Below are 272,184 nucleotides of genomic sequence, written 5' to 3'. Positions count from 1 at the left end.
TTTCAACAACTGAGACCTTCTTAGCAGGTCAAATGAAGTCAGGATGCTGCAATCGAGACGATCCACTAGGAGGCACTTTGAGACTTTGCATCCAAAGCCTGACAAACATGAGCCTTTAAGAACATAACATTGTTTTTTTTCATGGCAAAAATCATTAATCACTCAATAAATTCAATCATTTATGAGTAAGAGGTGCAATATTGTTTAAACGTTTAGTCTAAAAAAAAAAATGCTCAAATTGTTGCCTGACACACTCCTGGGAATGATGTTTGACTAAAATCCAGTGTCAAGACGTCAAAGCTTTTACAAACTGATGCAAGATGTAAGTGAATCGCTTGTGTTTACTTTTTATTTATTTCTTTTTTTTTCCCCCATCCAAATTTGTAGGTGTTAAGAGCAGGCGGGAAAGGCCAATTGAAAGAGCTTCTTCAGCCGCTCTCACAAGAGTCTCTCGTCGCTCTCAAACCATAAAAGTGAAAATAGAATCAATGTCACGTTGGCGTTTTTACATTTTGTACAATTGTTGAATCCCGTCGTGCTTCTCGGAGGATCGAGCTTGATCTCTCCATTTTTTGACCTATGTGACCTTTGATTCAGTTTTAGAACAAAGCAATATTTTTTTGTTTTGTTTTTTTTTGCTGGTGAATCCTGTCTGAATTAGATCGATGCGATTCATCTAAATTAAAAGAACAAAGTAGAATTATTCAGCCATTACTTCAGAGCAATAATATGAGTGTTGTTCCTTTGCTAAAAGTAGAAAGACAAAAGCATCGCACCTGCTGCTCGACCACATGTCAAGTGTTTGTCAATTAATTGCGTACAAATGCGCGCATTGGTGTGAGTGCCTGAAGCCGCCATATGTGCCTGCTGCAAATGGCACAAGACTTTTGTTTCCATCCACCATGAATTTAAAATGATTTTCACCAATTTATTATTTACGGAATATGATCAAGATCACAACAACTGCAGCTCAAGCCGCCGAACCCAATTGTTACTTTGCTTTATGTGTGTGTGTGTGTGTGTGTTGATGTTTCTTCCAAGCTGGGTTGAATAATTAGGAAGTGCTTCTTTCTAGCGAGGGCTAAGGAGCTGTCAGGAGACATTCACAGGCAGGTTTCGCCATTGGAGAGTGTGAGGAGTCTCATCAGGGTCTTAGATGTTTTGCTGCGCCTGTTTCTAAAGAGAGCGCTTTATTTGGAGTGAATGCATTCTAGCAAGGTCTCCGCTGTTGCTGTACGTTGATTACAAAGTGTTTTCGCGATTACCCGTAGCGAGTCGATTCCAGCCTAACAGGGTTACGAGCGCTTTTAATCAAGCGTCATGAAATGCACAAGAAAGGTCTTGAGGCCTCTTTTGATGTCTGCTCATTGTCTTCGAGGACCTCCTTTGTTTACCGATTGCGCAACTTAGAATATAGCATCGTTTTTATTCATTGTGATTCGGATCTAAACAATTCATTTTGCCTCTGTTCGGTGTTTGGAAGGCAAGTCGGCTTCCTCTTCTGCTACTGCTCACTCGTGGTTTTTCTGCTCAGCTTGTTTTTTTTCTTGGCTGCGGTCGGCGTCTGCCTTTGCTGGTGTGAGCGAATTTCTCGCAGCTTCTCCTGAATGTGTTTTTTGAAAGTCCTTATTCAACATTTGGTGCAACTATAATCGGCACTTAGCCATCATGCTCATGCAGACGTGTCTATGCTTTCACACATTTATGTCTTCAAGTGTTGTGCCATCTCTTTATAGGATTTTTTTTTCCATTTAATCTGAGTAGGAACCAAAAATGTAAAACTTATTTGGAATATATTGGCATGACAAATGACCCGCTTATAGCTCAGCATAGACCAGCGAGGCTGCAATAACATAAAGAGTTATACTTTCATTCCCTCACCTGTAAGTAGAAAAAAAAGACACATCCCAAAGCACATGAAATATGATCAAATCAAACAATAAGATCTCAGAAAATTACATTTTTGACACAACGGTGCACTCCTGATTAACATACAGTAACATGTGACTGGGTCATTCTCCGATGGGGCCAATAGATATAAGTACAACGTGCGAAGCTATAATGAAGTGACTAGCTTGTTATTGACAAGGGAGCCGCCGTTGCTTTAGTGCAAAAGCTTCCAACGGAGACATTATTGGCCTGCCTGTTCAAATGAGCTAATGTCTCGGAAGGGACCGACACTAAATTCCCTTCTCACAGCTGCAAAAAAGAGGTGCAAATGAAAGCTAAACAAAGTAAAAAACAAAATGATGCAAGGGCTTGTTACAGTCTGATCGAATCATGTGGAATTTCTCCTCCCAGAGTGGAAGGTTGGCGGATTTTGCATCGCCTGTTCATTGAAGGTTCCAAAAAAATTATAATTGGGGAAACAAGCTTTTTTGTTTGTTTGTTTTTATCCTACGGTGATGTCACCTTAAATGCCAGAGCAAAAATCAAGTCTTTACGTAAGACTTTTGAAGTTCTCATCTATTTTCAGGATCAGAAGTACGGCTCGTTCCTTCCCCCAGGTACTTATTAGCAGTGACAGGAGATGTCTAATTTGAAAGAAGCATGGCAGGTGTAAATTTCACACCCAATTCAGCTCCACACATTAATCCAATTAATTTTGAGGATGTTCCTCCGCTCGTGCTGCGCTAGCAAAGTCATCAAAAAAATACTTGAGCCTAATATTCATTCTCTTTTTGACCAGCAGCTTTCCTCTAAAGACCAAAACAATACGTCAATCAAAAAGAAACATTAGTATCTGATTTTGAAAGATCTGATGGGCATCCATGTAAACTTTAAGATATGACATCAAGTGATCACAAAAAAGCAACTAATGTGCTCATCTTCAAAAAGTAAAGAATGTTGGGCAGGGTCGGTGGGGGGTAACAGTCGAAAAAAATCTTCGGCTTTGAGAAAGTGCAAGATCTCATGCAGTTACCTCTCTCCCTCTCACGCTTCATCCCTCCTCTCTGCTGGCGCTAAATCACACGTTAGTACAGCCAGTGGATGTGTTGACAGTTTTACAAACAGAAATGTAAAACGCCATACTCAAGGGGGTCCGAGAGATAACGGGAAGGGGGGTCCAAAGTGGGGTGGGGGGGTAATCAGGGCAGGAAGGAGACCAAACATGGCACAGGGAAAGAAACAGAGAATACCGCTTGGGTTATTTTAATTACACAATATATGTATGCCACACACCGTTTGTCATTCCGATGGGACTTCCCACGGCGTGCGCAGAAGGTGTTGCTGCTTATTTTGTATTTGCATGGCCGAGCTATTGTTTGAATTTTTTTTTTTTTCCATTAAAACATCCATCAAATGATGGAAAGCACCGAATCCGACTTTCACACGTTGAAATTCCCCTGCAGATTGATGCATTAGCTCACTATTGGACACTGTAGAAAATAAAGAAATACATACACACACACACAATATATTGCAGGTTGAAATCACAAGGAGGAAGCAATCATGATCCTGCACTTCAATTAAATAACTGATTGAAATATTTCTCGAATTATGCTTGAAAATGGCCGGGGGTCGCTTCAATCCAGTTTTTACGCAGAACATAAAATGCCCGATAATGTTTTAGGATTTGTGCTCATTTAAATAAAAGACTAGTGTGGCGCACGTGCATGTGTGTGTGTCATTCTATCAATTGGTCGGCCAGATCCAAAGCTTTTCAGATGTACAGCATTTGGCGTTGCCGCAACGATTGGCCCCAACTTGCCGTGCTGCAGGAAGGAAGGAAGGAAGGAAGGAAGGAAGGAAGGAAGGAAGGAGGGGAGGAAGGAAGGAAGGACACCGGCCCAAAAGGCGTCATTAGAGAGTGACAAAAGTGCCAGGGGCAAAACTGGCCTCCAGCACAATCATCAATGCGACAGACAAGATTGCATTTAGGGGAGAGCAGGCTTTGGAATGAGTTGCTATACGTCGTCCAAGGCCCCCTGCTGCTTTAATTACTGATGTGTGCGTCTCCCCATTAACAGTGCACCTCGGCTCACTCCCTCCGCCGGCCTCCGCGGGCCTTACACAAAGCTCCGCAGGAGAAAGAACGACAAGCACGGGAGAAAAACAGAGACGCGCATAAAAAGCAGAGTGCTCATTAGCGAATGGTAATCGGCGGTCGAGAGGTTGGCCACTCGTCTCACAAAACGCCACATGTCAATTTGTCCCCTTCCATTCATGATCCCTCTCCCATTTTATCTCGCGCCTCATGTTCCCTTGTTGAGGAGAATTGGACGGAGCGCCGTGGGGGGAAACACTCCGAGGGAAATGTAAACAGCGACTCGCGAGAGGACGACGGCTTGGACAACGAGGGAGAGGGGCCACGCTCCTCAGTCGCTGGTCTCGCTCGAATCGGCGCTGGCCTCTGAAGGCCGCTAGACTTCAGGACCGGTCATGTCGGAAAATAGACGCTAACGTAATCGAGTGCACTCAAACGAGATGACTTGAGATGCATGGATCACGGGTGATATCTGAATTAGAAGGTTGTGAGAGATCCTCACCCCCACGTTATTAGAATGGGCAGGTCCATATTTGTCCGATGATGCGACAACGCACTGCAATATATAGAGCCGATGCATTAAAGCCAATTCCATCTGCACTGAAATGGAAGCGGCCTATTGCATGCTCTCCCATTTAAATACGAAATCATATAACCAGTCGAGTGGAATCAATAGAGCCCGCCATCTTACTTTGATATGAGGCTGATTCATTCCTGTGGATTACGCCATCGAATTGTGACATCGGTGGAAGAAAGTCTCCAGAGATCCAAATCCATCTTTCCCTCCTACCGAGGATCCTGTTTTGTTTTGTTTTGTTTTTTTCGATCCAATCCCAAGGTTAAGAAGTAAATCATACACTGTATGGAATCCTTCAGTTGGGAAACAAAAGCCACGTGGCTTTGACGTGTTTGGCTATTTCAAATCTTTTTGCACCTCCGTATTTTTCTATCACGCCAGCATCAACAAGGTTTAATTGGTATGGAAATAGAAGTGGTTGAGTCTTGACAGGATATTCTCGAGCCCTTTTATTGGTGTGTATTGCCCTTCAACCAATTATCGCCAATCTAGGGCTCAGCAACCCCCCGCTAACCTCCTCCCCGATCTGACGGCGCTTCACGCAGTGGCAGACAGGAAACTACAGGTCGATATACAACATGCAATCCAGGGTAGTGCAAATTGACTTTCTGCTGGGGAATTATTGTTTGAAATGTATATCATTACAAATTAGAATGATCACACCTTAAAGAACGGCTACAAAAAGCATCGGGTCGTGAGATTTTATTTTCAAGGCGCCCCACAAAATAATACCAAAATGATTTTAATATTATCTATATTAATTATCTTATTTAGCTAGAAAAAAATAATAATTCCCGTCTTCCAACCGAATATCAAATCTGAACAGAATAAAATGGAGAGTGAAAGACCGCTTCTCAGTTTTTGTGACAGCATTTATGTGTGTGCTTTATTTGCACATAGCCAGGAAATATCACCTTGCAAAGAAAATTCACAGCTCCAACTGTGTGCGTTTGCCACATAACCGAACATGACTGGACCTCCAAAGTAGCGGACAAAAAAGATGAATTACATCTGCACCAACAGATTTCCCATTTGGAATTAAGAAAAAAACAACAACGCCTTTTCACGCACGCCAATATGTTTGGGAAAAGTTGATACCAATGATTGCCCTGATATATAAAAATCTCTTTTTTTAATACTCAACTACATTTGTGCATTTCCTACACTAGCGAGCAGACTTCATCCTTGGCATCCCCATTTGGCCGGGAGCAGCTTGTTGTCTGGGCCATTGTTAGCCCAGGAGGCAGGCCCGAGCCCTGAGGGCTTGGTCAGCGTTTAGGCAGGGCAGGGCAGTATGGAGAAGACTGGATGGCTGGGGGAGTGAGCGAGCGAGTGAGGGAGTGAGTGAGTGAGTGAGGCGGGGCAAGGGCTGTGGAAATGGGTGCCGGCCAAGACTGGGCAAGGCTTAATGCCAGGCTCTCGGTGGGACACCCTTCTTTTTGGGAGCGTGCTCAGGCCCCCACCCGGGGCCCCGGCGGGGTACTGAGCTACGTGGTCAGTGCAAGACAGGTCCATCTGCCCCACTACCTCTGCGCCGCTCATGCCAGCACCCTCATATCTATCACCTGCTCCATCGGCAGGCACCTTATGGAAATGACCGACTGCTGCCTGACCTATCTGACATGCGTGGCTCACCTTCAGCATATGCCAGTATCTTTGTAAATCCAAATTAATAGTGGTTGAGTTTGAAAAAAAAATTCTATGACACTCGCACTATTCCTATTTCTGTAGAAGTAGGATTTAAAAAAAGAAAAATGTACAATAAAATCAATATTACATATTGTTTTAGTAATTTGTTGAGCATAGGTATTTATAATATGTCAAATAAATGCAAAGGTTTTAAAAGCACACAATCCGTTTTAATATATATTTTCTTCCCCAAGCTTTAGAGAAAGGTAAATCATAGTTTTAGGGTTTGTTTTTTTTCTAAATAAACTGCGGTTCGTCGCTCTTTCGAGATTCCAAGAGCACCGCAAGAACAAAACGAATTTAAAACCAAAACCAAACGCCTCGGGGGGAAACAGCGTTTTGTGGCTGCCGTGGTTTTCAGTGCAATGAATAGGGAGCAGTCGTGCCCTCCGAGTAGCCACAGCTGTCTCGGCCTGATAGGATGGAGGAGGGGGGATGAAAAGGTGTAAGAAAGTTCAGGAGGGCGCTAGATTTTCTACAGGACCGAACAGACTGCCGAGCTATAGTCATCTCCGACCGACTAAGCGAGCGGGCCGCCAAGCAGTGTGCCGTTGCGTTAACACCCCGCTCGCTCCGAAGCTCAGAGCAAGCTAATTAATGCGGCCAAATGAGATCAGCGGTGGAGGCCCAGGCCAGGGCCAGATTGCTCAACAGCTTCCTTCACTCAAGGCCCGTGCTGCGTAATTACCAGCCGGCCACCGCACAATGCCGCCTTTCTTTGCCACCGAAAGTGATTTCATGTCTCCCCAAAACGGCAGCAGATAAGATGAGAGACGCTGGTAGGAGAAAAGGCCACTTTTATTTGAATCCTCATCTTATGGTCGCTTCATTTCGACCTGAGCGCAAACAAATTCCTTCAATGAAATTCCAATTTCAATATACACCCCACCTCAAAAGAATAAAAGCAAGACATGATTCCACGGCTCGATTTGGAGTCATCATTTTGTCCCATCCTAATCAATAGATTCAGTTCAGCGTGAATGTAGTCAGCCTCCCAGGCAGCCAGCAGCATTTGGTGTGCAATGTAGCAGAAGCGTCCATCTTTTGCTCTCACTATAGTGGCACCCTGACACTGTCAAAGGTGCCACGTTTGGCCTGAGGCAGTACCACACAATCAGTCGGTGGATCACAGCGCACCAGCAGGGTCCACTCATTCTTTACTCAGCCTTACCACCTCCATTCTTCTCGTCTACTTGTTAAAACAGGCAGAGGCAGCATGTCATTGACCCCATGCTGCTGCTGCTGCTGCTGCTGCCGCTGCCGCCGCCGCCACAACCACACCCCTTCTATTTTCTTCGCAGCTCTTCTCTACTTCTGTTCCCTGCTGTTACCTCCTCGGACCACCAGATGCTCCCAAACTCTGGGTCTGTTCCACCTGTCACCTGTTTGCCCACTTCCCCAACAGCCACCTCCAGGTCAAACAGAGAGGCAATAGTTTCCATTTTTAAGCTTTTAGGCAACAATGACGATTGTTTTCCATGCCTCCATTGCAATATCAATCATCTCTATAGCTACCTATTTTCTCCCTTTGCCTTCAATGTCCTTTCACAATTTGATTTGAGTGTAAACAGTAACTCCGGGAAGAACACGGCACAGACTCAACAGTATAAAGGGAAGAAAATGCATTGTATAGCGCCGACAAATAAAGGTGTAATAAATAGAAGAGACGAAAGAATAATGGAAAAGCCTAGTTGAGACATAGAAGAGAGCCATCATTCACAGGTCCGGCCGGATAGGAGGTGAGAAGACAGGGTCAGGCTCCGACACGACTCCCTGACTCCTGATTTGAAGATTCTCATTTTCAGCTCCTGAACCGAGGGCAAGATATCGTACCTGTGAGAAGCCTTCAGCCAGAACAAGGAGAGAGAGGTGTGGAAGAATCTGTTTCGAGCAAGGATGAAGGCTGCGCCGCCCAATTCAAAAAGTTGACTGATAATGCAAGCATGCACATTTTTTGGGTGGTAATAGAAAGGGCAATGCAGTCATGGATTTTGTTGTGTTCCCTAACCGCCATGACACACATTCATCCCTTACTGATGAGTGGGGGTACGTGTCATCTCACACCACACATTTGCTGTCTCTTTGCCCCGTCACATGCACCAGCGCTCAGAGAGCTGAGCCTCTGGCAGAGCCTTGCTTCATGGCTTCCAAGATGAGGTTAACTTTCAAAACATGCCCATATATATAACAACATCAAGGGTTACATAGCACCGATCCGCTCGGATGCTGTGACTTTTTTTTTCTTTTTCTGCAGAACATCACTTGCGTTGCAAGAGGTGGCAACAAAAATGGCAAGAAAAGATGAATAGAACAGCTGACAGTTAATCAGAGCCACTTTACGTATGTGCTGACTCATCCAACATGAAGAATAATAATAGTATATAAATCATCTGTTTGGTTTCCTGTCATTAAATAGCAAAGGTCTCATTGTCTGGTAGGTATCAGGGGATTTGGTTTGTCGACCTCGCTGTGTGTTTGCCGCTGCTTTTGCAGCGATTGCCAAAGTTCAGTGAAGCAAGCGGCCGACATGTTCCCACAGAGGGCCTCACATCTTCATAATTCCCCACACTCCCCAGCCACACGCTGCCTGACCTCTCCACCCCAAGTCGTGCTCCTTGTCTGTGCCACTCCCTACCTTCTCATGTCCTCAGAGGAAAAGAGCTGCACTGAGCACGAGCCTGAAACCACGCTTGTATCGTCAGAGGATTTGCCAGCACTTACCTCCACTTGGACATTTAGTGCTGTCTTGTCAGCCGCCGACAGAGAATAGCACTATAGGGTCACAGATGAATTGCTTTTTAGGGACAAGGTATAAACACACTGCTTTGTCAAGATTAGCTGTCCGGCCTGTGTTAGGGGGGCTGAGATTTTTACTTTTTAACCATGCCCTCACTTAGTCTCAAAATGTTGAAATATTATGCATTGAATATGAATGAGCACATTTATCTAGAAGTCACTTTTGTTAGTATTGCATGGAAAAGTCACAATTGTCAGGAGAGAGTGGCGCAGGGTGACCGAATGCAGCTCGGACCAGCTTGACTGAGGCACACCACTTTGACAAAGCTAGTTAACTGACGGACTTGAGCATAAAACGAGAAAACAAACCTAATATTGCATATTTCACCTTTGGGGCTATTTAAATGTCATTTCAGGCCCAAATGGAAAGTTATGAACAGGCCCTGTAAGGATTTGATCCTTTGTGAGATGACTTAAACAGCTGTCATGTTGTCTGCGTCTGTGAATTTTAATAAGAAGGTGTTGACTCACCTGTGGGGATTCCCACTCGTGTCTTTCAGACATGGATGTGTGCGTTTGTGTGCGTCACTTTGGGAAAGGCAGAGCTGTGCATGGCAGTGCAACACCTGCCACAGACTATGGCTGTTTATGACAGAGGCTGTGTGAGCTGGAAAGGACACAGTGGAGAATTGCCAGCAGCACAAATGGATAGTGTGCATGTTGCCATAATAAATTGTGCAAAAAACACACAAATGTATGAAGAAGAAAAAAAAAAAAAAACCCATCCTCTCCAAACACAGAAGTGAATGTGTCAGCGTCGCTGTCGCTAGGTCCCCGGCAGCTCGTATATTACAGCAGTAGGCAGGGGAGCCTGGCAGAGTCAGCGGCCTACAAAGTTCAATATAAACCAACAGTGGGATCTCTCAGGGACCTGGCAGCAAAATGCTTTGCAAAGCTAAAGCCTCACCAGCTCTTCCCTGCTGATCGTGCCGATGAGAACAAACGCACGCGTTTGAGCGGACAATCCAACGCAAACTCAGGAACGGCGGACATCACGCTATTATTTTTTTTAAGTTACTTAATAATCAACCTATATGTGACTAAAATAAAATAGTCCTAATTCGCTAAAAAAAAGTACATAAGCTATAGCAATCAAAGAATCTTTGCTAGATTTGTTTGGAGTTTTCTGGCCTAAGTGAAATAACGGCAATCAACGGCTTGACTCCAATCGCTCTTCCCCTTCCTGGGCTTGCTGGAGATGCAATAATGAACCAACAGATGGGTTTGTTCGAGAGCGGTTAAGGCAGCCAGTGGGTGGTTCGCTCAAGCTGAAATCAAGAATCAAGCACGGAGCAAGTGTTTCTCTCTTTGTTTCTTGAGCTTATGTCGTTTTCCATCATGGCTTGCAGCATGCTCTGGGTTTTTGTTCTTTGTGTGCGCGTCATACCCGCACCAAGGTGCCATCCCGATGATATAATGGGTGCACAATTTGAATTTGGGCACGTCTCCCGGTGGAGCTTGTCAATGGCTTTTGCCATGCAAATTTCATTGATGTGGCCTTGTTAACTACCTGCCTAATAAGGCTTGTATAAATGGTCATCTGTCGCTTGACTGCGGAAGGTGGAGGGCTTTTTATCTTTGCCCTCACGTGTCACAGGGGGTCCTTTAAATCCTCGTTAGTGTCTCAGTGTGTGCGTGATGGTGAGACAATATGGGCCACATCAGATCATACAAAGGCCTCATTATTCTCCAACACTTGTGAGCTCTCACTTATTAATAGCGCTCAATGGAGTTGATCTGACAAAACCAACATTTACTCTGGCATATGGGAAACGGGGCACTTAGCATCTCGTTACGACTTCAATTTGCTTTGAAAATTGATCTGAATTTTAAGTGCACGGCTAAAAAAATCCACAACTAAATGCGAGCGCATAATATGAAAATGGCACAATAGCTTTGAATCTATTTCGTTTTAAATCTATTTGAAATTTGGTAGCAGTACAATTCTATGCTTTGAAACTGTGATTGAATAAAAAAATGAAAGATAAAATGTAATCAAAAGTGTGTCAGGTGTCAAAAAGATTAAGGAATGTTGAAGGAGGAGATGACTCACTCGAGAAGACACGACCGACGGTGCCTCGGTTGATCTGGGGGCACAGCGCAGCGCAGCGCAGCACAGCACACCTGGAGGGAGAAATCAAACGCTTGTTAGGGATGGCCCTTCACGGTCTCTCACCTCCCAATCCTCCTGAGCGCCGGACACCCCAACCCCACCCGGATGCTGGCGAATCCCACCCTCCCTCCCTCCCTCCCTCACTGTCCTCCATCCCCCACCCCCCAAAAGGTCAGCCAACCCTGGCCCATGGCCCAGCGCCCATCCAAAATCCAAGTGAGCTTTTAGCCCCTTTTCCTCTCTGGGGGTCTCCTTTGTTGTCTCACATGAGCCAAAGTGTCACCCTCCAGCCAGCTTTACATATTTTCCACTTCAGCGTGATTGTGTGAACACGAACTATATCTTTTTGTTGCACATCAAAAGATGCTTAAGTGAATGTAATGACTTTGGGAAAGGGAGATCCACTTTTTCCACATCTGTAAGTAAGATTTTGCCACCAGGGTATGTGACCTGGCTTGTCAGCACTGTGTTTGGTTTCTCCTCACGGCAAGCATGTGGACAGCCCAGCCCACGTCTCTTCGGAAGCTGGCCGCGGCCCTCCGGCCTCCCTCCCCCCGCTGACGTGGCTCTTCTGGCCCGGCCCGTCTCAAGCAGCTACCGTCTCAGCCCCGTCTCGGCCCCGGAGCCGACACAGCGGTACGCTGTAACCTCCGTTCAGGTGGCGTCAAAATAGCGTGACACGGAGCCGCTCGCGTGTGAGATGGAAACAAACGTGAGCATTGGGGGTAAAAAAAAAACCCAACAACATTCTTGCCTGACCCCCAAGCCTGCAGCATCACTCACAAGCGCTTACAATATCCACCCTTGACAAAACGTGATCTCTCACACCTTACATTTCCTCGTCTTTTGCCGTTTTGTGTGACACTTGCGTTTGCACCAAGCGCCAATTATCATGACAGTGTGACCCCCAACCTTTTCCAAAAGCATCCCTTGCACTTGCTCCTTTCCTTGTCCCCTTTTCAGCCTGTCTCCCACCCACACCCCCGATGACAATATCCCGGTAATGGCGGCCTGTGTTTTCTTGGCCCAGGCGCCTGGATTTGTCAGGACGCATTTCCTGCCTGCGCACTGAAGGGGATGCCGCTGCGTGGCAATCTGGGCTCACTTCTCAGGCAGCTAAACCCTTTGACACTGTGCTTTTTTAATTAAAATTACATTATGATTAATCAGGCAGAAGCCGAGGCCCTCCCCCTCCCTCCCTCCCTCCCTCCCTCCCTCCCTGCCTCCCACTTCAGCCAGGCCCTCCTGCTCCGTTTCCAGGCAGGTTTGATTACAACCCGTGACGGACTTACCTAACTGCCAAGCCGCTAAAGATGTGCTGGCAGATGCAGCCACGCGGCCAGCTTGTCCAGCCCCGGGGTTGAACGCTACCAGGAACAGATGACAACCAGAAAAAAAAATGGAATTGAAAAATTGAGTGACGGCCGAAAAATGTCAGGAATTCGGTCACTCACTTGAATCCGGCAGACACTCCAGGGACTGCGACAAGGCAGCTCCTGGATGCTGGTATTGATCTGCAGCGCTCGGCCCACAGCAGAAGAGAATCACATCTCCCTACAGCTGTACAAAGTGCTTGCAAGACGTTAACCTCCTCTGTCTCCCATGCTCTTTTGTGGGGCAGGTGAAGTGGCGGAGCACACGTGTTTGCTTACTCAGGCTGAAATACCGATGTCAGAAATACGCTCCCACGTCGAAACAAAAGGAAGAGACGATGAAAAGCATGTCGATAGGAAAGCACGCTACACGTAGACGTGTTCATCTTGTACCATCAGAGAGTCACTCGCGTGATTTTTTTGCCTCAAGGTTTTAGGCTACCGGATGCCCTTGCTGCCACGACTCCTCCATTTTTTTATCCGGGCTCGGAACCAGCAGTGGCTGGGTGCAATTGAAGCTGCGCCATCTGCACGTACGGCAACGGCATGTAGGCCCGCCACTCAAAAAAACATCCAAAACAAATAAATCAAAATAATATGACGCCATTTCTTTCCAGGCCATGTGCATTATCATCGGCCAGGGCTGGAAGAGCGATTGACGTGCGCCAGAAGTTGGTCAGGCAGATACGGATAAATGGTCTAATTCAAAAATATATCCAGCTCCAGATGATTTTGTTTTGTGCAAACACATGATGGAAAAAAAAAGAAAATTCATCAAAAATTGTATTTCTCTTCTGGAGAATATTTTTAAGTTCAAGTATATAAACAGAAAGATGGTTAAAAAGTCATTTTTAGTTCGTTTTATAAACATAAGACGGAGTTTCAGCAAGTGTCTCATTTCTGTGATTTGATTAATTCTTATGAAGTCTAATAACCTTAAACGCCCTTTGTGTATTTTCCAGAAAGATGGCTTGTGCCTGTCTCTCTGCATGACTTTCACCCACTCAGCCCCCCGACTTGAGACACGGCCGGCCGTATTGAGCGTCCTGTGGCCACATTGACAAGGCGTATTAAAAGCCAGTAGGTGGTCTCTTTCTGTCACCGGGCAGAAGCCTCTCGTCACACTACATTAATTACATGCAGCTCTGCGCTTGATAGCGCTTCACACGTGGGGATGCTCCAACCAGGACTTATTTATCGTGTGCACCGCTAATGATAAAATAAGCTTCATCCTTAAGCGCATCGGACATAAACAAACACACTGGCGTGTTTATTGAAAACAGGTGGCTTGATGCGCACGCTTGCCCGTTTGCATGATTTGTCAGGGGCGAGCCAGCGAGCGGCACACTTTGCTGACCTGACCCCAGCGTGAACTCTCTTGCCCTTGCAATCCATACGTATCATTTACCCAAGGCCCTCCCTGCCGTCTCGCCTAATTCATGGAGGCGTGAAACACCTCGTAATGCTCAATCACAGCGGGGCACAGCGCGCTAGGAGCCATCCAGAGTGACAGCGCAGGCCCCGCCGACCGACCGACCCACCGACCGGCCGGCCAGCCGGCTGAGGGGAGAAATGCCACATCGCCCTTAGGGAGGGAGGGAGGGAGGGAGGGAGGTGGAGGAGATGGCGAGAAGGATGCGCTGCTACAGGGCTTTGCAGACAAGACAAGATGGGGGCGGGTATTGTCTTTAAGGTGCCGTTATATTTTGATCAATGCCAAATCACGTCTTATGCAGAACCATATTTTGTTTCACTTCAATTCCTCCAAATGGGATATCATGTAAATAGGAGTCTATTGTTAAATGCGAATGCAAGCTTTGGGAAATTGAATGCACGCTTCCATCTAGTCTTTGTGTTATTCATAGAAACGCAAAGACAGTACGTAGCCACGACGCTCAATCTGCCTTGTTTGATTTAAACAGCCAGCAGCCGGCTGGCCAGCCGGCCGGACAATATTACATTTCAAATCAAGTCACCACGGGCAAAACAAGAGAAAAGTCATTTGTGGAGTCAATATTTTTGCTGAGCTTACATTTCACTCGAAATATAGAAGATATGCATATGAAAGACATAATATCACGCTTGGCTGTGTTTTGCGATCGACTATTTTGCCTCAACACTGTCAGAGGTCCGATTTACACAGATTTTCAAAATTATACAATTCCAATGCAGGGATGTTAATTACTATTAATTAAAATGATTCCATTATGCGTACTCCAAAGTAGTTTTAGGCAGATTCGTTTTATCCCACTAACACTTTTTTTGTTGTTAACTAATTGAAGTAACTTTAAATTACCTACAAGAAGGTGTCTTGCCTGATTTGCAAGCAAAAGGGGGGGAAAAAATGACTGAAAGAAGTTGGGAAGGAGAGGGAAGGGAGAGAAACGCGATGGTGAGGAAAAGAAGCAACAGACGGAAGTCACACTCGAGAACAGCGAGGTGTGAAGGAAAACGACTTGATGGTGTTTAACGGCAGATTTTTGGACTGCTGTTTTAAAACGCGCCAATGTGCTGTTTAGCTCTCTCTTTTCTAATACAGCAGTTGTTTTTCTTTTACATGTTACTCACAAACCCCACAACATTTTAAAAGTCTACCCCTTATTTGTTTGGATTTAGAAAATGTTTGTAAAATATACGGCGTAGAGAGGATGGAAGTCAAATGTTTGGTTTTGATAATCAGTTCAAATTCAAAAAAGCCGCCCGCTTTGAATTCAAAAGCTATAATGCATTGATTTAGGGCTGATAAAACAGCAAACGTGGCAAGCAGTATTCCACGTAAATTATTCTGACTCACTGACACCTGCGCCACTTGTAAAAACATGACTTGGTAGCATCTGAAGAATTTTTACACATAAACCTCCAAGTGTGAGACACTGATGGCAGAGGGATCCATCCATCCGTCTGATGCAATAAGGTAATATTTTTGCGGAAAGTCAGCACAATTGAGGGCTGGATCTGCCTCCACACTGACATTGTCCCTCTTGTCCTTGCCCCCGCCCGTGGACCCGTGCCCAGGACCAGACGAGCTGCCCACTGCTCCAGTTAATCATATGCAGCGCCATAAGGAAGCTTATGCCGGTGGATGGCGTATGCGGCCGGACAGCGGATGGATGGATGGATGGATGGATGGATGGATGGATGGATGGATGGATGGATGGATGGATGGATGGATGGCGAGAGCCTGCCTAAAAGGACCGAGCGGCTTGGCACCAAAGGCCTTGGCATGAATTTGACAACAAGCAAAAGAAGTACCGGTAAACCCCCTCTGACTCCTCCTGCTGCCCAGGTCCTGCTGTGGGGTGCTTGACCTCACTGATTGTGGACACAGAGTCCCTGCTGACCAGGACAAACACCGTCACTTCAGGATCTGGGAAAGGAGACAAAAAAAAAAAAAAAAAAAATCAGCAAGGGCACATTCAAAGCGCGTTCCCATTCTAATCCTATCGAGCAGAATCAATACTTTCGGGAACAGAAATTGCGAGCTGGGCCCTCAATTTGGAGCCATCTCACCATCCAAAACGGGTGAGCCGTGATTGCTTGATAACTTCTGCAACTGTGATGTCATTTTTAGAATGGCCGCCTGAGTTGGATTTGACTGCTTCATTCATTCATATTCCACAAATGCAATAATAATCAGAATATCTTTTTTCGATGAGCGGGGTTGTATAGAACATATCGTTGTCAAGAAGATTTTTGTCTTGATTCCCGCTCTACTCTCCAATTTTTTGGTCACAATTTCATAGTAGTAGGACACATCCACCTGTTAGGGTCAGTAACAACTGAACAATGGTGGATTGTTGAGGCATCAGTGCACACGGACTCATATGAACGCACGCATGATGTGAGCAAAAGAATGTGGCGGAAATAGTAGATAGGTGTCAAGCAAAGCATGAGTGAGTTGACTTTCATTGAGCGCCATCCGCAAAAAGAGCAGCGTGGATTGACAGTGCGCCGCTGAGGCTGGCTGGCCTCTGGCCGCCCGTGACCTTTGGTAATTCTTTATGTCTTCACACCTCTGCAAGACAAGCTCTGTCATAGCAGCACACATGACATGACACACTCGACCCCCCCGCCCCCCCGCCCCGCATTTTACCGTCTCTTCAATTAAAAGCTTAATGGATGTTTTAACACTCTGCCATTCTAACGATGGCATCCTAATCTGCCGCTGTTGGATCTCTGGGAGGTTGATGAAGGAGGATGGCTACACAATCTTACAGGTTAGATCTGACAATCTAATCATGGTCATACTCACGCGCAAGACCCCAATGGGTCGCCCTCGTGGTTGGGCCGTCGAGCCGAAGAGCCACCATGGCTGCCACTTTGCATCTTTGACACCCAGGGAGGGACACCGCGAGCAGCCTGAAAAAGTGAAATGCTTGAGACACACATGGCTTGAAGACAAATTGGGATCGACCAACCCAAATGTATGCCCCGCCCACTTTTTGCAGCACACCTGATTCAAATGGTCAGAAAATTAGCAAGGGCTGCAGAAGCTGGATAACAATGATTTAAATCAAGACATGGAAAACATGCAGGACACCACTCATATTTTGAAAAATGTAGATGAACTTTTAGCTTTAGCATCTCACTGAGAATCAACACCTCTAAATCGCTGTCCGTGGTCCTGAGTTGGAAAAAGAGTCAAAGAGGAGATCCCGCCTAAAGAGTCTGATGAAGAAGGAGCTACAAGCTCTCCACGTACCTTCCCACGCTGACCTATGGACACGCGCTGGAGTTAAAGCGTTGCTCCATCCATCCATCCCCCTCACTCTCACATCTTTCCCTTGCACATTTGGGCATATGTGTGTGGGTTGGATTGGAATGTGTATGCAATGCATGGAACAATAATGGAAAAAAACAAGTGTCGAAATGAATGTTCACGTAGTGTGAATTAATTTATAACAATTAGCATGAGTATTATATCACTTCTGAATACAGTCCAGGGACGATGTGAAACACTAAACCCATGTCCACAATTGTTCATATTATATAGATGTGTGTGTGTGTGTAAAAATATTGCATTTGCTCGCAAAACAATAAATCATTTCTGATTAGGAAACTCATAGGAAGGAATCCCAATTTAGTTATTGGTGGTAGCAACAATTTGCTACATCTTTGCATCCGTCCATCCTCAGCTGCTCCAAATATTCATTCATTGTATCTGTCCTTTCACTTACCCTCCCTCGCTCCCTCGCTCCCTCGCTCCGTAGTAGCAAAGTTGAACTTGTGCCCCCTGCCTGCTTGTTGACCTCCTTGGTAGAGTGCTGCGATCCCTCCATGATCACCCGCCCCCTCCCCCCACTCCCCTTCTCCTCCCCTTGTTCTTGCTCTTTCAGCGCAGCCGACTGCCAATCCCGCCTGGCCGCCCCTTGTCGTCTCGCAGAAGTGCGAAAATAAGATGGCATTGGATCTATTAACACATTGGGCTGAGTGTTAGTGAGGGGGGGCGGGGCGAGGGGGGGGGGGGGGGGGGGGCTCTGCCGAGACCACTCTCCCAAGGTTCACCGACCACCGTTCAGGCCTGATACTCTGGCCGGGGTGCAAGGTGGAAGGAAGGCTGTGGAGGAGAATGTGGGCAATTAGAGCACCTTGATAGCATTGTGAGTGTTAGTTTGGAGCACGCTTACACTCGCCCCAATCTCCGTTATGGCAACCAATAGACTTGATCGATAGCAACATGTACGGACAAGTGGAATCTGACAAAAGCCTGTCTGTAAAAAGCAGCGGCAGATTTGGATGGACCTGAACGTGACATCATGGAGATGTGTTTTTTGTAACATATGCCTGCGTGTGTCTGCACAGCATCAAAACCCTCTCAGCATATTTTCTATTCATGAAGGTAAAACATAAACTGCCATTTCTCAGATAACCTTGTTCCAATGTTATGATGACTTTACACGTGCTCGCAGCCGCAGGATTTTATTCCTGAACTTGTTGGCACGGCGAGATGTAATGTGTGTGTCTATCTCTGAATGTCTCTACCTCGGTGTGATTGCACGCCCACAGATCCACCAGCGCCGTCACAACAGCCACACAAAAAAAAAAAAAAAATCAACCTCACAACTTTTTGTCACACTTCAATCACATAATATGTTGGGAATTAATAGAGTGTGTTTGCTGCTATTTACTACGTTTTGCTTTCATCACAAGAGAATAATTCAAGGAAGGCAATTGGCGTTGGGCAAATCCGTCTATCTTTTTAAAAATGGATGTTCAAAATGTGCTGTTCATTTGTTCTCCTGGCAAAGGAGCGAATTCCACCGGGGCCCCTCTGCCGTACAGCATGTGGCCCTCTCTCGGTTACCAAGCAGAATAGACCAGATATTTACAGGTGTGAAAAGATGCATTTTTCGAATACAGTGTGAAATTCTTCTGTTAAGTCTGCTCTATCCAATACGCCTGTTCACAAAAGGACGGACGGACGGACGGATAGAGAGAGAATCCAAGGAGAGACTTCTTGCCTTCTTTCTTGGCTCCGTATTTTCGAAGGAGCCGAGGCGTAGCTGAGTCTTAAGGAAAAAAAAAAGTGATAAAATATACAGTGAGAAAATGTTTCAAGTGTCAGGAATTAAAAGGGAGCACGGTGGTACAGCAGGATGGCGGTAGGGGGTTGCTCGCTCCTCAAGCGCTGCTCGAGATCACTACAATCTGTTTGTCTGACTTTCAGAGAGGCCGAGGAGTTGTCCCGCTTCCGTAACATCGCAAATGCCCAATTCAGGTCCAAAGGGCGCTTCCGCTGTTTTAACGCATTTATTGAAAATGGATTGTTGACGGGGAAAAATGTTCGGCACGGCAATTAAGGTTGTGACGAGGCTTCGTGAATGTGTTTTTTTGCTTGTGAATTTGCTCAAATGAAAATCCAATTAAAATAGCACACTTTGTTTCACAGAATAGAAAATAGATTTCAAATGAAATCCTCCAGTTTATCAAAAAAAAGAGCAACTCATTTTTGTGACCTCTTTAGTAAACTCCAGTAAACAAACAATTGAGTTTTCTACTGACAGAATGAGGCAAGCAGTCAACTCAAATGCCAAAAAATTGAGCAGTCTTTAAGGAAAATGCAGTGTATTGATCGAAGTCAATTCTGACCAACGCCTTCCTGCATCCAAAGCCATCAATATCCACGAGTCCATCGTCACAATTGCTGAATTTGCATCTTTCCGTTCAAAGCAAGCTCAAGTTGCGCAATCCTTCGCAAACACTCTCCTGGAACAAATGAAAGTGATGGAATTTGTTTGGAGGCAAAGCGAAAAAAGGGGCAAAGGGAACGGGACAATGTGTTGAGCGCTGTCGTGACCACACACCCTCACCCGTCGAGTGTGGCTCGGAGCCCAGAATAAATGGACGCTGGGTCTTGCCTACCTTGCCATGGAGAGACAGACAGACAGACAGACAGGAGTCAGGAATCCAAACGCGCCGCTGCCAAATTTCCTCCCTGGGAAAAACAAACACACTTCAAAGAAACGCTTGAAAAACGTACAAAGAAATACAACAATGAATAGAAAGTCCTCTTAACAGCCTGCACTATATTTCTTTGTGAAAATCCTAATTTGCTGTCCTGCTAAATAAGCGCAGGCCCCGTTGAGGCCTCTGCTTGTTTTCTCCTGCCACTTTGCACAGCTCTTTAGCGGCGTGGCACTCCAGCGCTAGTTACAGCCATGACACACCGAGGGGGCCGAGACAGCCCTTAATTAATGGGAGGCAATCTCGCAGTTTACCAGAAGCTTTTGATAGCTTTTAACCAAAGGATTATCATCACGCATTAAGATGTATTTAACCTCCAGCGCTAGCTCTGTTTCAATACGTATTAAACAGACCATTAACTGAAGGAGGGAGGGAGGGAGGGAGGGAGCGAGGAGGGAAGGAGGGCTCAATTAAAGCACACAAAGGCCAATGCGCTCAGTGCCCAAGATGGCGCTAAATCACCCAAAAAAAAAAGGTGTACATTTTAAAAAATATTTTTGTCGAATTCTGTCCAATTTAAACATACTTTTATGAGAGTATATTAACCTTGAAATGTACTTTTGTTTTTGTACAATCATTTCGAGCACTTCCTGTTTTCAGCGCACGTGCCGAGTTGTTTAGTGAGAAATATCCAAGTGCAAACGGGAGCCAAAAATCTCCCGAAATCTATTTTCTAAGTTGTTGGCTTTTTACAAAAACAAGCGTGCTGTGCCACACCATGGACGCCTTGCCAGGTCCCCCGCTGAACAATGATGCTATTGTTCTCTCCGAGAAGAAAAGTGGCGTGGGCCAGCACGTTTATCAATTTTCCCTCTTTCGCCCACCGCTTGTTTGTCATGCCATGGCAAAGGCCCATGTTTGATCCCAGCAGGTTGTCATGTGCACACGGTATCACCTAAAATTAGTCAAGCGCCACAACGATGCAAGAAGGTTCAAAACGCTACTTATTTTTTTTCCTTAAAAGCTTTTCGGTGGCATTTTAGTAGCAATTACAAGCATGGCCTAAAAATGCGGTGTATTGTGCTCGCTAAAAGAAAAGCATAAATGAGGAAATAGAAGCCAGCGAGCTCAATTGTAAACAGACATGACAGCTTTGTCATGCATTTACTGTAAGTGTTAATGAGTTTACAGATCCTTTCTTCCTTTGCCTTCCGTCTTCCTGCGATGAGTGTAGTGAGAATGACGTGGCTCACTAGTTAAACGCATTCTCCATCACATGTCATCCAAGCCAAGCTTGCCCCCACCCCCCCACCCCGCCTCCTTTCTGGCTGCAGGATGTGGCGCAACGCTTTTCTCGGCTTGTCTTTCTCTGAGATGATTAGCCTCAAAGTTTTTGTCAGGGCATGTATGTTCCAGACAGATCGAGATGGATAGATGGATGGATTTGCGGTTGAAACAACACCATGAGAAACCCTCATTGTATATTATTGTACTGTATCTTAATGCCTTTTAGCATGGAGGCTAGCCCGCAGGCGCCTCGGATGGCGCTCTCCACGTGGCTCTCAATATGGGAAATGACAGATAGGAGGGAAGGAGAGAGCCAAACATCAGTATTCGAACTGCCATCCAAACAAATGCAGCGGTATTATGACGATGCGTATACACAGGAACTTTTCCAACGCTTGGTTCAAAAGGCTTGTAAAAGAAATCATAATTGGAAATAATATTTTTAGGATTTGATGGAACCGGACGAATGAATATGCTCTCAGTACCATCACCGCTGCCCTCTTCTCGACCTGTTGACCCTGAGAGGGACGGACCGACGGATGGATGGATAGAAGGACAGTTGGACGGATGGATAGACAGTTGTATGATGGTGATGGTTGAAAAATATTGCTTGAACTGCAAATTGCCCCTTTTCGGGGTCCACGAAGTGATGTCGAACGGGGAAGAAAACTTCCCCAATGCGCCGGGGCTCATGTGTCATTGCGCTCAAGTGTAACAAAGTTGAAGTGGGCCAAGCCAAGAACGGAGGCCTCAGCTGCGACTGAGCCGAGCCAAGGCCTGCTGAAGGCCTTTGCTGAGGTGACAAGAGCAAGGGAGCACAGAGCCAGTGCATGTTAGTTAGCTTGCGCGTTTGGTAAAAGTGCAGACAGCTCGGGAGGTGCTAATGAATGCCGGGCATTGCTAAGCGTACTGTACGCCGGCTCCGGGCCGCGCAGCCTGGCAGCCTCCTGTCCCTCCTGCCCGTGCGAAATGTGAAAGATCAACCGGTTGGAGGGAGCAGACGCGAGTAAACACGCTCGAGTGCGCGTAGCCTTTTTCGAACGCGTGCGCACATGCATTGACGTACACAAAAATACAATCGCGCACACGCTTCCGCGCTCGGAGCCAGCCACACAAGCCCACTCTCAGGCCTGGCTCACTGGCATCATGAGGGCTCCAGCCAGGCCAAGCCATGAGGCCTCAGCTGAGATGATTCAAGGCTCCCTGCTGGCTTGTCACTCACTCGGCCAGGTGGAGTTGGACTCCGGAATGGCAGGAGGACACCAGCACCAGCACCAGCACTACCACACACGCACACGCACACACACACACACACTGACTTGTAGTATTTGAAAAATATAAATATGGCTGCAAAAATTTGGTGGTGAACACAATAGGGACAATGATCATGATCTCAAATTATTCAAGTAAATACATGGTGATTTTTTTTTTTTTGGTAGAAAGCCTCTGCCTTATTCTGCACTCTGGTTGTGTGAATAATAACACGCTGATGAATCATATTTTGACTCATTAATATTCATGCTTTTTCCACATTTTCAATATACATAGCTCGTTTAAACCAAACGGGTGCTTGTGAATTTCAGTTTCACACTTATGATCCATATCTGACCATCTGTATGTCTTTTCATATGATTACAAATGGAATTTCAACTTTTCATTCAGCGTGAAAAAAAAGAGAAATAATGCACATAATTTAACTTAAAATGAAGCAGTGAATATGTATAAATATGCCTCGAATGGCACATTTGCGTTCAATGTCTTTGACGAGCTGCCTCAACTTTCCTCCTCACAGTAAGTTGAGTCTCATTAAAAGCTCTTTGCAAGTTGTCTGGAGATGTATCTATTCATTAGCTTCAAAAGGGTGTCATGTGTATGAATTATGCTAACAGGATCTAATTAGCAGATGCAAATGAGGTTAGTCAAAAATTGTAGCGGGGGAAAAAAAATAGGAAGAAAAGCTCCATGGGATAGTTGGAGATCGACAGCTCACCATCCGCCCCCACGCTGGGCACCAAATGTGATGGTTCGCCCCTGCTGCTGCTCTATACAAGAGGCAGGACCGAACCATAAACACAGGCGTGGGGTGGACAGACAGCTGTTCACAAGGGGACTTAAGATGAGATTGCTCAAGGTTCGCTCATCGGTATCACGTCACGGCTTACACTTGTCCTCACTACTGATGATTCCTCTCAACTTGCATAAGCAGATGATGGGAGTTCACATGAAGAGGACTCACTAATAGCAGCCGCCTACAAGCTCCTGCCGCTGTGACATCAGTGGCCCCAGATTGTGGCAAAACTGGCAGGACTCGGGGAGCGTACCTTCTGGCCTCGGCGGCACGCGAGGCCAGCGGGCTGGGCTAAGACGCGAGCTTCACCTATTCTAGTCAACATGCAGGAAATCTCTTCAGCAAAAATATACTCTGAATTGGTCTGAACAACCCCGTTCTAGAAATGGATTACAATTAAATGAATAAAAAATAAATCAATATTTTTTAAAAAAAATCCCCAACTATTTCATGATAACACTGTTTTTCGCAGTACATACTAGAGATGAACTTAATGGATACATGTGCAAATGTACTGCACACACGACCATGACTCCTATTAACACTTCCAGACTGTACAGTACGTGCCATTAAGTGGCTCGGCGTGTGTAAAAGTGAAAAAGAAAAAAAAAAACACTTTGCAAATGGCTTTATGTTGTAGACCTCACCCACTCACATCTTCTATATCCCTCGCAAGCGACTGCCAAAAAGAATGCCGATAAAATTAAGCATCATTTTGCCACCCACAAGGCCACCTACTTACAGTTGAACTCAAATGTCAAAGTTTCTGCATGTTTGCAGCACAAACTTTGCTCCATTTTTATTCTCATTTAAATCATATAGCGGTGCAGTTTTACACAATATGCAATTTGTTTCCATCTTTGTTTTGGACGTTTGTTATAAAGTTCCATATCAACGTGTTAACTGCGATGTAAACAAACGTATAGCGGTTTTTCTCTCTTCCTGTTTTCACACTTCCCACGTGAGTTGAACGTGTCGCATTGTCCCCCGCATGAGACCCCCAACACGATCGGGGAGCTCCTAGATGAGTTTCTGATTTATTTCAACTGGATCATCAGCCCAAATAAGAGCTTTGCGATGCTTGTAAATCATTCTGGCTACCATGAAAACAAATGTGAACGCCTTCCAGAATATTCAGCCCATATAAATGGAATCCACCAGGTTTACGTGCGGCTTATGTCATCGGTCCCGTTGTATGGAGGTCGTCGCACAGAAAGCCGCGCGCAGAGACCTCCACCGTATCTGACCCACCAGCACAGAAGGATAGCCAAACACTCGACAGACGCCGGTCGGGAACCGATACGGTCTCCGTTCGTTCGTCATGAGACTTGGATATGCATGCTGACTGCTGTTCATAATTTCTTATCCTTGACACCTACCCCTCCACATCCACACGTATACTTGTCAAATATGACACGTCAACCCACAAGGAATAGACCAGGTTGCGGTACCTCTACGAAACCTGCCTGGAGTATACTGCCCCCTCTAATTGATTTGAACATGAGCAGCCTCCAAATTGACAATGGAAACGCTTCGCACTCAGCCCTCAGCAAAACGAGGCCTTCTGTTCGTTCCCGCACATGAAGAAGACGGGACCGTGGACCATGTCCATGCTATGTGGGAGTCCCTGCTGTTTCGGTGGCTGCCAGGCAGGCAGGCAGGCAGGCAGGCAGGCAGGCAGGCAGCCTCGCTTCTCCTCTCCTCTCCTCTCCTCTCCTCTCTTCTCCTCTCCTCTCCTTGGCTCGAGAACGGCGACAGCCCATCTGATGTGGTCCCCCATCTGACAAGCGGCTCGCTTCCCTGGGCCCAGACGGCTGGAGGGACAGAGCAGGAGAAAGAGGCCGCAGATTGTTGTAGAGCATTTACATGTAAATACAGAAAGCGGGCCTGGGTCTCAGTTCAATATTGAAGGTGTCCGCCGCTCTGAGGTCCCTCTGTGTATGCATATATGTGTCTGTCGGTCTGTCTGTCTGTCTGTCTGTCGGTGTGTGTGTGTGTCTGTCGGTGTGTTTCCATGTATGTGCATGGCATGATCCCCTACATCTAAATTAAACAGCTGCCAAATTGCAGCAAATGTTTTAATACAAAAGCATTGTGTGGGCTGTAATTAGTATATCTAATGGATGCTGGATGCAGAAATGGGCACCTTTTCAGTGAATAATTGGCATTTCTTTAAGTCCGACAGCATTGTATTAAACCCAGCAATATAAATAAACACCAATTTATCAAAACAGGGCACGCATGATTTATTTTTATCTTTTTTCTAAAGTGAAGTGCGTTCTGAAAAGACACCATTTGTATCATTAATGCTAAGCTCCCTCTTCGCATATGCCTGCTTGTTAGACAACAAGTCACTTCGGGCTTTCCTGTTTTTTTGCTCAAGAAGCTTTCATACTGAGCGAGAGATGTGTTAAAACTCTACATTCTCACTTCTGACTCACTGATTTAACCACATTCAAAGAGAAACAGCATCAGAATACTCCTGTGGTGTAAATCTGTTTGTGTTGCCTGCCCACCCCCCGCCACCTTTAAAGAAGAAAAAAAAACAAAAAAAACAAGTCCTCTTGAAATGCAGTTTTTGAGTCCGGGTGAGCAATGTGATAAAAGCCCAGCTTGTTTGGCAGTAATTGTGCTGTGGGGAGAACACAGAGAACCAGAGCCGCTCCTGCCTTGTGGTTGGTTGCTCGCTTGCTCGCTCGCTTGCTTGCTTGCTTGGTGGCCGCGGCGGCTCCATGCAGGGGACCTTCTCCGCCCCTGCACGAGCGAGGCTTTTCTTTGCGTCCAGGCGCTGAGTCGATACAAGCGTGTCAGCCTCCCCTTACACCTCGGATGCCCCAGAACACATACATCCAGTCTACACTGTCAAACTTTTAGCACCTGCTAGTTTGCTGCGCTCGGTCCCTTATGTCAATTCAAAGAGGAGAAATGGGTCAACAAAGGTTGACGCTGAAATGGGGGTGAGGGTGAAAGCTGGGCCGGCCGCCCGGCCAATCAGCTAGCATGTACTTGTGGCCTTGTCACTTTAAACACACAATGACTTAGTATACTGAAGGGAATGTCACAACCGGCTCAGGCGCTACAGATTTTTTTAATGACTACTTTGCGTCCCTTCTACTTGTGTTGTGTTCTTACCAACAATGCAGTGCACTTACAATTCCACACGAAGGGGCTTTGCGACTGTGACGATCATGATTTCAGTCTGTGTATTTTTTGCGACCCTCCTACACTCTGTAAGTACGGGAACAGATAGGGAAACTTATTTGAGCGTAATATGGCTGCCTAAAACTCCATATGTCGTGTCAGGGCTGCTTTTCCCACTTTCTAATGCAGTAATCCAAAAATCATGTTATCATGCCTTGGGGATTGAAATACAGTGAGTGCAGCTTCAATCCGATTTCCATGAATGCCGCGACGTGGTCCCCCCCTTCTATTTTTTTGTCAGTGGATTATCACTGCCCACTGAGACCTGTGCACATGCATGCCGCAACACGCTGACAGAGAAATTTACAGTATAGTATATCGACATGAGCCACATATCCAATGGAGTGGTGTATTTCAATGTATTTCCAGGGATTGGATGACGGCGCATATATATAGAAAGAGCATTCCCGTGGGTCTCGCTCACTGACTGGAGATTACTCTTTCATGATGAGTTGCCTCTGCTGTAATGACATTTCAAAAAGCCAGCAAAATGCATCAAACATGAATATGTTTTACATAGTTTTATTGTCTTTGAGTAGACATTCCATAATATACATTTAGGCCAGTCATGGGTAAACGCCCTGTGCGGTTTACATCACAGTGAAGATAAGAATGGAGGTCCGAGTGGATAGGTTGAAAAAAGAAATAAGGTCGGCACTCAATTTTGTGCACTGTTGCATTAATATCATCAGCACTATATAAAAAAAAATAATAATATACATGTGTGGATATGTAGACTTGAAATAAGCAATTACAAGTTGTTTTTGTGTCAAAATTACATTTTGCATAACATAACTGAGAATGGAAATGATATTGAGGAATACGTAGAGTGACGAAAATGAGGGAAAATATTTCCAGCTTCTCACTCAGCGCACGCTTTGAGTACCTTAGCAAGTATCTCCTTAGCTGATCTCCTGGGCTTTCGCACGCCTCTCGCTCCTCAAGTCTCCTCAATTGTCAGTGTGCAGCGCTAAGCTTTGTCATTTGTCTTCTCTGGGCTATTTGTTGGCGAAAGTGGAATTTGGAAAAATCGCATCAGACGGCCCGATTGAACTCGCAGGATCCAATCGAAAGCGGTCGTGAAGTCCCAATCAGGGTAAATACTGTATCTACGTACGCATATTGTGCACAAGAAGCAAGAAGAACATGTGTTAAAGCAATATGGAGCCGACAACGGGAATCCATCATCAGCCATCCATTATCTTTATGGACGACAATGCTTTGATGACAGCACGTCAAAATACACATCTTTGATAAAGTCGCAAGATGAATTCCTGCCACTAAAAATGTTCCGGGGGCCGATGATTTGCGAAGGAGCGGGGATCCGGCGCACATTGCTCTTGCTCCTTTTCCCAGCAAAGCCTCCCTCCAGGGGTCTGGGTGGCGAGGATCTCTAATGAGACTTGCGTTATTAATCCTTGCAATGGGCTACATGAATTCTGTCCCGAGCAAAGGCGTCGGCGGCCACCTTGGCCCATAAACCTTGGAATGTATTCCTTTCATGTGCTCTCTTGATGATCTACTCTGACAACAATATGGTAGGACTTCCCTTCCCCTGTCGCGCGGGCCCTGGCCCAGGGTCATCTCAGATCCACTTGGGCTTTTATGGGTGGTCAAGAAACATGCTGACAGGTCACAAGTGGGTGCTCCTTTATGAGGAGGACCTAAACATCTACCTCATTTGGAATTAGTTTATTTATAGCCGGCCTGTAAATCACATTTATTTTGTTTTTTCGCTTTCAAGCAGCAAAAGAGTCTTAAGGGGTCCTTTTGGAAAATACTTGCATGGGTGGAGTAAAAACACACCACGTTGTCGCCGTGGTGAATACGGTGGGGAGCGCTGCGATTCCATCTCAAGTCATTTGTGGGTACAGTAGCGGATTTTACTAGACACATCGCAAAGGCGAGGTCATGAAAGCCAGATGTTAATGTCACATCAAGCGTCGGGCGGACGTTGATATGTGAGGCGGTCATTAAGGAAGTATGTGACAGCTTTGGCTTGAAATACTCCACCTTGGCTCTGGTTGCACGCACACAAACACACACACACACACACACACGCACACTATTTCTATTCTACCACACATTTGCTACTTTGATAATCCAACAGGGGTCAAATTAAAACCGTTGTTATTCACGTCTATACTTTCGAATGAAATGCCTTTGAACAAGAACCGGTACATTTGTACCTTTACCTGTGAAAATATTTGGAACTTTTCAGGAACTGCAAATTCATAGTAAGTTACGTATGTATCTTTTCTAAGAGTTTTGCATAGGCCTTAAAGAAGTCTTGGGTAAAATACGGCCCGGGGGCCTCATCCGGCTCACCCGCAGTCTTTGACCGGCCCTCACATCATGTCAGATTGTAACCCAAACGAAAGCACGCTTTTATTTTGAAAGCTGTGCTTTTCATGTACACGAGTGCGGATGTGAGGAAGCGAGCACCGCTGTTGGACCTGGGATTTGGGGAAGGCTTTCCGCTTTCGATGGGCAGACGGTGCGTGCTGCGCAATTAGCTCCAGTCCCCCGATGGCCCGAAAGCCAGCTTCGCCGTCCCGTCGACGGCACCAGCCAATCAGCCTCCAGCCGAGATCCTTCCTCAGCTTTTCACAGATTTGTATCCCCGTTTTGCCCGTGGATTCATCTCATTCAGCTACTTGTATTTTATCCCGACACACATCCACATATGGATACGCACACATTGTCACAAGTTCACTTTAGTTGAGGATGATGCAGTGATGTGATGCAAGTGTGATAACAGTAGGGAAAACCTGCTCGGTTGCTGTCAAGTATGTGAAATGATACACCTGAAATAGCCACTAGAGGTCACTGTTTATGAGACATGCCGATCTGAAAGTGGAGGTATGCAATAATTGTTTGAGAAGATATGCACCAGCACCTCCTCAGCGTGTGAGTGCGTGCGTGCGTGCGTGTGCGCGCATGTGTGCCTACGTGCGTGCGTAAGTGCGTGCGCGTGAGCACGCGTCTGCGTTTGCGCGGCTGCCAGAGAGCGCACGAGAGAATGTTGGCTGTTTCACATTGTATAGAGAATATTTCATCACACATTTCTGTTGTCCGCATTACATTTATGTATTTTTCTATATTATTTCGTTTTTGATTTCATTTGACCACCTGTTGGTTAGTGTCACAATGTTTTCTCTTGATTTTAAATGAATTGCTCAATTGCGAGCTGAATTTTACAGCATCGTTCGGTACTTAGAGAGTTTATTTTAATACATTAAATGTTTATCATTGATTATCACAATAAGATGTCGTTTTGTGTGTAGATGATTTTAAAAAATCTATTTCTAAATGATTGCGTATTTATTGTTTGATTTGCAATTGCAACTAAGACCCCGTGTGGAATTTTCACGTCGGTTTGACACTTATTTTTCACAAAATATTACGTGTGTTCAATTTGCATTTTAGTCGGCGGGCGAACCCGGATGGAAATACAGGCAAGTACTTGAAGTAAACCAGGTGCACGTGTGTTGCTTTTTTATTGTTGTTGAGTTTTCTTCAGGGTGAATATAAACTGTGATGGCATGGACGTGGTGGTGGTGGTGGTCCAAATATCGACAAGGAACTCTGAGAGGTGCGTAAAAGGAAAAAAATAAACAGTAAATTATATCATGATTCGACTAGGTTTTATTTCATCACCATTTCGCGGCGGGCTCTTTTGGAGTGCCATTAGGGCGAATTCTGCATGGGAAAAATACATTTAATCTGCAGATGTGCTTATTGTGGTTTTGACGGAGATTTTAAAAGACAAAAAAAGAGAAACGCGGCGACATCCATGACAAGCGTGCTTCTAATAAAAGGAGAGAGAGAGAGAGAGAGGGAGAGTGAAAGAGAGAGAGAGATTATTTCTAATTGAATTAGAGCTCCGGCTCAGCCATTGGCTGCGTGCAGAGGCCCGGTGCCCCGGTGTGCTCCCCTAAAAGCTCCTCCCCTCACGCTTCCAAACACTTGGCTGTGCGGAGGAGCACATCTTATAAGGGCCTCTAAAAGTCATGTCTGTGCTGTGCCATCATCTGACCTGAAAAGCCAGCGGAGATAAGGAGAAGGCTTGTGAACGCCCGCCCGCCCGCCTGCGCCCGCCCGCCCGCCCGCGCCCCCTTCCATCACTGATTCTGGAGGGAGCAGGGCCCCTCTTCTTTTTTGTTGCCTCAGACTGACCCAGGTGGACACGTCTTCAGAAACATGCAGTTAGAGAACATCCTCCCCAGCGCGCTCCCCAAGACCTTTTACAACCTCTCCTCGACGGACAGCGCAAATAACAGCCCGAGGCCGCCGTCGCAGCTCGAGTACCAAGAAGTGGAGCGGGCGGAACCGGAGTCAAACACTGCTCCTAAGAAATACCTGGCGACCGTGGGGAACGGGATGATGACTGACCCAGAAGGAGACACGTTCGCCAAAACCGGGCCCGATGGGAGGAAAGGCTCCCCGGTGCTCGGTGAGGACGAGCTGACCAGCGGCCGGCGATACAACTTAGACGAACTCGCTTCTGATCGCTATTTCATCTCGTCTTCTCAGGCGAGTTCCGACATGGCAAGTCCGTGCTCCCTCTTCCCTTACGCAGGCCAAACAGGCTCCGTGTACACGGGCACCACCGGGTCCAGGTACCCGGCATCCCTTCACTACGGGTCGGTCCTGCCACCCGCAGGCTTCTCCTCTCCGTCCGTTTGTAGCGGCCGGAGTCAGTTCGGCAGCGGGGGCTACCAATTCAGTCAGGGTCCCGGTTGTTTGTACCCGTCTTACCCCGGCACGGGCATCGGCTCCATGTCTCTGCCCGGCTCCGGCGCCGGCCCGAGAGCGCAGGTCTATCTCTGCAACCGGCCTCTCTGGCTCAAGTTCCACCGGCACCAGACCGAAATGATCATCACCAAGCAGGGCAGGTACGCATATCAAGAAGTCTTTTATAAAATCACACCGTGCGCGATTTCATATATTTTGATTCACTTTTACGCATGGATGTATTTTTACGTGCGCGATTTCATATATTTTGATTTACTTTTACGCATGGATGTATTTTTACGTGCGCGATTTCATATATTTTGATTTACTTTTACGCATGGATGTATTTTTACGCACGCTCCGTTTTTTTTTTTGTTGTTGTTGTTTTTTGCTCATGATTTCCATTTAATACAAGTATTTTTCGTTGCTGACATATTACATTCAATCCAAACAAACGATGCATGATACATAAAAACGAATGTAACTTTTAAATAAAACAAAAAAAAATGTCTCGCTCCCTTTCGCAGACGGATGTTCCCCTTCCTGAGCTTCAACATCACCGGATTGAACCTCACGGCCCACTACAATGTCTTTGTAGAAGTTGTTCTGGCCGACCCGAATCATTGGCGCTTTCAAGGGGGGAAATGGGTCACTTGCGGCAAAGCGGACAATAATATGCAAGGTGTGTTCAAAATTTAAATAAGCCCCTTGAAAATAGAAAACGTTATAATTGTAGCTCTGTAAGTATTAAATGAGGAAAATAACGGTAAAGGTAGAAATGTGGTTTTGATTCTTTTATGATCATAAAGGCTGTAAATACATTTTAAGTGCTGTAACAGGTCAAATTCTAAGATGACAAATCTACACCAACAAAATAATCGGTCAAAGTTGGGATTTAGACTTCATTTTATTATAGGAAATATTTTTTGTTAAATGTACCAATTTTATTTTCATGATTGAAAGCTTTAAAATGAAGACGACAATTATTAGATCCGCATAAAAATCCAATAAAGGTGTACATTGTGATGCCTGTTTGTTTTTCGGTGTCGTTTTGCTGTAACATTTGAATTAACTTTCAGATAAATTGACAGTAGAGAAAGGTTGCAAGTCACAAATAATTTCAAGACATGACTGCTTTTTTTTTTTTTAAAGGTAAATCATTTTCACATGTACGTATATGATCTGAATTTTATAGGTAACAAAATGTATGTTCATCCTGAATCCCCAAACACTGGCGCTCACTGGATGAGGCAAGAAATCTCTTTTGGCAAATTGAAGCTGACAAACAACAAAGGAGCCAACAATAATAACACTCAGGTATACACCTCCTGTCTTCATTTTCACATTTTCTTAATTTGTGTTATTTTTTGTTTTTGCATGTTGAATATGTAATCATCTTTAAGCAGGTTTGCCTTTTTGTTTTTGTATTTTTATCAGGCCAAGCACCAATTTTACATGTCAAATATGAAGCCGGTGGTGGCACTAAAGCTGTCATGCATTTCCTTTTGCAGATGATAGTCTTGCAATCCCTTCACAAATACCAACCGCGGCTGCACATTGTCGAGGTGACAGAGGACGGCGTGGAGGACATGAGCAACGAGGCCCGAACTCAAACCTTCACCTTCCCAGAGAACCAGTTTATAGCCGTCACCGCCTACCAGAACACAGATGTAAGAATTTGTATCCCAATTTTCATTGTTCTGTCTTTTAATACGTATTTGTTGATTTGTTGTTGTTCTCCAGATCACCCAGCTGAAGATTGACCACAACCCATTTGCCAAAGGCTTCCGGGACAATTATGACTCGTAGGTTTCAGTGATTAAGCTTGCGTCGAATGTCGCTTTCCCGTCTAACGGTCAACCTTTTGCCCATTTAACCAGAATGTACACGGCGCCAGAGAGTGACAGGCTGACTCCATCTCCGACAGACTCTCCCCGCTCCACCCAAATTGTGCCGGGCGCTCGCTATGCCATGCAACCTTTCTTTCAAGAGCAATTTGTCAATAACTTGCCGCAGAACCGCTTCTACGGCAGCGAACGGGCCGTGCCCCAAACCAACAGCCTCCTGTCCCCGCAGAGCGAGGACGCGGCGGCGGTCGCCGCCGCCGCCGCCGCGTCGGCCCAACGCTGGTTCGTCCCTCCGGTCCAGCAGCCGGGCTCCAACAAGCTGGACCTGTCCTACGACAACGATTATTCCACCAGTAGCCTGCTGTCCTACGGCATCAAACCTCTGTCCCTTCAGACGTCCCACGCCCTTAGCTACTACCCGGATTCGGCTTTCGCCTCCATGGCGGCGGGCTGGGGCAGCAGAAGCTCCTACCAGCGCAAGATGGCCACGGGGCTGCCCTGGTCCCCTCGTCCCAGTCCGCCGGCCTTTGCCGAGGAGCAGCTCGGGGCGGCTAAAGACAAGCTGGCGGAGGAAACGCCGGCGTCGGCCACCGGCTGGATGGAGACGTCTCACTCGTTGAAATCGGTGGATTCTAGCGATTACTCGGCGGTGTGCAAGAGGCGCAGGATGTCCCCCGCCGGGGGCTCCAGCACCGAGAACTCTCCCACCATCAAGTGTGAAGACTTGAGCGCTGAGGATTACAATAAGGACAACCCAAAAGGCATGGGTTATTATGCATTCTACACAAGCCCCTAAGACTAACTCAATATAGTAACCGAGTGCTCGCCGTTCCTTGTTAATGTCTTTTTGTTTTTTTCTCTTTTCTCTAAAGGTGCCAAAGCTTAGTGTTGCTCCCCCCAAGCAAGCTGCACAAGGTTATTTTCCCAGGCCATACCTGAGCCGAAAACATGCATAGTGATTGTTGCTTTTGAACAAGCATGTCCATTTCTAAAATCCATTTATCCCCAAAATGCGATTTGCTCTTCCCCGTTCTTTCCTTGTGTATTTAAGTCGATTCCATTGTACAGTATTTGTGCACTTTAGAATGTGATGTACCTTGTAAAAAAATTGTCTTCATGGAGGTGTTAAATGGAATTAAATAAAGTTGCTTTTCATAAAGCATCATCCAAATGTCTTTTTGTCTATGATTTATTCAGCAGAGCACAATATTTACTTCAGGTATACATGTCAGAATTTATGATTGCACATTTGGAACTTGCTTGCACGATAATTAATGCAACGTATGAATCATATCGTTCTGGCCCTTTTGTGAATTCATTGCTCCTCATTACAGATGACTTGTGAAAAAGTCAAATGGATCATGCAAATAAGCTGTCAAGGCTTCTTGCAGTCAGCACTGTCACTTTTCCATATACAAAACTGTCAACATGGTGTTCAAATATATCGATGCTCCGTAAAAAAACATCAAATGATATTTGGTGTCACTGGAAAAAGTATTCTAGGATTCTAAAAAGGATAAGCAGTGTAGAAAAATTGTCCAATTCATTTTTCAGTATGATGCTGAATACACCAACAAACAACATTGGATCATTTCTTTTTTTTTTACAAAAAGAGCAGAACTATGATGTCCTTTTCTAAGCAAAGTGGTCATAATATTTGCATAGTGTACGTCTCCTTCTCACCTGTTTGCCTTCCCTTCAAATTTGAATTGATTTGCATGCTGGCTTTCTAATTAATTCTGTTGTCAGACTGGTTGACAAAAGGAGGAGTCTTACTCCAATTAACACCTCCTAACAAGGTAGATTACCACGGACTTTAAAGCAAGCTGTAAAAAAAAAAAAAAAAACAGCCTCCCTCTTGTGGGAATTGCAGCTTGAAGAATGAAAATGTTTGCACTTATGTCAGCAGGTTTTTTTTTTTTTTCCAAGCTGTCCATTTTGTATTGTGAACTTTTTTTCAAACGTTATGTTTACATTACAATTTAGAAATGACATGTTTATATTACAGGTGTCTGATAGACATTCCAAAATGGTGCTAGTCCTCAGCATGGGGGTCAATGGATGTATCTCCCTCGCTCAAGCCTTCATGCAAGTAGGACGCTGATCAATAGCAGGTAATCAATAGACACTCGGCACAGCATGCGCCCACAAATTCTGATCATAATAGCAGATAGACAAGATAACACCTGAAAAAATGACCATCTTGCTATCACGCTTCCATAGAATTCTGTGTTATGTCGATAACTGGCGGTCTGTTAGGACAAGTTTTTTGTTTTTGTTTTTTATCCTCAGAGTGTGTCCATGTCCTCATCTGGGGCTTTTTGAAAGTTCATGGCAGATGAGAATTTGGAAACAGTGTAGCCAAAAAGAGCTTTTGACATCTTAACACAGATGACGTCCTTAGGCTCTTTCTTCACCTTCAGTCACACACTATTACTGCTCTCACAGGCTAAATTTAGCCATGGGCGCGTTTGTCTTTCGCTCCACATTTTTAGATGTCTCTTTGACCAAAAGAGAAAGAATGGAACAGTGGCCATTTGTCGTGATTATTTTCACACTATTTAAAGGGATGTGTTGCTGAGTGTCAACCCTGTTAAATGACTAGCAAAATAAAAACAATTCAATCAATAATTCATTCTATGTTTAATGAATCTAAATATGACTTGTTGAATTGAAATATTTCATGATGTTCTAATTTGTTGTTGATATATGTGAAGTTAATAATTGAGCGATTATTTTGTGCAAGTGTACCCAACGGTGTGACCGACCGGTGAGCGTGTTTACAGAACAAGCATATGAGAGGCATTGATTAGCGTGGCTCATAGTTTCGATGACTTGAGGTGTTTTTGCAAGCGACGTAACACACTGGCCCGGCCGGGTCTCACTTATCTCCTCCGCTGAAACTGCTTCATCATTGCTGGATGTTAGACGGAGCGCTGAGCGAGCGAGCGAGCGAGCGCACGGCTATAATGCTCACAGGTCTGTTGGAGTGAGACCGTGGTGTGAGATGAGTCTCAAGTTAGCGGGGCCACAAATGTTTGGAGGAAGGTGTTGAGTGTTGGCAGAGAGCACAAAGGTGACAGGAAGCCGAGTTGCAGAGGAGCCCTTGTGTGCTACTGGCTGGTTGGCTGGCTGGCTGGCTGGCTGGCTGGCTGGCTGGCTGGCTGGCTGGCTGGCTGGCTGGCTGGCTGGCTGGCTGGCTGGCTGGCTGGCTGGCTGGCTGGCTGGCCCGCTGGCTGGCTGGCTGGCTGGCTGGCTGGCCCGCTGGCTGGCTGGCTGGCTGGCTGGCTGGCTGGCTGCGGGGAGGCCTCCACTCACTGGTGCATGCTTAATGTTGGGGAGGGAGAGTATCCCGCGGCTGAGCTGCACTTAACAGCACATTGATTTCAAACCCTCTGGAGGCTGGTGGGACACATTTGAACAGGCCGAATCAGCCCGCTCCGTCCCTACTGACACCACCACCATTTACCGTCTCCACAACTCCTCCCGCTACCTCTGTGATGATTTGGATACACCGTGCTGGTCATTGGCCTCTTCTGGCCCACTCCTCTCCAGAGTCTCCAAGGAGTCTGTCTGGATTCAAGGGGCACTAGGCTTCTTGCAAGATCCTACATGTTTGGGGTAGGACACAAAGAGGCAGCCATGTGGAAAAGATATGAATCCAAATCAATGCAATGGCACTTTGGAAAGAGCCAACAGATTTGGGGAGTTTCCTTCCTCTTCTCTGTACCATCACCATTTGGGACAAAGCAATATGCACTGAACCCTTTGGGACAGAATAACCTGGGAAAAGAAATAGGGCAGAGTCAATACTCTTATGATGACTTGATTGGAGATCTTAACCTTAAATGAGACGGACGTCATTGACTCGAGGCCAGATTTTGACTCCATTTTTTCCACCGAAAGTTTTTGCCTGTCACACAGAAATGTTTTCTCCAATCATCACAACACCTCGCAGTGACTGTTTGTTTGACTCCCATATTCCCTTCGCAGGTGGATGCCAACACAGTTCTTCTTCCACTTGTCTAAATTCTGACTCACCTCACAGCTGCATTATTTAGCATGTATGGGACACAGCACACTTCTTCCTTGTGTGTGCTAATAGGCTCCCAGTATCTTTACGATTCAGGGTACAATTAAGAGGTGAGAGTTTGAGCTCCCGCTTTTTCACTTCTATTTCTGAGCTACCGAGCGATTATGCCGGAGGTTGACTGGCGGGTGAGGAATAGGCTTTATTTTTACTCTGTGAACTCATTTAAGTTTAGATTACATAGGTTCATGTTATCAAACAAGAGTAACGATATTCGGGAGTGAAGCTCTTGGTGTGGCTTTTTCAGGGGAATCATGTTCCATTATTTCCAATTCATTTATGATATGATTGAAGCTTTAATTGGCCAGTTAAAAAAGATGTTTAAATTTGCAGTAAAACCCAGCATGGTTTTTATGTATTCTGTTACAGTAACTATTTATCAAGGAATGATCACACATAAAGGGTCAGAGTATTCTGAATACCGGATTAATATGCCTCTTTTTCGAACATTGAGCGCCGTTGTTTATACAACACTGTCCTCTGCTGGTGAAAATTAGTTAAAACATTTCAAAATGTATTTCGGTTTGTTTTGAATGAACATAATGAATGAAGTATGAAAGTATGAACATAATATACTGCATGCATATATGCACACACATACAAAATAAGAAAAATGTGTTTTAAGATTAATCCTCTGCACTACTAATCGCATCTGATCCGTGGACGAAGGAGCCCGGGGAGGTAAGGTATGCTGCTAAATTATATAAAGATTTCAAAACCAAGGACAAAATCTCGCACATGAAATATAAATGAAGTAATAAAGTAAGAAAACAGAAGGGTGTTAGTTTAGTATGCAACAAGAAAAGTCCAACCTTACAATGACGGCATTCGTTTCGATTGGCTAAAAAATGTTAAAAATCTATTGGCCACATTAGCTGTCAATCATTGTGGAGGCGAGGCTTGCTACGTCATTGACTAACGCGCTACGCTACGCCAGCCAGCCAGCCAGTGCCTCTAGTGTTCACTCAAGTGTCACACTCGCCGGTTTCCTCTACGCGACTCTACCGGCAATAAAAAAAAAAAAAAAAAACACTGGTGGCCCAAAAGTCTAGCGGGGAGTGCGATGGACGAATCATCGGAACAAACACGGCCCTTCTTGAGAACAGTATGTACCCAGTAGCGCTTCCTTCACGCCACATCTGTCTGTTTCTTTGTCCCGCTGGCCGCCCGGCGTCCTTTACGTTGTGATTGCCAGGCTGAGGCAGCTGTGATGCTTAAGGCAACCAATTGAACTCAACCAGTCGGCCGGCCGGCCGGCCAGCAGCTGCTATTGTTAGCCGGCCGGCCGGCTTTCTTATTCGGGACACGTGGCAGGGTGATAAGATGCGCTTTGGCTAGGTTCGCGAAAAGAGGACTTTTCAGACCAACGCGTGGCGTGGAAATCTTTTTTCTTGGTGTTTGGCTTTAGTTTGACGCGGGGGTATACTAGTAACTTGCTAGCTATAATGCCCTAGCCGGGTGCGAGGTTTTGAAGTAGTTCAATTCTGGCAGAATTGTTTTTTCAAGTAAACAGCATACTGTGCATTTAACAAAAATGTTATCCCATCATCTTGCTTGAAAAAGTTCCATTTGATCCTGTTTACTGTGCAGTCGTCTTTGACAAACTTCTGCATGTCTTAACAAAATGCCATTCACATGGACAATACGCCAGTGACGCATCAAATGTGTCACAGGAAACGTTGAATTAGTTTGATTAGAGATGAGAAAGCGGAACCGAATCACAATGAGGAAAAAAAAGTGAACAAAGTTGGCAAGAGAATCCCCAAAGCATTAGTGACGATGGGATCATGGCTGTCAAACTCCAGAGCTGTGCGAACAAATCCAAAAAAGAAACAGTGCTAAGTTTAAAATGCCTAACTGAGTGATGTAAGTGCTGGTGTGATATTGCCTACTGCTATGTTTGTGTGTGTGTGTGTCTAGGTACTTATTTGTGCATGTATAAGCATGTGGTGGGGAAACATGAGCCCTTGTGTGCTCAATGAAAGGAGCTCACTTCATCACTGCCTACGTCTTTCCCCAGCCATGGAAGTCAGTGGCTGGGGTTACTGTTGCAGAGGCAATGCTTAAGCTGCTGGGATGGATGCCTGCCGCACAATTCTAATCTTCAATGAAGCATTGTCTTGCTCTGGGCAAGTCCTTGTCCATAAGAGAAAAGGGAATTTGTAATGGTTTGTATACAAATAGTTGGGGTTTTGCATTCCTAGCTTGAAAACAAAGCCGCCGCCACCACCACCACCACCACCTCCTGAAGTGCCTGCTTCCATTTATCTGTGTGGGGGGGTTGCTTTTCATTTGTGACCTGAATACCTCAGCGGGTAAATATTAGTATGTCCTCCCTACGTGTGCATATGTCCTCCATGTGTCGCTGCGTGCGTGTGTGTTTTTTTAGCTCCTGGCCAGGTCAAATAAAATATTAATGGTGCCATGGTGGGATTGGCTGGTGAGCAAAGAGCGGGCTGACAACTGGGTAGAGCAGAGCACTGTGTTTCGCAAGCAGCTCTCTCCCTCTCTCCCTCCCTCACACAAGCAGAGGAATCGGGAAGAGACAAGTGTGATTGTGTCTCTGCTGAGTGCGTTCCCTACGAGGTTCTTGTCAGGAGTGAGCTAACGTGTCTGTGCTAGGGTCTCGATGGACAGACAGAGCCAAGAAAAACATGCGCTAACGGTAGGTGCTCCCGTGTTTTGCAGGTGCTGTACAATGTGTCCCATCTCCAGTAAGGCTGCATGCATTGTTGATGACTTTTTATTTGGTCATTGGAGACAGGAGCGCCATTAAGCAGGCAGGGCATGTGCTTGGAGCAGGACGGCATCCAAGATTTTAGAAAGTCAAATCCAAGGTGAAAGCAGGGGGTGATGGGAGCTTGTTGTTTCCTTCTTCTCTCATTCATTTGACATGCGTCCTGAAATAAGGACGTTTGCTTTGTCATATTTGTTGATCTCAAGGAGTGGAGACTAGTCGAAAGCAGCAGGCAGAGAGTGTGTTATGGCTGCTTGAAGGACAAGGAGAAAAGGATACTGTTAGAGGTGCTCTGCCAAGGTGCTGGAACATGCAGGTGCTGCATGCTGTTTGAACAGATGACGTTTTTCTGCCTCCCTTTTGGTTTTGTTATGAGCGCTCTCGTATTCATCCGTATTCAGTGAGGAACGCTATTGTATTGTTTTGGGGGGGGGGGGCATTCACGGAGAACAGATTGGGGGTGCTTAACTTAAAATTTCCAAAACAAATGGCATTAATATGGATCCAGAAATGGATTCGTTTTTTAATGTGTACGTCAGAAAAATGAAATAAATAACTATAAGAAGCCCAAGTCTACACTAGCCATGTCACGTCTCGGTCGTTTTGTTCTGTTCGTTACCTGTCCTGCCTGCGTGATTATTTCTCGTCTCACGTCTCTGTCAGTTCTGTTTTTGTTTGCCGGCCCTGTCGGTCAGTCCTGTCGATATTTGTTAGGCCGTTAAGTTATGTTAGCTTGCCGGTTCTGTTGGCTTGTTCCCCTTATCCTCCCTTCCAACTCCCTTTTCCCTTCAATAAACCGAGCTGGTCCAAGCTGCATTCGGTGGCCCTGCTTGCGCCATTCCAATCGGTGTCAACCTCTTGCTAGAGTGCATGTTCATTCCCAACATAAATGTTCTTCCATTGTACTTGGCACATAGTGTTCCTAACATACTTGACAGTATAATTAAAGCCAAGCACTACATGAACAGGTGTTAGTATAACACATTTGTGCAAATGGAATTTTAAGGTGCTTATGAAGATTATTATTTTTTTCTTAACCAGCTTTATTTGCATGTAAACATTGGCTCATGTGATTCTTGCACTGGTCGGTCTTCTAGTTTATTTCCTTTCTATGTCCAAAATAACATCGGCATTTAAGTCCGGCTCATACAATAGAACTTTATGGACATAGCGTATTTTAACATCCGCTATACTTGTAAGAAAGCGCTTCATACTTATAGCTACGAGTGAGCATGCTAAACTCTTCTCTTTCAGTCCAGCACAAAGTCATGCCAACATGAGGTCACTGTCACCTTGTGGTATTTATAAACCGTGTCAGGACATCATGCTTCCAAACATGACTAAAGATTGTCATTCGTCTACAGGTGAAAACCTAATTGACTTATCATTTCATTTTTCTTCATGTTAAATCTTCTTTTTTAAAATTTGGTGGTGGCGGGTATAGTATTTTGGGAGGCATGATGTGGTCACATCATATTTTCTGTGCTTGTAACATGGTGTGATGTTCATGTGACATTTGGTGCGTCCACTTTGGCCACACGTGCTGCAGGAACTAAAAACAGTTTCTCTGCAGCTGTCTGAATGACCTAACGCTTACGGCTAGCGGGTCAAGAGACCACTAATGACATTTTTGTAATTGGACTAACTAACCACGTCTGATTCTGAGGGCTTCAAGTGACCCACAATCTCCTGTAAAGAGGATCGAGTCTAAGGATCAAATTGGTTACAAGAAGGGATTGAAGGGTCCAACAAAGCGGGAGGGATTAGATGCCTGGTAGAAGATACCCTATTGAAAAATGTTCAGTCTGTATCATTTTCAGCAAGTGTCAAAATGGCCGCCCCCCTGAGATGGATCAAAACAGAAGAATTTTAGTTGGGCTCCACAAAACTTACACAGGAAATAGTCCATGTATCCATGTGGACCTAAGGATGTGTTCACACTTTGGTTTGGTTTTGAATTCTTCTTCTTAAAGCATCCTCTTTGTGTCTTTTTCCTAGGGTCTGGATGAGGAGGCAATCGTCGACCACGGAAAGAGCAGCTTCACCATTCAAACCAACTATGAAAAGGACGACTTGGAAAGTAAGTCGTGATGGGAGAATGTTCTTTTGGTGCCGCATTTTATTTTGATGTTCAATTGTTTTTCTAGGCCACAGAGCAGTGTACGTAGGCGTTCATGTTCCTATCGGAAGGGAGAACAAGCGGCGACACCGTCACAGAGGACACAGGCACCACAGAAAGAGAAGGGATAAAGACTCTGATGACGGAAAAGAGGATGACAGAGAATCTCCCCCCTACGGTTAGTACACTCCATTTCTGTTCACCTCCGCAAAGCACTTTGGCCTGAAAGTCTCAATTGTGAGAAAACAGGTGGATATAGAATAACTTTGCACTTGGATTTTTTGTTGTTGTTGTTGTTGTTCTGATCACTTCACTGAAAATGAACTACTCATTATGCCCAAATCACCGAAAGGCTTAAGTGGAAAGTACCTTTTTGAAGTACAGTACTAATTCCATTCCATTCATTCAGCTTGGATGATTTCCTAGCCTATATCATTTGTTCCCACGGTCACACTTTCTATGTGATGTAGGCTTGACTCATTTTGTCACTTCTTTATGAAAGCCAAGTGCAGAAAAAGTGTCAGGATAGTTGTGATTTTCTAGAATACATTCACATTATATAAAATACATGGATATTATTGCTGCAATGTAACGATGGACCAACGATTAACCGAGTCATTGCTTTTGGGGCTTTTTATTTTTATTTTTATTTTCTTCCAGTCAGACATGACAGGAATGGTTCCAGAAATATCATCCTTATTTCTCTTTCACATTTGACCAATACAAAGAGGGAATGTAGAGTATGTATTTGTGCAGGTGCCGAACGTCAAAGTGACAAGCTATTAGAATGCAAATGATGTGTGCCGCTACTTCAACAGACACTCCCTCCCAGCGGGTTCAATTCATTCTGGGCACGGAAGATGATGACTTGGAGCACGTCCCCCACGACCTCTTCACCGAGTTGGACGAGCTATCCTTTCGAGCTGGCAGTGCCACAGAATGGAGGGAAACTGCCAGGTCAGACTAAAGAGAAGAAGAAAATAACACGTCGTCTTATGTCACAGTAGCGAGAGTCCTCCTGCACATCACAAATGTTCACATATCACCGCGTTTGAATTTGTGACATATGATTTCATGTCCGCATTGGTTTTGGGACTGCTCCGCAGGTGGCTTAAGTTTGAAGAGGATGTGGAAGACGGAGGAGAAAGATGGAGCAAGCCTTACGTGGCCACTTTGTCATTGCACAGTTTATTTGAACTGCGTAGCTGCATCCTCAATGGCACAGTCATGCTGGATATGAGGGCCAACAGTATCGAGGAAATTGCAGGTGGAGACGCAAATTCTTCCTCAATGACGTGTAGAGGTTGCCAATAAAGTGCCGTGAACTTTTTGACCCAAAGCTGCCTTTAATACTGCGCTGGCTTGTCTTACACACTCGGGTTCATGTGCTGTTTCTTGCTTCAGACATGGTGATAGATAGCATGGTGGCGTCGGGCCAGCTCAAGGAGGACCTGCGGGCCAAGGTGCGTGAAGCTATGCTGAAGAAGCACCACCATCAGAACGAGAGAAAGCTCAGTAACCGCATCCCTTTGGTGCGCTCCATCGCTGACATAGGCAAGAAACATTCTGACCCATTCTTGCTCGAACGAAACGGTGAGATTCTTCAATGCACTCACTTTTCTTTTTCCGCCATATGATGGATCCCACGTGAAGTCTTTCTAAAAATGCCATGTTTATATCTTTCAACGCCGCGTGCGTTCAAGGTGGATGGTAAAAGTGAGTACCATCTAGGGATGGAGCAAATAGTCAAGCAAAAATTGTGAAAGAGAAATCTGGGTGCTAAGTATTGTCTCTGTATGGCTGCCTTGGTTTGAGAACACTGATCCTTTTGAACAAGCGCATGGCTGTAGCGCTCGGTCTACATTTTAGTGAGCATTTTCAGATTGGGATCAACATGAAGTCTGTCGGTGACGGGATTAGCTCGAGTGGCAAGAATAAATTGGAGTGTGATCCCTGTAGGTGTCCTGGACTGATTTGCTTTGGGTGTTTGCCTCTCGATAATTGCACCGATTTTGTCTTTCCTGGCATGCAATTTTGAAGCTTTGCCTAACCAGTCACGTGATTGTTTCAGCTTGAGTGAGAGCGACAGGTTTTTGGGTCTTGCCCCCCCCGAATCATTTTATTTGCTCCCTCGATGCATGCGTGGATCTCTGGAATAACATTTCTGCTGTGCCGCTCCCCCTCTCTGGCTGGCTGCTTCCGATACCATCCTTTTAATAGAGTTGGACTTCACCTGTTTTTCTTATGTGCTCCATCCCTTTATTCCTCTTTCTCCTTTCCCTGCCTTCTTTCTCCATTATTAGGAGAGGGCCTTTCCTCTTCGCGTCTCTCCCTCCACAAGCCAGGAGCTGGCTCTTCTGCCTCCAACCTGCCGCAGAGAGGAGAGTCCCGAGTTTCCATCCTACTCAACCACCTCCTACCGTCCTCTTCCTCCAACACGGGGCGCCCCCCGGGCACCCCTCAAAGCACCCCCGCGTCCTTTCGCCGTGCCTCCCCGAGCCCCCCGCGCAACCACGCAGCCGCCTTTGGCCCTGGTAGCATCCCAGAAGTGGTGGTATCTCCGCCCAAGGATGACGAGCCGCCAAACTGGGCAGAGGAAGAGGCGCCGTTGCCCCAGTTGAGCCGGCAATCTTCCTGTGCGTCCCAGGGATCCGAGCAGCTGCCCTTAGAAGGCAAATATCTGTGTAGCCCGCCAGTGTGAGTCACAGCTTGATCAGAAAACACTAGCACAAGCATGAAAGCTCTGCTTCTTCCTGTTAACTTTGCGGCCATCTCATTAATTACCCATGGCAAAGTTCATCTTCTGAGGCATCCTTGCCCCCTTTTCCCACATTCCTTTACACTACTGTGTAATGTCTCACTTCTCACTGCACTCGTGCGGAGGGAGCCAGGAAATGAGCAAGGGTGTTCGGGGCCTCTCCTGGCCACCATGTAACTCCGCCCGCCCCTGCAGGTCCTTTCTTTTTAAGTCGAACAGTCGGTAGCATTGTGATTCAGGGGGCGGACGCAAACCGTGAGAATAGACAAGGTGTCTGCACCTTTATTCAGTAATATGTACTGTACATTACTACTATGTACTATTTTACCGAATGAATATTGAAAAAGCCCATTGAAACAAGTTTGCACAGTAGTGTAAATGTGACCGTTACCCTTTTCAAGAATCACTCGCTCAGTCCCAGTCTCCTCTCTGAGCCCTGCACATTTTCAAAGCATTCCTTTATGTCTTGCTTGATCACGTTTCTTAATAGCTTTTGGGTTGAGGTGGAAAATGCTCTGCGGTCCCATTGCTCTTTATCTTTCTCTGCCTCATATGCGGCATGTGCTGGGATGGCTCCTTGTTAGTTTATTATTAGATGTCTGCGTGCGGAGCTCTGCTCTCAGCCGGCCGGCCGGCCGGGACTGGCTCCGTATCAAAGTGTGGAACTTTGGTACAAGCTATCACTTGTTGAACCTGAGAAGTTGTGCAAAAGGTTCATCTTATTTTAGCCGCTAAGCGTCTGTAATTGAATCCTCTTCGAGGAGGATGTAAACTTTTTTTCTTCCCAACAGGCAAGTGACTTTGGCTGTGGGGGTTGCCTTACTTGGATTGGATTATCACGCTGTAATCACTAGTCTAATTAGTGTGCTTTGATGAAAGTCTAAGACTTTAAATAGCTGACCGCATTACTGTATATTTAGTGAAATAGTAGCGGACAACTTTCACATGTCATTTGGGCTCTTTCTTTTGTTGCTATAGATTCTTGGAACTGGAATAATGTCCTCACGTAGTTTATGTCCTGTTAAAACTCATGTGACAGTCTATGAAGATACAATCAAATCCATTTTTTTTTTTTTTTTTTGGTCCCAGTTCTTCCGGTGAAGTCTGCCCAATTTCAGTTATGTATTTTAATGTTTGGCATAGATCTGCCGATTCATCACTTCTGTAAAAGTTGGTGTGGGTGGGTGAACATTCCACGGTTTAGCCTTCCTTTTAGCGGATGCAACCTAGGCTAATCCCTCTCTTATTCCAAGAGGCTTTGTCGGGTATGTGAGCAATCAGGATCCTGTTCACCGCTCACATCTATTGTTAAAAAACTAACTAAATAAAAGAAATCCCACTTAAAGAATTTGTAAAAAAAATGCTGAAATGTAACTTGAAGTAGTTCAATGCTTGGCTATTCTTGAGTTGCGGTCATTAATCCTGTCGGATTGAATAAATGGCATATTTACACGTAATAAATTGGAATTAGCCAGGGATGACTTGGATGTTAGTTTTTATGACCGACGTGCTGATGCAGTTGCTGGAAATAAATAGAGAGGGAAAACGGGCTCTTGCCAAGGATCCACAGAATAGTAGTATAAGGCATTACCCCCATACATTTCACAATTCATAACTAGCCGCATGTTAACTGAAGTGCTAGCGTTTCCTGTTTGCGTTTCATTACAGAAGCAGCTAACATATATTCCATGTGAAGTTGCCGTACTCTCTATGCCAACTCTTTTTGTCCCGATTCCAAATACAGACAGTCACGTCCGAGACCATTTTTGTAGAATTTCACATTCAATATATGTATGTATTCAATGAATTTGAATATAATTTCCTATATAGCTTAATCATGGCTCGTGTTTGACTTGTGATTAACCCTTTAAATTAAGGTCATCCAATCAGGAAACTGCAGAAAATATTCTATACCTGCATGTGTGTGCTCTACATTTCTATGTGGTGTGCTACAAAAAAAAAAAGCATTGAATATCCGCTTGAGCACAGTAAGATGAATGTAAACGAAGATTTACCGATAGGTCACGGCTCTGCTCAAATAACCTTCTGCTCTCACACTGTCCGTTATCCGTTCCCTACCAGGACCTCTTGTTCATCCCCACTCCGTCCCCAACTACCTGGACAGCGAGAAAGCAGTGGAGAGGCGGCCTTCCAAAGTAGGGGTCAGTAGAGAAAGCAGCAGTGTGGACTTCAGCAAGGTAACCTAACCGTAGTGCTGAGCACAGACCATCCATTGATCACCGTGCAGGAGTTGTGTTGACGATTCCCTGATCAAGAGGGAACCTCACCATTTTCCTTTTGAAAGCAACATTTTGGAAATGTTTTGCTTTGCATGGTTGTCCATTTGGCCATTTCTCTTCCTCCTCCACCAAGCTGGCAAGCTGGCATGCAAGCTGCCATGAGTGGATTACAAAAGCACCCATCACGTCTTCCAAAAATAAGGTGCACTGTTTATGAGTCACCGCGCCACAGACTGCCATTGCACTCAAGGGATATGTATTCAAGTGTCATGGCAGGAAATGCTTCACAGCTTTCAACAGTCTTTGCTCAGTACTCTGTAGGTGTCAGTCTACAACTGTCAGGAAAAAAAGTTGGGCTTCGCAATATAGTGGTTCAATTTACCATGCAGATTTGGAAGCAATAGAGACTGCACATTCCATATATTGTCCCAACTTTTCTTCTGATTTTAAGGTTGTAGATGCTAACGCTCCTTAGCTTACCTTTGCTACACTGGCAACCTTCTGCTCTACCTAAGATCCCCATGAATCCCATTCCGCACACTTTACTGTCCTTCAAATGGTCGCATTCAGTTGTTCTCTTGGTTTAGGTGGATATGAATTTCATGAAGAAGATTCCTCCTGGTGCTGAAGCCTCCAATGTTTTGGTGGGAGAAGTGGATTTCTTGGAGAAACCTATCATCGCCTTTGTTCGGCTGTCCCCTGCGGTTCTTATCACCGGCCTCACCGAGGTTCCCGTGCCCACCAGGTACTCTGCTTATTTCAAGATGAATAATGCATTGGAACAGGACCTCTGCTTCTTATTTTCGTTTGCACAGTGAATGGAATGGAATGAAATGAAATGTTATCATTTGCATTGTTGATGTCTGTCTTTTCCAAAGGTTTCTGTTCCTGCTTTTGGGTCCTCACGGAAAGGGTCCTCAGTACCATGAAATCGGAAGATCTATGGCCACGCTGATGACAGACGAGGTGCCATAGTTAGCATTTTCATATAAACCCTCATTTTGTGCAAAATTCATGTTCAGTCAGGTGCATTGTAATTAATGCCACTGGCTTATTGTAAACAAAAGAAATGCTTAGATTGATCCATGAGGGAACTCAACAAAGACTTATTTTGTGTGATTGTGTAGATCTTCCACGATGTGGCGTACAAGGCCAAAGACCGTACGGATATCCTGTCTGGGATTGATGAGTTTCTTGATCAAGTGACGGTCCTCCCTCCTGGAGAGTGGGATCCCACCATCCGGATTGAACCCCCTAAAAATGTCCCATCCCAGGTTGGTTTCATTCTGTTAAGTGAAACTCATTTACTGAAGGTTTGCGTCTGCGGGGTCAAAAAAATGGCTGGTATCGAATGAGTTTGGAATTCTGCAGGTGTAACCCGGCACCACTGCGCGTAGAGATGCCTGTGGTTATTCTAGCGAGGAGAAGGCATGGAACAGTACCTTCGTTGTGTTCCGTGCGATATGGAGGGTTTTGGAATTTTTTTTGTACCCTTCTCCTGAGTGATACCTTTGAACAATGAGGTCTCTGTAATGCTGTGGAAGCACTTTGCAGGCCATGCCTTATCACTTAGATGTGGCTCCACAAATGTCGGTAAAAACGCAATCGAACGTTATTTGAGGTTAATCAGAAGCACTTGAAATTAGGGCAGGAAGGAAAAAAACGTCACTGCACTTGTCCGTATCTGTCTTCATATGTCTGCATGTTTGTGAGCAGCTAAAGAGGAAGAGGCCATCCCATCCAAACGGCACCGCATCCCCAGCGGGAGAACTGGAAAAGGAAGAGGACCACCACGTGGGACCAGAGCTGCAGAGGACCGGAAGGCGAGTACTGCTCATTTTTGTGGGACTGCAGAAAATCAAAAGTATACTTTGACTTCCTCTACAATTTGACCTTTTTTTTTTTTTTTTACACAATTTTTTTGTATTCTATAAAAACGTTTTGCAAGAGGTGTAAATTTAGTTTAAGAAATAAGTAATACTAGAGAGCGTGAAACATTTAAAAAGTCAGCAGTGCCAGCAGCCTGACATTTATGTCTTAACGGTGACTGATTGTCTAAGGTTGTAGCCAGGCGTACAGTGCAGCTTTATATAAACCACACACACACTTCAAGAACACTCCGCACGCTGATTTATTTACACGTTGATCCTCCTTTTCACCATTTCTATAAAAGGCGCAGCGCATGAGCAAGCCATAAATGTAACAGGGCTTAATGTAAAGAAAGATAGCAGAAAGTGGGCCAGTGAGCTTTTCAGAAGGCAGCTGTGGCAAAAATGAAATATGAATGTCTCAGAGAGGAACTATGGGGAAAAAAAAAATAGCAGTTAATCATACCTCTCTCTCTTTGTTTTATTGTAGGATATTCGGTGGTCTGATACTGGACATCAAGCGGAAGGCCCCGTTTTACTGGAGTGACATCCGAGACTCGTTCAGCTTGCAGTGTCTGGCCTCCGTTCTCTTCCTCTATTGTGCCTGCATGTCTCCCGTCATTACTTTTGGAGGTCTGCTCGGAGAGGCCACCAAAGGCAACATTGTGAGTTGGACAGATTGTTCAGGAAATGCCAAAATGTGCTTTATAATATTGGTAATAAAAAAAAAAAAAGTCAGTGGATGTGCGGCAGGTCGTGGCTTGACTGTAATTATTGTTTACTTCGGTGTGCAATAAAGTGGTGCACAATGATATGACAAGTGACACTTTCAGTTGTCATCATTTTTGCTTGCAAGCCGCGTTCTCTCTTTCTCATCACTCTCTGTCTCTTATGTCTACAGAGTGCCATAGAGTCTCTTTTTGGGGCATCCTTGACTGGAGTAGCTTATTCCCTCTTTTCTGGCCAACCCCTAACCATTCTTGGCAGCACAGGACCTGTTTTAGTGTTTGAGAAGATCCTCTTTAAGTTCTGCGTGTAAGTTGAAGTCACATTTGACATAGCGTATATGGGGGAGTTTATTCATAACCATCCGTGTCTTTTTTTGTTTTTTTTCTCCCACCTCAGCGATTATGGACTGTCCTACCTGTCGTTACGAACGAGTATTGGTCTGTGGACAGCCTTCCTATGTTTGGTCCTGGTTGCCACGGATGCCAGCTCCCTGGTCTGCTACATCACCCGCTTCACAGAGGAAGCTTTTGCGGCGCTCATCTGCATCATCTTCATCTACGAAGCTCTCGAGAAGCTATTCCACCTGGGAGAACATTATCCCGTCAACAGCCACAACATCTTGGAAAACCTCACGTCGTATTCGTAAGTATTTGCTTTTTTTTTTTTTTTTTAGGGTCGTGTAGGTTGATGTGGTATTAAAAATGGATGGATACACTAGATGCATATTTGACCTCATACAAGCTAGCTTCAGTGGACATCTTTGTCAGTGAACAAGTCCGCATTTGGTATTGTCAATTGTCAACTTATCCTCAGCGGCTTAAAAGTAAACAGAACGGCACTCTGACAGAATGGAAGGAATGTAGCTTGCATATCAACAAAAAGAATTCCTGGCAAATGAAGGAGGTTGGGAGAAGTTGACTGTTGGTCTTTTTTTATATTCTTAGGAAATATCTCATTTGCTAAATGAAGTTGGAGATGCTCCCATCAGAATTCTCTCACAAAGATTGAAAGAAATAAGTCCACAACTCTGACAATGAAATGTTCTTTTTCAAATTGTCTTGCTCGCAGGTGTCAGTGCTCTCCGCCAGCTAATGCCTCAGCTCAGCTCCTGAATAAATGGAATCAGACCGGATACAGTCCAGACTCCGTACCCTGGAGTAGCCTCAATGTTTCGGTAAGGCGGCGACATAGTGACCTCCAGTGTCCAAGGCATTTAAAGACAACAGCAGTTTGATATGGTTTCACAGTTATGCACAGACTTACTAAATGACTGTCCTGTTTTCGGTAGATGTGTAAAATGCTCAACGGGGAGTTTGTGGGCACAGCCTGCGGCAGCCATGGGCCGTACATCCCCGATGTTCTCTTCTGGTCCATCATCCTCTTCTTCACCACATTTTTCCTCTCCGCCTTCCTCAAGCAGTTCAAAACCGAGCGATACTTCCCCACCAAGGTTGAGGGATTTGCTCATTCAAAGCGACACTGCTTTCTTTAAAAATGGATTGCATAACAGGTCTCAATTTGATTCAATCTTTTTGTCGTAGGTGCGATCCACAATTAGTGACTTTGCAGTGTTTATAACGATCATGATCATGGTGTTGGTGGACTATTTAATGGGGATCCCTTCCCCGAAGCTGAACGTCCCTGACCGTTTTGAGGTAGCCCTTTTTTCTTCCTCTTCCCCCATTCAAATGACTTACAGTTAGCAATGACTCCAATGATCTTCTGAGAAGCAGGTCAACACATTTCCAGGCTGTCCAACCCAAATTTGGCGCGCTTTTGCCTCCTTCCCGCACAGCCTACTTCAAAGAACAGAGGCTGGCTAATGGACCCATTAGGAGACAACCCCTGGTGGACGCTGCTGGTGGCAGCGCTTCCTGCCCTGCTGTGCACAATCCTCATTTTTATGGATCAACAGATCACAGCTGTCATTATTAACCGCAAAGAGCACAAGCTCAAGGTCAGTTCAGTCCCGGAATGCGCAACTTGTGAGAAAGCGCAAATTGCCTCAGAATGGTACTCGTCTCCTTGACTGACCCGCAGAAAGGCTGCGGCTATCACCTGGACTTGCTGGTGGTGGCAGTCATGCTGGGCCTGTGCTCCATTATGGGCCTGCCCTGGTTCGTGGCAGCCACCGTCCTCTCCATTTCGCACGTGAACAGCCTCAAGGTGGAATCGGGCTGCTCCGCTCCCGGAGAACAGCCAAAGTTTCTGGGTATCCGGGAGCAGCGGGTCACCGGATTCATGATCTTTGTCCTCATGGGCTGTTCCGTTTTCATGACGTCTGCGCTCAAGGTGAGGCAAGGAGAAGCGCTGCTCGTCTTTGTGCACTCTTTGATGACTTGTATGTCCTCTTTACAGTTCATCCCTATGCCAGTGCTGTATGGAGTCTTCCTCTACATGGGTGCCTCCTCTCTCAAAGGCATCCAAGTATGTTTGTGAAACGTGGGCTCAGTTAGTCGAAAACTTCCCAAGGGCTTCTCTGACTGATACCTTTGATTCCCTCCACAGTTCTTTGACAGAATCAAGCTGTTTGGCATGCCTGCCAAGCACCAGCCTGATCTTATTTACTTGCGCTACGTGCCGCTGTGGAAAGTCCATATCTTCACCCTGGTACAGCTCACCTGCCTGGTACTGCTTTGGATCATCAAGGCCTCTGCCGCAGCGGTGGTCTTCCCCATGATGGTAGTAAAGTTAACGTCGCAATCAGGATGACTTGATCATTTACAAGACTTTTTTTTTTTGGGTCATTCTTTACAGGTTCTTGCGCTGGTCTTTATCCGAAAGCTTCTCGACTTCTTCTTCACTAAGCGTGAGTTGAGCTGGCTCGACGACTTGATGCCAGAGAGCAAGAAGAAAAAAGAGGATGACAAGAAAAAGAAAGCACGTGCAAAGCTGGTACTTTCCATTCACGGCAAACATTGTGGCGTTGAGCCAGGTAGGGTCTCACTCGCTTTTTGTTTCAGGAAGCGGAGTCTCGATTGCAGAAGGAAGAGGAACTGGGGCTGCAGGTCAGCTATGAAGGCTCCAATCTGCTAAACATCCCAGAAAAGTCCCTCTCGGGAAGGTCAGTCCATTACGATGAAACCGTGTGTCTTTGTTGTATTGCACCTTAATTGTTCCGTCGCATAAAAGGTCAACAGTGGCAAAAAAAAAAAAAAGCTGTGCTTTGAGGGCTGAGATGAGCAAAAAGAGGTCCGAACTTTCTTACTGTATCTTGAACAGATCGTACAGAATAGGAGTAGTCGCAGACCACAGGCTCCCACAGGAAGAAGAGGTAGCAAGACAGTGTGTTTGGAAAACAACTGATGCATCCTAACCTTTCACACACAGACAGTTAGAGCATGGCCTAAACTCGACACATACTTTATAAAAAGCACTTTAATTGCTTAACCTCGTGTGTGCGTGTGCGTGTGTGTGTTCAAGCAGCCTCACTATCATGTTCATCCGTAGAAACTTAACATGGCTTTTGCTGTGCTCTGTCAACTCTGGTGTTTGTGTGTTTGAGCCGTCCGTCCTTGGCTCCTCTTGCTCTGATGTGTACCTGCTTGTCTTCTCGAAGTTAGCATTTCGGCACGGAGTCGTTCAAGGTCCGAATATCTCTGATGAAATGGCCACGAGCGGATCACGGAGGGCAGTGAACTGGAGCGGTGACTCGCATGGCCCGCATTTTTCTTGACAGTAGATATGGATTTATACTGCCTTGTACATTCCCACTTCCCCCCAATTATTTTATGTGTGAGGGACGGACGGCGTAAGAATGTGAAGGGAATGCGCTGGCATTTGTTAAGGCTCCCAGACTCGGCAGCCCCTCCCTTCCGGATACGGTGAAGGTCTTGTTTCCTTGCCTCCTCTTTCCAAAGTCTCATTTTGTATCCGTCCTTCCTGTCAACAGCCGGGAGAAGGCGGCCTGCGTTAGAGTGGACGTCAGCCCGGACACACCAGGAGAGAGTTCCACCGCAGAGACCTTCCTGTGATAGCGACACGGCTGACATACTACATATTGTACACGCAGCTTCAGCGAAGCAGGTGAGCTCCACTTGGGCGCTAAGTTGCCGAGGGTATTCTGCTCCATTTTTTTTGACCATTTGCACCTCTGATGCCAAAGGAAGGGGCCTCACTCGTGGGGATCTTTGACAGAGTTTCATTTCATTTCCGTTTCCGTACTGTATAGCGTTCACAGACAGTGTTTGAAGGTTCTATTAAGAGCACACCAGCACCATTCAATGAAGGCCATTCAGGAAATATCCATGCCGGTAAATAATGTCTCATAACTGATGTGTCAAAAACCAAAACCCAGGAAAGAATTAGAGAGAAGTCGACGTGACACCATTGCAGGTCAAACAATCATCTTGGGGGGGGGGGTCTCATGCTGCTTAAATGTCATCTATTCTTCTCATCAGAAACGTCTTTTGTATATACTAAATGTAGGTTCAATATGAATGCAGGTATACAGTATCTACTGTGATCTTTTCATTTGTAATATGACAAACTTACTTCAGAGGCCATATGAAGTCTGTACTGTACAGTAAGCACTTTGCCAGCATCCTTTTCTTACCCATTATGAATTCTAGTGTACGATGATATTATTATTTAAATGTTGCTTCTTCTCCCGACTATTTGTTTTACGGCAGTTTTGATTTACATTTGTTGACGACTTGTGGAATTTGTGGTCGCAGAATTTCAACGTTTTTGTTTTGTTTTTACCCCCAAATCACTCCCACAACAGTTTGAAGCGGTGATTTTATTTATGAATGTTTACGCAAACGGATAACATCACAGCTGGGCTGTAGTCAACATCTCTTGAGCTCTGCACAACTGGATGATTATCATTTCCTAGATACTATTAGATGCTTAATATTAATTAATAATAAAGGATCTGCCCAAGTACAGTGGAACACATTATACAGAAAATAAAAGACACTTATTCAAGTATTCCTTAGTGCCTGTTCTCACTCTCATTGTGAATAAATGGGAGTCGATCGTAGAACATCACTTTGAGGTACCCAAAAGATGACTGCCTTCCAAAACAGAAGCACATTCTTAGCACATGTGCCATGAATCTCAACTGACAGCGACTGATATCCTCAGCTTCATACGTTGTTCACTGCCACGTCACTCAACGGACCAGACAAATGGCCAAAATAGGATTTTGGTTTACAACCTTGGGTGTTCCACTGTACTTTGCGCCAGTCCCTGTTGTGTTTCGATGACACGGACGACACGCACGCACGCACACACCCGGCCGGCATACTCCTGCACACAAAACACCACCAGCCAAATGTTGGTGTTGTTGGGGGTAAAAAGAATCCAAGTGACCCCAGTTAGTTGCACCTATTTTTATACGGTCTGTATTACTTTTATTGTGTGTGTGTGTGTGGTGGACAAAAAAAAATGTTCTTTTGGTGATGCTAAACATTTTATGCAAGGCAAATATTTCTACTGTAAATGTGACATTTGTAATATTCTACAAAGCCGATCTAATTTTCGCAAAGTGCAGTCTTGTTTTAGCAATAAATGCTCCATACGAATGGATCCGTGACACTAGTTAAATATCCAGGTAAGGAATAATTATCGCTCTATCTGTGTCTAGCTGTAGTGACTATGTGCCTTGTCAGAGCTCTTTATGTGCAAGTGTCGTACTTCCAATTAAGTAAGTGTTCAGATACATGTACGCGGTGGCGGCGGCGGTGGCATCCAATAAATGAATGCCAAAGACAAAGCGGCGTCACTTTAGAGTGGACCAGTGCACTATTTATTGACTGGTGTGTAGTTGGCCTATGTCTGTATTCAAGTTGTAGCCAGCCTCCGGCTGCAGACTCCACTTCTGGACTTATTATTGTTATTATCTTCCATTTACAAACTGAATTGCTGTTTGTAAGTGTATTCTGTTACGTCTTGAATGTTTGCTCGCGACATAGATGGAATGAGTCATGCGAGGAGGATCTTGAGACTAACTTGGCTCATGCCGCACGGGTTTTAAACTGGAAGTGAACTCTGACCAATCGGGTCCTGTCATGCAAAACAAACGCTGTTGAGTCAAAAAAAGAAGAACTAACTCCAGCGTGCAGAAACCAAGCCAAAATGAAGCAAACGTTCTGGTTAGCAAGAATGATGACTTATACTGTATGTCGCAGTGGAAAGCAATAAACATGAAAAGTATCAACTGATCCTAGTTGTTTCTTCTCATTTAGAAATCCAAAAGCAACTTCATTTATTCATGATGCTTGCTCTGATTAGGCCTGAAGGATTTGGATTTAGTGGTTTTCCTCAAAATGCTCACATTTTCTTCATATGTACTATTTCCGGCATAAATGCAAATATTGAAGCATTTTCTTTTTTTCAGCTTTTTGTGTAAATGATCATTTTTACTTCCAAAGTTTAATAAGGAAGGAGCAAGACAATTTCTTCATAGCCCCAGGATAAGGTCATTATTTATGACCGTGGTGTTGCTCAGGGTTAAAAATTCAAACAAAACAAAACATTACAGCATATCTATAAACCACATTTTAAATAAGTAACAGCAGCAGCAATTCCATTCCATCCATTAAGTCTGCACTGTGGCGACAGGCAGTTTGACAACAGCCTGACAGAACATATCCCAACTTTAAAAAGCCATCTTGTCCCACAAAGAAAGGATTGCATCCGTTTACCTTGTCTGGTTATATTAGTGTTACTCATTGTGTCTGCTGATGCATTTGGAATACATTAGAGACGAGTGGGTCAGACTAAGCTAACATGGCACCGCCACCCATCCGACGTCCGTTCTTCACATTACAATTTTCAGCCAAAAACAAGCAGAGCGGCTCGCCGCTTTATATTGAAGCCATTTGTGGGGAAATGACAAGAAGTCCGGCTCAGTTGGCAGCATTTTGCGGTCCCTCGGGAATGAGCGACATGAAAAAGGTGATGATAAATGCCCACATGGAGGACAGGATGCCCGTTTGGGGGATGACGCCGTTCGGGTCCTCTGCGCCTTCCTCTCCACTTTCCCCGCCTTCGTCATCGTCGGAGCTGTCGTCTGCAACGTGTTCCTGTAAGAAAAAGCCAATGCAAAACATTCTGTAATTCTGCAATGATTGCTCAATTGTAATTGAATTTTAAAAAAAATAAAAGATCGCAAGCATGTCTTTCCTAATGTCATTCTTTTCTAATATTCAAAGATAACGTCCACACTAACTGGCCACAACGTTACAACCACTTGCGTAAAATCAACCTAAGTGGTTCTATTGCTGTGGCCGGTGACAACATAACCAATGAAGCAAATACCCCAAAAGTGAGCTGCATACCATTCCATGGAGGTCATTGTTCTGTAGCTCTGCCTCCATCTCTTCCTGATTTTCTCCAGGAAGCTGCAGTTCATTTTCCAGGTTGAAGGGAAACCAGCCAGCCTGGTGACTGTTAAACACAAATTACATGACACGTGTAAACAAAATTTGGAAAGGCTTCGTAGAAATGTACTTTTTTACACGTAAGTTGTGTTTAACGGGGTTTTTTTTTCCCATCTCTGCAAATCTAAGAAAACAATGCATGAAATATTTTAGTAGTAGTAGTAACTGAGTGACACAGGCAAATATCACAATAACGCAAAGAAATGGATTGCATAAACAGATTAGGAGGAGCCACTCACAGGTAAAGCACCAGCATGGCCGTCATCACCATGAGAAAGCGACTGAAGGACGAGTAAAAGTACACGATACTAAGTAAGACGGCGGCCCGGGAAAAGGTGTACACCCAGTCCAACCAATCCCGGTTGAGATCCTCCTCGTTCAGTATCTCCCCCCCTTGGGCGTTCATCTCCACTTCGGGGTTGCCGCGGCGATCCACCCGCGGGCGCTGGCTCAGGGGGTCTGCTTGGGGCACGGGGGGAGTCCTGGGTAGGTCGTGGCTTAGGTTTTGGGAGGTGGCTGCCAGTAAATGACTGTTGAGAGAAGTCATGCATTTCAACGACAAATGACTAACACCTTGGAAAAGTGAAGACTTACTAGTGCATGTAAAATTGGCGAGCATACAACTGCTGCCACCACAAGAGCGTCATGGGGTTGTAATAGGGGGGCACGTTTGTGGGAGGGCTGGACATTGCAGAGAAATGACTCCAGCTGGTGGGAAAAAAAAGACCACCACGACAACATTAACATGAGGCGCATGCAACAATTTACATGCCACTCGGTTAATCAATTGAAATTGATGATCTAAAATTGATAATCACCCTAGCTGACTAGCATGGATATCCATTTTTTTGCATTATGACGATACAGTGAATCCCAAAGTACCTGTTCGTGAATTGCTGATGCAACTGCTCGTAAGAGAACTGTACACCTCGTTGTCGGAGTCCGTCACCGCTCTCCTCTGATTGGCTGTGTTGACCGGGGAAGGAAGGACTAGCACTTTGAGTGACCTGTCAATCAGAGCATCCAATTACGCGTCGACTGGCAAGAGTGTGCATATCCTCTTAGGGGACCTCTTTGGGCATGAAGGCGAATGATGAAACAAAATGTAGCTGATGATGAAAGAGGAGTGAGGAGCATGTCACCGATGCGCTCACCGAGGATTGGGCCGCGCTCTCTCGAGGCCTGCGGGTGGGCTTCGGGGAGCTGGGGGGTGTCGGTGAGGGGCACACCAGATGAAGCATATGATACTCGTCTTGCTGGAAAAGACATTACAAAATGTTCGGACTCGTGACGCCCTCACCATTGGTTAGACAACTGGTAGTTACGTACCTTTCGGAGCACATCTTTTAAAGTAAAGTGATCCAAAAGCAGCTTGCCAGAATACACCAGTCTCTGGTCTTTGGAGCTCTAAAAAAAAAAGAAAAAGAAAGAAATGCCTCATGTGGCCCCTTTATTGCGCAACCCACCACAACACAAAGTCTAACCCAGTGTACATAATGTTGCTATGTAAATCTTAACCACACCACTAACAATCTAATCTCCTTTCTAGACTCGAGGATTTAAAATACCCAAATAGCACATATTGCTTGGCCTCTTGATCAGGCTTCACATGTCCATTAGTGCTCTCCTATTATTTCTAAGTCTTAACTTTCTCTTTTCAAATCGGAAAGAAAAACTTGATATTTTCTACTTTTATTTTTTGAGCTAACGTACAGTGCTATGGCATCATTTTCAATTTGCTGATTTGCATGTTTGCATTTGTTGATTTACACGTTTATGTTTCTACAGGCGCCGAAAAGATAACTCCTCTTTGACATACCCCAAAGTGTGGAAAGGTAGGCTCCTTCTTTATACAATTGACCTATTTCACATGGTTTGGAGGTATTTGAGGAAAACCAAACATTCCATTTGCACAATGCCTAACGGGCATTGGTCAATACTACTCCGAAAGATGTTTTTATTATTATCATCATTATTATTGTTATTATTATTATTATTTGACGGTTGTTTTTCTACTCACCGGTTTGCTGGGATAGACATCTGCCAAATGGGCTTTGAGTTTCTCCACAGTCCAGTTCTGGCAGCAATTAATAGTCTGGTCATCATATTTCTGGTTAGGCGCCCTGATGACAAGTGTAACCGCACCGTCCATCACACCTTGAGCCATCATTCTCAAGCATTTGTCTTGAAATGCAAAAGGCAAACTTCTGTGGTGTGTTCTGGAAACACCAAACGTTACGTGAAGTTCATCTCTGGCTGCAAGGTGGACAAGACAGGGAGGCAAAAAAAAAAAAGAAAGAAGAATATTTTTATCAGGATCTTATTTACGCTCTAGTAGAGTGCTGAAACAGTCTGACATTTCGCAACAATGCAATGTCAGTGATCGGTGTGGTAAAACGTACCTCCGTGCATTCCACAAACCGGTTATTGTATTGTAATAATTCCTTAATTACCTTGGTTGGAGAGTTCAATGTACACTGTTGACGCAACTAGCCGAGCTAACATTTAGCCCCACTAGATATTAAGCCGTTGGTGCGTTTGATCGTGTTAAGCACAGGAAAAAAATACAGATGCATTTTAAAAGCTAAATCAAATGATGATCAAATGGTATGGACTGCTTGCTGTATGATGAGGATCAATTGGGTTTACCTTAGGTGTTTACTCCTACCCCTGCCGAGCCCAGCTGTCTTCTTACTCGTTTGCCATAAGGTCGCGTTGCAAGAAACTTCGACTTAGTACAGCGCCTCTCGGTGTTCGGGACACAAAATACTCTCTTATTCCATATCAAGTCATGTTTTGCACGATTGCAAAGTCATTTTTCTATACCCGTATGTTTGGTATTGATTCTACAATGATTCGTGGGAAAAGTGACGTCATTGTGAACATTGTATTGATGCCATTTGATCGCTGCAAAAAGTATTACTTGCAATTAAAACCTCAATTCAAAAAGTACACACAACAGGAGCGCGTTTTCATACCAAAATGCATCGAGACTTGATTCACAAACGAGCCTCTAGATGGCAGTATGTAATCATTGTCACAACTGTGTGATGCACTCCAACTGAATTCATTTTAATATATGGGGGAAAAGCTCAAGAAGACTTTTAAATTGTGAATGCATATCTCCCTATATAAGTAAAAGGTATTTTATATACTAAAATGAGCAACAAACGTTTAGAAACAAAGCATTATGGACTGACTGGACCAAGATTGCGCTCAACCAAAAAGCCAGGACTTGAGGACTAAGAAAGGATCTGCTCATGATCCAAAAAACTGCTCCCCTCTGAAATAGGCTTGGACTTCCCAAGTGCCAGTCATGATAGTTGACGTGTTTTCGGAGACTTTTTTTTTCCCATACGTAGGGAACATCAATAAATCCATCAGCATTTGGGGGGGGTTATGAAAAATATTTGTTGTTTGTTTTGCATACCGCCAGCGATATCCTTGACCCGTCCGTCCACATCCCAAAGGAAAAAAAATACGAGCTCTGCCAATGCTTGGATTTCTTGGCTTGGTAGTGTAATCATAGTCTAGATGGTGTCCTCGAAGGTCAGTGACGTTCTTTCATACATGTCACTTCTCATTTGTAACCAAAGTTTTCATCTTGAGAGTTTCTCTGTCTGGCACAGCAGCGTATTTTTTTTATGACTCATCACAAACAAAAATCCTTGATGTAATGTGAAGAGTTTTCTCTGTCTTCCAATTATTAACAATAAGAATGGATGAATGGATGGATGGATGGAGGTTTTCCGAAAAACAAGAATGAGTCAACCTTCTGTAAATTAGGGCCTTGTGCTTGCGAGCCCGAACGAGAACATGTCGAAATCAGACAAGGTCAATTGCACGCTACTGGACCGACGACATCCCTCCCTCCCTCCCTCCCTCCCTCCCTCCCTCCCTCCCTAACTGGTGCTTTAAATGGAAGCGATAATGACTAGGAGGGAGATGGTGGGTGGGTGGCTAGCGCTTCCTTCATAGTGATGGTATTCGTATCATCTTGCGGCGCGAGGGTCATTAGTTTACTTCAAAGAGAGGACGACCCCGAGCCGCATCACGGCAAAGAACCCATTAGCAATGCACGTGTAACATGTGCTACAATCATGGGCTATTTGCGGTCACCTCATAATGGCCCCTCGCAGACCTTAAATATGCTTCTCAGCAGGCTACGGATACGCGCCATTGAGACAGGAACTCTTGGCCACCGATACTGTGAAAAGGAGTGCTGAATTTAGAATTTCCATTAAGTAAAAATAGTTTCCTTTTCTCTGTGTATTAACGCTGTTTCTGTGCAGGTAGGGAATTGCGTTTTTTAGACGGATGTCATTCTCAAGAGCAGGATATAGCTCTTTGTAAGTGAAGATGATTTTTCATCTCAGAAAGCTTTTTTGTGAATGAGAAATGTATTTGGGTCAGTAACGGTAAAGACATATCCCATTGATTGTCGTTGTTAAAAACCAGACAATCTTTCAATACAACCTACCAAAATACGTCATATTTCCGTTTTTGGTTCTTTGAAAAACTTTTTTTCACTCAGTCTGTCTTTACCATATTACCAACACACAAAGTCTCATGATATTGCTGAAATAATTATTGAAATGCCCAGATGAGAAGAAATAAAGAAAAGGGATGACTATTTTTTTGTCATATGCAAAAAATCTATAGTCAAGGTATTTTCCATAAGTCCAATAAATGAATCGTACTTCCGCCATGAATAATGCAATCGAAATGGACTTTTATCTAAACAACTAGTGCGCTTGTAGCATGGTGTCTATGTCTTGGAAAGGTGGTGCAAGTGCTGCCAAGATGTCAAATGTCCTCTGGATGTGGAATTTGTTGGCTTCCGTTTGAAGCCAACGTACGGACGGATGGACAGACGGACGGCTGGCTTTGTTGGCTCTCTCCATCAGGGCAGCCCGTTTCCTGTTGCCGGGTTACCATAATTATGACATTAGTATTCGCTATTGAGCTGCAGCCGGAAGCATTCAGACAATGACGGCCAATGCGGGTCATTGTGATCTTCACAAACGCTTTTGACCAGCAATTTTGTTTGAATGATACATTTATGAGGTTCAACCTCACAAAACGCATATTGGTGTATGCATTGGCTTTGTGCAAACACAAAAGCTTTGGTTGTCTCATCAATGCTGTTTTGCAGAAGTTGCTTTGAATGCGTTGGTAATAATCCAGCACAGATGTCCTTCTGTTCGCACACTTTTGTGTGACACCTTTGGAATTTTGACATCACCGCAGCAACAAAGCTTGCAGAGGCTCGGGAGGACTCCATATGTCAAGTTCAGTTTCCATGGTAATGTGTTTCTTTGCAAAAGAGGAGTTCCCTGTGTGAGTGTGCTGAATACAGTACTCAACAATTAATGATTAATTAATTATTTTTTTATTTTTTTTTAAACTGTTTCTTTGGAATTGTACTTTGAGACTGTGTGGATGTACTGAGTGATGTCTGCGCACAATATCAAAGGCTGTGTTGAGGTTGCCGTTGGGACACAGTTGCTACTTTTTCCCTCTAGCCTGCCTTAGGCACAATTTGTGTCACTGTGAAGGTGGCGGGCGCCTCCTGAGCTTGAACCTGCGGGGCTTTTTGCTTTGGCCTCTTGGACTGCCAGCTTGCTTCCTACTTTTGCTATCTCCCATATCTCCACCATCCAGTCCATATTAGAAAAAGCACCTCAGCGCCTTGTCATCAAGATGAGAAAATGTCATGTATGTAAAGGTCAAGTTGCTCACTTTAGCTGAGCAATATGAACACTCGCTGGATTGAACACGCAATGAACGAAAAATGGAGACATGCACCTCTCTGACTTTCTCTGTGACTGGCCAACAAATATAGAAAGCTTCAGCCCTGTTTTACGTCAACATTTTCTGACACAGAAACAAAGGCGGGGGGTGCCGCATGCAAAAAAAAAAAAAAAAGAAAAGGCATGATTACATCGTTCATTGTTAAAGTGAACGGGCTACGGGGAGCAGATTGCCACTGTGTCAAAGCAACATGGTTTGGGTCCAAAAATGTAAGCAACTGATGCTTTAATCAAATGATCAGGCGTGGCCGGAACTAGACATGAGTGATTGCGACAAGTATTCAGTCATAGCCGCTTGCCTCCCTTACAATGACATTGACGTCACCGGAGTCTCGACAAGTTCTCACAGACCCTTTTGATTCGGAGCCAAACACAAATGAACTGCAAACGCACACTTACGCAGAGTCCATTGAGAGAACACAAATGCGGTGGGTTGATTGCACTTACTGGTCACAATGACATACTAAGGACGAACCCTTGACAAGCCTGGGCGTCATTAAAACACTCACGGTCAAGTGACGGGAAGAATCCACAAGTCGAAACCAAGTGGAAAGTACCCTTAAGGTCAATTCCAATTGTAAAGGTATCAAAGTGTTGATATTTACTGTATTGCAATAGATGTTTTTTTGAAAGGTCATCCGCTTTGTAAAGAGGCGTTGATGTGACACTTAGCCATCATTTGACACTCTTTTGTCATAAGATGCTCACTGCATTTGCATCTCTTTGTTGTCTTCGTATGACTCACCATTGTGACATTGTTACTTTGCATAATGATTCACATTTCCATTGCAGGTTTGCATGACCCGTGCACAATGTATTTGTGAATAATTGGCCTCATTTGCAACACATTGTTCGAACTCAATGCATATGCGAACTAAAAAGATTTAATAGTCTGTCCAATTTTTCGGAATCCTCTGAATGAAGCGAGTATTGTTGCCATGGTAGCCATTGTCACTTTAATGCGCTGCTCCCCAATTGAATGGTACTTCCAAGAAAGCAAGCAAAAACAGATACATGTCTCAGTTGGTTCACATCTTCAGATCGGTCGTCTTTCTCCACCTTAAATAGGTCCAGAAGATGAAGTTATCCCTGCGGACAAGGCAGAGACACAAAATTGAGAGCAAAGCCTCAAAAGCTTTGGAAAGGAATCAAGTCCCAATATTATTTTTCACAGGGAGAGTTGCTTTGACCGTTCAAATCATGATCATGAGAGGATTGCACAACGTAAACCGCTTTCATTGTTTGGAAGGCTCTTGTGTTACAGACGCGCTCATAATATTACACAACTCATCAGGTTATGCAGGTCAGGTTTTGTTCATGCGCATATTGTGGCTATATAATGCCAACGGAAACTTCATTTACAAAAGCTTCTCATACATGCGTAGTATTTACTCGTAGCCTAGTCACTCATCTGTTATCTGGTCGGGAGTTTGCACTAAGCGTTGGACAAATGTCAAAACAATAAGCGCTTTGGACCCCAGCTGAAAAGGCTTCATTAAAAAACCTGCTACACTGGCCGAAAGAGGTCTGCAGCATAACATGAATACTAATGACCACGGGAACCGGAAGTCCCGACATGCCCGCTTGAACCTGAGGGAGGCAGACGAGAGCTGAGAATGCTCACCAAAGAAAGTACTCATAAGAAGGTGACACAGGACCCTTCAGTTGCTGCTGCAGTAGCACAAAAACATGAGCCACACAAAAGACACATTTGCAAAGTGTGGGGGGGGCCAGAGGTGATAGCGGTCATGTGGAAATATCTTCATGTGCAACATATTGTACCATACCGTACAGATCCTTTGTTTACTTGATTGAACATGAACTTTCTTCTTTCTTAAACACGTGCAAGTGAGTCATCCCAGCAAGGCCGTTTCCTCAAATGAAAGAAATCACTGCAGCTTTCTTCCAGAATGTCACATGAAGAGATTTGAAGCATTCAAATGTGCTTCTGTTTCTGCCCTGACAGGACTTTGATTCTATTAGTTCAGATGAGTGAAGAAAGAATCTAGAAGGAACTATCTTGCAACACCTCTTCACTCAAAAGTAACCTCACAATCATCAGTAGAGAAAGAAATGTCCAAATATATTTTAAGTTTCACGTTATGATGTCGTTCCGAGCGTCGCATGAAAATGGTGGCTGGCGCAGGCTGTGGGTGACAAAGATAAATGAGGACTTGTAAGGAAGCACATGTGGGAGAGTGTTTGCCAGCCAGCAGGTGGGCATCATTTTTTTTAGTCGATGATCCTCGCGCTTCGGGCCTTCCCGACCCGCAGCCTACAGTGAGAATTCAAGTGGGAGTGGACAGCTGAGCAGCGGTTACACCAAACACATCACGTACTGTAGTGGAGGATGAGTAAGCAGCTCTCCAAGTGTTTGTTGCACCTACTGAAACTCAGATGCACTTTCAGAAATGCCGCTAATCTGCTGATAATTGCAGCGGTGAATTAAGAATGTTTGTCGAAGCAACACAGAAACAATGATCTAAAAACAAATCCCTTTTTGAAATGATTTGATTCTTGTGGCCCATATTGGCCTAGTTGTCAAACCAGCACCACAAATGATTGTTTGGTAGTTATTTCAAATGACGTCAGACCTGGATTATTTAGTTTCTTTGTTGAGATTGTTCCATAGAATGACTGCCTTTGCGGAAATAGAAAAGGTTCCAGCGGTGTCAATCTTTTTTATTTTTGTTTGTTTGTTTGTTTGTTTAAAGTGCTTTGTTCTGATGCCTTTGTCCAACCACTCATATAAAGTGTCGTGCTGGGAGGAATTTGTGTAGGCTTTGGAGGGAGGCAATAATATTTCTATTGAACCGTGGCTCAGCACACGTCTCTACACCTACACCAGTAGTCATAGCTCATCCTCTTGTTTCGTTCTTTTACTTGATCACTTCTTCTTCTGACTGCTGGCATCCGTTGCTTTTTTTCCGCACAGGGCGCAATGGTCACGTCGCCATCGAATCCAAAGTCTTAGCAAAGACGACGTTTAAATAGGAATGACACAAATCGTTGTCTGTACGGTTCATAAAAAGTTTTGGATGGTGACAGCTTGACCAAAATTGATGAATCTGAAGTGATCATTTTCTGTATTGCTTAGCCAGCTGGAGACAACAAATGTGACTTATTTCACTTTCATATTGAACAAAATCATATGTGAGGCCATTAAACTCAACTGTATAATGACTGATCTAAAATAATACACTCAACAGTTACATAAAGAGGCCAAGGATAATTACAAGTGTGTATTTGTAACATGGAGTTGAATCGTTATTGACTGTAATCTGTTTCCAAAAGCACCTGTCACTTTCTCCATATGTTCTGAAATAGCAGGTCAATTGCTTGGGGCCCAATTTGTAGTTCAATTTTCATCGCACACAAACAATTTAGTTGCCTCTATAAATGGCTGGATAATTGTGTTTTTCAGAGAAGGACTTGTATCCAGCCTGCTTCTTGGAGCGGGACCACCCTTTTTATCTATCAGAGGTAATTGCCTATCAAAGTCGATCAAACTGGGAAAGCAAATGAACTCTATTTTTGGAGCCATTTAGTCAGGACAGTGGCCGATGGGAAGGTCTCGCCGTTCATGTTGTCTATGTGACTCATGTTTACAAGATGTGTCTTTATGCAGGGCAACTCTTACAAGCCTATAGAAATTCAATTTAGTACTGTAATGTCCTTTTCCTGCTTGCTCAGTACAATATGGCTAGCCAAAGAAAAGACTGAATTGCCATAGCAAGACAAAAAAAAAATCATTTGTCTTTGATTTATCAAATGATTCTACCTACTTTCTCAAAATGACCTTATTTTGTGTGCGTATGTAAGTTTTGTACCGATCATGATGAATTCCAGAAATGAGAGCTTTATGTGCTAAGAGCGTCACTATCCAAGCTTCATATGGTAGGACCGGAAGCGCACCTTTATCTTTGCCCGATGCCTGAATTGCAGCCTCCACATATCCAAAGTCACGCATTTTTCATCTTTGCACATTAGCAATCTGTTGAATAATGTTTCCAAGGATTATATTCGATTGAGCTGAAAGGAAAAGGTCGCTCGATGTATCCTCTCCTTGGTAGCTTGCACGCCAAAATAATGATTACCCTTGGCAAAATACAAAGTTCTGTTTCACCAGCAGTTGGTGATCTGTCATTGACTGCTGGGTCATGTATGGTATTTTGAAGCTTTTGCCAGGTTTCAAATTAGTTGAGAATGTCTTTCTTCAAGGTTTGTTTACACTTTATTTGGCTTTTGACTCCACATTTGCAGCAGTTTTGTTTTTTTTTCAGGCCATTTTAGAAATCCTGCACCTTCTTCAACCTTTGGGGGTAATAGTTCAAATATGATTTCATAATATTAATATTAGTTCAAATATGTCTGACTGTGTCCAGTGGTTGGTCGGTAAGTTGTCCAGAATCTCCAAAGTCAGAATGATAAAAAATATATTTGCCTACAATCAATCAAAGTTCAAAGAGGTTAGAAGAGAATACTGCATTTCTAAAAAAAAAAAAAAATGTTTTGAAATCCTAACAAATCAATGTTTGTCTGCCAATCACTGAATGTACTGTTGACAAAACTCTTTGTTCCTTCTCTTTTGGTTCACGTGTTGACTTTTAGAATGCGGGAAATTCCACTGCAATATGCAAGTCCTTGACAACTGGGTTCCTACCTACAGAGTGATTGATTCACCACTATTCCCATGGAAACCTGACGGGCAGAGAAAACGTGATGAAGCAACAGCAAAGACGTGTCTTCAAACCAAGTTTATCTACACACAAGCAGGTGAGCCCTTTTTAATTTCACAGTCATACTAAAAAAACTCTAGAAAGCAAACTCCGGTGAGGTTTTTAAATTCAATGTCCTGCACACAAATATCCATCCATCCATCCATCCATCCATCCATCCATCCATCCATCCATCCATCCATCCATCCATCCATCCATCCATCCATCCATCCATCCATCCATCCATCCGTCATCCATCCATCCATCCATCCATCTGTCATCCATCCATCCATCCATCCGTCATCCATCCATCCATCCATCCATCCATCCATCCATCCGTCCATCCATCCATCCATCCATCCGTACGTTTTATTTGCCGGAGTCTATACGAGCTGACTTCGGGAGGCTGATGACTCCCTGGACTGGTCGCCCGCCAATCACATGGCACATATACATACCATTCACACTCACATTCACACTTAAGGACAATTTTTAGACTGAACCAACCGTGCATGTTTTGTAAATGTGCGAGGGAGCCTGAGTACCTGAAGAAAACCCACGCAAGCACTGGCAGAACATGCAACCTCCAAAGTGAATGCTAACATCTAGTTTGGGGTGTCACCTTGTAACTCCAATGAGGACAATAGAAAAACAATATGCGATCACGTGGCGTCCTTGTTTGTATAATGTTATCTGTTTTACATGCAGACTAATCACGGCAATTGTCTCGCACGCTGACCCCCGAAACCTTTGCTAAGTAAATGTCATCAAGGCACTCCACGTTTCTCCCTCCTCGCACGCACCACAATCAGTCTGAAGAATGCCGAGCTCACCCGCCACTTGCACTCCCTTCCGGCTCTTGACTCCATTCGAATGAGCTCTCAATTATCTTGCGTCTCGGATCAACCTAAGATGTATAACATGTCGGGAAGTCTAAGCGACCTCACCTCGCTCCGGAAGCGAGAGTCTTCCTTCAATGATGTAACCTAACGTGGATTTGGAATATGCAAAACAAAGGCTGTTGTATATTCAAACCTGTCTTTGCCCTCGCAAGCGTGCCCTTGGTTTTGTGGCCGGTACATTCTCCTAATCTCCATGCTTAATTGTGTTTCTAAGGAGCTTCCATTGTGTCTAATGCGCCCAGATCCAGGACTAATTCCTTCTCCGATGCCTCGATTATGTCTGTCGGCGTGTTCTTTTTGTTTGTCACTGAAAGTGGATTCTCCGTGCCTGTCCTCCAAAATCTTGAAAAGATTTCATACTTCCACGGCAAGTTCCTTCCAAACGATCCGCAAACATGCAGCCATCTACATATCTTGACGGGTGACAGGTCTTTCATCGATAGCGGTTTTGAGGCATCTTTTCCCAACCCTGAAAGGATAACGCTGCGGTGAAAATGTATGTCAGTCTGTCACACGCACGCACACGCACAGAGCCAGTCATTGACGCACATAATGGCAGCAGCGACTAACAATTCCGTTCCATAGCATGCCCTGAGCCGTTTCCGTTTTGCGCCAGCCAACTAACCCAGTAAACGAGATGTCATTGGAGCGAAGATGCAATCACAACAGCTGCCTGGGCCAGATAGTACATAAGGCTTGTTATGAGAGAGCTGAGCCGAGCTGAGCCGAGCCGAGCCGGGCTAGGAGGCAATTAGGTCAACGACAAAAGCAGGCCCTTGAAAATAAACGCAGGGTTCGGGTCGTCATTCCCAAAGACATTGACAGGAATCTGTACATTCCCAGTGCATAGGAGCTCGCTACTGTATTGAGGTTGTTGTCAGGCTTAACATCTGAAACTTGCAGGTTTACTTTTCTTACCATGATTCAGATGTAACGCTAAGGTGTATGTCCAAAGGTTCCGGAAGAATAGATGTAAAAATAATCATAATTGCCCTCAGCCAACCCGCTTGAATTCATTCCATGTGCTCGGTAAATGTGTGCTGGACTGAGAGTATTAATTATATCATTCTTTGGCGACTAAAGCAAATACATACTGTATATTTTTTCCCTTTCCTTTTTAGTCCTTAATGTGGGAAAATGTTCAATGGGCTGCTCTTGTGCCAGCACTGTTTATGACGCATGTGAGATAGATAGATAGATAGATCAATGGGGGCTTGGCAAGAAAGAAGGATCCTTCCAGGCTTGTATTTTTACATGTTATTTTTAACCACAATCCCAGACAAATGCGTAAGTGAGAATACAAGAACATGATAGAAAAAACAGGAACTGGATGAAGAAAAAAAAAAGATCTGGCCCTTCGGTGACAGTCCGTACAGACTCTCTTAGCAGGCATTGAAAGAAACAGACGAAATCATTCAAGTCATTCTGGAGAAATATAAAATCACAAAAAGAATTCCTTGAAAGTTGAACCAAGGCTATAGCTGTTTCTGCTCTTTTCTTTTCATTTCCAAAGGTAGTCACGGGAAACTTGCATAGTGAACGGCCCTGCCTGTAACTGACTGGCAGCCGTTGTTGGGTATTCCACGACCTGAATGAGGACAAATAAGTTGATGGCAGGCTGAAAGGGTTGGCAGAAGGCGAGAAAATCCTTCTTGTGTCGGCTTGATACTCGCCAGCTTCGACAGTAAACACGATGGAACGTGAGCTATAATCAATATAATCCTTGTCGGGGTATCCCAGCATTAGTTTCCTGATGGGGACTTGGCAGTCAGTGTCTACTTTGCAAAATTGCTGAAGGAACATCCAGTGCTTTTGCACTTGTCATCTCCGAATAGAGCGCAATCAGCAGATGCACCATAGAACTTTAAAGTGACCTTAAGCTACCGTAAATGTACCTCCGAGTATCATTCAGCTGCGTTCTGCTTTTTGTCCACCGAAGCGAAGACCTGTCAGAGAGTGATTATCACGCACGTGAATGAATACACTGGAGGACAAGTGTTGACAAACGGCGCCGCCGCCGCCGCCGCTTGTATAAATTATAATGTTTGACAGTAGCCGCTGAATCATAGGGGTCAAGGACGTCAGCAGCTGACAAAATGGATGATGAGATTTGCACTTGTCAGATTGGGGAGAATCCAACCAACGTGTGACATTCAAGTATGAGTCTGAGGGTGGGAAAGGTGTTGATTTACCAGCCAACATGGCGCAAGGCTCTGCAAAGCATGCGCTGCGTGAATATGTTGTGGGAGTGATGTTACTGTGACAAACTTCATCTTGATAAGATGCTGAAAAGCATACACATGTCTTCGCAACTTTCATTGGGAGTGGAACTTTTCTGCCTCTCATCCACACTCGGTGACGATTGGCTCCAGCTCACCCGCAAATGAGGACAGGCGAGATGGATGGATGGATGGATGGATGGATGGATGGATGGATGGATGGATGGATGGATGGATGGATGGATGGATGGATGGATGGATGGATGGATGGATGGATGGATGGATGGACGGACGGACGGACGGACGGACGGACGGACGGACGGACGGATGGATGGAAGGATGGATGGATGGATGACGGATGGATGGTGTTCCCACACATTCCAGGCTGGCAGAAACGCTGAATTTGATATCACATTTTAGCACAATTCGGTTCCCGGATTTCTAAAAAAAAGATGTCAGCTTACTTCTGCCTAACAAAAGTCACAGACAAACAATAGTCAGCCATGATAACATTCAAAAAAGACGAGACCAGAAAAATTCCTACGCAATTGTCCCTGTCCTTACTGGCTCAAGTCGGCATGATGCTAAAAGCCCTCTTGAGACCTTGAGCAACTGCTCAAACTTAACGGGGAATACCTCTGAGATCATTTCTAAAGCCTTCATATTTCTATGCATGTTAGGAGAAGTTGACAGGCGCTTCTATCGGCTTATGTTTTACCCTTTTGCTTACTTAACAAGGACTATGGGTGAAGGAGGCCCGCTCACTCTCATGAAGAGCGACACAGGTTAGTGAGGTGAAAGTTTCAAGAGGCCTCCTTGAAACATTGGGTTAAGCCAGCTTGTTAACCCGCCGACCCAATGAGATGCTTCAGAAAGGTCCGACAATTAGGAATATTAGGCTTGGGCATCACAAGGATTTCTTCCGTTTCCACTTCCTAATGATTCTCACTTCCTATTCTTTGAACGCAATGTAAACTCATCTTTTGTAAACTATTTGAATGGCTGAAATGATTTCTTTTTGTATATATATATATATATTGTCTACCTGCTGATGCGCATCAAGGATTGTCCATGAACCGGTGATCCCATCATGAATGCGAAGCTCAGAGAGCAAGACTTTTCATGTCACATCCTGTTAATACAAAGATCACAACATGAGTCAAGCAGGAATGAAAAGTTTTTTGCACAATTGCTAGCAGTGCATCTTAGGGACTCGATGACGCGTTCCAACGCAGATTCCTTGCGTTGTCATGGTGATAAAGGATAACCTGGTTACCATTCTAAGCACATGTTCCATAAGAAAATCTCGGCACCTGTTCCGGTCATTTCTGATCAAATGGTAGCCAGAAAGTGGATCGCAAAAAATAAAAGGAAATGCTCATTAAGATGCTGAAAATAAGGATGTAAAATGATCAGAAGTCAAGAAAGGTTTTTACTCTCACCAAATAGATCAAAGGGCGTGTTGCACAAGTCTTGGAAACGAGAGAGTGTGTGTGTGCGTGTGTGTGTGTGTGTGTGTTTGCTGTTGTCTTTGTGTCTGTGAGCACGTAGGAGTCAACAGATTGCCTGCGTGATGCCAAAAGATGAAAACGCTGCAAGGCAGACACAGACACCAAGCACTTGTGGGCAAATCCTCACAGTCGGACATCTGTAATGCTCCAGGCAGAGCTAATGACCTGGCAGGCAGGCAGGCAGGCCGGCAGGCAGGCCGACGTACACTTGCCATCGGTCTACGCGCACACATATGGGCTCATGCATAAACTAGACTTTAGGCAAGCAAGTATATACACTTCAATTGTGAAATGTGAAACATCAAAATGAATTTTCAGATCGTCAAATGAGCTCATATTTGTACATGGGCTGTAGCCAAATGTCCCGCCGAGAAGATGACACAGGTTTCAGTGTACTGATTATTTATCAGCATCCATTTTTAGGCTTTAATTGTTCAATGCAAATGAATTTTGGCTAATAGTGGCAGATACGGACTGTATCTTCTCTATGGAGCAAAAGACTGGGTAGTATGCTGGGAAAATAAACAAGTGATACAAATACGCAAACTTTGACTCGCCTGCCTTCGCAACAAAAATACCCAAAAGGTCTCAGGGTCACACAAACTCGTCTAGACTAAAGCTTAGAAACCAGAGGCTCGTGGTTTCATGAGTTGAACCCCATCCCCAATCCCGCTCTTTCGAGACCAGCTCTGGGGCAAGGTCACCATCTGCACACGTCACTCTGACATCATTGTGTGATGTGCTACAAAATCTACACAACAGAGTGTACATTGAGTTTACCCTTGAACGATTACACATAGTCCAAAAAAATATATCCAACAATGGCCAATGACAGTTATAAAACGATGGCAGAAATAGAGAGAGCAAAACAATTTATCGCTCATCATTTGGTCCAGGATCTAATTTTTAGCCAAACTGCAAGCTTGTTATTGTTATGCCGCACAAACATCCCACGGGGACATCATGTTTATCGGAAGCAAATAACGAGGCAACCCTTCACAACTTCGCAGCGCGAGGAAGCTCTCCTGCTGATTCATCTCGTCATCGTCTTTTTGTTGTTGTTTTTTGGTACAGTATTTTCGTCCTGGTCGGCCAAGTGGCTGGAATATGAAAACCGATCCCAAAAATATCACAACCTTGATCACAAAGGTACGAATCTGGAAAAGGTCAAATTGGCAATCTGAATGACATTTATATCATGATGCTAATGCCACTTTACGTATATTCAAGTAAATGATCGGTAGCATTGGTTGAAACAGCGAGTTTTCTAAAAGTAAACAATTTGCAAGGGAGAGAAAGACTCCGAGGCGTCGCTTCCCGGAAAGGTCACCGTTGCCGTGCAATCGAAATGAGCTGCCTTCGGGCATCATCACATTGTCAGGACAGAACATAAATGAGTCAGTGTGACTGTAAAGCTGGCAATTCCTTAAACAAGTTGTCATGGTGACATCAAAAAATAGACGCCGTGACAATGCCGTTGAACATTTTCAACGTGGCTGCTGGCGCACTGGAACAGACATGGGTGGGCAGCGATGGAGTTGCTTGTGTATGAATCACGAGAAAGCCCTTCTGTTGCTTGTTTGTAGCATTTCACTGCACAAGGACCATAGTGAGGTCATCAAGCCGAGATTCCCACCACGCTCTCTGCCATCACCTGTTTCTTAATGTTCTTCAAACGATTGGCTCAGTCCACACGTTTGGGACAGTCTTGTACTGAGAAACACGTCTTGATGTAATCCTGAACAGTGCAAGCTGCCATGTCGCATGCATTCTTCACCTCTTCTAAGCCACCTACCCATTGCATGTTGCTTGTGTGGTATGGTGTCACGCAGAAGCCCTTGTGTATTTAGAATCACGTAACAAACTGGAAGATACCTCATGATAAATGTTGAGGAGGAGGAGGAGGAGGAGGATGCAAGAAACAAATAAATGAATCATGCATGTGAATTTCCATGTCATTGTAAAATCAGGCGACGACATGAAATGCTGCAGTTGAATGTGTTTTTTCCAACTTCAGTGACTACAACGCAAATTTAAACATAGCATAATCTAAGTTTCTGGAAGTCCACTTTGGATGGATGGATGGATGGATGGATGGATGGATGGATGGATGGATGGATGGATGGATGGATGGATGGATGGATGGATGGATGGACGGACGGACGGACGGACGGACGGACGGACGGACGGACGGATGGATGGATGGATGGAGTCAGCTGCTGGTCCACCTTATACATAAATAGTGGGGAAATAATAGCACACTTGATATGGTTAGCTTTTGCTGACAGGCTTTAGGGATATGCTGATGAAAGAATCGATAGCATATTGCCAAGAGGAGGCTGACGCTGCGTTTCGGTCAGCTCGCACTATCTTGCACATATGGAAGAAAGTGAGACTTCAGCTCGCACTATCTTGCACATATGGAAGAAAGTGAGACTTCAACATTCTTCCTGTCGCAAAGTTGAGTTTGCTGTGCGACATTGAATTTTGGAAGGTTTTCTTTGTTTGTGTAGCCGCGGCGGCACTCGGTGAGGCCTGACGTTCGACTTTTCTCAACGCAGGCTTGGGACTGGCTATTGCATGCTTCCTATTTTATGATACATCTTAAAAAGGGGGACAAAATTAGAGCCGATTCGTGACTACCATGACTATTGCCAGCACAATGAGACCAAAGTCACGAGTCTGCTCGATAATGTGAGCTAGACCACGAGCTACAATTACACAAGATAAAAGAATGATCATTTGATGTCGCTGAGCGAGTTTAGGCCTCGTCGCAATTGTCAATGAAGACTCAGTGTTGTTTGGCATGTTTCGTTCCAAACCGCGTTGGATGATTGTTTTTTTGTACCCTACGCATCTACGTATCGTATAAATGTTCAGAAGCTTTCAGGTTTGTGCCTCATCCAGTAAGTGATGAATATAATGAGCGTCAGTATATGGTAGCGAATGATCTCGGTGACGTCCTTTCTAATTGCATCGATGAGTTGAGTGGGAAGTCTTGCCATAGTAATGGATGACTCAACCATCCAGGGACTTTTTTTTATTTATTTTTATCTCTCCGAGGGGCACCAAGATATGTCTGGTGCTGTGGTCCTTCAAGCCACTACCAGCTTGTTATGGCAATGAACCAAGTTGTCCGCCATAACGGCTATGGGCGCTCGCTCAGTGACGTGGACTTTGGCACAGCAGAGTTGATCGGTGACGATTGGTTGTATGCCCGGGCTAATGTGGGAGTAAGTGCGATCCGATTCATCATTTAACTCCCCACCGCGGTGCTTCATCATCACACATGGCCTTGTAGGCCAGACATTTTCGTCACGGAACAACACTTTTTATTTTGGGCGATATTTCCAGTCACACACTGTGTCAACAATGATACCCACAAATAGATCATTTGCAAGGAATAATTCAATTAGCACTCCTTCTGTTTACAGTACAGTGTTTGTCTTTTTTAGGCCATGCAGGTGAGCCAAAGCTAACCAGCACTAGCGACGGTGCCATCCCCGAAAATGCCTCCAAAAGGCAGAGGTGAAACTTGATGAGGACACCAGCGGAAGAAGGTGATCCAGGTACTGCTACAAAACAAAGGTCAGTAGTGGTCTGTATGGCCGACCGACCCCGTCACTCTGCTAGAAATTCTTTCCTTACTGTAATCAAATAATTGCTCCCATTATCCTGATTAGCAGTTTAATACTGCCAGTGACTCAACCAGAAACCTGGATGCTAACTTCCAGACCATCAAATATGATCTCATTCAATTTCACTCAGCCTTTCGCTCTGCAATTATTGCAATTTAAAAAACTTGCATCCTCGCTGAAAGGGACTTTGAATGAGAGGGCTAAATGATTTGTAAGAACGGGGGGGAAAAAAATACACGTGGGTGGATGGCTTTTGTTTGTGGACAGAGCTGTTAAATTGAAGGTGGAGAAAACGCTGGGGTATTTATTAAACAGTGCAAAAAATCACATGCGGAACAACAAATACAGATTTATGAAAGCAATAAATTGAAGACAAAAATGAGTAGTCCAAAGCAAGTCCAAACGATATCGTCTTGCAATCAAACCTTCTTGCAGTGTGTTAGTGTGTGTGTCTTTGGCATGTGGAGAAATTGACAATAAAGCTGACTTTGACTATGAATACATAAAGAGCATTTTCTCAGCTCAAAGCTATTCCGTTGCAAAAAAATGAGCAATGAAAAGTGAAAAAATACCTCTGAACAATGGTTGTCATGTTACACCTTGCAGCTCACGTGGCCACTTAATAGCCGTTGGCTTCATAAACAATGACATGCCTGCAGCCTTTCAAATGGCGCTGCTGACTCATACGTGAGAATACACTGAAAAAGTTGTGCCATACGTTGTTTTAGAGTAATGCATGTCTTTTAAAAGGGCCCTAAAGAAGCTTTTTTCCAATTATTTCCAACATTCGCTTCTCACCTACCTTGATTACAATACATTTACTGCAGCTTTTATTGAAGCAAGGTGCGAGACAAAAGTCTTTTTGAAGTTTACGATAAACCTCAACAACAAATCCAAAAATATATTCCAGCTCCTCAATGTGTCATTTCTTCTCATTTCACAGAAAGCAGGCCGCCGCTTCCACTGATTGGAAACACTCAACCAATCATAGTATAAAATAGAAAGGAAATAAATTGCTCGTGCTTTTTCAGACTTCAAATACGGATCAAGACATTTATCTTTGCTTTAAAAGGTTTCAGTCTTGGCCAGGCTACTGACAAAAATATATACGTATAGCAAGTGCTGTGTGTGAAACAACTCATTTTCACGCACAACATGCAAATTGTAGCCAAGAAGAGCAAAATGATCATGCTCACCACATGCTCCACACTTTGTTTTTGGTCATATTTTGCCCACAGTGTGATTAGATATTCATATTTAGTCAACAGATAATGCAGCGTAATTAGTTTGAAGGAGATGCTTGTAGAATGGATGTATTTCTTCCGTCTCATCCCAATTTACTCTTGACTGCTAATTGCTGTAATTAAGCTTTTGTTGCTTGTGTTTGAAACACACGCGCTTACAAGACTAAGGTTCTCGCCGTCTTATGTCACTTATGTTCTTCTAGTCGCGACGAATACCTCGCCAACAACACGGTTTGCGGTTTCCTTCTCTGTTTTTAGGGCCAAAAACAATCAGGGCGATTGCGCAAGATGATAGTTAATGACCGGTTGACCGTATCTTAGTCTCTCTCAATGCATTCCGATCGGCTCAACCATTCTGGTGGATTGACTAAATGGTGAGGATTGGCTTCATCCTTTTTCTGTTGCTTATTCAGCTTCAAGTATTTATTTACCTTTGGCGTAAGCGTGCAGTGCAGTAAGCTTCGAAAATCCTTCGCCTCCCCCTGTAGACTTTTGAGTTGAACGATCATCGGCCTGACTCAGCCGCTAAGTGACGAACTGACTGGCCTCTCTCTCCATTATGGACGTTTCACGCCTGCGGGAAGTTGGGCAAGCCTGCAGAGACCCCAAGCACTTGATGGGCATCTCTTCAATGCGCTGCTGTGACTCAACCTTGCGCACAATGGGAGCAGGAAACGATATAAAGACAAATCAAAGTGCTTTTGATGGTCCATCTCAAGGAAGGCCTGTGCATAACTCCTTCCTCTTTTTATGCAACCTAAAGAGGATTTGTATTTTTTCGATTGAAATGTGCAAATAATGTATGTGTATCATACGCACAAATAAGATCACGTTCAATAAGCTCTGAGATAGCGTCATGGATGCACGCCGCCGCAAAATCCCTTGGAGGTTAACCGACTTGCGAGCTGCAACTGCTCACATTGCAGAAGCGGCGGTCACATGTCGCTTGTCATTTCATTAAAATGCAGACTAATCTGGTATTTATTCATCAATTCAAGCAATAAATGAGGAGGGTCTCTCTGAATGGCCTGCTCCTCTCCTCAGAGCAGAGCAGAGCAGAGCAGTGAAATGAATTTCCGGGCAGCCCATATATGGTTGGACAGCAGCCATGAGGTGTGCAACAGATGAGTCATCCCTTCGACTCCCACACTCTCTGGCCTTCCATGTGTGCCAGACAAAGAAAGACGGGGAAACCAAGTGAGGCGGCGAAGACTAGAAAATGAAAAAGAGAAAGCAGATGTAATGTGCTCTTCACATTTACGCAGAGTACTAGCCAGAGTGACTGAATTGAAAACGTTTTCCTCTCTGTACATCCATCCTAAAAAAAAAAACAAATGACAAACTGATGCTGCTTGCACAAGGATTCGTGCATAAATGATGACATGGTCATTTTAAAAACACGTTTATGAGTATTGAGATGCAGAATAGTGTGCAGCCGCAGTGTTGTTATTATAGTTTAACAGAAAATAACAAACTCAAATTGTAATTAAAACATTATAATAACATTTTAAAAAGTACCATTAAAGTGACAATACTGAAATGGATCATTCAAACCTCCTTTTATGTTATAAAACTAAAAGTCGAATTAGATTTTATATGCGTTTGGTTATGTTCATGGAAAATAGTGCAAGGTTAACCTTTATTTTATTTTTCATTTGTCATACTCATGTACATATTCATTCATTCTAATTGTTTCACCATATTACATTATAATCGTGTGTATGGTTGTTGGGGGTTTTTCTTTTGCCGCATTTGTGCCTCCTGTCCACGTTTTCTTTGTTCCTGACAGGGTGTTCTCGAGCAGCATAAAAAGGAATGGGAACATATGAGTCACAGTGTCAAGGCTTGCCCGGTGAAGCGCTCGCTGTTGCCGTTCTGCCAGTCCCGCTGCTGCACTAGTTGGGGTTTCGCTGCACTAGTCATCATGGTCAGGTAGCACCATGTATGTCTTTCCTGCTGGAGCAAGCAGACAGCACCTGTTGTCAGGGAGGCCTTCTCAGCCACAGTGGGAAGAGAAAAGACAGTGAGTCACTGCACACATACTCTCCACATGGCTTGCTGTTTACCACCCGCTCACTCCATTTATTCCTAATGAAGAATTTGCTTTTGTTCAAAAACAAGGGGGGAAACCTGCAAGAATAATCATGTGCCCCACCAATCTGCTCAGAATCTTTGTTAACTTCCTCTCTTAATGGCCAGAAGAGAAGCTGCAACTTTCCTTCGTTTTTATTGATTACCACAATAACTGTGCAGACTCCCCGGGGCGTTTAGTAGACAGATCAAAAGCGTTTACAATCATTTTGTGTGACCTGAGAGACATTGATTATGAGAGCCAGTCTCGTTTTGATAGTACCCGCTTGGTGAATCTGGACAAAAGGAGGTTTTATGTACCCAAGGGGCAATCGTTTGTTATTATTCATCATTTTGAAACCAGACATATACTTTTATATTATTTTATATAGTTCCCAAGTGCCCTAAGTTGTTTTTCTTTCCAGTTTTACCTCTCACTCTTCTTCTCGCTCTCATTCTCAACCGATTCCCACTATTATCACATACACAATGACTTCCCTACGGCCTCTTCATATTGCTTCCTGGTCAGTGTGGTCACAGTTAATCATTGAGAGTTTGTCCTTGCTGTAGAAAAAAAAAAAAGGCTCATTTTGAAAGGCAGTGTTAATCATCATTTGAAAGTAAGTATCAAAAAGGATGCTATCAAAGTATTAGCTGAATCCAACATGATGACGTATTGGCAGGCCTCCAATGTGTTCCTCTAATGAGCACAGTAGTATCTCCCCAATTTCCAAAGGAGGTTAGGATAGCACCCCCTTCTCAAACACAGAGGGAACGGAACGTAGGCGAGCCTGGGTGGTTCTCCACGCGTGAAAAGGAATAACCTAATGTGGGTGTCTGCCTGTTACAGTACTCTTGGCTCTGTTTCAAAAGTGAGCGCTTTCTGATCATCATGAATCAGGAAGTCCAAAACAGATCCGTTAGTCATTGTTTTTGCTCGATATTTTCCCACAGATTCTCTAAGAATAAAATGGAGGTGGAGTGTCGTTCTGTCATAGCGCCATGGGGATCCTCCGCCGCCACTGTATGATGTCATTAGGAGTAGATTAGTCATTATCCTTCAAAACAATGCGAGGTTAATTGAAGACTCTAAATTGTCCAGTGGCGTGAATGATTTTTATTTCTTTTGCTCGTCACCTTGGTAGGTGGCCATGTGCGCGGTTGAGGCGGGAGTCGTGTAAAGTGTCTGCCGTTATACAATGCAGCCATAAAGGACAATGTATTCAAAATCATTTCAACGTTTATTACCCTTCAGTTGTGGCTCATTTAAGAGTGAGGCAAGCGTGGGCTGATGCAGACACATAAACAAATGACCCAAAGAGTCAATGCAAGCATAAAAGTTTGGGCCTCCACAGGACATTCCTCACACTGTTTTGCGCTAGCAGGCAGCAGGGGCCCCATAAAGTGTCAATATCCGAGTCAAAGCGCAAGCAAACGCGCACAAAGCTGCACATTTGTTTGTGCTCATGCTGAAATATGCCATCTTAAAAGTCTGACATTGCAATTTCCAACTTCATAAAACCTTCTATAAAGTTTGGCTCCTCGGCAACTGTGCTCTGCCACACACGCTGCCACTTTCTGACCTCGTGAAAGACAGAAGCAAGTCAAAGATAAATTATTATTATTATTATTATGATTAATTTCACGATGCATCACGTTAATTTGTTCAGTGTGATTTTTTGTCAAATATGCGCTCTGGTTCAATAAGTTTGGTGAATAGTGCCTTAAAAGAATATTGACGTGGCCAAGTGTACTTTCTATGCTTCAGGCGAAAGCCTCATCCTGTTTCTCTGTTTCTCTCCCTCCCTCCCTCCCTCCCTCACCGATTGTGCTCATCCTCCTTCCGGTACCTTTGGCTCTGCGTTGATATCTGCGTAGTTTGGTGTTCATAATCGTCTGTATCTATGCGAACACGCCTCCCTCCATCCTGCATCAACGCATTCCCTCCCTCGCTCCCTCCCTGCACTCCTCGCGGCTCTGTGCGCAAACACGGTCACTAACACTTCTCCCACGTACACTCCTCCCTCCCTCCCTCCCTCCCTCCCTTCGCATCCCCTCCCGTCTTGCTGCTGTCTCATTCACTTGATCCACGCACTGACTGTGACTGCAAGGGGCGGGGGGGCGGGGTTGGATATAAAGCACCAGGAGAAGGCCACACGCTACACTGAGACTGAAGCCACTTTCAGTGCCACAAGCAAGAAGACTCCGAAGCCGGGAGTAGAAGTACCAACATTGATTCTGGGAGCTCAGACAAGCGAGAGTACACGCCGTTTTGCTTCTCCGGACCGTCTTGGAGCTTCACTGCAAGCCAGCCAGATTCAACACAACGCGCGCTATACGCCAGTTTCTCTGGATATAGCAGCTCAACCAAGTTGGTAGTAAACTCTTTGGAGTTTGTAAGAGTCACTTTTGAAGATAAATTCTTTGCTTGTGGGCATCAAAGACACTCGGGGCTGACCCACTCGGTCGGGTCAGCAGCGGACCTGGCGCAGCTTTTTTTTTTGCATAGCGTCCAACACTGCAACAACAGCAAAAAGTTTTGGCCAGAGCAAAGTCCGCGCCGCAGTTCCAAAGACTTCACGTTGAAAGACACGGTAAGAAAATACACTTTATCTTTACTTTGTCTTGTGTTGAAACTTTCCCGTCGCTGTCCGTGGTACCGAGTGTGACTTGTTGCACTGTAGCTTCAGCTGCGTGTTGAAACGGTCACGTCGCTGTTCATGTGACTGAAAATGCTGTTGCACTGTCGCTTGGACGGCCTGTTGAAACTGTCCGTGGTGCTGAAACGTCATGCCGATTCTCAACTAACTTCTGTGCTCTCGAGTTCACAACTTGCATCAGATACGCTATACTATTCCGTTACGTCTATACAACTTTTGTGACGAGCTTCAAGAACTTTCCGATGGGTTTGTTGTCATTTCGTAAGCAATTTGACAGTTGACCCGCAACGGTTTCCAAATGACGTCTCTTTACTTTGCTCGGGCAAGGGAAGAGCACTTTGCCAAAAGCTGAATGCCACGTGCACATGCTGCAAATACGTACAGCATTCCTTCAAGGTGACAAAGTAAGAAACAACCTTGATCATTGCTTTGCAATGTTTCCTTTTGCACTTCCAAACTGTGACCAGCATCACGATGAGCAAACACGTTGCAGCAGTGCAATTGTGAGCCAAACTATTTGGAACAAGGTCTCCATGACAACAGTCTCCCGCTTACTCCCTCGCCTACTTGTTCTGTCGAAATGTTGCCGCAAGCAACAAATGGTCAGGCGGAAGACAAAGAGGGAAAAAAAGGTCAGGAGGGAAAGTGCATGGCAATGTGCGTAGACGACAGCTGGACCTCCTTTCTTTTCACAGCAGCATCCGATGCACATTCATGGAGCTTCCGGTTGGAGGTGGGCTGGGAGGGAGGGAGGGAGGGAGGGAGGGAGGGAGGGAGGGAGGGAGGGAGGGAGGGAGGGAGGGAGGGAGGGAGGGAGGGAGGGAGGGAGGGAGGGAGGGAGGGGTGAGGTGGGCAAGCCACTGTGAGAAAGAGAGAGAGAGACAGCCCTCTCTATCCAAAGCAGATGTCTTTGCTATGCTGCTCGCAGATGTGAGGAAATGAAGTCTGAAAAGTGCAGCAGGTGTGTGTGTGTGTGTGTGTGTCTGAGTGAATGGCAGCGCAATTACCAAATCATATAGCGCTGCTGCCTTAAGGCTTTTATATTCACATAGATGAAGTAGATTGTCAACCTGCCTGGTAGTGTTTTATAATCAGCCAGAATAGGAGACAAATTGCACTGGGATGTTGCCTAGTAACCAGTCAGAGTATCTCCGGTCTATTTAGCCAAGGCAGGTCAAATGGAAATCTTGCAACACTTTCTGCGTCATGCATGACTTTGTAGAACCTGTTGCAAAACACAAAACAAAAACAATGCAATCTGCAGGAAGCATGATTGCATTGCTCAGCTTGAAGTGAAATGTTGCAAAAGTTGACTCATGGCCATGCATTTGCATCAACTCTTGCATTTATTCATCTCAGGTGTATTCAGCTCATCAGTGTCGAGAATGCAATCAGTCTCTGCTAGGTGCAAATCATTTCTCTTGTTTATCGTGTCATTAGAGCTGTGCATTGTGCAAAAAAAAAAAGGAGGGATGTGTCTAAGTGGCCACCGTCGCTAGCGGTAATGCGTCTATGGACGTCAGACTGACGCAGATGCTTCACAGTTTGGTTCAGCGTGTGGGAGGAAAAGACTGAGAGCTTGGCGATAGCAGCATTTTGTGAAGAGCCTGTAATTGCTGTTTCATCACAATTATCCTGCGGAGAACTCGCCGCTTCCATTCACTCTGTACGGTCTTGAACCCAGAGAACTGACGCAATGCAAACTTTTGTGCATAAGAATCGGAACTCAAGTGTCTTGCATGCTGTCCTGTCTGCCCCCTTGCAGCTGCCTCATTCACATCGCCCCATTGTGCTGCAGAAGAAGCAAATGAGGTTGAGGTTCTCAGCCAAAGCTGAGCCCATGGCGTCGTCAGCTCTCGGCGTGGCTCTTGCCGTGCTCTTCTTCTGCACTTTGACCTCCTGCACTCCCTCCGGCCCGGCCTCTGACACCTGCGCGAGCCTGGAGCAAAGTCGCTTCTTCGGCGTCTTCTCGTCCACCGCCAACCTGCCGTCGGCGCCGTGCTCCTGGACCCTGCAGAACCCCGACCCCCGCCGCTACACCGTCTACATGAAGATCACCAAGCCGACCGAGTCGTGCAAGCCGAAGCGGGTCAGGACCTTCCAGTTCGACTCCTTCATCGAGACGTCCCGCACCTACCTGGGCATGGAGAGTTACGACGAGGTGGTCAGGCTGTGCGACGCTTCCACCACCGTCACCTACATCGAATCCAGCAAGCAGTTTGTGCAGATCCGCAAGGTGGCCTCCAGTAACGGCCTGGAGAACCAGAACGAGCAGCAGGGCCAGAATGACGTCAGCGAGTTCAAGTCCGAGTTTCTGGTGGTGGGGAAAAGGAACCCGAGTATGCCCGCCTGCCAGATGCTGTGCCAGTGGCTGGAGAAGTGCCTGTCTGACAGCACCCACGACTATCCCTGCGGCATCATGAACACCCCTTGCCAGTGTTGGGAGACGCCGAAAAGGAAGCCGGGGAGCTGCTACAGAGGCGGCGTTTACGTGGAGAAATGCCTTCCCGTGCCCAGAGACAACCGACACAATGCTGAGATCACCAGTAAGTGGGACGGACGCAAAGTTGAGAAAGAAACAACATGTGTTTTGTAACGACCCCCACGGGGTCTTCGCTGTTTGCTCCGCCGGCGGCGGCGGCCCTCCTTATCACTCGCTGACCCTTCTTTAATTTGCGGCTTCAAAGTGTCTGCCGAGCACAAGCCCAGACGAGGGATGTGCACTCGGCCGCCGCAAAGTAATGAGAAGCCAATCCGAGTGCATCTTTAAAAGCTAATTGGATGAACTACCTGAAACACACGCGTCACTAACCGCCTTGTGCTGCGAGTCAAGCGCCTTCACTTGGCTGATGAGGCCGCCCGTGCGTTCATGTAGGTGGAGAGGAGCACAAAGACCTCACAGTCAGCTGGCGGGGAAAATCGAAGCACACTTGCGGTCGCTCGCTCGCTCGCTGGCTCGCTCGGTCGGCATAGCAACGCCGCCCGCCATCGGCCCCTGCCATCATTTCAAGCGATTTCGGTATAAACAACTATCCGCCTGGAGTGAGCGGACCGTGTCCTTAAATCTCGATTGATCGTTGATCCAACGCCAATATATCAATCGGAATAAAGGGGTGTTTATAAAAAAGATGAGTCAAGTCATTGAGCCATCGGTTGCAGGCCTAATATACGTACGTAAATGTCGATATTTGACAGAGGGCTGGGCCGGTTGGAGCCGCTGGTCAGTTTGCAGTCAGGAATGCGGCGGTGGCGTCCAGCTGCGCAGCCGAGCCTGTCAGCCCGACGATGCCGTATGCGAGGGGACCGTGGAAGAAGGGCGGGCGTGCAACCAACGGGCCTGTATAGGTAACCTCTCGTTCCCTTCACTTGGCGCCAGCTGCTCAATGCGGTGCAATGAACCGCACTGTCTTCTTCTTCTTCCTCCAGGCACAGAACGTAGCAAGAGCCAGGGTCTGCGGGCCATTGTCGGCATGAGGAGGGAGCACGATGATTCTGGCCTCGGAGGAGTTGCAACCCAAATCGGTAAGCTTAGTTTGCGCTTTCGAGCAAGATTGTGTTTTCCAGAGTTGAACCCGCTCCGTTGTTTTCAGCAAACACTAAGACAGACGAGTGGTCCCAGTGGAGCTCGTGCTCGGTGACATGCGGAGAAGGCTGGCAAAGCCGCACCCGGGTCTGCGCCACTTCCTCCTTCACCACCCAGTGCACCGGACCCCTGCGTGAAAACAGACCTTGCAACAACACCCTTGTCTGCCCAGGTAACCTCCTGGTTCATGACCTGCACACCGGTGAGATCAATGTGTCCGTGGCATCAGGTTGATCGATTTGACTTTCAGTGGATGGCGCCTGGGACGAGTGGACCCCGTGGAGCTTGTGTTCCTCCACGTGCGGCCGTGGTTACCGCGACCGCACTCGCACATGCAGGCTGCCCCAGAACGGAGGAGAGCCTTGCAAGGGGCCTTCAAGACAGAACAAGCTTTGCAACATTGCTGTATGCCCCGGTGAGATGTTTTCTCAATATTGTTACATCATTACACTGAGAGTCAGTCAAGAGGGAGCATCATTTTTGTTAAAAGCACTTATACTGAATCTGATTACAATGAGATGTTGTTGTGGCTGGTGAGTGAATAATGATTTAAAAAAAAAAAAATACGAGTGGATTCAAATAAATAGAACTAAGTCACTCCAACGTTGGCCAATTATGTTGCTCATCATTGATGCGTCTCTGCTTCCCTCTAGTGGACGGACACTGGAACGACTGGTCAGTGTGGAGTCCATGTTCTGCCTCTTGTTCCAACGGTACCAGGCAGAGGACACGAGAATGCAATGGGCCATCCTACGGGGGCTCAGAGTGCCACGGGAGTTGGAAAGAGGCCATCAACTGCTTCCTGAAAGAGTGCCCTGGTAAATTTAAAAAGGAAAATAATCAACACAGGACAAATCCCAGTTGAGATTTGACGGTGCATGCGACGGTGTGTGTGTGCGTGTGTTTAGTTGATGGACGCTGGCACGCCTGGAGCGCTTGGGGCAGCTGCAGCAAGACTTGCGGAGGCGGCATTCAGCAACGACAAAGAGTATGTGAGGGCCCTTTCTTTGGTGGGGAGCCTTGCCCTGGTGAAAGAGGAGAGCAGAAGCGCTGCAATGAGAAGCGATGCCCTGGTTAGTCATGTGCTTGCACAAACAAGATGAGCACCTCGTCCAAGATCATTTCATAAGCTAACATGATTATGATTCCAATTCTTTTTAGAGCCCCATGAGATTTGCCCTGAGCAGAACGATGGCGACGTTGTGTGGAAGAAAACTCCCGCTGGAGACATGGCAGCCATCTTATGTCCCGCTGACGCTGAAGGTACATTGATGTTTCTAGTTGGCATTTAGAGTATTCATATCCATATCCATACATGCCTGAGCGCGTACTGTCACGCAGGTCTGATCCTTCGCCGCTGCAGTCTCAATGCCGTCGGCCTCGCCACCTGGGAGAGCCCGACTTACATCAAGTGTGTCTCCAAGAACTACGGGAACATTCAGAGCCTGGTAAGCGAAAAGGGGAAAGGGAGCCTTGTTGTAAATGACGTGGTCCGAAGGTGCAACCCTTAACAATCCCGTTTGCGCTCTCGTCCTTGCAGTCGAGGGAATACGTCAGCAAAGTGCAGAAGGCGCAAAGCGTCGACGGCGTCACTGAGGTGATTTCACGTTTGAGGTTCTCAACGGACGAAGGCGCCACATACAGCGGTGACCTCATGGCCGTCATGGAAATCCTCAAGAACGTCACTGAGTTGTACAAGGCAACCACGATGAGGCTTAGCAACGCAGATGTTGAGGTAAACTGAAAAGTCAGCTTTGAAAATGTGTTTCGAGATGATGCAGGGGGGGAGAAATGTGAATCCGGCCCTTTACATTTTATTTAGTCAAACTTTCTTTCTCTTTTTTTTTTTTGCAGAACTACGTCCAGACCATCAGCAACCTGCTGAAAGAGGAACATCACGAAAAATGGGAAGAGGCACAGCAGGTACGTGACAAGAAATTCTCAAGCCATTTAACCTTTAGTGCTCCAAATAACAAATGGTCATGACAAGTCGAGCAAACACTCGGGGGTGAGCGTGAGATTGAGTCAGGGAAATACACGGCGGCGCCCACTCGCCAATCTGTGGCCATCCTACAAAGAAAGAGAGGACACAGACGGCACACGTTTGATAGAAAAGGCACACCTCGTACCCACACCGCTCCGGTTTGTGCGTCAGAGACACGCAAGTCCGGGGCAGCCCTCCCCTCCATGGAAAGGAAATTCTGTAGAAATATCAGGATGAATCAACAGGCAGTCCATTTATGGCTTGAAGGAACTTTGCGGTCGCCTAGCAGCAAGCGAGGCTTTCGCTGCAGTGGGCGGCGGACGTCGTCGACACGGAAAAGACATAATAGATGGTTAGTCATGACCAAAACTCTCAGCTTTCTTTTGAGCGAATTTTCAAACCGTTCCATTGTGGATGAAGTCGTGACATTTTGCGCTCGGTGTTTCCTGGCATCGATCGAGGCGTCCTCGGTCAGAGCCGAAAGGTTAACATAACAAGCGGACTTTTCCCCCAAAATTGTAAATAAATCATCTCCAGCAATGCATCTTGAATTGCAATGACAAATCTCCTTCTTCTTCTTCTTCTTCTTCTTCCCGCATTTCTCATCCAGATGGGTGCCAACGTTAAGGTGTTATTCCGTCTCGTGGAGGAGTCGGTGAACATGATCGGTACGCAGATGAGCGGCTTCCAGGATATTTACGAAGTCACCGAGAATTTAGGTGAGCCCGAGTTTCAAGCGCTCGTGTCTCGTCAGGATGATTTGGCCAAGTGCATCAAAGCACCTCTTTGACGTTGTGTCCCATCCATCCATCCGTCCGTCCGTCCGTCCATCCATCCATCCATCCATCCATTCATCCATCCATCCGTCCGTCACACCAACGACTTGCTGTCTCCCGACTTTTAAACGAAGCAATCTGTCGGTCAGAATAACTGCAAAGTTCGCAGCCGTGACATTTCTCATCAGTGGTCTGCAACTCTCTCCTGTCATTCTGAATGAAGTGTTTTCTGTGTCCTTCTCAGTGCTGAGCATTCATAAGCGGCCCACTTCCACCAGCTCCAACTTCACTTTCCCCGCTAAAGGCTGGAGGGGAATGTTAGACTGGGTCAGGACTGCCGAGGAGAAAATTTCCGTTTCCAGAGAGGCTTTAGCCATTGACCACAGTGGTGAGCACACCAAAAAGGACTTTAGCTGCTATGTCATGCACTTGAATGTGTATCTAAGAAACCATTTGTTTGATTTCAGATGGCAATGAAGCTTTCGTCACCGGCGTTGTCCTCTACAGAAACCTGACTTCGTTTCTTTCCTTTCAGAGGTAATCATCCATCATCTTCATGGCGTTCTTATTGTAACCACAAGATGGCAGCCACGCCACTCACCATTTATGAACATCCATATTCAAGCTGTTTTTGTCTCTCCGCAGCAACTCGACTCTGCTCAATTCAAAAGTAGTGACAGTGATTGTCAGCCCTACCCCTGCCCTCTTGTCTTCTCCCGTCGAAATTGAGTTCCCGCATCTTCACAATGTAAGTCACCCAAACTAATGGAGCCTCAGAAAAAAAAGATGGCAGCATCCCCTCTGGCCGGCTTTGACATTTGGTTGACATTTGTGTTGAAACGGTGACATTTGGCAATCATTTTGCCAGCTGAAAGCTGCCACCATCACAGCCTAACCAGCTGGTCAGTCACTGTAAAGAAAAAATCACTCTCATTGGCCCTGTAATGAGCTTCTGGAATTGTTAAGTCATTTGGAGAAGGTGTTGCTTTTCACACATTTTTCCTATGGAATTTCAAAGTGCAGATAGATTCCTCACAATGTTCTCTCCATCTGTCTCTCTTTTTTTAGGACACAATGAACGAGACGTGCCTCTCTTGGGATGAAAGTGAAACGTGAGTGTTGACTCGTGTCGTCTTTCTTTTTGAGTGTGTGTGCAGTGCATCAAAGTCATTAGTCACACATCTATTTTTTTCTGGCGGGTGCCGGCGATATGTCACCAGCTCCGTCCTTCTTTTAGTCATGCATAGAACATCCATCCATCCATCCCTCCATCCCTCCATCCATTCATCCATCCATCCATCCATCCATCCATCCATCCATCCATCCAGCACCTTGAGACTCACCAGAGGGGGAGTGATCATGTGCTTTCGTCCCTTTTTCGTGAAGTGGCACAAGATGTTGTCCTATCATTTCCAGCTCAAGCATACTTACTGTTTGGCAAGAGTTTAGGCAAGGCAGCACATTTCAGACATTCACAGTAAGGCAAAACAATTGAAGACATTTGAAAAAGAGTAAACAGCAAAGTAGACAAATAACAAAGTGAAATTAGTGCTGTCAAATATTTTTAGAATCGATCGTTCCATGGATGAATCGAATAATCCGATACAATTTTATTTGCATGAGTGTATTATGAAATCTTTTTTCCCCTGATTACTGTTTATTAAGCAATTATATTTTCTATAGTGATTGAAAAGACGACTAAATAACAGTGAAGCACTATCACAAGACGGATTGATGGTCACTGTTTTCCAAAATAAAAGCTAATATTTGCAAATGCAAGTGTGATTGAAGAGATTGCAAAAAAAAAAAATGCAGAACATGTGTAAAACATTTGTTTATCTTTTAATGGAAAGGCATTTTTAATGAGCTGTGTCAGCTGTGAAAGCAGCATCAGCATCAGCATCATCAGCAGCAGCCTCTGCTTTTGTGCTCTACTTTGCTCTGCTCTGCTCTGCTCTCCTCCTCTCACTGGTTGGTGCCTTTGCTCTTCTCCTTCCTCCCTTGTGCAGATCCTCCCTGCTTGGCTCGTGGTCTGCGCGTAGCTGCAGAGCCGTCCCCGTTCATTCATTCCGAACCAAATGCGTGTGTGACAGCCTCTCCACCTTCGCCATTTTAGCGCGCGTCAACTTTGACTCGGTAAGTCTTTCTAATTTGATCACACTGAAGCTTTTTTCTCTGCTACCGTCTTTGTGCAAATGCGATGCGGTGCGGTGCGGTGCACGCTCACTGGCTGGCTGGCTGGCTGGCTGGCTGGCTGGCTGGCTGGCTCTCTCGCTGGCTGGTGCAAATTCAAGCCATTTGCATGGCGCCTCTTTGTCTCGGTGCAGGAGACGTAAAAATGGGAATTTCTTTTAGAAAGAGGGAGGAAAGGGACATGCATTGACGTGCAAATGTGAAGATATGCACAAGCACATCATTTGATTCCATTTAGTGATGGGATTTTGTGTGCAGCATCTTTTGCACAATTGAATGACTGTTTCGCTTTGTGTGCAAATTAATTGTGTTTTCAATGATGAACCAAATCAAGAAAGAAAGAAAGAAAAAATCCCCTGTAGACTGTGCTGCCCCAGAAGCTGCTCGAGCCAGTTGCCACGGTAACGGCTTCTGCAGCGCTAACTCGGCCTGGGGGATTTTTCATAAGTGAGAAGCTGGGGGCCAGAAAAAACACAACCCCCCCCCCCTTCCTTTCCTTTCCGTTCCGTTCCTTTCCTTTCCTTTCCTTTGCTTTTCTTTCCTCGCCCCTCCTTCGGCAGAGGATGTGATCTGGCCATCTCTGCCGTGCAGCAACGACTGCTTAGTGCAAACAAACAACAGATAAATGCATTTAATCCAAATGCCCCGTAGTCAAACTGCTCAAGAGCTGTTGACTGCAGTCTTTTTTGTTTTTCCTCCTGCTAGCTCCAGTCAGTGCCTTTTGTTTAGTCTGCATTTGCCCACCTCTTACTCCTTCCTCTTGACCTTAAGCTGTGGAAACAAGCAGAATCACCCGTCGTCCTCATCGGCTATTATCTACAAAGTCTCAATTATGTCCGCCCCCCTCACATCTTCCTCTTCCTCCTCGGCCTCATTGTGTCTGACAATGCCAAAGATGTGAACCAATGAGAGACAGACGTCTGGTTGTACGTTGACGGTCCCCCCCCCCCCCTCCCTCCCTTCCACCCACATTCGCCACCATCCAGCCTATTATGACCACTTTCAATAACATCTCCTCGATGAAAATATCAGCACGAGGCAGCGAGCGAGACCAGACGAGGGAATAAAGGCACATATGGCGGCGCATTAGCTTTCATCTCCGATAGGAGAGCACGCAGAAGGAAATGATAGGAAATGTAGGTCTGCCCTTGACCAGCTTGTGGTCCATCAAGCACTCCCTCCCTCCCTCCCTCACTTGTTTCTCTTCCAACATGTGATGCAGGCAAGGGCAGACATAAGACATGTTTGATATTTAGGTCAAAGCCTGACTTACATACGTAGTGCAACCCAGATAGAGGACACAACAAACTCAATGGCTAAGAGCTCACTCAAAAGATCTCAAATGGAGCTCCTTCGCTGCTGTTTTGGGGCAGCCACCTCAATCTTCAAAGTCAAAATAACATTTGGAAAATAGCAAGCGGGCGGGTGGTGGTGACAGATGAATGCGCCGGTGCTAATGGCCCACCTCTTCACCTCAGCCTGGCCGCCTGCCTGCCTGCCTGCCTGGCTACCTGCAGGGGAAGAATGAGCGTCGCAGACTTGTGTGTCAGCGACGCTGCATTCGACCGAATGGTCTCATCTCGGTTTTGGCCGAGGGAGATCAAATACGCAGCAAGCTGATGCGGAAATGAAGCCAGCCTGACCGTTTGTTTCATTTGCCCTTGAGGTCACCTTGCTTGAGCTGCGCCTTTGGGGACTCACTGCACATGTTGTTTTTTATGCAGCTCTTAGAAGACGTGTCTTTTGTCTCCTCTCCGCACGCAGATCATGGACAAGGCGCTCCTCCCGTCCGTGACGCTCATCGTGGGCTGCGGGGTGTCTTCTCTCACCCTGCTCCTCCTGATTATCATCTACGTCTCGGTGTGGAAGTAAGTCACCCCCCCCCTCGCAGTGGTAAAGGCTGACTTTTCCAAAAGCGCAGCCCAAACTCATGCTTTTTCTTCTCCGACCGGCTCCAGGTATATCCGCTCCGAGCGCTCGGTCATCCTCATCAACTTCTGCCTGTCCATTATTTGCTCCAACGCCCTGATCTTGGTGGGACAAACTCAAGCTCGCAATAAGGTTGGCGCTCGGCCGCCTTGCCCTTTCGAGGCTTTCGAAATGTGCTGCCTTTCTAAACGTGCTTTTCCCCACTTTGGCCTCGCTCAGGTGGTCTGCACACTGGTAGCGGCTTTCCTGCACTTCTTTTTCCTCTCGTCGTTCTGCTGGGTGCTGACAGAAGCTTGGCAGTCGTACATGGCCGTCACGGGTCGTCTCCGCAACCGCATCATCCGCAAGCGCTTCTTGTGCTTGGGTTGGGGTAAGGGCACCTCACCTTTATCTGAATTTTTTTGCCCCCCGAATGCTTCTTCGGTTGATACTCGAACCTTTTTGCTTAGGTCTACCTGCGTTGGTGGTGGCCGTTTCTGTGGGCTTCACAAAAGCCAAGGGATACGGCACCGTCAACTAGTAAGCCTCATTGTCTAATTCTGAGTTTCGACTTTTTCTGACCTTTTTCTCTGACGTGACCATATTAAAGCTCTTTCCATCCCATCTTTTCCTTTAGCTGTTGGCTTTCTCTCGAGGGCGGGCTCCTCTACTCTTTTGTGGGTCCGGCCGCCGCTGTTGTTTTGGTACGTATCTGATCTGAGTTTGAAATCTTAATCCATTTTTTTCTTCTTCTTTTTATTGTAACGCTGACCCTTTCATTTCTTTCTGCCCAACCAACAGGTGAATATGGTCATTGGTATTCTGGTCTTCAACAAGCTGGTATCCAAGGACGGCATCACCGACGTGAAGCTGAAGGAAAGAGCCGGGTAGGTTCTATTGATCTGCCATTAAGCTTTGGCGCTTATCGCTCACATCAGCGCCATTACCGGCGTATTGATAAGGAGCCAAGGACATCAAGTAAAAGGACGCGTGGCCTCTCTCTTCCTTGCAGGGCATCGTTGTGGAGCTCCTGCGTGGTTTTGCCTCTCTTGGCCCTCACTTGGATGTCGGCCGTCCTGGCAATCACCGACCGCCGTTCGGCCCTCTTCCAAATCCTCTTTGCTGTTTTCGACTCCCTGGAAGGTTTCATCATCGTCATGGTCCACTGTATCCTGCGGAGAGAGGTAAGGGAGGAAATCCTTTCAATGAGTTTAGCACGTGACGAGCTGTGGTTTAAATGCAATTTGCGGGGATCCTTAGGTTCAGGAAGCTGTCAAGTGCCGAGTCGTGGACCGCAAGGACGACGGCAACGGCGATTCGGGAAGCTCGCATCACAATGGCCACCACCAGCTGACGGTAGCTTTCTTTGCTTTCATCATGCCTTCTGATTTTTCTATTTGATGATTTTTGCATTGATGGCATTTTGATTTCCTTTTCATCAGTCTGACGCCGAGAAGGATGGAGATTCGTGCATCCAAGGTAAGCGTCAGCATTGCCATTTGCATTTGGTTACGGACGCTTTTTCACCTGCCTTGCTTGATGACTCGTCATTTTTCTTCAAAGGAATGAGCGGCTCATCTGAAGAGAAGATGTCACCTCCTCAAATGCCCCTCCCCATGGGCCCCAATTTCCACACCCTGCCGTCCAACAAGAGCCACATGCAGGCGGTCCCCGAATATTCCAGCCACACGCTCACCCTGAAGAGAGAGAAGAGCCGTCTGGCGGGAGGCGTTGACGGAAAGGCCGTGTACGTGCGCGAGGGAGAGCTCTTCCAGCAGCTGGACGCCGACCTGGCTCGGGTTCAGGCGGAGGGCGGAGTCTCCGACGCCAGCGGTTACATGCTCATGCCCAACACCACCTCCACCCTGAGAAGCAAGCCCAAAGAGGAGCCGAGCAAATACAACATCAACTTGGAGCAGCTGCCCCAGGCCCGACTCATGCACCTCAGCGGCCCCTTTGCCGAGCCCCAGGCCGCCTTCGGGATCAAGACCATTCCCTGCGACCAGGTCAGCGTGTCCTACTCGGAGAGGGACTCGCCCATCCAGAACATCCACAACATGTCCAGCGAGTCTCACATCACTCACAGCAGCCTGGAGAACACCTTTGAGTCCATGAACTCCATGATGTCCAAAAGCGAGACCATCTCTACTTTGTCCATGAGCTCCTTGGAGGTAAGACCGGAATAGAAGGATTTTTGCTATTTTCTGACTTACTCCTTCAACCGACCTAACCCGATTTGTTCTATTTTCTTTTTGTAGAGGCAAAAGTCGCGCTATGCCGAGCTTGACTTTGAGGTACCTATCAATCAATCAATCAGACTTTGTCAAAAGGTATCGTCCATGATTCAAATGTTCATAATTTTTCCATAGAAAATAATGCACACAAAGAAGCGCCACCAGAACATGTTCCAGGACCTGAACAGGAAGTTACATCACGCTGATAAAGACCGAGAGTCGCCCGCTTCTGACAGCAAGGTAACATCATTTTGGTTGTTCATTGCTCATTGCTCATTGCTCATCATCATACCAAAAGGAATTGACGCTTGATAAGCAAAAAATAATAATGATAAATATTCAATCCGAGGCAATGGACGACGAGTTTGGCGGTGGAAAAAAAAATGCCCCTGTAAAGAATGTTGGCATTGAGCTATGGTTAACGCTTGAATTTACGGGTGCATTTTTCTTCCTACAGTCTGTGAGATGGAGCGTCTCATCAGCAGGAAGTGACAAAACGAACCAAAGCGTGAGTGTTTTTAACATGACCTCACCGTTTCAAATTGTAGTCCGACTACTACACGACTGCACTTGCCTCAAGGAGGAATAGTCACCTCCGTAGACCATCTTGGTTATTTGACATTCACATTTCACTCGCATGAGCCGTTTCTCGCACATCCTGAGTGGCAATTTGGTGACTAAGCGTGCTGCTCCCTTTGTCGCCCTGCAGGACAAACAGCAGGGTCCCTTGGAGAGGCCTTGGGAAGGAGTCCGGGGCTTACCGCAGCAGCAGCAGCAGTCTCCCCCCGCGTGGGTCCGCAAAGACTTGGAGCCTCTGGCCGCCTCGCCGCTGGAGCTCCACTCGGTGGAGTGGGAGAAGAGCAGCACTCCCATCCCTCTGGTGGGCCAGGACATCATTGACCTGCAGACGGAGGTCTGAGTCTGGGCCAGGTGCCCGCCTTATTTTACCTTTTGGCTTTGGGTTCCTGCATTGGAACCGTAAGTCGGGACGTAGCTCCGAGAATCTATGTCTTCAAATCCTCAGTCGGAGCAGGAAGATCTTTTAAGAGTGGGGTTGCCTCTCTGAGTGGACTTGGCAAGGCGCTGGTGGAGAGTTGCGTTGCGACCGCGGTCCACCTAGGCCAGGGTTGGCTGCGGTTCCATTCGCCTCGGTCGCTCGCTCGCTCGCTCGCTCGGTGGCTCGGTGGGCCGTGGGAGGGCATGCGACTCCCGATGCCCGTTGTGCTTCTTTTCACCTTGGGCTGGACAAACAAACCAATGTGGCAAATCGGCGGTGTCCTCCCTGCTTTTTGCGAGCAATGACTACGACTCTTGGCTGCCAAATTTCCTTCTGCCATAGCAAAGAGAGCAAAAGCAAGCATTTTATGGCTGATGGCTGGCGTGTGATAGGCGCAGATTTTTGGGTTCAATTTGATCTTCTCTGTTTACTTTTTAAAACACCTCCACCATACTAATTGTCATTTTAGTATCCTCATTAGCACTATTATTGATTATCATATTTGATCTATTTCTGTTTTGAATGCCAATTGATTTGGGTTGGGTTTTTTTTTGTTCGTCTGCGACCTGGAAAAAAAAAAAAAAAGTGGAACACCTCCGTCATGTGTTGTTATCCAGTATGCTCTGCATCGGGACAAACCTACTGAGGGGTGATGCGTTCCTGGTTCCTCTTGCTTTTTTCCTGGCTAGCAAGCACAATACAGACTCTTAAGACGGAGCAGGAGAATGTGAGCGTTTGAAGAGGAAAATGCCAATGGCTTTCATCGTCGCCCATTTATCTCTCAGCCTTGCAGGACTGTTTGGACAAAGCTGAGGCGCTGTCGAGCCTTCAACACATTTGTGTTTGGAACCATCAGTGTGAAACGGTGCAATATGATGGGCGCTTGATGCTCAAGCAGGACTGATACTCTATTAGGATTTTTCTTACTGACGATGATGATGACTCCAATCTTTTCTACCATCTTCCTCATATTTACTGAGCATATACTAAACGCTTTATGAGAATATCGTATAACAAATCTGTGTTAGTAATTCAAGGAATTTATTGACTAGAGATTTGTTAGCCTAAGACTCCATTTTTGGAGGTGTCTGTGACAGGTAGATCACTGTACTTCTAGTATCAAAGCAAACAGTGTACGTATACAATGAATGAATGAACGAATGAACGAAGGAAGGAACGAACCAATATCACCACAAATGTGCTTCAGGATATTATTACTCTCCACTGTGTTGCGATGAGTAATGGAACCTCTTCATGTCTTCTGTCAAAGTGTTTTTGATAACCTTGTCACTCGTTGTCAGTAATTGTTACGATTTCCAATTGGACCACTTCCTACGTCGGTCCAAGTCGTACCTCAACAGACTGAACCATTTGTAATCTCTTGTCACCACTTTTATTTTTTTATGTCGTTTCCCCTAATTGTACAATTTTCACCGCACAAGATGAATGTGATTGATTTCAAATAAAACCAATATACTATATTACATGATTGGAGTGTGCTTTATGAATGATGAGCTCGTTTAAAAGGCAACTGCAAGATGATGAGTGGTATCATCATTTCAATATGTTGACAGAACAAAAGAGCGGCTATAAATCGAAGGCTCGGCCAAAAGAAGACATTTTGCCCAAGCGCCGAGAAAGAGCCTCTCTATCTGCAATCTATTTTTAATAGCCATTTTTAAGCCTCCGGCAAAACCTCTGTCTCTAAATATAGTCGTGATTTGTTGGTACCAAAAAAAGCAAGCTCTTAAGTTGATCAAAGAGCAACTGTCCTCTGTCCTATTTGAATGCTTTGCAAGGAGGCAAAGAATTACAAAGGACAGCATTTCAATGTTTCCACACAATGACACAAGGTAAGCGACCCGTCTTTTTCGGATCTCAGTGCAGCATGTGCATAAAGGACAAAGGGAGAAACTCATTTGTACTTTATTTGAAGTCGTCATCTTCTTTTATGCGCACTCTGCTCATTTTCGCCCAAACTGACCTGATTGCACATACGTACTTCAATATACTGCGTGCATATGTTCACAGAGTATTTGCTGATGTTGTCACTCCGCCAGGGCTCATCACATCTCTGCAGAGCCATCGAAAAGCAAGTCTTGCCCCGCCCCCCCCCCCCCCCCTCCACTCCACACCCCCTAATGTGAAATGCAGAATCAATTAGCACCTTGCTGGCAGTGGCAGCAAGCTCTTGGGTGGATCTTAAATGAAAGGCTGTTGCTATAGAAACAACAGATGCGTATCATCCCTGATGAACAAGCAATGAAGACTTGACAGAGAAGAAAAAAAAATCCATTTATATGATATTTATGTTTCCTTATACCCCAATGAGGATGAAAAGCTTGAAAGGAGCACGTGTACCTTGATGGAGCATTTCGGGCATGTGATGTCATGTTGGACAGAAGCTGACAGAAGTGCTGGAAGCTTTCATGGCTGACTTATTTCGTGCAAACTACGTGACTTTAATTACAGCCCACCTTCCGGTTAAAAAATGCATGCCAGATGTTCCTTGGCTAAAATGACCTTGCGTGTTGACAAAACAAAGACTCTGCATGAACCCTGATAGCAGCACCGATGGTCGCCATGGCAACATCCAGGCAACTCTGGAGGCTGTTACGCCGATAGACTTGAAAGCATTCGAGCTGAAGGCATGCACGGGAAATGGGGAGAGATGTCATACAAAGCAGGGTGTAGAAACATTGCCTTTATGATATTCATATTTATATTGTTCGTTTTCAGGGTGTACCCCGCTTACCGACCTATGCCACCCCCGCGACCCTAGTGAGGATGAAGCGGCCCCAAAGATGAATGAATGAATGAATGAATGAATGAATGAATGAATGAATGAATGAATGAATGAATGAATGAATGAATGAATGAATGAATGAATGAATGAATGAATGAGAAATGGTGCTCATCCACATATTGTAGTTGTAAATGCAGGAAGTGTACTCTTCATTTTGCTTCCATGAAAAGCACAATCGTGGTGGAATCCTTGAAATTTGCAACGATATGATGATCATGCCCTTCCCCAGAGGTATGAATTATATTTTGATTTTTTAACAGTTATTCATACGATATGTACTGCGTAATGCTCCGGAAACAGTTGAACTAGAATAGTAGCTACATGGACACGATATTGTATTTAACAGAATGTTTTGACAAACAGAGCTTAGGAAAAGGAATTCATCCTGTGCGCATGACCTTACTCTGTCTTTGCACAGGTTAGTGCTGTTGCCAGGATACTATTTCCTATGGCAACACTTGAGCAGCTGAGGTGAAAGGATTCCAGGTAACTGCTCGCTTTTTACCCTGCTGCGGACCGACCGGATGTCTGCAAATGACTGTCGAATATTTATGCACAAAACCCACAAAGCAGCCTGTGGGCTGGTGTTTTTCCCCACCCGAACATTCTGCTTAAATGTACATATCCATTGTTTAGGCATTCTTGAGTAATGCTCTCTATAGTAAAAAAAAAAAAAAAAAAAAACAGTCCTTACTTTATATTTAGCGGCTGTTGATAGTTTCAAAAGCATCAGTAGCCATTTGTTCTTACACTTACATATATGACATACATTAAATCAAGGACAATAGCTGGAAAAAAATGTTTGGAATAGATGTTTCAAGTAAAACATTTAATCTTGTTGAATGATTCAAAAGTCAAAAAACAAAGATGAACATGGCATATATGAATGATACACGTATATCGTTTATTCACTCCAGAACATAGTGATTGTCCATCTTTACTGGTACACTGCCACCATTTGTTGCAAAGCTGTTACTACCATGTTTGCACTTTTTTTTTATTATTTGTTGTCATGATTTGTTTTTGTTTAAAATGTTGCTTTTCCAATTTCTATTACATTTATTTTGGGTTGTTTTGTTTATTTTGTTTTTGAGTTACTGTTATTTTTCTCTTGAAATGTGTTTGGTTATGTGCGCTTGTGTTTTTATTTTTTTGCTTTGCTTTTGCTCTTAGTTTTTTGTTGTTATAACTTGTTTAAATGTTTCTTTTGTAATTGTTCATTTATTCTTCACGTTGCAGTTCTCACCCTGGCCTGACAGCGGCAGCAACACGCCTACTTCCGCCCAGATGTGGCTGCAAATTTCCGCATATTCCCCACCCAAGCAGGGATAACGGGCATTTAGAAGCCCGATCGGTACGTGGCAACATCTTTCTACGGCATCAAGCAATATGTCACGGCTTCTGTTAAGGTTGAACGTGAGGGGCTGCATCGCTCCTCAGATTAGAATGGCATCAGATCAGGTAAAGCGTGCTGGACTGTTGACGTAATGACAGTTACGCTTGTTAGCATTAGCCTGCTAATGGTTTTCAAGCAACCTGGGAACTTTGACCCCAGGGCCAACTCGAGCAATACATATGTTGTTATTACAATGTAAAATTGGATTACACGCCCCAATGTAAAAGTATTTCAGACACTTCGTGTTACTGTGGATCTGCTGGCATCAAGCCAACAAATACTATACTACACGATGTTTCAACATTGACAAATGTCACTGACCTCATGGGTGAAAGTAGAAAGGCGTGAGAGCCAAACCAAACTGCTTTCCTAAAAATGCATTACATAATGTAAAGGCGTGGCAGTTTTATTGTTCAAAACAGCCTCCACCCCAAAAAGTGGTTGGAGCTCTATTTATAAGCACACAAGCGTTGAGTTTGTACTGCAATCACTCATGAGGTAGATATAACAAAATATGAAGGCAGTATCATTGCTGAGTAGGCGATATAGCAAAAAAACACCAGCTATTTTGAAAGTTTGCCTTTTATTTGCTGTATGAACATCCTAGAAATGGAATGTGTTGTTGTTGTTGTTGTTGTTGTTGTTGTTGTTGTTGTTGTTGTTGTTGTTGTTGTTGTTGTTGTTGTTGTTGTTGCTGTTAACCCAATCTTCTTATTCCAGCTGGGTGAGTTAGGAAAGGGAGCAGGGAAAGGTGGAGGTGGAGGAGGCTCTGTGAGGGAAGCAGGTGGTGCCTTTGGAAAACGAGAAGCAGCAGAAGAGGAGCGGTACTTCAGGTGACGCCCCGTCTCATCGAATCCCTTTCTCGTGGTTTCTCGCTAGCGGTTGACCCCATGTCCCGTCCGACCGTAGACAAAAGGAGAAGGAGCAGATGGAAGCGCTGAGGAAGCACCACACAGAAGAGATTGATCACCACAAAAAGGAGATTGAGCGCCTACAAAAGGAGATTGACCGTCATAGGGGAAAAATTAGAAAGCTCAAACATGATGACTGAGCCATCACAATAATGATCAAATAGTGATTGATCTACCCCATTATTTTCAATGCAAATCCGACCAATAAAGTGAAACTGCATGGGACGGTTTCTTATGTTTATTTGGAATGATAGTTGTTCCTCCTAAGTATTTTGCTCTTTAATTGTCATCGAACCACACAGTGAAAGCACAATCATTGTCTAATAACGTTGTTTTGCAAACGCGGACGAGAACAGACACGCCCCTCGAAGGTTATAGTTTCAATCCGTTATCGCGAGATTTCCACATGTCGTTGTTCTCGCTCACCGACGACGAGACTTGCTGTCTGGAAATTAGTCTCGTGGGTTCGACACAAAAACATTTTTCTTATTATTTCTTTTAGCCTCGAACCGGAGACTTTAGTTGTTCTACTGTTCAAAACGCACTTTTGTTAGTTTACAGAATCAGGCTGGTAAGTGTTGCTAACTGTTTTATTTGCTGCTTTAACCGCTCGTGTATGTTTGATGTTGAAGATATGTTTGCACGTCGCGGCCTTCCTACTGCATCTTTAGCTAGCTAGCCAGTAGCTACGTCGTAAGCTAAGCTAACCTATGGTGTCAAACGTGCATGTTTTTTTTACATTTGGACACAATGCGGATATCCTTTTAAACAACTGGTATCATGTTGTGGCCACAAGTCTTGTGATATCATCGTAATTGAGCGTTATTCATCTTAGTAGTTAGCTAGCATGCCGTGTGCGAGGGGGCGGGACGCGAGTCTCCCTTGCTAAAGAAACCCAATACCGAAATGCCTAATGGAACGTACTTGTAGCAATAATTACAAATATTATTTGTTTGCTTTAAAATGCCTATGAAGCACATATGAACGTATTTATTAACGATGTTTTGCTTTTAGCTGAACCACCACTGCAATTTAAGATATAGCGGTACTTTGGCAAATACCGATTACAAAACTCATCATTCTGTCCTATGTAACTTGTAGTTGCAAGTATGTTTAGTTTTAGGTGTTTCAAACTATAGTACTAAAACGCTTTGCAGTGGCTTGAAAACATTCTTTTGTATCTGACAATTATAGTTGGTAAGTAGCAAGTGCCTCCATCACACCAAGATTGTGCTTGAATCAATTATACGATTGACTTTGAATTAGGAGAATGGCTGCCGCTGAGGTGAACGGTAGTTCTGCCCTGCCGAAGGAGGAAGAAGAACCCATGGAGGTTACAGGACCGCTCACAGAGAACTACCAGACACTCATTAACGCGGGACTCTCACAAAATGTTGCTGAAAATCTCGATAACATCTTTCAGACAGGTGAGCTACCATCTTGGTATTACATTTTCCAAGTGCGATGGAACTCATTTTGCTGTTGGAACGAAAGGCTTGGTAGCTTATGCTGAATTGGACGAGAGGGCCATCGATGCTCTACGGGAGTTCAGCGAGGAGGGAGCCCTTGCTGTGCTGCAGCAGTTCAGAGAGAGTGACCTATCTCACGTACAGGTAATGATATATATGATGCTAATTATGGCCACTGCTAATGTCTTTCATATCAATGTGCTTTATTGATGGTCTCCTTTTTCCTCCTAGAATAAAAGCGCTTTCCTTTGTGGTGTGATGAAAACGTACCGACAGAGAGAGAAGCAAGGTAGCAAAGTACAAGAGTCCACCAAAGGGCCAGATGAGACAAAAATAAAGGTATGGCACTGACCCTAGGGGCTATTTTTATTTTTTTCTTCTTCATATAAACTGTATGCAATTTGGTAAATGTTTTCTCTTTGCTTCAACATCAGGCTCTTTTGGAGCAGACAGGATACACTTTGGATGTCACCACAGGGCAGAGGAAATATGGAGGCCCCCCACCCGAGAAGGTTTTCAATGGACTACAACCAGGGATTGGCACAGAGGTAAATACACTCAAAAAACAGATGCCAATCAGTATGACAACAATAGAAAAATGATCAATGAAATCAGTCCGCAGTCAAATTCTTGTACAACCTTTGGGAATCTTTGACTTCAGTGGTTCAACAATGGCTGCATTGTTATCGCCAAACGTGTTGAAACTCGAGTGTTTTTGCGTCGTCAGGTGTTTGTGGGCAAGATCCCGAGGGACTTGTACGAAGATGAACTGGTTCCTCTCTTTGAGTCCGCTGGCCCCATCTGGGATCTCAGGTTAATGATGGACCCGCTCTCTGGTCAGAATAGAGGTTACGCCTTCATCACGTTCTGCAATAAGGACGACGCACAAAAGGCTGTGAAGCTCGTAAGTATTGAGCTTGCAAATCTGCACGCTTTGGGACATGTCTAACCATTTAGCACCGAGGTGCAACTTAGCAATTAGTCTTCCTGCAATAGTAGTAGGTACTCACTTTTGAATATGTTGTTTGTCAATGTTACCCATTTATTGACCTTTTTTTTTTTTTTCCTCCCCCCCCTCGGTGTTCCAGTGTGATAACTATGAAATCCGCCCTGGCAAGTACTTGGGAGTGTGCATATCGGTTGCCAACAACCGGCTGTTTGTTGGCTCTATTCCAAAGAGCAAGACTCGAGAAAGTATATTGGAAGACTTTGGCAAAGTTACAGGTCTGTTTCTAGGTCACATATGAGGATCAAACAAAGAATGGCATGAAATATTATATTGCTACCGGCTTAGCCTTCACTCCGATAAATTTGGTTGAATCTTTCAGAGGGTCTCCAAGAAGTGATCCTGTACCACCAGCCAGACGATAAGAAGAAGAACCGAGGCTTCTGTTTCCTGGAATACGAGGACCACAAGTCTGCCGCGCAGGCCCGTCGCCGCCTGATGAGCGGCAAGGTCAAAGTGTGGGGGAATCCAGTAACGGTGGAGTGGGCTGACCCTGTCGCTGAGCCAGACCCTGAAGTCATGGCCAAGGTGAGTTCATTCACTGATAGTGTTTATCAACTAAAATTGAAAGTCATCATTTGGTTGTTGTGCGAACACAATGTGTATGTGTGTGTGTGTGTGTGTGTGTGGCGCAGGTAAAGGTGCTCTTTGTAAGGAAGCTAGCCACAGCGGTCACCGAAGAGCTCCTTGAAAAAACCTTCTCTCAGTTTGGAAAGCTGGAGCGAGTGAAGAAGTTGAAAGACTACGCTTTTGTTCATTTTGAAGAAAGGGATGCCGCAGTGAAGGTGAGACGTGCTTTCAACGCCCTGCCCTGTTTTTGTTTGGAGAGGAGCTCATTGAATTCTCAACAGGCTATGGATGAGATGAACGGGAAGGAGCTCGGCGGCGATGAAATCGAGATAGTCTTGGCCAAACCCCCGGATAAGAAGAGGAAAGAGCGCCAAGCCGCTCGGCAGACCTCCAGGACTACCGGGTGAGTCTGCGAGCCAGGGGCGGGGAGGAAAGCCAAGACGACGTCTGGCGACCCGGCCGACCGACGCCCATAACAAAGCTAACGTAGTACGTCTTTGTAGGTACGACGACTACTATTACTACCCACCTCCACGCATGCCGCCCCAAGGGCGTGGCAGAGGTCGTGGCGGCCGTGGGGGCTATTCTTATCCATCAGATTACTACGGCTACGAAGAGTATTACGATGACTACTATGGCTATGACTATCACGACTACCGTGGTGGCTACGAAGACCCTTACTACGGCGGCTATGAGGATGTATACAGCAGCAGGGGGCGCGGCAGCCGTCCCAGCAGGGGCGGGGCCCCTCCATCCAGGGCCCGTGGCGTGCCCACCGCCCGAGGCAGGGGGGGCTACTCCCAGAGAGGGCCGCCCCTGGGAGCGCCGAGGGGCAGCCGAGGAGGGCGGGGGACCCCGTTCCAGCCACAAAGGGGCCGCGGGCCACGTGGGGCCCGCGGCAATCGCGGGGGGAACGTCGGAGGCAAGAGGAAGGCCGATGTGTTCAACCAGCCTGACTCCAAGCGCCGCCAGACCAACAACCAGCAGAACTGGGGGTCCCAACCCATCGCCCAGCAGCCCCTGCAGCAAGGGGCCGACTATTCCGGTAACTATGGTTACAGTAATGACACCATGGAGTTTTCACAGGATTCTTATGGGCAGCAGTGGAAGTAAAGACACCACAAGATTTGGGCTATGTGACGGCAACAACAACAACAAAAAAATTGATTGGCCATATTTGTTGATTGATTGACTTTTTATTCTTTACCCCTCGTTAGTTACAAATCTGTTTGTCGTTCAAGGAGGAAAAGCCCCCAGAATTGGCTTGAAATTATTATGAATTACAGGTACTTGGAAAGGCTGCAGAATGAGTGAAATTTAAGTTGTAGTGAAAAATTACAACAACAACAACAAAATCAACATTAAGCCATGTATATTGTTACTTTTTCTTCCTGATTACCTAAAAGCTAACTGAACATTACCCAAAGTGGACATTCATTGTGAGTAGTTTGAGAAAACATAGAAGAAAAAGAAAAGAAAAGAAAAAAAAGACATTGGCTTGCAGGACATTTGTGTCCGTGTCCCTCCCCCTCTTGTACTCCCTTTATTTGTGCTTCTCGTGGCAAAAATACGCTAGGCACGCAAGTGGCATGACACAGCCGTAAGAATATCCTTCCATTTGAACCAAGTGAATTTACAACACTACACACACACGGGCGGACGGACGGACGGCAGTTGTAGCGACAAAATTTCCTGCGCCTTCGGGCTGGAACGGAGTGTGTCCATTAAAAAAAAAAAAAATTCTAAAGTGACGGTAGCAGGCACAATGCGAGGTTGTCCGCTGTGTCTGCTGCATACGTGCCTGATGTATTTGAAGCATCATAGTTGCTTAGGGACTTGCTTGTATATAACTGCTTCTGGTTAGAGCTTCAGACTTCATTTTTTTGTTTTTTGCAAAGGTGGAGAAAAGAATCCACAAAGGAGGAAATCGACATTTTGTAAGTGTATGCTTAGCATTTCTAGAGAGCGTCAAATTGTGATGATTTCTTTTTTAAACCGACACATCATTTCCTGTTTTCTTTCAAATTGCCCAAATAGAATTTGGTTTGGCTTACCATAAGAGCCGACCCATAGCAATTTGTTCTCTGATGTTACTTGTATTTATAACCTCTACGTTTGTTCCGTTTCAATAAAACTCAGCTGAGAATCAATCAGTCAATTGTCAAATTCTCAAATTCAGTCTTTTTCCATTCAGCCACACAAGTTCAATTCTCACATTGGGAAGAAGATCATCAAATTGGTTTGCCTCAAGGAGAATCAGAAGGCTGCAATTGGTACGCGCACCCGGACACTTGTGTTTGGATGCAATTATTAAAGCAACCCTTTACTACTGCACTCAATCTTTGTGCTCACAATTCTTATTGTCACAGCAGTAGCAAACGCTCCAAGTCTCTTGTGTGCATGGATGTACAGTGGATGATTGACACACACGCTTCTTGCCATAGGGACAGTCTAAATGGAATCAGAAAAGGCCAAATTTTGCCCAGGTACATGTGCAAGCTAATAAAGCAGCATGTGCCTTTGAAGGGGACTTTAGTGACGCTCGCTGTGAAATGCAAACTTCTATAATCATCTGCAGAGAAATCTTTCTCATAGAGGTCACCTGCCCCCTAAGATCTGTACATCTATCTGTCCACACAATGGTACGGGGCAAATGCGCGTGTTGATCATTTTCATGCATTAAAACGTTTGTGATCCGTATTGATTGAACCTTCAAATCTCCGCTCCCTTTGAAGACTCCAAGGAAATGACCGCTCCAAAGGGTTCAAATAGACAGCTTCCTTATAAACAGTGCACTCGTTTGCCTTTTCGTGACTGCGGTTGTCCATCATGTCTTTTGTTTTACGTGACTGTCCTCTTATTCCAACCTGCCCAGGTGGAGGAGCATTGAGAGAGCGCCGCCGCGAGAGTGAAGAACTCGTCTGAACGGTACTCAAGGGTGAGCTCTCCTAGTCTCCCCTCCTGTACCTGATGTGATGACTGGCCGTCATGATGCTTGTTTTCTCTTCCCCCTTTTCCTTACTGCTGTCTTTCACTTTCTGGGGCTTGTATTGCTGTGTTGAAAATGACTGCTCAATTGATTCTTTTGCTAACCAATGAAAAGCTTCATTCTTGTTAATGTCCATCTCCAGGTTATGGTAAGTACCTACAAATAAGGGCCTTGCTGAGCGACTGACACGCTTACGAGGTGGGGTGGGGTGGGGTGGGGTGCCTTTTCTGTCTTTTGCCGCTAAGGGAGCTGTTCCTTCAGCACCGCTTCAGCATTCTTTCATGTGATGCTGCATTTACCGCGTGTCTTTACTTCCGGGTATGTCATGATTTTATGAACTAAATGTGAACTGAATATGCTCTTTTTGCATTTGCTTAGTTTTCTCACTTGGGATTTGCGATGACATTGTGGCTCAAATGGACTCCCGTTGAAACAATGGATTTGGACGCACATCTGTGATTTTACTCTAGAAAGCCACAAGGTGGCACAAGTGGGCTGTGCAAGTTAAACCACACAGGTAAGCTTGCGGTCAGTCGATGGAGCCCGAATTGGCGCGCATCTTGATATATTGTGTTGATAAGGATTCTGTTTTTGAAATCATATTCTTTGTGCATCAGAATTGTCTTCGTTTCTGTGCCTTTTGTCACCAGGCAATAGGAGCAGAAGCTTCTGAAGTCACATTGAGGAGTTTGAACAAACTGAAGGGACTAATGGGTAAGATGTGCTGAAATTAACTTTCAACACAGAATGAGACATTAATGAATCAATACAAATATTAAATGTCTTCATGCTCCCCCCCACCCACCCCCACCTCTGTGTAATATAGACTCCACAAAGTATCATACTTCATGATGATGTATAGGCCACTAAATGACTGCAACGGTAAGAAAAAATCTATGGCAAGTGATGTGGCTTTGTGTTACAGTGAATGTCATCTTTTCTGAACAAAGCAAATTCCAATTTTTTTCACTGCTTGTCTTCATTATGTATCCTCCCAGGCTGGCTGGAGCCTACCCGGCCGGTGTTTACCCTCCTCGAGTGGTCGCCAGCGATAATCAGGAGCGCCATGATGTCATTCAAGCACTTCTGCAAAGTGCTGTCATCTTTTTAAATACATTTGATTACAAATGTATGTTTTAATTGGGTTCCTATTCATTTTACAAGGTCAAGCATGATCTTAAGTAGCCAGTCTTGTATTGTGTAGCTCTTACTGACCAAACATTTTTAAACTAAAATCAATTGGGCTGATATTGCTAACCATTGCATTCACATGCCTACATGCCAAAAGTGCCTAGTACCTTTGGTTTATGACCCTACCTTTCCTGTGGCAGGTTTTAGACAATGCAAACTTATTAAAATTCAAAATCACTCCAATATATTTATGCAGCAGTCGTAAAGTATTTTGTTTTTTGACGAATAGGAAACAATTGTAGGCCATGAAAACAACGCGTTTGCGTGATATACATAGGGCATAATGTTTCCATTTCCATGTAATTGACCTTTTAAATGAAATAATATATCATCTTTTTCGAAAGTGAATTCACGCAATATGATAAACGTGCATTTTCCGTGTACTTTTTGCGAACGCTAAATGTGGCCCGTATGGGCGTGAGCGACGTGGTCACGTGACACTTTACGTCCAACGTAAATCGATGTCAAGATGGCGGCGAGCAGTGGCGAGTCTTCTCAAGCTCCGTCCGATGATCTATTTCAAAACTTTTACTCGGAGGTACGGTTAAGCCGGTTGGCTGGAGCTGTTTTGTTTTTTGTTTTTTTTGTCTTCCTCTTGATCAAATGAAGCATTTGCCGCTTTTTGTAGCTGCACGGGGCCGCGCGTGCATACGTGAATCTCGGCTAGCGACAAGCTAAACAATGCTAACGATGGAGTAGCCTTTCGTTTTAACGTTTCAACACCTCAAATCCGATTTATGAATACATAATAATCGTGCACTGTTTTGTAATCATTGTGGTGCGATCAGTCTGTAAGTAAATAATGCAGAGCAACCGCGTTTGATCGATGACTCTTTGCTCAAGCGTTGAAAATAATGGACATTTGGGAGGGAGGAAAGGCATTTTGTCATTATTTTTTGGCTCTTTATAGAGCGATTTAGTAATCTAAGCTCGCATTTGAATGTATCTCGCAGGTGAAGCAGATCGAGAAAAGAGACTCGGTGTTAACGTCCAAGCAGCAGATAGATCGACTGCTCAGGCCTGGCTCGTCCTACTTTAATCTCAACCCATTCGAGGTAAACATTTCCTATGTTTTCTCTTCGGAGATCCTTCACAAATTCTTTTACAATTTGGTAATTTGCATGCTTAGGTGCTGCAAATCGATCCAGATGCAACAGATATTGACCTAAAGAAACGATTCAGAGCGGTAAGCAAAACCCTGAAGTTATGGGTTAGATTTGATTGTACTATTTCGTCCATTAAGGAGTGTCTTCCTAACTGGGACTCCCTTTATCACTCCAGTTATCCATTCTGGTCCACCCGGATAAAAATCAGGATGATGCAGACAGAGCACAGCAAGCGTTTGAAGGTAGGCACGCTTTTTTCCTTTTCATCTCATGGCTTTTGGGTTGCACGTACCCGATAGTGTCATTTGGTCACTTACACTAACTTGTGTTTTGGCTTGATTCTAGCTGTGGACAAGGCATACAAACTTCTTCAGGATCCAGAGCAGAAGAAGAGGGCTTTAGATGTCATTCAGGCAGGAAGGGAATATGTGGAGCACATGGTGAGTGCGCATCAATATGAATGGCAACTATTTCAGGGAGGTACTAAATGTTAAGTGACGCATTTCTTATCAACTCAAACGTTACACAAGACTCCTTTACAATGTTAAGTGACAAAGATTTGTTATCAACTCAAACATCACATACGATGTATTTCATATGTTCAACTTTTATTGACAAGATTATTCATTAGATCAGTTAGAAAGAACACACACACAGTAAGAAAATGAAGCTTAGCAACTGACCTGAATGAAGCAGACAGGTTTTGTTTTGCAATTTGAAAATTGAATCGGACTACTTTGCAATGTCGGTTTGAATGTGCCGACCTACTTCTGATGTTCCTAAACGTGTCCTGACGATTGCTATTTTTTTTGCACACTCACTACAGGTAAAAGAGAAAAAGAAACAGTTAAAAAAGGAAGGGAAAGCTCAGATCGTAGAAGAGGATGACCCGGAACTAGTAAGTGTTTGCTATGTTCAAATCAACGCTGGTTCTGGTTGTATGTGGCAGTCCGTAAGTGATGATTTACTCTTTCCTTCACCAGTTCAAGCAAGCAGTGTATAAGCAGACCATGAAACTCTTTGCTGAGCTTGCCATCAAAAGAAAAGAAAGAGAAGCAAAGGACATGCATGAAAGGTAAGTACTCGGTGTTGCGAGCCAGAAAGAAAAAAAGAAAAAAGAATTGGGATATTCATGTGTTCTCTTCTGCAGGAAAAGGGCACGAGAGGAAGAAATTGAAGCAGCAGAAAAAGCAAAACGAGACAGGGAATGGCAGAAAAATTTTGAGGTCAATTTACTCTTTGATCGTGCTACTTTTGTTGCTTTTGAGTTTTTTTAGCATTCTGGTCATGGTGTCAAAACACTCCACAGGAAACGAGAGATGGCCGTGTGGACAGTTGGAGGACGTTCCAGGCTAAAGGCAAGAGCAAAGAAAAGAAGAACAGGTCCTTCCTCAAGCCACCCAAAGTAAAGATGGAACAGAGGGAGTGACTGACAACCAGGACTTGATTAACTTCAAATCTGCTGTTTTCCATACCGTTCCCTCCTTTATACGCCCCAGCAGTTGTTGGTTTGTTTTTGGGTTTTTTTTGTTCTCAGCCACTTTCTCGGATCCTATCACCTCATGTAAGTAAATAATGCATCGTCCGTATCTTGGAATTTTTTTTTTATATTCAGAAGATAAAAGTTCCCTTTTATGCCCATCTGTAACTCTGTCCATTTTGGCAGCTACTTCCAACGCTGCATTAAATGTCATCTAGTTGCAGTTATTTTGGCATTTGTCTTGAAATAAATGACAGGAAGCCAGATAAGTGGAACCTTTAGTCCTCTTCTTTGACTCGTGGTGTCATTAAAGGTGCTTGTGGGTGGTTCACATGACGCGGCACTGGTCTCCCCCTGCTGCATTAGTGGCGGACGCGTTCACGCCACCCATCACACCATCCAGACTGAGGCCCTGGAAAGCTCCAAAGAGAGAATCCTCCTTTTTTGAGGCTGCTTTTCTGCTTGTGGTTGTTTTCTGCATGTAGGAAAAATGATTAGCAAGAAAGGATTGAGATTAAAAATGGAATAACAATGCCAACACACCCTTGGCAAGCAGTGATGGCTCCTGAAGTGAGTTTTCCTGACACAGCGCTCAGCATTCTTCTTGGCCAGCACGGCCTGCTGTCGTTTCCTTTGGGACAAACATATGGCCAAGCGGCTTATTCTTCGGAGCAAAGTCCTGGTTAAGCCGCAAGCGTCTGGCCAAATGTTTCCGCAGAGTCACTCGTATAAATAACCTAAAGCCAGTTGAAAGTGCAACTCAAGAAGGCTGAGCGCATCCACTTGGCTAACAGCAACATCAGATCAATCCCATGCAACAATGCTGCCCCTTGTGGTTGATTATGGCTGTATTATACCCTATACTATCCTATGGCATGATGATGGTTGACTGTTTGGTACCCACACACATATAGTATCTCACCCAAATGACAATAGGCCTCTTTAGATCTGATGTCAAGCATAAAACAAGTGGAGAACTTTACCTCTCTCTCTTCATTTCAGCCTGGTAAACTCTTAGCCAGTGTGAGTCTGGACCTTTCTGGCCTCCACAGGGCAGACTTCTTCGTCTGCTGATGCTCCTCCGACGCGTGAAGCTGCTTCTTCGCCCCTGGGTCCCTTTTATGGGGGAGCTGCTCTTTCCAGGAATACATGTGCTGGTGAATTGCTTGAGAGGAGCACCCAACGACAAGATGGAATCCATTTCAACTTGATCGATTGCCTTCCGGTATGTGTGTGAGTTTGTGTACTCTGTATGTATGAGTCCCCTTTTAAAGATTTGACCAATGGCCTCAGGGCTTCTTAAAATGGATTAGCAGATGACGCCGTCCCTGCTCATCCAATTAAACAGCAAGGCAATGAATATTCCAACCCCTGCTTTTTTGCTGCTGAAATCCAGCAGATGGAGAAGCTTACTTGAAAGGGCCACACCTGTCCAAGCAGATATCAAGGATGTCAAGGATATCAAAACTTCCTGCAGATGGAGAAGCTTACTTGAATGGGCCCTAACCCTAGCCCCAACCCTATTTCTGACACCCGTGGCGCAAAAAAGGTTGGGGACCACTCATCTATACTATTCGCTTGTGAGCTACTCCATAAAACCATATATACTCGAAGTGGTACGAGTGAGGCTTCCATAGTGAAGTGGTTAGTGCTCTGGGCTCTCACCCCGGCGACCCGGGTTCGAATCTCAGCAGGGCCTAAAAATTTTAGCATAGAAACACAGTTGCTCGTGTGCTACCCCATATAACCATACACCTCCCTAAAGCTTAAGGTTAGAGCTAGTGTTAGGGTTAGAGCTAGTATTAGGGTTAGAGCTAGGGTTAGGGTTAGAGCTAGTGTTAGGGTTAGAGCTAGTGTTAGGGTTCGAGCTAGTGATAGGGTTAGAGCTAGGGTTAGAGCTAGGGCTAGGGTTAGAGCTAGTGTTAGGGTTAGAGCTAGGGCTAGGGTTAGGGCTAGTGCTAGGGTTAGGGTTAGAGCTAGGGTTAGGGTTAGAGCTAGGGTTAGGGTTAGAGCTAGGGTTAGGGTTAGAGCTAGTGTTAAAGCTGGGGTTAGGGTTAGAGCTAGTGTTAGGGTTAGAGCTAGGGTTAGAGCTAGGGTTAGAGCTAGAGTTAGAGCTAGTGTTGGGGCTAGGGTTAGGGTTAGGGTTCGAGCTAGGGTTAGAGCTAGTGTTTGGGTTAGAGCTAGGGTTAGGGCTAGGGTTAGGGTTAGTGCTAGTGTTAGGGTTAGAGCTAGGGTTAGAGCTGGGGTTAGGGTTAGAGCTAGAGTTAGTGTTAGGCTTAGAGCTAGTGTTAGAGCTGGGGTTAGGGTTAGAGCTAGTGTTAGGGTTAGAGCTAGGGTTAGGGTTAGAGCTAGTGTTAGGGTTAGAGCTAGAGCTAGGGTTAGAGCTAATGTTGGGGCTAGGGTTAGGGTTAGGGTTCGAGCTAGGGTTAGGGTTCGAGCTAGTGTTTGGGTTAGAGCTAGGGCTAGGGTTAGGGTTAGTGCTAGTGTTAGGGTTAGAGCTAGGGTTAGAGCTGGGGTTAGGGTTAGAGCTAGAGTTAGTGTTAGGCTTAGAGCTAGTGTTAGAGCTGGGTTTAGGGTTAGAGCTAGTGTTAGGGTTAGAGCTAGGGTTAGGGTTAGAGCTAGTGTTAGGGTTAGAGCTAGAGCTAGGGTTAGAGCTAGTGTTGGGGCTAGGGTTAGGGTTAGGGTTCGAGCTAGGGTTAGGGTTCGAGCTAGTGTTTGGGTTAGAGCTAGGGCTAGGGTTAGGGTTAGTGCTAGTGTTAGGGTTAGAGCTAGGGTTAGGGTTAGAGCTGGGGTTAGGGTTAGAGCTAGAGTTAGGGTTAGAGCTAGGATTAGGGTTAGAGCTAGTGTTAGGGGTTAGGGTTAGGGTTAAAAACCCTAACCCTAACCCTAACCCTAACCACAGCAAGAGCAAGCCTAACCCTAAGCCTCAGCACAGCAAAAGCCAGCCTGAGCCTAACACAAACCCTAACCCTAACCCTAACCCTAACCCTAACCACAGCAAGAGCAAGCCTAACCCTAAGCCTCAGCACAGCAAAAGCCAGCCTGAGCCTAACACAAACCCTAACCCTAACCACAGCAAGAGCAAGCCTAACCCTAAGCCTCAGCACAGCAAAAGCCAGCCTGAGCCTAACACAAACCCTAACCCTAACCCTAACCCTAACCACAGCAAGGGCAAGCCTAACCCTAAGCCTCAGCACAGCAAAAGCCAGCCTGAGCCTAACACAAACCCTAACCCTAACCCTAACCACAGCAAGAGCAAGCCTAACCCTAAGCCTCAGCACAGCAAAAGCCAGCCTGAGCCTAACACAAACCCTAACCCTAACCACAGCAAGAGCAAGCCTAACCCTAAGCCTCAGCACAGCAAAAGCCAGCCTGAGCCTAACACAAACCCTAACCCTAACCCTAACCACAGCAAGAGCAAGCCTAACCCTAAGCCTCAGCACAGCAAAAGCCAGCCTGAGCCTAACACAAACCCTAACCCTAACCCTAACCACAGCAAGAGCAAGCCTAACCCTAAGCCTCAGCACAGCAAAAGCCAGCCTGAGCCTAACACAAACCCTAACCCTAACCCTAACCCTAACCACAGCAAGAGCAAGCCTAACCCTAAGCCTCAGCACAGCAAAAGCCAGCCTGAGCCTAACACAAACCCTAACCCTAACCCTAACCACAGCAAGAGCAAGCCTAACCCTAAGCCTCAGCACAGCAAAAGCCAGCCTGAGCCTAACACAAACCCTAACCCTAACCACAGCAAGAGCAAGCCTAACCCTAAGCCTCAGCACAGCAAAAGCCAGCCTGAGCCTAACACAAACCCTAACCCTAACCCTAACCACAGCAAGAGCAAGCCTAACCCTAAGCCTCAGCACAGCAAAAGCCAGCCTGAGCCTAACACAAACCCTAACCCTAACCCTAACCCTAACCACAGCAAGAGCAAGCCTAACCCTAAGCCTCAGCACAGCAAAAGCCAGCCTGAGCCTAACACAAACCCTAACCCTAACCCTAACCCTAACCACAGCAAGAGCAAGCCTAACCCTAAGCCTCAGCACAGCAAAAGCCAGCCTGAGCCTAACACAAACCCTAACCCTAACCACAGCAAGAGCAAGCCTAACCCTAAGCCTCAGCACAGCAAAAGCCAGCCTGAGCCTAACACAAACCCTAACCCTAACCCTAACCACAGCAAGAGCAAGCCTAACCCTAAGCCTCAGCACAGCAAAAGCCAGCCTGAGCCTAACACAAACCCTAACCCTAACCACAGCAAGAGCAAGCCTAACCCTAAGCCTCAGCACAGCAAAAGCCAGCCTGAGCCTAACACAAACCCTAACCCTAACCCTAACCACAGCAAGAGCAAGCCTAACCCTAAGCCTCAGCACAGCAAAAGCCAGCCTGAGCCTAACACAAACCCTAACCCTAACCCTAACCACAGCAAGAGCAAGCCTAACCCTAAGCCTCAGCACAGCAAAAGCCAGCCTGAGCCTAATACAAACCCTAACCCTAACCCTAACCACAGCAAGAGCAAGCCTAACCCTAAGCCTCAGCACAGCAAAAGCCAGCCTGAGCCTAACACAAACCCTAACCCTAACCCTAACCACAGCAAGAGCAAGCCTAACCCTAAGCCTCAGCACAGCAAAAGCCAGCCTGAGCCTAACACAAACCCTAACCCTAACCCTAACCACAGCAAGAGCAAGCCTAACCCTAAGCCTCAGCACAGCAAAAGCCAGCCTGAGCCTAACACAAACCCTAACCCTAACCCTAACCCTAACCACAGCAAGAGCAAGCCTAACCCTAAGCCTCAGCACAGCAAAAGCCAGCCTGAGCCTAACACAAACCCCAACCCTAACCCTAACCCTAACCACAGCAAGAGCAAGCCTAACCCTAAGCCTCAGCACAGCAAAAGCCAGCCTGAGCCTAACACAAACCCTAACCCTAACCCTAACCACAGCAAGAGCAAGCCTAACCCTAAGCCTCAGCACAGCAAAAGCCAGCCTGAGCCTAACACAAACCCTAACCCTAACCACAGCAAGAGCAAGCCTAACCCTAAGCCTCAGCACAGCAAAAGCCAGCCTGAGCCTAACACAAACCCTAACCCTAACCCTAACCACAGCAAGAGCAAGCCTAACCCTAAGCCTCAGCACAGCAAAAGCCAGCCTGAGCCTAACACAAACCCTAACCCTAACCCTAACCACAGCAAGAGCAAGCCTAACCCTAAGCCTCAGCACAGCAAAAGCCAGCCTGAGCCTAACACAAACCCTAACCCTAACCCTAACCACAGCAAGAGCAAGCCTAACCCTAAGCCTCAGCACAGCAAAAGCCAGCCTGAGCCTAACACAAACCCTAACCCTAACCCTAACCCTAACCACAGCAAGAGCAAGCCTAACCCTAAGCCTCAGCACAGCAAAAGCCAGCCTGAGCCTAACACAAACCCTAACCCTAACCCTAACCACAGCAAGAGCAAGCCTAACCCTAAGCCTCAGCACAGCAAAAGCCAGCCTGAGCCTAACACAAACCCTAACCCTAACCCTAACCCTAACCACAGCAAGAGCAAGCCTAACCCTAAGCCTCAGCACAGCAAAAGCCAGCCTGAGCCTAACACAAACCCTAACCCTAACCCTAACCCTAACCACAGCAAGAGCAAGCCTAACCCTAAGCCTCAGCACAGCAAAAGCCAGCCTGAGCCTAACACAAACCCTAACCCTAACCCTAACCACAGCAAGAGCAAGCCTAACCCTAAGCCTCAGCACAGCAAAAGCCAGCCTGAGCCTAACACAAACCCTAACCCTAACCCTAACCACAGCAAGAGCAAGCCTAACCCTAAACCTCAGCACAGCAAAAGCCAGCCTGAGCCTAACACAAACCCTAACCCTAACCCTAACCACAGCAAGAGCAAGCCTAACCCTAAGCCTCAGCACAGCAAAAGCCAGCCTGAGCCTAACACAAACCCTAACCCTAACCCTAACCACAGCAAGAGCAAGCCTAACCCTAAGCCTCAGCACAGCAAAAGCCAGCCTGAGCCTAACACAAACCCTAACCCTAACCCTAACCACAGCAAGAGCAAGCCTAACCCTAAGCCTCAGCACAGCAAAAGCCAGCCTGAGCCTAACACAAACCCTAACCCTAACCCTAACCCTAACCACAGCAAGAGCAAGCCTAACCCTAAGCCTCAGCACAGCAAAAGCCAGCCTGAGCCTAACACAAACCCTAACCCTAACCCTAACCACAGCAAGAGCAAGCCTAACCCTAAGCCTCAGCACAGCAAAAGCCAGCCTGAGCCTAACACAAACCCTAACCCTAACCCTAACCACAGCAAGAGCAAGCCTAACCCTAAGCCTCAGCACAGCAAAAGCCAGCCTGAGCCTAACACAAACCCTAACCCTAACCCTAACCACAGCAAGAGCAAGCCTAACCCTAAGCCTCAGCACAGCAAAAGCCAGCCTGAGCCTAACACAAACCCTAACCCTAACCCTAACCACAGCAAGAGCAAGCCTAACCCTAAGCCTCAGCACAGCAAAAGCCAGCCTGAGCCTAACACAAACCCTAACCCTAACCCTAACCACAGCAAGAGCAAGCCTAACCCTAAGCCTCAGCACAGCAAAAGCCAGCCTGAGCCTGACACAAACCCTAACCCTAACCCTAACCCTAACCACAGCAAGAGCAAGCCTAACCCTAAGCCTCAGCACAGCAAAAGCCAGCCTGAGCCTAACACAAACCCTAACCCTAACCACAGCAAGAGCAAGCCTAACCCTAAGCCTCAGCACAGCAAAAGCCAGCCTGAGCCTAACACAAACCCTAACCCTAACCCTAACCACAGCAAGAGCAAGCCTAACCCTAAGCCTCAGCACAGCAAAAGCCAGCCTGAGCCTAACACAAACCCTAACCCTAACCCTAACCACAGCAAGAGCAAGCCTAACCCTAAGCCTCAGCACAGCAAAAGCCAGCCTGAGCCTAACACAAACCCTAACCCTAACCCTAACCACAGCAAGAGCAAGCCTAACCCTAAGCCTCAGCACAGCAAAAGCCAGCCTGAGCCTAACACAAACCCTAACCCTAACCCTAACCCTAACCACAGCAAGAGCAAGCCTAACCCTAAGCCTCAGCACAGCAAAAGCCAGCCTGAGCCTAACACAAACCCTAACCCTAACCCTAACCACAGCAAGAGCAAGCCTAACCCTAAGCCTCAGCACAGCAAAAGCCAGCCTGAGCCTAACACAAACCCTAACCCTAACCCTAACCACAGCAAGAGCAAGCCTAACCCTAAGCCTCAGCACAGCAAAAGCCAGCCTGAGCCTAACACAAACCCTAACCCTAACCCTAACCACAGCAAGAGCAAGCCTAACCCTAAGCCTCAGCACAGCAAAAGCCAGCCTGAGCCTAACACAAACCCTAACCCTAACCCTAACCACAGCAAGAGCAAGCCTAACCCTAAGCCTCAGCACAGCAAAAGCCAGCCTGAGCCTAACACAAACCCTAACCCTAACCCTAACCACAGCAAGAGCAAGCCTAACCCTAAGCCTCAGCACAGCAAAAGCCAGCCTGAGCCTAACACAAACCCTAACCCTAACCCTAACCACAGCAAGAGCAAGCCTAACCCTAAGCCTCAGCACAGCAAAAGCCAGCCTGAGCCTAACACAAACCCTAACCCTAACCCTAACCACAGCAAGAGCAAGCCTAACCCTAAGCCTCAGCACAGCAAAAGCCAGCCTGAGCCTAACACAAACCCTAACCCTAACCCTAACCCTAACCACAGCAAGAGCAAGCCTAACCCTAAGCCTCAGCACAGCAAAAGCCAGCCTGAGCCTAACACAAACCCTAACCCTAACCCTAACCCTAACCACAGCAAGAGCAAGCCTAACCCTAAGCCTCAGCACAGCAAAAGCCAGCCTGAGCCTAACACAAACCCTAACCCTAACCCTAACCCTAACCACAGCAAGAGCAAGCCTAACCCTAAGCCTCAGCACAGCAAAAGCCAGCCTGAGCCTAACACAAACCCTAACCCTAACCACAGCAAGAGCAAGCCTAACCCTAAGCCTCAGCACAGCAAAAGCCAGCCTGAGCCTAACACAAACCCTAACCCTAACCCTAACCACAGCAAGAGCAAACCTAACCCTAAGCCTCAGCACAGCAAAAGCCAGCCTGAGCCTAACACAAACCCTAACCCTAACCCTAACCCTAACCACAGCAAGAGCAAGCCTAACCCTAAGCCTCAGCACAGCAAAAGCCAGCCTGAGCCTAACACAAACCCTAACCCTAACCCTAACCACAGCAACCAGTAGGTGTCAGTAATGCCCATTGAAGCTGGTGCCACCTCGCCGTAAAACAACGAAGACGAAAATGACGTCACTTCTTAATTGCATTTCCCGTTCACCAACGAACGAATCTGTGAGTGAGTGATTTGCATTTCCAGTTCATCGCGAGAACGGATCAGTGAATGAATCCTGACTTTCCCGTCCGCGAACGAGTCAATGGGTCAACTGCCTTCCTTCCTCCCGTGCATAAACGGATCAGTCAGTGAACGTGTTGCGTCTCCCTCCTGGCGTGGACAGTCAGTGAAGGTGTTGCGTCTTCCTCCTGGCGTGAACTATGGAAGCCACAATGTCGATTTACCATTTGCCAAGGAAAGAAAGAACCACTCACTGAAACACGTTTTCTCTAAGCTAACGGCTAACTTGATTGCATGAAGGGATGCACCGTGATGCAACAACGGGGAGATTATGCTTCTCTTTGGGTCATCTTGATTTTATAACACTTATATTTGTTTTTAAATAACATGTATGCATATATACGCCTAAATATTTTTATCCAATATATCTACTGCAATTTCACATTAGATTGCTGGTTTGAAATTTACTTGTATTATTATTATTATTATTTTATTAATCATTAAAACCTGTTAAAATTTGTCTGGTGTTTTATTACTTTTTTTTATTTTTTGGGCATGAAAAAAAAATCTGACATTTGGTTAACTGCTTTATATGACAATATGTAATGTGATTTACGTTGTGTAATGTGTTGGTGTCCTCCAAAATAAAGAGCAAGTAGTCAAATACACATTCTTAACACGTACAAAAAATGCATAAAGTTAATAGGTACACCTGAAAATGGTGGTGTACCTAATGGAGTGTCCGTGTGACGTCATAGATCAACCAGCCAATAAGGAGGTGGGGGTAAGGGCGGGTGTGGCACTTTTCACTTTCAGTTCAGCTTTGGCCATGATTTTTCCCTAATGAACTGGCCTGTTATTAGGTACACTTGAAAATGGCGGTGTACCTAATGGAGTGTCCAAGTGACGTCACAGAACCAACAGCCAATCAGGAGGTGGGGGTGAGGGCGGGTGTGGCACTTTTCACTTAAACCAGGGTTGTCGACCTCCAGTCCTCCAGGGGCCGCGTTCCAACATGTTTTCCAAGTGACCCTCGTTAAGCGCACCTGCGTGAAAACTTTTAGCCACTTTCACGTTCAAAAGGAGCTAAAAGTTTTCACGCACCTGCACTTAACGAGGGAATCACTCGGACACTCCATTAGGTACACCGCCATTTTTAAGTGTACCTAATAACAGGCCACTTTATTAGGGAAATATCATGGTCAAAGGTCACAGGTGTCAAGCTCCAGTCCTCGGGGCCGCGTTCCAACATGTTTTCCAAGTGACCCTCGTTAAGCGCAGGTGCGTGAAAACTTTTAGCCACTTTCACGTCCAAAAGGAGCTAAAAGTTTTCACGCACCTGCACTTAACGAGGGAATCACTCAGACACTCCATTAGGTACACCGCCATTTTCAAGTGTACCTAATAACAGGCCACTTTATTAGGGAAATATCATGGTCAAAGGTCACAGGTGTCAAGCTCTAGTCCTCGGGGCCGCGTTCCAACATGTTTTCCAAGTGACCCTCGTTAAGCGCAGGTGCGTGAAAACTTTTAGCCACTCTCACGTTCAAAAGGAGCTAAAAGTTTTCACGCACCTGCACTTAACGAGGGAATCACTCAGACACTCCATTAGGTACACCGCCCTTTTCAAGTGTACCTAATAACAGGCCACTTTATTAGGGAAATATCATGGTCAAAGGTCACAGGTGTCACGCTCTTGTCCTCGGGGCCGCGTTCCAACATGTTTTCCAAGTGACCCTCGTTAAGCGCAGGTGCGTGAAAACTTTTAGCCACTTTCACGTTCAAAAAGAGCTAAAAGTTTTCACGCACCTGCACTTAACGAGGGAATCACTCGGACACTCCATTAGGTACACCGCCATTTTCAAATGTACCTAATAACAGGCCACTTTATTAGGGAAATATCATGGTCAAAGGTCACGGGTGTCACGCTCTTGTCCTCGGGGCCGTGTTCCAACATGTTTTCCAAGTGACCCTCGTTAAGCGCAGGTGCGTGAAAACTTTTAGCCACTTTCACGTTCAAAAAGAGCTAAAAGTTTTCACGCACGTGCACTTAAGGAGGGAATCGTAGAAAACATGTTGGAATGCGGCCGCAAGCCATGATATTTCCCTAATGAAGTGGCCTGTGATTAGGTACACCTCAAAATGGTGAAATGATATTCAAGTTTTGATGTGCAAAAGTCTCATGGCTTTTGATTATTTTGCTTGCTTGACAGGATTGGGCAGGCTGCCAGCCTCCGTTGACATGCCGTCGTGTTCCTTTGCTTTACTGGTGATCACCAATCAAGTGCTCAAATAAAACAATTGTTGTGCGCTTAAGTCTAAATCAAAACATCTATCCACCCCTACAAAATTCAATTTTAGTAAGAGGCTTGTGTGTACGTGAAGACAAATCCCAACAGGAGTTTCCCTTTGGAAATGAGGACTTGCACTTTAATTCTACAGCATCATACATATATACACTTTTATAGGCTTTCGTTTCATACAAAAACAATTCATGTTTACACAGGAGGTGAGAACAATGACCTATTTTAATCCCACCCCCAAAAATAAATATCAAACAGTTGTGTGCAGCTCATTTGAACCCCCCGTGGGACGTGTGCTTATCTTCAGTGGGGAAAACCTCAGGTGTGATGACATCCCACCTGGGGAAAGGCAATTGATACTTTTGTTTTAAAAGTACTGGGCGAGCTACAAGTCACAGCGTCGGACATTGATATAAATGTGTAGTTCCCGGCGCACGCACGCACGCACGCACTCGCATCACATGTAGAAAACAATGCATAGCATGTACAAACAACAGAAAGTCAGAAACCAAAAGAAATAAAGCCAAAAAACGTTACTTTCCCTCCTGTTCTTGGCGGCGTTAACCAGCAGCAAGACTATAGCAAGAGTGGAGTGTGTCTCATTGGTGATGAGTGACTAAGGAAGGCCTTTTCACGGCCTCCATTCTATCCGAGCTTAAAAGGTGCATGGAAAATGCCAATTTGGTGCAAGTGCTCATTTATCAAAAATCACTTGCATCACTCTGGAAATTCAATGGCAGGAAGAATGAGCCTTTAGCTTGCCATCATTAAGCATGATAACCGACTAACTTGATGGATGGTCTGTGGGATGGCCGCCGCCGCCGCCGCCGCCGCCGCCGCCGCCGCCGCCACCGCCGCCGCCGCCACCGCCGCCACCGCCGCCTTCTTTTTTTCCTTTCCCTCCTTATCACCATCCGCAAGAGGAAGACATTTCTTCTCCCCAAATGACTGCACACGGCACCTCAAGAACGTCTCGGTTGCGCCATATGTTTGGACGGATGACGTCAGGAGGAAGACGTGAGATGCATAGAGGACTCGTTTGGATCATAGTGGTCCTCTTGAAGCCCTGACTGTACAAGATTGCTGCTTCTTGAATGACGAACAACAGAAAGCCACCGCTCCGTGTATGAAATAGCGCTGTCGCAGGAGGAGGTGCTCCGGATCACCGGCTGATGTCTCGGTTTGCTTCCCAGCTCTTACTGCCGGCCGCCGCCTCGCTGCTCCCCCCAAAATCAAAGAAGGGGTGCTTGAGCGAGTCGGCGAGGAGCAGTCTCTTGGAGGGCTCGTACTCCAGCATGCTTTCGATGAGGTCAAACAACTGGTGGTGCTCCTCCGCCTCTGACAGCAAGTATCTCTGGAAGAGCACAAAAAACCCCAATGAAGTCATTGTTTGGGAACGCTTCCTGTGCATTCTTTTCCCCTGCTCTCACCCTCAGAGGCTTGCAGTTTTCCCGGACGTATTTCCCCGCTGAGGAGCTCTCATCCCAGTCCAGACGGCCTCGATAGAAGTACTTTTGCTTTCTGAAAGAGGTGAGGTGAGGCGAGGCGAGGCGCATCAGGGTAGGACCGGAATTCTTATCATGATGCTTACCTTTTCGATGCGAGTTATTCTCACCTGGTCTTGCGGATCATTCTGGATGGCACAGGTCCAAGGATTCTCTCCATCATGGCCAAATGCTCCCTGTTGTCATGAGTCTGACAAAAGCAGATTGAAAGCAACTCAGACACCACCGAGTCATTCTCTGACTGTCTTTGAAAAGAAGTACGTACCTGAAACAAGGTGAAGCCCAGGTAGTATTCAAAGAGGATACAGCCGATACTCCACACGTCACACGGATGGCTCCATCCCATTTCTAAGCAGCGCAAACAAGGAGTCGACATTTGAAATGGATTTTCAAGACAAATCCCTTACTGGCAAATGAAAAGCCAAACGGAATCCTCACCTAAAATGACCTCGGGGGCTCGGTAATGCCTGGTGGACACAATGGTGCTGTGATGCTCATGGTCGAAAGTGGCGCTGCCAAAGTCCACCACGCGTACGGCCGTGCTCTTAACCGTCCTTTCGTCTCGTTTCTGCCAGCGCAAAAAAAAATGTACGCTCAAAACAAGGGTGAACGTTTCTTAACAAGAATTAGCGGCATATCTTGGGGCACCTTTATTTTTCTCGTGCTGTTCCTCACTTACCTTCTCCACATTATAGGACATGGTAAAATCCGAGTTGACAAATAGGATGTTTTCGGGCTTTAGGTCAGTGTGTGTCAACTTATTGTCATGGAGAACTGTGAAATCAAAGAAGAAAGAGGTTGGACGGGAATGGTGTCTTTGCACGAGATGAGAACTCAGCAGCAGCAGCAGCAGCAGCAGCAGCAGCAGCAGCAGCACCAGATGAGGTGGGACGTGCTCCGTGACAGAAGAACTTACACTTCACAGCGAGACAGACTTGGTAGGCCATATGTCGGACTTGACCGATGGAGTAGGGCAGGTAGTTGTTCTCTTTGAGGAAATCAAAGGTGCTGAGAGCAAGCAGCTCAAAGGAGATACACATGTGACCGTGGTAGTCGAACCAGTCGTACATCTGCACGCACAGGCTGCAAGATACGCAACGTGGAAAAGTCAGTCATTTGTAAACAGCACATCACTTAGTCACTTACAATTGGTTTTCAGGATCCTTCTCGTTGATCTTCTCAAGCACATTGATCTCCAGGCGAGCTGCTTCTTTGTACTTCTCCACATTCTTGATAATTTTTAAAGCCACGCTGGATGCACCCCTTCGGAAAAAAACAAAACCACACCAACATGTTATTGACAACCTGAGCGGTAAGCTGCTGGTTTCAATGACGCCGCTCACCTGCGATGGTCAATGCACTGCATCACCCTCCCAAAAGTGCCTTCACCCAAAGTACTGACAATCTCATCTACAACATAGCACAAAGAGAAGAAGGGACAAGGGAACAACAGCAGGGGAAGAAGAGAACAGGAGAATTAGACAAGTGGATCCGCGGGGGCGAACGCATCCTAGAACCTATTCAGGGCTGCAGGCTAGTCAATGGGGCAGGCTTGAAACAAACGGTGATAACACTACCATACATGAAGGATCAAAAGTGGCCGGCCCTTTTCTTTGATGACCCATTTGCAGCCATCAAAAAGAGGGCACGTTCAAGCCCCTTCCCAAATTGGAAATCTTTTCAAAATTCAATGTGTAGGTGAGCGTGTTGAAATGGAAAGGGGACATGATCTACTATCATTTAATGAAGAAGAAAAAAAAAAGAATAGAAAAGAAAATATTGGAAAGCACTAGCTAGCATTTGCAACGCGTCAGAGAAACAATTGCAATTGAGGTTCTACTTTTAAGTAACCTGTGAAACATTGAGAAAATGCTCCACAGCTTAAGAAGGGAAAAACGCTGAAGATAACTTAAGTCCCTCACAGAATCTTCGCTCTTGCACTCCACCCGAATTGAGCTGGAGCACAGAGGTTTCTAGCGAGGCATCATCAGCATCATCATCAGGCACTCCCATTCAAACGCTCTATTGCTTTAATACTCATACGGAGAAGGGTTACGATAGAGTAGTGGCAGTGAGTACATCTCTCTTGTAGGACGTCCCCACTCCGACAGATCAGGTGCCCTTCCTCGTCGTCCCTCACACTCAGTGCCCGCGTCCGGCTGTTGCTCCGCTGTTTTCGCACCCAAACCGCCATCAGCAGGTCACGACACGACCAAAGGGAACATGGGGGGATTCGGGGGCAGCCACAGGCGGACGAGGAGGGCCGAGGTTGGGCGGGCGGGCGTTCGTTCGTTGATGGTGTCGGTGGGTTTGGTGGCCATGGGGCGATTCACGCGTGACACCACGTGAAGAAAATATATAACGATAGGGATATAGTGCAAGGGAACAAGTCAAAGATCACATGATGTCCTCTGCCATTCCCCCCCCCCCCCCCCCCCCAAACCACAGCTGCTTCAAAATAACTAAGCAACTGGCACATCTATCCTTTTTTCCTCAGAAAACATTAAAATCACAGCTTATTAGCTTGACTCGTCAGCTTTCATACAATGGTAGGGACCAAATGTAGCGAGCAGGAAAGTTACAACCTGCTCATTTGATCTATATTGCTGGATAGACGTGGGCTGATACAAAGAGACATTTTCGCAAATAGACTTTCAATGCTAATATGATGAAATATAATCATAATATTTGCATTTTTTTGGTGGAACATTTTCATTTTTTGCACAACACATAATAAATGCCACTCGACGAGCCGCAAATTTGCACTCGACCCAAAGGGGAAAAAAAGCTAAGGAATATATTTCAAAAGAACAAAAAAATAACATGGCTGCCCAATACTAATTTATAGATTAATGACTGTAAAATTGTGCAATCACTGAAAATGCTCTCCCAGCGTGACACACCTATATAAAGAAAAGACAAAAGAAACAAATAAAATGCTTTTGACAAAAGAAAAACAAATCAGAAAGATTGCACTACTTACCAAGTCCAGGGGCTGTGAAGAACAAATGGTTAAAGAAAAAAAGAGGCAGAGAGAGAGCTGAGCGCGATAAATAGAATATATAAGAAAAAAAGGAAAAAAAAAAAAAAGAATACAAATAAAAAATAAAAAAAAAAAACAGGGTGAAGATTGTTAAAGGCCCTCTCAGGTCTGGCTGTACTCACCGAAGACGATGGGCTATAGGACCTGGTTCTACGCCGCCTTCGTTTGTGCTTACGCCTGCTGCCTTTTCGTCTGTACGAATCATCCCGCTCCCGTTCCTTTTCTCGACCCCGTCGGTAGTCGTACATGCTTGGGGAGAAGTCGCGTGGATAGTAACTTTCAGCTGCTCCGTGCGGCTCCCTTTCTCTGTCATGGTCGCGATCTTGATCTCGGCTCGGATCCAGTCGTCTGTATCCCTCGTAGTATCTTCTGTCAAATGCTCGTTGCTCTGCTGAGCGATTGTCAAAGCTTCGACTGCAGGGAAATACGATTTTGAAGGGTGGGTGACAAATGGGACACAATTGACACGATGCTGCATTCCAAGAGGGAAGTCAGAAAGTAGCTGAAATCTCTTCTTCGTTACCATCTGAAAGCAGCATAAATCCTACAACAAGCATACCTCCTTGAGCGTACGTAACTCGCATCGTGTCTCTGTCCTCGTCCCCTTCGGTGGCGATCCCTGTCTCTGTCGCTGCTCGAAGAGTATGTGGGCGATCTTCTGTGTCGGTGTCTACGCCATCGATCCTTTTCTTTCTCTCTGTAGCGATCATTGTAGCTGCTGCGACTGTCTCTCTCAGAGGACGTGTACCTTCTGGTGTAAGGCATCTGGAAGAGTTTTGGAATGACAAACATGTCAAGAAAAGAAAAGGGCCCACTGTGCAAGACACTTTGACACTGCAAGCAAGTTGAGAACCAATCGATTTGCATTAACAACCTAAGTCGAGTCGAATAAAACTTTCGGATGCGTGTGTGTGTGTGCGTGCGTGGGGTGTATCTTTAGTAACTTTGAGCAAAGTGCAGGCAAGATTTGGAGCAAGCCTCAAAGCGGGTGACCATGAAATGACACCATGCACGTTGGGGGAAAGCATATAAATAGCCCCCCAAAAAACATGGCATGCTCTCGATCACACACGAACGACCCACATTCTGCAAAAGATTAAGCTGGAAACGCAACAAACTAGAGCCAAACACAAGCCTCTGGCCAATATGACTGCTTGCTTTCAATTCATTTTCTATCATGCGAGCAAATTATGATACGTTGCAAACAATGTCTCTTTTTAGTTGATGACCATACGTTAGTGCTCGAGTCAAATGTGTGATTGATCGCAGCAAATGATGTGCAAACCAGCGGAGGCACTACTTTCAGACTGCAGCAGTATTTGCTCATGTCAATAATTTGACCGCCATCTTAGCAGCTATGCTTAGGGAGTTAGCACTCGTGCTAATCATTTGGACTGGATGCAGTTTTTTAACGACGCATTTCACTTCGGGTTGAATGCCTGCCTACCGTTTTAGCAGCGAGCCCTGTACGTTTGTCCCACAAGAAGTCCGTGGTGCTGGCTTTCTTGTCACATTTATAATATCATCGGCTCGGTATCCCAAGCTCCGTTGCTAGCAAATAGCGTTGCGTTCGTGTGCCGAGCTAGTTGTGGCCGTGACTAGTGGAGCAAATGATACGTTCCATGACACTGGGAAATCTGGACGGCCAATGTACTCATAGGAAAAATCCGATTCCTGAAGTTGGGCTTAACGTTGACAGAAGTCGGTGGAAGGGGCGGGAGGGACCCCGGGGGTTGGTGGACCCCGGGGGTTGGTACACCCCGACCTCACTCAGACGTTGAAACATTACGTCACGCAATAGTGACACCCGTCGTCAAACATCAAAATAGCATTTTTACTCTCACAGAACGAACGCTGTAGTTTGCGTCAGTATCGACCATTTCTTTCCGCAAGCTGGTTATTCCCACCTTCCAAGGAGCCGTGAACATATCTTGGGACCGGAACCGGATGTGCTGCTTGTTATTGTACTTGCGCAGAACTTGCGGCGAAGCCGTTTTGGGCATTTGACAATGTCGTTATTTCACGCAGCATTATGAATCGTTTTTGTTTTGGATCTTATTCGACGGATCATATGCTTCGATCTTATTAGAACTCTATGTCAGTGATGCGGTATTTACTTGCTAGGTACTTATGTATGTCTAAGTGTAGGTGACACACGCGAGGAGTTGCATTCGTGACTTTTTCTGGTGGTGTTTAGCGGGGGGAACGCGGGATCGCGGCGTTTCATCGGCTGGAATTTCCGAACGATCGGGACACTACTGCTCCAAACATGAATCCATCGAACCCGTTTGGAGGAGGTTTCCAAGCTACGAGCAACGCTAATACTAGTTCGTTCCCGTCATTTGGACAGCAACCCTCCGGCAGCCTGCCCCCCAATGTGGGCATTTTCCAACCGTCAGCGTTTGGTCTGCCATCGGCCTCCAAAGTAGCCGGTAATACCATGTTTGCACAGGGGCCTTCGTTTGGACAGCAACCAGCACAAAGCTCGTCGCTCTCCAGCCATACTCCAGCTTTTAGCCAACGCCCTGTGGGAGCAAGCAACGCCGGCTTCGGTGGCAATGCTGGGCCAGCATTTGGAGCTATGAGTGGATCTAGCCAGAGTTCAGCTTTTGGACAGACGCCCGCATTCGGACAGCAGTCTGCATTTGGTCAGGACCCACGTTTTGGACAGCTCTCGACAGGTTTTGGACAAAAGCTCCCAGGCTTTGGACAACAGCCTGCGGTGTTTGGGAGCCCCCAAAACAGCTCAGGATCTACTACTGCCGCTTCACTCGTGCCACCTCAGCAGATAAGTTTTGCACAGTCTGTATTTGGACAAGCACCAAGTACCACTGGTAGCGTGTTTGGTGCTACTCCGACCCAGAGCCGAGGATTTGGATCTGAATTCCGTTTCAAGCCAGCCAGTGAAGTTCTTTTCAAACCCATCTACAGTGGCAGTCCTGAACCCACTCAGCCTCAAACCACGCCACTGTCCACCTTACCTTTTGGTAGCACCACAGAGAAGACAAGTTCCAGCACTGCTGCGAGTAGTAGCACCATCGCTGGCTTCTCTGGGGCAAACTCGGGATCAGTGGGCTTTAGTTTCTCTCAGCCTGCCGCTGCTCCGTCCCTCCCGGTCCAAAACAACCCACTGACAAGTGTCAGTAACAGCGGCCCCCCCTCCAGTGCTCTGCACTTCACCTTTTCCCAGCCGGCCGCCGCACCCTCCAGTTCCAACACGAATGCTCCAAGCGGCCAGCCTAAAACACCATCCACGTTTAGCTTTTCAGCCAAAGCCCTCCAACCGCAGACGGCTCAACTTTTTGCTGGGAACGCTATCATTCAGCCCTCCGCTTTCAGCGACAATCAATCTAAAGCGGAGCCTATTTTGCCCAGCAAAATGAGCCAGGGTGGAGACGCAAATGTATTTGCGCCGTTCAGAAAAGGCACGAAACGTAAAGAAGACCCCGCAACGAGTGCGCCCAACGCTGCGCCGGAAGCTATTGCGGAGGAGGCCGAAACAACGGAAAGCTCTTCGCCCAGGCAGCCCCCAAAAAGACCTCTCATGAGAACTCGGCCCACCGCCGGCTTATTCAGCAGAGCGCTGAGCGGACTGCGAAAAGCCGCCACCACCACTTCGGTCCGACAAGAGGGAAAGGAACCTCTGCAGCACAAAGCGCAGCTCGAGGAGTTGACGAGCGAGCATCCCCAAGTACCGCGTGAACATGTGGCTGCGAGCGCATCTGCCTTACAAACCCTGAGCACTGAGGTACTGGAAAAAGCCCAACAGCCAGGTGAGCGAGCGAGCGAGCGAGCGAGCGTTCACACTCAATGTCCCCTGAAAAGGATTGGATTTGTTAAGATCTCTCGTTTTCTTTTCAATTCCCACCGTGCCCATAAGTCCTCCGCCTCTCTCTTTGTAGACTTACAACACCCCCAAGAAGCGATGGGCGAAAGCAAGACGCCAAGGAGAACCGACGCGCGGAGCGAGAGCTTGGACAGCGAGAGCTTGGACAGCGAGAGCGGGACGTCTCCCGCTGACTCGACTGTCATTCAGTGCAGGAACATCCCGGCGGCCCTCAACAAAAAGAACATCATTGAGAAGCATTTTTCTCAATTTGGCAAAGTTAGCAAGCTCCAATGCCGGCCTACCAAGGGATTAGCCATGGTGCACTTTGAAAGCCACGTGAGTTTGTTTGTTTGTTTGTTCATCTGTTGGCAAAAGTATTGAAAGTGACCACAGCTGAGTTTTTTGGGATATGTGCATTCTTTCTCACAGGCATCTGCAGCCAAGGCAAAGAAGAACGGGAAGCTCCTGCATCAGCACGAAATCCTCCTTTTGTGGCAGCGAAAGAAGCCAAGTGCGACTCGATGCTTAAGTAGCAGCGATATTGCTCAACATTTCTGCTACACACCTTACTTATCCGCTTTGTCAGGTCCAGGGGACAAAAGCAGTAGAGCCATGGGGAAAAAAGCAGCGGAGAAGGGCAACGAGGCTGCTAATTTCAAGGCTTCATCGCCTTTCAAACGACCCGTACTTGGCGACACCTTTACGCGCAGGTAAAGGCCAATAGGACGCTTGTTATTGCAGCAGAGAGCGCTGATATTTGGTGTGCCTAGTAACTCACCGTTGAAGAGGCCAGCAACAACTCTCCAGCTAGACTCGGAACTTCAGAAGGAGAACGTCACCGCCGCCGCCGCCGCCGCCGCCACCACGACTCAGATCTCGGAGTGCCTCGCACCCCTCATCGGCGTCACGGCAGAGACAACGGAGGACAAGTACCGGCTTCTAGAGCAGAGGGACAAGATTTTGCGACAAGGTACGCTTTCCGTTTGTCACCCGCTTCTCACGAGCCTCTGTTCTTGATGCTTACTCTCGAACGATGTCCTCAGGTCGGCCCAAATGTACGGACATGGACCTCTCCAAGGTTTTCGTAGGAACGTGCCCTGACATGTGTCCTGAGAAGGAGAGATACATGAGGGAAACAAGAAATCAGCTCAGCATATATGAAGTCCTCCCCAACACAGAGCTGGTACCGTTTGCCGTATTTGATCACGATACCATCGATCCTATTGTTTGCAGTCTGCTCTTGGTGTCCAGCGCTTGTCGTAGTTTGTTCAAAATTGGAATCAACAAACATCCAGGTGGATCACGCAGCAGCCGTCAAAGAGTACAGTCGTTCATCCGCTGACCAGGAGGAGCCCCTTCCTCACGACTTGCGCCCCTTGCCGGTACTCGGCATGACCATGGACTATCTGGTCACTCAGATCATGGACCAAGGTCACGACAGCTTGCGGGATTGGTACGATTTTGTCTGGAACAGGACCCGGGCTATCCGAAAGGTAGCGACCGTCGAGTCGGACGGGTTGACCGTTGATAAATATCGCGTTGACGGATTCCACCCACCTTCTGCCGCAGGACATCACCCAGCAGCGTTTGTGCTGCCCGCACACAGTGTCACTGATCGAGAAGTGCACACGCTTCCACTTACATTGCGCCCACCATCTCTGCGAAGAGCCAATGTCCGTTTTTGAAGTCAAGATCAACAACGAGAACTTGACAAAGTGCTTGCAAAGCCTGAAAGAAATGTACGAGGACCTGAAGGGCCGTCACATCTACTGCCCCCGCGAGGCTGAGTTCCGCCAGTACAGTGTCCTGTTGAAGCTCAACGACGGCGACATCCTGCGGTGAGCGTGCACGACCGTATACGTATGCATACGCTCTACGGAATAATAACAACCTTACCTGTGCAGTGAGGTCCAACAGTTCCGTGATGAAGTGCGCAACTCCCCCGAAGTGCATTTTGCCGTGCAGGCTTTTGCCGCTCTCAACAGCAACAACTTTGTGCGCTTCTTCAAGCTGGTCAAAAGGGCATCGTACCTGGCCAGTTGCCTCCTCCACAGATATTTCAATCAGGTCAGGAAAAATCGGCGTTCTTTTTTTTCATCCAAGAACCATTTTTGGTTCAGTGACAGAGATGCACTTTCAGTTGCTTAGTAAGTAGGACAATCAAAGACAAATGGAAAATGTTCTCGAGGTGCAAGCATTCATTGCATTTACTTTGTAAAACGACGTGCAGGTCCGAGCAAAAGCATTGAAGACCTTGAACACTGCTCACACTGTGGGTCCGCGCTCGACTGCTTTTCCTGTGGACGACATTGTTCGGATGTTGATGTTCTGCAGTGCCAAAGAAGCAACTGACTTCATCCAGAAGTACGGCCTCAATGTCAGCGAGGGGTAAGTATCTTTTTTTGCAATGGCTATCACGAGAGAGAGAGAGAGAGAGAGAGAGAGAGAGAGAGAGAGAGAGAGAGAGAGAGAGAGAGAGAGAGAGAGAGAGAGAGAGAGAGAGAGAGAGACAGATCAATCAATCTATGAATACAGCGAAATGAAAAGCCGTGTTTTTTCACCTGTTCCACGTTGTGTTGACAGTGTGGTGGATCTGAATCGGGTAGCCTATCAGGAGCCAGAGTTGCTATCCCAGAAGAAGTCTCAGGTCATTCAGGCTAAGAAAACAACATCGACTGGGGAAGTGGTGAACGGAGGCCCCCTCCCCGATCCCCCTCAGCACAAACCTGTCGCCACCTTTGACTCTTACAACAAATACAGAGGAGAAGGCCCCTTGACTGAGTCTGCACCCAATCAATTGAAAGGTATTGTCACCCCAATGCGTGGATCGATTCGACTGGAAACCTTTGCCGTCTCGTCATAGATTTTGCTTTCGTTTCTTTAGCTATTGCTGCCAAAGTAGAAGGGAAGGCCCCGCCCAGCATCCAATTCCACACCCAGGTTTCACCTGATGTTTTTGGGCTGAGAGCAGAGAAGACAGAGTCCAGCATTTCTTTCCCAAACATGGCCCTCCAAGCTGAAGCACCGCAGCTCCTCCAGCCTGTAGCGCAGCCTCCCGCTGTCAAAGCACCGTCACCTGTACCGGAACCTCAACCAGTGTTCAGCGATGAGGTGGGAAAAATATTTCATAGGTCAGATTGAATGGAACGTTTTCACATTTTCCTATGCCCAGGACATTACGGCCGAAGTGGACTGTTTGATTGACGAAATGGTCGAGACATCGGCAAGAGCGGTAGCTGCTGAGGGTGCCGCTTATGCCACAGTAGCACTTGTGTAAGTTTGTCATGCGTATTGAAAGATTTTTTTCTGACTGTGCCCTGCTACAATTTTCTCCTGATAACGGTGAATCGATTTTGTTTTTCAATACTATATCTGCAGTGAGAGCAGTGTGCAGGCAGAGTCCGTACTAAATGAGGTTTTAGGAGAAGTGCTACAAGAATTGTCTTCCAGCGAGATCCTTCTGGAACAAGAGCGTGTCGCAGAAGAGCAACGCAGGATTGAGGAAGCAAGGTTTGTCCACTATTGTCCTCTTTAAATCTCATTTAAATGGACTTCCTTAATGCTTTCACCAAAATAGCGATCTTTCTGTGCTGTGATCACAACGCAAATAAATGGATGGCTCTCTCTGTTTCAGGCGGAGACAGGAGCTCGAGAACTTTTTGTCCAAGTTCAGGCTCTCTTTGTTCGCAGAGATCACGCAGGAAGTATTAGATGAGACCGTCGAGGAGATTGCCGCCGCAGTCTTCCGGTAAGGCTCGGTCACGTATTCAATCGGAATTGCATTGGCCGTCCAGTTGTATTCTTCTTCAAAATCGTTTAGCCCTACTTTGGGAACCGAAGGAGCCATTTCATCCTTTTCAGGCAAGCAGTGGATGAGAAAGCACGCTGTGTCGCTAAATGTTCTCAAGAAGTCTGCACTCGTTTCATTGAGGACACTTTGAAAGCAGACATTGCTCTGCTGGTCGAAGAAATCCTCACGGCTGAGCTGCAGCGCGCCCGCAAGTACATCAAAAGGTACGTACGAAAAGTCGAAGCTTGCGCGAATTGATGATGATGATGACGACGACGACGGTGACATTTTGCTCCATTTTCTTTTGTCTACTTATCTGTCCAAATAGGTGGCGTGATGTGGTAGCCGTGCGCCGGCAGCTGAAGAGACAGATGAGAGGTTTCCCGGCAGCTCCTTGCTTCGTGGACCCTCACTTCAAATTGAAGGCGCTGGCTCCGAGCGCTCCGGCACAGCAGTCTGTTGAGGATCTGACTCGTGGAATAGTAAACCTGGGAAATGCAGGAAGGTTATCTCTGTCCAGCACCAGGTACCTCTTTTGTTTTTTATGTGCACGTATGTAGCTTGGATCGTAACTAACCACCTCAATTGCTGCAGGGCATTGAAAATGAGATATTTGGCTGTACACCAAATGAGAGTCCACTACTACTATCAGCAGCTTCTTGAGTAAGTCTTGATTTTTTTTTTTGCTCTGCTAGCTTCTGGTTGTATGCTCCAAACAAATTGTGTTGCCTTTCTGCACTTATTCCAATTTTTGCCTCACAGCGAGTTAGTGTGGGCACCACTCGACATGCCCACCCTGGTGATGGAAAATGTCCACAACCCACCTGATAGAATCTTCTGGAAAGCTGTTGTCTTACTGCCCAGTGAGCACGAGAGTGTCGCCAGCCTGGCAGACAGGTGAGCAGCTGCTAGTGACAATAACTTTGGCGGGATTGACACATCGTTTCCTGTCCAGGATTCTGTCTGATTGGCTCGAAATGAAGCTTGCTGGCAGCCAGGCTCCAAAAATGATGGAGGAACAGCGGGATGGAACTCTGCAGACCCTCCACCTGTCCAACACAATCAGGGAGAAGGGACATGGTACCCATGAAGTCCATGTCAGCATCAAGGTCAGTCTATTTGAAATGTGTTACATTGATTCTCGTGTTGTAGATGGGGTGGTGTGTGTGTGAGTGACCTTTTCCGGGGCGGGGGGCGTCTTCCAGGTGTCCAGAGGTCCGTTGTCTGAAGACGGTTTGTCGAAAATGGAGGAGTGCTGCGAGCTGCAGGGGACAGGAGCGCTGATCATGTTGCTCCCGGCGCTGAGCTTCTCGGAGGACGATCGTAACGAGCAGGACGTACCTCTGCTCTCGGCCTTGCTTCAGCTCAAACAGTTGCAGCAAGCCAGCACCTGGCACTGCCCGCTGCCTCTTGTCATTCTGGTGCCGGGCCCCGATGGCATCACCTGCAACACTCGCAAAGTTGAAGAAGGTGATTGTCAGAGCTGCATTGTGGCCAAAAGGTACCAATGTTTGACTTGAACCCACCCTGAATCTTTGTCCTTACAGAACTGATGCTGCCTATGCTAGTAAAGGATGGCCTCATATCAGAATATAGGTTGTTGTTCATCCCAGAAAGCACAAATGATATGCAAGGATCCAAAGAGGTAAGTCAGAAGCGTTGACTACTTACCGGAGGCCTTTTTTCCTGACCGCTTCTTCTCTGCTCTGCTCTGCTCTGCTCTGCTGTGTTTTTTTAGCTTAGCTGCGCTCTGCGTTGGCTTGTGCCCCGTGCACCTCCACCTATCCCACTTTGCTGCCGCACCCTGGTGCAACTCGTGGAGGCCAACTTGAATCAGGAGTTCAGCGGCAGGGTTTCTGCTCACTGCCAGCAACGTGCCGCTGCCGGCCTCCCGCCGCAGGATCCCGCTCCCGTCATCCAGCTGTACAACGCCGTCATAAGCCACGTTGCCGCCACGGTGTCGTCGTCGGAGCTCTCCAAGATCTCGTGGCCGCCAGCAGAGTTCTGTAAGCCTGATAACGGCCAGTTTGTTCCAAATCTGGGCTGGAACTCTGGCTCACACCTGGCCTGGTTGCGTCAAGCCGTCCTCAACTTGCAGCTCCCACAATGGAGGCAACTTTCAAACTCAGGTTCGTGTGCATGTGAACAACAACAGTGCAGCTGGAAAGTCATCCACTTTATTGAACCGAATGTGTTTGATGAACTCGGTTCATTCTTTGTTTGTTTTTCCTCTAGACACTTGGTCTGAGCTGTGCTCCTCCATCTATCGCTACGCTGATCAGATCCAAGCCACGCATGGCAGTCAGCCCCTCATCATGTCACGTCTGGAAAATCTCCTGGAGCGGGTCCGAATCCAAAGCCAGCGCAGGAGAACTTCCGCTTCTAAGCGGAGCTTCAACTTTTGGGATGGGACACACGACGCAGATCCAGCCTATAGTCAGATCCCTTGGGTTGACGTGCTGGTCATCTGCATTGAGCACAAACTCAAAGACTGGCAGCTTCCTGAACCTGTCTGCGAAGGTTGGACTTGTCTTTGTCTAAACACACCCTAATGATTGATATGTGACGATAACCTAGAGTTGATGTATCTTAAGATGCGATCGCAGCACATGGGGAAATCCTGGTTTACTATCTGAGGGAGTCATTAAAGGGCTTCCAGCCACCCGAGGAATGGATCGACTCGGTCAGAATGACGCACAGGGAGAAACAGCGAGATGACAAAGGGTACAAAAGTTCTCTAAAGCCACAAGCTGATTCTACACAGCAGTGATGCTTTTCAATTTGGCTGCAACTGTCTCACTGACTTTCTCTCTCTTGCTCCCCCCCCCCCCCCTTAAAGGACAAGTTCAGCTAGCTGTACTACACCCAACAACCTGACAGTTAGGCATGGATTGTTCCCGAGCATGCTGGAAGCTCAGGAAGCCCCTCTGGACATCTCACACACCCCCACAGCATTAGAGGCGCTTACCCACAAGGTGTTCCAGACGTTGGAGGAAGAGAAGACTGAAAGCAGAAGGTACTTCCGGCTCCTGTTTCAAAGCATATACATAGTATCGCTTGTTAATCACGTCTTCTCCCAATGCATGTCTGCAGGAGCACGCAGCAGCTCCAGCGTTGGCTAGATGGTGGTGACTGCGTGGACGAGTGGGCCACACCACTCCTCGTTCCATCTTCCATCCTGCTCTCCATGCCTGCTTTTGTAAAGCACGACTGCTCGGCCAAGCCTTTCGATGCTCTTTTCACAAAGGTTTGACATCTTCATCCCATACGACACCTGCACATCTGGACCCTCGCTAAGAATCACCTGTTCCCAGGAAGCACAGAGTCTGGAGCCAGTGGCGAAAGACAAGTGGTCCCAGAGGAGTCATTTGTCGCTGACTGAGCGACTGAGTGAGCTTCAGCAGCAGATTGAAGCAAGCCAAAGGGAAGAATCGCTCTGCAAACTGAAACTGAGTGCAATGATGAGCATTGTTGAAGACTGAGCAAAGTTTTGTTTTTAGCAAAGGTTTTCTATTCTTAATGTATCGTGACTTCTGCCATTCTTGTGCATGGAAAAGTCTTACCGGTGAATGCTTCCATTTTTTCTTTGACCCCTTTAGTTTTTGAATAAATAGTAAATGTTGACGTACTTCATTTCAGACAGCGAAGCAATTTGATTGGATCTGTCTGCGTATTTGCTGCAAATCAGACGACGTTGCCCATCCTTTTCAAATCATTATTTTTCAGCTGCCGCTTGCTAAATCCTTTAAAACTTGCACTTCATCGAACAAATGAGGTACGTAAACAAAACTTTATTCGTGTCCTAAAAACGGTCACAATAACGGCACATCACTCGAAAACATGAGAAGGATTTGGTTACTGAAATGAATTGGGATGTAAAAATGATTCCAGTATGGATTTTTTTTCAATTTCCGAATAAGGGTGCGTGCCAGCCAAACTCGGATGAAGCAGGGCTTGACAGCAAACTACATTGACATGTATCATGCGGTCCTTTCCATCTCCATGAAATACCTTACAATCAAGCTGAAGTGGATTTCTTTGGCCCGTTTGGTGAGCGCAGCAACTGCTTGTCACAAGGCATGCACGCACGCACGCACGCGTGCCTTTCATTGTCCAGCAACATTAAGAGTCCGCATGCAACTGCTTCATTTTAGCCATGATTTCCAGGCGCCACGAGCCCCTGTAGAGCCATTCCTCACGTTGACTTTCCTAAAGATGACAGTATTTCCTCAAATAGATGGACAAATGCTGCTCCACAATAACCCGATTCTTGACTGTGCCAAGACTCTTAATCATATTTGAGCGTACATTGAGCGGCATACTGACCACAAAGCGGATCTCCATCAGGCTACAGTCGAGCGACTGAACCACACAGCTCTCCTGAACTCCACTGAGCTCCACGTTCAGGCTTTGTCCACACTTGACCTGAGCAAGGGGAGGGTAAGGCCAGACCTTGATGTATTCCTTCACAAATTCCCTGTGGTAAGTGTCACTGATGTCTTCCAAAGGGTCCTCCACTGTCACAGGAAAGCAAGTGAGCACAATGAAATCAAAGAAAAAGTCTGGCTCCATTTTATTCTTCAAGGGGCAGTTCCATTTTTAAAAGGTGCACACGACCCAATAAGATTGTCTCGAATAGAAATGCATGGAAATATGAAGGATGCATCGAAAGATGCCCAAACCTACGAGGTGCGCACACCAGATGAAGATGAGGTATGCCCACATACACCGCCGTTTGATCGTCAGCAAAGGCCAGAAACCTAAACAACAGAGGAATCAAACGGATCATACTTTTGGAGCTACGCAACGCGCATCGGAGATACCCCAACGTACCTCTGACGGTTCTTTCGGATGGGAAACTCGGCCAAAACGCCGGAGCAGAAGGGGCCCTTGTTCCTTGAGCCGATCACCACTCGGGCGCCGACGTACAAGTACTCAAACTTGGGTGTGTTTCTGAAAGCGAGGTGGTGCGCCGAGACCAGGCGCCTGGTGTTGTCGTGAAACTCGACCGCATATTTGACCTTATCATCAGCTAAGGGAAAAATGAAGAACATTTAAGAACAGCCTAGCTCCCCTTTTTCATTTTTGAAGTAGGGTGAGTACATGTCAAAAAAAATAATTAAAAAACAAAAATGGGCAAATATTCCGACCCCCCCCCCTTTTTTTTTTCTTTTTACCTGACAGTGCAACGAGCAGATTTGAGGTCAATGGTTAACTCCTTAATAATACAAAAACAAGAATGCACATTTTCTTTACCAACTTGGATCATGTTCCTCACTCTCCCACGCTCCCAGCACATTTTCGACTTCTTGGCCAACACTTTCATTCCGACTTCAATCTTAGCTTCTGGCACTTGTGCGGGCACCTTACAAGAAAGCTTGCTGGACATGCAGCTTGATGATATGCACACCACACTTTGAACTGTAAGCAGAAGGGACATTTCAAGTGTATGGCATGAAACAAAGCATTCTGGTAATAACAGTACCTTGGGGAGATGGCTGGACATCATTTTTCTTTTCTTTTCCATCATCTGGTCCGGTTGCCTTTGTCTGGCCCACGGAATGACTTTCACTTGAGCTGCTTTTGCGCCTTGTGTTCTTTTCAATGGTCTTACTTGTGCTTGCAGTGCTCCCTAGGCTGGTCTCACTTGAGGAGTTTGGCGTCTCCGGGGTCTTAGCGTTGCCGGCAGTGTCATTTGTAACCGCTCTAGTTTGACTTGATGTTTTTGCATCCTTCTTCTTTTTGTCCACCGGCGGTCCCGATGGTTTTCTTGGAGATGTATTCATCGGCCATTTAATTTTCATACGTCGCCTTTTGTTCGGTGACGGCTCCTCTACAAATACGGAATCGCTTGCACTGCTATCAAATTCGGGTGAAACAAAATCGGAGTTGTGTGTGTCAGACTTGGATGGGGCGGGACTCGAGTGTTGACTGTCACTATGGTGATTTTTGATACGTCGCCTTTTTTTCGGTGACGGCTCCTCTACAAATACGGAATCGCTTGCACTGTTCTCAAACTCGGGTGAAACAAAATCGGAGTCGTGTGTGTCAGACTTGGATGGAACGGGACTTGAGTGTTTACTGTCACTGTGGTGATTGGCAGGATTTTTCCCAGGTATACCCCGTATTTCGCTTTTGCAAATTTTGCTCAAGACTTTCGTTGCCTCTCTAGTTAAAGTGACTTGGCTGTCAATGTCACTCAAGTAGTCTATCTCAGACGCATATGACGGTGAACGGGAGATTCCTGCAAAGCCAAAGAACACACAGGAATTATAAACTCCGCTCACTTGGCGGATATTTGGGCTTTGAACGAATTCAAAATTTACCATCACTTATTTCGATGACATCGTCATCAGAATCGGTGTCTGTGTATTTCCATCCCAGAAAGGCATAGAGTTCCTTCACAACGGCTTCGTATGCTGTCGCAGACCTGCTAGAAAATAACGGGGGTTATACCTTCTGTCAAAGTCAAGATTTGTTTTTTAAATGTACACCAAGTTATATTCTACTCACTTGCTGAGTTCCAGGAGTCGGTCACGCTGTTTCTTGCACTTTTCTAGTTGGGACTTCATAGCATTACATTGCTCCAGTAGATCAGGAGGGGTCACATTCATTTTTGGCACGGACTCCGAAATCGAACCTTGGAGCTCTTCATGCGTCATGGCCAAATCATTCCTATCCATTATCACTGAAAACGATGCACTGTGGTTATGGATAGATAGAGGGGGACAAAAAACAAACAAACAAAAAAAAAAACAATAGGAGACGTATGTATGAGCCTAACGATTTGTGGCACAAAGGTTTAGGGGTGGTCACAGAAGAAACTTGGAATCTGACATAGAATTCGTTATCATGAACTATTGAAATATTACTTTATACGTGTGGTTAATCAGAATGACTTTAAATTTAATGCACTCAGCAAGCGTGATAGCTTCGCTTTTTTTTTTTTGCTTGTTTGCGTTCTGGTCATAGTGACCTTCATATCAGCATCATGAAACAAATGTGTGTAAACAAGGGGAGCAAAAAAATGCGAAAACTACGAAACTTACTCAGCTCTCAACTCACCTTAAAATGGCGGTCGGTAGACGGGTCCAATTAAGCACGTTTCCACTCATTTATCGCATTAACACGTTGTCCGGGCATGGTACTTTAGCGACAAAGTTAACGGCAATACCGTTGTCAATTTTAACCACGACGACAAAAGAAGCCCCTTAGAACACGTTTTTCCCCCAAACTATACGCTGTGACGAAAGGAGTCTTAGTCTTCTTCGTTCATCATTGAAACCGCTGCTGCCCTCCCATGGTCACAAGGACGAATAACATGTATTTGGAAGGACGACGATATACTACTAGTACTTATATTTGAATATTCTATATCGCTACTTCAACTTTTCTTTCCAGAAAGAACATTTCTACAACAGTAAAATTATTTTTATTGTAAACGCTGCAGCATGCATTAAAATATTCATGGTATTGTTGGATAAAGAAACAAGAACTATGTACAATTCCAATTTGTATGTTTTTTGCACTTTTTTTTTTTTAATGTAGCAATTAAAAATGACATAAAATAAACAAAAACAGTGTCTGAGGAGAGGTCATATTTCATCAACGGGTCATTTGTAAGCCAAGGTTTCACTGTATAACATCTTATCGATAGAAAAATGCACAAGATTCTTATAATGATCAACAGAGAACATACTGAACTGTACTTAAAAGTTCAAACTTTTGAAGATATACTAACCTCTAGTGCGTTCTCTCTGTTGCATTAAAACGACTGCAGTTTGTCATCTAAACACCGCTGTTTGTGAATGACTATATACAAAATGTACACGTTTCAGGAAAAAAACTAAACACTAATCACTGGAAGAAAAAAATAAGCTGTTTTTAATCGTCTGTATAGTCAATTGAAATCAAAGGACTCCACCCAAGAATGACCACACTCCTTTGTACAATTCACGGAAGAGAACTCGAACTAAAAGCTATATTAAAAAGTCAGCCTTTCTGGAGAAAGGTCAAGTGTTATTACAATGATGGACTTGTAAGTGGAGTCACATTACTGTTGAGCCGCCTCAGCTTCTCTTCTCCTCATTTCCAAAAACCTCGGCATATGCGACAGCCGTATGGAGCCTCGATGTATCCATTCTTTGTGCTGATTACACTGAGGAAATGACAACATAACCGCAGCGTCAATGGGACAACGGAGAGGACGAGAATTAAGGTACAAAGATAAGGGAAAAAGGTGGCACCAACCTCGGAAACTGCCATTATCAAGCTGGAGTCGACCATCTCTACCTTGCACCTCTGCAGGGTTCCGTTGAACTCCACCGAGGCGTTCTGGCCAGGCTTGTATTGGGTTAAATGAGGGTACGGCCAGTCCCTTAGGTACTGCCTCATAAAACGCTGGTGAGCTTCGTCTTGAATGTCCTCTGTGGGGTCTGGTACTGGTGGGTGACAAAAACAACATTGTAAGAAACACTCAAGAATTCAAGTTAAGACCATGAGAGAATTCAATTCAATCTAATCAAATCCTGTACATTTTCACAGTTCTAAAAAAAAAAAGTCCACAAAAAGGGGTAAACGTGTCAAACTTACATGGTCTGCACACGAGGTAAAATAATGTTAAGCCAACATAGATGGGTCTGTGGTTATCCAGGAACACCAAAAACCTAAAAAGGGATACAGAGCTTTCTTGACTTGGTCATATCAAATTCAATGTTTTTATTCAAACGGCATTTTTTCATAATCACACCTCTCGCAAGGGTTTACTTTCCGATACATTCTCATTTTCAAGCACCCACCTCAGGCGGTTCTTTCTGGTAGGGAGCTCTGCCAAGATACCAGCTCGGAACTGAGTGGTATCCTCCTGACAGTTGACGACCACACGAGCGCCGACATACACCTGCTCCAGCCTCGGCGTGACCTCAAAAGCAATGTGGTGTCCTGACACTAGGCTCCTTCCCTTTTCTTCAAACATAATCTTGTACTTCAGTCGTCCATCTTCTACAATGACAATTCATACGTAAACAAAATAGCACCCACTCGTAGTTCAGGCTTGACTTGACATGTCATCGTCACCTTCCAAAAATAAATGCTAAATTCTTCCCACCTTTGGTAACAACCTCCACAATCTGCCCCCGTTGCCACTTCAAGTTCTTCTTCCTGGCCAGTACGGTCGACCCGACGGTGATTTCCTCCTCAGGGAGATCAGGGCGGATTTTAGTTGCTTCTTGAGGCACATAGGCAAACGCTGAAGAATCAATTATGGGCGTGTGATCTGTGAAAATAGATGTTCGAACAAAAAGGGAATTTAGTGCTCCGAGTAACGCCTACCTCGACCTGGCAGGTCGGTCGGTCGGTGTCGGTACTTACTAATATTGTTGACTTTTTTTTTTTTCTTAGCCTTCGATTTCTTGGCCGACGCATTGTCGGAATCGCTGGATTCATCGTACTGCTCCAAATCAGAATCGGAACTGCTTTGAGATTCATCCTCGCTGTAAAACTGCGAAGGCGTCGGCGGTCGAAGAGCACTGATCTTGTGATCGGGAAGCCGAACCAAAGATACCTCCACTCTTTTCAATAATCCATTTTCCAAACACGTCCTTTTGCATGAATAGCCACTAGTGGAAGGACCAGACTCACATTCAGGCAACTTTTCTAAAACAAAAATAATCAAAAGAAGAATGAATATACAACACGACGACAAACCTAAATATTTATCGGGGCGTAAATTATAGTCATTCAAAGTAAAACATTCATTCATTTATCTTTGCTTATTCTCCTGACGCGTGTCGCTGAAATTGTTTGTCCGCAGTGCTATAAAGCCACCCATAACTTACCAAACTCAAATCGTCCCCTCTTTGCACTAGTTTCTTCGGACTGTAACATCGTTACCTCCAACTGATCGTCCATCTCCATCATTTTCACTAGCACACAAAAGCAATCAGTGAGTAAGAAAAGAAAACATTTCGGGTATAAAATTTAAAACGGTCCAGGCAGAAATTATTTCTACAAAAGAAAATCAAGCATTGCTTGTGAATTTAAATCGAAGGGTTTATTTTCAGAAAACCAAATTCATGATACTGGATCGGACAAGAATGATGTCGCCACCTTGTAGGCTAATAACTGCAATTCAACAACTTTTACAGCACATGATTACCTCTTATTACTCAACGAAGCTGTAATTAAGCATCTATTGACATGATTGAAATGTATATGTTCGAATTGATTGAGAGAGTCAAAGCTTAACTGATCAAACATGTCAAGTACAAAGCGACGCATTTAGCAATGCAGGAGATGTGATTAGCTTACCCGATTTAACGAAACCTCCGCCTTTTTCGGGACTGCGATTTTGGAGCACTAAGAGCATGAAGAGCTCCTTGAAGCCAAGATCAAAGCGTTATCGCCTTGACAACCAATGGTTTATATAAGATTCTGTTTACTGCCAAAGCTCGCTCGCTACTCGTCGTGGCCTCCTTCTTCTTCTTCTTCCGAGTGTTTTCTTCTTCTTCTTCTTCTTCGTCTTCTTCGTTTTGTCTTCTTTGCATGAATCGTTTGACGTTTGTCACACGGCAAAATGGTACAATGTCGCCCTCGGCTGGACAACAATGTGTATGTCGTTAATGTTTGTCATTTGGCATGTGAAGTGCTTTGAGAGCTAGTAGTACATTAATAAATACGATTGAACTTGATTTGACTGTCGCTATTTTTTCGGAACCATATTTGAGGTCAAGTCTGCAGTATTTTCACATCTACCATAGCGAACGGTCAAAGTCTTCAGGTGATCTGCTCCTCCTGGTAGGTGGAGGTGGAGATGGAACCGTAGGGGTCCACCACCATCTGGGCACAGCGCACCACCGTCACCAGCAGGAAGAAGCACAAGAGGAAGAGGAAGAAGAGCGCAAAACCCAGATCCACATCCACCTCCAACGGGGGGGGCGCAGGATGTGTCCCGTGGTCCATGGGGCTGATGAAACGGATTCCTCCCAGCGTCAACTCAAATGTATGCCAAGGAGACGCTGATGATCTCCGTGCTACAAGAGACAAAGATGAAGTGTAGCAATGGAAAATTGTCTATTGCAGTATTTGAACACTTTGTATTTGTCTTCCTTCTGCTACTTTGTCACATCCATACGTATGATCTTAGTGCAGGCATTATCTGTATTTGGAAGGGTACAACCAATGGTGTGTGTACTTTTGACACTCAAGATGGATACAACATTCAAGCATCACAGACATGACTACATTTGAAATATTCAAGCAAAAGAAAAAAAAAAAAAATAGATATCAAACTTACCAGATGGCCATTCTTGCAGTGCAGCGACTCTCGTGTCTCAACACGTGTCGAAACTTTTGGAAAGTTTCACACGCCTGCCGGCGTTAGTCTCTCGGCTCCTTCCTGATAACGTCACCCGCTGTAAGCGAGACAGCGCGGCTTTTCCGCTTACGTTCTTCCCCTCATCATCGTGACACGGGAAAACGAGGAGGTCTGGAAGCTTACCGGCTCACAACTCGGGGAACATTACACGGCGTTTATGTGTGAACAGATTTATGTCCCGACAACTTGAGGGATATTGAGTAGTGACGCTCGTGCAACATTCATGGCGGCCTCCTCTGGATCCGTAAGCCCTTATGAATACTTGAGTGGGAATCGGATAAGTCGGCAACGCGCCGAGTGAATGAAGCGCCCCGCCCCGCCCCGCGCACTTTTGTTCTCCTGTCAAAAGAAGCCTCATCGGGGAGATTTCACACTGTTCAAACGTAGAGGACGCTGAGCTTATGTCTTACAGAAGGTAGCGCAGAATTGACCAGGAGCGATGCGGATGGACAGGAGAAACAAGAGATGCCATTGCAATTAACATGTGGAGCCAGCGGGGTAGAAACTCAACCTGCCACATTAAAATGAACGGTCTTGATGACCGTGCATGTAAAGTGATCGGTCGTCGGCAGCCTGGAAGGGCTTTTAAGGTTGCGGGCCAAAAAACAACACAAGGGAGGAGGGAGGAAACTACATCTCCAGTTTGCTGTGGAAACAATAATACACGAATGCGCTCAACATTTTAGATAGCAGCAACTATATAGCATTGGCTTGAAATTGATTCCTTGACAACAAGATGCCACCAGATGGCGCTAAGACTCTTGCGTTGGCCTGAGCAAGAAAACGGATAATAAAAGTGAGTTATTGAATGACTAGTTCATGATTTTCACACACGTCAAATAAAACAATAACAAATATTTTTACACAAATATTGTATTTATCATCATTATAATATTACACATCAGCAAAACAACAGACTAAAAAAACACTTTTTTTTTTTTAGAGGCAAAGCTGTTTGGAAGGAGCACGTTTAAGTGACACGTGGGGGCTCCAAAGTTGGCGTTTAGCAACAACTCGCAATCCAAACAATAAAGGCACTTGTAAACCACACTTTGGTAAAGGGTTCCTTTAAACACGTCAAATCAAAGTCTTTTTGTTAACATTAAACCAAAACACTGACAAAAGAGCAAACAAAGCCAAACCTCTGCTGAAAATGAATCAGGTCTGTGATCCAAATAGAACCCTATACATATGGTCTGGTCTGGTCTGGTCTGGTCTGGTCTGACTACCATTCAACGGATCCATAAAGTGCATTTTTGGTTACGGAAAACACTGAGAAAAAAAAAGAATAATATTACCGACTCTGTTCCAGCCCATAAAGACCGAACGTTTGATTTAGGTTTGAGTTACGCCAAACTCTTTTGTCATTTAAACAGGACTGTAAAAAATAAAACAGAACAAAAATAAAATCATAAAACTAAAAATATACATTACGCCTAAACAAAAACCCACGTTAAAATGATTTTGGACTGCGGACGCACATTTTGTTGCCAAAAAAGGCAAAGCAACTCCAGCCTCCTCGGCGGCTCACTTTCGCAAAGTGTTAAAATTCTTATTTGCCATTCAGTATTTTGCTAATTGCAACAAACTTTCTATTAGGTGTCAGTATATTGACTTAAATCAAGGTCATGGTCCATCCTAACAACTGCCTATTTGTACCACTGGCTAGAGTGAAAATTAGTCAGGCAATACTACTTCGAGGTGTGTTAACCGATGCCGTCCGGCTGAACCTCAGCAACAATAACAACAACAAAAAAACACTTCCAGGAACATGCGATGAAGCTACAGACAGTGTGGCAACAACTAAATGTGATGGGGGGGAAAAAAAAAAAAATGAAGACCAACAGACCTCAGCACCGAGGGCAGGCACATAACATAATCATGGTCTCCATTGTTCCTTGGTCAATTTCCTTCAGTGATCAGAATGGGGGCTGTTTATGATGTTTATTTTGTTTTGTGTAAGAAATGTTTTTGCGTCGTCACTACTATTGTTTCGATTTGAAGGCGCATGCAGGGCTTTGGCTTCCTGACCTTGCAGTGCTTTCAGCGTCCATTTTTTTGCCGGTTGTTGTTGAGCCGCGTATGGCCGTTGTGAAGGTGACCGTTTTTCAACGTTCTATCGCCGCTGCAGTCTTCGTCTTCCGACTCGGTCTCTTCTTTGTCGCTCCGCTCATCCTCAACTATGCCCTGTGGAAGGAGAGGGGGGGGGGGGGGATTGTTTTGACCTTCACCACACCTCAGCTGGGATTTATTGTAAAACTAAATACATACATCTAATGCTAGCAGCCTTTTGAAAATCCTATCAATGGACTAATCGAACATTCAAACCAAGTTCTGGGAGTAACAATTCTTCGGTAGCTGAATAAATAATGTCATTTTTGTGTTGACTAAATCAAATGAAAAATAATCCCAATTTCTCGAGCGGCGCTCCTTACGTTGCCGGGGAGGAACTTGATGACCATGCGTACTATGAGCGCCGCCCAGAAGATGTGCAGAGCCAGCAGCAACAACAGCAAACCGTTGAAGAAGTAGAAGCCGAAGAAGGGCTCGTAGATGGTCATGGGGTACACCAAGGTGGCGTGTATGATGCTGCGCACAAGAACAGAGCGTGCAGTCAGTCACAAGCGCCTACACTGGCCATCAAAAGCCCATTCAACGCTGCGGGATAATGTGCCTGTTGTTATCATGGAAATTGTTCCGCTGCATACGGCGCAGCAATAAAAAAAAAAGACTCATGTCCAAAGCCAAATGTTCTGAAAGTCTTGCGCAATATGATTTTTACCAGAAAGGGAAAATTCCCAGGCGGGTGATGATAAAGACCACAGCGAAGACAACGAATATGAAGTTGCACGTCCTCTTCCAACCGGCATAGTTGAACATCTTGGCTGACTGAGAGACACAAGACGGGAATGCACATCACAGGGGGAGGAGCATTCGGTGCCTCGAGATGGCAGACGCCACACAACGTCAAAATTCCATCTCAGTCGGATGTCTTACGAGGAAGGTATCAATCACATTGAGGAATAGCAAAACACTTGAGAGTGCTACTTTGTAGCAATTGTCCTTTGAGCCCAAAAGGCAAACAAACGCTGATGTGTATTTTCCTTCCGCCAGCGAGCAGGGTGCAATAATACCTCCATGAGATAGTCAGAGGCATCGTGCGCCAACATGATCAAAGTCCCTCCCCGGATGTAGTTGACCAGCCAGGAGAAGCCGACAAGCACGATGGTGGCAACGTGGTGAACTATTTGCTCTTTGAAATCCTGCAGAGAAGAAAGCCAAAGAAAGCAAAGACGTCGACGGTGCTCGGTGACTCATTGCCAAAGCTGTCTGTCCGTTACTGATGGATGTTCCGCTTTGACGAATGATTAACTCGAGCGTCGCTGTGGAACGTGACCAAATGACGATAAAATGAGGAAAAGGTCCATTGAGGCAACAGTCGCAGATCCTGTTTCAACACAACAGCATCCCGGAAAACCACACCAAGTTCCGTTCAATCTCGGGTGACAAAATGGCATCGCTATCAGCGACTTCATCGCTTTCAATCACGTGACAGAACGGGAGCACCACGCCCGGGCCGATGATGTCACTTTTTAGCTATGGCTCCATTTGGAGGAAGGCTGGCTACGGCATCTGAGCGACTGTCATCGGAACAACGTGAAGCTGCTGATCTCGAGTTAGCCTTTAGTTGAATCGTTTCATCCAAGATGAATTGCCGTCGCGTTGACGCTCATTGCGGCCATTGACGGACGGCGGAGGCGCGTGATTAGGTAATGCAACAATTGTTGTCACCTGCCTATTTGCTTTGAGCGCTTCTGCCCTGTATGCAAAAAATGGCAAAGCTGTCCGCGCCGCGGGACCTTTTCCAGCTCTGCTCGCTCCAGTCACACTTAAAGCCACAGGGCACCTCGTAAAAGAAACACAACACCAGTCAAGTGTCTCCGACCGGCTGATATGACGTGGCGGGCCTTTGTCAAACAGGAAATACTTTGCCATTCTCACGGTCTACACCGTACAAGTCAAAAGCCTCTGGTTGTTGTGTGCCCTAACTATTGAGGGCTCGCTCCGTGTGCCTTACCTTACGCTTGACGTCAGACGCTACGCTCACCAGCAGGGACACGTAGAAGCCCAGTTCAATCATGTAGTACCAGTACTGAGATGCTTCCAGTGGCTGGACAAAAGGGTTGCAGATGTGGCGTGTGATTTGACGGAGAATATGTCCAATACAAAAATGGCCGCGTACGAAGAAAGGCAGAAAGAAAGAGAGAAAGAAAGAATGCAGCATACCATTTTGGGAAAGTTATCCCACATCCTCTTCATATTATAGAACCATGGTTTCTGAGAGGGAGGGGAGAGACAACTGTTAGGATCCAGACGGGACATTTGTGGGCCATTTAGATTCCGCTTGAGTGCAGATCAATCGAAACGTTGCCATGACGACAACAACATTTGCAAAAGGATAACTTTAGACTCACGTCAATAAGCGTTGCCAGGCCAGCAAAGAAAGCAAAAAAGTAAAAGGTAAATCTCCAACTGGAAGAGAAAGTACATTTTTACATTGAGGCACATTGGTAGCACTTTAAGTCAAACAGACCTCCAATAACTACTTCCCTTCTACCTTACTTCAGAAGGATAAAGCATCACACGAGTGAAACGCAACTTGGTTGCTGGGCCGATAAAAATGAAGAAACACACACACACACAATGGTTTACACTGAACAGCATAAGAGTCGTAACTACCTGGCTTCCTGAAACTTTTTAATCTTGCTGGGACGGTCCTGGTTCCGCCGCTGTTTGAACCATCGTTGGACCTGTTGCACTGAGTAGTCCGTTTGTTTACTTAACTTTTCTAAGGAGCCCTGAAAAGGAGCAGATGTCAGTGCTGACTGTCACGCCAAATAACACATCAAGAACGTTGTCGCTTTGCTCCTCTCTTGACCTGCGTGGGATGTTTAGACATGCTGCAGAAGTGGGCCTCCAGCAAAGGATTCAAAGGAGGACTAACACGCCTTTTGTCTTTCACTCCCAGCAGGGACGCCAAAGGAATTGCTACCCACCTGAAAAAGGCCATTTGTCAGAAAAGAAAAAAAGGCCCTTACAACCAGGACTTACCTTTCAAATACAGGTCTGATGACCAGGAAGCAGATGGCAATAGGGACGAAAGCCCAAAGGTCCGGTAGCTGAGGTAGGACCACATCGGGGTCCTTGAGGTCGGCCCAACCGAAGCCTTCAGGAAACCAAATCCAGTCTGCCCATAGACGCTCGCTTAGCCAAGACAACATCCTGCTGATTGAAAAACACGACACGTCGTTGCGGGGAAACTAAAGCGCTCATATGTGCAAGATGGTACTTTTGTTTCTTGTTTTCCTCCCCTAGACTGAAGCAAATGTAAATGCTCAAATGCTTCATTTCGCCATTCGTTTGAAAATGGATTCATCATTGCACATCGAATTGAACGGTCTTCTCAGTGAAGTCATCCAACGAGTTAGTCAATAAGTCCCTCTTGGGTGCACCGTGTCACATTTGACACTTGAATAGGAATCCTATTTTTCAATCAAGCCTGTGTGCGGAACAAAACTTTTCAATAAACTCCACAAACAACACAAGATGAAAACATATTCGAGTAAGTATTCGAGACGATTTCATCAAATACTCGGGAGAAAACATTGGCGGAGATATTCTGAAAATCTTTGTGCATTCATGTGCAGCATTTATTGGCAACCAGTTGGACAGCATTTGACTGACTGCACCGACAAGGAAGCGTCAGCTCAGTTATACACAATTACCGAGACCAAAGAACATCATTTTAATGTTAAGCCGCTGAGTCAAACTGGAACACCACGTGACTGACTGCCTCTTACGAATGAAAACTTTTTTTAAAACACCCTTTGGAATGAGCATGGCGTCATGTGAGCCTTTCGTCATTCAGTAACTCATCACACAAATTTACCGGCCCTAAATGTCCTTATAACATGTATTTTTAAAAATACCACTCAAACCAATCATTTTAAATGTATATTAAAGCCTTGCCAGGTAAGGTAACATGTAAAAGTTGCTCAAATTCTGTAAAGGAGATGAACTAATTAGTCATCCAAAAGGGGAAAATAGTGTGGACTTTCAAACCCATTAAATGCTTGTCATAAAGTCACCATGACCCTTTCAGGAGAGTTCTCATTATGTTAATCATCATGAGTATTTCACTGATCTCTCATTTGTCATCTAGGTTGGAGACACTTAGTTAAAATCATTCAGCATTACGTCTGAACTATTTGATATCCTGGTAAATATGTTTGGTATAAGTGGATGAAAAGCAAGCCGCTTGACTTGCACTTTTGAGCGTGGTAGGGCTCATTTGGGAAAGAAGAAGAAGAAGAAAAAAAAAAAACTTCGGTCACAAGTGGATCCAGGATGTAACGCTCCAGGAAATTATGAGCTGAATTTAAACTTGACTAATTCTTTGTTGTATATCAACCTGGTCGGAGGAGCATCCTGAGGCTGACTTTTCAAGCCGAACTGTGGTGCTCCAACTTGCAGCTTTCTACGCACTTTGCGTAAACACTTTGGGAGTGGTTCTGTCCAAAGCAACCGACACGCACGCACGCACGCACGCACGCACACACACGTGGCGCAAGCGGGGAATCTCGAACATAGCGGAACCAAACGTTGAGAAATGAGAACGCAATCAAACAAATGGTCTGCCCTAAATGGCCATGGCGCGTGAAGAATAAAAATGGAGCAACTTTGAAGCGGTGCGTCGCACTGTACGTTCAAAAACTTTTTGGCGTAAACTGAATGAACGTAACAGACCCATATTCGAAACCTAACAACACATTTCGTGAACGCCGAGGGAACAATTAGCTATGAGGAAAACTTTGCAAGTTGGGCTGGTCTTATCGCGGTTCTCCTACAAGAAAAAAAGCAAGTGAGAAGACGACAAGCTTGGGCCTGCTAGCTCAACTTTGATGATTAGCTCTTTTCCGCCTCGCTCATTTTGCAAGCTGTCACGGGTGCTCTTATGCAGTTGGTTCAATAAAAGCACGCGCCAAACTATTTCTGAAAGGATAATCAAGCGCCAGTGGTGTTCATTGTCTAACTTTAAAAAAGGAATCAATGGCCAGGTTGAATTGGGGAAAAGCGTCCATCGAGTAACGGTGCAGCCGCCAACTTACCTTGTCAGACTTTATTTGATAGGGCCAGATAGTGTTGTATTCGGCGGTTCTTTGCAGCTGCTTGTCCTCTTTTCCTGCTCACGCCGAGTGAATTTCATGCGCGCTTCCCCATTCAAGGCACTTGTGAACATTCAATTGAATGGCAACAGCCCGTTCGTTTCCCTCTTCAGCTCAGGTTCGCCTCATTCTCTGGGCTGGCGGGGTGGCTGGCGGGGTGGCTGGCTGGCTGGCTGGGTGGGTGGGGGCAATCTGTCGCACTTTGACTTCACAGCACTCCTCCTCTCAAGTGGGGATTTCAAGTCCGGCAAAGTGCAAAGAGGGGCGATGCGTTGCCTTTCTCTGTCATTTCGCAGTCAGTTATCAAGTCGGGCAATGAATATTAAGGTGGTTTAGAGTGAGCCAGCCGGCCGGCCGTGGGCGGGGAGCAGGCTGGGGAAAATGACGCGAGTGACACTCGGAGAAGGACGAGCAGTGAAGATGAGCTGCACTTTGGTGCCACTAGAGGGCGCGCACCACCCCGGCTTAATTCATCATATGTGAATTCAAAAGCATTCATATGCATTTATTGGTCGCCATTTGTCCACACTGAAAACGGCTCGAGGCGTAAAAACAACACAAAATAAAAACGTCAGTTCAACTCGTGCTAAATTGTCTTGTGGGGACACGGCACATAGTACTAGTATTTTTAGTATTTTAGGTCTATTCAGATCCAGAAAACTATTGTTCTATAGGATTTTATAATTGTATTCATATTGACTATTTGTCTCTTTCACAGCAGCTTGCAGCCCAGAAATGAGGCCGTCATACTTCAGACATGCCACAGAAGCGTGTTTAGACACATCAGGCCAAACCCAGAATGCTTTGGCAGACCAGAGCTCCAAACACTTTTCCCCCATCCACTCCATATTCATACAGTCACAATAAAACGTGTGTGACACACAACAGTCTTATTGTTCTTTATTTTAGCCGTCTTCTCTCTATTAAGTTCCTTTTTATGGAGAAATGGCACCAACCACACATAACATCGGCCACAATTTCTGTCTTTTGTCTAAATTGTACTTTATTTTCTTTTAAAGACATATTTTAAAACAGCGACTGTAGAGAATAAATAAGGAAACATTATGCTTTTTTTTAACTTCCTTACATTTATGTAATTAAAAACTCTATAATAAGGATATTCATTGTCTTGAAAGAATGAGTCCTCTTAATTCTTCAAATAAATAAAAACAAATCACATCCCTCCCATCAAATGTATTACCAAATAAATTAAACGTTAAAAAAAAAAAACAAGATAGAAAAAATCCCAACCCTTTTTTTTCCACTTTGTAAAGTTGAAAAGTAGTGGCAGCAGAAGAAGATTTTGATTTTTACACATCCCTCTCGCCCCGCCCTCTCCCAACCAAGGTATTTACAGTGTGAGGAAACCCATTCAATTCTCTTCCATCGTCTTAATTTAAGTATAAATAATCAAACTACTTCTACATAACAAAATTACCAGTGGTAATGATACAGAATATATTTTCTTTTCCCTCCCGACTGTGTAGAGCCGACCTTCTAGATCACAAATCACACTATACAGCAGGACCCTGTTCAGTAGAATCACATAAGTGATATGCTCTTCTTTTTTTTTTTTTAAACATGTAGATTAGAGCTTGTTGCTGACAGAATATGTACATCATATAAATGAATCCAGCTATGGAATGATAGGAACTCTTGGAGCGCTTCTGATATTGTAGTATTTGTGGCTGGATGATATTACTGCAGTTACTCGTGTTTTGGTATTTTTGGTGTATTTTTAAATCATGTCATACTGTCTTTTTTGTCTGTGTGTGTGTGTGTGTGTGCGTGTGTGTGTGTGTGTGTGTCTGTGTGTGTGTGTGTAAAGTGTTACTCCTATGTGCTATTCTGGTTGGTCAAACAACCAAACAAGGCTGGGACATCCCGAGGTGGTTTTTCTTGATTGAACTCCTAAATTGTCCTAGAGGCAAAACGAGAGAGAAAAGACAAAGTCTTTAAAGCAACATGAGATACGTACAAATTCACATTTTCTTGTTTTGTTTGTTTGTTTGTTTAACTGCAATCAATAAGCACTGCTTGTAATGACACTGCAGGGGAGGAGTGTCACACTATTCAATTGGAGTGTCCATGCAAGTCAAACAGCGGCAGTCAGTCATAGTGCTGCAAGTGAATGCACATTTGGACAAAAGTCGCTTTTCATCTCTTTAGGCAGGCAAATTAATTGAGAACATGCACAGTAGGAATTCTGGTGGGCACTCACCCCAATGTTTGCCCAAATCTTATGGATGAAAAAGGTTGCCTATTTGCGTGGTCCTATAATCATCATCATCATCATCATCTCCTACTTTTACAACAACTTGCCGGTGGTGATTTGCAGATACACTGTGAGCATGATGTAGATTATAAATTTCAGAGGAACACATTGATGGAAGATTGTCGATATGTTTTCGGTCCCCAGAATTCCTAAAGAGGAATACGTTTCCTCCGCCATCAGCACATGTCACAGGAACCAAACGGATTAACCCGAAACTTTTTAGACTAACGTCTCCAAAATAGATACCCAATTCATATGACATAGACGTTTACGCTCCAAATTTCACTTCGTCTCACACCCGCACAAACACACACACGTACGTACCTACCGTCATAAACAAACTTTGTCCTCTCCCCTATTTATGTATTTAAATATGCTCATTACATTTCCAGTGTCACAAACAACAACCAAAGTTCAGGCACAAAGTCACATGAAATTCAGTTACAACCAAACAAAAACCCCTTCACGGAAAACTACCACACCATCCAACTAAACAAAGGGAAAGTGTAAGAATGATAATCATGACAGATTACCAAATAAAAAATTCAAAAAAAGGTGAAGGATAGAACTCTATTAAGTTGATATTTATTTGACAATTTGGTTTGTTTAAAAAAACAAAAACAAAAAGCATGTCATGATTATCAGTTACTTACAAATGCTGAGGTCAAGTGACTTTTTATCGATCAGTGTTTGCAAGGATTGAAATCACGACAAAATAATAAGAGGAAACTCACAACGCACCAAACACAGTTGACGGTTGCCACAGTAACCCGCCATGCAGTTGAGCATGGTGAATCAAGGCAACGGCCCCAAAAGAAAAAATTGCTAATGGCAACCATCACAGGCAATATCGCCACAGCAACCAACACAGGCCAATTAACTTACGACGCAGTGAGAAGGAAGGGGGAGCTTTTAGCGCTCGCTAAGCAACCGTAGCCATAGCGACGCACGTCTCCACGATTTATGTATGTAGACGGCGGGCGGGCGGGCGGGCGGGACAGACGCTCTTGAGAGTGGTGTGATGATTTTGTTTCAGGAAAAATGGCATATGGCACAGCACAAAAACAATAAATGAAAGGTCAAAGAAAAATTCATGACTGACAGCAGTTGCATTGTGATCAACAGGAGATTTGATTATTCCAACACTAGAAAACATTCAAACCGATGCCTGCCTGCCTGCCTGCCTGCCTGCCTGCAATGCATCCATCCATAGACGTGCTGTGCCGCACTCAAGTTAATCTACTGTGGATGACTGACATGTTCCACATGGAGATTGGCCACCTTAGAAGAACTGAGCTCTCATTTACACTGGCTGAATGGCTGGCTGGCTCATCTTAGTAGCTGTCTGTCTGTCTGTCTGTCTGTCTGTCTGTGCCATATTCTACTTTGAAGCTCACCTCCTTCAGTAAGGTCTGTTAGCATCCTTGGGCCTTTTCAGTTGCACCTTCAGTCTCTTCATGCCTATCTGGAAGCCATTCATGGCTTGGATGGCAGTCTGAGCACTGGATGGGTTGTCAAAACTCACAAAGCCTGAGGAGAATAGAAACAATCAATCATTGATGAAGTACAAATTGAAATAGCGGCTTGCACAAGTATGGCAAATTAAAATGTTCATTTTGTCATTTTTTCAAAGTAGGTTGAAAGTTGTTGTTGTTTTTTTCCCAGATTAGAAAAATCGGACTTTGGGCTGTCACTTCAGCCTTCGTCAAAGCTGTCACCGCTTCCTAAAAACAGCAGCTCATCAGGTCGGGAAAGCTTCAAAATAACGTTCCCCAACAGCAGCGTGCACACCAAATTATTAGTAGTACATACTGTCTATGCTTTGTGACATTTCTTTTTTTTCATGTAAGATATGTGCCTTTGGCGTATGAAGCAACCCGCGTCCAGAATCATCTTTTTGTCTTTCTTTCTAAATACCACACGGCTGACAATTATCATCATCATCATAATAATAATAGTTATCAGCAAACGCTCCAGCTCACCGAAGCATTTGCTTTGGTTGGTGGCACGGTCGACAAAGACCTTGGCTGAGATGACATTTCCAAAGGGCAGGAACATTTGCAAGATCTCAGAGTCGGTGAACTCCTGAGGCAGGTGGTAGATGAAGATGTTGCAACCTTCGGGACCTTTGCACAAAGAGAGGAAAGAGATGGTTCTCACTCCATATAGCCTAATGCTACCATTGTATCGTTGTAATCATGAGCTACCAAAGCAAGGTGTACATACTGAAAGCTGATAAAGTCAAGAAGCGATAAAGCGGCCGCACTGCATGGCTGTTTGCACGCTGATAATCTCTAATCTAAATTCTGCCAAATGACGTGTTGGACAACACGTCTGAGGTGATTTCACATTCAAAGAGCTTTCCCCCCCCCCCCCTACCTTCACGTTGTTGTAGCTGCTGCGGCTGCTGTGGCTGCTGAGCTACCAGGGTGGGCTGGTGGGGGAACGGCTGCCCCACCAGGCTGTAGGCAGCAGGATAGGTGGCTGCGGGAAATTGGCAAAAGAAAAAACAAAAACAAAACATCTCACTGACATGTTATTAAGGGACATGGCAATTTATTTACATTCAGAATTTGATATATATTTGATTTAGATGACTCAATTCATCTGGCAGTAAAGCAACAAAGTTGTGAATGCTATCTGAAGAAATTCAGTAAGATGTCGATAAGAATACAAGTAGTGCCCAAAGAATACTAAATACGTTCAAGCAATCGGGCTGCTTAATCATGCAGATGAGAAAAAAAATCTTTGCATTTTAAATCATGCGTCGTGATGAGAAATTCCATCTTTTCTTGATATGATTACAACACAGTGGATACGATTTTTTACAGAGGATTGAGTTTGAACACTTGCTTGAATATGATTCCTTGTGCACAAATAGCAATTATAAGAGAATGACAATTTGGATGTCGACTTTAAACGGTTGCTGGAAATGGGGCGCAGGTCTTTTATGACGTTACATAAGAGCTTTTTGTATTCAGGTCACGTATCCTGTGTAAAATGGAACGGAGAGTCAGAATGTTGATTTTTAATATTTGGCTATGAAGGAATAGTGTCGTACATTTGAAATACATAAAAGACTTTTTGTTTTTTTTAAACGAGTCATGTATTCCTTTAATAATGAAGGAAACGCTGCACCATCCACTGTTAATGATGATGCTTTGTGCTGCTGCCTCATTCTAAAAACTTCCCATCATTTTGAGTTCCACATTACGACGGAGTGAGTGCGCCTCACCTGTATAGTGCTGCATGCCTGTGTAAGCTTGCTGCAGGGGGTCCAGCACAGGACTCTGAGCTGTGACACAAAAAACATCATCAGCACGCTCCAAATAATGTCGCTTCACTTCATTTGCTCTTAATTGCACTCTGGCTGGAAAGACTGGAACACCAGGGTCATGCCGATGGATGGATGGATGGATGGATGGATGGATGGATGGATGGATGGATGGATGGATGGATGGATGGATGGATGGATGGATGGATGGATGACAGATGGATGGATGGATGGATGGATGGATGGATGACAGATGGATGGATGGATGGATGACAGATGGATGGATGGATGACAGATGGATGGATGGATGGATGGATGACAGATGGATGGATACCTTGATAGGCGTGGACCCCGTTGGTGTACAGGGCCTCGGTTGCTGATTGGCCGTTGGGTGGCGCTGCCACGGAGGGGTAGCTGCTCACTGCGATGGGGGGAGGCAGAGCGGGAACAGGTGTGGCCGCAATGGAGGGTGGAGTGCTGGTACCTGCGCATAAGGAGAAGGAAAGAAATCATATCGAATTGAAACACAAGTCTTACTCCCTGCAGCGATTACTGAGCTCAATCATGAAATCGCCCATTGAGCCTTTTTGAAGTCGTCTTAATCTGATAAGACAACAAAATGGCCTGGTCAAATCTGAATCGATATCAGCTCAGCGCAACTTGGGTGTCATTTCACATCTCATCAAATAGTTGACATGGTCAACGAGACGAGCCCTCCTCCCTATCGTCACGATAGAGCCGACTCTCGCTTTCGAGCAGAAATGGCGTCTCTTGTTACGTTACCTGAGGAGGGAGTGATGGAAGCGATGGGTGTGGCGATGATGCTGCTGGGGTTGAGGGCAGCCAGCTGTTGCATCTGAACGGCCGCCACCGTGGCGACGGGAGAAAGGTAGGCCGACTGGGCAACCAGTGCCTGCTGCTGCATCAACTGGGGGTTCCAAAAAAAAAAGGCATGAAGCCAAAGCTTCTCTCTTTCTTTTCTAATTCCAAACCGAGCATTACTGACGGCTCTCGCGTCGGCTCCGGTTAGCTCACGAGCTGTCGCTCGCAAACGTGGATTCTTTGTAAAGTGCGAAAAGAAACGGTTTCTCACAGCTTGCGTGTAGGCGTTGTAGGCGCCGAGGTGCAGGGTCATGGGACTGATGACTCCCAACTGAGAGGCCACCTGCTGCATTCGCCGAAGTCCCCGCTCCTTCTCCGAGTCGGCAAACTTCACGACCAGACTGGAAGAAGCTCCCTGAAAGGAAAGAAAGACAAATCGAAACGGGCTGCCAGGCAAAATGTCCAATGTGCCAGCGTGTACAAGGCTCACCGGTAGAGTACGACTCCCGTGCAGAGCGTTGATAGCAGCCTGGGCCTCCACGTTGTTCTGGAACTTTACAAATGCGCACCCTAGACCAGAGGACAGGCCGCATCATAGCGGGGCCTCGCGCACGCTGGACGCGTCCGTTTAAAAATACATTTGGCGCCACCTTTAATTCGGTAACCTTGGTGTCATTAAACATGGTCCGGGAAGCATTCGTTGCTTCATCAATCACAAGCCGTAAAGCGCCGCTCGCGTCATTAGCAATGAGCCATAAAACCTATTGCGCCATTAGTCATGCCTCAGGCAACAGGCAGGCAGGCAGGCAGGCAGGCAGGCAGGCAGGCAGGCAGGCAGGCAGGCAGGCAGGCAGGCAGGCAGGCAGGCAGGCAGGCAGGCAGGCAGGCAGGCAGGCAGGCAGGCAGCCAGGCAGGCAGGCAGGCAGGCAGCCAGGCAGCCAGGCAGGCAGGCAGGCAGGCAGGCAGGCAGGCAGGCAGGCAGGCAGGCAGGCAGGCAGGCAGGAAAACCCGGCGTCGACGTTTGAACGGTCGTCACACTTTGATTTACGTCATTGGCATTGTTACCCGCGATAGTCATGCGAGGGCAAAGTGCCGGAGGCTTCATAGATGCCATCAATTGATTTCAAGCGATTGAGCATTTCCGCCTTTTGAAAGAGCTCGACTTTCTTATTTGCTCTGCAATTCGGGAGAGGTTACCTTTGCTGGTACCGTCGGGCCCGCGGAGCACCGTGCACTCCTCGATGCTGCCAAAGGGTTCAAACATCTTTCTGACATCGGGGTCCGTCTGCTGCTTTCCCAGCATGCCCACAAACAGCTTCCTGTCTTCTAAGGAGGAAGGAGCGTATCGACAGCAGGCAGATAGAACACGGTCATATGATTAGGTCATAACAGTTGGAGCTGGGGATGGCCAATGAGAAAAGATGCAAACGATTGGATTTAGAAATCAAAGGAATTTCTTTCGTTGTATTGTGTGCGGTTGTAAGTCACTTGTTGGGCGTGATGAGATCGGATGACATCATTATCCTCATTACCGTATGACGATCAATTCCAAAATGAACATTTGAATAAAAGCCGACAAGCGTACGTCCAATTGAGGCCGTCTGCTGCTACACTTCAATTCACCAGCAGAGTGCAGTAACGCAAAAGCACATCAAAACACACTAACAGCAGCAGCTGGCGGTGGCTCTTGACGGAAAATATTCTTCCACTTATGGCCCAGTCTGTGACGTCATCTTCTCATTTCCCACAAGGCTTGTACTCCTCAGCTGCTATTGTTTACGTACAGTACGTGAAATTGGATTTCATACTGTGACAACGCTTACGAGAGAGCTAACAAAATGCACCGCCAGCCAGCCAGCCACAGTATTTTCAGCTGTGGCCGTAACGTGACAGTGAGTCAGCACGAGGACGAGCTGAAAGTGAAGCGAATGAATGAAATGTAGCTGTTGCTCGCAACATGTTTGCTTTTTTTCAAAAGGCCAAAAATAGCGACCTGACTGTGTGCGCGTGTGTGTGCGTGTGTGTTGTGGGTGGACTCAGGTGTCGCTTACCCCCTCTACTCTCACTGTCTGCTGGCTTCACCTGGATGGGACGGTTCATCTGTAAACCAACACATGGATGCACATGATGCAGTCAATTGTTTCATGACCAATTCTTTTGTATTGCTCAAAATAGGAATATGTTCTAATATTGTAATCATTGATCATTATGGCTGTAGAACAAAAGGGTGAAAAACCTCAACGTGTACCTCCGTCATGGTTTCAATCCCATTTGACATATTGGACGTTATTAGGTGTACCTAATGAAGTGTTCCCTCCCATGTGTGCAGTAGCACGATGGAAGGATCTTCCGCTTTACCTTCCCTCTAGTGACTCTCTCTCAGAATCCACTCTAATCCCAAATCTATGGCTCCTTCCGTCCCTATCGCGTCAAAACCAGGAAAAGCACACCCGCCCACACAGGGATCGGGCAAGTGATGAGATTAAGAACACTCGCCGGCTAATCTGGATTACAGGAGCATGCGGCATCACACCATAGCCAAGATATTCTCAGCCTGACAGAGAGGCAAAGATGAAGCGTGCCGGCCGGCCGGCCGGGTGATAGGGCAGGGCGGGGCGGAGGACGTGGAAATGAAAGATTGAGGCAAAAGGGGGTTAGCACAACAACACGGGATTAAACTTCCTTTTCATCAACTGACAAGCTGCTGAAATGATTCCCCCCCCCCCCCCCCCCCACAATTGCCTTCTATTTTATTTAGCCTAGCACTATATGAAATTGCACACATGAGTGTCTTTCAAATATGAAGAGCGCACAAAGGGGGACGTTGCGCAAAAAAGGAAAAGAGGAAAAACAGTTCAATGCAGATTGAGGGATAGAATGGAACATATGGAGAGAGACAAGACAAGCAGGAGGATGGGGTGCATGCATGTAGTAACAGGGTGCCACTCTGTTAACTGTGGCTTAATGAAGGTCTTAATTATGGAGCTGGTGACATTTCAACCACTCACTGATCTTGTGTCACTGATTAATCGGCTGTGATCGGTCACCGGGAGACACTATTGATCGCTCTGGGCCTCCAGTTCCTGCATGCATAACTGCTCTTGATGCCACGTTGAAATAACACAAACACCTGCTGCAAAGGGGGCTCCTCGCTGAGGGGGGTCCCATTGATTGCACCAATTAGTGGGGACGGGGAAAGTTGCTGTAGTGTAGGGCTGGGGGGGGGGGACGCTCTTAAAATCATACAGCAATTACTCAATCAAACGTTGTTATTGTTCAGCTTTGCTAAACTGGACACTTTCTTAGACCTTTTGGATTGACCTCTGCAGGGCTATTGGTATTTTTATAGTAAATAAATCTATGTAATGAAATGATTGTTTGTGAGTACACCTGCCATTGTGGCCTGCGTGTTTATCCCAGGCCCATCGGAATAGTCACAGACGGACGGACGGATGTGGTGAATTTCAATCAAGCTACATGCAGCAATGTCGTTGTTGTGGTTGTTGTTGTTGTTGTTGTTGTTGTTGTTGGGATCTTAAAAGCCTGGACCAATTGTCTCCTTGCCCGCTGTTTGCTTGACATCAATTACGGCCCAATCCGTTTGCGCTGCACCACTTAAAGCCGTGTCACAGGACATTAGAGTCATATGTGGAAATACTGGTGGCTGCCATCGTTACCGCGTCGGCGACTTGTCAATTCCACGCAGTCCGTACAGAGAAAACATTTCCACTGTCTATATGCTGATGAAGAGAAGATCAGACTAGTTTTCTTCACAAACATTCATCATCTTCTATAAGAGCATAAAAGTCATCAAACTGGTACTGGACCTTGTTTGTATCATTACCATTGCTAATATGAAAAGGATTCTACCAACAAACCAAAAAAAGCATGGTGAAATGGATCAGATTTGTGCAACGTCATCATCATCATCATCATCATCTCCAGTGTCATGTTTGAACGACGGCGCTGGCCAACAAAGACAAACAGCCAAAGATAAGGGGCGGCGCAGCAGATGGCCCCGCTAGATAGAAATCCAAATACACCAGAAGAACAACAGCGAGAAGTAGAGGCCATTGAGGCCGAGCCACTCCAGATCGGCACGGCAACCGGCCCCCGGGCTCCGATGACTACCTCTCGCGTATTGGCCATCGCCATGACAACACCTGCCGTGAGGACCACCGGCCGAGCAGGTAAACAGCACGCGTAGGAGATGAGAGACAAACAAATGAAAGAGGACAAAGGGTGTTTATGGGTCGGGAGTCAGGAGATGCGATGGGGGGAATTAGATTGGAAGGAAAAAAAGAACGGCATGAGAGGGAGGGAGGGAGGGAGGGAGGGAGGGAGGGAGGGAGGGAGGGAGGGAGGGAGGGAGGGAGGGAGGGAGGGAGGGAGGGAGGGAGGGAGGGAGGGAGAAGCGTACACATTTGCGCCTGTTGAATGTTAGCCTTGAGAGCAGAGCTCCCTCGGAGCCTTCATCACTGACACATTTTACAAGCTTTTCCCTCCTCCTCCTCCTCCTCCTCCTGTTGCTAGCTCACCCCCTGCGCCCGCCCCCCCACCCCCTTCCGTCCGCTGCACGGCTTGTTTACAAAAATCTTGTGCAGAGACCTCATCAATATCACGCGGTGCGCGACACACACAATGATGTTCTATATTCATCAATTGCAGGGATAAACAAACATCTTCTCTTGGCATAAGTGCACACATGTGACACAAGCGACATCATCTTTGTGCCCTGCGCACGACTATTCAATTAGCGGCCCAGAAGCAAGCGCCGAATGGCTGAATTGAATTGCATTCAAGACATGCAGAGGGTATCTTTGCTTGCAAGATTTCAAAAATTCCTACACCGTGTCGTTTTGAAGCGTGGCTGGCTAGTGGTGTTATAAAAAAAAAAAAAGTAGTGGCAAAATACTGGGGGGGGGGGGGGGGGGGGGGGGGGAGCGTAAAATTGACGATTCTCAAATGTATATCATAGTTTCTGATTAGCAAATCTTGTAATAATAATAATAAAATACACTATCATCTCCTGGGGTGATTTTATGAATAGTGCCATTTTTCTTCCCTTTCTATGACAAGGAGAGCGATGAAAATCTCACTTCTTTCCACCCGGGTTGCATCTTTCTCGCCTTCAATTTGGCTTCTGAATGACTAATATATCCGTGGATCTCCTTCAAGAACATTTACAGCGCGGAGGCAGACTGGGGGGGGGGAGTATTTAGAGGGGTGGGGCCGTGGGGCACAAAGACAATTTCCCTTCTTCTTTCCGCCCTCCCTCCCTCCCTCCACTCGGCTCCATCACATAGCAGCGCTGGCCATTGCATCGTGCGGGGTCGCTTAGCAACCTGGCATCCCTTGTCCCAGCTGTCTCCAGGCAACGAGACCTGCGACCATAATCAACCTGCCACCTCCCCCTTCCTCCCTGCTCGCTTCCTCTCCTGTCTCTGCTGCTTTTGCGTCTCCATCAACACACTCCAGGGAGAAAGAAAGAAAGAAAGAAAGAAAGAAAGAAAGAAAGAAAGAAAGAAAGAAAGAAAGAAAGAAAGAAAGAAAGAAAGAAAGAAAGAAAGAAAGAAAGAAAGAAAGAAAGAAAGAAAGACAAGGCACAGGTGGAAATCGATAGATTCACATGTGAAAATACAGATATAAAGGTGATAAACAAAGAGTGGGACAGTGGAAGGTCGGACAAAAGCTTGGAATAAAGCATGGAAGAAGGGAAAGTGCTCAGTTATTGTTCTGCACACACACGCACACACACACACACACACACACACACACACACACACACACACACGCGCACAAAGTGGTACCATAAATCGGATTCTGTGACAAACTCCAGACATCAGCCACACTGACAGCTCGTCAGTGCACAGCTCGATAATATTCAATCACTCGATTGAGTCTGGAGCGACAGAGCTGCTGCTGCTGCAGCAGCACCAGCACCAGCGTGGCGAATGCACATCAACATTCAAAATCACATCCCAATCAAAGACCAGTGCTTTTTAAAGTCGTACAGCAAAGGGCAAAGATCCACTTTCATGTCATACGTATGTATCTATAATACAGCCAATACGGGTAGCGATGCCATGTCTACATTTCTATTCAAATGACATCCCGCGGCACAAGTTCTTCCCCTGTTTATGTTTTCACAGGTGGAATATGCTCCAAGCGGGCGGGGCCCTGCACAGATACGGTCTTCGGATGTTTGCCGATTGGCAATCAACGTTTGATGAGGTGTGTTTGTAATGTTTTGGACTTGAAGCACTACTCATACGCATGCATTGTGGCAAAGTGGGACAGCCATCAAAGCCATCTAGCAGATGGCGCTGCACCTAAATGCTTGAATATGCTCTTAAAATGGCATTTGGAAATCAAACAATTCCGACAGATGGATTGTTTGCCCTTGGCGGAGGTCTGTGCGCTACTTCTTCGAGTTGTGTCTTGTTCTCCGTTGGATTTTTTGAGGACATTTTACACCCGTGCGTCCTTACTGCACGTTATTCGTACGAACGGTGCCGTACGAATCAAACGGTCGGCCGTGACCGCGCCCACGACGGCATAGCCCCTCCCTCTTTCAGATCTGCCAGCCTCCGTGAAATGACCGATAGCGGATCCAAGCCACCTCTGCAGAGAGTTCCGCCGTGGGCTCTTCACGATTTATGCTGTTGATGAAAACAGAGACCTTCACTGTATGTCGGCAAAATATTGACCCTTTATGTCAATTTCCATTATTTCCTACAAGGAAAAAGAAATCTTTTTGACATCCAAACAGATTGCGCTCCACCTTTCATTTTGAGTTTACCGCTGGAAAATAATTTCCTTCATAAAAGAAAACGATGGTCCCTTCAGACTGTTAAATATTCATGTCAGCTGCTGTTTGACACGACTCAGCGGAGCAGAGAGGGAACACAAGCGAGCGTTGGACACATTTCCCTCCCTCGTACGAACGAGTACAGTATGCGAGTACAGATAAGTCTGCTCGTTTTCAAATTGGACCTTGTTTATGCCACCGCAACTCTGTCGTCGTGCAATGCGCGCACACTTTAGATTAGCAGCCTGATGCCAAAGTTCCAAGAGCCCAACACATCCATCCCCCTTCCACTTTTGTGCATGTGCACACAATCAAACACCCCCCCCCCCCCCCCCCCACTAAACACACTATTTCCCAGTAACAGATGTCTGTATTTAAGCTGATAAACACACTCCCCCCCGGCCAGCCAGCCAGCCAGCCAGCCAGCCAGCCAGCCAGCCAGTCAGCCGGCCGGCCGGCCGTCACCCATCCTGCAAGCCGCTGTTCATTTGGTGAAATCTTTCTTCATTTCTAGCATGTAGCCCACCTAAAGCCCCATTGTGCGCCCGCCCAACTTCACTTGAATTCATCAATCTACTCAGCATTCAGCTTTATAGTCACTGCAGAGTGACAAGTGACCTTTTTCCCTGCCTTGTCTTTCAATCACGGACGAACTAAGGAGCTCATGAGTGAGCAAAGGAAGATCAGCACAAAACCTTTCTGTCTTTCAAATGAAAAATTGTATATAAAGAAACGTTTTGTTAAAATGCATACTATGGATTTTGGACAACCCCCCAACCGCTTCCTTTGTCATCATAACCCCCAAATCCTCATGGCATCAAAAGAGTGTGCTATAATTAGCCATTTCTTTTAGACGATTGATAAAGCCCCCCCCCCCCCACCTCTCCTCGTCTGGATGCTTACGGGTGACTACGTGTCACAATTAGTCACACGTTCCACTCGGATGGACGGCACAAACACACTCACACAAGACATCCCATAATGCAAGCTCCATGTATGAATGAGCGAAGAGACGCAGACACAAAAGCAATACATCCCTCATTAAAGTGTGTTAGTGTGAACACCTGCCCACCTTCCTTCCCTTCCTTCCCTTCCCCCACGGCACATACAAACACACACACGTTCTCGGGCTTTTTCACGTGATTAAATAGTGATTGCATTTCAAATGAAGAGCGGGGCATTGTAGCAAATATTAATTCAGCTAAGTGACTTTTGATGAAGGGCAATACACGGCCGTTTCTAATGGAGCAAAGATGAGACCACGCGCGTCGCCGAGCGAGCGAGCGAGCGAGCGGCTCGCTCAACGGTGACATATGGCATCACTGTTCCATAATGGCTTCTCTTAACGTACGATCAACGTATGTTTGCGCGCTGACAAGCCACATAATGAGTGGGTCTGGAAAGGGGCGGGGCCTGCTCACTCTCGGGCCTCTCACCTGAAATTGAACACAAAGCCAGGTGCTGTTGTTTGCCATCTGTCAACTTTTTTCCTGCTCATGTAGGCCTTTGTTGGGTCTCTAATGATACTTAGACACCACGGTATTAAAAAACACCAAAAAAGAAGAAGAACAGCTTGGAAACATAGCTCACAGTGCTCGGTCAATATTCTTTTTCTGCTTCTCCTCATTCGTGTAATTGCATTCATGTTTTGTTTTTTTTTGTCCATGGGATGCCGGAGTCCATTATTCTTCGGCGGTGTAGGTGCTATTATATGACAATTACGCCACAGCTGGGAGCAAGCGCAGGGAGGCCTGGCCTACGTGGAGCTAATAAGATGCTTTTGTGTCTATTTAAGCACATACAAAAGGGGGGAGTGAACACAGAAGCATGAGAAGCACGTTCCCCACAGTTTAGAGGTAAGAGATTTTGGGCTGGCTGCTAGAGTAGAAAGATAGACGAGTGGGGCAGGGGGATTTTAGCCATGGGACCTGCTGATCCCTTCAAGAGGTCAGGAAGGGTCACACTACTGTCACGCTAACAATGGGATTAGTTTTGTCACAACCAGCTCTGTCCAAATGTCCCCAAAATAGGCAATGGCATGCCTTTACAATAACATGATGACATTTGAGCCCGTTTGCCATCGAAAACATTCGTCAAATGGAAAAGAAACTCTTTTTCATTTGACGAATGTTTTTCTCCCAATGCATTGTAACAATTGGCAACAACAATATGCATATTTTTGCTTCGTAGACGATAAAGACTATATGACCGTGTTTATCTGTCTACGTGTGTTGCGCCACCATTTCTGTTCAAATAGCTTCTTTATTCTGAACTGAAATGAAGTGATGCTAACTTATAGCGTGTCAATGGCATTCTGCATGGTTTGTTGGCATGAAGCTACGGCAAACCTTGAGTTTGGTTTGACAGTCTATTTCCCAAGGCATCAGTGTATCCAGCATGACTGAAGCAGAAAATGATCATGCTATTTGAATGGAGTCATCAGCTTTTGGCTTAAGAGGAGGAAATGTTGAAAAAAGAAGTGAGGGATGTCAATTCCTACCAAAATAACAAAAAAGGAAACGGTTGGGGGGGGGGGGGGGGGGGAGTTACAAAGTCTTGTTAGTAAAAGAGGAAACGATGGCAAGTTGGGTGCGCACTCAGTGGCAGTCATCCCTCGCCTTGTCGCCTCATCTCTCATATAGGGGCTTATTATAGAGACGTGGCTGTCATGTCATATTTGGCTCTGGAGATGTTGGCACACCTGCTGCCTGGCTGGCTATGCTACTTTGATTCCAATTGGGAAGGAGGTGCCACGGTGAAAGACACAAGCGGCTGAATGAGACAAACATAAGCCTCGTGGTGCCGACGTGTGGCAAATTGAAACATGAGGGAGAGCAGTTTCCTTTGACCTTTGATTGGAGCGTATCTGCTAAAGGGGAAGTTGGGGCGTGCGAGTCGAACTTGGTTTTCCCCGTTGCGTCACTCGGAGACTGTCTGAGCCTTTTTTGGCTTTGGTTTACGTGTATCTGAATAAAAAGACAAAGGCGGCGGCGGCGGCGGCGGCAGCGGCGGCGGCAGCGGCAGCGGCAGCAGCAGCAGCACTCACCCCTGGCAGCGTCTTCTGCTCGTGCAGTGCATTCTGGGCTTTTAGAGCCGACTCACGTGCGCAGTACGTCAGGAAGGCGCATCCTGGAAACCAGCACAAGTAGATCAGCAAATGTTAAACTCGTGTCATTTGAATGTCAAATTTGCGCGCTATTCAATGTGTAATGTCAGTAGCGCACGTGTCACGTTATATGGATTGGATGGGCTTACTGTAGCTTAGGTCGTCATCATCGGATGACTTTTTGCTTTAGCAATTCCATTATGATCAGTACAATACAATCGGGAAATGATATTGGAAAAAGCTTCTTCCTGGCATTTTCCACATACGCTACATAAAATGGACGATAATAATAAAAATAAACACACAGAAAAAATAAAATAGAGGTGTGTGTTTTTCCCTGAAAAAAAATCTATTGAAAAAAAAAAAGGTTGATTTTATTATTATTATTATTATTAGATCCAGAAGATTCTCCTGAAATGAGTCAAATGGTCCAGAGTATGTCTAGATAAGATGACAAATTAGAATTCAAGGCAGCTCAGGGCTCTTGTGCAAGCCCTGATTGATTGATTGGTTGGTTGAATGCCTATGTCCACATAAAATAAGGCGAGCGGCTCGAAGAAAGAGCAAAATAACAGCACAAGAACCACTGGTTAGATCACAAACAAATGCGTTTCTTTCTTTTTTTATATATATATATATATATATAAAGCCATTGGATGTGAATGTATGTGGTCCCTCATCATACAAAACGGCCTTCATTAACCTTTTAGGGCTCCCACCAATCATGAATATGTAAATATATGCAGAGGAGGTGTCATATGGTGTTGGGGGACCGATAGCACCTGGCCTGCGAGTCTCCCGAGTGACTGATGGTTTATATGAATTCATACTGAGATTTGCATTTGAAATGACAGCCAGGATAATCATTAACCTCACAGCTTTAGCCTGTCTTTCAGAACAGGTGGATAATATACTTAGCGGCGGCGGTGCTGTCTAGGTTGGATCGCACAAACCTGTTGATATTTCATAATACAATCCTGCTCACTTTTAAGAGACCTCGTAAAGGGCTCAGTAAACTGTGGCCGCATGTGACTCCTTCATCCTCCTGCTGTGACTTTTGTTAAAAAAAAAAAAAAAAAAAAAGAGTATTTTGTTTGCATTTAAATTTGTTGATATTCTACAATTGAAGATTACAGTGTAAAATAATGCTGATGAAGTTGTTGTCACTCGAAAAAAAGAGAGCTTACAATTGTGTCTGAAAGATTCTAAAGATTTTACACACAAAATATCTACAAATGCCTTGAAAAGTTATTCTAATTCAATTCTGCTTGTTGCATACAGTCATGCTAATCATTTCTAAATAAGTGGGGCAAAATCGTTTTGAGTAAACACCTGAGCATGATGTCTATAATACAATATGCGTTGAATGAATACATTTCTAACAATATTATCTGTGATTTTTTTTCTCAAATGGCATATTAGGTGTACCCAATGTTGTGCTCTGGTTAGTATCTCGTCCAAATAGAAAGTGACATGTCAGCTAAGTAACTCTATACACACACAAGTGGAATGGCTCCCTTACCTTTGTGCATCCCAGTGTATTTGTCCTTTATCACTGTCAGCTCATAAATCTTGCCAAATTGCTCAAAGATGGGCTTCAGGTCCTTCTCCTCCAGGTTTCGGGGTATTTGCCCAATGAAGAGCTTGATTGCGTCAGGCTCCTTCATTGAGAGTCTGTGGAAGAGCAAGAAAGACACAAAACACACTGAGCCCAGGCTGCCTGCCTGCCTGCCTGCCTGCCCGTGGGCTTCATTTCACACTGCACAGGAGGTGCAAACAGGAGGCTGGCTGGCTGGCTGGCTGGCTGGCTGGCTGGCTGGCTGGCCGGCCATGGAGGTGCAGATGGGAGAATTCACTCAAAAGCCCTTGTAAACCCGACTGCCATTCTGGGAGTCTCTGGAGAATGACTTCATACGCAATTTCATAAAAAATGGAACAATCAACACATCATGGACGGCGGGTAAACATAATAAATATATCTATGTAGCAGTGACAACCATTTTATGTTGGCTCCCTCCATTTCCAGGACCTCTTATTACTCACTGGACAAATATTGTATATCACGGAGTTCTAGTTATGATGTTGGATACTATCCCAATCTTTTGGAAGCATACATACACACACACATTTGATGATGCGTTATTGCCAAATGTATGGAAAGAGAATGCCAAATGATTGTAGAAAGGCTCATATCAACACATTTGCGTGTAAATATGACATTTAGACCTACAACAAGTGTTATTTGTGTTCTATTTGCATATAGCCATACAGAAGATGTCAGTTATGAACATTCGGAATCCATACTGGTAGTATACGACCGTTCATGTTCACAGATGGTGATGTCGATGTAATAATAATGACAACATTTAATCCCTTACTCAACATGACGGGGTGTGTGTGTGTGTGTGCGTGCGTGCGGGCGTGCGTGCGTGCGTGTGTGTCACCACAGCTGGAGAGTCTTTGTCAGGGGAAAACGATAAGAACAACGACTTCATTTGACACGTTTCCCACTCAATTGAGAGCTCTCTATCAATAACAAAGAGTTGCAAATCCTACCTGTGGTGCTGCTCTTGGCAAAGAATGGACGAAAACAGCGGACGCCTGGCTGCCTGCGTGCCTGCGTGCCTGCCTGCCTGCCTGCCTTCCTGTCTTCCGCCTCGGACTTGTTCAGTCTCAACGATTCAGTTCATTGGACTTGTGGTGGCTCTTGAAATCCTTTTTGAAAGCAAATTTAACAAGGCTTCATTCGGAAAGGGGCGAGCGAGCGAGCGAGCGAGCGAGTTTCGCCTCCTTTAACGTGACGCTCCCGAGATCTTTCTTTTCTTTCCTCAGACAAAAATCCCCCAAATGTCTCGCCGACCCGACCGACCGACGTGAATGTGTTGGATATTTCGGCTTCCTTGAGTGGAGCGCAGGGAATTGTCAGTGTGTTGGTTCTCCAGTCCTCTCTATCCTCTAAGCGTGTGTTTATGTGCGTGTATGTGAGCGTGTGTGTGTGTGTGTGTGTGTGTGTGTATATGTGTGTGTACTCCTTTGACGTCGTAAGCCGGTGTCTCCCTCCCTGTCCATCTCGCTCCATCCTTCCAGTGGGCGGGGCCAGTCAACCGTCAGGGACCGTCACGAAACTACTGGCAGCAATTATTATTATTATTATTATTATTATTATTATTATTATTATTATTATTATTATTATTATTATTATTATTATTATTATTATTATTTCGATGCTGCGCTTCAAACCTTCTTTCCGTCTGTCCTCTTTTCTTTATTGGAAGGAATGACATTTATTCTCGCCGACTTAGATTTGCACAGTATTGGTGACATCCAAAACTCGATGGGCAAATGAAATTACAGAGGCTTCACGTTGAAAAATAATATTTTTTTGGATCGATACTCCAAAGAGAGTCAGAACAAACAGATATGAATTCTGTAAATTATTCCAGAATGTTGAATATAGGTCCAACCAGCCATCCTGCGGCAATTCCAGAATTGGGGGTAAATAATCAGAGTTACTGAACGCATGGAGCCGTCCAAACTATGGAGAAAAAAAAGGGAGCTACATGACTCAGCTGAAATGACATCATCAAGCTCGTTGTTCAGACCATGAGGTGGCCCAAGGTAAGCACTTGTTTTTTATTGTGAATGCTTCGAGTCGTAATCACTGGCACAGCTAGAGGGGGTACTTTTCTTTTACAAGTCAATAACCTATATTGTCCTACAATTCTGGAATGGCCCATGTCTGAACAATCTGTGTCATACGAGCGTAAATTTGATGTGACCATTTGCTTCCATACACGCATGCAGCTCCAAATTGTGCATCTTCGTTTCACCTTTCACGGAGCATTTCAGGACGCTCCCTGACATCCAGCTACGCAAATCCGTCTTTTGTTTGGTCGTGGAACTGAACTGGCCGTGGTGCTGAAAGGCTCCAACAACTTCTCGCCCTCATCGTCCGTCCGTCCGTCCGTCCGTCCGTCCCCAATGCAGTGTGACAGCAAAGAACGCTTTGTATCCGTTCGTAGGATGATGAACACACAAAGTTGTGATTCGATATGTCTTTTCACGCACACAAGCCCTCAATGCAATGTGGCTCCATGTAAACAAAGAAGCCACATGACTGCAGGCTGCGCACGGCCGACATGCGCACAGCGACGCCTCACACTCGCACACAGTCACGATGTGAACCATCTCATGGATCCAAGGGCGATCCTGCATTTGCCACAAGGGAACACGTCGGCTGCTCTTTAGCGCTGAGACCGCCATCTGCCATTGCTCCCTAAATCCTCATGAGCCTGCACGGGGTAGAGGCGAGGCTAAAGCATTTGAATTTGAATCCACCCATCGGGACGTGATTGAGGAAGGAAACAAAGCACCGGATGTAGTTTGCGCCACTGAAACAATCGGTCCATTTTTTTTCCACAACCTGCAACGTCATCTGGTCACGAAAAGCTGCTTGTCACCTTGTGTATTATAACTGGGGGATATCAAAATGATAAAAAGTACAAATTGAATAGATTAAAATACACAATTCCATTCATTTTCTGACCACTTTTCCTCACGAGGGTCGGGGGAAATACTCATTTGCAATATATATATATATCATTTTAATTAACACCCACTCCTTGATTTCAGTACACGCAAAAAAAACAAAAATAAAATCACTTTGATTCAATTGCTGACAGGACAAGTGATGCAAGAAGATGGAAGCTTACAGGTTGCCGATTGAAAGAGGAAGCACTCCAGTGCCGCTGACACACACCTGCATCAGGGAAGATGTTCCAAAAAGGCTTCCCATCACATGTGACACTTCAAAGTGTGGCTGTGCTGTGGGGGCCCTGAGGATGAAAATAGGAGGGGAGGAAGGCTGATGAAACAGGAAATAGGTATTCAAGCAGGATCAAATGGAGTCATGCAACACAGAATCAGGCTTCTATTATTCCTCACACAGGATAGATGGGACACCGCTTGATCACATCATTGCACAAACAACAAAGGATGGAAATGATCACACTGTAAAAAAGCCTCCCTCTTTCCCTCCTTCACGCGCAACAGCCTCTACATTGTAGGCTGATCATTTCAAAGTCGTTGGAGAGTCTACAATGACTTTGAAATGATCAGTTCATCAATGAAAAACATTAATAACAGTACGATGGTGATGCTATTGGTAGGATGCTATTGGTTTGATGGAGTGCGTATAAGCTTATATTTATGCTTCGTACAAATGTCTCTTGGGCTTTGTAATGTGTATTCATTCCTTTTTGGGTGTTGTACAGTAGAATGAAGATGAAAATTAGACAAATGATCAGCTTTTATTGATATTAAATAGGAGGCCAACGTTGTTCTCTTGGTCATCAAAGACTGGCTGAAGGAAAATGTTTCGATAGTTTGATTTCAGTCTCAATGTTTTGTGCATTTTTTAAGCTAGTAGCTGAATTATTTCGTTTACATAACACTGAAACATCGTTTTAATTGCCATTCATTCTTTCAAGCTAAAAGGCATCTTGAATTTCTATTTTGTCCCGCTGTTTATTAGTAGCAGAAGCAGAATGCTCATGCTAACATTGATTGCAAGATACGCCAAATTGAAAAATGGCATGAGCCTATGTTTGGTTGGTTTTTTTTCTTTGAAAGTTGATGGTTTAAAACGTGACATGAGAACCAAGAATGGCGTTTAAGCAGAAACAACACCGTATTTCAAAATCAAATTTTTATTCAACCGTACAAATCAAGTGAAAGTGAAGCATCTTCCATCCCCTTCCGAAACGTCAGCGCTTCTGCGTAGGGTGGAAAAAAAATTCCCTCGCTCCTCGTCTCCTTTTAAGTAGAAAGGGGTCGCCTCTCAACGCAGCATAAGGATAACGGAGAGACCATCGCTTCACGACTATAAACGTTCCAACGGTGAAATAGCTAACGTGAATTGTAGGAGGAACAAAACCTGTAAAAAAATGTTCATTCCCAAAAGGGAACTCTCCAACGGGTGCTTTAAGATGGATGGTGTGAATAAACTCAACTTGAAAACAAATGGCAGATGCAAAGATGAAGCACTCAACACGTACTTTTGACACTCTCCTGGCTAAAGATACGTTCGGTGGCTACCAGCGCATGCACACACTGAACCGCCCCACCCAACCGCCCGCCCGCCCGCCCTATCAAACACTGATGAGTGAGTTATACATAATTACGGGAACAAAAAGTCCAAAAGTGTGAAAGGAAAAAGTATATATATCCACCTTTTATTTTCTGTAATCTTCTGTCTTCAGCACTCTTCTGGGAGCTTCTGCCTTTTGGAGTCTGTGGCTCTCATTCTTTCTCAGTCTTTGCCAGTTCAGATTTGGACAGCGTATTCGCTTCATCGGCACTAATTTAGCGTCTGAGTGATTTTGCCCTTCAGCCTTTTCACATTTGACCTCCCACCGCAGGTAAGGAACCTGAGTCCAGTCAGTAGCGTGGGGGTGGGAAGGGTCTTTTGGGAGCAAACATGGGACCGGGATATAGTCCTCCCCTGGGAACCGGTCGCTTGCCCCTTAGTCTCGGATCAGGCCCCAGAAAATTAGGAAACGGTGGACGTGGGGGACCCCTGGGAAACGGGGGTTGACCGGGCCGGGGAACCCGATGGGGAAGTCGCATGCCAGGGGGACGCATCTGGAAATGGGACGGTGGCGGCCGCCTGGGGGCAAAGTGAGGATGAGGGGGGCTCCGTCTCTGGTTGTTAAAAGAATCCAGTGAGGCAAAGCGCCCCCTGCCTCTGAGGAGGGCATGTTGAGGGCTGCCCCCCCGTGGGTAGAAAGGGGCCTCGGGGCGCTCGTAAGGGCTGTTCTGAAAGCCAGGGCCCCCTTGGGCTTGGATATCATCTTGGTAATCCTCGTGCTCTTGCGGGTAATGCACGTCGTCCGGAGTTGCGCCCTGCTCGTCGTACAATGATTCATCCGAACGAAAGACCGACTTGTGTCCGTGATCGTGGACCACCATCCCGGGGAAACCCCTACTCGGTTCCGCTTGGGTCATGTCCGCGTGGGGCGCCGCCTGCTGTTCGGCGGGAGTCGCCAACACTGCTTGGAGGGGGGGAGGGGGAGGTAACTTAGGGACAGGAGGAAGGAGGTTTTTGAAGAAGTCTGAGGGTTGTTGAAAGCCTTTCGATTCTGTCCTTGCTTGTGCTTGGTACTCAAAAGTTTGGTTACAAGCGGGCATGGAAACATTGTAGCCCGCGGGCTGCTGGAAGCCCCCCTCGTCGTACCAAGCCCTATCGGCCGTCCCCTGAAAGGCCTGTGCGCCGCCTGTGGCTCCGTCTCCTCCACCTTGAGTAGAACCTGGCCCATATCGTGCGACGGGATCTGACGTATTGTTCTCAGCGTACGGGTACGTTTGATACAGTTGCCCGTTCTCAGCCGCACCCGGCTGTAAGTGGCCTCGTAGGGTGGCGCTCTCTGGGTTCTGAGGAGCAGCGAACGGAGCCGGCATCCCGCTCTCTGGGTTTGCACCTAAAGACCTCGGGAGCCCCCTCGTCACGTCCATAACCTCATCTTGGGTGGGGGTGCCTCCGCCTTCGTCACGCACCGGTGTTCCGCCCTGCGCGTCGGTTCCTCTCGCCGGGCTCAAGTTATCCGCCCTATTGGGGAGGTGAAGGGCGAAACTAAGGTCAAAGTTGCTAAAGGCCGGATTGCCATGAAGGAAGTTGTGAATTTTGGATTCTAAACTGTCCGGTTTAGCAACGTCTGCCGTTCCTGCTGTGGGGGGCGTTTCTCCGGGTACTTCCAGCGTCGGGGCAGCGGTCGGCGTTTCGGGGACGTCTGACGGCGTGCCGGAGCGGAAGGGAGTGGAACTCTGATTGGGAGCTGCTGAAGCAGATGTGAATGAGGGTAAGGGAGAAGGCTTGCCTGTATGGAAGGATTCTTCTGGGTCATTTTCAGCGGGGCTGCTCAGAAGAGAAGTGATGCCTGATGACGGACGGCGCACAATCAGTGTCAAAATCCATCAAATGAGGCCATGGTTGTCAAAGTGAAAATAAGCTCACCGGCAAGGCCACCTTGGGCTTGGACTTTAGTCAGAGCGTTAAGGAGCTCGGCGGGACTCATGTCCACCTGTGCCAGTATGTCCACCAACGCGGTGGCATCGTCGGAGGAGGGAGCCAAGGTCTCAGCTGATGAGCAGTGACTCTCCCCAGGTGCTCCTGCATTACAACAAAGGGCAGACTTTTCCAAAAATTCCCATGTCATGAAATCTAACAATGAAGCGGATCGTTCAAAGGCAAAGCAAAGGTGCTGTAAATTGTGACCATCTCGATTCAGTCTCCTCACCTGTGTTTTTCATGGCTGCGTTAAAACTGTTGAGGATAGAGCCGATTTTGCCCAGGTCAATATTTTCCAGACTTCCAGATGCGGCGGCGGCGGCCGCGGCATCCGATGAGGCGTGCTGCTCTGTTGCTACTGATGGCTCTGTCTTTTTGCTAATGGGATTAGACACCTCCAATTTTGGCCCAGAGCTCTTCGCTTGCTCCTCAACTGTGGAAGGGAAGAAAAAAAAAATAAAACAAAAATGACCGAAACCAATATGCACACGGATCAGCTAAAGATGACAAAGCATTTTTAAAAGTGCTCACCTATGATGCTTCCGCTGACTATTTCATCATCAGACAGCTCCATGTCTTCCACTTCCCGGTTAACGTTATCGTCGCCGCCGCCGCCACTATTGGGCACTCGTTTTGGGGAATCCCCAATCGAAGACAGAGGACTTGGGGCCGGAGGTTCCGTTTCGTCATCCAAAGCGGAGGAGGTGTCCATATCTGGATGAGGCTTGGCCACTTCCAGGTCGTGGAAAGGAGATTCGGAGCCCGTTGGAGATGGCGCATCCGCAGAGGGTGAGGGAATAGGTGAATCGTCCAGGTCTGGTAAGGTCGCTTTAAGGTTGTCCAGCTTGCGTTTCAGGTTGTTCACTCGGTTAGCAAACGTCTGGTAGGCCTGGAAGGAAGGAAGGAAGGAAGGAAGGAAGGAAGGAAGGAAGGAAGGAAGGAAGGAAGGAAGGGAGGGAGGGAGGGAGGGAGGGAGGGAGGAAGGAAGGAAGGAAGGAAGGAAGGAAGGAAGGAAGGAAGGAAGGAAGGAAGGAAGGAAGGAAGGAAGGAAGGAAGGAAGGAAGGAAGGAAGGAAGGAAGGAAGGAAGGAAGGAAGGCAGGAAGGAAGGAAGGAAGGCAGGAAGGAAGGAAGGAAGGGACATTACCATGGATGGATCCATTAAGAAAATGGAAGAGCCAAACAGGAATGATATCAAGCATTCAACTTACATTGGCAACAATCTTGACCTCTTTGTACTGCATCTCATAGAAGATATCTGCATTGCTCAGGGCTTCCAGAAGAAGCGGTCCCGTTTTATTTTGTTTGTCAAAGAACTTGACAAACTCTTGGAGCTGTGTATTGCCTTCTTCAAAGTCCCGGGAGAACTTCTTTCCTCCTGCCTTATCTGAAAGGAAAGGATCAATGTAAAACCAAAGCGTTGTGGCTGGATGAAATGATCGCGGAATCATTTTGGGACCTTTCAGCTTCTTGAGGGTTTCAGAACTGCAGATGTCAACCCTCATGGCTGCCAATTGCTTTTCTCTAAGGTCCACATCCTCGAGAGACCTCTTGTATTTCGACAGTTGCTCGATGAAGGACTGGGGCTTGAAGAAACAGGACGTTTGAAACAAAAAAAAAATCAAATGACAAAGAGTTTTTTAAGTCATGCTTGTTTGCCTTCAAGATAAGTCATTTAGCTCCAGTCTGATTCCTCAAACTGTCTTACCACAAATTCTGCAACAATCTTGGACTGCATATCTGCCTTGGACTCAACTGGAGCTGTAATTGAATTCAAATAACCATTAGGAAGTCATGCAGCTACTAAAGTCAAGCAATCCCACTGGTGAGATCAGGCTTACTTTTTTGCTCCACGGGTGTCACAGGCGGGGTCTCCTCTTTGACTAAGATACCCTTGAGCTCAGCTATGGCGGCGTCTGTATAGACGCTTCTCTCCTGCCAGATGGTCAGAATCCTCTGCACCGATTTCACCACCTTTGCGTCACCTTCTTGTCTGCACGACCACAAAATTGTGTCAGGCCAGATTCTTATCCTGTTCACAAGACACTAAACCGGTTCGTTCAATCGGTCGAGAAATCACGATTGCTATCTTTCTTCCTTTATCTATGCCAACTGACATCAATAGTTTCAGGACGAACAAATAAATGCTCTTCAACTAGATGGCAGTAGATACAACGAATGAAACATCTCGAATGGCGTTGTGCTCAATTGATCAGGCCCGGCTTGACTTACTTTATCAGCACAAAAGCCTCAGGGAGCACATCGGCAAATGAAGTGCGGTAGACCAGAGCATTTTTCCTTTTGCAGTTCTGAATGACATCATTGGCGAGGTAAAACAGGTTGAGCTTGTGCGCTGTGTTAGCTGTTGGAGAAGAAATAACATGTTGAGAGAGAAAAAACAAATCAGAAGCGGAGGAAACTCCATGTGATGTTCATAACCATGCCTGTTCATAGGCATAACGAATGACTGAGAAAATAGTCCTTATTAATGCACGGAATAATAACAACAACATTCTATTTAGCTCGTTCGGTTTTCAAACATGGCCTCATTCATGCTTTGCTACATTTTAATACTGCTATTTCCGTGTAATACCAGCTAATATGGGACAACCATTTCACATCTTATCCGCTGATACAAAAGTGGCAAGCGAAGCAATAGTCAAGTGCAGAAGTCGGTGTGCTTCACGAGCAACTCAAGCGTTACTTTGGAAACGGCTAAGCTAATAGCAACGTAAATTCGTCGATAGAAATGAGTTAGCACAGTACTCCAAATACATTTTACGATTTAGACTGATAAACTCGAGTCAACCGATCATCAACGTCTTGAGGTACAAAGAAAACAACACTTACATTTCTTCAAACACTTGATCCACTGTCGCACTATCATGTTGTGGTGCTTCTTGTACTCGATACACCACGTTGACAGCCCTTGAATGGAATCCATTGTATTCGTCACATTTAGTAACTTTGTATCCAGCACAGCTTCAAATGAGGCACCAGAATTGCGCGCTCTTCCAGCTTCCATGTCGAGAGTTCCTCGTTTTAAGTTGTCCTCAGCAAAACGCACTCAACTTAGCTATGGCTAGCACTAGCTTCACCGGCTAGCTTACCGTTGCACAGACTCGCTCGCTGCGTGCGGCCATCGCCATGTTACGATCTCGTAAATATTTACTAATTCCCTTTCTGCGTCCAGTAATAACACGCTATTCACGCGCGAATGAAAGCAACGCGTGTAGACATGAGTATCAATTCGATTAAAAATGAAGGGCGATTTCGTGCGATGCAGAACTTCGTAGGACTGTGAAGTGACAAATTCCGCGTTTCTAGTCGGAAGAAGCAAATGAGACACCTCAGGCGGATATGCGTTTGTTTACATCCGGATTCAGGCGGAAATGCATTTGTTTACTTCCGGATTCCCGGCACGTAACGGTAGAAAAAAAGATTGCGATTTGAACAGTCGTTCACAGTTGTATTCTTGTCAAAACAGTCATTCGTATAGTATTTGCCAAACCGTAGAACAACTACTGCAAGTGTATATATGCATCCAATTTATACTGTCTAGTGGTATACAGTCACATCAACATCCATACAACTGACACTTATGTAAGCGGTCAACGTCAATTGACTTTTAATTCAAACATGGAAGTACAAAATTGATCAAAGCAAGATTTCAAATATATTCAAGATGCGTCACTTTGTGAAATACCACAATTTGAGTGTTAATGAATTGCAAAACAGCAGCAATAAAAAAAAATCGTCCAAAGCAATACTCAGAGGAGTTCTGCACAAATGGTCAGGTATAAAAAGTAGAGTGAAAAAGCATGTTAAATAACTTAGGGTGGTACTGCAGAACTTGACATCCCTTGTGTCAAAGTGATGCAAAATATTTACATGACAAATTTGTAGCACAAGTGTTCAACCCCAACACACACAAACAACTTAAAGTATTTCGTTTTAATCACAGCTAACATAGTAAGTGCTGATTCTCTTTAGCCAACATTTTAAAACACGGTACTAGTCCGGTCGTTTCTTAAGGTGCAATTCATCCTTTTGGAAATAGTGCTCCATATTTATCAAAACATATTTAAGGCATTGAAGTTTCTTCATTACCAGATGCATGTACTTATTCTTTAATACAGCTTTCATTTGAAAGCGCTTTCGCAACAGCTTTCATTGATTAAGGGAATGCATAGAATATAATTTCAGGGTACTTTGTCAGCAGCAACTTTAAACAGCAACTTTTTTTTGCCCTTTTCTAAACCATTTTGGAATTATAGTTATGCGAGAGAATAAATAAATTCTAGGATTCACATTAAGTGCTTTTGTGCTGCAATGCTTAACATAAATAACATCGAATATAACATTCATATTGTATTCAATACACTGTACATAGTCGAATATAGTGCAATAGTGCGGAATTGCAGGCAGATTTTGTAAGGATTCAATTGTAAGGAGTCAGACTGTAAATTGTGGGATTAAAAAACGTGAATGACATTTTGTTTCTAGGCACCCTTTAGGAACACACCAAAAATGCAAATACCTTGAGACATGGCACAAATTGTGTGCTTTCTTCGTGCATATCTACTATGCGGATGACTAAATCCTATAATCGAGTGTGCTAGAATAGAATTCCCCTTTTTGTATGCGAAGCGCTGAATACGAATACTTGGGGATTATACTTTGTTGTGTTTTGCAAAATGTACAAACAGTTACTTTTGGGTCGATTGTAGTTTGAAGGGCAAACAAACACCTTTTAAACAGATGCAGTCAAATGCATTGGATTGAGGCATTGAACTTGAACTCAGGCTGGCACATTGTTGTGTTGATATTGCTCGCATTAGCATCAGCACTTGAAGACACTGACTTGTCCTGTGTAACTGTGCAACGGCTGTAGGAGGTGCGAGATATTTCATATTCGTCCGTTTCTTTTTTGACATGTACACGTGACACTTTGTCTTCAGTTGAGCGGACTCTTTCATCGTCACGAGCATCCCGCTTCCTCGTTATACTCGTGGAAAAGGTGCGCGGCATCACAATTGGGAAGCTTGCAGGTAAATTCATCTTTTTCTTGGGTGGGTCTATTCCGGTGTAGTCTGAATCTGACCAGATGAGTTTCCGCTTCTAGAACAATAAAAAAAGAGAATTAAAAAAGGGACAAATGTCAGAGTGTTGTTGATATAAAGACGGCACTGGACTGTTTTTTTTAATCCTTAAAAACTGTAATTTAGTGATGACTGAAATGCTGTTCAAATACCAATTAGAGCGCAACATAAAGTTTGGTCCTCACCTTAACTGGCATGCTGAGCTGATTTTGGCACCAGTGAGTTATTTGTTTGGGGGGGAAGCTTTGGGCTAATGTGACCGTGGGATGAAGCGCCACCTGAGGGAACCATAGTTTGAGCATTCCCTCGATCTGCAACAAGTTGTGGAGATATCGCTCCCTTCAAAGAAAAATGGGTCAGAAGAAAAACACATTAAATGTCGAGCTGCGCTTGATAACATCGTCACAATTTTATGAAGCTTACCCCATTTCAGGCCTCTGCAGAATTCCCAGAATTCTTTGTAGTCTATCCATGGCGACGCTTTGCTGGAAATTGGTTAAACCTGCCACAGGAAAAGAGAGGCACGTCAAGACAAGGAAACGCAATCAGTGATGATATGACAATCTGTATCAACTACAACATTAAATTGGATGTTGACAATATTATTATTATTATTATTATTCTATTTGGTAAATGAATAGATTTCATTCGTTTGGTTCGTCCACTCTATGGAAAATATGTTGCTCCTTTCTTGGCCACATGAGGGCAGTATTATACTAAACTCAATCAACTGCAGTGATACACCAAGAAGACGTTAGCATCAAGAAATTCATGCCTATTTGTAGCATTTGTGATAGCTCAACTGCATACCTTTATTAAACCTGCCAGTTTTAAGGCCGTGAAGAAGCTCCATCAGAGGACAGATGAAGTTGTGTAAATCTATACACTAGAAAAGGCAAAAATATTGGTCATCAGACAACAGCAATCCATCAAAAAGGTGCATTTAGCGAGTACTAACTTTCTGAGTGAAGGCGCGGTCTCCTGCTGAAGGTGATGCTGAATCACCAGCGGGGGCACCAGAAGAAAGGTGGTACTTGGTCCTCCCGCTAACATGTACAGTGTGGTGGGCCCTCTTGGACCTTGGGCACATCGGATCCAAACGAACTCGGAAACATCCCTCGTAGCCCGATAAGACCTTACAAGTCACCAAGTCGTCCTCTTCTGACAAAATTTCGGCTTCATCTTCAGTTAGCTCGCTTTCATTCAGAATGTCGTTGAAGGTGGATGGATGCAGGTCACAAGATGGCCATTGAGAAGAAGCACTCAATGGATTCATACCTGCAGAGTGACAAAAGGTGAGGTAGAAAAGCCCAGAACAAGATTGATTATAATGTTTGGGCACCACACAAAATACTACATAACTGTACAAAATAGTGTAAAACTGGTTGCACGTTGTCTCTCATTTTTTTTATAATGAGCATCATTGACGTTTTAAACGCCTCCTGATTTGTTGCTTGCACATTTGTCAGAATGTCAATGATAAGATTAGATCGCAACATTAAACAAGATTGAAATACTCAGTTCTGTTCAAGTACTTTTCTCTTATGTAATTCAAAACAAGCTACAGCAGGTACAGCTGCAGGTGGCAGAGTAGGCAGGATTACTAAACGTTATGACATTTCTTTGCAAGAGCCAATCGGTATAAATAACCCACCCCGCCCCGCCCCCTCAACAACAAAAAAAAAAAAGAAAAAGAAAAAGCGAAGAAACAAAAACAATAAGAACATGCATGACATTAAACATTTAAAAAACGATCCGACGATTTAATTCTGCAAGTCGTCAAAATGATGTGACTGGTAGGGAAATAAATCGATTTATTATTATTATTTTTTTAAATCTTAATAATTAATATCGATTGACTTTGGTGGTACCTATAGCGAGATAAATGTACGGTACAACATTTAGTCAACGTGTCTGCTTGCAATTACGAAGGATTTCGTGAACTCAATCTTAAAATAATATGACGCTTCTATACACGTGCAGCAGCAAACTTTCAGTGTCACGTTCCATGAGTCATGATACGGCGCAACTGATTTTTTTTTAGAAACTATTTTAGTAGGCATAACATTATTATAGACATATTCATAAAAAGAATGTCAGACAACATTGCCAACAACAATATATGCACATAGATTTGTTTCGCAAAATGTGCAAACAAATCGGCATACAGCTTAAATTGTAAAAGGCGTGATTTATGGAAAACGCACAGGCACGTATAGATTTCTCAACATGGAATGAAAGAATGGTGACATTTGCATGCATTTGTCAAGTTTGCTTTCAGAAATTATTATTTGGAAGTCTTACCTTGTAACAGCAGCAGTCGTTTACTGAAAATGTGGAGCTGAAATATAGCGATCAAGGCAAAGCTTGTTGAAAAGACCAAAGCTTCTACGACAACTAAATCGATGCAAATTGTCGCAGCGGAATGACAGGACTGCACTGCACTGCACTGCACTGCACTGTACTGTAAAGTCTTGGTAATAATCGTGCTTGCGTCTTCGGCAATAACTCCAAGTACAACTCGAGCGACAGGGAATACACGTGCAGTGTGACTACACTACTCCTATTGGTTGGGAAATTCGTCACCCTTATTTCATTGGTTGGAAGGCGTGACCAATCAGCAAGCTCCCTAGAGCCGATTGGCTGATCCCCCCGCAGCTGCACGTGTTGCGAGTGTGGACTTGTCACGTAGCACCCATCACGAGGCACTAACCTGTGTCTGTTGACTTGCACTGCTGTTTGCGAGCGGTGCCGGTGCGAACGATGTACAAATACTTCGTTACTGCACGTATTGAAGTAGAATTTCAGATATCTCTACTTTATTTGAGTAGTTATCTGGCTACAATTGACTGGTTAACGCTATATGATCATATCAATCTATCAAAGCTGAGCTAAACAGTTTCAAGCAGTATTCAAACATTTGAGACATTTTTTCCAAGACAGTAAATGAAACCACCAGGGTGAGCTTTGATGAAAAACTTTTACTGCAACCGACGTTTCACTGACACAACAGATTGAACAGCATTCACAAAATACGGCGGAATCGTTTTCACAAGAACAAGAACAGGAATCTTTCGCACAAAATGGAGTGCCATGATGAAGTGGGTGGGACTGCAAATTTCTTTAGGAGAAAATATATCCCATTATTTCCATCTCTCCATTTAATGACACAAATATTGGGCTGAGTTTCCTTTTTCCACCTTGCAGACTTTATTTACAACCATTGGACAGCCTCTTCTCAGTCACTATTTCATTATGAACCAAGCCACGGATCTGTTCTGTTGGCCCTGGATATGAAGGCGATTTTCCGGGCCATTTCGGTGTCGTAGATACGTTTGCATTGCTCGTAGTTCTTCCGCTGACGCTCTCGGCAAGGCTTCTCGTAGTAGCGCCTGCGCTTCACCGTCTCAATGATCCCATCCTGGTTCAGCACCCTGAAATATATTTTTCGTAAAAATTGTCAGAAATAGACAATAAAAAACAGACCATAAGTGCAATTTTTGAGGTTGCAAAATTATTGGCATTTTCAAAGTTGGAAAAAATATATACAAATATCATGAACTTGAGGAACTTATGTATCTACGCCATTAATGGTTACATTAATACCATTAACTTTGTGCACTTAGTAGAAAGGCGCTTGGTAAAGTTCAATATGTCGACTTCATTTGTTTACAAGAGAGTTGACACATTCAATATGTCAGACAAGCTGACGTATCGATGGCCTGGGTCTAGTTCTATTTCGCGCAGGCGCAGTTCCATGACATTGAGCGGAGGGGTACTGTTGCTCGAGACCAACAAATAAACCACTCATTCTTGCTCGTTAGGAAGGTTTACCATATAGAAGTATGACAGTATGAAACATTTTACCTGTTGAGATGTTTGTATGCTGCATCAACGTTGCCATCTTGAACCATCACTGTCCGGGCAATGAAGCGAAGGTGTCTCGCCATGGCGATGTCGATGGTAACAAAAATGGTAGCCGTACAGAAACAGTCGTTTCTGGTTAAATGTTCCGCGTGACTTTCATCCCACTTTTGCGCCCTCTGCTGGTTTTTGTCGGGTGGTGTCAATGGTACGAGCAGTCAGAACTCCGCAATAATCTTTGAATAGTAATGTAAAGTCTTTCATTTTTATTTGACTCATTATTATATTTATCACGATTTATTTGTAATGATTATTTTAATACAGGTATTTTTATTTGCACGTTTGCCCGAAGCAACATCACTTTTCTTTTTCTTTGGCCTAAATGAACGCTCCCCGCCCGTCTGGCAGATGTTTTCTTCCATCTCGTATTCAAATGTCTCACCTAGCTGATGCAGGGTGAAGCTGCAAAGTCTCGCTTGCTCCTCTTATTGGCTGGAGCTTCTTCACACCCAGGCGAGCTATTAGCCAATAGAAAAGAGACGCAAATGCAAGAAAGAGGAGTGGACGTGTCCGACCTGGCTAACAGCGTCACACACGCAGAAAGAAACAAACCATCTACACAGATCGGCGAGATGGAGAAGAAAATCCCGGACTTTTCTGGAAAATGGAAAATGAAGTCTTCGGAATATTTTGAGGAGCTCTTGAAAGCGCTGGGTGAGTAGACATTTTACAGACAATTCAAAGTGGTAGCTAAAACTTTCTAGATCAAGTTGTGTTGCAGATTTGACTTGATTAAATGCATATTTTTTAGTCTATTTCATGATATCTATCCATCCATCCATCCATCCATCCATCCATCCAATCGAACAGGGCATAATTGTATCACTTGTTTTTAGACAATGAGCGTTTTACAAGCCTTCTCCATAAACAACATTTCTTTAGAAAGCAAGATTTGTTGTGCATTGCTTAATGAGCAAACGGAGTTCAATTCATTTGATCTAAATTGTGCATTCACCTGCATGAAAACATGAAAGTGCATGTGCGTTCTTACTAAATCAAAGGCCAAGACTGCTTGAATTGCACGAGGGGTCAAGAGGGGGCCAACTAGTGGCATCCATTAAAAATCAAAAGGCAAACAAACGGTGGTGGAATGTTGGATTCATCTGAAGCAGGGTACTCCTCATGCGGATGTAATTAGAGTCAGCGTAAACGGAACTGAGCCTCAACAGGGGCCCCTGCAGCCAGTCAGCAGCTATGAGACAGACTCCCCTGCACGGCCCGGCCCCCCCCCCCCCCCCGACCCAAATCTAAAGCGGCATGTGAGTTCCCTTAATGGAATGAGCAGGACGGCGCACTGAAAGTAAACAAATTGCAAGCATTCATCCATTGCAAAGGAAGGGAGAGGATATTAACTTGGTGATTTAATAGTGGTCACTTGGATGTGTGAAGCTCATAAAAGTAAGTCATTAAATGTTGACGAGAGCCACAAAAGAAAAAATTCTTTTACACCCCTGTCAAAGCTGCAGCTCATAAATGCGACATCCTACTTCATTATCAGACGCTTCTCAATGTGACTTGTCTCTGTTTTTTTTTGATTGTGTTAGCATTATGCTGGCTGAAGCCAAAGTTATGCCATTTCAGGCACCACTCTATTTTGTGATCTGAACGTCTTTGTTCCTTTGTGCACAGGTGTGAATATGTTTGTGAGGAAAATTGCTGTGGCGGCAGCCTCAAGTCCTGCTGTGGAAATCAGCCAGCAAGGAGAGAGTCTATCCATCAAAACATCCACCAGCATCCGCACGACCCACGTCTCTTTCACCGTGGGTCAATCGTTCAACGAGACCACAGTGGATGGACGCCCCTGCACGGTATTCTTTGTTCGGTATCAGAGCACGTAATCTTACCGTAGTGGGAAATGGCCAATGCTTGCGCGGGGGGGGGGGGGGGGGACATATGGAAATCATCGTAGTAGATGTGTGACATTGCCGGGATCTGGTGTTCATTTAATCCTGGCTGGTGAAAGGACTAGCCTCTGACTGACTGAATTGTTCAGCCTAAAAACCTTTGTACATTTGTGTTTTTCTGAAGAGTTTTCCCACATGGGAATCCGAGAGCAAAATCAGCTGTGAACAGACTTTGCAGAAAGGCGAGGGACCCAAGACAGCCTGGACTCGAGAGCTGACTAATGACGGAGAGCTGATACTGGTAAGCCATTTTAGTGATTGTGCTGATTGTTCAGCCTGGAGCTGCTGCATACCTTCTCTGTTAAACCATTTTTTGTCTTTTTTGTTTTTTTTTAGACGATGACTGCAGGGGATGTTGTCTGCACCAGAGTTTATGAAAGGGAATAAGGGAATTGCAAGGCAGTATTGTGCCTTTTATATGGTTCATATTTGCTCACCTTGCCCCCACAATTTTGGTGAGCTCAAGCTCCACCTGCAGAAATGATTTCCTATTTTACTTCATGTTTTATCCAACGATGTAATCAATCAGAAATTTGCTTCTGATTCCAAATGAGTAGAATTGCAAACTGAGGATGGACAATTATTTCCTGGATTGGCTATGGAGACGTTTAACAATCACTTCATTGTTAGGCTATATTACTGTGATTCTTGATGTATCGAAAATGACACCTATTTTCAAAATCATGGTCAATGTTTGTCGTTTAATATTTTAAGTGCGGCGGGGAAACCCCCGTGGCCTTCAGTTCCGCAATCAAAAAGTCAACAGCATGCCTCGCCTGCAGTGAATAATGGACCATCAGACTTCTAAAAAAGCGTGACGACCCTGTGACGTTCTTTCCAATTGATGCACCCAGTGCTCAGATGAATGCTTTGTACTCAATGACCTCAAAGTGAATTTTCCACTCCTCAGCTCCTCAGTGTCAAAATGAAGGTTCTGAACAGCCTCACTGAAGCGCCATCATTGTGGGAGGAAAAACCACAGCACTCCCGGGTGGATGGAAAGTTCTCCGCTGTTTGCTCAATAAAAATAATTGGCAAGCACATAGTTGAATGTGCCTATATGACGCCTCTTGAATAAAGGCTGTTAGTTATCCTCAGAAGAGAATTTGAAACCATTTTCCACACACAACTGCGCGCCAGTTCATGACGTCATGGGGCCTTGCGTGGAGCACCATCAGCTTTGGAATGCCCGGACTTTTCTTTCAGGGCCATCTGAAACAATCACGGATCATGACGGAGAGTCGCAGGAGTCGACTGACAAACATAACTGAAATGAAGGCGATAAGCAAGACAAAGGGGACAAACTCGGTGGCTGCTTTGAACACTCATTGGACGGAAGTCGTTGGACACCAGGTCATTAGGCGCTACAGGAAATGAAACATGGCAGACAATTTCAAGGTGTCTGCGTGTCTGTCCATTCATCCAGAAGAATATTTGTGAGGTTGAACGAGAGCTAGCTCAGTTGGCGGAGAAATAAAACGCTGGTTTTGCTATACCGGAAGGAATGTTGGTTGTATCACCCACGCACTAGTCCCAACTTAGTGAGCCGTGGCAACCTATCGAAGTTGACCTTTAACCCTCTTGAGGCTTAAGTTTTCAAAACATCGGTCATTGTTGGCAGTCAACTAGTCATAGATTCTGCGGGGGGTTTTCCCCCTTGTTTTGTCAAATCCGAGAGCCAAAGATTGAAAAGCTATCCTGCTGCCTAATCAGCATTTCTTAATTATGTGTTCAGTTTTTATCAAGCAAAATATTGCAGAGTGCTCTTTTCCCAATGAAAAACCAAGTTATAAATATTTGTGTTGGTCTTTATGGGGGTGGAACCATTTTTTTTTCTTTTGCCTTAGACGCACAAACACGCACCAACGTTGAGTTGTATGCGGCCCCCAGACCAAAATGAGTTTGACGCCCCTGGACGTTAGGATCCATCCGTTGCAAATTTACCTTGAACCATTTCAAAGGGTGAGGTTTTTTTTTTTTTTCTATGTGTATTTACAAAGGAACCTTTGTTGGACTTTGAAGAAACCTCTGAAGTTTCCTTGACGCTTGGTGTAATGCATGTATATAGACTGAGTCGCCACTGGACCAGCAGCAGAGAGAGATGTCGACCGCAGAAGGCGCTAACCCGGCCGATGCCCAAATGACTCTGGACTCGGTGGTCAAAGCTGGAGATGGACAAGCTGAGGGAGGAAATCAGGGAGCTGAAAGCAAGGTGAGGTTTTATCAAAAATATGCCAACAACAAAACTTTTTGGGGCATTTTATGGCTGGTGCGACTTACTACTGACTGTGATCCAACACGGGTTTTCCCTCAGACCATACGTCATGAACCTATATGACGTCACTGTTTCTCTTGAAAGCATTTATACTTCTAAGAAGTTTCTTTGATAAGTGCATGTGGCAATTTGTGTAATGCATGTATACTGACCGGATCAGGAGCAGCTCAATAGAGAGATGACCACAATGATGACTAACCTGGCGCATGCCCGTAAGACTCTGGACTCATTGGTCAATGACTGTAAACGTCTGAAGCTGGAGGTGGACAAGATGAAGGAGCAAATCAAGGAGATGAAAGCAAGGTGAGGTTTTATCAAAAATATGCCAACAACAAAATGGATACTGGATATTAGTGCTGACATAATTGCTTTGCTGCTGGGGCCACACCCCAAGGAAAATCCTCGTCGTGACTAATTGCAGCTCAACATTATACTTCCATTTAACCATCCCATAGTCACACATCAATGGCCTGATGGTAGCATGGTAGCATCGCAACCAAACACCAAAAGCTGTGGTTTGTGGCTCGATGGAGAAGACTGGAAACATTGTAGCTCAAAATTCATGTGGAAGCATAAAAGTACATCCCCGTCCGCCCCCTCCAAGAAAAATCTTTTCAAAATAGCACATTTGACTGCGTCGAGGGTCTCCATGAGCTCTCGCCCCATTTAATTGTCCATCCATTTTCCATATTCCCAGTTTATGTATATATCTGTCATCTCAGGAACACGAAAGAAGAATCCAATCTGCAGAAGCGGCAAGACTTGGAAGACTTGCTGAACTCCAAGAACGCGTCTTTGACGACGGTGTTAGAAGAAAGGCATAGCCTTGAGGCAGAAAAGCGTAGCCTTGAGGCAGAAATGGGTAGCCTTGAGGCAGAAAATCGTAGCCTTGAGGCAGAAAATCGTAGCCTTGAGGCAGAAAATCGTAGCCTTGAGGCAAAAAAACGAGATCTGAAGACGCAGGTGAATCAAATCACATTTAAATTACTGTGATGATTGCGTTAAATCGCTGGAAAATATCGCTTGAACTCTTCTTTACCTTCTACTATGCCTGACGGGTTAAGCTGGAAGGCGCTCGCCAGTCAGCGGACCGAAGCAGCCACCTGAAGGGCGTGGTATACAACCACCCCCTTCTGCGTAGCGTGCGGCACTGTTGCGCTATTTTCGGGAATGTCTGCTGTACGCGCACTTGCTCCTTTTTTTCTGCTCCTCTTATTTATTTATTTATTTATTTATTTATTGTTGTGTTATTTATTCATTATTTATTCAGCACGCTTTTGTTATACTTGTTTACTTGTTTGTCTGTTGTGAGCCATGTCTTGTCACCGTGGGATAGGGGGGAACGAAATTTCGGTTTCTTTGTGTGTCTTTGGCATGTGGAGAAATTGACAATAAAGCTGACTTTGACTTTGACTTTTTGACAAACAGCTCCAGCAGACCCGGATCCAAGTGGAGTCTGTTTTATCTGCATTAAGACAGCTTCAAATTCAGGTAACAATTTATCATTTGGACCTTAGAATCTGTCTCAGCGGCAGAAGTTTAAAAAGTCTGTGTTGACACTAGCTTGCAGCCTGTGATGCACCCCCGAGTCCAAGGATGGAAGCAAGAGGCAGGAAACGGAAGCGTTCTAACGACACGGACAGCGAGGGTCAGAGCTTGGTCCAACAGATTATTAACATCACCCAGAATGTGGGTGTAAGGGGGAGCAACACAAACAACAATGCCTGAGAAACCAGGCTCCAATTACCTGAGCTAGATGTCTTGCGGAGGAGGTGTGGCAGGATTATAAATTACAGTAAAATAAAGCTTTGTGCAAGTGTGCTGGAGCGCCGAGGTGGTTTTCCTTGAAGCAGAGGTGGTGTGTGTGTGTGTGTGTGTGTGTGTGTGCGTGTGTGTGTGTGTGGTGGTGGGGGGGGTTAGGGTTAGGTTTCTCTCTGTTTCTCGAGATTCACGATATTAAATCCAGAGGCCCATCTAAGGCACAAGAGTGACATCTACCGTAAATTGTGTATATGGTGAAAAAATATATTCGACACAAACATTAGAATAGGTGATTTTGTTTGTTTATTGTAATAGGCTTTATTTATTATTGCTTTTCGCAGGCTAGCCGAATAACAATTATTTGCAAATGACAGGTGTGTTATTGAGTTGATCGTGTTTCTTGCAAAGTGTATCGGAATAATAATAATAATAACTCTTCCTCTGGATTGTTTTATCAACCGCGTGTAGGTCGACACTTTATTGACATTATTTCTACTATTTAGAAGGTGATACAACAAAAATAATGAAATAATTACGGGAGGGCGAACAAAATCGCAATATATGCATAAAAAGCGTGAGTCTTTAATCAGCATAAAATGTCCACAAATTAACGGTTTACAGAAAATGTTTGGAAAATTGATAAATATGTAGCTAGATGGGTGGAGACGCATCCGGTTGTCCGGTGTTTTTTTTTTTTTTTTGTTTTTTTTTTGCGCCGCAGTGATCACATGACTTTGGCTCATGACTTCCTGCTTCGTGTTTTGCTCTCCGGTAGGGAAGACAAACGGATACTTTGGGCAGGCCAAAAAGAGCATATCCACTAAAAGCACCAGTGAGTGCGTGCGTTTGGCCATTAGTTCCAAATGCGATGCCAATGAAATGCTAGCTAGCCGCATGGCCTCTCTTCTTTTTCCCTTTCAAAGAAGCTAACTGACGTTGCCGTTAGCAGCAGCGAGTGGTGCTGACACTTGCCACTTTGTGTTTTTTGCCATTATGTCGAAATACACCAGCTTTCCTGAGCCAATGGACGATCACAACCCTTTCCAGGTGAGTGATATGCGACGGGGGGGGGGAAGCTCCATTGATCAAACTTGGCACAAATATGGGTGGCGAGAAATAGTTGGCGCGTTGTCCCTCATCATGTGACACCATGTGGTTTCTTTTCCTGACTCCGTGTGTCCTCCTCAAGCTTTGGCCAGCAATCGATTGAGATTTTGTTGTTGTTGTCAGGACCCAGCAGTGACCCAACACAGCAGCAACACTGGCTATGCCACTTTGGACCTGTACAACCCATTTGAGGGCACGCCTGAGGTATGTCACTTATTCTTGATTGCAAACGGATGAAAGGTGACAATCAATATTTATTCTGCTTGGGAAAAGCTTGGTTTTATCTCCATCGACCCATCCGTCCATTTTCTGAAGCGCTTTATCCTCACGAGCGTGGGTCGTGCTTATGCTGGAGGAGCCCAATGCCCACGTTGAGACTTTTATTGTGAAGCACCTTTTTGGTTTGACTCTTTTGTATCTCAGGCTCCACCTCCGTACGAAGCCACCTCTCCCTCTGCTCCATCTGCGCCTGCACAGAGCCCACCTAGCCGGACGACGCCCACCGAGCCTCGTAACTATGGCTCGTATAACACCCACAACTCCCAGGTAGAATTGAGAGATGGACTTGTAAGAAAGCATCTGTTGATGATGCTATATGTCTTTCATCCGTCAGACGGCGGTAAACGCTACCACGACGGAGCTGATGAAGAAGCAAGAGGAGCTGGAGAGGAAAGCCCAGGAACTGGAGAGGAGAGAGCGAGAGCTGCAGTCTCACACTTTGGGCCCTGGAGCCAGTAAGTTTGCCAGGACATTTCAAACAAGCTTTCATGTCCCAAGGATCGGGGAACTGACTGTGGGTTCCTTCCATCTTTGTGCTGTGCTTCAGCTCGTCAGAATAACTGGCCTCCCCTGCCTTCGTTCTGTCCCGTCGGCCCCTGCTTCTACCAGGACATCAACGTGGAGATTAGCCAGCGCTTCCAGCGAACCGTCACCAGCATGTATTACTTTTGGTTGTGTGAGTTTGTCATCATTTTGCTGCCGCTCGTAACAAGAATGGAATGATCAAAAATCGGAATTAGGACTTGCCATAGAAGTGACCGAGCAATATTCTTTGTCGTCGTCTGTATGCAGTCGGCACGGGAACTCTGCTCTTAAACCTGATCTCCTCGCTGGCCATGTTCTGCATCGACACTTCAGTCGGCGTCGGTCTCGGTCTTGCCATTCTCTGGGCGCTTCTCTTCACTCCGTGCTCCTTCGTCTGCTGGTATCGGCCCGCTTACAAAGCCTTCAGGTATTTATCTCCCTCTTAGGCCAAAATGGATGTCTCTTTCAATTCCTTTGTCATTCTGAAAGCATTCTTTTCCGTGTTCCCTCTAGGAGTGACAGCTCCTTCAACTTCTTTATTTTCTTTTTTGTTTTCTTTGCCCAAGTCATTGTTTACATCATCATGACCATCGGCATCCCTGGATGGGGCTTCAGGTAATGACTCGGAACAGTGGGGGGGGGGGGGAGCGAGTGGCTGTCCTTCAATGCTAAAGAAAAGTCCATCATATTCATGTACGCATCTTGCTAAATGTTGTGCCTTTCAGCGGATGGATTGTGAGCTTGACTGCTCTCAAGAAAAGCGTCGCCGTCGGTGCCATCACCATGATGAACGCCATCCTATTTACCGCTCAGGCCGCCATTGGAGTGGTCATGCTGAAGAAGGTAATCGTTGAAAAACGCTCAGCTCTGTCAATGCATCAAACGGTGGACTTGACTTTTCATCCGATCAAAGTGTCATCACAATAAGAAATAAACCAAGAGGTCACGCCCAAGAAAGTGCGGCCAATAACATATGGTCTCCCCCCCCCCCCCCTGCTCAGGTTCACGGTCTTTACAGGCAGACCGATGCCAGTTTCCAAAAGGCCCAGGCGGAATTTGCCACCGGAGTCATGTCCAATCAGGCCGTCCGCCAAGCTGCTGCCAGCGCCGCTAGCAACGCCGCTCAAGGGGCCTTCGCCGCACCCCGTTGATCACGAGGGACGTTCAGGGTGGGTGCGATTGAGAAAAGGATTGATCATGTTCATTTTGCCATTGCGGTGATTAGATTTCAATGGCTGGTGAACCCGACCGACCGAGTCCCTGTAATTACCCCAAGGAAACCAAGCAAGTGCACGAGACTATGGGCTTATGTAATATGTGTATAAATAGGCCTTTGTGTTTATTAACAAGTCAACATTTATTCATACGTGCCGTTGTATTAGTAAGCTGTCTGAAAGTTTGATTTATTGCAGTGTAGAAGCGTTTAAAGACAAGACTGCCAAATGTATCCTTTCTCACCTGTGAGACAGGCTGTTTTGGAGCTCATGCTAAAATGTTTACATTGAAACATCTAAATCCTAATATACCAAATGGTACCTTTTTGTTGGATGAAACTAACAATGATGCTTATGTACGTATGTTGCAGCCAAAACTCTCACACACTGTAAGAAATTGTGTTTGGTGTCACACCGTTTCCTTGGTGCATCTTATGACTTGACATTGATTTAATACAAATATACTGATGGGCAAGAATGGCTGAGTTTACTGCAGTCATTGAAGGACATTTGTGGTAAATAATGCGTTCAATCAAGAGCTACGCTTTGGTTACATTTTTACCCAGTTTTTCTTTTCACTGCCCTTTATTATTTATTAACCAATATAGAAGTGCAAAAGAATAGAAATGATCGCAAAAGCTGAAAAAACAAAAGTACTTCTTTTCTCCTCTTGTATGCCAATATGTTGTAATGATTTTGTAATAAGAATGTTAAGAATTGTTTGATAAAACAATGACATGGCAAGTCTCTTTGGCGTCACCAGTCGCACTTGACAGCGCACTGCGTCAAGTACCATGACATCTTGCTTTTGAGGCATCAAAACAAAACGAGCACTTGATTTGGAACGATTGCTACACGTCCGTCCTAGTGACTACGCGTGCATGATGTGACGTGGCTCGCCGCACGTTGCGTTCTTCTAAGGCCACGCACGCGCGCGCACGCACGCGCACGTTCGGCCGGGCGCTTCCACGGCAACATGGCGGAGGCCGCCGCGGCAACAATTCAGCACCGGTTCTTCTGTCACTGCTGTAAGCGTGAAACGCAACCCCTTCTCCCGGTAAGTCATTTGGAGTTGCCAAGAGCGCACGACGTGCGTTTATTCAGACACACTTGAATTGGCATCACACTTTGTGATTGGCGTTCAGTTGGGCGATCAGAAAATGACACAACTGTTTAGTAAATGAAACTCGTAAATGGAGCGCTCCGTAAATGTTGAATTTAAGCGTACATGCCGCTATGTTCTTCCACCCACAAGCGTAAACATAAAAGTCTGACTTGGGTGCTTCACATGCGTGTCCATATTTAGAAGGCTGTTCTGGTGTCCAGTTGTCTCGCCTTGCATGTGTATGCGTGGGGGGGCTGCACGGTGTGGCGCCAACATGCGATTTTACGCACAAACAAGCAGACTTAAAAAGTGACACAATTGTTGCATTGAATCGGCGCTACATTGAGAAAGTTGGTTTGATTTGCGCAACGTGTTTTCTCCCAACAGACGCTCGCTCACTTCCTATTTACAGATCATGACGTGCTTGCATAAACATGACGTACAGGTCGGATACAAGAGCGACTTTTAAAAATATAATGCTCAAAGAAATAAATCGTTTCTCTCAATCAATTGAAGTACAGCATGGAGTGAGCTTAATTGCTGCCATCTTGTACATTCTTGCAACGATGCATTTAACAATCTAATTCCTTTAGAAATTGCATTTGAAGGCTGAGATGTTATTGCTGCGTTAATGCGAGGAATGAGGAGTCTAATGATGGTTATTAGCATATCCAGCAACCCCCTGACACCTTGCAAATCTCTCCCTCGGGAGCTGTGAACAGCAGATGGATGACATCAGCGCCTTTTAATCGGGTGCAATAACAATATTCGGGTATCGCCATGACATCATTGCTGCATCATCGCTTCCTCAATGATCCGGCCGGGGCTTTGATATCCCCGCAGAAAAGATTGGTTTTGACAAACAAGTAGTCACTTTATGCGGTTTGTTCTTTTCCTTTCTGTCTTCTGCGGTGTGCCAAGACAATCAAAGAGTATGTAAACAAGCATTTTGCGCGTCATGTCCAAGTTATTGTCGCTCCCGGTCATGTCCACCGGACGGCAGTAAAACTCCTCGTCTAATTCTTCGTTTTGTTTCGTTTGACAGTACGTATTAAACATCTTTGCACTTCTGCACTGATATTTTTCTGGGAGTATCAAAAAGAACTACATTTGTGGAGAAAAAGATAATACACCTAGCGCATGAAATGTTTGACACAGCTCTCAAGGTTGTGTTGTCCACTAGCCAATTAAGTATGTTGTTTTCTTTTCAAGGATTTTGTCTGCCCCGGGTGCAAGTCTGACTTTATTGAGGAGGTGGAACATGACTCCAGGTATAGGACGGTTTTGGGATTGGGAAAATGTTGAAAATGTTGCCACGACTGAAGCTGCTTTTTGTTCAGACTCTTGGAGAGCAGCAGCGCACCAGAGAGCAGCGAAGACTCCAACTCGTTATTCTCCGAAGTAATTCTTTGACAATGAACATTTTGAAATATGAGTGGGAAAATGCCTCACAGTTTGCATCTCTCCAAGCTATGGCAGCTGTTGTTTATGGAGCGCTCGGCTCTGCTGTCGCACCCGCCGTCATCGGAGTCGGAGCAGGATGACGGCGAGACGTTGCTTAGCGCTCAAAGTCATCTTCCTTTCGTGACACCGGGCAATGCTGAGGTCAGAGAGCCACAGTTTCTGTCCCAGCCTGGGGAGGAGAGGTCACCCCGACCTGAGCAAAGACCTCAAGTGGAAGGGTGCGTCGATCAATCATTTGGACCGGAGTACGACAAGAAATGTCTGAAATTGATAGCGCCCGCCCCATGTAGTTCTGATTGCTTTGGCCAAATTTGGCAGCCGCGTATTTGACGTGACAAAAAGATTGGCGTAACCATTTTTTTCCCGCTGTTTTGGCCCACTCAAGGATTGTGCAACACTTCTTGGCCGACCTGTTTACAAGCAACGGAAACCCCAGCGCTGCGCCAGCTGCATTGTAATCCGCTATTTCATCCTTTTCGGATTTCATCTCGGAAGACGGGTGATCAAATGTTCTTTTTACGTTCTGTTTGGCACTCAGATCGAGCATGCTGCAACTGTACTCAAACCCGGCGGATTACGCCTGGGGTCAGGGAGGCCTGGATACAGTCATTACAGAGGTCAGTCAGATCATGGCGACGTTTCTTCTCTCTTTGGATTTACGATGCACTTTTCAATTGCCATGTTTCATGTATGTGTTTGAACGGTACACAAAAGGTCACAGAAAAGAAGGTAACAGGATTGACCATCGAGCAAACTGTTCTTGTGGGAGGCACCAAAACGGGAGCCCTGATTTATTGCAAATGCAGCTAACCTATTGCAAACCTTTGAACACGACTTGCTGTTTTCATCTCAGTTGTTAGGACAGTTGGAGAACACGGGTCCACCCCCTGCCGAAAAGAACATGATCTCATCCTTGCCGACGGTTTGCATTTCTCCAGAGCAAACAGGTGGGAATCCTATTGCGATGGCATTGCGATTTACTCCGACCCGAAAAAATGATAGCCGTTTCAATTTCTCATCTACTTTTTGACTCTTCCTTTTCCTTGGCCTTGCCAGTTTCCCTGACTGACATGTTTATTGTTTCCAACATTTCTCAATTTGAAAAACATGATGACTGGCTGGTATTTCCAAACCTTATTCTCTTGAACAAAAGCGCTTACTTTGTGTTGCTCTTTCAAAGACCGCAGACTGGAGTGTACAATTTGCAGGGAGGAGTATTCATCGGGGGAATGTGTCCGCGAGCTACCGTGCCTCCATTACTTCCACAGTGACTGCATAGTGCCTTGGCTGGAACTGGTAAGGATGTTGACTGCCTCTTGGGTCACTGGCTCTTAAAGGCACAAGGAAGAAAAACCACTCATATACTTTGTTTTTTACTGTCACTTTCACTCATCGAATGAAATGAGTGTGAAATGATGAGTGTTCATCCCTCATATAACAAGAAAGTGCAGCCAAAAATGAACATGTATCGCGCTGAACGTTTCCCTTCTTCCAGCACGATACGTGTCCGGTGTGCCGAAAAAGCCTGGACGGTGTGGACAACAGCCTCCTCCTGCACGCTTCCCAATCTCCAGAGGGCCGCGCCATTAAGACAGAGCAACACGGCCGGCGGGCCATCTGAATGATGGCCATTATCATCATTTGCAGCTTGAAGCGTGGCTTCATTCGCACATTTGAGCCGCGGATCCCTGGTTTGTCATCCCCGCACTAAATCACTCCGCAGAGCTGACAAGACCACAAGGCTACCACATTGTATGCCGCTTTCCCCAATGGCTGATTCAGATGTGCGGAACTTGTCACCACCAAGCTGCCGGCTGACCCGATTCCCCGGGAAATCATACTTTTCAATGAAGACTGTTATGAAGACAGTGACCTCATTTCTCCACTTGAATCGGCATCACACTCCTTGGTTATTAAACTTCATCACTGTGATTCTCATCTGTCTGTAGTACGTTTCCCCCTCCTGTCACAAGAAATGTATCGATGGTTTATACTTGGTGATTGCGAAAAAGTAAAGGGTGCCAATCGTTATGGAGGACACTGCACTTGATTTACCAATAAGATGTGCAACAACAATAGTCTACATTTAAAACATGAAGGAAGACTTAATTTGTCATATTTTGAATTCAATTCTATGATCTCCTGCAATAGTTCAAGTCATTGTCAGCGTCAAATGAAGACTTCCAAAGACACTAAGATATGGAACTGAGACTAGATCTGATGCCATGGAGAACCTGAAACAAGATATCGTTTTGCTCAAACTGCATAGTGTCGTTGGAATGATGAATTATTCAAATAGACGCCGATTTGGTTGACAAGCATTTCGTTTGACAGCTGACACGTGAGTTTGGAGGGGGAAAGCTGCAGCATGGAAAAAGCCAGAAATGACATTCAAAAAAAGAAGGCCGAGAAATTATTAAACGTAGACTTTGTTCTCTGTGCAAGCGAGCAAGTGACATTTGCTCCCTTCTTTCCTTTCCTCTCCTCTACTCGCCCCCCGCCCGTCCGTCCGTCCTCCCCTCTCTCCCTCGCTCGCTCGCTCGCTCCCTCCCTCCCTCCCCGCGGTTGAGAATGCCCGTGCTGGGCTGACACTGTAGCGACACGGGCTGAGCAGACATGGAGGCCCGACCAACGAGGGAGGCCCGTGCTGACACATCCAGGCTCAGCTAACAGAGCGTCGGAAGTGGATTTTTGGGACATCGCGGACGAAATACACGCCACTACTCGCTGTAAGGAAGAAGGATATTACCGCCAAAGAAGAAGGAATTAAGAGGGCGATCCATTTCGGGGATCTATGTTGATTCAACGTAGCCGCCATTTTGTTGACAGTGTTTTTTTTTTTTTTTTTTAAACCTACACGATAGTGCATTTGTTGTCTTATACCGCAGGAATGCTATTTTACCCACGTATGCCCTAAGTTTTAGAAAAGATTTTAATCCCACGATTCCTATTCGTGGCTACGTGGTTAATGTTTTTTTTTTTTTTTTTTTGCGGTTTAGCGGGCACGCTAGTGCATCGTTAGCCGATGTAGCTGAGATGTAGTAAGAGGAGTGCACGAGAGAATGTGACGGAGATGTAGGATTATGTACATCACTTGTCCTGCACTCTCGTATCATAATCTCCTATTTAAATCGAAATTCGAGAAGCCCTATCTGCGTGTGTGTATTACGACTCGAAACGACTAAATTGACTGTTGGAATTTGCGAGTCAATACAAGCCCGCGAACATTATTGAACATTTGCTGGATGAAAATAGCCCCAGTTGTCTTTAAACAGTAGCAGCCAAAGGCTGATAGATAACAAGATGCTCGCTATCAGGATCATACACATGAGATGATCGCCTATTTTGGGCTAGTTTATTGTAGCTAATAGTTTATCACCACATTTATGTCACAATGCGATGGTTAGCGCTATATTTAGCACTACAGCGACGACGCCATCCTCCATAACTGCTCCTGTTATTATCATTAATAACAGCGTAATGCATTTCAAGGGGATCTTTTGCTGACCTATTTGTATCGGCACTTTCGCCAGGTTAATATTTGGCACTCGCGTACGCGCCACAAACGATCGGCGATAAACATAAGGCGCCGCGACACATGAGCACTGTCAGCAAGCTGTGGAGCTCACGGTCGGTCGGTCGGTCGGTCGGTCGGTCGGTCGGTCGGTCGGTCGGTCGGTCGGTCGGTCCATGCCTGCATGTGATTGCTGTGATATTTATGCCAAGCCCTTCCTTCCTACAGCTTACTTTTTGTGTCCTATTTTGCCAATCCAGCACTTGGAGTAATGAATGCTTGGCCACCAAGTTGCCACAACCGAGGAAGGAGACGGAGCCAAATAATGTGAATACAATTTGTGGAAAACTAGAAGAGGTGAGTACCTTACAAATGTGTTGTTTCAATATGGTGGAGCTATTTTCTTTCTTTTTTTTTTTCCTGTATGGAAGAAAGACAACATTGCAGAGTTGATGATGCAGACTAAGCCCCGTTATTGTTTGGGTGGCACAGCCGCTTTTTAGCACACATGCATGCACTGTTAGCCCAGTGGAATGAGCTTCACATCCCAGAGGATGTCCAAAATGTGCTGGCTCAACCAACCGCTGTCATCCACGTTGCTTTCCCTCCTTCTGAAGACCCTGTCGGGGTGAGGGATCAGGTTGGATTGAGGTGAGGCCAAGTAGAGATAAGAATGGGCTTGTGGCTAAAGGTAGAGTTCAGGGAAAGGTTAGAGGAAACACATCGACACAGATCATCCAAAGCAGCTTTTCACCACATTTGCTCACGTTGAAGCAGACTATTTGCTATTATTGCCGTGGTGCAAAGAAACTGGAGCCCTTATGTGACTGATGATGCATTGCATATTGCTGCAGTCAAAGGGTTGAAAGAAACAGTTGGGAGATGGGAAGGATTTGGCTTGAAAGGAAGGGGAGGCAATGTGGGATGCCTTTTTCTACCTTGTACTTCTTGATAGTAGTACACATGCACCGCACGTCCGCAGCTGTGTAAAGCTTGACTTTACCAACTTGCTATTTTTTATGGCATTTTCAAAGTCTTTGGACAACTTGCCAGCTGATCTAAAAGGGCCATACCGGCAGATAATGACTCCAGCCACGCGCGCGGATTTTCCGGCGTGTTTACTACCTGGTGTCGATGACTTGCTCTGTCAGTCTGTGACACAGCGCCAGATGGAAGCTTCGAAATCACTGGAGGATTACAACTATTTTGTAAGCGGATGGATGAGTGTTAACTTCAAAATCTTATCCAAAGAAGGCTGTTGTAAGTGAGTAAACTGCTGGCTGTTGTTAATGTAACACTAGCGCTGGCTGCAGGCCACACTCCAAAAATGGCTCCGCCATTTATTGTGCGCTTAGAAAAGATCCACTACTATTCATAATGTGGATCAAGAGCAGAATGTTGAAAATGACTTTTGTTTCTTGCAATGCCTTGTAATGAATTGAATGACTTTCTGCAGGCTCGCTGGTGCATCTACTTTAGTGTTTTCCTCTAAGTGTGTGTGTGGGGGGGGGGGGGGGGCAGAGAAACCGCCGTCATGTCGACGCTCTATCACTCACTTTCATTTACTGCTGGTAAAGGCCGAGGAAAACATAGACATCCTCTGTGCAGCCCCAGAGGGCCCAAAGTGCTGAGGTCACACTTGTCTCCAAATGACTTCACCCATCCAAAGCACCTGCTTTGCGTGGATCTGCATTCCATCATTTCGAAGCTTTAATGAGCCGGAGGCAACTTTGGAGGCTTTGCCGTCAGAAATGAAACGATGCAATGTGTGCTGGAGTTTGGCAGATAACAATTCCCTAAAAGATGCTTGCTTCAAGCTGCTTTATTTCCCACTCCTGTAAAATCCGCACATTATTTTTATGAGGAAAGAATAAAAGCTGTACGAGTGCCACTGCAATGTACTTTAATCAACAATAACGGTACGTCAAGCTGGAGGCAGCTATGGAAGTCCAATTGAAATGGTGCTGCAATTCCATTTGAGTGTGCGTCGGCAATGGTTTTTGTATTACTGATGTATTTTTGTGAAATGTACAGGATGAAGGACAAACTGATCAAAATGTTAATCCCACTGTGAAGTAAGTCATCTTCATAGAGTTAATTTGTCTTTCCCCCCTTTCTCTCCAACTCCCTATTGCAGTTGAAGGACGGAGTGAGAGGACTGAAGTGACGGCAAAGGATAGAAAACCCTGTGGAAAATAAAAAGGAGAGCTCCTACCTCATTGTTATCCCCCTCCCCCTTCCCCTCCTCCTCCTTCCCTACCCCACTCCCAAGCCTATATTCTTCACAGGATACACCTTTTGAACTCACGCTGCCCTGAAGTCAAGATGGATCCGAAGATTCACGGGAGAACTGCCACGCCGCCGCCGCCTCCTCCTCCTCCTCCTCCTCCTCCCCCTCTCTCAGCTGTTCCTTCTGGAGAGCGAGAGAAAGAAGGAGGCATTGGAAATAAAGACGATGAGGAGGAGAAGAAGCGGGATAAAGAGAAAGAGACTTCTGCTACAGCTGATGGCGCAGGAGCAGGCGCTCAAAGTGGCCCTGACCAGTCACAGTTCTCCATCAAGGAGAGTAGCCTGTCGGAAGGCAATGTCAAACTGAAGATTGGCCTTCAAGCAAAACGCATGAAAAAACCTCCCAAGATTTTGGAGAATTACGTATGCAGACCAGCCATTAGGGCAACAATGAGGAATACGGGACGGGGAGGAGGTGCCGCGCGAGGGAATCGTGCCGGGAATACAAATGATGGGCCAGGTAACCGGAGCCAGAGTCCTTCTCGTGTCAGGGAAAAAGACAAGGAACAGAGTCCAAATGTCAACAGAGCAATCCAGTCATTATCCTCATCTTCCAAAGTCCCTACGCCACCACCACCACCACCACCACCTCCACCACCTCCACCAGCCAGCACAACTGCCATGCCACCTTGTCAAGTGAACGGCAGTGCACCGGGAAAACGAGTAAGTGGGAGCAAGGAATTGTGGGTAGGCCTAGTGAGGAGGCAACGGCAACATTTCATGCCGTCTGCCTGCTGGACATTTTCCTGCTTACCAATGGCAAATGTTTCCCCAAATTTTCAAAAGTCGCAATAATGACATGCTAGAGTTAGCATACGTTTTCAAAGTCTGCTTTGAATTGATTTATTGCAGTAGTTTGCTTTTCGTAAGTGCACGTCTATTTGGTTTATGTTGCCGCCTCCCCTGGTTTCTCCATCCCCCACTTCAAGATGACCTCCCTCCACAGCGCTCCCTTCTTGTCCCCAATCTGACCCTAATAAGTGTTAGTGCCTCTATTCACCCTTTCCCCGGCCGGCCGGCCTTTGTCCCCTTACTCTTGCCAGTTGCTCTTGATAGTTTTGATGAATTCCGAAAATGATTTTATATCACTCCGAAAACTGCTATATAAACCTGATGCATTATTCTTGTTAGAACTTCATTTCGAAAAGAAATTTTACAATGATTGTCTTTTTTTCTTCTTTTTTTTAGGGTCCACCAAAGATGGATTGCCCGTCTGACCCAAAGTCAGACACGAAAGCAGGTACTGCCACATCTGAACGGCCCCTCAATCTTCATCGCCCTCTTCCAGACAGCAAACTTCATCCTTCCGGGAAGAAAACCCCAACTCTGCAGCATACCCCTCGGTCATCGGCACCCTCTTCACCGTTGCCCGCGTCGAAAGAAGCGAGCTGTGAAGCCGTTAAACCGCCGCAATACACATACAGCAACGAAAGTCAAAGAGATAAAGACAAGGCACCTCAAAGCTGGGGAGCGCCTACAGTCACTGAAAAATTAGCTCAACTCATAGCCACTTGCCCGCCATCTAAGACCGCCAAGCCTGTCAAAGTGTCCGCTAAGACTGACGCCGCTCCACCCCACTCCAGCTCAGGTTTTATGACACCCACGGCTAAGCAGCGAGATCGGGCGATGGCCAATAGGAATACCTATTCCAGGATGGTTCACCTTTCTCCCCCCCTACCGGTGTCGCGGCCACCCGGTCGGCCCTACGGCTCCAGGAACAAAGACATGATGGAAAGCTCGCCTGCCGCCGCCGCCGCCTTGACACCAGCCAGGAAGGAAGACACGGACGGGACTGGGAAAGCGAGTAGCAGCAGTATTAACAGCAGTAGCAGTCGCAGCAGCAGTCCTGCACTCGTGTACGGCAATAACAGATTGCCTGCTCTGTCAAAGGACGTTAACAATGACAACGGTAGCGTTCCTAAACTTCAGTCTCGTCCGATTCACTTCTCACCCCACGCCGCAGCTTTGTCCACTTCTCCTGCGGCGTCCTCTCCGACCACCACCGCAGCTGAGCAGAGGACTTTGAGTCACGTAAGCTCCCCTGCCGGCTCACAAGCAAACCATGCAGGAGAGACCCCTGTTTCGACGGAGGAAGGCATCGCAAGTCTCAGACAACAAGGCAGCCCCAGAGATTTGAACACTTGCGCTCCTCTTGCAAAGCCTGACAGGAAAGACAAAGGCGCTAGCAGCAGTCAGTCATTGCAAGGTGAGGGTGACAAGAGCTTAAGTCCATCCAAGCATAGCCCCAATAGGGATGGGAGTCGCATCGGCCGGAGCGGCAGCCCTGCCGCCGAATCCGTAAGGCCCAGAGCTGCTTCTTCGCCCGAGCCGGAAGGCGAAGACAGCCCCCCGACTCCTTTTCGAGACGATTCTCTGGATTCGTCCGTAGATTCCGCGACAGATCAAGACAGTAAACCCCTTAAAAAACGTCGAGGAAGGAAGCCCCGCTGGGGCCGTGCGATGAACAAGGTCCATAGTCAGGCCAGAGTGGGCTTCGACAGTCCCTTTGAGCAGGGCAAAAGCACCTTGGCTTTATCTTCCAGTCAGGAAACGTCAACTCCAATCAAGAGACCCGTGGGGAGACCTCCAAATCCAAATAAACTCAAACCAAATCCTCTGGCGCAAACTTCAATGTCCCGCCTCTTCACCTCATCGCCCCAGGCCAAAAAAAGGGGCAGGCCAAAATCGCGGATGCCGAGGCTCGACGCCGCATCCCGTGGACGCTCCCATCATAAATTGGCTCCATCGAAGGTTTATTCGACTTTTTTGAAGTCCAAAGAAGAGCAAGACCCTCCTGTGCTCCATCCAGAAGTTGACCTAAACCCCCCGAAAGCTACCCCTCGAAAACGCGGACGCCCCAAGCGCCTACCGCCTACTTTACCCGAAGAGTGTCAGCCTCCCACCTTGGCTCCTGAGGCAGGGGACCTTGTCGGGGACAAACGCTATCACAGCAAAGGAAATGGCCAGCTTATTATGAAAACAATCATAGGCAAGATCAATAAGATGAAAAGCGTCAAGCGGAAGCGCATTCTCAGTCAAATCCTTTTAGGACCGAGAAAAGAAGACCCCCCCAAAGTGTCTCCGAGCGCCGTGGTGGGCTCTGCGCAAGCCGCCACTCATTCTTTGTCCTCCCTGGCTGCTTCCCTCGGGGGCAAACTGGGACCACAAATTAACGTCAGCAAAAAAGGCACCATCTATATGGGCAAGAGGAGAGGGCGGAAACCAAAAAGCGTCACAGCTCCGCCAGAGCCCTTCTTGTCCCCCAGCACGACTTCTCCTCTGCATCACCATCCGTCTCAGCACCAGCACCAGCACCAGCACCAGCACCAGCATTCCTCTTCGGAAATATTTCCCTCACCTTCTCTTTCGCAGTCCAGCGGCGGCCATAGTCCCATCAGCGACGGCAGCTTTGTTGAGCCAGGCTCGGTGCACTTTGCCGCTCACTCTCACTATTCGGGCGGTAGTCACGGCACGTTTGCTTTTCCCCCGCCAACTTTTTCAGCTCCAAATATTCGCAGCCCTGTCCTCGGCTCCTCTTTAAATATGGCCACGTCACAGAAAAGGTCCTCGTTCCGCGGCTACCACCACCACCACCACCACCCCCACCCCCACCCCCACTCCCACTATAGGCAGCAGCACTACCACTACCACAAGCTTTCTCCTCCACGGCCGCTCCATCCCACCTCACCGGCCCCCCTTAGTGAGCTGAAAGAAGCCACTCCATCCCCAGTGAGTGAGTCCCACAGTGAGGAGACGCTACCTAGCGACAGCGGTATAGGAACAGACAACAACAGCACCTCTGACCGTGGGGAGAAAGCTGGAGGAGCGGGCGCTCTGGGCGCAATGGGCATAGCGGCCGGGCTCAGTAGCGGATTATTAATGCCCGGCGGCGTTCTCGGTTCATCCGTGGGTCCGGGTTTGGGACTTGGCGCAAGGGGCAGGCGACGCCACTCCGCTGTACTCGTGGACCGTAGCTCACCTTCTCCCTCGCCACATATGACAAGGTTATCGCCCGATCCGCGGAGAGCTCACCCTGCAGCTCCTTCTACCTCCATATTGGGTCACAAGGAAAAACATAAGCATAAATGTAAACGCCGTAGCCACGGGTGCCCGGGCTATGAAAAGCTCAAGAGACAGAAAAGAAAACGCAAGAAGAAATACCTGCAACTGCGCTCCCGGCGGATCGACCCCAACTTTCTGGCCGAACTGGATGAGATTGTCATAAGGATGAGCGAAATCCGCATAACGCATCGGACCACCGGGCACCGTCTCGGCGGCGGCGGCGGCATAGCCCCGGGAGCAAATCGGATCCCGGGAGTGGGCAACCGTGCCGCTGGCATCGGCGGGACCGGCGGCCCTCCACCTCATCATTACATTCACCGAGATCTCCTCCCCACAATCTTCAGGGTCAATTTTGGCAGCTTCTATTCCCATCCCGCATACTCTTGCGATCCATTGCACTACGTTCGGAAGCCAGACTTGAAAAAGAAACGTGGGCGCCCGCCGAAACTCAGAGAGTCCATGTCGGAAGTTCCTTTTGTACCAGGGCTCGGATTCCCACTCTCCAGTGGAGGCTTCTACCATCCCTCTTACAGTGTTCCCTATTCCTCCGGACCCCTGGGGTTGGGCTACTATAGGGGCTATCCTCCGGCCAGCGCTCTCTATCCTCACCCCCACCACCAGTCACCCCACACGGCTTCCAGCCACCACTCGCATCACTCGCCGACCTTCCCCCCGCCTCCCCCTACATCTTACATGCATCATCACCACCCCTCTCATCTTCTCTTAAACCCTTCGAAATTCCACAAGAAGAAGCACAAGCTGCTTCGGCAGGAGTACCTAGGAGGACGCGCTCCTGTTCTTTACCCGCCCATGTCCTCTGAGCTGTCTTTCAACTGGCACCACAAACACAAACATCGACACAAACACCGAGAGCGATGCGCTGATGACGGTGAAGGAGAAGAAGAAGAAGAAGAAGAAGAAGACGACGAAACGGTGGGCGCATCTGTCAATCGTGCCGGCGGGGCAGGCTTGTCTGACAGCGGAGCATCGGCTAAAGGGGAGCGAGTCGGGAGCTTGGGAATGGCCGAGTCTTTGCAACGATGCCGCTTTGGCCGGAGCGCCGCCGCGAGCAAGCAAGCAGGCGTCTCTTTAGCGAATTCGCCGTCTTCATCGTCATCTCCTGCAGATAGATACAAGCGCAAAGAAAGCTCACTATCCTGTTTGGGACCCTCCAGGCTAGCTCTGGGCAGCAGCAGCTCCAAAAGCCAGCACCCAACAGAGTCCTGGTTCAGGATGGGCTCCTCCGACACCGACTACTCCAAGCTGTCACGTCGTCACGTGCTTCCCGGTCAGGGGCGCTTCTCGGACGGGAGGCCGGAAGAACTACCCGCTTGCTCTGACAGTGACGACGACGGAGCTCTCACGCCCGCGGAAGATGTGGAGACAAGAGGCCACGATTCTCCTAATCTTACCAATCTCTTTGCTTCTGCTCTCACTCGTACCAACTTGAGGGGGTGCAGGAACAGAAAGAATGACATGGCGCCAGAAAACAATAACAGCTTCTCCCGTATGGACCGTACATCACGAAAAGACCGCTCGGTGTCAGCGGAGAGAAGAGAATTAGGTAAGTCAAATTGGCCTCCTGTACTGTAAAGATGGCAGCTCTTTTCCGAGATCCCATCAACGCGTTTGGATGACAAAAAAGGGCTATCGACGCAAAGGCGTCAGAGAAACGCATGACCCAAATTCTCCTTGACATTGTTCAATGTGAATGATCCCAAAATAGCTTTCGCGCCAGCATATTGCAGCCGGTGAGCTTTATAGGTTATCGCACTGGTGCTATAACTTCCATTGGAATCAATTGAAATAACCCTGATGGAATGATTATGCTTCAGACCTTGTCAAATGCAACACAAGGTCAGTGAATTTACATTGCCCAATTGAGGTTTGGTCAGCCTTCCAAAAGCTGTAGGCGGGCTTCTGTCTGTCTGTCTGTCTGTCTGTCTGTCTGTCTGTCTGTCGGTCGCTAATTGTTACGAGTGGCCCATTGCTGCAGTTTATGTACGCTATATTTTTTTGTTATATTCTCCAAACTTGATGTGGGCTCGCAGCGCTCACTTGCTTGGTGTGTGGCGGAGAATCTTTTCTCACCGTGGTCCATTTCAGCAGCATTGCTCGTTGTGCCTGAGCAGCATTTCTGGCCCCATCAAAAGAGAAGACTTGAACATAATCTTTGCACGCACTCCCTGACATTTGGTAGCGCTTAGTTGTGCTTATGGGCTTGGCAAAAAAGTCAAAATGACTGCACTGAAAATGTGGATGACCACTGTTGATGTAGCACTTCTGCCAAGAACCATCTTATTGAAGGGGTGGAGTATTTTCTTTGCAAGCTATTTTGGTCTCACATTGCTTTTGACCTTGCCCGGTTGTTTTGCACGGCCATCAGCAAAGTTTTGCTCTTGTTATTGTTGTGAAGAAAACAGGGCCTCAGTAGAATGGTGCTTTTCTCATTTCCAACCAAGACAGGGTAATCCTGGATTACAACTCAGGATTTGGGGTCATTCGGTGGTCAGGGAATGAATGGACTCGATGGGGAGGGGAGACGAGGTGTCAGCGTGGGAACTAACGAGGCAAATGAGGACTGTCATTTCAATTTAGTTGGGAAAGATGGAACAAAAATGAAGAATGCATTTCTCGCCATGATGACGAGCAGATTTCAAAAATGTATTCAACCATTCGCATTGCATGGTGGAAAAAAGCAAAGCATTTTCAACACTTTAGATTGCTTGATCGTTTGTAAAAATAACAACCACACCAATAGTCGGGACTTTTGGAAAGATTGCCCAAAGTATGCCGTAAGAATCATCTTTCTGTTTACGTTTGTCTTGAAAAGGGCCTGCGAGTCTCCAGACAAGAGGCGGTGTCCTCTCCACATCGGAAGGCCCCGAAGGAGCCCTGCACCACCGGCAACCGCTCCATCACCAGTCTCCTATGTTTTACTCGCATGGCTCGGCATCCTCTTCCTGCCTTTCCCCCTCCCGGGACTGTTGCCCGGACGCCTCCCTGCCCCATCGCTCCCATCGATCGCAGCAGTCCAAGCACAGTCTCCACCACGTCAACAAAATCCTGCGCGCTAAGAAGCTGCAGAGGCAAGCCCGTACGGGAAACAACATGGTGAAAAAGAGGGGACCCGGGCGTCCCCGGAAGCACCCGTTACCTTCGCCGCCGCCGCCTCCCGCCGTCGAATTAAATCCGACGCGGCACAGAGTCGGAGAGCGGCCGGGCGGAGGGAGAATCTGGGACGGGGATGCCGTCAAAGACACCATCGAAGCCGTTGTCAAAGAGCAGCGGAGTAGCAGAGGACAAAAAAGGAAACACTGGGAGAGAGATGACGTTGAGGAAGAAGAGGGAGGAGAGGTGGAAGACACCGTGGAGCCATTGCCAGACAGGGAAGAAAATGCGGGCAACCTGATGGCGAGGTCCAGACCGGGATCTGGAAGGTGCTGGCTCGCCCAGGATCAGATCAATCACTTCCCCGCCGGGTAAGTACGCTTCTCAGAAATGGATGGAAGTTGCATTTCGGAACATGTTTTGAAACAAATTATGAATCTAGCTCAGTGGGGAATAAGCCAGATGGCCACATCTCCGCACAACACCAAGAAAGCGTCTCCAGGGAACAAACATCAGCCATCCCCATAACCGCCCCACGGGAAAAGAGACCAGCCAGACCTCCAAAGAAAAAGTTCCAGAAGGCTGGGCTTTACTCTGATGTCTTCAAGACGGAAGAGTAAGATCTTTTGTTTGTTTCTTGTGAAAGAGCGTCACATTTATCGTTCCAGACATTGTTTTCTTTTTCTGCTCTTGCTTGTAGTCCCCGCAGTCAGCTTCTGCAGCTAAAGAAAGAGAAGCTGGAGTACATACCCGGGGAACATGATTACGGATTGTTTCCAGCACCCATCCATGTTGGTGAGTCACATTTTCTTCGCTCACGATGAGTGTATCTAGGGAAGGTTACAGCGCACAAGATCCAGAGCCCGCCCGTTTTGGCGCACACATCTTTTCATCAAGGTTTTCTTTTGCTTTGTGTGACACTTCAGGAAAGTACCTGAGACAGAAGCGCGTTGATTTCCAATTGCCTTATGACATCCTATGGCTGTGGAAACATGATCAGGTGATCAATCATGATGCTGCAGTATATTTCATTTCATTCTTTTTTTTGGTTTGTTTTTTGGTAGCGCTTCACCAGTCGAAAAAGTGGCGCTCTTGCTCGCGGCTTTTAATCATGGACGTTTTTTGGTTTGTTTCAGCTCTACACTGATGAACTTTGTTTGTTTGTTTGTTTGTTTCAGCTGTACAAAAGACCCGATGTCCCTCTTTACAAAAAGATCAGATCGAGTAGGTGTCTTGAGATTGTTTTTCTGTTCTAAGCAGAGAGTCATTTGAACATTTCCCGATCTAGCCTGACAAATGACACGGTGTCTTTAACTGTCAAATGGTTTGATCTTGACAGACGTGTACGTTGACGTAAAGCCTTTCTCCGGCTATGAAACGACGACATGCAACTGTAAAATTCCCGAGACTCGTTCTGAAAAAGGTTGCCTGGATGACTGCCTCAACAGGTACAATGACATTTTGCGTGATATCGACGCTGTGCTTCGCCATGACGTGTATTTGCACATTTCTCCAGAATGAGCTTTGCCGAGTGCTCCCCCAGCACTTGTCCGTGTCACGAGTTCTGCGACAACCAGCATATCCAGAGGCACGATTGGGTTCAGTGTCTGGAGAGGTTCCGGGCCGAGGGCAAGGGCTGGGGCATCCGCACCAAGGAAAGCCTCCGCTCTGGCCAGTTCATTATCGAGTACCTGGGAGAGGTGGTCAGCGAACACGAGTTCAGGTGAACTGTTGCTTTTTGCCCGCGCGTATGTATCAATGAAGTCCCGCGTGTCTAACAGCAAAATGTTTCAGGAGTCGTATGATGCAGCAGTACTTTGCTCACAGTGGCCACTACTGTCTGAACCTGGATAGTGGCATGGTGATTGACAGCTATAGAATGGGCAATGAGGCACGCTTCATCAACCACAGCTGTGAGCCCAACTGCGAGATGCAGAAGTGGTAAGTGTCACAAAGCGCTTTACACGGAGCGGACCATGATGGCGAGGGTATCACTCGCCAATTTGACTTCATGGTTTTTAGTCGGGGTGGCACCTCATTATTCCAGTGGGCATCTGCTAAGGGTAACTCGCTAGCAAAGCTTCAGCCCTTTCTTCCACTGTGCAGTCGGTCTTCACTTGCCGCAAGTATCATTATCGCTAAAGGAGGTTAAGGAGTAACGAAACACCGAGAGAGCGAGCGAGCGAGCGAGGGAGGGAGAGTGGGGAGCACAAAGAAGCCTTGCTAACCGTTAAAGCTGGCTTAAGTATAAAGTAGTGAATGAGTGCTGAAGTGACACTCTTTAACAGTAGTCTATCTTGAAAGCACCGAATTGCAGGGACCAACTGTGGGCAGTAAAGAAGACGGTAGATGCATACAAAAAAGAAGATGGACGATATGGAAAAAACATCTCGTTGTAGCACAATGATAATCATCATATTTTTATAAACTAGCTAACAGCAGTCATCTTGTCGCTGTCTCTCTGTGTCTGACCTTTCAAGCTGAAGCCAGAATGTTTTGTTTTGGACAATTTACAACCTTGGAGAGTTGACTGTGTCAAGTTGTACTCTCCTCTCCCACTCGGGCCACACTATAATCTAGGGAACCGGTGCTTGCATGTGGGTGAGCATGCGAATGTAATAAAGAGTAGCTGGACTAAAATAAAAACCACAATGGCACTGGAGGATTTTGAAGCTCTCGGGAGCCATCAATCTTCTCAGAGAGGGGAGGGAGCTTACTTGCAGCTGGGTCACGGTCACAACCGCGGTGTCCAGACGTTTCACTTCATTTTCCTTCAATGCAGACGCTCACAAAGATGCCCTTAGATGGACAAATGCCTATTTGCACCCACCGTATGGAAACAAATCTCTTCTCTTTTTTTTTCTTCCCCCCTTTTTTTCACATGGGCAAACAACTGGTTACAGATGGCTTGCTTTAATTTGAAATTGCCGTGGAGTATTTGCTGTAGCTTCTTTCTAAAATGACCTTGTGCTTTACGGCATGCTCAGTAATGAAGTTGCTATGAAAGAGGAAGGGAAGGTGTGCTCGCTCGCTCACTCAGTCCTGATGACTTGCAGGTCAGTCAATGGGGTGTACAGAATTGGTCTCTTTGCGCTCAAGGACATCAGCAGCGGTACGGAGCTCACCTATGATTACAACTTCCATTCCTTCAACACGGAAGAGCAGGTGAGTGACAACTCACCATGAGAGACTTCTGTGCTGCTTATTTGATATTGCGATTGTCCCCACCCCCACAGCAAGTATGTAAGTGCGGCTCCGAGAGTTGCCGAGGTATCATTGGCGGGAAAAGCCAGCGCATCAACGGATTGCCTCCCAAGGTGGCCGGTACTCGGCGACTGGGTCGACTCAAGGAGAAACGGAAATCCAAACACCAACTTAAGAAACGAGTGAGCGATGCGATGCGATGCCCCTCTTTGACACATTGCCTGATTTCTTCATGATGTTGTTTGTGTGCAACTGTCCCTGACCTGATTTGTTTCATAATGACTTTTCTTTGGATTTAGGAGGAAGACTCAAGTGACAGCAACAAGTTTTACCCTCACCTCATGAAACCCATGTCAAACAGAGAAAGGTACATTTGTGACTCTGGCCCTAAGAATGTTATGCCCTTCCTTGAACTCTGTCAATTGTAAAATCAATGAGTCTGACTCACTCACTCACTCACTCACTCACTCACTCACTCACTCACTCACTCACTCACTCACTCACTCACTCACTCACTCACTCACTCACTCACTCACTCACTCACTCACTCACTCACTCACTCACTCACTCACTCACTCACTCACTCACTCACTCACTCACTCACTCACTGACTACATGTTCTCAATCATTAGGAACTTTGTCCTCAAGCATCGAGTGTTCCTCCTGAGGAACTGGGAAAAAATGAGAGAGAAACAGGAGTTGCTGAAACGAGAAGGTGAAAGAGATCGAGACCCCGCCAACCTCTCGCTGTATACCCGCTGGGGAGGAGTCATCCGGGATGATGGCAACATCAAGTCAGGTGAGGCTGATTCATTTCAAAAAAGTTCTTCATTATGACAAGCCAGTCTAGTAAGTACAATGTCAAACATGCATATCTTCCGCCCCCAGATGTTTTCCTCACCCAGTTTTCAGCCCTGCAGACATCCCGCTCAGTACGTACGCGGAGGCTTGCTGCGGCTGAAGAAAACACAGAAGTCACACGCACTGCTCGCCTTGCACATATCTTCAAGGAGATTTGTGACATGATTACCAGCTATAAGGGTTAGTTTCTTTTTCTTTTTTTGGTAGGACTCTTTCTTGACATGGCTTGAAATTCTGCTTCCACCTCAGATTCATCCAGCCAGACAATCGCTGCTCCGCTCTTGAACCTCCCGTCACGGAAAAGGTACGAATGTGAAGCCGTTGGCGTGTTGTCCATTTTTGTGACTTTCTTTTTGTGCATTCTTGTGTTATTAGGAACAGCCATTACTATGAGAAGGTGTCAGACCCTCTGGATTTGAGCACCATTGAGAAGCAAATCCTCACGGGCCATTACAAGACCGTCGAAGCATTCGACACTGACATGCTCAAAGTGTTCCGCAATGCTGAGGTAGGCAGCTGTCCCATTTCGTGCCCCAATGAATGTACCCTTTGCTATGAATAACGTGAGCAGAATATGTGGCAGTGGCCTTGTGTTATAAAGTGATGGAGAAATGTTGCTTTCTGACCTTTCCGCAACGAGTGCAGAATTTTGGAAGTGTGTGGCCTATCGCACTCTCGACATGATTTCTAACCAATTGCCACGTTTTTCCAATTAGAAATATTACGGGAGGAAGTCATCCATCGGCAGGGACGTATGCCGGCTGCGCAAAGCCTACTACAGTGCCCGTAACGAGGCCGCCGTGCAAATCGATGAGATTATGGGCGAGACGGCCAGCGAGGCTGACAGCTCCGACTCGCTGGAGCGTGACCGGGGCCACCTCCACGGCGTGGCCGGATCCCATGACAAGGATGATGACATTATCCGCTGCATCTGTGGCATGTACAAGGATGAAGGCTTGATGATCCAATGTGAAAAGTGCATGGTAAGTAAGGAGCAAGCAATTGGACCAAAGAAAACAGCTTCAATCTACTTTATTATTGTTTTAAATAACAACAGTAACTGAAATATAATACGCACAAAGGAAAACGGCTCTCTCTCTCTCTCTTTTTTTTTTTTCTTTTGTGACCCGATGTTCCTCACTTGTTTTTGTTGAAGGTTTGGCAACACTTTGACTGCATGCGCTTGGAGACAGAAGTGGAGCACTATCTGTGTGAGGAGTGTGACCCGAGGCCAGTAGACACGGTATGTCTGCATGGGAGAGCCTTTCACGACAGCGTTCTGAGTGTGTGCCAGGTTTTCTTGGGACTTTTGAAATTGTTTTTGTTTTTGTTATGTCAAAGGAAGTTCCCATGATACCTCAACCCAGCTATGCCCAGGCTGGCTCTGTCTACTACATCTGCCTCCTAAGAGATGAGCTGCTTCTGCACCAAGGTACTGTCACCGGCAACCTTCTAGGAGTATAATCGTGGTTTGAAGCATGCACCGTATTTGGCATTCATTCGAAGTTTTCTACGCTGCTTGAAAAGTAAGGCGCCCGTCCCATGTGTGCAGGAGACTGCGTGTACCTGATGAGAGATAGCAGACGCACGTCCGAGGGCCAGCCCATCAGACCCTCTTACCGTCTCCTGTCTCACATCAACCGAGACAAACTTGATATCTTCCGCATCGAGAAACTCTGGAAGAATGAAAAGTAAGTCCGTCAAGTCATCTTGTACATGATGTGTTTGTGTCGTACTGTGACTTTGACCCCCAACCCTATGCATGATGCGTTTGTGTCGTACTGTGACTTTGACCCCCAACCTTATGCATGATGTGTTTGTGTCGTACTGTGACTTTGACCCCCAACCCTATGCATGATGCGTTTGTGTCGTACTGTGACTTTGACCCCCAACCTTATACATGATGTATTTGTGTCATACTTTGAAGGGGTGAGCGCTTCGCCTTTGGCCACCATTACTTCCGTCCTCACGAGACACACCATTCGCCATCGCGCCGCTTCTACCAGAACGAGTTATTTCGGATGCCACTCTACGAGATCATCCCTCTTGAAGCAGTGGTGGGAACCTGCTGCGTTCTGGATCTCTACACGTACTGCAAAGGTGAGGAAATGCCCAGGCCCCCTCTCATTTTCAACACGTCTTGAGCGATCTACTCGTTTGTCTTCCTCAAGGACGGCCAAAGGGGGTGAAAGAGCCAGATGTGTACATCTGTGACTACCGCCTGGACAAGTCGGCTCACCTCTTCTACAAGATCCATCGTAACCGCTACCCAGTTTGCACCAAGACGTACGCCTTCAACCATTTCACCAAGCGGCTGACACCCAAGAGAGACTTCTCGGTAAGACGGCAGGCCCTGATACCCGCAGCCAAAGTCTGCTATGACTAATACTAACGCTGTGTTGTAGCCTCACTACGTACCCGACAACTTCAAGAGGAACGGGGGCCGCTCGGCGTGGAAAAGCGAGCGTGCCAAAGGATCCGAAGGCTGCGAGGACGACGGCGGCTCCTCGTGCGAGCGAGCCGACGACTTCCCGCCCGAGGCGGAAAGCAGGAGATCGGAGGAGGACGTGGACACGGCTGCGGGCGGTCCTGAACTTTTAGCCGACAAGCAAGTCGAAGGGGGCAATGATGACGGGGAAGGGCCCGAGGCTGTGGAGCAAAAGCAGCAAGAGGAAGGCTCGGCAGAACGGATAGGGGAAATGCTCGAGCAGCCGTCCTTGTCGGCCCGCTTGCCGCCTCACCAGCCAGCGCTGGGCAGGAGAGAGGCTCAAAGGGAGCGGCTCAACAAGATTCTGCTGGATCTGCTGCACAGAACACCAAACAAGAATGGTGAGGGAGCAGGCGCGCAAGAGGCTGGTAGGTCGACAGATGACTGAGCTGAGGACTTCAGAACTTGAATGCTTCCCATGAGGTGGGTGGAGGCAGGAATATTCATTCATAAGCGGGGGAATCACCTGGGAACATTGAGGAAAATGATGACTCTTTTTCACACAGGCCAGTTTTAACAGATGGACGAAGGGACACCAGTCACATTGTGCAGAGACAGATGGGATGATATTTTTGTGGTTCTCACTTGCTTACAAAAACATGTAGCTTTTATTGCTGTGTCAACAGTTGGGTTTTTCTTTTTTTTTTTTTTTCTGGGACTGCATCACTGGATTCCAATAGACCAAAACACCTTGTTCAATGTGATGTGTCTGCAGGAATCACTGAAGAAGAATTTGCTGACAAAGCATAGCCAGAATCAGATTGAGGAGCTAACATATTTCATTAGCATTTAATGATCAGGAAGATGCACACAGTATAGCAGGGAGCCCTCATCTTGCAAAGACTAACCACACTACCCAAAATGATAATACCCCAACACCTGTCTCCAAAGTGGTGATTATTATTATTCTTTTTTTTTTTTTTTTTTTTTGTAAAACGTCCCCCTTGTCCTACCTGTCACCTTCCCGTGAAGCAGTGAGCACTTTGTGGACTAACACGACATTTGTACGAGAGCCCTCTCTAAAGATATTGCTTTGATTTTTGACCTTACCTTTCAAAGCTGCTAAGCGTCCCCTTTTTGTCTTCTTCCAACAGCCGTAGATGTCACTTATCTCCTGGAGGAGGGTGCAGGGCGGCGCCTACGGCCAAGGACACTCGGATTTGCCCATTTTGTTGGCGGAAAGTAAACATTTCAACAACGAGCCGAGCCGACTGCCTTTCACCTTCTAAAGCAAGGGAGATGATAAGAAAGGAAAAGAGTCTCATTGGCTATCCAAACCCTTCCAGACCGTAATGCATCATTTGGACCTTCGAGGTCACCTCTTCCAAGACTTTATCATCTCAACTCACTCTTGAGATGGCGGAGGGGGTTTGGAAGCACCGACTTTGTCAATGTTTTCAAGGAGTCGTTTTTTTTAGCATGAACATAGGACAAAAAGCCCACACATTGAGTGAAACCACACCTTTGATACTGACTGAAAGATGGCTCTCACTCCATCGGTGCAGATGAGGATGCTGGAGAATTGCTCCTCCTTGTCGGCCCGTGCGCGAGGTGCAAGATGCTGCTCGGGGGGTGGGGGTGGGTGGACTGCGGACTGCACTTTTGGTACCATGGATAGCTCTATCTGTATTGAAAAGACACTAAAACAGTACTTACTTGATCATGCAGTGTGGGGGGGCAAAAAAAGCAAGTCTATTTCCTTTGACCTGTTCTATTGTAGTCAGCCTCATGGAGACACAGACTAGACCTATTTGTTTTTGATGACAGTTTGAGCGCTTTGTTTTGTCCCAGTGTGTCATTGACTTTTCCGTTTTCTTCCCCTCCCTGTGAAACGGTCAGCTTTTCAACCAATGGATTCACCAGCTTAACTAAATCAGGTGGGAGGGACGCTGGCTCGAACTGTACCGCCTTACTCAGCTGTGCTCTCCGACTGCCTGTTTTTGCGCATCTGGAGTCGACACGATTCCCTCGAGATGACCTTTTTTTTTAATGAGGAAAAAAAAAAAAAGAAGAAGAAAAAAAACCAAGGGCTTAATGGCAATGAACAGTTTTAAGAAAACAATGCTTCACATGAAATGGTCATCATGGTCATATTTTCTTAAATTCTGCGGTGAGAGTTGTATATCGGGAGGGGAATGAACTTTTGTTGCCATGGTTTGAAAAGAATGGGTGATGAGATTTTGCCCCCTCCCCTCTGTGTGCAAAAGGGACAAGCTTGGGTGTCCCCATGTTGTAAACTGACAAAGGATCCGTTGGCAAGATCTGACACTGAGGATGGCCAATTGTAACGCTTTGGCTGTACAGTGCCAAGTGATGTACATAGACACGCTTTACATTGAAGGCTTTCTCCTAAAGCAATATCTTGACAAATGACACATTTTGTTTATTGTTGTACTGTACAGGACTCGGTCGGCCCTAAATGTATTGCCGTGATAATGCTAATATTTTCATTGCTTTTTATCGCTATTGTGAAGACACTTAAACTCGGAGGAAAATACTTTTGTATGTCTCGCCACCATAACTTCCCTGACAACATAAGAAGCATAAGTTAAGTTTGATTGCCTAGAAATGAAATTCATGTCTATGCGCATGAGCGAGAAGAATGTCAAAAGGAGGCATCGGGCCATGGCAGTGACAACACCCTTGCCGCTGAATCTTGTTAATAATATTGCTTTTATAAAGGAGGAGTGTACTCCTTATTTTTGTTTTGCTGCAAAGTGTTGAACACTAAAAAAGCTAGCCAACATATAAATGTTCCGATATTTTCCAGCAGCGATGAACAGAAAGGAACCTGTCAGACCACGTTCTTGTTCTTATTTCTCAAATAGGAAACGCTTCCGTTTTGTGATAGCGGTCATCGTATGATGCTTGTACTTGTATTTGTGTGTTTTCTGTGATTTCTTTAGTTATTTTTAGACAATCACAAAAAAAGATGCAAGCATTGTAAATGGCAAATTGGCTGACATTTTGTGACGTGTACAGTTTGTCAAAAACCTCTCCCACTCGTTTGTAATTATGATTCTTAAGTCATGGAAATATGATGTTGGTTTTTACTTTTTGTTTTATATTTGTTTGTTCTGTTTGTTTTTTAATAAAAAGCACTACATTATTGCGAACACGCTGTGTTGTGTTGACTTCCCTGGCAACCATTTATTTAGAGTTGCCATAGCGACGTGGCCGAGAGCAACGTTTCAAACATGGCGAGAAAGAAACCGGCTAAAGACAAGTCCGAGAAGGGTTCTGAAGTTGAAGAGGCGGCGCCGATACAAACAGGTCGATACAGTTAGGATTGCGAAGTTATTTCTTGATTTGATTCTTTCTTCTGATGTCTCTTGAGTAGTTTGTCAATACAGCTAGTCATTGACCACAGTGAATTCCCGATTGTTCTCATTGAAAAAAGTGACATTCCTAAGTGAGCCCACGGTAGTGTACTGTAATGTCTCCGGGTCCCGTTAAATAATAAAAGAAGGAGGCCTCCCTCGCTTGGATGTGTTGATCGTCTTGTGCTTTATTGCCACCCGCGCGTTAGCACCACCACCGCTGTACACCAACCAACCCTCTTTCCGGAGTCCCCCCCCCCCCCACTTCGCCACCAGGGGCGCTACACATACATGGCGCAGTATATTCAGATCTGCTGTGAACACGACATGGACGTCCTTTTGTTTGGAAAATAAACTCTCTGTGTTGTGTCCCAGGAGCAACTGCAGTTGAAACACCAGCCACGCGAACCTTTGGTGAGGACGTAGCTCGCTACTATTGGGAGAGAGCAAGTGGTTTCATTCTGAACAAGCGGCAAAGAGTCGGAATGATAGAACGCTCCCTCCCATCTTTCCCACAGACGACTATGAGTGTTCTGGAAATGTGGTGAGTGACTTTCCTGGCCTCTGTGCTCTTTTGGAGATGAAAAATATCCCCGCTCTCAAGACCAGATCCAGCTCCGCCAACCAAGAAAGCGCCACAGGTAAACACGTGTATGTTTGTTTGTTTCTTTAGTTAGTCATTTGGCAGACGCAGGTTTAGCAATGTACACCTGACGTCACGCTTGCCTTGACGGAATGACGTACTCAATGCAATTTTTATTCAACTACCCCCCCCCCCACACCCCCCCAAATGCAATTGCACATAAACGCCACAGGAGAGCGGCAAAGTAATACTTTTCTTGAAATGAATCTCTTTCCCTCAACATTGACCCCAAGATGTTAAAAGACGGCAAGAAAATAATATTGCTTTGGCGTGAAAGATGATGAGTTTTTCGTGAATAAATGACCTTAAGTTCCCTGCCAAGAAATCGGAAAAATGCAGGTTAACTGCCTGCCCATCATGTGCTGTACCTCAGTCCTGCAGGTGAATCTAATATTATATACTGTACGTTACTGTCTGTATAAGTTCCGAATGTTGCATCTAATCGTCAGGTGGCAGGCTGGCCCACAAAAAGGCTGCACACGATGTGTTCAAGCCAATACTCCAAGTGGAGCTGGAAAATGGAGACCCTTATTGCACAGTTAGCATAAAGATCTTTGGTAAGGACGATCGACAGAATGACACTACTCCTTACCATCATGAGCCTTGTTAAGGTTTATTTCTTCAAGGTTTATTGACCAAAAGTACGGTTGTTCACAGGATGGACTGTAGACGAAGCAATCATCCGAGTATTGAGTAAGATCATTTCTGCCTCCACTACGCTTCACACCATTTAGTAAGTGCTTGTCATGCTAAAGTCATACTTTCACTCAGCGTTAATTGTCTACACGCGTGCAGCTTTTGGCAGGCCGGACTGACGGAGCCAATGATAATGGCCCTGGTGAATGCAGTATGCATGTGCGCCAGCCTCAGGTGAGTCATGCCAAGTCACTCTCTCTCTTTTGAAGGTTAATAATAAGACACATTCTTCAGCCTCATTTTATTTTGATAGAGTGATTACATTAGAGGGCAATCCTCTGGTGGATAACAACCACCACCTTCTGTTTTGTGAAGGAAGCAGGTGAGTCCACATTGTGCCTTTCTACATCCACGCGACGTATGATTTGTGATGATTCATGTTGGTGTCTTTCGAATTTGGAAGCCTGACTCACTTGAACCTACGCAACAATCGAATGGAAGATGAGGGCGCACGTCTTCTCGGGGCCGCTCTCTCCCGCAGCGCGTCGGCAAGTTGGAACCTGACCTCGCTCAATCTCTCGTTCAACCACATCGGCGATGTCGGCGCCGGGCATATTGCAAAGGTACTCGTCAGCCTTCGTGACCGGCGAGCTCTTTGCTCATCCTTGTTTTGTCGTCTCAGGGCCTGCGCTTCAATCGTTCTTTGCTGTTTCTCTCACTGTCCAACAATCATATCGGAGACTCGGGAGCTACGCAACTCGCCACGGTAGTCGAACCCGATTAGGATTCAAACATAATGCGCTTGCTCAATCGGTAGTGGTGGGAAACTGAAGCTTCAAGATGATGCATGGACCGGTTGTGTTTTTCGGAGCCTTCGAGATGGCCCGCTGACCGTTTCTTCAATTTGAAGCTTCACCGTTGAAACCATTGAGTGTCTACGCTTGTCAGATTTTTGGTGAGGTTGTGCTTACTCATGAAGAAATTGTGCAGAGGAGGAAACTACTCCTGGAAAAACGACATCCTGTAAGTTTCAAGATCATGAACACTCACCGAATCCATGGAATCGGTTCAAATGTTCATCTGGCGATTAAAGAAATGCAACGACGCGCCGTGTAAACACGTCAACGTATTATCCGACGTGTTCTTTTGCAGTCGTCCGTTTCGGTGGATGCCGACCAGTCGTGTGCCGCCAAGCTGTCCAGCGACCAACTGCCGTCTTTAGCCGGCAACGCCTCGCTTAACTCCAATAAAGGGGAGAACAAGAATACTGCCAAAAAACGGGTAGGAGCTTTTTTAAAAAGTCTCCACGCTATCTACAGCTAATAGCACTGTCATTTCTTCAAGGAATCGTCCAAACCGGATGGCAAACGAGCTCCCAACAAAGAGCAAAAGTGTCCCAAAAAATGTAAAGACTTCTAATTCCTCGTCAACGCTTGTGCTCGAATGCTCCATCTATCCATTGTGTGTACTGCTAGGTTCGCGGGTATGCTGGAGCATACGAGGGAGGCGGGGTACGCCCTCAACTGGTCGCCAGCTAATGGCAGGGCACCTTTGAATGTATGTCTTGAATCATTTTCAATCAACAATCTTTTCCCTTTAATGTGTTGCAGTTGAAGGTCAAGACATGGAGGAAAAAAACCATGTGTATGATCAGGAGGTACCGACAAGATCATAGAGTCGTTGAACAACATTCCATGAGTAGTCATCCAAAGAAAGGTTGCTTCAAAGAATTTTGCTTGGACTGAGCATGCATTTGTCTACCTTTCCTTATCCGCTAGCACAAAAAGTCCGTGGAGATGGTGAGCCCCCTCCTGAATGAATGTGTGCAGCAAAGGGACGGAGAGCTTATTCTGCCCGGAAACACCACTCTGGCCTCCCTCAGCCTGGCCGGTCGGTTGACGCCAATGTGCCAGATTATCACCAGGCTTTTCGGAACCGTAAAGTAGCTCTGATGCCGTTTGTGTAGGAAACAGGATCACCGAGCGCTCACTGCCTCACTTCCTGACATCCTTGCAGATGCAAGAGGGAGGTAAAGGACTGCTGCGTCTCTGTCTGCAGGTGGGTCCATCACGTTAGACGCCGCATATGTATGTACGTAGGTTGGCATCTCAAGAAGGACTTTCGGCTTTCTTGTAGAGAAATCAATTTGCTGCAGACTGTGAGCCCTACATGAAGATAAAGGAAGTGATGGCGCTCAGAGACCCTATGAACAAAAAAACCGAAGAGCCGCCAGGTGAAGAAGAGGGTGACGGCTCGCAATCCTCAGACAGTTAAACTCGACGACAAAAGTCCAATTCTCTTTTTTAGATACTTTGTAAACGTCCAAACTGGCTATTAGCTTTTTTTTCCTTCCTGTTTTTGTAAATCATTCAATAAAATTCATTACCTCGATGCACAAGACTTGTTTGAAGTGTTTGCAATTTTTCCTAGCGGATTCGACCCACAAGGGGGCGACAAATACACGAATACAATGCACTGAAGTTTTAGAATCAGTTCACTCAAAAGATTCGTTCAAACGAATAGTTGAACAAATCCTCCCCCCCCCACACACACACTGATCCTTTTTTTTTTTTTTTTTGTTTAATAAATCAAATAATCAAAAATTATGGTCAAATCTTAAATGAAAGTGAAAAGTGCCACACCCGCCCTCACCCCCACTTTCTGATTGGCTGTTTGATCTGTGACCTCACTTGGACACTACATTAGGTACACAAATATCATGGTCAAAGGTCACAGGAGTCAAGCTCTAGTCCTCAGGGCCGCGTTCCAACATGTTTTCCAAGTGACCCTCGTTAAGCGCACCTGCGGGAAAACTTTTAGCCACTTTCACGTTCAAAAGGAGCTAAAAGTTTTCACGCACCTGCACTTAACGAGGGAATCACTCGGACACTCCATTAGGTACACCGCCATTTTCAAGTGTACCTAATAACAGGCCACTTTATTAGGGAAATATCATGGTCAAAGGTCACAGGTGTCAAGCTCTAGTCCTCGGGGCCGCGTTCCAACATGTTTTCCAAGTGACCCTCGTTAAGCGCAGGTGCGTGAAAACTTTTAGCCACTTTCACGTCCAAAAGGAGCTAAAAGTTTTCACGCACCTGCACTTAACGAGGGAATCAAACGGACACTCCATTAGGTACACCGCCCTTTTCAAGTGTACCTAATAACAGGCCACTTTATTAGGGAACTATCATGGTCAAAGGTGTCAAGCTCTAGTCCTCGGGGGGGCCGCGTTCCAACATGTTTTCCAAGTGAACCTCGTTAAGTGCAGGTGCGTGAAAACTTTTAGCTCCTTTTGAACGTGAAAGTGGCTAAAAGTTTTCACGCAGGTGCGCTTAACGAGGGTCCCTTGGAGAACATATTGGAACGCGGCCCCTGGAGGACTGGAGGTCCACACCCCTGGTTTAAGTGAAAAGTGCCACACCCGCCCTCACCCCCACCTCCTGATTGGCTGTTGGTTCTGTGACGTCACTTGGACACTCCATTAGGTACACGGCCATTTCCAGGTGTACCTACGTCACTTGGACACTTGATGGTTCCACACCCGCCCTCACCCCCACCTCCTGATTGGCTGGTAGATCTGTGACGTCACACGGACGCTCCACGAGGTACACCACCATTTTCAGGTGTACCTAATAACTTCATGCATTTTTTGTACGTGTCAAGAATGTGTATTTGACTACTTGCTCTTTATTTTGGGGGACACCAACACACGATTTTTGTTTTCATGCCCAAAAAAATAAAAACAAGGAATGAAACAGGTTTGAATGTTTATTAAAATAATAATAATTATCATCATAATAAAAGTAAATTTCAAACCAGCAATCTAATGTAAAATTGCAGTAGATATATTGGATAACAATAATTAGGCGGATATATGCATACACGTTATTTGAAGTGTTATAAAATCAAGATGACCCAAAGAGAAGCATAATCTCCCCGTTGTTGCATCACGGTGCATCCCTTCATGCACTCAAGTTAGCCGCTAGCTTCGAGAAAACGTGGTTCAGTGAGTGCTTCTTTCTTTCCTTGGCAAATGGTAAATCGACATTGTGGCTTCCATAGTTGACGCCAGGAGGAAGACGCAACACGTTCACTGACTGATCCGTTGATGCACGGGGGGAAGGAAGGAAGGCAGTTGACCCATTGACTCGTTCGCGAACGGGAAAGTCAGGGTTCATTCCCTCGCTGATCCGTTCTCGCGATGAACTGGAAATGCCAATCCCTCACCAGCTTCAATGTGCATTACCGACACCTACTGGTTGAAGTCATACGAACTGAAAAAAGAACGAATCACTTTCGGAAGTTATTCGTTCACTCCCGTTCACTGAAAAGATTCGTTCTTTTAAACGAACCGTTCACTCACGAGCCAACACGACTGCAAAGGAGCCAGACTTGAGAGCGGCTCCCTGCCGCCGAACGGGATGAGAAGGCGGCAGTGAGTGTCGCGCATTGCGGAGGAGATGCAGGAGCCAACTCCGCGTCCTCTTTCTTGGCTGTGAACGCGCGCGGTGGATTTCCGCCCTCTTGATGACCACCACGATCTTCTGGCTCCTCAAACTATGAGCAGGCTGCAGCGGGCATTTGGGAATACAGGCAAGTTTGAAGAAGTGGACACACGTCCACGTTGCGTGGATTGGATGCTGACGCTGCCTCCTTCCCTCCATTCGGCAGGCAGGCAGGCAGCTGGCTTTTCTTTAGGAGAATGTTTCATTGATGTCACAACGTGCACGGAGAGGAAGGACTGCAGCAGCGCAAATCGCCGCCGCCGCCGCGCCGCCACACATCGGCTCGACTAGTAAAGATGTTTGGAAAGGAAAAGCGTGATTTGGCATTTTTTTCTTTTCTTTTCTTTTCCAAATGCCAAGTTGTATTCTCCAAACGTTGATCGAATCTTCAACTGGTGGCTCCGCAGGAGAGATGTGGCCAATCACCTGGCGATCTTCCCGTTTTCCTGCAGACAACAGCAGATGAGCAGTTCGAATCGGTGATTTTTCATTTGTATTAATACGTGCGTAAAAATGGTAGGCAACACACATCAGGAAAAGCATTGCTCGTTCATCTGCATTCAACAGACGTCCAAATCACGTGATTTATGATGTCGTGATAAACGCGCTCGGTTCGGAGGTTTTGCTTCGAATCTGGACCGTGTGTGAAGTTTGCATTCCCTTCTCCAGCTGCCTCTCGTGCTCCAAATACATACGTGCATGTGAGCTGTGAGAACTGTGCCATAGGAAATGATCCATTTTCACTCCACATGCTTTTCTTTTTCAAATGTCATTGATGCCACAGGAACAGCCAGATACGTACGGCTCGCCTTATCATGTGAAAAAAATTCAAATTCGTGGGTCATGACTAGAACTGCAAATTGTCTTCACTTGTAATCCTATCTTTTTTCGTTTTTGAATATTTAACCACTTTTTAGTCGTCTGAGTTATTTCGTTTTCTACCTTTTACTGTATACAATATGAGGTGCTCCTACATTGATTCGGGTTGACAGTCATGATGGCCCACCAAAAAAATGAGTTTGACATCCCTGAATGAGTTGAACTGGTTACACATCATACTGTTGGACCTTAAGGGTCTCTTACAAAAGTGATGAGTGGTGTTTGCCCCTTTTCCCTTTGCTTCGCTGAAAAACTAAAGTGAGCTTTTCCTCTGTCATCGGGCAAAGTATCAGAATAATTGAATTTGACGACAGATTGCTTCTTCCATGAGTCAAGATTGGAATGTCTCATTTGTGATTCTCACTGCAAACACGTGAGCAATGTTCCCTTGCAGACGACGTGACCAATTCAAAATCAAATAAATCCCTGTGAAAAATGAATGATTGAAGTGCAGACCTGACCTGCCTCTTCCTTCCATCCATCCATCCATCCATCCATCCATCCAGCCAGCCATGATACCTAAGGTGCATGACCACGGCACCACGGTTTGTCTCGCAAGGGTGAAATGGACCTGTGTTACCTGACTCCCGCGAAGTCAATCCAAGGCAAATTGCTCATAGGTTGGAATGTCACAACCGTTGTTTGTGTACATGTTCCCAGTGAGTGCCTGGCAAGCAGTTGAGAGAGAGAGTTATACTGCCTTTGCCTTTCCGCCAAATGCAACTGGGATCAACGCCGGCCGTCACACTAAATCCACCCTTTGATTGATTGATTGATTGATTGATTGATTGATTGATTGGAAGCAGTGATATGCTTGTTTCTCTGCTTCCAAAGGGCTCTGACTGGGCATCATCACCTGGAGCCACGCTCCGGAGTGACCCTCAGCATGAAGACCCAAACCGGCAAAGGCGCCACAGCAGCATCGTCGGGCCGGCGAAAGCCCCGCTTCACCTTACGGGGCCGAAAGAAGAAGGAGGGCGTGATCCGAGGCAAGCTTCGCCTACGTTCCATCGCCGGAGCCTTCTTGGTGCTCGGGGTCATGGTGGTCACGGTGGGCACGGCTCTGGCCGTGGCCGGATACCGAATGTCACGTTTGTCCATCGCGGGAGCCGCCGAGGGCAATCGTCTTTCCCAACCACGGGGGAATTGGAGTCTGGGAGCCAAGGGCTTCCTGTCCTCCGTCAGCATGATGCACTGCGAGCGGATGAAGCTGCTGGGTCCCGTCATCATGGGGGTGGGACTCTTCATCCTCATCTGCGCCAACACCGTCTTGTACGAGAACCGCGACAGAGAGACTCAAATGCTCCTGGCTCAGATGCGCAACGTCATCTGCTCCGTGTCTGCGGCCGTACCCTCGGCGGACCTCCGACAAATGGCCTTGGCCAACGCCGTGTCCAAACATCACTGGGTGAGCACGTTGCCCGCCGCCCAGCTCAACAGCTTATGTCGACAGCAGCTGGCGAGTTCCGAGCCCGTCCTGCAGAGCGGAGCCGCCGTCTACCGCCAGACCGAGGCTCTCCATCATCAAGAGTCGTCGTCGTCGTCGGCGGCGCCTCCGACCTCCGCCGATTCCTCCTCCTGTAATTCCAGCCGGATGGACTTGGACGCTCGGCGTGAAGCCCGGCTGAGCTTCAAGAGCCGGGCCGACGCCCAGCTGGCTAACTGCCTGATGTCGGCCAGCTCCATGTCCACCCTGGGCGTGGACGACGTGGACAGTCCCGCCGCTCAACCTCGACGCTGCCATAGTATGAGCTACAGGACTAAACCTTACCTAGCGCAAAGTTCTTTGTCGGCGGAAAAAGCAGATCAATCCCGTTGGAGGGGAGAGCCGCTCTCCAGAGTCAGCGTTGTTAACATTCCCGGACAGGTTGCGGACGCCTCGGACGAGCACCCTCATCAGAGCTGGCCTCGGCTAGACCTGGGCGTAGGCAGACGCTATCTGAAGTTGGACAACAAAGAGGACTCTGTGGACAAACTGCTGGATCAGTTAGAGCAGCAATCTTCTCAGTGGGATAAGAGTTTTGGTTCAGGACCTTTCCAGTGATCAATCCGCAAACAACCAGGAAGTCAATTAGGAAAGTGAACAAGCAATGTTTCTCTTACGCCAAGTGACTTCTGCGCCATTTGGATCTTGGGACCGGAGTGTCTTGAGCCTGTTGACGGACAATCACAATTGATGCACAGATTGGTGAATTGAAGGAGAACAGGAGCTGCTAAACATTTTTTTTTTTTTTTAGGTTGACCAGTTTGTTGAGCGCCGCAAGACTGAAGGTTGAAGCAGACTCGGTGTTCTCCCGGAGCCACGAATTGTCACAACTATGTCTGGATACAAATGGGAGGGATGACAACAATGCATGTCTGTTTTGTACGCTAGACTAAGTTATGTCTGCAGACAAGTGTCTGTGTTGCTTCCATGTGCAACAAGGAAAGGTCACCCCAATCGATTACAACTTTGGTCTTAATTGATGGAGTCATTCTCGTGTCTCCCCCCCCACCCACCCCTAAAAGTAACAAGTGCTGAAAAAGAAGCCCAGCTATGTTTTGTGAACCTTAACAAAAGAAATGCTGAAAAGAAAAAAAAAAATAGAAAAAAAACCCCAAATCAGATTGTTCTGCTCGGTGGTAAAAAAAAAAAAGACCATTGTTGTAATAAAGCAAAATTCCACCAATGTTTGCCTGTTGGTTGCTAAAGCAGAATTAGCCTGTCGTGAAAGCAATGAGATTGTTTCCCTCCGCTCTCCCGGTATTTATGAGTTCCTTCCTCCCTCCCCCTCTTAAAGACACGCACGTAAATATACACACACATATCTGAGCCACTGGACCGATTGCAGATTTAGTGAGGTCATCGCTGCTAAGTGGGGGGGTGAATCACCACAGTCCATTCCTTCAATCCATGTGCAGCTCTTTGTGTTTGTGTGTGTGTGATGCCTGTTGTGTGTTCTAAATGTATACTAAGCAATATTAGCCGTGTGACAGAACAATCAATGGCTATGTCTTGCCCTTTGTCAAAGCACTGCATTAAAAAACATTGCCATGCCTTCTTTTTTTTTTTTTTATTCGAGCCGTAAATTGGGTGGCACCTGGATGTTGATGTTTGCGGCCGCAAATCAGCCTTATCGACGAGCCCCTTCGTCACTCTAAAGGAGCCCGAGGTTTTTCTCAGGCAGCAGCAAATATCAGGATGAGTGAGCCACGAGTCCACGTCATCAAGTTTTTTCTTTTTCTTGCGTGCTCGCTGCTCAGCACAGAAAAAGGTGTTGAGAATGGGAGTATGGCAGGCAGGCAGGGGGGAATTCCCTGGCAGCAATTATCCTCAGCAGAGTGTCCAATTTTTTGGGCCTTTTATCTGGGCAGGAATGCATTCATGGAATTGGTAGTTTAGAGGAGGGCTCCTGGCTTTCCAACAGCCCAGAAAGCCAGCAGCCAGCCAGCAAAGTCTAGGATGCTTTCAAAGTCAGATTATATCTGGGTCAGCAGCACTAGGTCTGCTTGTAACAGTTCATCATCATTGATCATCATTTTATTCATGATGTAGAATGATACAGTATAATATTTGACAAAGTGGGCAAGGGAAGTTTCCAAATGCCCTTGTGTTGCTGATGTTTTAGCCTCCCTCCCTCCCTCCCTCCCTCCAGCAGAGCCAAGCTAAGGCAGGAGATGACTGAGCTCTTAAATAGTCACGCACATTCAACGTCATCACGTCTGTCCTTGTTTCCACATTGTCTGCCTCCAACGCTTTGGCTCCTTTCCCGTGGATCCGACAAAATCAAATGCGGAATGTTTTGCACATCATTTGGGAAGCGCTTTGAAGCAGATTGTTCTGCCGCGCTAAATCAACCCATTGCGCTTCAGTTCTTTGACTAAGTCTGTCAGGTTTGCTTGTGCACAGGCTTATTTTAGTTTGGCAATTCAAATGAAAATTATGGGATGGATAAAAAGCCAAGTCCACATGCAGACCATCACACAATTTGTCAGTAGGAGAGATTTAAAGACGTATACGGAACAAAAACTTGGCTCCGATGGACTTCTCGTGCTCGTTTAACCGCCAAACTTGCAGGATAATACGCTGAGTTGTAGTCATAGCAAATGGATCTGTTCATTTAGAGGCTGCAGCTTGTGCGTGCATGGGTGGTCAGTGCTGCGTGAGCATTTTGTGAGGAGCTTCGCAGATTCCCTGACTTTTGCGCTCTCATCTCAGGGTTGCAGTCATGTAATAGCGCAGAAGCTGGCAAGACAGAAGGGGGGGCTGGGGCTGGGGGCTGGGTTACGCGCTCTCATATTCAAACAGAATCATCAAGTTGAATGCCTCCGAGTCGTGAATCTCTGCACGGTGCAGTTTCTTGCAACATCTTGACCAGAAGCCAGCCAAACACACATGCATGGGTAAAAAAAAAAAAGAAAGAAAGAAAATCCCAGATCTCCCACCTCTCAATAAAATGCTGCTACTGCAAACATTCTTTTCAACATTCTACTGGCACACGCGTGTTTCCAGCACGATGAGCGTGACACGCTTATCATCTCCACGCACCGACCGGGCTCAGCGCGCTCTCTCGGAGTTCAGCGCCAGATCCGCTCGCTATCGCCGGTCTGCAGTCATGCCGTCCAAAATGACGTCAAGCCACGCAAGCGGGTCCCCTAATCCACTTAGTACGCTGTTGAGCTGCCGAGGCAAAATGTTACCATGAGGCCAAAAAGCTGAAGCCGGATGTCAAATACAGCACAAGTGTTTGCACCTGAAAGGCCGCTCGTACTACGTATCGTTTGAGCCAGCCGCTACGGGACCGGAAAAAGCCTTTCGGACTATATCTCGAGTCGTCGTGTCGGCGTCTCCTCCACTTAACAGTGAGCCACCTATCTTAGTCTGAGTCTTAGATAAGGCAAAAGAAAAGAACAAGCCAACCAACCTAGTGTCGCTGTTGGCGTAGCTTCTCCTTTGTGGTTTATGCAGGAGGCAAATCCGGTGGCGGCACTCGAACCCACCCGCAAAAGCCCTTTTGCCAGCTCTCTAAAAAAGTCACACAAACATAAGATACGTAAGTGTCTGCGGGAACAAAACAATCAAATGAAGACTTGGGGCAAAACTTTGCTCTTCGTTTTCCCGGTGCGACGGATAGCACAATCAAGCCCGGAGCATCGTTTCACTCATTGAGCCTCGGAAGGACCTGATGAAAGTCATTGAATGACTTTGCGACGCTGGGAGCACGCACGGATCAGAGGAAGAGCTTCGCTTATTGTTCCATACGGTTCCAATGTTTCTGCGCATGGCCGCGGTACGGCCGTGTGACGGCCTTTGCATTATTCATGGCACACAAATTAAAGCACAGGCAAATGCAAATGTGCCGGCCGCCTTCACTTTGGAGCTTTCGCCTTCATCTCTGCACCAACTGCCATCAGTGTGTATTGGATACAATACACCAAAGACGGGAAAAAAGGTCGTCTTGAGGTGAATCTCAAGAATTCCAAAATGAACGTGCCGCAATATTTGTAATTTGATGTTTTTGCTTTTTTTTAATTCAGCATCTGGGGCCATTTAAGCTTTCAACCTTGTGACAGTAAGCCACTGAAAACTGACTAAGACTGCTGAAAGTCAGTGTCGCCTGTGTGAAAAATGGAACAGCACCGGCATAATCCCAGCGTCAAAGCAATTTGGAGCTAATGGTCTTCATGAGGAGGTGACTTGTGCAGCATGCAATGTTGTGAAGCTAAGGAGATGAGTCAGAGGAGATGACAGACGCTGCTGTTGTCTCGCTCTCTCTCTCTCTCTCTCTCTCTCGCACTCGTTTATTGCAATCAATGCGAAATTCTTCCCACTTGACACTTACATAAGAAATGAGAGAGAAAGTCATGTTACACCATTACGCAACAAGACTTTTTTGGGGGAATAAGGGGACTTCTGTCAAGGTCACTCACTGATGACTATTTATTGGACTTTTGGTGGCTTACGTGTGAAGAAAAATGGCCTGATTTCAATCTGACCCGACTCATTCAACTTGCACCAATCAAATATGCATAACATGGAGCATGAGAGTGACTTTTATAAAGATCTACATTGACACAGCCCTAACAATTGCAATCGATGTCACATCATGGTAAAAACCTGTTGGTTACGTACATAGCTACGTAGGTCTATGTCGTGTCAGCAATCCAACATTTTCCATTTGGAGCTTGTTGACATAAGATGAATCCTTACACGGAAATGCCATTCGAGAAATATTTGTCTGCGGATGTTTCTTCTCATTCGGCTGGTCAATGCCAGAATGCGACGTGAACCACTCACGGAATGTCGACATCAAATAGACGATGTGGGGATGATTGCGTTATTGTCACCTCCTCCGGTTTGTGTTAACCGCAGAAAGTCAACAGTCATCGTCGTTCAAGTGTTTCTTCTTCTTGAACATCTCTCTGGGAAATGACAATGAGTTGAAAACATGGTCATCCGTCTTTTTTCTTCATCCAGGTTTTGTGAGCTAGGCACAAACTCCGAGAGCCCAGCCAGCTCATTCAGATTGCCGAACGAGTACACCCAGTTTGTCAATACGCTTTCTGACAAAGCTTGTTTACACTCGGCAGACAAAACACCAGTTGACCCGAATGGTGCGGCTCCTATCCACTGACATTGGCTAAACCTCTGATGACCTCCTCTGTTAGCAGGGAGGAATGTATTTTGGAACATTTCTTTCCGCTCAGATCTCTGCACTCTTGCATTCTTTGTGAAGTTTTAGCTTCTCTCCTCCTGCGTCACGTTGCCTTTGAAGCGTACACTCGTGCTGTGCTTTCTGCCGTATCAAAAAACACATTTTCACATGCAGTAGGCATACGTATGGTAAGCACGATGGCTAGGCTAACGAGCTAACGAACGGCTCATTAGTTATTTTACAATATATAAAAAATAAATATCAAATATAATTAAAAAAAAAATAAAGAAATGAAAATTGCAGATGAATGAGAACGTCTATTGAAGTTTCCATTCAGTCATGCACTATATATTTCAGAGTGGTGTCGCGTGTGGAACACCAGAAAAGAAAAGCGCTAAAGGTCTGAATTGCATTATTCAAATAAACCATTAAGACTTCTTTGAGGACTGCAACTTCCCCTCCTCCCTCCCTCCCAGAGACATGGCGCATGGCAAACAGGTATTACCGTTGCTTTATCAGGTAATGTTTTGAAAAGTGAGCGGGAGCTTATGTGTGAGAAAAAGCCTGGGGATCAGCAATCAGTGCACGTACACAGCTGAAAGCCTCAACCTGGCCCGGCCCAGCCCAGCCCAGCCCAAGGAGCAGAGCAGAGCAGAGCAGAGCAGAGCAGCTCATGAATGCACTCCTAAGCTTCTTACAAAACAACTACGGAGAGGTCATAAAAATCCGCTGCAATGCATAACATCCACACTTTTGCACAGATCAATCTTGCTAATAGATGCCAGCGACTGTTAGGATTTCTGGCCAACCATTGTTCTGTGACCAAGTGGTTAAGATCACCATCTGCCAATGTGGGGCTCTCACTTTAATTCCCGCCGTCAGAAGCGTCTGAGGATGACGTGACCCCCCCCCCCCCCCCCCCCCGGGGGGCAATTGCCTGGCGTGTCCTTGAGTAGCCCTTTGTGCCTTTTTTGCTTGTCACTCTTGTGATGCACATTTGTTATGATCAGATCATGAGTCCAAACATCTCCTTGCCGCTTCATTTAACCAACTGCAATGATCTTGGACTTATAAAGTGAATTTTCCGAGTCGAGCTATAATTGTGACGATAACTTTGTCGAGATGAATGTTTGCAATATTTCATTAGCTTAATGACCTTAGCCTGGGCAGTGCAAGTCGCTTGTCATCTTCCACATTTGTGAGCCTCCTGATACAGCTGTCAGTATTCCACTTCCACTGACAGCTGACAAGGCACACTTACCAAACACCCAGAGGGGAAAAAAGGTGAGATTCATGTTTAAGTCATGATGACACTTTTCATTTGGACACTTGCACGCTCTGTGGACATGTGCACGTTTCGCCAGTATGGCACACACATTGTGTGTGGGGTGGCTCACAACAACAACAACAACAAAAGCTCATACGGTTGGTTGCTATACATCAGTGGTGTCAAACCCAAGGCCTGAGGGCCAAATATGGCCCACCAAATCATTTGATGGGGCCTGGCTACAAGTACAAATATCTGGACATTAACGCTTTGGTATAAATGAATGATCCACCAAGCCGAAATTTGACATGCCTTCATACTAGAAACGCTTAGCTGGAATTGCTGTGTTAGAGGACAAACCCCCCCCAAAAAAAAGGAAAGCGGGATCCTGGATCTTGCCAAAAGCACTTTGGAACATGAAGGAATTCTGCTTTGCTAGAGTAATTAGCGCCTCTGTGACCATCAGAGGAACAAGCACTATATTATACGTACTATGGCTATAAGATATAAATAGTAAGTCAGCAACAGTAAGCCAAAAAACGGAGCCGTGTTTGTCTTAAGGCACGTTTATCTTTATGTAACCAAATCCTCGTACGTCCCGCAAGTGCCCCGCGCTTATCCGACAAGCTCCCTTCACTGATTCATTGCATTCCGTGGAGTAGCTGTACATTCATCTTTACGACTAAGTGCTGTCTGTCGCAGAGGGAGGTGGGTGATTCATGGAACTTTTTGATTTGTGAGGCCGGCCGGCCGGAGTCACTCGGCTTTTATTGCAGAGCTCCAGCTAGACTTTGCACAGCGAGCGCTAAATTATTCATCAGTGTACAATTGATGGATATGACACTGGATGCTCCAAAACTTGGCATAGTTGCGTGTAGTCACATTTCTCGGAAATGAAAGCTCATATTTTTGCTCGTGTTAAGACTATTTGTTGCTTTTAATGCCTCCCCGTATTTGGAGATTTGAGCTAAATCTCAATTGACTTCATCGATTGTCGGATACGAGCTCATTTCACTCGGTTAGCACTCAACATACGACTCAATTGTTGTGCATGCTTTTAGCTCCCTCGCTCGCTCGATGGACTCAGTGAGCCGACGCGAGCGACTGCAGCGTTTCGGGCAAGCGGCACCCGGAGGGCTCCTTTGCGTTAGAGGTGACCCGGGACTCCTGACGCTCTACAAAGATCCGAATCATTAACTTCAATGGCTTTAAGAAGCTAGCAGCTCTACTCAGCGCCGCACCATGAAACATAGATGCAGAGTGTCACCTTGTCTTCTCCAGTTTTCATATTTCTAAAAAAATAGATCAAATCATTCCAACTTTTTTCGACTATCCGGGCCATTTATTGAGAGAATCAGGCAGATAGAAAACAGGAGCAACGCCATATCTAGTTTTTCCCCCAAGCCAGCAGGTGATTCATCTTTTGTGGAAGCGTAATTCAACTGAAGTAAGCAAACATCCATCCAGATGGCTTTTGTTCACGCCTTAAGACGCTGTGGCAAACTTTGTAGGATCAAGCTAATTGCAGTTTGCTGTTCATTAGGAAGCCCATGCTTCACATATGGGGGCTTATTCAAAGGGCAACTAAAAGCAGGACGTGCATATGGTGGTCTACGCCAGCTGACAAGATCCATATTGCTCCAACTAGACGGAGAAGTTGTCTGAAAGGGCACAAGAGCTGAATGCAGACAATTTGTTCAACCAAAGATGAGCAACACAGAAAATTGCTAATAAAATAAAATAATCCAATAAATAAAGTTTGGATTGAATCCAGTGTTTTTGAGCTGGGCTATTTTTCTCCTTCCGAGCTGTCTGGAATCCGACATCATGCGGCAGGGGAGCTGCACAAAGCACGACATTCATCTTGTATCTTTCCTGATTCAAATATTTTGCACCGCTCCAGGGCTGGAATACACAAGCACGCACTCTCAAAGGATATCTATCCATCATTGAAGAGCATTCAATCACATCGCAGCTACTTAGCCCACGGTGCCAAGAAGCCCTCCAAATCTTTTCAAGAGACATCCATTTAGCCGCCTTAAATTGAAAATCAATCAATGGATATTTACATTTTGAGACCATGCTATAGTTCCCTTATTTATTACGGATTTGAAAAACGTATTGGATTACGATGCCGTAAAATGAATGTATACGTATATACAACAAGGAATTCTTATTTGAACTGTTGCTTCAGGATAGAAGTCTGAGAAAATAGAAAATAGGAGTCAATGTTACAGATGGCTGGCCGCAGGGAGTTGTGGAGCAGAGCGAGCCAGCGAGCCAGCCAGCCAACGAGTCAGCGAGTCAGCGAGTCAGCGAGAGGCTCTATGCTTTGCTTCTTATGATGCTGGCCGAGGAGATGGCGGGGCATGGCGAGTTCAGCGGAAGAGGAGGAAGATCAGAGAGACAACAGGAGTGGCCATTTTGATCATCTTAAACTGAATTCTCTATGTAACAAAAAGCCACAAGTGCCAATGAAAGCACATCATTCGTTTGGACGAAAAGTAACGTGATTTTGCTGCCCTAATTGCGAGCATGCTGTTTATACTTGCTTTCCTGACGCCTTGTCAGCTTGGCTTACATCCTAAAATGGGCAAAGCCACTCTGCTACCACTGATGCTGCAAAGTGCAAAGGCAACAAACAATCTGTTCCGCTGCACCGCCAATGACGTGAGAGGAAATTAAAGACATCCATCCATCCATCCATGCATGCCTGCAGACACAAACACAACTCCTCAGACATTCCACCCACTCAGGGCTTTTCAAAAGACATGACATCATGAAATCCGTTGGAGGATGAATACGTAACACCGGGCCTGCCTGATTGACTAAAATCCCAAATTGCAGGCATCAAATTGGAAATTGTTAGCAACAGGTGGAAAAGAAAAGGCAACAAATGGCTCCATCATTCAGAAGCTCCCAAAAGTCGCAGTGATAAAATACTGATAACCATATTGATTTGCATTCAAGGCCCATAGAGCATCCATACCAAGCAAGGGTTTTAGAACGACACAAATGAGTACGCTGCCCAATTATTTTCAGGGCTCAGCAAAAAAGGCGCCATCACCACCCACTGAGCAGACAGGTGCAGACTGGAATTGCTTGGCCCACAACAGAGGAAGCCGTTTGCCAGAGGAAGGAGAAGAAAGATGGAAAGCAATGAGAGGTGGCCGCATGTTTGCAGACATCTACAACGGCATCCGCCTTACTCCAACCAGCAGCACATGAAAACAACACCAATCCTATTAAAAAACGTGTTCAACTACTAACAGGAAATAACGACCGCATATACGAACAAATAGTATCATCATTTCATTGATGAACTAAAGCAAAATACGATCATGAAATCAAAGGCCCGTTTGGTTCAGCTGGCATTTTACTGCCGAAAATGACAAATGCTATTGCGCGCTGAAAAGTGCTCTCATCTCACTCCTGGAAAGATAAGCCACGTTTCGAACTTACGCGATGTCTCGACATCATATAAACACAAGGAACGCTGAGGAGCAAAACTGCATTGACCATATATGGAGATATGTTGGGCTCACCGTGGCTCGGAGCACAACAGAAGCTTTGACAGAGCCTTGCAAGTCTTGCCATCTATTGTAAATGAACGCATCAAGGAAGAATGGACAGAACGCGCATGCAGATTGCCTCAAACATATGCCAGCCACTCGGGTGGAGGAGCTGAGACATTTGATTGTTCTTTTCATTCTTTGCTGTGTTTGTGTCCTGGTGCTTCCAAGTCACTTATCAGCGCTTAGAATGTGAAGGTTGCTGACTTTGGGTTGATGACTTGCTCCTCCAGCGAACCCTTGATACTAAACCTGTAATCTGGCTGACGCTGCGTCATCAGCGTGCGGAAAAAGTGCTGCATCCAAACAACGGTCACTCTTGCTGGATTTTTTTCGTACATTTTAGTTTTTAAATCTTGTTGATACGAGTGAACTTGAGTCATCAGATAAACTATTGCAAAAAAAAAAGCAATACATCAACCCATCAGCTCGCGATACGCTCGGCGAGTCAGCAGAGATCACATTTCAAAATCTGATTATGACGAGGAGTCACGCTTGCACCGTGGAAGATTTACTCGAGGAACCACAAATCAGTCAAGCCTGCACAATTTTGTGGCTGCAGTGTATGAGAAAGGCAAAAGCCTCTCCGGGTGACCTTAAGGAGAGACAAGGTCAGATTCACACACCCACAATGACTTTTGATTTCGTTAGCCAACAACATTTTCCATGCGTGTCTCCCAAATGGGGCAATGTGGCTGGCTTCCTATTGCTGTTGATTGGTGCACAAGTGTCACTCAGTCAGTCAGTCGCTGGCAAAAATGACCAATCACAAAGAGCAACAGGATGACTCGGGGGGGAAATGTCAGTCCTAATCACAGAGTGCAGGACAACAGTAGCCAGAGGGAAGCAGGAGGAGGAGGAAGAGGAGGAGGACAAAAAGAAGAGCTAGCCTGCTTAGTAGCTTGCTTTCTTTCTTTCCTTCCTTCTCTCTCTCTCTCTCTCTGACTGTCCTTCTTTCCCTTCTAATCTATGCATTTGACTGCAGCAGCAGCAGCAGCAGACTGCAGGAGGATCAGCGATGAAGTTTTGCTGAATACTAAACGTTGGGGCTCAACTGAAGCAGTATGCCCTAAACGTGAAGCAAACATTCAGAATTGGAATGAGATCAGCACAAAAATGGGATGGAGGGAACGAGGAGCAGTGGCTCGAGTGCTAAATGGCGTCAACGTGTGATTAACGGCAAAATCAATCCACTGAGTAGTAATATGGCTTGCCTGCCCTCCTCTGCTTGATTTCTTATGCCTCAATATATGATCACACGCACTATAATAAGCCAGAGGAATTCCAATAAAATAGCCAGCAAGTGTGCAACGAGATTTAATTTATTTTATTTACAGGGATACCGAGTTCGAGGAAGAGGTTGAGTCCACGAGGATTTTTTGGAATGCATTATTTCACCGGTGTTACTCTTGTCTATACGACGACTTTGTTTTGTTTTGTTTTTTAACCTTGGCATATTTGGATGTGTCAATATCAGACGCCACTTCCGGAATGTCATTAAAGTAATTGTGTCTGCCTTGAGAATTGAAAGATCATTTGTCACATTGCATTTTCTGTTGATGCCAATGTCCACGCATACTGCCACTTTTCGATACACAACTCTCCCTGTTTCGACAAAGTCAAGTAGTTGACAATGAGCAGGATAAAATACATTTTATTCAGTGCGCGGTGGGTGCTCTTCTACGACATGTCTTCCTTGTGATGCTGTGGCTATACAATGAAGAAAGAAGGCAAGAAAGAAAGAAAGAAAGAAAGAAATGTTGCTTACAACAAGAGAAGGGAGAGCCACAATTTGTAAACGGGCTGGCAGTGAACGAGTTCATCCCAAATGAAGCAAACCAAACAACCTCTTGTGCACTCTCTCTCTCTCTCTCTCTCTCTCTCTCTCTCTCTCTCTCGTCATGCCGGAGGCTACGACAGAACCCGAAGCCTAACTAAGGTTGCATCTGATCAATTGCATGGGACAATAACAACGCTACAAACGGCATAAGAATGCTACAAAACAAGAAGACGGAAAGAAGCAAAAGGTGGTGAGAGAATAGCAAATGAAGGTCTCCTTCACAAACACTACAGCAAGTACAAAACAATGAGAAGTTACTAACAAGTGCTTGACGACAACATTCTTTTCCACCTTATTGCTTCACATTAAAAGGGAAGGAACCATTATTGATGACTCTGTACATGAAATCAAGCCAGTGGGACGGGAAGCGTGAGTCTCCATTTGTACAATCCCAAGAAACATTCCCTGTCTTTGAATGACGCCACTGCATTATTGAGGACCAATTCTGATTGTAAGAAAAGCTATACAAAAATAAACTTAGTCATCTCAAAGATTAAAAGACCAAATGCCCCTTTGAAAATTTTGTTAAAATCTCCAAATTGGAGAGGTAATAATATTTCACAATCTTTGTAGTACCTGTTTTCTTTCCTTACAAACTTGGGTTTTTTTTTTTTAGGTTTTTTTTTTAGTCGTCGCTCGGTCGGTCGGTCAGTCGGTCGGTGATTTTGGCAGTAAGTAGAACAGGAGAGGGAATTGGGAAGATTCTTGGGAATTTTCCGGCGACTCTCCCGGTGACCCTTGGGACACGACTTCACGCTCACGGAGGTTAAAGTTCATAGTTAGTCCCTCTGATACCATCTGGCGCTCTACGTCCAAGGCAGTGCTGTTGGTTGGTTGGTTGGTTGGTTGGTTGGTTGGTTGGTTGGTTGGTTGGTTGGTTGGTTGGTTGGTTGGTTGGTTGGTTGAGTGTGGCTCAGTGCTGAGGTAAAAAGGATGTCAGGTGGCTGAGAGAGGAAGGAATGAAGGAAGGAAGGAAGGGAGGAAGGGTGATGTAGGCAGCTGAGCGGTGGGAAAAGGAAATGAATAGGAAGTAGAGGAAAAGAAAAAGAATCGAATCAGCAACATCTATCTCGTAGGGTGCAGGTAACTATCCTAGACTTGATCCCAGAAGTAGATTCAAAGTCTCAATCGGTCTCAAGTAGGCCCGGCTGACATTCCATTATGACGCAATGAAAATCAGCAACAACATTTACTGCTCGAAAATGTCCCTTTTTAAAATACTTGGGTAAATACAAACAGCAAAAAATTGAAATATATATATATATATATATATATATATATATACTTTAGGTTTTAATTGTTCTTAATAAGTCACAGTGCCACATCACGAGTGAGCTATTCATTTTTTGAAATCATTATTCCGCTTCGATGGCTTCGGAAAGTCAACTTTTGAAAAGCACGGCAAACAGAAGAAAGTCCATAGCAAGCAGCATGGAGACAAGCCACCCGCACAAGCTCAGGAAGAAAATGCATCATCAATTGAAATGTTGCTAAGGCACAAAGTGGGAGGTTGGCCTGTGTTTACATAGCAGCATAGTCAGTCAGCTGAACAGTTCCAGACTCCCAGCTCGGATCGCATAAACAGGGCTACAATTAAAGCCACATGGGCACCATTATTTAACGTAGCCCATTCTGAGGGAGGGGCTGCACTTCATGTTGGACTGCACTTCACATTGTACGCTGACACAAAACAGCCATTACACAAACTTACTGAATGCAGAGGGCCAGTATTTTGCTTTTTTTTCTTGCCATCGCATTTGCATTGGGCTTTTCTGCTCATTGGATTCAGTGTACTCATCTAGCTTGGTCGCTGGCATTTATTGTTACTGCGCTGGCTGGCTCATTAGAGCTTCATTTAGTGTTTAACTACTTGAGTGAAATGTGATCTGAGGGTCCCTGCTAGGACAAATGCAATGGCAAATGCATTGCCATGCCTTGCAAACAGGAGAAATGATATTGCCCTAGCGAAACAATGGACTTCATTACAAATCACAGTCGAGTATATCAAGTTTCAATTTGTGCATTTTTTTTTCCTCTCGCTAGACCAACAGAACGCAAATGGAATACTACTTAAGTCATACTTATTTTGGACAAACCTAAAAGTGGCCTTTGAAATGAGACCAAAATATATTGCTCCACTTTTGCTCCATCTTGTTGTCATTGAGAACAAAGGCAAATCATTGACAGGCCTTGCCTCTTTTTTTTTTTGGTCAGAACATGAATATGGCCCATAATTGTTTTCTTTTTGATGGAGATTTGCATCCGACTCAGCATTTTTGGAGTTCTTTTCGGAGCCTCTTTAGGTCATATTCATTTTTGACGTCATTCCAAATCATTTCAGTTTTAAACAGTAAATAAGGAAATGAGTTTCAGTACTTTTGAAAAGGAGCTTATCATTTTATGTGACGCTCTAAACGTGAATGCGATGCAAGAGGGATACATACCTCCACTGGATGAGCTTGTCTTACTCAGGGGAAATCTCCGTTTCTTGGTGGACAACCACTTTGGTGACCGACATATCTGGGTGTTGTTCTTTTGCTTCTTTTATAGCCTGAGCCAAAGCCTGGAGAAAGGACACAACGGTCGTAGAGCTCGATCGATGGCGCTCATTCAAACGGCTTGTGGAACAAACGTGTACACACTATGTTCCTCCACTTGCATGTTAGTATGAAAGAAAGCATCATTTACCTTGTCATGATCAATTTCAGTATCTCCAGTAATGACAATTCTCTTCTCAATGCGAGTTTCTGAGATTCCCCCTTTCACCGTCTGCCAAAGACATTTTCATATCAAGAAAGTTGGAGATGATCGCTGATTGGTTTTTCAAACAAAAACGGTCTGTGAGCGACAATATCTTGGGCTTCATTTCTGACTGCCTATTAAAGAGCATCGAGGCTGCCCAAAGCATAAAAGAGATGTGCCAGTTGTAATGACAGCATTCAAGTAAACGGATTGTACCGACTGGCAGACCTTGGTGATCTGGGTGGTTGTGGTGGTGCTGATGGTCTCGGATGTGATGGTCTGGGCACTCAGCAGCACTCCGGAGTCTCGTTCTGCAAAGTTGTCCACAGGCTGCGGGAGAGACACCTTTGAAGTGTTAGTTCCATTTCAAAAATCAAATAGCATTTTTCTTCTTATTCATGATAATAATAATAATAAGACACAGTATGCCTCTTACCTGGGCTGACTCGTACGTAATGGTCTTTGTCTCAGTGTGAACTAAGGGGATGTCTTTGTAGGCCACCGTTCCTCGAAGAGAGTTGGTGACGTCCGAGATGGTGATTGTCTGGGTCTTCAGCACCGGAGACTGCAAAATCAGAGTCAAGCTTGCTGAGAAATCCAACAAGAAACGTTACAGATTTGATCACTAATAAACATTTGCAGCCATGCAAAGTTATTTCATAGAGTCGACAGACAAGCTGTTGTGACATCTAGCAAAATCAAAAATAAATAGTGAGTCTCAATTAGTGTCATAACCAATAAGATAATGGGATGGAAACATTTGAAATCCTAGCAAGGAAAACAATAAATGTGTAGAAAAACAATAAACCCCTTTACACATTCTCCTCCCTCCCTCCCTCCCTCCCTCCCTCCCTCCCTCCCTCCCATTCATGTTGCACTGTGTAGGAAAAAAAGTTGCGGTAAGTGGAAGCAAGTCAGAGTCCAACATGCCAAAGCACCTTTTCTTACTCAGTAAATTTGAAACATCCAAAATTCATTCTTTCAGTCATCATATATTTGAACTTCTTATCAACATTAGTCCAGCCAATAAAACCAATGCAGGTAAACAATTGAACAAGAGCGCTTGATTTCAGTCTCTGGGACTGGCACCTGACATCATTTGCTTGTTGTCTTGATTGGGATGATGAAGCAGATTCCTAAAATATGACTAGTCCTCCTTCTTCTTCTTCTTCCCATTCATTCATGATGGAAAGCGTCCCGCAAACAAAAACAACTTGTCATCTTCAACGGGCATGCAAAGAGCATCTTCGGAGTCCACCTTTCCAACCCTGGAATGTTGTTCCTCTGCCCGAGTAGCAATTGTACACAAGTGGGCAATTGGCTGTCAGCAGAACAATAAAAATCCAAACGTGATTGGCAACATAAGGGAGGCAGTGCGTGCATGCATGCATAAGGAGGCCTCCAAATGACTCGGAGTAATATGGCCTGTCAGCATTTGCTCAAAGGCAGGCCGCCGCCGCCGGCCGGCCAGCCAGCTCGGCTTGTGATTTAAATACAAACCCCCCAAAAAAATCACATTTTCAAACAAGGCGGCATCATATTTCTTGGGTGCTAAAAACATCAGCATTCTAGTTTGTATGGCAAAAGTATTGGGCCACTTGAATTGGGCATGTGTAAACTCGGGCAATGTCTTGCATCCATTTTGTGAACAAAGGGCTTGTTTAAGAGTGTGCGGAATTGGAGCACAGCACTGTAATGGAAGCAACACATCGGTTTAGTGTCCTTTTGAGTGATGAATCACATTTCTCCGCTTGGCAGTCTGATGGATGAGCTGAGTGAGGCTTGTTGAATGCCAAGAGAACATTACCTGCCAGTCCACATTGTGCCAACTTCAAGTTGGAATGCTTGGCTTGGCCACAGCCGCCCGCTCATTCCTTCACAAATTTGAGACGATTCGATGTTGGGAAAGGCAATTTTCATAGTGCTCGTTTACTCGTCGTTTTTGACACACTTTGTGGGCCAATTTGATGGAAGATAGGATCTTATCAAAAAGGCAAGTGTGTCATCTATCTGGGGCCCAACACTTTTGTCTTCTCGAATAAGTAGACATTGAATATATATATATATATATACAGTAAGTGTCATGCAGCCAACATGAGGATACTTGAATGTCCTCGATTGTGACAATCATGTGATCTGCTCAAAGCGATATTGCACAACATTGTCTTCTTATTCATTGAGCGCGAGAATCCCTCCGAAAATGTTTTGCGGTCAAATAAAGCATAATGCTTTTATCTTTTTGATCTCAACATTGACGTTGCTGGCGACAAGCATTTCAAAAGCAATCGTTGAATCATTTGTAAAAGATTTGAAAGAAGAATGCTTGGTTCTACACCTGAGGAAGTCATGAAAATGCCCTTGATTGTCTGCCTCAACTTGGTCCGACATGAGAATCATCATGCTCATTTCAACTACCTTTACTTACTACGAAAAAGAAACAGAAAACAATCGGAATTGTTCACACAATTCTGAGGACAACAGATGAACCATTACACTGCGTAATAGAGCTAAACACGTGATGTGTCCTTAAACACTTTTCTAAGACTCAAAACAAATGGCGTTTTCACAAACATTGATTTTAGTCATCATTGAGAGCAATTGACTTTTTTTTTTTTTCTTTCTTTTTTACTGTCTGTGTAAACAGATTGGCAATAGACATGCCGCAGCTGTTCAACTGGAAATTTCAGAGAGGACGACTAATGATGGTGTAAAGCGTCCACTTTGGGTGTCCAGAATGGAGCGCTTAACAGATCGCCCCCTGACGATGCTTTAAGAGCTGATCTGGGTTTGCTGGCAGGAAGAACAAGAGAAAGGTGCAAACAGATACGTAGATCAGCTCCAAACGCAAGATCGAAACAAAACGTTGACAACAAGACAAAAGCTGCAGACGCAGCGCGATGACGACTGAGGTAGAGTGAGGAAAACACATGGCTGAGGGCAACTTGGACATTTTCAAATAAAAGCCAACCACAGCACGGTCAGAGCCATGGCAAGCAGGCCCGACAGGAAGAAGGACATCCGAGAGTGCCTATAGTGCGTGTGGAGCCTGGACGGGCTGACCTCACCGGAGCTGTCCAAGCGTCTGGCCGCATCTGGCACCCTGACAGCCACCTCCAAAGTCTCACCACAGGCTTGCTCATCTTCCTCCTCCTCCTCCTCCTCCTCCTCCTCCTCCTCCTCCTCGTCCTCGTCTACCCAATGTACCTCACTGTCCTCGTCGTCCAGCAGACAAGCGTGCCTGAACAGAGGCGATTCCCCCGGCGTCGGGGACAAGCTACATGCTCTTACCTTTGGTCCAAACAGCGACTGCCGACCAGGAGAGACAAATAACAATGAAGGCACACGTGTGGAAAAGGAAGGCTCAGCTCACAGGAGCGCAAAGCAAGTGGACAAGAAAAGAAAATGAAAGTGATGGCACAATTGCTTTCTCTACAATTGACTTCATGGGACATCATAAAATCATGTTTTGCGGATCACGGGAATTTGTCAAATCATGCCCTTTACTCGATTAGAGCGAGTGATTCATCTCCAACAAATAAATGCCTCTCGCTCCTCAAATTAATTCCCTTCAGAAGAAAAAAACAATAATTAGGCGGTGGAGTAATGACACTGTCATGCTGCCAAAAGAGGGGAAAAAAGGACAGGAGGGAAAGTAAGATTCAAGGAGGCAGCCAAAGTCCTTCTAATGCTTATCCTTTCCAAACAAAGGTTAGTTCAGCCCCAATGCATGATTGGTCAACTTGAAAATGAACTCGTCAAATTACTTTCCTATAGCTCCTGAGCTGCTTGCTGCAGCAAAATTGAACACAATTTGGTGGCGAGCTTTTGTATTATTCATACATATATCTAAAGATATAAAAAGAAAAAACATCCATCACTGGGGATTTGTAGCCAGTCATGCAGTGGCCAAGATTGCTCATTTCCATCCGACGTGTCATCATAATTCCCAAGGTTGTGCAGTCATACCAAAGTGATCACAGTTTTGCCTCAAGCAATAGTCCCATTACAACACAATTTGGAGTGGAGACATCAAAAGACAATGAGGGGAATGGTCGGAGAATGAGACACACAAAGTTCTTCTGGCTTATTCCCCATCGGTCCTTTTGTCCTTCCAACTTCAGCCGGGCTCAAAACATGCAAAGAAATCATCTCAGCCATGCGGCTCATTGCTCGATGAAGCAAGATGACACGCTGTGCAGCAGCCATTGGAAGAGCAAAGCGAGCTAGCTATTGCGAGCTAGCTATTGCAAGCTAGCTATTGCAAGCTCGCTTCAAACTGTCACCTCTTTGTCATCTTTTCCTCGCTGCCTTTCACACATTTCGACCGACTCCTGCGGCTAAAAGCCCACTGAAGTCTTTGGTTTTGCAGCCAAGCGCAGATGTTCCAGATGGGATGTCATTGTGGCCGGCCGGCCGGGCTGCCTGCCGGCCGGCCGGCCTGCCTGCCTGCCTGCCGGCCGGCCGGCCTGCCTGCCTGCCTGCTTTTGCCATGCTGGGGTTGGCTGTGTTGACCTTTTCAAATGCAATGCACCTTTTTCCTCACATGCGCCACATGGCTACTTTGTATGGAGCCGCTGTGGCACAACTGCGCACACACACACATCCAAAAAGAACCTCTCTTATGATTGCAATTACTCATGCAGAAGCAAAAAGAAAATGACACAAGCCGACAGCGCCATCAAGTGGATCATCTGTGTACCTGCCAAATCATGAATGAACTCGCACACACACAGCCTTTGGATTGTTTGCAAAGCCCTCAACCTGAACATGCCTCCATGCAAACGCGTAAACAACATTTCAAAACCAAATTGGACTTTTGACTCGCAGCCAGGAAGGCTGATGGACGGATCAAGATCAGCAATACAATCATGTCAAATCGTACGGCTTGCGAAAAAAGAACTACTCCTCATTTAAGACGTTACTTGTTAACCTGACTTTGAAAGGTAAAAAACGACAGCGACAGTATTGAATTCAGAATGATTTGCTCAGCTCTTCTAAGATCGCGAATTAGCTTCATCTCAAAATACGATAGCAGCATTGTGTATGGAAAAAGGAAAAAAAAAAAAAAAGATGCATTATTATCCACCAGCAGGCAGACTCACCGCAGGTTGCAGCTGGCCGTTGATGCTCGCCGTGCGGAAAGGCGAGTTGCTGGAAAGACGCTTGTCCCATTCACTGGGTCGAGGCTCTGGTACAGACTCCATGAAACTTCTCTTCAGCTCGCTGATACTTGTGTGGTGACGCATGATCTCCGTCTGGGTCTTATCCACGTCCTTCAAAAGACAAGCCGTCGTGTTAGGAGAGGAAATGGAAAGGCCGCAAATACAACAATGAACATCTTGACGATGACACAGGCAAATGATACGTGAGTGTTCAAGACGCAATGCGGGGATGGAAAAGCAACAAGCAATCAACCGGTGACCAATGGAGAAGGAACATTGTCATACGACATCCAAACAAGACATGAACGTGACAATGTCAAAGAGAAATCAAATCAAGCTACTTGCATCAGAGTCAGAGAGGAAAATGGTGCATGCCAAGCCTTTAGGGTTAAGCTAATGGCACACAAGAAAAAAAGGTCGACACAAATATGAAGCAGGCAGAGAAACATGAAGACGACATTCCAAACAGAAGTGAACGCCATACAAACCTCCAACATTAAATTGCTATGTCTGATATAAATAGTTTCACCCTCAAGTTTCTTAGCTCGTTTCTGCAGAAAACACAAAACATCATTTTGGAATCATTCACAAGATTGCATTCGCCTCGCAACGGAAGCCCGGCCGGCCGGCCGGCCGGGGCCAAAATCATCGACCGGGAAAATGATTGGCAAAGGGACCCACCGACCGCGAGGGACGCACTCACGACAGACGGCATTTGCATGCAAAGCCTGCAGCAGAGCATCTCCAACTGGGCTACTGTCACCTTTCAGCAAAGTAGTCTTAGGTACATTTTTAGAGCACAAAGTGTAAGACGACATCACTCACCGTTTGTCGAAATTGAGCACAAGCAATTTGTACAAAGTGATGCGAGCGAGCGAGCGGGCGCAAATCAGAGCTTATTGTGTCAAATGTTATTTGGATGACTGATTGATTCCAAGCAATGAAGGCAGAATGCATCATTTCACATCAAACAACTGCAGCCAGTGGAAAGGTTTCAGCGCATGGGCATGATGTCAAAAATAAAAGCCAGCCCAAAGAGTCACGAAAGAAAAGGCGTGCAAGTGTGGCAAGCAGGAAGACTAGGTGACTTGGCAGATGCATGCTAACCTTCCTCACTCGCATCATTTCCATCTTTGTTTTGTCCTGAGGAGAGTGCTGCTCTCCCAGTAGAGAGAGGAAAAAAAAGTCATGTTTATACGATGCTTCTGGCGTTGAAACCATTTGCCCTGTACGTCAACAAACCTGGCTCTTTTTCTCTCGTTCGCCATTGGCAGCCGTCACAGAGGGGGAACGTCTCCGTTCTCTCCTGGCCAACGGCTGCTAGTACACACACAGCTCGCGCATGATCACAATCGAGCCCACGCACCATTTGCAAAAGCCCATTTCTTTGGACACACAAGTCCTTGGAAGCTAAGTGTACGTCGTATGTTTTCAGTATGTCCGACTGGATGTTGGAGCCCCACCAATAAAAGATAATAAGATTGCACTGAGTATACTCAATACCTTGATTTCTGGAGTGGACTCCGGCCTGGGGCTCTGGCTTTTGCCGGACTGGCTTTTCCGACCGTGGCCCTTCAGCTCGGCTTTCCTGTCTGCCGAGCGCTGGAACTTGGGCGTGGAGCCGTTGCTGCGCTGGGCCAGGTGAAGGGTGTGCAGCAGAGGCGACGGCGTGCTCTCCCCGGGAGACAGCGGCGACATGATGGGGGCGCTGACCGGACGGCTGGATTTGGTGCCCGGGGTGGACGCCATAGCTTGAGTGAACACACAAAAAAAGAAATATTACGGCGGGTCGCAGATAGACAACACGATAAATACGTAAGTAAATAGACCGTCTACCTCCATCCATACTGCGGGAGTTCCTCTTACTAGACGTGCGCTGGAAAGCCGGAGCCGGTCTGTCAATGAGCGAGCTGGCCTGTTTGGTTTGAGCCTGAGTTCGACCGCTGTAGCGAAATTTGGAGCCCAGAGCCAGAAACTTTTTGGGAGTTGCCACCATCTCCGTGGAGATCAGCCTGCGCGCGCGCGCACGCACAAAGTTGGATCATGGAATAACATGGTCGTGATGTCTAAACATCTCGGGAGCATACATACCTGAAGAATGTGTGATGCTCTACACACACTTTCCACAGTTTCTTGGCCGCTTTGTAGTTTGGAAGTTTGAAGCCGATAGCGCTCTCATAATGTTCTACCTGATAGAGAAGATGACGAGATGTCTGACGACAAGCTGAAGATACCATTTGCACAGGCGGCTGAATGACGACGGTGTACCTCGGATGGACGTATTTTGATGAAGAAGCTGCTGCGCTTGTATGAGACCTTCAGGACTTTGGGCCAGGGAAAACGGTTGATCCTCAGTTTGTCTTTATAAACCATCAGACCATTGGAGCAAACTCCCAGCATGATGTCAACACCATCCAGATCCTGACACAAACAATGAGGAATGGCTTAGAACTTGCACAGTTGAGGAAATATAAAATCATGATCATATTTTGTTGAACATCGATGGATTGACATGATATTTTTTATGACTATCAACGTATGCTAAATGTATTCATTCCATCATAAACAGAAGTTTGAGTGGCTTGAATAGGATCGTCTTGTACTGTTTGCTAAGAGCCACAAGGGGGCAGCACGTTCATGTAAAAGCCGCCATGTCAGAATGAAACCCCCCGGCTGATGCAAACAGATTGACCTGATTTCTGCTCTAAGATCTGACAAGTCACATGTCTTCCTGTTGTTGGGCCCGCACGGGCAGACATGTTTTTCCTCTCCTAGGCGTGCCATTTGTTGATCTGGCCACAGCTCCATCTCCAGCATCATATGCTCTCAGCCCGTGGAGTTTGAAAGAATGACCATTTGTTTGTGTTCACCTTGGCAGGGTGGAGGTCAACTCCATACATGGACAGCTTCTTTGCGTTCTCCAGGAACATCATGTCAGCTTGAGCTGGACTCATTGACCTGCAAAGTCAAAATGACTCTTAATCAAGTCAAGGTGGCACTTTGGACCACTTGAAAATGCCATTTAAGCCAATGACTCGAGTTGAGATAGGAGCACTTCCACCACTGCCGACGGACGGACGGACGGAGCCAATGTTCTTACCGGTAAGTGCGGTGTAGCTCCATCATCTTGTCCTCAAGCTCCTTGGTCTGCCCCTTAACCATCTTCATCTCCTTAGCGTAATCAGCGGCGTGCACCTCGGGGTCATACTCGCCCAGCTCTGACTGCAGAGCGTAGGAGCCCAGCAAGGCCAGGGTGACAAAAGAGCACGGCAGACGCCCTTGCAGGATGTCCTTGCGCAGTTGCAGGCACAGGTAATACCTGGAAATGATGCCGAAAAGGTCAAATGTTGTCAAGGAATGATCCGCTTTCATTTCACAGGGAAAAATGCTTAGAATGTTACAATACCTTGTGATGTCCTCCGACAACTGGGCCGGATCCGGAGGGTAGAATTTCACATTGAACGTGAAATCATAGTTGGCCCCTTCAAAAAGGGATGACAAATTAGAGGATGAGGGGAGCCCCGGTTGTGGCCCGTATGGAGCTTACCTTGCACCTGCCTGCGGATCTCCTTGGCCAGATCCATCAACGTCTGCAAAAAGAAATGAGGCATGTCAACATCTAGCTTCGGTCCCCGACCGGGTGAGCGCCACGAGTTAATCCGCTTCCCGGTGACGCCAACATACATATTCAGAGCTGCTGTCGCTCGCTCGGTCGGGACGGCGCCAGCAAATGAGTGACACTTTGACAGCGGCTCACCTTCACCTTGGGCGTCTCCCAGATGACCAGCCCGTAATAGTCTCTCTCCAGCAGATTGAGGTGATCGCATACTTTTGTGAACAGCTCCTGGCCTTTGGCATGTTTCTGACAAAAGACCAAAAAAAAAAAAAGAGACAGTATTTCAGTGCAAGCGCTCACCTGATAATGACAGCCAGTTGTTTCATGCCGGTGCATGGGGCTCAGGGGAACATTGCCCAAAGGACCACTAATAGCTTTTAGCAGGTGCTTAGCAAACGAGAGCTGTTTCCGTCTAAAAATAGCACACATCACGTCACGTACGGGCCTTGTCGTCGCTGCCTTTCTATTAGATTTATGATTGAGTCATAAAGTGGTCCTTGTTGTTCACCCATGAAAAGCCGACCAAAGAATGCCGTTAGCGGTTCTTACATCCAGTTCACACTCATAGAGAGTGTCGTCCAGCAGGGTGACTTTAACTTGCATGGTTTTGGGGCGCCGTGGAGCTTTGGGAGTTTTGGATTCCTCCTCTTCTTTTTCTTTCTCTTGGCTACTGCTGCCTTCAGAAGCGTCCTCCTTCTGCTCCTCGTCCTTCTTGTTATCCCCGTCTTTCTCCAGCGTAGCCGCCTCTGCTTTCTCCTTGTTGAGCGGTTTGTCTTTTCCAGCCTCCTCTTGCTCCTCCTCCTCCTCCTCGCCTTCTTTCTTCTCTACTTGGGCAGCCTGAAGAAGATGAAATACAGCTGATTATTAGGGCTGATGAATCGGGGCAGGGTATCGAATAAAAAGGCGTGATGCGTCCTGACCTGGGCCTCAGCGCTGCTAAGCGAGTGCTGATCATGGGCCACCTCTCCCTCAATCTTCAGCTCCGGTTCAGGGTCAGCAATGGGGGCTTTGGCCTCTTCTTCCTCCTCCTCCTTCTCCCCTCCCTCGCTCTCACACTGCGAGCGTCTCTTCAGGAAGGAGGAGAAGAGGCGGGAGAGGCCTCGGCCGCCGGCAGAGTTGCGGTTGCGAGGCCGGAGGTGCTCGTCTTCGGGAGAGGCCGGCTTGGCGTCCCCGCCAGCCTCCTCTTGCTGCCTTGGCTTCTTCTGGTGACTCTCGGCTTCGTCTGTCGTCATGGTGACCGCTGTGACACACAACGGTGACCGTGAATAAATGCAATAGACACCTGTTTTGAGCCATCTCGGGGCGGCCATGTTGTTGTCAACTAAATACCACGTGACGCTCGCTCGGGGCAAATGCAATTTGTTAATGAAGACAGTGATGCTAGACAAAGCCAGAGCTGGGTCTTTGTTGCGTGATAATGCTCTTCTCCAATGATGCAAAATAGGATGGTTGGATCAAAACAGGATCCATGCAATCAATTGCAGGCAGCAAAAGTGTGTTATCTTTGTATTCCATCAGTCACTCTGCTGACACCAAAGGTCCTGGTTGCCTGCAGTGCTGGCTGCTGAGTTTTTGCTGCCACAGCCACACAAGTGCTGACGCGGCACAGACAATAGAGTGCGGCCTCCAACGCACCAGGTGGACCCAGAGAGAACAGCTCAAAACAGCGTGTTCTCATGGCTTGAGAGTTCAGTCAGCATGTGCAGCATGTGCAGCATGTGCAGCAAGCTGACTGTGTGCACTTTTTAGTCCGGGGCAGCGCTGCTGATTTTTTTTTTTCTCTGCCAAATCAATTTGCAATATGTGCTAAATGGCCATTCTGGATGTGGGTCGGAGGACATAAAAACACAATAAAAAAAGAAAAAAAAAAGAAAACAAGAATTACATCATTTAATCGTATTTCTATTGGTCAGCCTATTTTTTTTTTTAGGCTACCCCTAATAAAAAAATACACGGACGGTCTCTTGTGGTGGTATTCCGTCATAAGGGAATCAAATTGTAATGAGTCGATCGCTCGAAATGTAGAATCAGAAAAAAGAGAAAGTCCAGATGTCAGGCTGAGCTTGTTTGAAGTCAAGACCTCGACTTGACCAGCTGCTTTAAGAACATACGACAAAATATTGAGCAAACTATTCGGCGCAAGGCAAAATTTGGACGATCCCAGGCTTAATGTTTAAATCACGTTAAAGTTTGTCCTGCACATTAACTTTGAGAAACATCATTGTTGAAATCAAAACAATTTTCATTTGAAGATGGTCTCAACTTCAAAATGAGTCTTTACATCCAAGAATGTTTGATTTGATTTATTATTTTATTAGGAATGCGTTTCTGAAAATGAAGTACACGGCAGCGTTGATGCCTGGCTGCCTGGCTGCCTGGCTGCCTGGCTGCCTGGCTGCCTGGCTGCCTGCCTGCCATGCAGGCTAGCCTGAGTCAGAGCGCTGAACGTGAGCTTAAAAACAGAAAGCGGCTTTAGAATTAATCGGGCCCTGTGTGGGATTAAAGGACACTGCTCTGACGTGGAGTGCAGCCGTCCGTCCGTCCATCCATCCATCCGTCCTCCCCACCACCCACACAAGCTATGGAGAAAATCCAGAAACTAGCCTGACCCACATGAAATCAAAGGCAGCAAACTATTTGTATATGTTGGAATACTCCAGACTGACAGCCCTACTGGGCACTTCATAAAAATGTTGAGATTTCAACTTCACATCATCATAAAAAAAAAAACCCATATACAATATATAAGATTTTTTGTCAAGCAAACAAGCAAAACAATCAAACTTGCCAATGTAGAATGAATGTAGACTACAAAAGGCAGTGGAGGAATGGAGACATCACACTCCGTTTTGTTCACTCCAGTCACAAAAGTGTCCTCTGAGTGCGAGATGAAACAAACATGAGGAAAGAGATAAATATAGAGTGAAACTAATTTTAGCTGAAAACAATTGCTTCAAAAGAATTGACCTGGCTGGCACACTGACTTGCTGCAAGGATAATCATCAACAACAGAGAGTCTGCGATGTTCGTTGACATGTCTGACTTCTCTAGCAGCAGACCTTGTCGAGAACAGAAATTGCAACTGGTTCTAAAAAGACTTTTCAAATGTATTTTGTCATATTGGTGTGTTTTATTTGATCTTCTGGACATGTATGTTGATGAACTTTGCCGCCACCACCAGGGGGCAGGTGAGATGCTTTTTCTTTGCTGTCACATAATTCATTTCGAGTCGTTTCCATGGACAACAGTGACAATGTCTGTGAACGTGTCATTGTACAGTCAATTTACTGGCAACAACACAATCCAACGATGACACATCAATGATCATCATTCAATTTTAAATGGCAACCCTCATCCCACAAACTGTCATGCATTCATTAGACTGGGTGGTGCATTTCATGCTATAGCTAACCTATTTAACCACATAGCGGCTGTATGTTTACCAACAATGAATGCATCACAAATTTCATCAGACAAACTCCTAAACTCCTAACTCAAATTCTGTCTTACTACCGCACTAAAGAACTAAATGTGTATTTAAATGATTAAGACGATAAAGGAAACTTTTTTCATTATATTTAAGATGCTCAAATGGCATATTGCCTTAAGGTGCAAACGTGAAGTGGATGGTTGAAGAAGACAGTTGGAAGGAAGGAAGGAAGGAAGGAAGGAAGGAAGGAAGGAAGGAAGGAAGGAAGGAAGCCACAGGGGGTGAAAAGCGACACAAGACAATCAATTTGAATTAAAAAACACACTCACAGGCGCCTCCTGCTCCAATGCTGCTGTATATAGGCGTTTTTTGCTATTGGGGACCATATGTCTGCTCAGTAGCCTTCTAATTTGACACCTCGAAAACACAATAATGAATCATGCAATTTATTTTTTGACGCGACCCACCATTGAATCACATCTGCTCATATGCGCACTCGTAACAGCATTGACTAAGCGACGCGCACGGGTCCAAATGAGCCCCAAAAATATCATCCAAATCAAACGCAAGATGTTACCGACATAGGCAATGTTTAAAAGCATACGAAAAGAAAAAAGCTCGTTTTGCAGCAACAAACAATTAAAGGGGCGGTGGGTGCACCTGTCTGCAAATGGCGCTGAATGGGGGGGGAAAAGATGTCAACAAATTGGCTGGCTTTAAGCGGTGGAAATTCACTCACCGGCTCAGCTCTGATCATCCAGCAGAAAATAACCACGTCAGTGTGTAAAAATCGGTTCTTGCAAATGATAGATCCCTTCTATTTGTAGAATTAGCCAAGTAGTGATTCATACGCGTTCATCCAGCAGCTTGCAATGTGTTTAGGTACGAGCGCGTCGCCCCCGACGGCTTTGCCCTCTGCTTAGTCTTACAGGCACCAGAACAGCCAGCCGAAGTCGCTGTGCAAAGATGGGCAACTTCAGCGCTGGAGGGAAGGGAAACCATTTTTCATCAGTGCGACTTGGAGAGTGAGTGGGGCTACGTAAAACCACACACTTCCTAAAATTCCACTTTAAACGTGGACAAAATATGTGCAGAATATGACCGTTTAATAGCTTGCATGTTTCTACTTTAGCGGCTGCCAATGTCATGCACAGACCCGACGAGTCTATTTTCTGCCTCGTCGGGCATATTGCGCATATTGGAGGCCGGCCAATGCAGGGTGCCACTATGATTGCTGGGAATGGACGTCATTCATTCCGCTTTGACAACACAAAGACACAAACGATCAATTACACCCAATTCTACCTGTACAAAATTGACCAAAATACCAAAGAAAACTCCGCCCATGTTAAAAAAAAAAAAAAAACTGTTCCAAAAAATTTTAGTTTGTATAGGCATTCATTACAAATAGCACACTGTCAAAAAGTAAAGGTGAAAAAAATGAATAAACGTCTTGTCTTCGTGTTCTTTGAATATTTTGGATACATGTTCCTGAAGCCAAATAACAACCTGTTGTGCAACGATCATCAAGCCTGTAAGACAAGACCCGGGGTTACCATATAATAATATTCAGAGGAGGAGGGGGGGGGGGGCTGCTATGTAACGAAGCAAGTGTATTTGCCAATGGTAGGAGCAAAGTGAAAAGCCTGCACCAATCGCCGTCCTTTGTCTTACTGGGTTTTTTTTGTGTGTGTTTTTTTCGGTGGAGCTTTATCATCTGTAACCAAGGATACTGATGATCCGCGACTCGTAAAAATCAATACATCCATTTTCCCTTGGGAGTGCATGAGGGAAAAGGGAGAGCGCAACTCATTTAAATAAATTCATGAAAAAGAGGCTGCTTGCTGATTGGATTCCAGGGAGTCAATCTATCTATTATTTAACAGTCTGTGTGAGGATCATAGCTATGATTGTGTTTGGACGGCATTGGTTATATAATGCAATATGGTTGCCGAGCGAGAGCACGCTAAACGTCATTCATGGTATCTCACTATACTGTACTCATGAGGTAGAAATAATAAATATAGTAATATTGACACATAGGTTAAAAAATGTTCCAAGTGATTTTCTTCATTATGGAGAATGATGTTGAAATCGGGTAATTTGTTGTACACATTTAATAACATGGCTCTATGCAGTGCACACGCAAGTACAAACACACACACACACACACACACACACATTTTAATCCTCCTGGGATTTATTGTTAAGCATGCATGGGTCTCTTGAAAAGCAACCTATAAATCCATCCATCCATCCATCCATGTTCTATAGTGCTTATCCTACCTAAGTTAGCGGAACTCTATCCTAGCTGATCATACACACAAGATGACCCTCGAATAATTAATGTATATATATATAGTGTATATGGTTCCACTGTAATTTCACATTTTAAAATACAGTAGAAATATTTGACATGATGGATTTAACACAGTCTAATTCCAGAAATACTGCATAAACAGGTCAAAAGATTCCCTTAAAGTTTGAGCTCGCTCAGCATTTTCATCCAAACTAAAGTCTAACAAACTAATCAGCTGCTCATTCAGCACAAAGGAGACGGATGGTATGGCAGGAGTGGCCGGCCTTCTTTGTATGTACTATGTCTGCCTGTAATTGGCATATCTAAGCCACTTTTGTCTGGGGAGGGCTATTTTCAGAACAACAAATCAGCAGATTGTACAGTTTGGCTTTCTTTCCACATTTAAACCCTGCACCCCCATCCCATCCATCCATCCCATGCATCCCATCCCAGCACAAAAGGCCACCATTTGCCCTCAGCCTACCCCCGCTTGGCTATCATGGCAGGTTCCCCTCCCTCCCTCCCTCCCTCCCTCCCTCCCTCCCTCCCTCCTCCCAGCGTCAGAAGCAGGTGCTGAGCCAGATTGTCTGCTGAGATGAAGTGACAGCAGCCCCCTGGGGGGAGGATGCCACTTCCACATTAATGCTCAAGACCATGTTCAAGGGAGAATGCTACAATCATAGGAGAGTACAGTCTACATATTATTTTCAAATTCTACACAGCGAGGAAAAATAAGAATAAGAATTAAGTTACCAGGCTCCAAAAATGATAACTTTAGCCTATGATGCAAGTAAACCATTAGGCTATTATAATAACTCAAAATTTAACAGGAGTGATTAATATTTTCCATTAATCAAAAAGCCCATCATGGTAATGAAACATTTGGAATGATGTTGCGTAAAGTGAACCACTCCTATTTTGCAAGATCAGCTGAACCAGCATCAATGCATTCATGAGACACACTTGCAGAGCGATTCCCCCCCCCCCCCCCCCCCACAAGCTCCAAGTCAAGAACTGCCCAAACATATGAATCCGTGCTACGCTATAGTGGCTAAACATGATGTCATATGATGATGATAATCCATTCTAAATTAGACCACCTGCTCAGTTATTTCATCCATATTGCTCTCTGCTACAACCTGCTGGACGCATTTGGTACAGCATAAAAGTCAACTGCACTGCAACACGGCTTGCTCAAATACTCAAAACTAAAAGCGAGGCATGCAAAAAGCAAAATAATGTGAATGCAATATTTGAAATATGAGCTTGCACTCTGTATTAGAAAACAACAACTGGGCAGCGCTCCCTCCCAATCGACACAGTCAACTCAATCATTGATTCTTCTCTTTTACTCACCAGTTGGCCAGAGGGAGAATTTTAGAAGTCATCAGCAGTGAGCAGTCAGCAGTCAGTGTTTTATAAAAGAAGATGAATAAACAAGGTTAGCACATTTGCTCAGCAATGTATTTTCGCAAATGAACACAACAAGAAGTTTCATCGCTATTAAACACACAGTTCCACAAAAGTGGAAGCATTTCTACACCAGTTTTGCTTGGAGAAGTCCATGTTTTCCTTTTACGATGTCTGCAGTGTCTCCAGGTGGAGATTCTTCTCTGAGACGAGCAGAAATGCACCGTGGGAGTTTAGAGTTAAACGGACCGGCAAGTTCTGCAGGCCAAACGGTGTGGGCCTCAACAGCTCTGACTGAACATGACTTTAGATTTGACTAGGTAGGTAGGCATGGCGCAGCAGCATGCACCTAGCAGCCCTACAAGACACCATTTGGCAGGATTGGACAACGCAATGGACAACATTGAATCTTTTTACTTGGCTAACAGCAATACTGTAAAGGTTACCAACATGAAAATGTAACATTAAGAAGCACATAAATGCTGAATCATATTTTAGAGAGTGTATGGCTTTGACCCATAAGTTCCGCTGCAAATGATTGTGATTCACAATAACTGTCAGACAAAACTAAGATGTCATGAAAAGAAAAATGGTAGAGTTGATTTACCTGTACTCTTGTGCAGTTGTGCTATTTGTCATCCACTCTGCAGGCTACATTGTCACCTCCACGCACGGCCACGCACGGCCACGCACCCTAATTGCGCGTGGGAGTGGTCGGCGCGGTTCGGACACTGCTGCGTCAAGCTAGCATGAACACCGGAAACACCTTCAAAATACACAGCAGCTCAGCTATCGTAAAGTTGATCTTTTACAATCGTAGGAGCACAATGTACGTGGGACAACGTCTTGGTGGATTGCGCGCTCCATCAGGTGTACATGCGTCGTTACGCCTGATACCGAGCGAAAGGAAGATACAAAGAGTAACCTGCTGCGCGGTTGTGGTGATGGTGGCAAGCAGCCTGGCAGATGAGGCGATCGCACTGCAGCAAAGCTAGCAGACAGCAGCACGATCCACCCCAACTCAATTCACAGCGGTTGTTTTGATGCGCCAAATCCCCCTTGCGGTCACAAAGGGAATAGCGCGCGGAGCTGGGATGGCGATACAAAGGAACCAAGTAGAAAGAAATACTTGGTTGAACCGAACTCAAGTCTTTTTCACTGAAACATTTTTCAAACATCTGAGCAACACTCAGCATATGTATAAAAATAGACTTTGTTTATTGGAAAAAAGACAAAAGTGCAACAGACAAGAACTCCTTAGTATCTTAGTCAGGTGGTTACAGTGGAAAAACTAAAACAATACAATACAGTCCGCGTTAAACATAACTTATAGTACAAAACTGTACACAGTCTCAAAGTATTCACACTTGTACACGATGTATTTGCTTGCTGCCAAAATTGTCCATTTGTTTTTTAAATAAGATGGAAATAATGCAGTTGTATCAGCAATCGCCGGGTCACGCTACAAGTTCCTTTTCAGACGAGTCAGTATACAAAAGCCAAATATATTTGAACGATGTCTGAATCTTAAACTTGTTTTTTCTCATATATATACGTATATGCATAAAACTAGGCATGAAGGGTTATCTTGCCATATGTGGACACCCTCAGTCTACCAGCATCTCCACATTCTTGTGGCTTTTTGTCAATTACAATTTCTCATTGGGCACATCAATACAAACTTGCACACCAACTTGTCTCAATAGGGGCCAGAAATTGGCCAAGATTGTGGACATTTTAAAAAGAAAAAAAAGTGGTAAATATCGCTTTTGTTGATTCACACTCACATTCACATCGTCACGGGGGGGGGGGGGGGGGGGGGGGGGGGGACTGAACCCATGCGGCTTCCACAATCGTTTTGCTTGGAGCCAAATACACCACAGTGGCAACTATTGCTCTTTTCACAAGGGATACAATAATTGTCAATCAGCGGACTCGTTTGTACCTTTCGCTTTCTTCTTCCAAACTGAAAGGTGTCAATAAGATATGACCTTGAGATTTGAATGGGGTCTCTGAACAATTTCAAGAAGAACGTCGTCCAAACCAAATTTAAAGCAAGGGCAAACGTCCGCCTTTGGATGAAATTGCGTGTTTGTAGTGGTCAGATTGGGGGGGGACACATGCAGTCAATGTAAAAGGCCCGGCCGGTCAATATCGCTCGTTGTGCTCGTAGTCACCCGTCATCCTCCGTGTGTTGGAAGCCAGGAAGATGTCATTGTCTCGCGGGCAGTCAAAGTGGCAGGAGCAAGTCTTGATGAACATCATCTTTTTCCTGAACACGTCTCCTTCGGGACAGCGGAACTCCACCTCGGCGGTGACGGTGGTGCGAGGCGTGCAGCAGCGGTTGTCGGTACAAACGCCGCAGAACTTGGGTTTGTATGACCTGGTGCTGGTGCAGCCCGACAACTCAAAGCGCATCCCTTTCTGGGCCTTCGGTGTCCGCACGCATTTCTTGCCACGCTGAGGGAGAGAATGAGCAAATCAATCCATCGCCAACGATCCGTATGGAAAAAAGAGAACGAAAAAGCAAACCTCCCAAACCTTAATTTCCTTCTCCTGCCGGCTCTCGCAGGGTCGAAGCATACAGACCCTGGTCTGTCTTTCCAGCTGACAGCGCCGGTTGTCGTTGGTGATGCGGGACGAGACGGCCATGCCGCAGGTGGCCGAGCACTCGCTCCACTCTGTCGTCTGGACAATGCAGTTATCTCGGGGACTTTCGGCTTCGGCGCCTTGAAGGGCAACCTCCCTGAAGCCTGCCGCGGGTTCGGAGGAGGGCAAGGGATGAATTTGAGAAGCTCCTGCGAGGGCAGAGGCGCACGGGCCATTTAACACGAGGGATGGCTCGTTTGACGGAGCGATGTGATCAAGTCGCTACTGACCGCCCACGACTGACTGATAGAGGTGGTCCTGAGGGGTCTGCTCACACACCCACTCCTCGCAGCACTTTCCCGGGATGTGGATGCGGCGAGGGTACGGGCAGTCGGGGGACGCAAAGCGGACGTGACTGGGGCAGGTGGGCACGCATCCGATTTCGCCGTTCATGCACACGCATTGGTGTTTACAGCTCGGCCGGAAGGACTCGCCGCTGTGGTAGATGACGCCGCCCAGGTCACACGACTGACCCTCTTGAGCTGGGGACAAATAAAGAATGAATCCGTGACGTCATGACAATCATAATGACGCAGCTTGCAGAGAACGAATTGCAAAGCTTTCACCGCCTTCACAACAGCACATGAACGATACAGATGGAAATGATTCTGCAGGACAGAAAAGCGTTACCCATGCAGATGCCCGTGTCGGTGTCGCTCAGCAGTGCGTAGTCGCAGTAGAGCTCCTTGTGGTGGTCGCAGGGCTCCAGCAGGTTGCAAGGCTCCCCCAGCTGCCTGGCGCACACTTTACAGCAACCGCAGCCATCCAGCACCAAGCTGGTGCCTATTGGGCAGGGAGGGGGCTCGGCGGGGCAGGCACAGGGCTGCGAGCATTCCTGGGCCCCTGTCTGCAAGAATCAAGAAAAGCGGTTAGCCACCGTTCAAAAGTAGGAGGGAAACATCTAAATGTGTAACTAACGTTGTGGCTACCGACGTTACAGAAACTAACTCTGGATGTTCAATTGAAAATAGCTGCGAATGAGACAGCTTTAAAGAACGTCCACAAGAGGGCGACATCACACCGCACTCACGCTGCTTTCAATGTTGACAGTATTTCTACTGCACTATTGACATACGCAATGGAAATAATATGATTGATTTTCAAGATTCCAAGATCAGGTGCTGTCTGCGTCAATGAAAATAATAGCAGGTTAACGCAATGACACTCGCTATGACTCATTGCTGCTAAGTGACAACAAATGATGCTGGACGGCTGAGGGAAAACCTACTTACCAATGAGGAGACAATGAGCAGAAGAAGAGAGAAGATTGCTGAAGCTTCCGCAGACATGATTGTTCACAAAGTGCTCACTCTGTTGTATGTTGGATCGGTTCTGGTGGCAAGAGTCTTGGTGGCTGGCTGGCCGGCCGGCTGGCTGGCTCTTGTTTACGCTGCTTAGCTGACTGATGAAAGGATGGTGGGGGACTCAAGCTTAAATACCAGCCCAGTGGGTGTAGCCAGAGGAACACGAGCCCATGCCACTCTGCACCGAGAGGTGAAAACATTCTGATTCAAAATTTCTACACCCCTGTAAGTTCCAATGGGCGGGTGGGGTGGATGAAAAGTGTGCCAGCTGCAGAAAGCAGCAAAGGCATGAGAAGGCTCCCTCTCTCTCTCTCTCTCTCTCTCTCTCTCTCTCTCTCTCTCGCTCTCTCTCTCTCGCTCTCTCGCTCTCTCTCATACATGCTAGCTGACAACAACTCCAGAGAGGGGGAAAAACAGCATGACTTGGGATGTCAATGTTCTTGCTTGCAGAGGATGAAAAATGATGTCATGAGGCGAGGTGATGGCTTGGGGAAATGCCAAACACCGACAAAGTGCAGCACATGCAGGGGCCACGAAAGGCACGCTTGCACACTTTTCAAAGGGCTTTCATTCATTTGAGTCCATTCAAATAATTATATACGTACGTATTTCATCAATAGAAAAATAGCAATTTGAGGGGCACAATTGCAGTGTTCAGAGCTGCAGAAATGAATTGCGCAAGACTGGACAGCAAAATGTTTGCTGACCTGTCCGCTACACCCACCGGGATTAAACCAATGAAGAGAATATTTGCCAGCTGTTCCAAAACATTTTGAGGAGGAAGTTGTGATGGATGGACGGTTGACTGCCCGATGATACGGCCGCGGAGGTCCTCTTTGATGCATTAACTCCTAGTCATTGACCTTTGGCATTTGGATGCCTTTGCCGTCTGAATGTTTTCCACTTGTGCTACCCAGCAGGCTGGGCTCTCTTCCTGGATTCCATTGCCTTTGACTTGGAGCTGCTGCTGCTGCTGCTGCTGCTGCTGCATGTGATGTTTATTTGACACTGAATCCTTGTTATGCGCACATACGTACGTAATAATTATTTGTCTCTTTTCCCTGCGGCAAACATTGCATAAATGACGGCCATGCCAGACAGCTGACTCGATGCCTCCTGAATGACGTACGTCTATCCATCCATCCATCCAGCCATCCACCTGGCGCAGCAGCTATCATAAATCATCTTTGTGTTCTTTCTCACACAGGCGTGAGGTTCTCCCAGCGTGCGCTGCACCAACAGACTGACTATTGTTGTCTTGGAAATTAGTCACCACTTCCTTTCAGGCATTTGAAAATATGTAGATGCTTGGTCAGTCATTGTAGCAAAGTGCTCCTATAATCTGCTTAAAAAAAAGATCTGGATCCAGATTATGTGGCCAGCCAGTTTTGGCCAGCCAAAATCAAATGGAGCAAATTCAACCATTATGTTTGTGTTTTTTAGTTCATTGTCATTTGTAACCATGAAAACTTGGTACGATCTGAACCTCATTTTTGATTTGATTTGATTTTTGATGAGCCGCCAGAAGAGAATCCCTGTTCATCTTGACATGTGCCCATTCATTTTTCAAGGAAACCACTTTGAGGTATTCTTTTTCTTTTTCCAAACCTTCTCATGGCTATTTCCATTTAAGGGGCAAGTTAACACAGGTCAAAGGTGACAAGGGACATTCTTGGATTATTGCTCTTAATCGGAACATTCCTATGAGCTTTTGTCAGCCCACACGCATTGTCAGAAATGTTTTGTACATTTTCCAGAGACAATTTGAGGGTTGCCATCAGATGCCATGCAGACTAATTAATACATGATGAACGCAGCAGCCAAGCAGAAGAAATGCTCTCCCTTCCGCAGGTCATGGGGGGCACCTTTTTTCATATTTTTGGGTGAGCAATGATTGCTTAACCTCAGTCCCTTTGGTGTGCAAGGGAGGGAGGGAGGGAGGGAAAGCAAGCCACCTGACTGTACAGATTGTCGCTCACAGCAGGATATGCCCAGTTAATTACATCCTGTGTTACAGTACACACACACACACACACACACACACACACAGCAGCAGCTGAAGTGAGCGAGTGAAGGTGTTTGACTGGAATTGGAGCTCAGCTCGGTGATTTTGGCGCGGCTGGCTTAGCTGGCCCAAGCAAACTTTAATAGGCCCTTATTCACACAAAGGTCCGACGCATGAGTCAGTCGTGTTGCCTTAAAAGACTTTGAATTGAATCAAAACATTTGCATTCTCAAAAGCGACAGCTCATGTTTTGATTGGCGTCGGCGGTTGTTTGGGTAGGTAGGACTTTGAAAAAAACCCATTTGGGTTCACTTTTGGAAGTGTCATCAAAATGATTTGACTTTGGTTCATTTTGTCGGGTCTGTGCCAAATCATTTAGCTCCTCTTGGCTTTGCTCTTGTTGACAGTGTCTTACTCTCCCGTCCCGGTGTGGGTCGTGACCTTACATCATTGTTTTTAGCTCAGCTGACTCGTATTTCCTGTGCCATGACTTCACCTGTGAAAGCCCTGACCGGCCGCTGTTATTAGAGCCAGATTAGCCTGTGACCCAAGAGGGTGGAGTGAGTCAGTGAGTGAGTGAGTGAGTGAGGCAGTGAGGCAGTGAGGCAGTGAGGCAGTGAGGCAGTGAGTGAGTGAGTGAGTGAGTGAGTGAGTGAGTGAGTGAGTGAGTGAGTGAGTGAGTGAGTGAGTGAGTGAGTGAGTGAGTGAGGCAGTGAAGCAGTGAGGCAGTGAGTGAGTGAGTGAGTGAGTGAGTGAGTGAGTGAGTGAGTGAGTGAGTGAGTGAGTGAGTGAGTGAGTGAGTGAGTGAGTGAGTGAGTGAGTGAGTGAGTGAGTGAGTGAGGCAGTGCCCGGGTGCTTTGATCCCAGTTTTACGAGCATCTGTCGCAATGAAACCAGAATGGATACGATTAAAGTCAAGCAATATTCTCTTCCGATCCAGAAGTCTAATCCAAAAAAGCTGATTGAGTTTTCAAACACAAAATCTACTTTCTAAAACTCCAAGACCTATCATTTCATAACTATATATAAGAGGGTGTGTACACTTGTGCAACCACATTGTCTCACTTGCCTATGATTACTTTACTGCACACAAATAGTTTTGTTTTTAAATGGAGTTAGGTTGCAACAAGTTTTGCAATGATTTATCATGGTCTTGTTTTTCTTATTCTATTTTGGGCAATTCAACAGGGGTGTGTAGACTTTTGATGTCTAGTGTCATTCTTGAGATTTGGTATGTTGGGGAAGAATTGAATCTAGAGCTTTTGAAATGAAAACGACTACGGTCCAGTGTGAAGACCGTCATCAACAAGTAGGGAAAAAGTGGCACACAAGTGTAAGGAGGCTGGCCGGCCGGCCAAAACGTTTTGGCAAGTACGGATTGTCGACTTTGGGTGACAGCAACCTCTTGTGCGCTTCTGGCGTGGTCAGACGGAAGTGTTTTCTTATAAAGAAAAACATTCAGGTTGGACACTTTTTGGCAAAAACATACGGTGAGTTTCACAGAAGCATGGCTCGAGTTCATAAGATCAAAGATGAGCTTCCTGGCCATCATTTCAAAAACATCAGGGAGGTGACAGCATCATGCCTTCTTTCTTTTTTTTCCAGCTGGAAATGGGACTCGAGTTGCATTAAAAAATGTCTTCATTTGACCGTAGGCATAACTTACATTATGTGTGTCGTTCTAAAAAAGTCCGAATCGCTGAGCTAAGAACGATTCCGGAATATGTGCAATTTATACGGGGATGGATGCCTTATGTAATCCTTGTCTGCTTTGAATCAAAATTGCACGTAAAAATAGAGGCCACAAGTATGGATGTTTGGAACATCACATCGTGTTCTGATCTTGATGACTGTGAAGAAAATCCAAAGAAGAGCAAAGCAGCCAGTGTTTGGATAGACTTGGATTTCGGCCACCCACAAGTACGGGGCGGCGGCAGCGGCAGGGGCAGCGGCGTCCTCCCATTTTGCCACCTCATTCGTCATGGATCCGGCCGGCTTGGTTTCCCGACAACTTTGAACTTCCTCTCCAAATGTACGTATGTCAATATTATTCAACTGAGCTGTAAAAGTGGATTAGCAATCATCAAAAAGGAGGAAAGGGGAAAAACGTGAGCCTGAAAGCTTGGCACGCTGGGATTCAGGTTGTGCTGACTTGATCGACTCTCCCAGACATGAGTTCAACTCTTGTCCTGATGCTTGTTATTTGAAAGTCTGCTGCTGTGGTTGCCCTAGTCAACTCTTTTGTGTGGCTATTGAACAGCCTCCTTTTGCAGCAGACTTTGTTTTGGTACAGATGCGACACAATTCATTCACTGCCAAGCCAGTTGACATTGACCTGAAGGAGGATGGCGGCGGCGGCGGCGGCTCCGTTACATGCCATTCGAGCCATGCAAAGTCTGGCAAAGTCCACAAAGAAAGAAAGCTCCACCCACGCGTCGGCTTGGACTGCGCTTTGCGCTGGGAATGAAAATAGGGCTGATGTTTATGCGAAATGGCCCATTCCCATTCAGAGAAGTCATTCACTTGACATCCGCATCATTTTCAATGAAGCTTACATTCATGTTTTGGGAAAGCCACACAAACATGCAGAATGGGAGCCAGGAGCAAGCACGAAGCACTAAGCACGAAGCACTAAGCACGAAGCACTAAGCACGAAGCACTAAGCACGAAGCACTAAGCACGAAGCACTAAGCACTAAGCACTAAGCACTAAGCACTAAGCACTTGACTTGCCGCTCTACATGTGAAATGATCACGCTGCTTGAAGATTCTTAGTGTTCGACATTTTAGGTGTCAGGAAGCTGACTGCAGCAGCACGCTGCACATTTATTTCCCCTTAATATTTGGCCAGCGGGAGCCCGAGCGAGGTTTCAAAAACGCCTTGTCTTTAATGAAGTGAAGCGAGGTGAGGTGGATGGCTGGCTAAAAATAGCGGGCGGCCTGGATGGAGGGAAAGAGGGAGGTAGGGAGGGAGGGAAGGAAGGAAGCACAGTGGTAGCTAGCCTAGCTCCTCCTCTCTTCACTCAGGATGTTGTTTAAGTCTGCTGCATTCCTTACACGCTTAGCCAGCCTGCAAATTTGTCTCTTCCCGTTCTCACCCTTTCCTTTTCTTTTCTTTGTTTTTCTTTTCTTTCCTTTTCAGAACACTGTGTACCAACTTGTTTGTATACAGTCTACCTGCTTCGGTCTTGGACTGGAATTCCTGAGCGCTGCAATCAGTGGGCACCTAATTGCTTTGCAAAAACTCCCGCAAGAATGGTGTCCCCTTTAAAGAGCAACAAGCACTCAACTAAATGCTGCTTCACCATTTTTGGACCTAAATCACTCATGGACTTTAACACCAATAAGAAAAAAAGAACAGGCTGCAGATGGCCAGCGGGGCCGGATTTTGGAAAGAGCTCAGGGAAAAGATGAATGCCACATGCATGTTAGTGTCATGACAACAAAAGTAGAATTTGCACAAGAGCTTCATGTTTGACGCCGTGTACCCGCTCCAACGGCAACAATCTCTTGACCTCGAAAGTGGCAAGCGTTCATATCTCAAAGCAAAGATGATGTCACTTTCCTAACCTAAAGCAAGTGTTTATATGTCTGAGCCGACCGACCGAGCCAGACTTTCTTTCTTGACTGCGTTGACACGTCATTAACGTTTTAAGTCAACATGTGAAGCTGCCCCATGCGTGTTTTGAAGGAAACCACCTTCCAGTTAATTCTAGCCCATTCTAAATTCTATATACGGTACACTCGCTGGCAATGTAAACATTCCTTGCCTTTCTACGGTGCTTAAAGCACGCCTCGGGGTTATCACGCTTGCCCGTTGCTGGCGGCACAATTCGCACGACATCAAATGAGTCACAGTCGTCCATTTGCAGTCTACTTTGCATCTTTTTCCCTCTCAAAATGAAATGCGCAAGTACACAAATATTTGACAGCTCACACACACAAACACGCAGGTCTCCCGAGGGCAACGATGAAGCGCATTTCTGTCCGTTTTTTTCCCCCAACCAAACTTTTTTTGTTGACCTTTTGCACGGATGAGGGACGTTCACATAACTTGACTTTCGGGAAGGTTTGACCACACCACATTGGGATTCACGTTTGTGAGCTGACACTGTGTGAGTGAATTCCTGTAAGTATGGAGGAAAAGAGCCAGCCAGCCAGCTGGACGGCCGGCCGGCCAGCCAGCCAGCCAGCCAGCCAGCCAGCCAGCCAGCCAGCCAGCCAGCCAGCCGGGGCTGACAGGAACAGCCAGCACCAGCACTGCTGCGCTTTTCTAGACAATTGTCAATAGCGGTTGCACATTTGAGCTGGCAAACGTCAATTTGTCAATGGCCATGAAAAGAGGCTTGGATTCATTGCGTTAATAAGGCCGACAGCGCTCGTTTGAACGCTGCCAACATCCATCGCCATTGTAAATGCAAGGGGAATGTGAGAGGTCGAAGAAAAAGAGCGGTGAAAAATGGAGCACGCTTGAAGGAATGTTCCCTTCCTTCTACAGCCGCCGTACTTCTCACTCATGGCAGGAAGTGCCAGTCAAACCGCAGGAATGCAAAGCACTAAAGCAGACATGCTTTTCCACAAGAGCGCAAAAGCAAGGGGGGCGGATGGACGGACGGACGGACGGATGGACGGACGGACAGAAGGACGCGCGTCTGAATGAGAAAAGAGGGGGCCAAGCGCTCGCTCTCTCGCTCTCTCGCTCTCTCGCTCAGACAGCGGCGCGAGGAATAGCGAAGGTGTCTGTGTTGTTTCTTGCAGCCGAGCAGCGGCTGCAAACACACACACACACATAGTTACAAACATGAGGAAGAGCTAGGAAAGGTTGGATTGAAAACAAAATACAAATCTCTTATGTACGTATGTGAGTGAGTGTGTGTGTGAGAAGCCTTTAAGCGCTACTAATCACCACATGCTGTACTGTAGGTCAGCATGCAAATATAATCCATGTTTTTGAAGGTGATACTTTTCAAGTGTGACTCTTATGTCATACAAAGCGCTTGTCATTTTTCTAAAGTCCTCACGATGGAACCTTACAGCAATGTTAACCAATGTTCCAAACTGGGCACCACAGAAAGGGGGACATGGAAGCGTCTGCCAGACCATTCGGAGGAGAAATGCTCGGACATGAGGTCTGCTTGGACTAAACACGGAAAGTAGCGCACTGCCGGACGGAGATGGATCTGGCGCAGCGGGAGAACCCAGCTTGGCCCGGCCCGGCCCGGCCCAGCCCGTGCGCCCTCGGTGTCACTGCCAGGCGTCAAGAACAAGAGAGGGGGATTTTTCCAAAGTCATCCCAGATTGAGGGATTGGGGTGGCATTTCACATCACCTCCCCTTTTTGCCCAGCCCTTGATGGCTTTCCAGCTTCAACATTTGCCTCATCTGGAAGTCATTAAAGAGAGGGAAAGGTGGATGAGGTGGCCAGAGCAATTTTCAAAGACTCAGTGCGACCCACCCAAAGTGTGTAACGCGCGAGCTGGCTGGCGGGCGGGCGGGCTGGCTGGCTGGCGGGCCGGCCGGCTGGCTGGCCGCAATCCCCCTGTGACAGCGCCTGTTGGCTTCCCTGTTCAGGATCATTCATATCTTCGTCTATATGTCTCAGCTCCTTCGCCCACTTCTATACATTTGTTTATCCCGATCGGAGGGAAAAAGTCTGTGTCTGGAAACAGAAGTCGGGCTCAGGTACAGCTGGGAGTCAAACAGACGTGCGTTCTTGCACGCTATGATCCATTTCAAATGTTTCCAATTTATCTTTCCCCTCCCTCCCTCCCTTTTTCCCATTTGTAAATAAAGTTGGGCTGAGTTATTTTAAGAATTCCATAGCGTCCTTGACCTTTCAAAGACAGCCATTTGAAAATCATTTGATCATAATGAGGAGTTGGCTCAAATCTTCCACTGAGATGTGGTGGAAATATTTGTTAGTCAGCGTGATAAATAGAATTTGTCCACTCGGGGCTGAAGACGTTGAGCGAAAAGCAAGCGTGCTTTCACAGGTGCGTCGACAACTGCTTACAATAAAAGGCAAAAGATTGAAAGCGGCCATATCTGGTTCCTTCCTTTGTTCTGCTCTTTCTTCAGATCCTTGACACTTTTGCTGTCTCAGCCACTAGCTCCATTTACAAGAATGTAACACTTTTTTTTTTTATTCGACAGTTGAAGCAAAGGCCAGACTTGTATTCAGTATAAGGCCACACGCACTAAATCCGAACCTTTAGAATCAATAAATCCATGGTTATATATTTGACGTCCAATTTTATGGTCTTGAGAAATGGCGTGCTTACATGGTACTTGGGCTATTCTTTCTGTCGCCCTCCAAATTCAGCACCGTTGTGATGAGCACTTTCACATCAATATAGCTACGCCGTTTCTATACTGGGCACTGCTCTAAAAAGTTGAGCATGAAGTGGAGTTTTGATTTGGGCAACATGTATTTGTGACTTGAAATAAGTTCTTGCTTTTTACTATCATAAGTATCGATTTGAATCCTTCATACATTCTATTATACTGAGCAGCAGCAGCAGCAGCAGCAGCAGCAGCAGCAGAAACAGCAGCAGCAGGCTTTCTTACATCACAACAAGGTTAGGTCTGTTTCTCTATTCTAAGGCTTGGCATCCAAATTTAGTTTTTTCTTATTCTGAGTCGTTTGCGGTTACAGAGTCTCAGTGTGAGTCTTATTTTTTTTTTTTGACAAACTTGATGCTGCTGGCAATGCAACTAATTGTGGTGTCTGCTGCAATGCTATTGCTGCTGCTGTGAAGCAAAACATTTGCGTGACATCAAATGTGTCAAGGCTTGGCTTGCTGGCTGGCTGGCTGGCTGGCTGGCGCAGCGTCTGCCAGTTCAAGTCAGGCGCGGTTTCAACCACCGCAGCCATTCGCTCGCTCGCTCGCTCGCTCGCTCGCCTTGCACAGGAGGGGACACCATTTTGTGCGTCACTCTGACATGATATTGGGGTGGGAATGATGCAGATAGAAATGTCACGCTCCTGTGAGACTTGAATTCATCACCGACATTTTCAAGTGCCAAGTGTGGAGCCAAAGCAAGCCATCCAATGGCTGTGCGGAGGGAGCAGTGAATCAAGAATGCATGCATGCATCATCAAAGCATGACTGACATCTGCTAGCCATTGCTCCTGTTCATTATGAACCTTATGGAAAATGTGACGCAAGCCGTTGAAATGTAAACAGAGAACACCCATTCCTTGACAAAGTGTACCTTGAATGGCTTCTTATCAGTCACAGGGCTTGCAGTCTTCCAGCTTCTACTTGACATGCTTTTCCCACAGCGCCATTACATCACTACACACAGACAACGGGTGAGAGAAGGACGAAATCCACAATGGCCACAAAGATCCGAATGAATACATTCAAACATTTGGCTCCGCTTGTGCAAGACAGAAGAGCCGCGCGCACAATGATTTTCCAGAGAAGTGCAAGTGCATGATGAAAACATCCACGGAAAGAGACTTTATGATGGGAGGGAATAAAACCATATGTAATTGCATTTCTGCCATGAATATGTACTACAAGGCCACTTTAATGTAAAGTACACAGATGCTACTTGGGTGAGGCCTTCCAATTTTAAGCTCTGTGCTTTGAAGCTCTCTCTAACTTTTCAGCTGGCATTGAACTGCGGGTTCAGCTGGGATTGATTCTCCCTAATCCAAGAGTGGACAAGAGGAGAAAGTACGTCGGAGCGAGAGCTGCCACTCTCAAGCATCAAAAGTCAATCAGAGACCGCACAGTTACAAATGCAGACATGGAAGTAGAAAAGAGAAAAGAAAACAATCTTGGTTGTTCCTTCTCACGCACCTTTGTGCCATTGAATGAGATTGAGTGCGGCGGCCGTATGCAGAGCACATTGGTTTCATCACACACTCGTATAATAAAGCACACGCTAATATATAGA

At 46.0% G+C, this 272,184-nt stretch overlaps 27 protein-coding genes and 2 long non-coding RNA genes across 83 annotated transcripts; 14 read left to right on the top strand and 15 right to left on the bottom strand.

The window, feature by feature from the left end:
• Positions 1-13,249: 13,249 nt before the first annotated feature.
• LOC148379678 (uncharacterized) lies at positions 13,250-16,921 on the bottom strand. The gene is made up of 2 exons (XR_015855066.1): positions 16,789-16,921; positions 13,250-15,903 (listed from the first exon to the last, which is right to left on the bottom strand). It is a non-coding gene; the product is annotated as an uncharacterized LOC148379678 (long non-coding RNA).
• A 2,493-nt stretch (positions 16,922-19,414) lies between these two features.
• LOC148379677 (uncharacterized) lies at positions 19,415-20,375 on the bottom strand. The gene is made up of 3 exons (XR_015854774.1): positions 20,255-20,375; positions 19,899-19,971; positions 19,415-19,742 (listed from the first exon to the last, which is right to left on the bottom strand). It is a non-coding gene; the product is annotated as an uncharacterized LOC148379677 (long non-coding RNA).
• A 9,905-nt stretch (positions 20,376-30,280) lies between these two features.
• eomesa (eomesodermin homolog a) lies at positions 30,281-34,255 on the top strand. 2 transcript variants are annotated; one of them, XM_088366041.1, is made up of 7 exons: positions 30,281-31,394; positions 31,761-31,915; positions 32,429-32,550; positions 32,745-32,903; positions 32,977-33,038; positions 33,114-33,841; positions 33,953-34,255. In XM_088366041.1, exons 1-7 carry the CDS (start codon positions 30,700-30,702, stop codon positions 33,964-33,966), a joined length of 1,935 nt encoding a protein of 644 aa, XP_088222167.1. In that variant the 5' UTR covers positions 30,281-30,699; the 3' UTR covers positions 33,967-34,255. The 2 variants fall into 2 exon arrangements, with proteins under 2 accessions (XP_088222167.1, XP_088222165.1); XM_088366039.1 differs by having other exon boundaries at positions 30,284-31,394; positions 33,114-34,255.
• Positions 34,256-38,075: 3,820 nt separating this feature from the next.
• Positions 38,076-55,788, top strand: LOC148379675 (sodium bicarbonate cotransporter 3-like). 11 transcript variants are annotated; one of them, XM_088364368.1, is made up of 26 exons: positions 38,076-38,275; positions 41,906-41,987; positions 42,055-42,204; positions 42,845-42,983; positions 43,133-43,293; positions 43,431-43,619; positions 44,330-44,698; positions 46,867-46,982; positions 47,612-47,769; positions 47,903-47,990; positions 48,152-48,298; positions 48,741-48,847; positions 49,383-49,557; positions 49,794-49,927; positions 50,018-50,263; positions 50,690-50,795; positions 50,910-51,071; positions 51,163-51,276; positions 51,417-51,578; positions 51,662-51,913; positions 51,980-52,048; positions 52,130-52,303; positions 52,379-52,516; positions 52,585-52,711; positions 53,209-53,286; positions 53,495-55,788. In XM_088364368.1, the coding sequence occupies exons 1-26, from the start codon at positions 38,234-38,236 to the stop codon at positions 53,593-53,595; spliced, it is 3,786 nt and encodes a 1,261-aa protein (XP_088220494.1). In that variant the 5' UTR covers positions 38,076-38,233; the 3' UTR covers positions 53,596-55,788. The 11 variants fall into 11 exon arrangements, with proteins under 11 accessions (XP_088220494.1, XP_088220487.1, XP_088220484.1 ...); XM_088364361.1 differs by lacking the exon at positions 53,209-53,286 and having other exon boundaries at positions 38,077-38,275; positions 43,431-43,580; positions 52,585-52,685; positions 53,514-55,788; XM_088364358.1 differs by lacking the exon at positions 53,209-53,286 and having other exon boundaries at positions 38,077-38,275; positions 52,585-52,685; positions 53,514-55,788.
• LOC148379674 (homocysteine-responsive endoplasmic reticulum-resident ubiquitin-like domain member 2 protein) lies at positions 55,351-59,745 on the bottom strand. Of its 2 annotated transcripts, none has more exons than XM_088364370.1 (9): positions 59,659-59,745; positions 59,030-59,265; positions 58,339-58,416; positions 58,164-58,265; positions 57,892-58,016; positions 57,604-57,717; positions 57,249-57,539; positions 56,908-57,016; positions 55,351-56,652 (listed from the first exon to the last, which is right to left on the bottom strand). In XM_088364370.1, the coding sequence occupies exons 2-9, from the start codon at positions 59,177-59,179 to the stop codon at positions 56,476-56,478; spliced, it is 1,146 nt and encodes a 381-aa protein (XP_088220496.1). In that variant the 5' UTR covers positions 59,180-59,265; positions 59,659-59,745; the 3' UTR covers positions 55,351-56,475. The 2 variants fall into 2 exon arrangements, with proteins under 2 accessions (XP_088220496.1, XP_088220495.1); XM_088364369.1 differs by lacking the exon at positions 59,659-59,745 and adding an exon at positions 59,463-59,652.
• Positions 59,746-79,689: 19,944 nt separating this feature from the next.
• On the top strand, positions 79,690-96,945 carry adgrb1b (adhesion G protein-coupled receptor B1b). 4 transcript variants are annotated; one of them, XM_088364356.1, is made up of 31 exons: positions 79,690-81,718; positions 83,550-84,330; positions 84,980-85,306; positions 85,375-85,539; positions 85,618-85,782; positions 86,021-86,185; positions 86,276-86,440; positions 86,529-86,630; positions 86,709-86,815; positions 86,908-87,102; positions 87,222-87,290; positions 87,962-88,070; positions 88,372-88,515; positions 88,595-88,664; positions 88,773-88,875; positions 89,196-89,239; positions 90,137-90,263; positions 92,085-92,188; positions 92,279-92,381; positions 92,469-92,619; positions 92,699-92,768; positions 92,866-92,932; positions 93,030-93,115; positions 93,241-93,412; positions 93,489-93,584; positions 93,671-93,707; positions 93,792-94,399; positions 94,487-94,522; positions 94,598-94,702; positions 94,920-94,970; positions 95,172-96,945. In XM_088364356.1, the coding sequence occupies exons 2-31, from the start codon at positions 83,592-83,594 to the stop codon at positions 95,379-95,381; spliced, it is 4,692 nt and encodes a 1,563-aa protein (XP_088220482.1). In that variant the 5' UTR covers positions 79,690-81,718; positions 83,550-83,591; the 3' UTR covers positions 95,382-96,945. The 4 variants fall into 4 exon arrangements, with proteins under 4 accessions (XP_088220482.1, XP_088220480.1, XP_088220479.1 ...); XM_088364355.1 differs by lacking the exon at positions 79,690-81,718 and having other exon boundaries at positions 82,663-84,330; positions 84,980-85,129; positions 85,211-85,306; XM_088364353.1 differs by lacking the exon at positions 79,690-81,718 and having other exon boundaries at positions 82,662-84,330.
• A 2,588-nt stretch (positions 96,946-99,533) lies between these two features.
• Positions 99,534-100,797, top strand: atp5if1a (ATP synthase inhibitory factor subunit 1a). The gene is made up of 3 exons (XM_088364749.1): positions 99,534-99,726; positions 100,382-100,494; positions 100,571-100,797. Exons 1-3 carry the CDS (start codon positions 99,655-99,657, stop codon positions 100,710-100,712), a joined length of 327 nt encoding a protein of 108 aa, XP_088220875.1. The 5' UTR covers positions 99,534-99,654; the 3' UTR covers positions 100,713-100,797.
• Positions 100,798-100,942: 145 nt separating this feature from the next.
• Positions 100,943-107,738, top strand: hnrnpr (heterogeneous nuclear ribonucleoprotein R). Of its 6 annotated transcripts, XR_015854872.1 has the most exons (19): positions 100,943-101,143; positions 101,839-101,999; positions 102,067-102,185; positions 102,273-102,380; positions 102,476-102,589; positions 102,769-102,945; positions 103,130-103,265; positions 103,370-103,575; positions 103,683-103,832; positions 103,899-104,020; positions 104,121-104,662; positions 105,516-105,554; positions 105,812-105,890; positions 105,987-106,103; positions 106,493-106,555; positions 106,985-107,123; positions 107,257-107,320; positions 107,433-107,488; positions 107,605-107,738. XR_015854872.1 is itself a non-coding variant. In XM_088364745.1 (11 exons), the coding sequence occupies exons 2-11, from the start codon at positions 101,843-101,845 to the stop codon at positions 104,728-104,730; spliced, it is 1,899 nt and encodes a 632-aa protein (XP_088220871.1). In that variant the 5' UTR covers positions 100,943-101,143; positions 101,839-101,842; the 3' UTR covers positions 104,731-105,767. The 6 variants fall into 6 exon arrangements, 1 of the variants encoding a protein (XP_088220871.1); XR_015854873.1 differs by lacking the exon at positions 105,987-106,103; XR_015854871.1 differs by having other exon boundaries at positions 105,812-106,103.
• Positions 107,739-108,186: 448 nt separating this feature from the next.
• On the top strand, positions 108,187-110,658 carry dnajc8 (DnaJ (Hsp40) homolog, subfamily C, member 8). The gene is made up of 9 exons (XM_088364746.1): positions 108,187-108,335; positions 108,751-108,852; positions 108,927-108,983; positions 109,079-109,145; positions 109,249-109,343; positions 109,730-109,801; positions 109,887-109,978; positions 110,054-110,129; positions 110,213-110,658. Exons 1-9 carry the CDS (start codon positions 108,267-108,269, stop codon positions 110,330-110,332), a joined length of 750 nt encoding a protein of 249 aa, XP_088220872.1. The 5' UTR covers positions 108,187-108,266; the 3' UTR covers positions 110,333-110,658.
• LOC148379669 (uncharacterized) lies at positions 109,493-111,651 on the bottom strand. The gene is made up of 3 exons (XM_088364747.1): positions 111,367-111,651; positions 110,927-111,014; positions 109,493-110,858 (listed from the first exon to the last, which is right to left on the bottom strand). Exons 1-3 carry the CDS (start codon positions 111,582-111,584, stop codon positions 110,712-110,714), a joined length of 453 nt encoding a protein of 150 aa, XP_088220873.1. The 5' UTR covers positions 111,585-111,651; the 3' UTR covers positions 109,493-110,711.
• Positions 111,652-121,162: 9,511 nt separating this feature from the next.
• On the bottom strand, positions 121,163-134,723 carry clk2a (CDC-like kinase 2a). Of its 2 annotated transcripts, XM_088365678.1 has the most exons (23): positions 134,566-134,723; positions 134,402-134,486; positions 134,049-134,273; positions 131,996-133,712; positions 131,646-131,845; positions 131,331-131,480; positions 131,184-131,267; positions 130,992-131,092; positions 130,647-130,916; positions 130,459-130,543; positions 130,213-130,373; positions 126,165-126,370; positions 125,728-126,019; positions 124,642-124,732; positions 123,906-123,972; positions 123,709-123,825; positions 123,479-123,645; positions 123,242-123,336; positions 123,001-123,130; positions 122,828-122,910; positions 122,673-122,752; positions 122,488-122,578; positions 121,163-122,411 (listed from the first exon to the last, which is right to left on the bottom strand). In XM_088365678.1, the coding sequence occupies exons 12-23, from the start codon at positions 126,368-126,370 to the stop codon at positions 122,220-122,222; spliced, it is 1,611 nt and encodes a 536-aa protein (XP_088221804.1). In that variant the 5' UTR covers positions 130,213-130,373; positions 130,459-130,543; positions 130,647-130,916; positions 130,992-131,092; positions 131,184-131,267; positions 131,331-131,480; positions 131,646-131,845; positions 131,996-133,712; positions 134,049-134,273; positions 134,402-134,486; positions 134,566-134,723; the 3' UTR covers positions 121,163-122,219. The 2 variants fall into 2 exon arrangements, with proteins under 2 accessions (XP_088221804.1, XP_088221803.1); XM_088365677.1 differs by lacking the exons at positions 130,213-130,373; positions 130,459-130,543; positions 130,647-130,916; ... (6 more) ...; positions 134,402-134,486; positions 134,566-134,723 and adding an exon at positions 127,053-127,338.
• On the top strand, positions 127,506-136,857 carry mcm3ap (minichromosome maintenance complex component 3 associated protein). The gene is made up of 28 exons (XM_088365670.1): positions 127,506-129,378; positions 129,508-129,770; positions 129,864-129,945; positions 130,021-130,144; positions 130,205-130,404; positions 130,478-130,617; positions 130,730-130,927; positions 131,004-131,272; positions 131,339-131,501; positions 131,665-131,822; positions 132,018-132,238; positions 132,319-132,545; positions 132,607-132,707; positions 132,813-132,944; positions 133,069-133,182; positions 133,296-133,448; positions 133,553-133,750; positions 133,819-133,887; positions 133,987-134,121; positions 134,180-134,333; positions 134,430-134,694; positions 134,772-134,869; positions 134,963-135,353; positions 135,460-135,744; positions 135,819-135,948; positions 136,064-136,240; positions 136,318-136,471; positions 136,539-136,857. Exons 1-28 carry the CDS (start codon positions 127,875-127,877, stop codon positions 136,704-136,706), a joined length of 6,273 nt encoding a protein of 2,090 aa, XP_088221796.1. The 5' UTR covers positions 127,506-127,874; the 3' UTR covers positions 136,707-136,857.
• A 143-nt stretch (positions 136,858-137,000) lies between these two features.
• On the bottom strand, positions 137,001-140,528 carry LOC148379666 (uncharacterized). Of its 4 annotated transcripts, none has more exons than XM_088365673.1 (9): positions 140,290-140,528; positions 139,738-139,926; positions 139,551-139,654; positions 138,710-139,468; positions 138,481-138,645; positions 138,058-138,256; positions 137,911-137,984; positions 137,551-137,741; positions 137,001-137,433 (listed from the first exon to the last, which is right to left on the bottom strand). In XM_088365673.1, the coding sequence occupies exons 1-9, from the start codon at positions 140,337-140,339 to the stop codon at positions 137,347-137,349; spliced, it is 1,818 nt and encodes a 605-aa protein (XP_088221799.1). In that variant the 5' UTR covers positions 140,340-140,528; the 3' UTR covers positions 137,001-137,346. The 4 variants fall into 4 exon arrangements, with proteins under 4 accessions (XP_088221799.1, XP_088221798.1, XP_088221802.1 ...); XM_088365672.1 differs by having other exon boundaries at positions 139,551-139,657; positions 140,290-140,527; XM_088365676.1 differs by having other exon boundaries at positions 139,551-139,657; positions 139,738-139,912; positions 140,290-140,527.
• A 105-nt stretch (positions 140,529-140,633) lies between these two features.
• On the bottom strand, positions 140,634-143,738 carry LOC148379665 (histone-lysine N-methyltransferase SETDB1-B-like). Its single transcript, XM_088365682.1, has 8 exons — positions 143,533-143,738; positions 143,061-143,147; positions 142,594-142,878; positions 142,331-142,498; positions 142,023-142,224; positions 141,817-141,890; positions 141,475-141,665; positions 140,634-141,382 (listed from the first exon to the last, which is right to left on the bottom strand). The coding sequence occupies exons 1-8, from the start codon at positions 143,588-143,590 to the stop codon at positions 141,278-141,280; spliced, it is 1,170 nt and encodes a 389-aa protein (XP_088221808.1). The 5' UTR covers positions 143,591-143,738; the 3' UTR covers positions 140,634-141,277.
• Positions 143,739-143,889: 151 nt separating this feature from the next.
• Positions 143,890-144,844, bottom strand: ctxnd1 (cortexin domain containing 1). Its single transcript, XM_088365687.1, has 3 exons — positions 144,722-144,844; positions 144,518-144,635; positions 143,890-144,254 (listed from the first exon to the last, which is right to left on the bottom strand). The coding sequence occupies exon 3, from the start codon at positions 144,181-144,183 to the stop codon at positions 143,998-144,000; it is 186 nt and encodes a 61-aa protein (XP_088221813.1). The 5' UTR covers positions 144,184-144,254; positions 144,518-144,635; positions 144,722-144,844; the 3' UTR covers positions 143,890-143,997.
• A 609-nt stretch (positions 144,845-145,453) lies between these two features.
• cers2a (ceramide synthase 2a) lies at positions 145,454-152,213 on the bottom strand. Of its 2 annotated transcripts, none has more exons than XM_088365685.1 (11): positions 151,768-152,213; positions 149,711-149,881; positions 149,538-149,655; positions 149,339-149,457; positions 149,074-149,131; positions 148,886-148,936; positions 148,677-148,769; positions 147,733-147,861; positions 147,381-147,487; positions 147,034-147,187; positions 145,454-146,785 (listed from the first exon to the last, which is right to left on the bottom strand). In XM_088365685.1, exons 2-11 carry the CDS (start codon positions 149,878-149,880, stop codon positions 146,642-146,644), a joined length of 1,143 nt encoding a protein of 380 aa, XP_088221811.1. In that variant the 5' UTR covers position 149,881; positions 151,768-152,213; the 3' UTR covers positions 145,454-146,641. The 2 variants fall into 2 exon arrangements, with proteins under 2 accessions (XP_088221811.1, XP_088221810.1); XM_088365684.1 differs by having other exon boundaries at positions 149,711-149,884; positions 151,768-152,212.
• A 588-nt stretch (positions 152,214-152,801) lies between these two features.
• celf3a (cugbp, Elav-like family member 3a) lies at positions 152,802-174,370 on the bottom strand. Of its 3 annotated transcripts, XM_088365680.1 has the most exons (15): positions 174,343-174,370; positions 172,872-172,947; positions 169,635-169,786; positions 168,053-168,135; positions 160,247-160,295; positions 159,393-159,521; positions 158,686-158,765; positions 158,467-158,610; positions 158,157-158,301; positions 157,708-157,857; positions 157,335-157,394; positions 156,479-156,583; positions 156,082-156,225; positions 155,497-155,629; positions 152,802-153,745 (listed from the first exon to the last, which is right to left on the bottom strand). In XM_088365680.1, exons 3-14 carry the CDS (start codon positions 169,777-169,779, stop codon positions 155,502-155,504), a joined length of 1,362 nt encoding a protein of 453 aa, XP_088221806.1. In that variant the 5' UTR covers positions 169,780-169,786; positions 172,872-172,947; positions 174,343-174,370; the 3' UTR covers positions 152,802-153,745; positions 155,497-155,501. The 3 variants fall into 3 exon arrangements, with proteins under 3 accessions (XP_088221806.1, XP_088221807.1, XP_088221805.1); XM_088365681.1 differs by lacking the exons at positions 172,872-172,947; positions 174,343-174,370 and adding an exon at positions 170,669-171,167 and having other exon boundaries at positions 159,393-159,518; XM_088365679.1 differs by lacking the exons at positions 172,872-172,947; positions 174,343-174,370 and adding an exon at positions 170,669-171,165.
• rprd2a (regulation of nuclear pre-mRNA domain containing 2a) lies at positions 172,702-179,516 on the bottom strand. Of its 2 annotated transcripts, XR_015855104.1 has the most exons (11): positions 179,026-179,516; positions 178,408-178,537; positions 178,017-178,168; positions 177,884-177,936; positions 177,635-177,761; positions 177,387-177,562; positions 176,709-177,066; positions 176,407-176,610; positions 176,124-176,279; positions 174,343-176,046; positions 172,702-172,947 (listed from the first exon to the last, which is right to left on the bottom strand). XR_015855104.1 is itself a non-coding variant. In XM_088365671.1 (10 exons), the coding sequence occupies exons 1-10, from the start codon at positions 179,198-179,200 to the stop codon at positions 174,551-174,553; spliced, it is 3,027 nt and encodes a 1,008-aa protein (XP_088221797.1). In that variant the 5' UTR covers positions 179,201-179,516; the 3' UTR covers positions 173,805-174,550. The 2 variants fall into 2 exon arrangements, 1 of the variants encoding a protein (XP_088221797.1); XM_088365671.1 differs by lacking the exon at positions 172,702-172,947 and having other exon boundaries at positions 173,805-176,046.
• Positions 179,517-179,786: 270 nt separating this feature from the next.
• On the bottom strand, positions 179,787-183,828 carry ciarta (circadian associated repressor of transcription a). Its single transcript, XM_088365686.1, has 6 exons — positions 183,582-183,828; positions 182,236-182,555; positions 182,088-182,163; positions 181,701-181,779; positions 181,463-181,616; positions 179,787-181,296 (listed from the first exon to the last, which is right to left on the bottom strand). The coding sequence occupies exons 2-6, from the start codon at positions 182,551-182,553 to the stop codon at positions 180,943-180,945; spliced, it is 981 nt and encodes a 326-aa protein (XP_088221812.1). The 5' UTR covers positions 182,554-182,555; positions 183,582-183,828; the 3' UTR covers positions 179,787-180,942.
• Positions 183,829-184,238: 410 nt separating this feature from the next.
• On the bottom strand, positions 184,239-185,297 carry mrps21 (mitochondrial ribosomal protein S21). Its single transcript, XM_088365655.1, has 2 exons — positions 185,145-185,297; positions 184,239-184,711 (listed from the first exon to the last, which is right to left on the bottom strand). Exons 1-2 carry the CDS (start codon positions 185,225-185,227, stop codon positions 184,531-184,533), a joined length of 264 nt encoding a protein of 87 aa, XP_088221781.1. The 5' UTR covers positions 185,228-185,297; the 3' UTR covers positions 184,239-184,530.
• On the top strand, positions 185,068-188,146 carry LOC148379658 (cellular retinoic acid-binding protein 2-like). Its single transcript, XM_088365654.1, has 4 exons — positions 185,068-185,855; positions 186,831-187,009; positions 187,230-187,346; positions 187,442-188,146. Exons 1-4 carry the CDS (start codon positions 185,591-185,593, stop codon positions 187,490-187,492), a joined length of 612 nt encoding a protein of 203 aa, XP_088221780.1. The 5' UTR covers positions 185,068-185,590; the 3' UTR covers positions 187,493-188,146.
• An 811-nt stretch (positions 188,147-188,957) lies between these two features.
• LOC148379657 (uncharacterized) lies at positions 188,958-191,206 on the top strand. The gene is made up of 6 exons (XM_088365653.1): positions 188,958-189,067; positions 189,174-189,317; positions 189,541-189,683; positions 190,103-190,343; positions 190,809-190,871; positions 190,944-191,206. Exons 1-6 carry the CDS (start codon positions 189,002-189,004, stop codon positions 191,106-191,108), a joined length of 822 nt encoding a protein of 273 aa, XP_088221779.1. The 5' UTR covers positions 188,958-189,001; the 3' UTR covers positions 191,109-191,206.
• A 655-nt stretch (positions 191,207-191,861) lies between these two features.
• On the top strand, positions 191,862-195,013 carry scamp3 (secretory carrier membrane protein 3). Its single transcript, XM_088365649.1, has 9 exons — positions 191,862-192,188; positions 192,372-192,452; positions 192,672-192,794; positions 192,862-192,982; positions 193,075-193,203; positions 193,320-193,479; positions 193,566-193,667; positions 193,778-193,895; positions 194,054-195,013. The coding sequence occupies exons 1-9, from the start codon at positions 192,135-192,137 to the stop codon at positions 194,201-194,203; spliced, it is 1,038 nt and encodes a 345-aa protein (XP_088221775.1). The 5' UTR covers positions 191,862-192,134; the 3' UTR covers positions 194,204-195,013.
• A 108-nt stretch (positions 195,014-195,121) lies between these two features.
• Positions 195,122-199,291, top strand: LOC148379655 (E3 ubiquitin-protein ligase RNF115-like). Of its 2 annotated transcripts, none has more exons than XM_088365651.1 (9): positions 195,122-195,323; positions 196,584-196,642; positions 196,712-196,772; positions 196,842-197,053; positions 197,221-197,289; positions 197,374-197,452; positions 197,689-197,782; positions 198,044-198,131; positions 198,331-199,291. In XM_088365651.1, the coding sequence occupies exons 1-8, from the start codon at positions 195,243-195,245 to the stop codon at positions 198,112-198,114; spliced, it is 726 nt and encodes a 241-aa protein (XP_088221777.1). In that variant the 5' UTR covers positions 195,122-195,242; the 3' UTR covers positions 198,115-198,131; positions 198,331-199,291. The 2 variants fall into 2 exon arrangements, with proteins under 2 accessions (XP_088221777.1, XP_088221776.1); XM_088365650.1 differs by having other exon boundaries at positions 195,127-195,323; positions 198,016-198,131.
• Positions 199,292-199,396: 105 nt separating this feature from the next.
• On the top strand, positions 199,397-219,480 carry ash1l (ASH1 like histone lysine methyltransferase). Of its 2 annotated transcripts, XM_088365624.1 has the most exons (27): positions 199,397-199,564; positions 200,610-200,706; positions 202,487-203,301; positions 203,827-208,264; positions 209,534-210,182; positions 210,254-210,427; positions 210,512-210,606; positions 210,738-210,811; positions 210,990-211,035; positions 211,151-211,259; positions 211,328-211,534; positions 211,606-211,752; positions 212,868-212,976; positions 213,048-213,197; positions 213,315-213,382; positions 213,648-213,814; positions 213,904-214,056; positions 214,126-214,180; positions 214,252-214,384; positions 214,593-214,859; positions 215,033-215,119; positions 215,218-215,308; positions 215,429-215,567; positions 215,804-215,976; positions 216,048-216,214; positions 216,282-216,787; positions 217,459-219,480. In XM_088365624.1, the coding sequence occupies exons 3-26, from the start codon at positions 202,675-202,677 to the stop codon at positions 216,750-216,752; spliced, it is 8,796 nt and encodes a 2,931-aa protein (XP_088221750.1). In that variant the 5' UTR covers positions 199,397-199,564; positions 200,610-200,706; positions 202,487-202,674; the 3' UTR covers positions 216,753-216,787; positions 217,459-219,480. The 2 variants fall into 2 exon arrangements, with proteins under 2 accessions (XP_088221750.1, XP_088221749.1); XM_088365623.1 differs by having other exon boundaries at positions 216,282-219,480.
• A 57-nt stretch (positions 219,481-219,537) lies between these two features.
• lrrc71 (leucine rich repeat containing 71) lies at positions 219,538-223,363 on the top strand. The gene is made up of 17 exons (XM_088365644.1): positions 219,538-219,637; positions 220,060-220,098; positions 220,203-220,325; positions 220,777-220,884; positions 220,985-221,060; positions 221,123-221,197; positions 221,277-221,345; positions 221,427-221,586; positions 221,646-221,729; positions 221,912-221,986; positions 222,116-222,244; positions 222,308-222,368; positions 222,439-222,474; positions 222,574-222,620; positions 222,742-222,853; positions 222,930-223,021; positions 223,100-223,363. Exons 1-17 carry the CDS (start codon positions 219,562-219,564, stop codon positions 223,235-223,237), a joined length of 1,500 nt encoding a protein of 499 aa, XP_088221770.1. The 5' UTR covers positions 219,538-219,561; the 3' UTR covers positions 223,238-223,363.
• Positions 223,364-224,717: 1,354 nt separating this feature from the next.
• epb41a (erythrocyte membrane protein band 4.1a) lies at positions 224,718-258,494 on the bottom strand. Of its 22 annotated transcripts, none has more exons than XR_015855098.1 (25): positions 255,351-255,554; positions 252,102-252,421; positions 251,731-252,018; positions 251,323-251,427; positions 251,113-251,155; positions 250,972-251,047; positions 250,666-250,884; positions 250,436-250,523; positions 249,834-249,986; positions 249,657-249,754; positions 249,402-249,577; positions 249,069-249,316; positions 248,808-248,885; positions 248,673-248,720; positions 248,054-248,116; positions 247,911-247,958; positions 247,506-247,676; positions 242,840-242,968; positions 242,632-242,748; positions 242,350-242,430; positions 242,106-242,224; positions 231,252-231,352; positions 228,451-228,500; positions 225,998-228,286; positions 224,718-225,914 (listed from the first exon to the last, which is right to left on the bottom strand). XR_015855098.1 is itself a non-coding variant. In XM_088365629.1 (22 exons), exons 2-21 carry the CDS (start codon positions 252,411-252,413, stop codon positions 242,126-242,128), a joined length of 2,640 nt encoding a protein of 879 aa, XP_088221755.1. In that variant the 5' UTR covers positions 252,414-252,421; positions 255,351-255,554; the 3' UTR covers positions 224,718-225,914; positions 242,106-242,125. The 22 variants fall into 22 exon arrangements, 16 of the variants coding, with proteins under 16 accessions (XP_088221755.1, XP_088221754.1, XP_088221752.1 ...); XR_015855097.1 differs by having other exon boundaries at positions 228,119-228,286; XR_015855099.1 differs by having other exon boundaries at positions 228,119-228,265.
• Positions 225,182-229,384, top strand: tmem200b (transmembrane protein 200B). 4 transcript variants are annotated; one of them, XM_088365645.1, is made up of 3 exons: positions 225,183-225,560; positions 225,643-225,947; positions 227,182-229,384. In XM_088365645.1, the coding sequence occupies exons 2-3, from the start codon at positions 225,931-225,933 to the stop codon at positions 228,389-228,391; spliced, it is 1,227 nt and encodes a 408-aa protein (XP_088221771.1). In that variant the 5' UTR covers positions 225,183-225,560; positions 225,643-225,930; the 3' UTR covers positions 228,392-229,384. The 4 variants fall into 4 exon arrangements, with proteins under 4 accessions (XP_088221774.1, XP_088221771.1, XP_088221772.1 ...); XM_088365646.1 differs by having other exon boundaries at positions 225,639-225,947; XM_088365647.1 differs by having other exon boundaries at positions 225,635-225,947.
• Positions 258,495-260,135: 1,641 nt separating the features above from the next.
• ccn2b (cellular communication network factor 2b) lies at positions 260,136-262,589 on the bottom strand. The gene is made up of 5 exons (XM_088365859.1): positions 262,202-262,589; positions 261,600-261,816; positions 261,200-261,451; positions 260,862-261,118; positions 260,136-260,780 (listed from the first exon to the last, which is right to left on the bottom strand). The coding sequence occupies exons 1-5, from the start codon at positions 262,256-262,258 to the stop codon at positions 260,469-260,471; spliced, it is 1,095 nt and encodes a 364-aa protein (XP_088221985.1). The 5' UTR covers positions 262,259-262,589; the 3' UTR covers positions 260,136-260,468.
• Between the last annotated feature and the right edge of the window lie 9,595 nt (positions 262,590-272,184).

This window comes from Syngnathus floridae, chromosome 21 (genome assembly GCF_059516105.1).
Source record: "Syngnathus floridae isolate MCC-2025c chromosome 21, RoL_Sflo_1.0, whole genome shotgun sequence".
Classification (NCBI taxonomy): Eukaryota; Metazoa; Chordata; class Actinopteri; order Syngnathiformes; family Syngnathidae; genus Syngnathus; species Syngnathus floridae.
This window is presented reverse-complemented; position numbering and strand designations above follow the sequence as displayed.

Bases quoted from the DNA above. Each gene is read 5' to 3' on its own strand.
- eomesa (XM_088366039.1), top strand. From the start codon at position 30,700: ATGCAGTTAGAGAACATCCTCCCCAGCGCGCTCCCCAAGACCTTTTAC. The intron at 31,916-32,428 runs GTGTGTTCAAAA...TGAATTTTATAG, and splicing joins AGCGGACAATAATATGCAAG to GTAACAAAATGTATGTTCAT. The intron at 32,904-32,976 runs GTAAGAATTTGT...GTTGTTCTCCAG, and splicing joins CCGCCTACCAGAACACAGAT to ATCACCCAGCTGAAGATTGA.
- LOC148379675 (XM_088364368.1), top strand. From the start codon at position 38,234: ATGGACGAATCATCGGAACAAACACGGCCCTTCTTGAGAACA. The intron at 48,848-49,382 runs GCGAGTACTGCT...GTTTTATTGTAG, and splicing joins GAGCTGCAGAGGACCGGAAG to GATATTCGGTGGTCTGATAC. The intron at 50,796-50,909 runs GTAAGGCGGCGA...TGTTTTCGGTAG, and splicing joins GGAGTAGCCTCAATGTTTCG to ATGTGTAAAATGCTCAACGG.
- LOC148379674 (XM_088364369.1), bottom strand. From the start codon at position 59,514: ATGTTAGCTCGGCTAGTTGCGTCAACAGTGTACATTGAACTCTCCAAC. The intron at 59,266-59,462 runs GTAATTAAGGAA...TCCACCTTGCAG, and splicing joins CATTGAACTCTCCAACCAAG to CCAGAGATGAACTTCACGTA. The intron at 57,718-57,891 runs GTACTTTGGGAT...TTTTCCCACCAG, and splicing joins CATCAGCAATTCACGAACAG to CTGGAGTCATTTCTCTGCAA.
- adgrb1b (XM_088364353.1), top strand. From the start codon at position 83,481: ATGCAAACTTTTGTGCATAAGAATCGGAACTCAAGTGTCTTGCATGCT. The intron at 89,240-90,136 runs GTGAGTGTTGAC...TCCCTTGTGCAG, and splicing joins TCTTGGGATGAAAGTGAAAC to ATCCTCCCTGCTTGGCTCGT. The intron at 92,933-93,029 runs GTACGTATCTGA...CCCAACCAACAG, and splicing joins CGGCCGCCGCTGTTGTTTTG to GTGAATATGGTCATTGGTAT.
- atp5if1a (XM_088364749.1), top strand. From the start codon at position 99,655: ATGTCACGGCTTCTGTTAAGGTTGAACGTGAGGGGCTGCATCGCTCCT. The intron at 99,727-100,381 runs GTAAAGCGTGCT...TTCTTATTCCAG, and splicing joins TTAGAATGGCATCAGATCAG to CTGGGTGAGTTAGGAAAGGG. The intron at 100,495-100,570 runs GTGACGCCCCGT...GTCCGACCGTAG, and splicing joins GAAGAGGAGCGGTACTTCAG to ACAAAAGGAGAAGGAGCAGA.
- hnrnpr (XM_088364745.1), top strand. From the start codon at position 101,843: ATGGCTGCCGCTGAGGTGAACGGTAGTTCTGCCCTGCCGAAGGAGGAA. The intron at 102,186-102,272 runs GTAATGATATAT...TTTTCCTCCTAG, and splicing joins GTGACCTATCTCACGTACAG to AATAAAAGCGCTTTCCTTTG. The intron at 103,833-103,898 runs GTGAGACGTGCT...AATTCTCAACAG, and splicing joins AAAGGGATGCCGCAGTGAAG to GCTATGGATGAGATGAACGG.
- dnajc8 (XM_088364746.1), top strand. From the start codon at position 108,267: ATGGCGGCGAGCAGTGGCGAGTCTTCTCAAGCTCCGTCCGATGATCTA. The intron at 108,984-109,078 runs GTAAGCAAAACC...TTATCACTCCAG, and splicing joins TAAAGAAACGATTCAGAGCG to TTATCCATTCTGGTCCACCC. The intron at 109,344-109,729 runs GTGAGTGCGCAT...CACTCACTACAG, and splicing joins GGGAATATGTGGAGCACATG to GTAAAAGAGAAAAAGAAACA.
- LOC148379669 (XM_088364747.1), bottom strand. From the start codon at position 111,584: ATGGATTCCATCTTGTCGTTGGGTGCTCCTCTCAAGCAATTCACCAGC. The intron at 111,015-111,366 runs GTAAAGTTCTCC...TTTGTCCCAAAG, and splicing joins GCTGAAATGAAGAGAGAGAG to GAAACGACAGCAGGCCGTGC. The intron at 110,859-110,926 runs GTGTGTTGGCAT...TCCTACATGCAG, and splicing joins GCCATCACTGCTTGCCAAGG to AAAACAACCACAAGCAGAAA.
- clk2a (XM_088365678.1), bottom strand. From the start codon at position 126,370: ATGCCTTACACCAGAAGGTACACGTCCTCTGAGAGAGACAGTCGCAGC. The intron at 123,646-123,708 runs GTAAGTGACTAA...CGTATCTTGCAG, and splicing joins AAGGATCCTGAAAACCAATT to CCTGTGCGTGCAGATGTACG. The intron at 123,131-123,241 runs GTAAGTGAGGAA...TTGCGCTGGCAG, and splicing joins TGTCCTATAATGTGGAGAAG to AAACGAGACGAAAGGACGGT.
- mcm3ap (XM_088365670.1), top strand. From the start codon at position 127,875: ATGAATCCATCGAACCCGTTTGGAGGAGGTTTCCAAGCTACGAGCAAC. The intron at 131,823-132,017 runs GTAAGTATCTTT...TTGTGTTGACAG, and splicing joins GGCCTCAATGTCAGCGAGGG to TGTGGTGGATCTGAATCGGG. The intron at 136,472-136,538 runs GTTTGACATCTT...ACCTGTTCCCAG, and splicing joins TCGATGCTCTTTTCACAAAG to GAAGCACAGAGTCTGGAGCC.
- LOC148379666 (XM_088365672.1), bottom strand. From the start codon at position 140,339: ATGAGTGGAAACGTGCTTAATTGGACCCGTCTACCGACCGCCATTTTA. The intron at 139,658-139,737 runs GTGAGTAGAATA...GTTATTTTCTAG, and splicing joins CGACTCCTGGAACTCAGCAA to CAGGTCTGCGACAGCATACG. The intron at 138,646-138,709 runs GTACTGTTATTA...TTCTGCTTACAG, and splicing joins TGTCCAGCCATCTCCCCAAG to TTCAAAGTGTGGTGTGCATA.
- LOC148379665 (XM_088365682.1), bottom strand. From the start codon at position 143,590: ATGCTCTTAGTGCTCCAAAATCGCAGTCCCGAAAAAGGCGGAGGTTTC. The intron at 143,148-143,532 runs GTAAGCTAATCA...TTTGTGTGCTAG, and splicing joins CGGAGGTTTCGTTAAATCGG to TGAAAATGATGGAGATGGAC. The intron at 142,879-143,060 runs GTAAGTTATGGG...TTTTTGTTTTAG, and splicing joins GAGGGGACGATTTGAGTTTG to AAAAGTTGCCTGAATGTGAG.
- ctxnd1 (XM_088365687.1), bottom strand. From the start codon at position 144,183: ATGGACCACGGGACACATCCTGCGCCCCCCCCGTTGGAGGTGGATGTG.
- cers2a (XM_088365685.1), bottom strand. From the start codon at position 149,880: ATGTTGTCTTGGCTAAGCGAGCGTCTATGGGCAGACTGGATTTGGTTT. The intron at 147,862-148,676 runs GTAAGGCACACG...TCTTCTCTGCAG, and splicing joins CGTCTGACGTCAAGCGTAAG to GATTTCAAAGAGCAAATAGT. The intron at 147,188-147,380 runs GTAAAAATCATA...TCTTGTGCGCAG, and splicing joins CTGGGAATTTTCCCTTTCTG to CATCATACACGCCACCTTGG.
- celf3a (XM_088365680.1), bottom strand. From the start codon at position 169,779: ATGAAGGAGCCTGACGCAATCAAGCTCTTCATTGGGCAAATACCCCGA. The intron at 156,226-156,478 runs GTAGGGGGGGGG...CTTTGTGCAAAG, and splicing joins GCAGCTACAACAACGTGAAG to GTCCCGAAGGTTGCAACATC. The intron at 155,630-156,081 runs GTGAGCTGGAGC...TATTCTCCTCAG, and splicing joins CAACCAAAGCAAATGCTTCG to GCTTTGTGAGTTTTGACAAC.
- rprd2a (XM_088365671.1), bottom strand. From the start codon at position 179,200: ATGGAAGCTGGAAGAGCGCGCAATTCTGGTGCCTCATTTGAAGCTGTG. The intron at 176,280-176,406 runs GTGAGGAGACTG...GTTGTAATGCAG, and splicing joins CGCAGCCATGAAAAACACAG to GAGCACCTGGGGAGAGTCAC. The intron at 176,047-176,123 runs GTGAGCTTATTT...GTCCGTCATCAG, and splicing joins AGCCCAAGGTGGCCTTGCCG to GCATCACTTCTCTTCTGAGC.
- ciarta (XM_088365686.1), bottom strand. From the start codon at position 182,553: ATGAATCCATTGAGTGCTTCTTCTCAATGGCCATCTTGTGACCTGCAT. The intron at 181,617-181,700 runs GTAAGCTTCATA...TTTTCTTTGAAG, and splicing joins CTGCAGAGGCCTGAAATGGG to GGAGCGATATCTCCACAACT. The intron at 181,297-181,462 runs GTGAGGACCAAA...TTATTGTTCTAG, and splicing joins AGCTCAGCATGCCAGTTAAG to AAGCGGAAACTCATCTGGTC.
- mrps21 (XM_088365655.1), bottom strand. From the start codon at position 185,227: ATGGCGAGACACCTTCGCTTCATTGCCCGGACAGTGATGGTTCAAGAT. The intron at 184,712-185,144 runs GTAAAATGTTTC...AATATATTTCAG, and splicing joins GCATACAAACATCTCAACAG to GGTGCTGAACCAGGATGGGA.
- LOC148379658 (XM_088365654.1), top strand. From the start codon at position 185,591: ATGCAGGGTGAAGCTGCAAAGTCTCGCTTGCTCCTCTTATTGGCTGGA. The intron at 185,856-186,830 runs GTGAGTAGACAT...CTTTGTGCACAG, and splicing joins GGAGCTCTTGAAAGCGCTGG to GTGTGAATATGTTTGTGAGG. The intron at 187,347-187,441 runs GTAAGCCATTTT...GTTTTTTTTTAG, and splicing joins ATGACGGAGAGCTGATACTG to ACGATGACTGCAGGGGATGT.
- LOC148379657 (XM_088365653.1), top strand. From the start codon at position 189,002: ATGAGTTTGACGCCCCTGGACGTTAGGATCCATCCGTTGCAAATTTAC. The intron at 189,068-189,173 runs GTGAGGTTTTTT...GCATGTATATAG, and splicing joins ACCTTGAACCATTTCAAAGG to ACTGAGTCGCCACTGGACCA. The intron at 189,684-190,102 runs GTGAGGTTTTAT...CTGTCATCTCAG, and splicing joins ATCAAGGAGATGAAAGCAAG to GAACACGAAAGAAGAATCCA.
- scamp3 (XM_088365649.1), top strand. From the start codon at position 192,135: ATGTCGAAATACACCAGCTTTCCTGAGCCAATGGACGATCACAACCCT. The intron at 192,983-193,074 runs GTAAGTTTGCCA...GCTGTGCTTCAG, and splicing joins CACTTTGGGCCCTGGAGCCA to CTCGTCAGAATAACTGGCCT. The intron at 193,204-193,319 runs GTGAGTTTGTCA...GTCTGTATGCAG, and splicing joins CATGTATTACTTTTGGTTGT to TCGGCACGGGAACTCTGCTC.
- LOC148379655 (XM_088365650.1), top strand. From the start codon at position 195,243: ATGGCGGAGGCCGCCGCGGCAACAATTCAGCACCGGTTCTTCTGTCAC. The intron at 197,290-197,373 runs GTAATCCGCTAT...TTTGGCACTCAG, and splicing joins AGCGCTGCGCCAGCTGCATT to ATCGAGCATGCTGCAACTGT. The intron at 197,453-197,688 runs GTCAGTCAGATC...TTTTCATCTCAG, and splicing joins TGGATACAGTCATTACAGAG to TTGTTAGGACAGTTGGAGAA.
- ash1l (XM_088365624.1), top strand. From the start codon at position 202,675: ATGGATCCGAAGATTCACGGGAGAACTGCCACGCCGCCGCCGCCTCCT. The intron at 213,815-213,903 runs GTGAGGCTGATT...TTCCGCCCCCAG, and splicing joins TGATGGCAACATCAAGTCAG to ATGTTTTCCTCACCCAGTTT. The intron at 214,860-215,032 runs GTAAGTAAGGAG...TTTTTGTTGAAG, and splicing joins TCCAATGTGAAAAGTGCATG to GTTTGGCAACACTTTGACTG.
- lrrc71 (XM_088365644.1), top strand. From the start codon at position 219,562: ATGGCGAGAAAGAAACCGGCTAAAGACAAGTCCGAGAAGGGTTCTGAA. The intron at 222,369-222,438 runs GTAAAGACTTCT...GTGTACTGCTAG, and splicing joins GCAAAAGTGTCCCAAAAAAT to GTTCGCGGGTATGCTGGAGC. The intron at 222,475-222,573 runs GTACGCCCTCAA...AATGTGTTGCAG, and splicing joins GAGCATACGAGGGAGGCGGG to TTGAAGGTCAAGACATGGAG.
- epb41a (XM_088365628.1), bottom strand. From the start codon at position 252,413: ATGACGACAGACGAAGCCGAGAGTCACCAGAAGAAGCCAAGGCAGCAA. The intron at 250,524-250,665 runs GTAAGAACATTG...TTGACTTTGCAG, and splicing joins GAGCTACACCGCACTTACCG to GTCAATGAGTCCAGCTCAAG. The intron at 249,755-249,833 runs GTACACCGTCGT...CTTCTCTATCAG, and splicing joins TCAAAATACGTCCATCCGAG to GTAGAACATTATGAGAGCGC.
- ccn2b (XM_088365859.1), bottom strand. From the start codon at position 262,258: ATGTCTGCGGAAGCTTCAGCAATCTTCTCTCTTCTTCTGCTCATTGTC. The intron at 261,452-261,599 runs GTAACGCTTTTC...ATTTGTCCCCAG, and splicing joins CGACACGGGCATCTGCATGG to CTCAAGAGGGTCAGTCGTGT. The intron at 261,119-261,199 runs GTCAGTAGCGAC...CTGCCCTCGCAG, and splicing joins CTATCAGTCAGTCGTGGGCG to GAGCTTCTCAAATTCATCCC.